The sequence below is a fragment of the Pleurodeles waltl genome, chromosome 8 (assembly GCF_031143425.1).
Source record: "Pleurodeles waltl isolate 20211129_DDA chromosome 8, aPleWal1.hap1.20221129, whole genome shotgun sequence".
NCBI classification, from domain to species: domain Eukaryota; kingdom Metazoa; phylum Chordata; class Amphibia; order Caudata; family Salamandridae; genus Pleurodeles; species Pleurodeles waltl.
The window spans coordinates 1,159,796,583-1,160,084,940 of record NC_090447.1 but is presented as its reverse complement, the minus strand read 5'-3'; the positions used below and the strand labels follow the sequence as shown (position 1 = coordinate 1,160,084,940).

General features: G+C 43.5%; 1 protein-coding gene across 3 annotated transcripts; it reads right to left on the bottom strand.

Moving 5' to 3' along the window:
* Nucleotides 1–116,336: 116,336 nt before the first annotated feature.
* RUBCNL (rubicon like autophagy enhancer) lies at nucleotides 116,337–252,347 on the bottom strand. 3 transcript variants are annotated; one of them, XM_069205391.1, is made up of 16 exons: nucleotides 252,190–252,347; nucleotides 220,372–220,490; nucleotides 215,187–215,307; nucleotides 210,453–211,295; nucleotides 209,947–210,038; nucleotides 199,689–199,893; nucleotides 198,916–199,020; nucleotides 191,439–191,499; nucleotides 191,177–191,309; nucleotides 186,707–186,852; nucleotides 185,515–185,579; nucleotides 157,699–157,937; nucleotides 154,024–154,085; nucleotides 137,778–137,931; nucleotides 133,996–134,086; nucleotides 116,339–116,873 (listed from the first exon to the last, which is right to left on the bottom strand). In XM_069205391.1, exons 3-16 carry the CDS (start codon nucleotides 215,293–215,295, stop codon nucleotides 116,704–116,706), a joined length of 2,475 nt encoding a protein of 824 aa, XP_069061492.1. In that variant the 5' UTR covers nucleotides 215,296–215,307; nucleotides 220,372–220,490; nucleotides 252,190–252,347; the 3' UTR covers nucleotides 116,339–116,703. The 3 variants fall into 3 exon arrangements, with proteins under 3 accessions (XP_069061491.1, XP_069061492.1, XP_069061493.1); XM_069205390.1 differs by lacking the exon at nucleotides 220,372–220,490 and having other exon boundaries at nucleotides 116,337–116,873; nucleotides 252,190–252,341; XM_069205392.1 differs by lacking the exons at nucleotides 137,778–137,931; nucleotides 220,372–220,490 and having other exon boundaries at nucleotides 116,666–116,873; nucleotides 252,190–252,322.
* Nucleotides 252,348–288,358: the final 36,011 nt, after the last annotated feature.

The following is a 288,358-nucleotide window of genomic DNA, read 5'->3' as shown; positions in this document are numbered from 1 at the left end:
GTGCTCAGTGTCTTAAATCCGACACACAGGTCCCAAAACACATCAGCACTCTTGACGAGGTTTAAATCTTCACTGTCGGTGGGTCTAAGTTTAAGATCGTCGCCATAAATTGTAGTAATCGCGCATCCAATAAAATTAGGAGAATTATCTCTTTGAAGAAAGTAGAAGTTTATTCATGACAAGACCCACGACCTTCTTCTTCCAGCGCACCAGTCTCCACTTCAAACCCAAACATTCTCTCATGACCTAGTCAGAATTCTATACTCTACATTCCTTAAAGCAACAAACATTAAATAACAGTTATGCCCCTACTTACATAAGAAATTCACTTCCACATATTACATTGGTCCACTTTTGAGGACATGTGGAGAGGATTCAGATACATTCTATCTTCACAGGTTGAGCAGTGACAACATGTTTCCAAGCAGTGACAACATGTTTCCAATCTCTGGAAACTGTTTACAGGCAGAAGTCCTCACTGCATTACAGAGGGCAACTGGACATGCAGTTCTGGGCTGCATGAGGAAAGTTCTCAACATCTCAGACAGTCAATCTCTTGCCATTCAGGCCTCAGCACCTGCTGGTCTTTTTATCAGTCTTGGGGCATGTTCCCTGCTTCTTTTCTTCTTTGCTGGTGCACAGAGCTCCGAGAATCCATGAAGTCACACGGTGAACTTCAGTACCTGGCTAACAGGGCCAAGTTATATCTAGAAGCATGTGCACTAGGCGACATAGAACTGCTGGTTACTTCCTGGGTCATATACATTAGGTGGTGATGTCAGCGTACTATTTTTCTGGTTGCAAATAATGGCCAGACCTGTTTCCATTTCAGGGATAAGTGAGGGATCTACAGGCCCCATGCAAGTAAAGGTCAACTTCAATATATTCCTGGTCTCTGCACTGACATCCCCATGTGTTTTTTACATGATTTGTAACTGAACTTCATATTATTTGTGAGTGGGTGGCTGCAAAGACCACTCGAATCCATTTTGGAGACCCCTGGTAAAATATACCACATGATGGAACAGAATCAGCATCCTAGACCATGGAAGTATATTGCTTGCATTCCTGACCTATACAGTGTAGTCTCAGGCAACGAAGTGTGGTAAGGTTGGGACGGTGCTCCTTTATTCAACTGTGACCTCTTAGAAAGGGTTGATGAATATGTGTACCTACATATAGGTTGATAGTGAAGAAAGAAAGGTGAGTCAGCAGATTGTGTTGTTAAGGAGAGAGACTATTCTAGGCAGGTCCTCCTCCCTTTATCTCTTACCTGAGTGGTACTTCAGAAGGTTGATGGCAGCCAGGTGCAGAGTCTCTACATTTCATTGTGCTCATGTTTAGGGTTTTTCAGTTAGAGCCAACATCATGACTACTTGGTATGAGAGCCACTATCTTTGGTATCGGCTATGCCAAAAGAAAAATGAACTATGAAAAGGAACCGCTTCAGACCTGTTTCCGAACATAGGCGGTAGGATCAACATCGTCTGTCTAGGACAAGTGTGTGAAGGTGGAACCCAAGTTGTTCCACTTGATTGCAGTTCTAAGTTATACACTGACCAAAGACGGAAGTATTCCACCGAGTACTCTAAGGGCCTCTGAGATCCAGGGATGGTCTCTTTTTTGTCCAATCTCCCAGAGGTAAGGGGCATGACCTCATCCCATTGTGTCTTGCTGGAGAGCTTTGCAGCTGCCTTCAGCCAGGCATGCTAAATGGAGGGAAGCAGTGCCTGATCCTGCAGGAAGAGACCACCTGAGGAGGAGAAGCCAAGCCTCTTTGTTGGAAGTGTAGGACTACCCAAAAGAAGCAGACTGAACTGGAGAGTAAAACTGGTACTGACATGAGTCAGAAGAGGGTCTCCCAGCCTCCCTACAAGCGAGCTTATTGGGCCTAATGATCCTGCGACCCCCAGAAAGTGTCACTCAGAATAATATGCCTGTTGTTTGCCAAAGGATGGAGAACTGGTACTGACTGTAGTCAGCTGTGACCAGGGCGCCTTGCCCATGCCTCATTTACCAGCTGCTGGTGCTTGTGTGTTGTTAGCACCCAATCCAGCAGGTAACTTGAACCTCACGATGTTAAACATTGACTGTCACTCCCTCTGCTAAAACTCCAGTGTCTTATTTAACCTGCTAGGACTGAATCATCAAAATAACATTCTTAGCGGGCTGGCCTAGGGGTCACGGAACCAAGAAAGCTGCTTGCACCATTTTACAGTGAGCTCAGACCTGCGCCAGTCTTATGCCTGAATATTTTTGTGTGTTCAGAACTCTGTAGTACATACTTTAGATCCAAATGTGGTTAACATTTCCTATACATAGTATTACCTTTTTGTGTGTGATTAAATTACTTCTCTTTTTACAAAGAAAACCACTCAGCTGATCAATACTTATTTTGGTTGTTTGACTGTTTGAGTTCTGAGTGTCTACCTCCAGCCTACCTCCCTGAGAGGCCTCATACTGCTCACCCTGGCTCTGAGAGTCAAGTGCAGAAAGGGTGTATTTGGTGCCCAGTTTGCAATGCCTTAGCAGGGCAGGACCTCATTGGTAAAGAGCTCCCCCCAAAGAGTTGTAGTCCAGTATGCTCTGCTAGCCACATAGCCATTGAACACATTCTGGCAGGAGTTCTTTCACTAAGACCACAAGCTGACCCGTGGGCATTGGCTTGATCTAGGGAAGGTGAACACAAAGATACTTTCTTACTCCCTGGAGGTGAATGTGAATTCAGAACCAGGAGATAACATTATATTCACAATGGCTGATGTAGGAACAGAGGGTTATTGAGAAAAAAGACAACTTGCTTTCTGCATTCCCACCACCTGTATGGAGACCTTACAAACAAGGGGCTACATATGTACAAAGGTGTAACACATCCTTCGGGTACTTAGCCACTCCCTAATGCATCTCTCACACTCAGATGAGCGAGGGAGCCAAGTCGTGACACACTATCCAGATTATGCCTGTGCAGTCAACATGCAATCTCCTTTACTTTTGTATGTAAAAATACATAAGTCCCTTGACTATAAATTAGCTGGCATCAGCCATTAATAATTTTATAACCTGGACATGGAAATGGCAGTCATTCCTCTTAAGAGGAGTACCACTTTTCATGAATTCCTAGAGCCCAGTAGACTAAGAAACTTTGCTGGGGATCAACACATCATTTATGTAGTGCACTTGCAAGGTGATTAGTGGCACGGATAAGTTGTGCATCAATACATACCACTTTGGTTGTAAAATTGAAATGAGGAGCGAGTCAGCTCATAGCTACTGTGTCAGGAACATTCGGCTATACTGTGTGTATTTGTGGGTCATTTCAACTCTCATCCTTATGATGGCCTTCTGCCTCCCATAATGGTCGACATCCTGGGCTTAATAGTGGTCAACCTACTGATGACCAAACCTTACAGAGTGGTGGACATCCATGGCATAAGGGTTGGCATATTGTGGTCATCCTTGGCAATATGGTGACCATCCTAGCTTAAGGTTCCTATTCCTAGCATAATGTGAGCATTGTTGGTATATTATAGCCATTATTTTCATAGTGGTTCCATCCTACTGATGACTAAGTCTCACATATTGGTGGCGATTCCTGGAAGGGTGATCCTTCTTTGCACATTGGGGACATCTATACCAATATGGTTACTAGCCCTGGCATAATGTAATGCACCCTTTGAATATTGTGAACATCATGGGCATTATGGTCACAAGTCCAGCATAATGGTGACCCTGACGTAGGGTAAGAAGCATTGGCATAATTGTTTTGATCTATGGATTAGTGGTACCCCCACCTGGTAAAGAAGTGATACAGAAATAATGGGGGGCATCCATTGCCTACTCAGTGCCTCTCTGCAATATGGTAGACAACTCCAGTCTAGTGTTGGCCATCATTTGCATTATGTTGGCATTGCTGGCATTATGGTGGCCCTGGAATAACGTAGCAATCTTTGGCAGAATCTTGGACATCTGTGAAGTACTTAAGCTATGAACACATTCAGAAAGTGATTTTCATATGTTCATGCCTGTTTTCCGTAATTGTATTTATAGTTCCTCCACACACGTGCTAAAATTGGAAATATATGTGCACATTCAGGCACTTTCTGCTCCACTTACTTCTAAATCAGGTGCAAATTAGATGTTCAGATAAGCGTGGGCATTTGCATGTGTTTATGAATACCCATACAATTATGACTTAGCACTGAGAACCCCAGGGACACTCTCTTGGGAACTCGTCATGCTCACACATAAAGTTACACATATTTTCCGTATGCTCCTCGTGTGTATATAATTTACATTCATAATTTACATGTCTGCCTTTGTGAATTACCACCAAGCATTGCCTGGCTTTCCTTGTGTAAGTCTCACATGAAAAAAAAGCTTTCTGAATAGGGCATATTGCTGTACTCTGCGTCCAGCGAATTCATCCAGTAAGCTTTCCGGGTAGATTGAAAAAAAAAACATCTAAATCAAACATCTTTCCAGGACAAGATATAGAACTCAGGAAGCCCCTAAAACATTATTCAATATTAAAAACAAAGTGCAAAGTTTTATCGAAGGAGAAATTAAAATTGTAGTAAAACATGGCATTAGATATAAAATCAAAGCAGAAAAAAATAAATGGACACATTTTAAACGGATAATTTTGAATTTCCAGTCGGGCTTTTACATTGAGATTAATTCTATCTTCCATTATTAATACAATCTGTGATTCTCAGAATGAAATGTCTAGATCTGTTCTAAGTAGCCAAAAGTGAATGAATGACGTGTTAGAGTTGAGAGGTCACCACCGGTTAACCTCAACCATGACAGAGGTTCTTAAATCAGAGATTCCTCCTTCTACAGGGATCCCCTCTGAAATGCTGCTAAGGGTGTAGAAATACGCTTTAAGACTGTCCTTCGACACAGCTGCTGTAACCTTTTCTTTACAATGTTGGAGTGACCAGTTCGGTAGCTTGACGTGAACGAGTGTGATGACAGTGTTTGTGGGTGGGTAGCAGAAGATCATATTTCTTCCATAAATTCATATTTAAAAGTGCAATCACTCTACGAATACGCACATTAAAGTAAGAATACATATATTTCAAGACAAAATCGATTCAACATTGAGTCTAGCAGACGCTTAATGGAACAAGCGTTTCATCATTATGTTAACTTACTGCAATAATATAAGTGTTAAAGTCTCCCTGCAACCGCCAAGCTGCATCTTAAAACATAAACTGGCAAAGTCCATCGATGCAGCATTGTCTGCCAGCCTCCTGTCTTTGTTAATGTTTTTTCTAATATGTTTGTAAATCTTTAGGTCAAATGGAAAAGGGTGCAAAGAAAGAGTGGGTTGCAAACATAGAAATATTTGCAAAGATAGACAGATACATAGATAGCTAGATAGATAGATAGGCCAAGATTTTTGCACTTCTTATTCTCGGATCTGATCGTTCCTGAGAGCTGCCAGAGGTGGTTAGGTCATTAACCCAAAAGTGGGTGGTGGGGTATTTGTCATGGCTTTGGAAACGATACAGCTGGTTTTGTAGATGGTCGGACCATCAAGGAAAGCCAGTGGAGATCCATTAGAGTGAAGGTTATGTTCTCATATTTCTTCAGACCCTTCATTTGCACTGTGTATGATGTGGAAGAGGGCATTGCCACCATCTTGAAGTGAACATATCAGGACGTAAACAATTCTGAACTTTCTTTCTGGGAAGATTGGTTTCACTTTCTTTAGTAGAGAGAAATCGCGCATGACTGTCTTCGTTTTTTTGTGATTTGTTCCTTGAGGGTGAAGTCGATATCCACAGTGAATTCAAGTGATTTGGCATGGGAGAAAATTTGAGGTTTGAGTCCATGCAGCCATCCAGGTTTACATAATTGAGTGAGGTTTAGATTCGTTGTTGCTTGTTATTCTAGGCAAATATCAGGAAGTCCATTCTTTTCTACGAGCTGCAGATGAGAGCTGGTCTGGTGCTTATGACCCACAACTGTACTGTTGAGGCTAGCTTTCTTATATGTTTTGTTTACTGCTACACTTAAGGGCAGGTGGAAATCTTCCATACCCTTTACTTTGGTCAGGACAGTTATGTTTTCTCTATCACAGTAAAGTGGCAAGATCTTGACAGAAACAACATATTCATACTCAAAATATATTTTCTTGTGGTGAAAGTACATAGTCTACTACCCTGCTCAAGCAGTCTGATTCCTCCAATTTTTTTTCAAATAGGCCTATATGTTAAATCTGGGAGGAGTGTTATCCACCGGATCGGGTTATCTGTTAGGTGACAATTTCGGTGTTTTTTATAGTGCTGTATGGGCCATTGCATTACATTGTCGCAGCATTTTAGTGTCAGATGTGGGAAATAGTACCAGAGGTGTTTGGACAAAATATTGACCAAAAATATTGTGATACCAAAATAGCAAGTCAGGAATATAGGATGTCAAAAATATCATGGACTGCAACATCAAAGGAAAGAATGTTGTTTTAAGTGTTGTTTTTAATATTGTTGTAAAAATATATCACTAGATAAAATGTTGTAAAGAATATTGTTTTTATGTGTTACTTGATATGTATTTTATTGTAGTTAATGTTATGGTTAGTGTGTTTAGTAATCATTTTTTTATGTGTGTTTAATAATCATATTAATATCATTAATAAAACACGTTTAATTATGTGAATTGTGATTTTAATAACATCTGTTGAATGCAAAATAGTGAGCATCCATAAAATAATCGGGGTAAAAAAACACCAAAAAAACAGACCAGAACTTTGCCCCCTGCTCAGCTGCAGCATGAAATGCTAAAATCCATACATTTTAGTGATACATTTGTATACTTTTTCTCAATGCCAAGTGAATAGAAGCAAGAACATGGGAAGGGCAGGCATCTCAGATAGGCACTAATGAGCAAGTGCCAGTGTGTTCTTGTGGGAAGAATGTGAAAACACCTCAACAGTCTGCTACAAGTTTCTCGAGTAAAAGGCTGACTCTACAGCTTTCTGCAATCCTCACTTCATTGTGCCAACTTCAAAACGAGGCTAGACTTACTAGGAAGGTTGATCTAAAATGTGCAATGTATTACACTGGACAGCAACATGGCAGTTTGTTTAAAATATGTGCAAATGTACAATAATGAGTTATTAGTTCGGCATCTAGGACAGCTTTTCCCAAATTGTCGGTCACGTCCCAAGGGTGGGCCTCCAGCAAATTTCTAGTGGGTCTCCAAAGAATAAAATATAAAGATGCCTTTACATTTTGTAATTATCTTGTCACGTTTGCTATGCTTTAAAGATAGTCTTCTGACTAATTGCTGCTTATTGTATTAACATGTGAATTTGTGTTTACTTTTCTTTTTTCAGACTGAAGTGAGAGGAGTTTTTAAAGTGAATTATCTGACATACTTACAGGGGTATAGGGGCAGGGAAAATAAAGGATATGTAGGATGCAATTGTTTGTAATATACAACACAAATTAAATACCTGTGAATGAACGGTTCACATATTTTAGAATAGAACAGCAGCCAGGAAAGCAAAAATGAAGCACATTTTACACTTTACTTGGTGAAACTCGAATGATATTCACTGAAACACAATTTCCACACACTGCATTCCTATCTGTCAATGACAGTGCGCTACCGCACAATGCGTTAGTGGTATATTTGCAACAGTGCACTCGAAAATGCACCTCTAGCTACATTCTACCCCCTTACCAGTCAACTGCTGGATACATTTTCAATACTTCGTGTGAAGTTAGAATTTTTCACAATGCCTATGGCTTCGGTGATGTACCATTGAGGTCAGCACTCCCAGTCTGAAAATTGTTCCAGGACCACTGGTGCAAAGGAGCTGAACTATGTATGTAACTTTAAAAACAAACCTTTGCAAGTATTCCCAAGCAAGAGTCCGGGGAGCCACCAAGTATTTTTTGCTGTATTTTTTTTTTACTTCATAAAGCCATTTCAATAGAGAAGGTGTTCACTATACATGATCATTCTGAAAGGTATTCCAGCTCCATTACAGTTCACCATCTGCCACTTTTATGGGCAGATCAATACCAACAATTGCTGTTAGAGAGGAATGCAAAAAAAAAAAAAAAATCACAGCGCTTTGAAATTCTATTTACTGTTTTTTTTTTTTTTTTTTATCACCCCTGCCTCATATATGTTAAAGCTGAGCAGTCCTTAATTTGTGCTTGTTGTTTCCGGTGCGAAGCACCGGCACTTATTGATGAGGGCCGGCGCTTAATTTTCTGCCGCAAGCATTCATTGCGAGCAAAAGAGACATTTGGGAAAGATGGAGGGAGAAGCGAAAAAGCGTCTCAAAGGGAGAGAACAGAAAGATGCAGGAGTGAGCTGAAGGGGCAGGGAGGGGCTTGAAATGGATTGAAGAGGCCCGAGAGGGCTTCGGGATTACTGTGCCTCAGTATTCCGTGTTCGCACATTTAATTCCAAGAGCCACGTGTTTAAGAGGAGGGCTTTGGGCACCGGCACGTATTTATTTACAAATTAAGCACTGAAGCTAAATGGATCGCAAAAGCTGGGATATGGTGATCTAGGGCACACATTGTTTAGCATATGTGTTAAGTAAGTACGGTCCGAGTTGTGAGCATTATTGCGTAAAACCGTTAAATGTTGACAGTAATTTTAATTTGTCCGCAGTATACGTGCGGCACAAGATTTTTCTCAGCAATCTTCCAACATGTCTGCATTAAACCTGTTAACTCGTAATTCTTTTACATTTGTTGTGCGCAATGTATTATGTTTTTAAATGCCACAAAACGTATTTAGTTTAAATACTACTAGCAGTAGTATAAGACAGAGATTTAAACATTATACTTGTGAAAACAAGGCACACGATAGAGCACTGAAGCCGGTGGGCAGCTAATGGCGTATGTTCTCCAGGGGTGAGGAAAGAAACGGCCTGGAAAAATCCCTCTCTCCGACTACTTTCACCTTTAGTCCGGCGAAAGCATTCAAAGAATGCCCGCAGGAGATGGTTTAATGGCTCTCGTGGCCTGGACATGAGGAATTGCTATAAAAAACGGGGATGCCAATGGAGAGGTATTTTATGAATGCAGAAGAAATCCAAATCAGCTGAATATATGGTTGCACTTCTGTGAAGGACTGGGTGGAAGGTGACACGTGGCCTTTTTCCCATGGTCTTTTTCAAGTACAGAATGTTTACTGTCAGTACAGCATTAAAGAAACTCGTTCAGCTCGATGGACGGGGCTGTAAAACAATGAGCGAATTATACTGGCAGGTTTAACGCAGAGCTACTACAATACCGTGCAAGTGTATCACGAACCGATCGACATTTTCACACAACGTAGGGATTTGCGAAGTATTAACATGCTTTAAAAATCTCAAAATCACTGCAGTTGGTAAATTGTGTCCCTAGGTGAATTCCGTTCCTTTAGGCAGGTTGTCTACTAGCAAGTAATACTTCATGAAACGTTCAGATCTTTGCCTGCAAGTGATCAGCAGAGAAGGCTCTCACCATGCACAAACTGCACGTGGCTCCTGACTGAATAGGTAAAATGCCTTGTGTCTTGGCCTGTGAGGTGCTGGTGTGGGTGATAGTCCACGCGTACCCTGGGTGACAGGCCCTTCACCACAGCGCATGGCTTGCAATGACATTATCATCACAAGGTGCGTTCGGCACATCTGCACTTTAATGGGCCATATTACTCTGAGAGCCCTAAGTGAGCTGACAGCATGTGGTGCAGGTCTCGTCTACATCACAGCTTTGGTAGGCGAAAGCTTATTGTAAACTATAGCAGAAACGTACCCATTGGTTGCCTTTGTTGTCTCTTATTTGCTATACTATCATTCAATGGCCTTACTTGTCAGTTGTTTTCGTCTTGACCCTGGAGAGCAGCCTCTTCACCATGTTTTTGATTAGGTGACTTGTATCCTTCCACTTTTCAGCTTGAGGAAACAACATTTTTCTTTTTCTTTAAGCACTCCATGAGAGTGCATGTGCTAGTATTTAATCTAGTGTACTACTTCCCTTCCTTGATCTCCCTTGTCCCCCGCACGTATTGTGATGCTCACTCATCCTTCCCACCAAGCTCGTCCATTGCTTTCCCACTCATCCCTGGCTTTTATATACATTTCTTTAGGCTGCCTTTGGCCCATTCGCAGGTACCTCTATTGCTCCCTTGCCCCCTGCCCACTCACTGTTGCTTCCCCAATATGCTTCTCTATTATCCCGCCTCCCAACTCGATGGTCCTTTTTTATAAAATATTTTTTGACGGGTCTCGCTATAAAATGCTGCTGGGCAATTAAACCTTACAATTTTTTTTTTTTCTGAATTCAGTTTTTTATATTTACCAATCGATCTTGAATAGAAGAATAAAAAGCATTAGCAAAGCCAACAGGTCTCGCCTATGCAAAAACTATCGGCTTTGTAAAAAAAAACGTTAACATGTTTTTACACAGCGTGGGCTGCTGTCTAAAATGGCTTAAAGTAAAAAAAAAAAAACACTGACACGACCAGCATTGGCTGTGTAATGGCGCTTTTTTAAAATGTAAATTTAAGTCATGTTGGACAGCAGTCTGTGCTGCTGTGACATATGTAGATACAAGCATTTACAATGCGATGGGTCTCGCGTTTTGCTCATGTTAGAGCTGATCGCGTTGTAAACTCTTAACCCGACTTTTCACCTATCGGGCAAAAGTGCATTTATGTACATAACCCGAAAAAAGTGAAATCAAGTATGTAAAGCGCTCGACTTCTGTCAAGCGAGATCGCGCTCTAAATTAGAGAAAAAAAAAAGTCCATGAGCCCGATGGAAAACAGCGAGCCTAGCATGTTTTCTGTACTTGGTCGCTGCGCTCGAGGAGGGCTTGCCACTGGAAAAGGCATGACATATGGGTGCCTTCGACTAATGAAAGCAAGCAGATTTTATTAGGGAAGCCCACGAACCAATAAAAAGCACTGACGTGAAGTTGACAGGGCTCCGAGCCCTTTTCTAAATACAAAAGAGTCTCCCTGCGATACGCATGCGCAAGCGCATGCAACGCAGGCTCGACCCTAAAAAAAGCATGGAGGTCGACGATTTGAAGCAACATGGGGGAGGATGTGTGAAGGACATCGAAGGGAGTGGGTTTGGGTGAAACCATGGGGAGCGGGAGGAGGAAGAGGGTTGAGACAACTGGGATGATAGGAAGCATCTCAGTGTTGCGTGTGAGTGTCCATAATGCAGCTGTCATACTATCTTGGTTCACAGTGCTGAATAGCGTGAAGAAAAGTGAGCTACAGAGTGTGCACACTTTACATTTAGTTGTTTTGAGTCACTGCTGAATTACCAGTTGACTCCTTGTCACTAATTGATCAGTCCTGGGTTTTCCTTTTAACAATCCTCCTGTTTGTTGGTTCAATTGCACTTGAACGAGACTGCAATTACCAGAATGCACGGCTTCATTCAAGAAAGAGAATGTCATGAAGCTACATTTCCTGTTATTAGTAGCTCTATTCATTGGTAGTACTACACGACAGCATGTACACAGCATATTACACTCCTTGCTCTACAGTGTTTATAACACTGCATTGCCGAAGAGGTAAGCCACATGCTAGATAGTGTGGGCATCATGCAGAGGTAGGCCGGGGTAGGTATCTAAAACGTAGTCTACGTGATATTTTCGTGGCTGACAGCCTCTCCAGTGATATCACTCGTTGCACTACAGGACTGTATAGTGTATGCCATAGGTGCCACGATAGAACAGCTTGCCGCACTCGCTGAAGAAAATAAAACCAGGACTTCTTTTTTTTTTTATTTAAAATTTTCAGTAGCCAACAGTAAGAGTTGTGTTTGTGTTGTCCTGAAAGAGAGTCTATGAGTGTCAGTGATGGGCCTCATGTAAGATATGTTCATTCACGCATGAAGACTCAGTCTATATACTGATCTAGAGGCTCGAGCAAGAGTTAGGGGTGTCTGAGGAGATTAGTATAAAAAGGCACGGCCAGCGCTGGCCGTCACAGCACTTTTTACTTTCTGTGGTGGTGCGGGCTGGAAGGCAAAAAAGGACACGAGAGGGGTTGGGAGAGATGGCAGTGGAGGGAGAGCCAAACAACAAGTAGTCAGGAGGGAGGGATGGATAGTGGTAGAGAGGGAGTGCAAACACAGACACATTCAAAGACTGCCCAATGCAAAATAAAAAATAGTACCTCTGCAAGTGGCAGCCAGTGGAAGGACACTGGCTGCAGAGACCAGAAACTGTACTTGGTCAAAGCTCCACAGGCGCCAGAGGAAGAATGAACTGAAGTAAAAAAAAAGTAGTGTAGAAGACAATATTGAGTATGCTTTTCCAAATGTAGACATTTGCTTTTATATATATTTTTAACATTAATGGACTCTGACCAATGAGAAACAGGGAAATGAGACCAACGTGGGAGCCAAGCAGTGGCAAGTAAAGATAAGTAGTGGGCAGGCTGTAAGCAACTTTTAAGATTTTATTTTTCATTACAAATGATTATAGATGCACAGCACAAGCACTGTGCAGGTGAAACATAAAAAAGGCACCTGTGTCATTTCATGGGCACATGCATGCAGTATTGCTTTCTTAATTTCTTTTTTTTTCTTTATTTTTCAGGATGATGCTCCGCTTTGGAAAACAGCATTGACAACGCCAATACATTTAAAAGGTGAGAACTATTGGCTTTGTCAATGCTTGTTTGTTAGTGTTTGTATGCGTCCATTATTCATAGGAAGGAAAGCTTCATTGCAGATTCCAAAATTTCTTGGGAAGACAAAGATAAAAGTAGATTGTGAGCCAGCATGTGAGCCAGTTCTACAGATGGGCTAGCTTGCTGTAGGTCCCATGGTACTTCAAAAAACAAGAAGTCAATAGGGAGGGGGAGATGGTTCGTCCAATTCATTAGGGGTTGTAGCCTTTGTGAGGCAGGTAGCCTTTGTCTATAATCTCAGTGTGAAAAGGGTCGACATGGGTGTCACTCCTCAACCTTTATAACAGTAGTGTCCCCTTGTGTTGACTTGATAAGATCTGGGTAGAGTTGGGAGAGGGGTTCATTTGCTGCATTTATTTCAGTGGAGTGAAGTACGTGGAAAGAGATTTTGAAGGGATCACAATCACTGCAGGAAAGCAAAATTGAGAAGGGGACAGTTAGTGGCATAACTGAAGCCACGAGACAACGAAGCACAGAGCACAAAACTGGATTAACCATTGAGCAAAATAAGCACATGCTTAGGGCATCAAGGGAAGGGGGGCACCACAGAAATTTTCCATTGCTGGATTTAAAATGGACCAGATGGTGCAAAACTGCAAATGGTGCAGCTGAACAAGGTTCCACAAAAAAGGGCTCCCACAATAAATGAAAAAAAAAAAATACTATTTATATATATATCACAGTCCAGCTTGTTATAGACCATTGCTCCCGAAGAGGGGTGGGGTGCTAGACCAGACTAGCACTCCGGTCTACAATTATTAGTCCAAAAAAGTATAAAACACCCACTTAGGCACGGATATGGTAACCCTGAAAAGATTTTATTCTCCTTCGTGACACATTTCGGCCATATCGACGGCCTTGCTCACACAATCACTTTTCGTGCACGTCTTCATGAAATACACACATCCAATTCATAAACAGCAATGACAGACTAAAAATCAATCTGCACTTCAACCTTTCACGGGTGCCATCTTAGCATATACGTCACTTTATCATAACATACAGATCAGAGCGCTGGGTCTAACAATCTATTTGTTCTTCCATTTATCTACAAGTTTTTTTTAGACAAACTATTTTTTCATTTTACAGTGATCATTACTGATGTAAACATGTCGACATGCATGTAATGAATCGGCTATATTTTTTATATCGACCTTAATTTATATTCACACTCACTACTGGTCATTAGTCCAGAAGAAGATGTATACATTTGTACCATTTATTTGTGTCAATTCCCAAACATGTACCAAAATCATGCACTATTGTAATTTCTCTTAAAGATGTTGCATTTATTAAAAATATCTATATATCCACCCCATCACTCTGCATCAATATATTTTTCTTCATGTGTGCCAGCTGCCTTCATCCATTAAATTCATCTAAAATGTCCGACATTAATCATATTAAACCCCGTGCCATAATACTATACCAAACACCGTGATAAAAAGGATAAAAAATATATAGAATAAAAGTTTCTTTGCAAAAGGATGCATCAGACTACTTACTGTCACAAGTTACTATCTATAACAATACCTATCTAGAGCATAATTCAAAGCAGCTATCAAATGTTATTGATCTACTAATGTAAAAATGCACTTAATCCTTCATCAATATTAAGTCCACTTGGCATAAGTGTTTGCAAATCTATAATATATTCAGATTCTCTTTTACGTAACTATGCAACTCGATTGCCCCCTCTCAGGTTATACGAAATCTATTCCACATCGTAGAACACAAATTTAGTACCGTCTTTGAAATGATATTCTTCTAAATGTCTTGCTACTGGGTACTTTTGATCGCCATGAGCGCTAGGAGCGCCCTGGCTGGGTGCTCCTAGCCAATCCTAACACTGCTCTGAGCAGTGTCAGGATTGGCTGCAGGGCAGGCTGGGAGCCTGCACTGCAAGAGGGAGGAGCGGCAGTGCGGCGAGAAGTGGACCAAAGGTAAGTTTGCTTTTTTGGGGATTTTTTCCAATTCAAAGTGTTATTTCGGCAAAAAGTGCCATAAAAGCACAACATATACACACAATACAAAACCTTTAATTCATCATAAACAATATAAAAAAGAAAAACAATAATAAATCCTTAGAATAATAAAGTGCACTGTGTCCAGATCGCAAAACAGAAGGCTTGATCCTAGAAAACTCAAACACCATATGGGGCCATACACATAAATCTAAAATAGTAGTTATAAGTTTTAAAATTGTGCAAAAAGCAATGGTTTGTTGAAAGAATTGTGCCAAGTACAGTACTAGAAAAGAAAGCAGAGGGGGCCTTGCCAACTGAGTGATGGGTCAGTTACAGAAATTCAAAATGCACTAAAACATAAAAATATTTTTGCGAGAGAATGAAATTCCCATCATCAACATCATCGTCTCTCTTCAATTCAGGAGGCATAAGAGTAAATTTGAAGACAAAAATCATCAAGAATTAGAATATGATGGCATACATTCTCCCACATTATGTGGTAGTTTAAAACTTAACAAAATATAGATATATACACATATCATTAAGATAGACAAGAAGAAGGATTATTAATCAAAAGCACAATTTGGGTTCTCTAGTAAAAGTTAGACATTAGTGCTTAGGGATTTAACATGCCAAATCGCTACAAAAAACGTAGCCACCGCACATACCATGGTCCTGTGAGGGCTTGTTCTGCAAATCCTGAGGGCTGAGTGATGATCCCTAATGCCCAGGGTTTTGCAGAGTGGTATAATCCAGCTGGCCCTCTGTTTGTTGTACGCAGGACAATGGAATAAGATGTGGTTAATATTTTCTTTAGTCTTACATCCCATCAGGCAAGAGTCTGTTAGACTTCCAGTTTGCTTCCATTTGGAAGTCAGATCACATAGTGGTAAGGATCCAGTTTAAATCTAATGTAAAGTGCATGTGGTAAAGGCTGTAAAATAGTGTCAAAGTAATGCTCAAATTCATAGTGACATTTGACTGATAAAAAACTGTCCGTCATGCTGCCAGATGAAACTGATAAACTGATACTAGTTCTGCCATTGCACACTCACCCAATATGCATCCTTCAGTTTCTGTAAGGCGGTGCGAGGGATCGAACCAATAGGTGCCAAAGCCAAGTTTTAAAAAGGTACTTTTTTACATAGGTACACCATGCAATTTTTTCGACTTGTGGAGCACATAGAACCGCTCTTAGCCATATCCTATATGGATCTAATGCATCTATAGACCAGATCCTGATCCAATACTGTAGTGGCCTCAAGGCAGCTATATCTGCAATGGAATGCAGATTCAAGTCCATTCGGATAGGCAGCATAGGTGAGCTCAAGGGAATTTCTAACAAGGCATTTAAGAAGAAATTCTCTGCTCTTTCTAAGCCATGCAATTTGCCTTAGCCCATAACTCTGCACCATAAAAGACTCCCCCTCTGTATTGGCTTTTGTATATTTCAAATGCTGGCATAGTAGAGAAACTGGGGGATCTCCCGGCAAATCTTAGGATGCCCTCTGCCTTTTGTTTCAGGGACATGGTACACCTTAACAGTTGAGCTAACCATTTGTGAGAATTCTCTAGAATGACTCCCAAGTAGTCAAAGTCTGAAACTCGTTCAAGAATCTCACCATCTAATAATATTGTTTCCTTCACTCTATGCTTTATGTCACCAAAAACCATATATTTGATTTTGGTACTGTTTATTTGTAAACCATAATCCCTACAGAACCACAGGAATTTCCGTAGGATCCTAGATAATCCAGAGGCTGTTTGCGATGATAATAATCAGTGAACAGTAGGCACAGTGTCTTTTCCCCGCCCAATTTAGGGGCATCGTTTTCACAGTTGTTTAGATAAGGGGTGCAGGCATTTATAAAAAGTAGAAAGAGTGTGGGGTTCAGCACACAGCCCTGTCTAATGCCTTCCTGTATGGGAAGCTCTTCCGTTAGTTCCCCGACCATTCCCCACCTTATTCTGGCAAACTCTCGGAATACAATTCCTGGATCAATCTTAACAGAGGACGAGGAACTTCAGTTTTACCCAAGATATCCCATAGTTTGTGACGGGGAACTAAGTCGAAGGCGGACTTGAGGTCTACAAACGCAACAAACAATCTCCCAGTGTCCAGATCCACCATTTTCCACTTAATTGTGAGAAAGCAGAAGATCTGGTCCACTGTGCTTGTCTTCCGCCTGAAGCCCGCCTGCAGATGACTTAGGGCATCATTTTCCTCTATCCAATCCCTGAGCCTGCCCAAGACTTGGTAGGAGAATATTTTCTGCAAGTTTTTTAGCAGACTGATCGGTCTATAATTACCCGGGACCAACTTGTCCCTTTTTTATAAATTGGAACAATTATTGCATCTTTCTAAGAACGGAGGGGGATTGCTGTCCACCAAGATGGCACTTGACACACCGTTTATATAAAGGCCCCAAAGATCCTGGTCAGATTTAAACAGGTCAGACGGTATCTCACCTAGCCCAGGTGCCTTCCCCGATTTGTGAGCCATGATGGCTGTCTCAGTTTCCCTCTAGGTAAACGGAGTGATCACATCTACCCATGCAGTGTCACTCTCATTTAAGCCCTCTATACCAGTTGAAAAGGTGGGCTCCTGTCTGTAAAGTTCGGTGAAGTAGAGAATCCATTTATGAGCAAAGATGTGACAATCAGGACTGGAACTCTTGTTTCGCCCGTTTTGGGAAACCAAGGACGAAAACCGCTTTGCATTATTTTCCTTAGCTGCTGATAGCAATTCCTGCCATGTTGCTTCTTCCTACTGTGTCTTGCTAGTCTTTATTGCAGCAGCATACTCACGCCTCGCCAGTATTATCATTGGTCTGTCCTTTTGTCTTATTGCTTCCAGAAGTCTACGCTTGGCTTTTTTACATTTCTTATTAAACCATCTGTTACGTTTGCCTGCTTCCAACTGTTTGTTTCCTTTGGCATCACTAGTAAATAAAGCTTTCAGAGAAGCACACAGTTCAGCATGTTTGGCCATGATTTGGTTTGGCGTATACGTGCTAGATGTAATGGTTGGTAGTTGGCTTGTAACAAAGGGGGTCCCTGACCGCCATGGTTGTTTTGGCGGATTTCACCACCAACAGGCTGGCGGTGAAATCCTGGGGATTATGACCACGGCAGGAGCGCCGGGGTTGCACCGCTGGGACCGGCGGTTTCCCGCCACTTTAGTCCCAGCGGTTTCCCGCCACTTTAGTCCCAGCGGGAGTAATCCTCCAGGGCAGCGCTGCTTGCAGCGCTGCCCAGGGGATTACGAGTCCCCCTCCCGCCAGCCTTTTCTGGCGGAAAGGGGAGTTGACGGGTGCAACTGCTGTGTTGCGGCCGAGATCCCTGCTGGGCCGGCGGGTGGAAACCAGGTTTCCGCCCGCCAGCCCAGCGGGGATCTCATAATGGGCGTGGCGCGAGTGCGGTCAAACCTTGGTGGGTGGCTTCAGCCGCCCTCCAAGGCCGTAATGACCCCGTAAGTCATGCATTCTAGCCACTAGAGCACCTGAGCTCCTAAAAGTTTCTCATTTTTTGGTACATTGGGTACTTGTCACCACTAAAGGAGGTATAGCCTCTCGCCGATTGTCCCCATTGCCAGAAAACCACCTCTCGCACTCTACCATAATAGGGAATGGTCAATGTTGCGTGCCCTCCCACCCCAAGGTCCTTAATCTCCTGCCAAACCCTTACGTTGATGAGTGAATAATCAATGAGGGTACTGTAACTCCCTCTAAAGAAAGTAGGATTTGCTGAGGTGTCTGAGGGAAAGTGCCCATTTCCTGGCCGCAGACCATGTGTTATCATCAAGTCCATGACCTGCAATGCCCATAGTTGTACTTAGGCTGTTTCCTCAATGTAGAGAAGGATGAAAATCCCCATATAGCATCCTCTATCTGCGCTAACTCAGAAAAAAGGGAGTTGGGCTCTAGGAACACACTAAAATCTCTGGTTAGGATGACAAAGTGTGAGGGAAGTAATTCTGTCACATAAGCACTTAACAACCTAATAGTTTTTGTGGTTTGACTAGGGAAACCTGGTCTGTTATAGATGTTGACACACAATAGCAGGTGTCCCTGATTTAACTTAATTGAGACTGCCAATATGTCAGCTGAATCAACATAAATTTCCTTAATTTCACCCTCCTGAGAGATTTTTATACACGTGATGAGCCCCTTCCCACCCTCCCAGCAGCAGAAGGGCTATCTCCTTGCAAAATGAAATATACCCCTTTCTGTGCACATTTGCAGTGGCCTATGTTTCCTGGAATAGACAAACACTAAAGCTATCAATAAACAAACCCCACTCAGCATTGTCTGTCTTATTCCGTATGCCAGCTACATTCCATGTGATTAATGCAGGGTGGAAGGACCCAGATCCCACGTGCATATTACGTGAGACCTTGGGACTAGATGTTATGTTTAGTCTCCTGATATCATCTGCCACATTTGGACTCTCAGCTTGGGGGTGCCGTCTCAAAGTAATCAATCCAGGGTACTCTTTTTATTCCACTTGGTAAATACCACACTCGGGCAATGGGTTGGTGTTGGGGGGGCTGATGCTGTCCACCCTCACTCAATGTCTGAGAGATCACCTACTTGCGTTGCTCTCGGTGATCTCTGTTTTTTTGCCAAATTTGTGCGCTCCCTCCTAGCAGTGTGCGTGGAGTGGGCCCTTAGAGATGGAACTTAATCCACAGTTTCAGAATAGATATCCCCATGTCTAGGGTTGTAGGTACCCCCTTAAATGGAATGCCTGGCTCGGGCCAAGAGTTTTTAAAAACAATGTTTGATCTGTTATGTAATGGATTACGGGCTTCCAAGGATATCAAACCTTTTACCAGCTCGGAGATAGATAACATAAACTCAATGGTGTCCCAATGCCCTATCTCTCCTGTATAACGCTTGGCGGAGATAATGTCTGAGTGTATAATAGAGCCGCATTGTCTGACGTGTCTAATCCATTGGGTGACTTTATTCTTTAATGACAGGCTTTCTTTCCTTGTGTTTGGTAGTGGTACGGGAACTTTACACATATAGATTGGATAGCCATCATTATATTTATTAACAGGAGGCTGCCCGATGCTAGAATTCTGTGCCACTCCCGCACGAGATGGGACTGTGATGGAGGGCTGCTATGACTGTTAACCCTGGAACCATTGTTGATACTACCAAAGAGTGCTCTCACCCTGGCTGCTACCCTGCTAGGGCCCACACCCGGTACATTTCTCTCCTCTACGGAAGTAAGCAGGATGCGTTTCGGGCTCTTCCCATGGTAACTTTCCTCATCCCTTTCCTTTACAGTTGGACAAAATAGGATGAGTACCTCCGTCATCATTTGTTTTAGTTCCTTTACCTCTTTTTTTTAGACCAATAATAAGGTTGCCCACTTCTTCTTGGAAGTTATCTCCCGTAGGCTGGTAGCTAGATGTTTCCAAGTTTGGATCAAGAATGCCTATTCCAAGAGAGTGGTCAAGGTTCCAAAACAAAGAAAAACGATTTGAGCAAGGTACTTCGTGCACAACTATATTTCTGGTTTGGGCACCCGCATCTGTTTTTGTGGAGGGCTAGATCTCCTGGCCTCTGCATTGGTTTCATTTTGTTCCCCCGGTGTTAACAATACTATAGGTGCATCTGTGTTACAAGCTGTAGCTCCCTTTATAGACACTCTAGGCTTAAAGAAAGAAAAGAGAGATGCTTTTCGGCCTCTTAGTGTCTCGCCTCTCTTTCCCTTTTAGCAAGGAATCTACTTCTTCAATTAAGGTGTCAATTTAATTAGTAACACAGTTAGAGGACCTATTGGAGGTTTTGTGAGATTTGGGATTTTCGGTAAAGCAGCACCCACCACAGGGCTCTCTTGCGCTTTGCGCTTCCCCATCCTCATCCCCATCCTCACCTGTGTTGACGGTGATGATGACTTTAAAAATAATAAAACAGTCAGGATAACAGATGTGCAGACACTACCTTAAAGCCAAGTGGTGTGGCCCAGCCTGGCCTCTAACAGCCACTGACGGGCACGGACGGGCCCACCCTTGGCTCCGGCTTTGCCTAGGCGCAGCCCCCGTGCATCTGCACTGCAGGAGATCCAAGGTGCTTATAAGTGCTCATCGGCTTGAGGTTGCTGGCGCCGCCCCCTGACCTAGGGCCTCCTGGGACAACGAGTCCCTGATGAAAAGCGCATCCTACACCGCAGGAAACCAAAGATCCTTATAAGTGCTCATCGGCTTGAGGTTGCTGGTGCCGCCCGGTGACCTGGGGCCTCCTGGGACAACGAGTCCCCGATGAAAAGCACGTCCCACGCTATGGGAGACCGAAGGCACTTATAAGCGCTCGTCGGCTTGAGGTTGCTGGTGCTGCCCCCTGCCCTGGGGCCTCATGGGACGGGGGATACAAGTCCCCGATGAAAAGCACGTCCTGTGCAGCGGGAGACCCAAGTCTCTTATAAGCGCTGGTCGGTTTGAGCTTGCTGGTGTCACCCCCTGACCTGGGGCAGCCTGGGACAACGAGTCCCCGATGAAAATTCCTAACCCTCCCTCTCTCCCCCGCACCACCCTGCCTCTTGTAGCCCCAGTGAGACGCGATTGGTTAACTGAATGATTTGAAAGGGAAAAATAGTTATGTGGCATTTATAGATAATAAACCACATTGTGTGATATTATTAGCTATCTTTACATGTCAAGACATAATGCAGAAATAGTTCTATAGAAAATGCAGGTCTTTCTTAAGAAACTATACATAGTCAGCATACACTGTTCAAAATGAAATTCACCAGCATTTAATTACTTTAGCTTGCATGAAAGCAGAGCCACAACACTTTATTAACACCGTCCTTTGTCCCTCCCAGATGAACAAAAAAACTGTTTGCGCACAACATAAAACATGTAACCCTCAGTAACATCAAGCATGTATATCTCCACTTCATAAACTTAAAGATCATCCTATTTTATTTTTGTGCATCTCAGCTAAGTTTTAAATACAGACTTCAGGAAATCAGTATCAGATGTATTCTGTGTACACATGGTACAGCTTTAGGAGGCACTACGCACTATCACTAAATAGCCTTGCAAACAGTACTTCACATTACAAACTTATTATGTATGTGTCTCGTTAGGAAGGTCTGTAGACGTTGAGGCATAAGACTGTTAAAAAGAGCTGCAATGTCCTTGAGACTGATGAGCGAGCTATAGGCCTGTACAGCTGACAAGAGCACAGGACCAGAGAGAATACACCACATTGGGAGATGTCACATGATACTGTGGCATTACCAGAAAGCAGGAGATTATGCGAAGCTATTGCTTCTTGCAATCTGCACATGGTCTTACAAGTGTGGGCAAGGATGCGAGGCAGCTGGTGATCAGAGTAGACTAGCAGAGAGGCGGGACCGGAATCTTGCTTGCATGGTAAACGGGACATAGGAAACTGGTATTATGGTTTTTTTTCAGCCCAGCTGACGCACTAGACTAAAATGTGCGCTGATGCCTAAGCCAGTCACTGTTGACCCAAAAGTCCAGAACATGTTCCGTGACCTGGGGAGACGGACCTACCGTGCCCTCGTAACTGACGTGGGACTATTGTTCATGTCTGGGGATGTTGACATGAAGTGGTGGTGGAAGCATCTCCACATTTTTGTGGCTTGATCTTACTGAGTAGACTTTTTTCTGTTTCATGGTACGGCATGCCCAACAGCCCAACTCATGTAAGGATATGCTTAGGTGTAAAATCCAGACTCTTTGGCTGACATCCTGGGAGTGTGTGTGTAGTGTAGATAGTAGCAAGCCTCCATTTTGTGGTGAAGGTCTGATTGATGCGACCAGTGCAATACATTTTGGATAAGCACTAGCTTGACATGGCACATGGTGGTGGATTGGATACAGACAGCGAAAATGTGTTGCTTGCATTCCTGAAGCTGAAGAGAAGACTCAAACATTAATGTGGAGGAGGATTGAGAAAGGGCTACTCTTAGGAATTCTATGAGGACCTTTTAGGAGGGAGTGTTTATTGGTCTTTCATGAACACTGCCATTTGGTGAAACGGAGAGATGAGACAAAGTTAGCAGATTGATTCTCTTGTTAATGGTGAAGAAGATGCTAGGAGGGGCCTGTCCTACTGTCTGTTCCTGAATGCTACTTCAGAAAGGCTGTCAGCCAGGTGCATAGTCTTCTTACTTCATTGTGTCCATGTTTCATGAAACTCGTGCTTGGAGCCACCATCATTCCTACCTGTCATGAGAGCCATAATCATGCACACAGGCTCTGTCTGCATCAAGAAAATGACATTTCAAAGCGAACCACTCCAAACAGTTCCCAGAACTCTGGCTAGTGAATCATCATCCTTTGTGTGAGAAATGAGTATAAATGTGTGATCCAACATGTTCCCCTTCCAAGTTCTTCTTGACCAAGGAAGAGAGAGCTCAATAGGATACTAGAAGAGCTGCTATGATGTAGGGCAGTTGTCTGCATCATAGCAAGTCAACCATGGGTTAGGGGAGACTACCTGAAGTCCACATAACTTGCCAGAGAAGCTATGTGTCTGCCTAGTGCTTAGATAGAAGCTGGCCTATCTGTTCAGAAATGGAAGGAGAGTGTGCGGCCCTGTAGAAGGAGAAACTGCCTAGGAAGAGAACTCTAACTGTGTTCCTGATGCATGGGAGACCCAGAAGATGACGTGTTTGCGAGTGACTCGTACCTATCTGAGCTGAGATGGCTCACCCAGCCTTCTTACATAGTTCATGTTGCACATTGTTTGGAGCGGCCAGTACAAGCGTACCTCCATTATCTCTTTTGTGATGCAAGGGACATGTTCTGCTGCTGCTGATGCACTCTCAAAAGAGACATCGTCACTGCCATAGCAGAGGGAACCCCAATGACCAGAAGGTTGCAGCTGTCAAAGACCATTACTGTATCAGACCTACTTTGCTGCTTTCTTCGACAATGTGATTTAAGAGGCATAGCCTTCAGTGCAACCCTGCTCTCAGTGATTGAGATGCTGTCCATGTGACTGCTGAAAGTGCACCACAACTATGCAGTGCTGAGCCACATCCACCTGGACAAGTAAATCATTGATGTTATTTCTTGAACTAGAACTGTACACTGAAAGGAGCTGTATTGCAAGAAATTAACTGAATGAACTATTGGTCACCAAAATTAGCTAGAAAATGCATAAATCAAATTGGGAACTTGCACCTGAGTCGTTTCTCAACCTATTTTTGCCTGTATTACTAGTTCACTGTAGTAGGGCGGGGGCTGCAGTTATAGTTCTAGACCACTGTAGCAGGGCAGTAATTACCACCACTAAGAGAGAGAGACTAAAAATAGGGAAATTAAAGGGCTTAAGCCACTAGAAGCGTATGTGATGGTGCAAGGAGAAATAAGCACTCCCTCTCTATATTTACAAAAGTAGGTTTAGCATGACTTGAGCTGAAAGCCCTCGACTCCTTCATGGAAAGGTTAGTATTAGAAGCTTTGCATGGGTTAATGGTAGATTATCGCTCAGCTTTGCAAATTCTCCAATATGTGTTGAGACAAGTCTCTTTAAAAGCTTTTTTTATCGGTTCGATTTGAGTGCATTTTTAATAGAGAACTCTCTAAGGTAGAAATATATAACCCAGCATTTAGTCAGTGCATTGGGGAGGCAATGTACAACATTCATTGTGAACGTTAGCTAAATAAGATTCCTAGTTGTAGTGGTGAACTGAAATAAATAGTAATGTTTCTTTTGCTCTTTTCAGTTGCTTGTATGCACAATAGAATGATTGAGACAGTGCCAGTTCTGTGAATACATGTTCAGAGACTCATGGAGATTCTTTGCTGCACATTGATCAATATCATCTTCCTATAGAGGTTCTGAAATTTCCAGGTGATAATTGGTAAATTGAATGGGTATTTAGTCTCTGTGTTTAACAGATAATCAACAGTTCACCCCACTAGTGATTAAAAGACACTGTGTGAAGTCATAGTTGTCTAATGTGACCCTTTAAGTTTGGATGTACTCATTAAGTCATTAGCTGAGGGTCAGCTGTGAGGGCAGAAAAGGTCCATCTGTTTAGAAAATCCCCATCGCCTCTTCAAGATCACATTTAGTAAGTACTTGATTTTGACAGAACTGCAAGCCTACAAATAACAGTCTTGACCAAGTGATATGGAACCCGAAGATACATAAGCTAGCAATGATGTTTTACCTCCACACCTTGATAACCTACAGAGGGTAGCTAATCCTAATGGCATTCCTCCACCAGTGGAGACTAGAGCTAACTATTAGATCAGCTACATTTTATTGCAATCAAAAGTGCATATTATCACACCTGAGTGACACGCAACAGCCATACTACCAAATAGCTCTGTAGTTCATGCTTTAAGCAACTCTCTTGGCCCCTCCAGAATGATTCTCTGACGATGTTAATAGGTTTGCAGTATTTCTTTACCAGTCTCAGTCACATTTTATTTCCTGTCCTGCTAGCTCCCGAAACGAGCAGTCCAAAGTGACATTTGTCCTGCATTAGCTTTAGCTGGCAGAAAGAGAACCTTTTAATAAAATTAATCTTCCTTTCCTGTATAACTGTAGTCCATTTAGAGCTCAGGTACAAAGGCTTTAATCCAAACATATGTTTATTCAATCAGTACAATACAGTTGCTAAATATTAAACAAGGCAACAATTATGTAATTGCTTACCTTACAGAGTTTAATAGATTGGATACAGAGTCTGATTGACCAGAAAGTAAAGGATCCTCCCTTTTAAATGGAGTACTAAGAGAAGATCTGAAAGACTCAGATAGGTCAGGTATCAGAAACGTGTTCTGACTTAGTTGGCCTTGTGGGCAAGTCAGAACATGGGTTGTCTGGAAAAAAACATAAAAAGTGTAAAAAAGATAAGAAGAACCCCCAAGTAATCCTAATAAAAGCGAAACATATATCCCAGCTCTAGGACTGATGAAAGTGAGCCTGTGTAAATAGAGGAATTACAGGGTACCTTATCAAAAGAATAAAGGGAGCGAAGAAGGGAACAACATCTTTCATTGTTGCGAAATTTCTCTAGTAAACCAAAGAATAGATTTAAGGAAGTAAATTCGGACACACCGGGTAAAGAAATCACTCTTAAGTGACAGAGGTCACACGACTAAATGTTATTCCCCACTCAGACTTTTCAGGATTTATTACTCATGAACTTGATCCAACTAAGCACTTTTTGGTATCTGTCTCTATAGAAGTGCCAGAAGTTGCTAAACAATTTAAAATCGTTACATTGTAAGATTTAGGTGTGAGAGGCAATTTTATGGATCTGGCATTTCTCAGATCTTTTGGGATATCATTGGTAGCAAAAACAGAAACATGAGTCAGAGAGTACCACTGATGGATATGAACTCACCTCGGGCCATGTTGTCTCTTAATTCGTATGTTTGTTAACGGAAATTTTACAGAATCACCAATAAATTATCAGTTCCGATTTAATGGATGCACGAAGATTTCAATTTATAACCCAGGGATAGATTGATGGTATCAATCTCTTGATTTTAATGCAAAGTTCTTCCAAGACCTTTGCCTTCGACCTGAAATAGATGGAGGTCAGGATAAATCTATTTCAACCTCTGCTCAGAGACAAGAAATATAATTATGTTTATCTTATAAGGGGTTTAGGAATTTTATTTGATAAGGTTAAAGCTACTATTCCCTCACCCCATAAAGAGTGCAATTCTCGTATTGACCTGCAATCTGGTGCTGCAGTTCCATGTAGTTGAACTTACTCTGTTACTGAGAAGGAAAATAAATATCTCAGAAAGAATTTTGATAAATTATTAGCAATTGGATTTTTTCATCATTCCAAGTCTCCAGCCTGTCGAGAGTATGTATTGATTATAGAGCATTGAATCACGTGACCATAAAACAATTGCTATCCATTGCCATTGATATCTGAGTTCCTGAACCAGGTATGTAACACTTCTATATAAACAACATTGAATATACGAAGTACAGTTCACTAGACAAAGAGATGAGTGGAAAATAGCGTTCTGAACAAGATGTAAATGTATATTATTTGAGTATTTGCTTATACTCATTATCCTTTGTATCCATCACGCTATCTATTGTCCTACCACCGCACTGTAGGTATAGGACAATTCTAGATTATCCACTACCAGTGAAAGAGGAGATGCTCCTGGCCATAGTAATGGTAATTCACAACAAAAGGTACCAGAACACTTGCCTAAACAAGGTACCTGTTCCTCTTACATTAAAAGAGGGTGCATGGTATGTGTAGGAAATAGGTTTACTGGTTGAGGGGAGGTGACACCCTACTCAAGTTGCAACCATAATTCTTGTCACAGTGAAACACAAGCAAACCCCAAATTAACCTGTGCTCAACCCTCTGGTAACTTGGCACAAAATCAGTCAGGCTTAACTTAGAGGCAATGTGCAAAGTATTTATGCATCACACAAGCAGTAACAAGGTCAAAACACAATACAAGAAAAATCCTACACCAATTTAGAAAAATAGAGTAATTTCTATAAATTATTTGAGACCTAAACAACAAAACTCTAATCAGTAGAACCTGAGATATGCAATTTTAAAGGTTAGGCAAAAATAGTGCTTAAAAACGCAAAGCGCCAACTGTGGTTATCTGGCCATGCCAGACTGGGACAAAGTCACAAGTTCAAGCTGACCGCGATGGAACAGGGGCTGCATACAGAGACCAAGGGATGCCCGCTGAACAAAGTACCTTAAATATTGGCTGCAGAGCGTTGTGAGACCCTGCATCAAGGATGAGTCATGCAGCAGTGAGGGCGAGATCCTGTGTCAAAGATGTGTTGCTCAGCGGCGGTTTAGTGGAGCTGCGGTGCGAGGACCTTTGTTGACAAAGTGTTGTGTAGCAGCAGTTCTGAGGAACAGGAGGGCTGTGATGCAAGGACGGATGTCGAAGATACACCTTGCAGCAGCGGTTCTGAGGACATGCAAAATCCTGCTTCTTGAATGCGTTGTGTAGCAGCAGTTTGGATGCATTACTTGCGTCAGTTCTGCAAGGACCACAGCTGGGCTTGTAGAGTCCCTTAAGGTCAACTTCCAAGAGCCTAGGAGTGGGGTGGTACCACTTGGTGAGCAGAACTCACAGCAAGCAGAGCCCAGGTGCAGGGTTCTTTCCTGTCCCTGAGGTTCTGATCAGGATGCTGCCATCTAGCCCTTAGAGTCACTCTGGTGGTCCTGGGTTCAAGGTACAGGTCCAGGTCCCGTTCTTCTCAATCAGGTAGCGGAGCAGCAGTTCCTCTTGTAGCAAAGCAGGCAGCACAGCAGTCCTTCTGAGTCTTCCAGTGGTCCAGAGGTGTACTGAAGAGGTGGATCTGAGGGTCCATTATTTATACCTGGGACCAACTTTGAACTGGGAGAAGATGCTGAAGTCCTCCCCCTACAGAGGTGTCTGAAATTTCCTGCCTCCCTGCCCAAGCCTCACCCTGTCTGGGGACACAAAAGACTAGTGTGAAACATGTTGTGAGTGTGCTGAGGCACAACCTTTAAAATGTGGTAGGTGACAGCTCCTCCCCATACCAAGTCAGAGATGGCCCATCCTGCCAACACCTATTTACCCTTTGTCTCACTGTCTTGGAGTAATACACAAAGACCAACTGCTTGCAACACCTAGTCATGTGACCCACAATGCAGGTTGCAGGCAGAAAATTGTTAGGACTAGAAAATGGCAAGTTTCTAAAAGTGAGATTTTCAGAATTTTAACCTGAAATCCAACTTTACCATTAAAGAGGGGTTTAAATTACAATTCTTTAGAGACTGAACTCAGCATTCCTACCTGCTCCCAATTGTAGATTATCACTTATTAAGTGTATTTAGGTAACCCAATGATATCCTATGGTAGAGGCAGGTCTTGCAGTAATGAAAAACGAATTTAACAGTTGTTTACTACCAGTACATGTAAACATTATATGTATATGCCCAACTTTTTAAATACAATGCACCCTGCCCTATGAACCCACTAGGGCCTACACTAGGTGTGACCTATATGTATTATAAAAGGTTTATTTTGAAAGGTCGAAATTGCAGTTCAAAACTACACACAGGCTTCAATGGCTGGCCTGAGACATGTTTAAAAGATTATGTAAGTGTGGGGCACAATAAGTGCTGCAGGCCCTCATTACATGTAGTCCACTTTACAAGTAAATTAAATGTGTAATATGTGTGTAAGCCAATTCTACCATTTTAAGGGAGTGAGCACAAGCCCTTTAGCACTTTTGCAGCAGTAAAGTGTGCTGAGTCTTAAAGCCGACAAAACGAAGCCTGCAAACACAGGAGGATTAAAGGCAAAGATTTTGGGAAAACCATGCCAAGGATGTCAGGTCCAACAGAGTGAAATCACAGTTGCCTTTATGGGGCGTTCCCTATAATGGAAAATGGTCCCAGTCCACTAAAGAGGCATTCTTTATCATCAGGGTTCCCAAGAGGTGGACACAGTAAGTGTTTTACCTGGAGCTCCTTAGCAGGGAATGATAGTGTGTTTGCATCCATAGTAGTGAGGTTCATGGGCCCCAAGAGGTTACACATGTGTAAGGGATGGTTAATGGTGCAAAATCTTTTATTTCTGTTTCCATATCACATGAGTAAAACAGTGTGCTTAAGGGGATGCATAGTGGACACCCTTAGTTGAATATCAATACATTTCTGCCACCCTCTCCGGTCTAAGAGCCTACCTAGGGCATTGATCAAGGATAGGTCACACCCAACTTAAATTCTAAACTACTTCAGTTAGGTGTTGATTGTCTCATTATGTGTGGAAGAAGATAGGAAAAGGTGTAACGAAAATACTAAGCCTTGCATGGAATGGTGTAGATGTTAGTGCAATGACTGGCAATGGCTACTTAAATTTCCACCTTGTGTAAGCCATCAATGGAGTAGCCAAACTATTAAAATACACCCGCCTTTGAACCAACTATAGAAGAGCTCCCTGGTCACTCCCATCCAAGCACCTATACATCATCATTTCACCCTTCATCTACCTGCTGATAACCACCATTTTCTCATCCGTTCATTCTTTTATCCCTCATTCAATATTTTACAATTCCATCCATCCATTGGACGATCCATCCATCTATTGGTTCACACATCCATCATCTATGCATGCATCCATCCATCCGTCCACCTACACATCCATCCATCATTTTACTTACCCATCCATAAATAAAGACTTCCAGCCATCAGTTGTTCCTTTTGTTCATCCATCCATCCATTCTCTCAGATTTCATTTACTTTTCCATGCATCCTCTCAGATTTCTTTTATTGTGTCATCTTTTCACCCACCCATCCATCCATCCATTTAGACAGCCTGCCATCTATCCATCCACCCATCCATCCATTTATCCATCCATCTCCGATTTCCATTTACTCTGCCATCCTTTCATCTACCCATCTACACATTCCTTCACTCACTCACCCACCCACCCACGCACCCTATCACCCAGTCATCCTGACATTTTTACCCACTCCCATGCCATCCATTCACCCTCTCATCCATTCATCCTTTCATACATCTAACCTTTCACACACCCATCCATGCGTTCATACGCCCATCCATTCACCTACCCATCCATCCTTTTACCCACTCATCCATCTTTTAATCATCCATACTTTGACACATTCATCCGTCCACCCTCTAATGTATCCACTCATCTATTTTTCTCTCCATTTTCTAGTAACCCCGCTTTCTTTCTTCCTCTTAGTTAATTATGATGTCTTATCTGCCAAGTTGCAGATAAGAGGCCCATAAAAAACGCCCCTCCCCTCCCCCGCTTGTGCTAAAAAAGGGGGGAGTCCACTACGCCCCTGTGCCATTGTCAAACTGTCCTATAGTCTCGAGGGCATGCAATTTCGTACTGACACTGGCCTGCCGAAAGGTAATAATGGCAACCATTGCAGAAACATCTGACATCACCTGACCTGTGAGAATGAGAGATACAAGTGTCCGCTTGTGAAATATTAATAATGTATGGGCTCAATAAATGTGTGAGTGAGTTTTATGTTATTACAGCTCTTTGGAGAAGAATCGATATAGTTCCGAGGGTGTACGGCCGTCTGTCACATGGGTAAAGGGTGTGTATCTAGGAGACTACCTATGTGTTCCTCTTGTGTCAGCAGAACATTATGTATCTCTGGGTTTAAGGCCGGATAAGCAGGTGAGAGAATTCATGATATCCAAGAATGATGATGATTTATGGTCCCAGAATACATTAGCACCTGGGCCAAAACTGTGGGCCACTCCTATGCAGGTTATTGTGAAATCCAGATGTGATTCGTGAATTGAGTAGATATGGCAAAATACAGGGACGCCGAAGCTGCACAAGGGTCACTTAAGGACGGGAGAAAATAAAATACATTTCTTAAGATGAGCAGACAGGGCAACTCGGAATTAATTACTGAGACTGAAGCGTGGGATTCAGCGTATATGAAACCTAGACGCTGAGATTCCTTGGCGTGGTGCAAGTGTGAATCGCAGCGCGTTTACTTTCTCACCCCGTCACACCCCTAATGATTAGGGACACAAACGTGCTGACTATCAAGTGGTTGCTAATGTGTAGGGAACTGAGAAGAGTGGGATATTTTGCCACCAATTTTCTACAGCTCTATTAAGTGGCAGTGGGATGGTTTTCGTGCAGTAGTCTATAATATTTTTAAGATTGGCGGAATACTTTGTATCGGTGTGTATAGTATTAAAGAAGTGATAAAGGGGAATAAAGCCTATACATTTGGTGCAGCAGAGGTATTCTCTCTCGCGTTTAAAAATCCACCCGATTTAGATCACACTTTTTATGCTGTTGTGGTGCGAATTCCCAGTCTGCCCGGCCCATCTGTGCCAGTTTTTCTAGATTCATGTAGATTTCCAAGAGGTGGGTGGGGTTTTCCATGGTAGCCGGAGGAAAAAGATATTTGCTAGTAGTGTCTTTCTGTTTGCATTTCACGATTTGCTTGTTTTAGGTCTGGTTTCTGTCTGCATCACCGGGGTCATGCAGTATGTTATTTTGTAAGAACGAATGATAACTTGCACTTAGTAGGATGGGTCAGCTAGATTTGATACCTTTGGTGGCCAGTTTGTTTTATCTTAGTTGGATGGTAAGCGCTAACCATCAGTTAAAACAAGTAGTTGGAAGCAAATTAAGTGGGTATGCAAGAGGGCTAGCTTGAAACCTGTGCTGGCAGACTAGCTTGGGTTGGCTTGATTGCATGGTGTGCCGGTAGGCTATGGAGGTCCAGTAGATTCAGAGGGGGCTATGAGGAGGAGCTTTCAGGAGGTAAAGGGGTACTGAAGTTCAGAGAGGTAAGTCCAGGTAGTGGGAATGGAGAGATATGTAGTTATTGGGAAAGAGAGAAAAAAAATGCTAGTCCCAAGAAGGTTGTTATAAGACATCAAGGACTAAAGACTGGTAGGTGGGGTTCCTGATGATATATGTATTCGGACAGAGGATATGTTGTGTAAATACAACAATAATAATTATTTGATCTTTTTTCAGAATTAAAAAATACTAGTGAATATATTGTGTTACAAGTAACTGAATTACAATACAAGAAAGGTTGTCCAAGAGACATTTATAAATATAAAGATTATAGTGGCTTGCTGAAACAATGTATTTCTTGTACAATTGTTTTCAATTTGTTCTGTGGTCGTGGTTTGAAATATAAATATACATTCAACTGATGAAGGTAAATTGTGAAAAGCACAGTAAAGAGTGGTCTTTGAATGACGTATGTTATTTGTTGCCAGAACAGATAAGAACGATTTTGATGAGAAGGAAATGAATGTCATTAATGCATGACTTGGCAGGCAGCTGAGGGGGGGAGGGGGCGAGAACATTGTAAGGGAATCATACGTACTTTCATATGTAAAATAAATGTTTAAGAATAAGAAAGGCGTTGAGCAATCTTTTCAGCCAGAAATTTGAAATAAAACCTTGTGATATTGTGCTGGAGAATACCGAGCCTCAAGAATCCAAGAAGAGTGTTAGAATTTAGGTCTTTGGTTGGCAGTCAGGTTGCCCCTTCTCCAAGCAAGGACCCTCACTCTAGTCAGGGTAAGTTACACACAATCCAAATTATCCTGTGCCCACCCTCTGGGAGCTTGACACTGAGCAGTCAGGCTTAACTTAGAAGGCAATGTGTAAAGTATTTGTGCAATAAATCATGCACTAAAACAGTGGAAACACCACAAAAAGACACCACACAGGTTTAGAAAAATATAAGATATTTATCTGATTAATTTAATGTCAAAACAAGCGAGATTTGATAATCTCTGTTTGAAAATATCACTTTGGTACCACTAAGAATAGTCAAGTTCTTAAAAAGCAACAAGTGTCACTTGCAAGCACAAAGTACCTGGTTTGCGTCTAAATTATCTGCCCGAGACCGCAGAGGAGGAGATGCGTGGAAAATGGGGAGGAGTGCGTCGGCTTCTCTGGGCGCACACAGATGATGCATCTATTATTTTCCATGCAGAAAAGGCTTTGCGTCTATTTACGGAGCGCAGGCTTGGGTCTTCTTCAGGTTGCTGGGTATTTGGACTTCCCGGGGACAATGTGGAGAAATCCTAGACATGCAGGATGAAGTCACAGGAGCTGCGTCGATCCGGTGGGCGATGCAGGGAAGTTTCTGTTGCATGGCAGGTGCTGCGCCGATTCCTCTTGCAGGAAGTCAGGCTGCGTCATTCCGGCACGGCGATACATCTATCTGGTGGGCCGTGTGTTCAAGTTCCAGTCGCAACGCTGGTGCTGCTTCGATCTCCACTCGGGGAGCTGGGCTGCATCGTTCCGGTTTGGTGTGCAGTGATTTTATCACCGCGGGGCAGGCTATTTTTGACGCACAAGGAGTTCTTTGCAGAGATGAAGTCTTTTTGGCCCTGAGACTTCAGGAAATAGGAGGCAAGCTCAATCCAAGCCCTTGGAGAGCACTTCTCAGCAGAACCAGAGGGCAGCAAGGCAGCAGGGCAACAGCAAGGCAGCATTCCTTGACAGCAAAGCAGTCAGGTGAGTCCTTCGGACAGCCAGGCAGTTTCTCGTGGCAGGTTGCAGGTTCTGGTGCAGATTTTCTTTCCCAGGAAGAGTCTTAGATGGTTGGGTCAGGGACCCTGTTTAAATACCCAAATGTGCCTTTGAAGTGGGGGAGACTTCAAATAGTGACTTAGAAGTGCAGAAGTTCCCCTTTTAGTTCCATCTTGTCTGCCAGGGTCCCAGTAGGGGGTTTGGCATTCCACTGTGTGAGGGCAGGCAACTGTCCTTTGACATGTAAGTGTCAGGCCTTCCACCCTCCCAGCCAAGGAAGACCCATTCAGTATGCAGATGTGTGCAGGTGTGAGTGAGCATCTTGTGTTTAGGGTTGTCTGAGTGAATGCACAAGGGAGCTGTCATCTAACCCAGCCAGACGTGGATTGTAAGGCACAGAAGGATTTAAGTGCAGAGAAATGCTTACTTTCTAAAAGTGGCATTTCTAAAATAGTAATATTAAATCCAACTTCACCAGCAGGATTTTGTATCACCATTCTGGCCATACTCAATTTGACCTGGTTACTCCTTTCAGATCAGAATCTACCACTCAAACAGTCTGTGAGGATAGCCCTTATGTTAGTCTATGAAAAGAGCAGGCCTCACAGCAGTGTAAAATGAATTTAGGAGGATTACACTACCAGGACATATAAAACACACATGCTCATGCCCTCCCTTTTATTTACATAGCACTGTGCCCTATGGGTTACCTAGGGCCTACCTTAGGGGTGACTCATATGTAAAAAAAAGGGGAGTTTAAGGCTTGGCAAGGACTTTTAAAAGGCAGGTGGCATTGGCAGTGAAACTGCACACACAGGCTTTGCAATGGCAGGCCCGAGACATGGTTAGGGAGCTACTTATGTGGGTGGCACAATCAGTGCTGCAGGCCCACAAGTAGCATTTAATCTACAGGTCCTGGGCACATGTAGTGCAATTTACTAGGGACTTAAAAGTAAATTAAATAAGCCAATTAGGTATGAGCCAATGTCACCATGTTTTAAGGGAGAGAGCACATGCACTTTAGCACTGGTTAGCAGTAGTAAAGTGTGCAGAGTCCTAAAACCAACAAAAACAGTGTCAAAAAGTGGAGGGAGGCAAGCAAAAAGTTGAGGGTGACCACCTTAAGGCTGTCAGGTCTACAAAGAGGACATTTAAATATCTCCCGGTTAAGTGTTTGGGTGCAGGTTGGCTTCTTACTCAAGCATCAAAGATCTGGGTGTTTCTTGTAGGGAAGGGGGGTAGTAGGCCTAAGAGGGTGGTTAACCTAGGACAGAAGGGAAAGGTAGGGCTACATTTTGTATTGGTTTCTTAGGGAAGTTCATAAGGCGAAGGAGCCAGCACTAACAACTATTCTGCAATTAGAGATCTAGCTCATGGAAGCAGACCTGTCTGTTCTAGTGCATGTCGCTGATTATGTCATTATGCTCAACGAACTAATGATATTTCTAGCATCAACCCACCATATCTTTCACTGGAAACATCAGCCCAGATCTACTCACTTTGGTGATGCTTGTTGGTATTGGTTTATGGAAGAGAAAAAAAATAGCTTTACTTTCAAGTAAGAAGAACACAGACATTAAATGGTAAGTAAATACAAGTGATGGTCGAAACACCCATGACTTGCCAGTCAGTGTGCTGAATACTGCTGTAGTGCAATATTGACATCGTCACAAAAATCGACTGCATTCTTTGGGCTTCCATATATCAAATCCTAGATTAATCAAGTTTAGTATTCATTTAGGCGTGCTGTAATGCAACTTAAACAAACATTTGTTATTCTATGGAAGCTTTAATTGCCACTAAGAAAGTCTTGGTAAACAAGACGTACAGGAACCTTTATTTATGGCAACATTTCTAGAACATGTCCCTTAAAACATGCCTTCTACAAAGGAAGTGACATCAGATAGCACAGCCGTGTTTGTGATGTGTTTAGGATGCTTTTGGTGGTATATGTGTGGCCACAACAAACAAAATCAAGTTGCCATTCCTTATCTTTACTTGAGTTTGAAAGGAAGGATGTCCTGACTCAACTTCAGTCCCCTAAAACCACAGATGCAAAGTGTGTGGGTTACCTATCCGGCAGCAAAATAAAGCAGGCGGAGGACGAAACGGTCGCAGGACTTCCTGTTGTTTTTCGTTTTACACTACACTGCTAGGACGTTTGTAGGCTCAAAGGATACCTGTTGTACAGTTCTCACATGACCACCGTGCAACCCCCACACGGAATTTCTTCATTACCATTTAAAACGTTTAGCTTGCTTTTTTTACATTTTGTAACATAGATTCTCATGGAACCATCTAGAGTGATGTCATGTCGGTCTAATATCAATAGTCTGATTCTTGTTGCGCGTCCCAGTCCTTTTCTCACAAGGTTTGTCCACCCTACTGTCTCCCTAAAACAACAGATTTTCAAGTTCTCCTCCTCAAAGAGCACCCAGATCCAGAAAAGGGCAGGACCAACCCAATGGCACCAACACCAGGGGAAAACCCCAAGAAGGTCCCAGTGAAAGACGGCATGCAGCATCCAAATGCACACATAGACTAGGATTCAGTAAGTCACAGACAGAGACAAGCCCTACAGAGCCCAGGCATGTAGGCCACTTGTTGACGTACACATACCCACATGCCAGTAAGCACACAGCAGCTGGTATAAAACTAACTAAGCACTGGACCAAAAAAAAGGCTAGCTAAAAGGGTGCAATAACATAAGAAATGCTTGTACAAGACACCAGATGGCCGCAGCCAACAGCACGCCCACTCCTATTCTTTAATCAACACAGAGAAGACCTTGTGACCATCCTCTACAGAGGTTAGAGGCAATAAAAACACAAAACTCCCACAAGAAAGCACACAACAGCTAAGAAAGCACAACCATAGTAAATCAAATCTCCAAGCCCGACACTCAACAGAGATCCTTCATCCATTGATCACATGAAAACTGGTGATGGCCACAAAAGGCAAACAAGAAAATTAATTCCAACCTGAAAAAGCGTGCCTAGTACACTCTTCTCCCAAGCCTCAGGGATGCAATGAGAAAGTACCCGAAAAGTCTAAGGAAGGGAAGGGCCGCCAAAAAGGGCACAAACAGCACAACCCTGAGTTCCCCACAAGAGTTATGCAGGACGGCTGTCGCAACCAGAAGGCTGAGGCATGGGAAGTGTCAGGAGCAACAAGCACCAAGCACCAAAAAAAGGGGCAAACCAAGGCAGCCAACAACAGTCCAAATCAGGGTCTGCCCTCAGGCAGTCCTAAACCAGTGAGAGAAGAAAGGCAGGATGCTAGAACTAGCCCGGAACAACCAAAGTGTAAGCAACTCGTAGGCCCTCATTACAACCCTGGCGGTCGGTGATAAAAATGGAATTATGAGCTTGGCGCAAACCGCCAACACAGACAGCCACTAACACACCAACCGCCACGGCGGTAGCAACAAGCACAGCAGCGGTAACTGCCAATAGCCAGGCGGAAGACAATGAACCGCCCGCCCTATTACAACAAGCCAATCCGCCTCCTTTACCAGGGCGGTACCAACGGCATCAAAAGCACGGCGAAACAGTACACAAAAGGGAAATGACTCACCTCTGGACACTGAAGGAAGAACCACAACGCCATGGAGAACGAACTACAGGTGTTACCCATGTTGGTATACCTCCTCCTACACAAGGAGCACAAACAGCAGCGAAGATGACCACGAAGAGTACCGCACCTAGCACACAAGGGAGGGGGGAGGAAAAAGAGAGTGACACACACACGCAACACCCCCACCACCATACACACAAACAGATGCAACAACATCACATATCCACCCCGAACCCCTCAGGAATAACGCAAGGACAAAAGGAAGTGAGTAAAGTCAGTGTAATAATATACATTTCGAGAAATACGTCCTTAAAGCACAAAACAGTATCTACAATATGTACAAATGGAGGGACACTGCCCAGTCCAAAATGTCCATGGCCCACAGGGCCATATCACATAGGCCAAGGCCCCACTTGACTTCTGCCTCAATACAGAGAGAATACTGCTGGTGCATCAGGTCGAAAATACACAGGCACCTCAGGGGTAAGAGGAAGGGGGGGCACCTCAGCTGGAAGATGGTACAACACCACTGCACCTGGAGGGGGCTACATGCCCTCTGCGATGAGTGGGGGTAGTGCAAAGCCACAGTCTCTCAAGTGGGTGGTTTGTCCACTGCTTGGTCCTGGGGAGTGCAAGGCCACAGTCTCTCTAGTAGATGGCTTCTCCACTGGTTCTGGAGGGGGCCTTGTGCCCAGTGTTCTTCATCCTGGCAAGGAGGGGGTGAGTGGATGCCTTCTTCCACTGGTTCTGGAGGGGGCCTTGTGCCCAGTGTGCTTCATCCTGGCAAGGAGGGGGTAAGTGGATGTCTTCTTCCATTGGTTCTTGAGGGGGCTTTGTGCCTAGTGATGCAGACATTGGAGGGTGCAAGGTCACAGTCTCTCACCTGGGTGTCACACCTACAGTTTTTGCAGGGGCCAGGATGCACTACAGCCTATGGAGGCATGACTACACACTACCTACCGGCAGTGACGACTGCTCAGTGGTGGCAGTGGTGGTGCTGGCAGTGGCGGTGCTGCCAGTTTTGGGGGGGAGGCTCCAGCCCTTCGCCAACAGCCTTGGACGGCTGCCCACTGGGGCTGCTGGTGCTGGCAGTGGTGCTGGTGGCAGTGCAGGTGGCGGTGCTGCCAGTGGTGGGGGGAGGCGCCAGCCCTTCCCCCGCAGCCTCGGACAGTTGCCCACTGGGGCTGCTGCTGCTGGCAGCGGTGCTGGTGGCAGTGCAGGTGTTGGTGCTGGCGGCAGTGCTGCCAGTGGTGCGGGGAGGCTCCAGCCCTTCCGCCGTAGCCTCGGGCTGCTGCTCACTGGGGCTGCTGGCAGTGGTGCTGGTGGCGGTGCTGCCAGTGGTAGGGGGAGGCTCCAGTCCTTCCCCCGCAGCCTCGGACGGCTGAAGTGCCATGGCTGGTGTTATTTGCCCAGATGCTGCTCCAGCACCAGGCTCCATATCCATCCTGCCTGTGGCGTCTGTGCCTTTTTCATTGCCCTTGGCAGCTGGAGTCCCTTCCTCCCGTTTTCCAGCTTGTGGTGCCTCCTTGCTTCTGCCAGGCGCTGGTGCCTCCTTGCATCTGCTAGCTGGTGGTGCCTCCTTGCATTTAGCAGCTGGTGCTCCCTTTTTGCCCTTGGCAGCTTGTGCAAACAAACTGGCTGTGTGGACGGGTGTCTTCACAGTGCCTCTCACAACTGCAGTGGCTGCAGAAACGACAGTGGCTGTGGACTGGGTTGCTGAGGTCCTAGCCTGGGTCCTGACCACCCTGGCCCGAAGTGAAGGATGGGGTGGGTGGGGCAGGGAATAGGTCAAGGGTGGAGAGGAAAAGCTTTTAAGGGACCCAGGGGCTGGAAGGGGGTGAAGGTTTGCGAGTGGAGGAAGAGGGAATGGTGGTAGGAGGTGTCTGTCTGGTGTTTTTGGGTACAGGTGCATTGGCTGGATGCTGTTGTGAGGTGGATGGCTTTTGGGTGTCTGAATGCTTGGGTTTGTGTACTTTGGGAGGAGGGGGCACAGACACAGTGGGAGAAGACACAGGGGACGTGTGCATGGATGTGGGGGTGGTGTGCCAGTGAGGGGCGTGTAATGGATAAGGATGTAGTGCATGCAGGTGTGAGTGGAGACGCTACTGAGAGGGAGGTGGACGAGGAGGAGGAGGGGGACACAGTGGAGGCAGTGGATGTTGGTGTGTCTGCATCTGTATGATGCTTGTTGGAGCACTTTCACACCAGGATCGAGATTTTGGATCGGATTTGTATCTCATCACTGCCACAAAGAAGATTAACTTAAGAGACAATATATCAACACATAAGGAAAAATTGTTTTTGTCCCTATATATGAGTTGTAATTTGTGTCTTTGATCAAACAACAGAAGGAGGAGATTGTTCTTCTTTTCCAACCTATCTTGTCGCTAGGTGTGTTTTGGTTTGTTTTTAGAGTGTGATTGGGTATGTTTGAATGTATATTTTTATTTTATATTGCTCTGGTAGAAGGGGTGTTTTGACTATGTTTTCTCTTTCAATCTTTTTCATTGTCTGACTATATAACATATATATCTATCTAATGTATTAACTAATAAAATGTATTATTTGTCTATCTGTTTTATGTGAAGGATTGTTTTTTGGCCTTTTTGGTTATTTTTGTGGTTAGTTTTGTATTTAGTGTCTGTTAGGGATTTTGGTATTTCGGAACCCTTATCATGAAGTTGGGTTGTTTTCATTTTATTTGGTGCTTGTGTGAGTGCCTGTGGGATGAAGTGTGGTGCTTGTGTTTGCCTGAGACACTTCTGTGTGTTGATCCTGGTCTGAAGGTGTGCTTGGGTTAGGCTGGGGTTGAGGGGAATGGGACTGGGTAGAGGAAATAGGAGGGGGGAGGCTAGAGACAGGGACAATGGCTGCCATCAGGGAGTGGGGCCAGAGCCTGGAATGATCTCTGTTGGGGCGCCAGGACAGAGTGAATGCCCTCCAGGAATGCATTTGTTTGTTGCAAATGCCCTGCAAGTCCCCAGATGGCATTCACTATGGTTGACTGCCCAACAGAGCTGGATCGCAGGAGGTCAATCGACTCCTCATTGAGGGCAGCAGGGCTGACTGTGGCAGGGCCTGAGGTGCCTGGAGTGAAGGAGATGCCCACCCTCCTGGGTGAACGGGTATGGGAAACACACTGAGGGGCTGCTGGGAGGGCGGTGCTGGTACGGGGTGGTTGCTGTACCTGTAGTTGGGGTGGCCACAGAGCTGTCTGCCACCACCAGGGAGCTTCATCAGAGGAGGTATTGCTGTCCGAACTGTTCCCTCCAGTCTCCGCAGTGGTGCTCCCCTCACCCTCCGTCCCACTGGTGCCCTCACCATTGGTGGATTTGGCCTCCTGGGCCCTGTGGGATGCAGCTCCCTCCGTCGCCGGTGCCTCTGCACTTCGCCAGATGATGCTAATGCACACAAGGACACGGTGACAAAACAAAAAGGGGGGTGGAAGAGACAGAGGATACACTTGGTCAATGCCAGCAACAACACCACCATTGGCGTACACAACACACGCCCTATGCACTAGGCCATGCATCACCAGTTACAATGCTAGTCACCAGGCCATGGAGTACAATGCCTAATGCCTAACGCCAATAGCAGCACACCTGAAACCCACAGTACCCTGCCCAGTAGTAGATGCCCACTAGCATATTTGGGGTTGGAATGCATCAGACCCTGCCCATCATGGAACCTACCCTGCCATGTTCGTCCTGGCCTAGGGTCACCCACAGACCCACATCCCCCACCCAGATAGCACCTCAAGACGCGCAATTTACTGATTCTGAAACTGTACTCACCCCCTTGTGGCTGCTATGTTGCCTTAAAGCACCCATCGAACTCCGGATAGGCCACCGCCAGGAAGCGGAGCATCAGGGGGGTCAGGGTACGACAGGCACCCCTTCCTCATTGGGAGGCCATCCCCAGCTGGGCCTCCGCCATCTTCCTTGCCCAGCGGCGCAGGTCCTCCCACGGTTTGAGACAGTGGGTGCTTCGCCTGTCAAAGACCCCCAGGGTCCACACGCCAAATACCCTTTTTCTGATGAGCGCTGACCTGCAGAAAAAGATACATGGAAAAAGGTATTAGTCATACCGTCCGGCCTGTTGCACTCATGGCCCACCATAACCCTCCATCCCCTTATGCACACACATTGACAACCATACATGCAGCAATCTGCCCAGGACCCCTCAGCCACCCACCCCTTACACAAGGCTTACACACACAGCACTCCATGCATTCATGCCCCATGCATCGTGCTCAGAGTGTGCTCATCTGTTGGTCTGGAGGGCCATAAAGTAAACGGTACTGGGGTAGGACTCCATCCACCAGTCTCTCCAACTCCTCCGAAGTGAAGGACACTCGAGCCATGGTCGCTTCCAGGCACAGGTCACAGCAGCACTTGCAGTGTAGGTCCTCTCCTGTTGAAGGTCAGGTGGCAAATGAGTAAACAGATATAAAATGGCGGTCACATCCGCGGCGGTGCATACCGTCATCTCCAGCGTACATAAGCATTGACTACTGGAACCCATAGGACCCCCTTTCTTGTTTTGTCACCTTGTCCTTGTGGTCACCATAGCAGGGGTGCTGGCTGATATGGGCAAGACCATGAGGGAGGCAGTGGCTCAACAAAGGGCCCCTGATACAAGCCAAACTGAGGAACAGCCTTCCGCTAACTGCCGGCGCTAGTGGACAGGAGGCACCGCCACAGGAACAACAGGTCACCAGCACCCCACCCCCTGCAGAAGGAGAACCACCCTGCAAACTGTCCCTGCGATCCAGGCGGAAGCAGGCGAACATTGCCAAGACCCCCACCAGGAAATAGGACCCTCCTGATTGTCACCCTTCCTATGCCCCATTGGACAATGCACCTGTGATACCAAGAGACTGGACTCTACCATGGACCTTCCTCCACCATCACCCCAGCCCCCTGCACATACTCCAATACCCATTAGCACCTAAATAAACACCCTTTAATCAAATACCAGTCTGGTGATTCACAAATGTATTACTACAACATTAGCAAAAAAATGCAAGGTATATGCTCATTTACTCATACCAATGTATGACAGTTGTTGGGCAGCAGTACACATAGCAGAAGGCAAAATTGGGTACACAGATCTGAAAAAAGGAAATCCAAAGGGAACAGTCAGTGTCCATAGACAGAGGTTAAGAGTCTGCCATGTACAATGTCCTAAAGTAAACTGATATGTGAAGAGGAGTTGCAGTGTCTTACCCGTGTGTCACTGGAAGTACTGCAGGATGATGTTTGTTCTGTTATCAGTATCTTCTTCCTCTGCCTCCTCTTCCTCACTGTCCACAGGCTCCACCGCTGCCACAAGACCATCACCAGGCTCATCCTCCAGCAGAAAAGGCACCTGGCATCTCAATGCCAGGTTGTGCAACAAACAGCATGCCACGATGATCTTGCACACTTTTTTGGGCGAGTAGTAAAGGGAGCCACCTGTCAGATGGAGGCACCGGAATCTGGCCTTCAGGAGGACGAATGTCCTCTCAATAATACGCCTAGTTCACCCTTGTCCTGGCATTCCTCACTGGGGTCAGTAGCCATGAGAGGTTGGGGTAACCAGAGTCACCTGCAAATTTCGAGGGATACCTGTTAGACACACACTAACCCATAGGGACTATCCCATACCCAGACACCTACTCATACTGTGTGGGGACCTTGGGCTCACCTATTAGCCACACCCGGTGCCTCTGGAGTTGGCCCATCACATAAGGGATGCTGCTATTCCTCAAGGTATAGGCGTCATGCACAGAGCCAGGATACTTGGCATTCACATGGGAGATGTACTGGTCGGCCAAACACACCATTTGCACATTCACCGAATGGTAGATTTTTCTATTTCTGTACACTTGTTCATTTCTGTGGGGGGAGGGGGTGGACAAATGCCACATGTGTCCCATCAATGGCACCAATGATGTTGGGGATATGTCCCAGGGCATAGAAGTCAGCTTTCACTGTGGCCAAATCCTCCAACTGGGGGAACACGATGTAGCTGTGCATGTGTTTCAGCAGGGCTGACAACACTCTTGTCAACATGTTTGAGAACATTGGCTGAGACATCCAAGATGCCATGGCCACTGTAGTTTGGAAGGAGCCACTTGCCAGGAAATGGAGCACTGACAGGACCTGCACAAGAGGGGTTATACCTGGGGGCTGGCAGATAGCTGACATCAGGTCTGGCTCCAATTGGGCACACAGCTCTTGGATTGTGGCCCTATCAAGTTTGTATGTGATTATGATGTCTCTGTCTTCCATTGTCGACAGGTCCACCAGGGGTCTGTACACCGCAGGATGCTGCCATCTCATATGCTGCCTCAGCGATTGTAGCCTATGGAGGAGAACTGTGAGCAGAAGGTAATTTACCACATAGATAGTACAACTGTGTCTCAACTAATGTTACAGAATCCGTGTGTGAAATCGTTAGTCCGTATATGTGCCAATATGTGCTGTGATGCAGTTAGGTGCCAAGCCATGTGATCCCCTGAAATGGCAGCTGCCTGACTTGTGAGGAGGGACAAGGGGAAATGAGGTAACTGCGCTGGCGTTGTGCAGCATCGCAGTAGGCGGTTGAAGACCGCCACACAACTCTGCATTGGTTATCATTGGGCCCTATGGGTCCGAGGAGCCAATGGCGATGTACGCCGGTGGTGACGGTACGCACCGCCGTGGACGTGACCACCATTTTCTATATCTTCACTCGATACCTGACCATCAAAAGGAGAGGACCTACACTGCAAGTGCTGCTGTGACCCGAGACTGGAAGCGACAATGGCTACAGTGTCTGGGGAAAGGGCCTCTGCCTTCACTGCGGAGGAGTTGGACAAACTGGTGGATGGGGTTTTCCCCCAGTACACGCTACTCTACGGTCCTCCAGACAAACAGGTGAGTACACTGTGGGCATGATGCGTGGGCAATGCCTGTTTGTGGTGGTGTGGATGTAAGCCACATGTTGGGGGGTGGCCCGAGTGCTGCATGTGAGGTGGTCAGTGTATGTGCGTCAGGGCATGGGTGGAAGCTAGTGGTCAATGAGTATGACGGTCTGGACAGGTGAGTAAAGAAATGTGTTAGCTCTGTTTACGCTCTAGTTCAGCGCCAACCAGAAGAAGGGTATTTGGCGTGCCATCGCCAAGGAGCTGCGGACCCAGGGGGTCTATCACAGACAGAGCACCCACTGCCGCAAGAGACGGGAGGACCTGCGTTGCTGGAGCAAGAAGGCGGCGGAGGCCCAGCTGGGGCTGGCTCCCAACATGGAAGGGGTGCCTGTCGCACCATGACCCCCTCCTGGCACTTGAGGGCATCACAGCAGCCACAAGGGGGTGAGTACAGTTTCAGAAAGCAGACTCTGCGCGGTTTAGGAACTAGATGGGTGGGGGGGCACATTGTGGGTGCCCCTAGGCCAGGGCGATCATGCCAGGGTAGGTCCCTTGTTTGCAGGCTCTGAAGCACCCCTACTCCAATGGTACAATTGGGCTGCTACTAATGTGCAGGGTCCTGTGGGTGTCAGGTGTGCATGTGCTGGCGTTAGGCATTGTACCCCATGGGCTGGTGACTACCATAGTGACTGGTTGGGCAAGGCCTAGTGCATAGGGCAACTCAGTGTGTGTTGTGTCCACCAACGGTAGTGGTGTTGCTGGCATTGACCATGTGTGTCCTCTGTCTTTCCCCCCCTTCTTGTTTTGTCACCTTGTCCTTGTGTGCATTAGCATCATCTGGCGGAGGAGCTGAGGCACCAGCGACCGAGGAAGCTGCATCCCACATGGCCAATGAGGGTGAATCCACGGAGGGTGAAGGCACCAGTGGGACGGAGGGGAGCTCCACGACGGGACAGTAGGGGAGACCACAGACAGCGACTCCTCCTCCAGTGGAAGCTGCCTGGCGGACACCTCTGTGCCCACCCCAACAACAGGTACAGCCACCACCCCCCTACCACCACCGCCCTCCCATCAGCCCCTCAGCGTGTTTCCCGTGCCTGCTCACCCAGGAGGGTGGGCATCTCCTTCGCCCCAGGCACCTCAGGCCCTGCCACAGTCAGCCCTGCTGCCCTCAGTGAGGAGGCTATTGACCTCCTGAGATCCTTCACTGTTGGGCAGTCAACCATTCTGAATGCCATCAAGGGTGACGAGAGGCATTTGCAGCAAACAAATGTATACCTGGAGGGCATTCATTCAGGCATGGCAGCCCAAAAGAGAGCATTTCAGGCTCTGGCCTCAGCACTGATGGCAGCCATTGTCCCTGTGTCCAGCCTCCCCCTCCAACTTCCAGTACCCCGACCCATTCCCCTCTACCTTAGCCTATCCTAAGTTCACCTTCAGACCAGCATGCACACACATCAACACACAAAAGTGGCTCAGGAAAACATAAGCACCTCACATCATCACACAGGCACTCACACAAGCACCATACCCATGCTCACATACCAACATCCACTTCCTCCACTGTGTCCCCCTCCTCCACGTCCTCCACCTCCCTCCCAGTCTCGTCTTCACTTACACCTGCATGCACTACATCATCAGCCACTGCCTCCATCACCAGCACGCCCATCACAACCCACCGCTCATGAGCAATAACAACCACCACTACCATTCACAAGTCCCCTGTGTCCTCTCCCAGTGGGTCTGTGAGCCCTCCTCCCAAAAATTTACACAAACGCAGGCACACACTCACTCAACAGCCAACCACCTCACAACAGCTTTCAGCCCATGCAACTTCACCCAAACTCAGCAGACATACACCTCCTACAACCACTACCTCTTCCTCTACTCCCACACCCCCTCCATCTTCCCGTCCCACTGTGTCTAAAAAACGTTTCCTAGCTAACATTAACCTCTTCCCTACACCTACCCCCGTCCTTCCCCTAGGGCCAGGATGTCTAGGTCCCAGCCTAGCACCTCAGCCACCAAATCTGCTTCTGCTGTGATCCCTGCAAGTCCGGGTGGATCGAAGGGGGTGACTGTCAGAGCTGCCAGTGTGCCACCTACAGATGTGAAGGACCACCTGATTCCGCCACCTGCCAATGTCAAGAAGGGGCCGGCATCCAGCAGGGGAAAGTCGCACCACCCACCCAGCAAGGCCTCATCCAAACACAAAGAGGACAGTGACAAGGGCCCAGCAGCAACTGCCAAGTTGGGGAAGGGACAGAAGACAAAGGGCAAGTCAACTCAGGGCACAATGCCTCCTGGTGAGGGGCTGGTGACCACCATTTCCTCAGAAATGCCAGCGACCTGTACCACGATCACCACCGCCGCAATGACCGCCACCTGCACCGCCGCTGCCACAATGTCAGTCTGCAGCATCCTCCCGGAGGATCAGCCATCTGAGGCTGCCGGAGAGGGTCTGGTGTCTCCCTCCACCACTACAGACACCTGCACCACGGGCGGCACCGGCAGCATCTCCGCCGCAGCCACCGCCACAGCCACCACCATCAGCACCGCCACGTGCCCAGCCGCTGCCACTATATCCGACATCAGCAGCATCCCCAGTGGGCAGCCGTCCGAGGCTGCAGGTGATGTCCTGGACCCTGGACACGCCACTTGAGGCACCACCACCAGCACTGGCACTACCAGCAGTTTTCAGCAAAAGTCGTGCCAGGATGGAGTGTTGCTCTGCCTCCATGGAGCATCATGCTACTTGTTCCATGTACATCTCGTGGCTCAGACACCCAGGTGAGAGGATGTCAACTGCCACACCCCAGGTGCAGCATCACTGGGCGCAAGCTCCCCTCCAGGACCAGTGGAGAGATGCATCCGCTCCCCCTATCCTTTGCAGGATCAAGCACTCTGGGCACAATGTCCCCTCCAGAACCAGTGGAGAGATGCATCCACTCCCCCTACCCTTGGCAGGATCAAGCACTCTGGGCACAATGCCCCCTTCAGAACCAGTGGAAGACGCCATCCACTTGAGAGACTGTGCCTTTGCACTCCCCAGGACCAAGCAGTAGGCAAACCGCCCACTTGAGAGACTTGTGAGACTGTTGCTTTGCACTCCCCAGGACCAAGCAGTGGGCAAACCACCCACTTGAGAGACTTGTGAGACTGTGGCTTTGTACTCCCCAGGACCAGGCAGTGAGCAAACCACCCACTTGAGAGACTCTGGCTTTGCACTCCCCAGGACCAGCCAGTGGGCATGGAGACCCCTCGAGGGACAGTGGCGTCGTACCATCTTCCGGCTGAGGTTCCCCCCATCCCCTTCCCCCTGAGGTGCCTGTGTTTTTACCACCTGATGCCTCTGCAGTGTTCTCTCCCTTTTTGTTTAGGCAGGTGTCATGTTTGGGCTTTTCCCATGCTTTTGGGGACCACTGGTCCTCGGACATTTACAAGGGACAGTGTACGGCATTGTGTATATAATGTAATATTTTGTACATACTGATTATTTAAAATTCTATTGCTATTTCTGAATGTTCCAATATAACACTGGCTAGACTCATTTCCTTTTGTCCTTGTGTTCTTCCAGGGGGTGACGGGGTGCATCAGTAATGTTGTTGGATGTGTTAGTGTGTATGTTGTTGTGGGTGAAGGTGGGGGTAGGGGTGTTGCTTGCCGTGTGTGTGTGTCACTCTCTTTTCCCTCCCTCCCCATGTGTGCTAGGTGCAGTACTCACCGTCGTCGCCGGCACCTTCTTTCTACTTCCTGGTGTATGAGAAGATACACCAACATGGGGAGGATCTGCAATTCGGGCTCTATGGCGTCCTGGTTCTTCGTGGAGTGTCGAAAGGTGAGTGGTTACCCTCCGATGTACTGTTTCCGCCATGGTTTTGATGTCATTGGTACCGCCCCGGAAAAGCTGGCGGATTGGCCTCTCATAATAGGGTGGGCGGTACATTGTCCTCTGCCTGTGTGTTGGCGGTGACCGCTGCGGTGTTTGTTGCTACCGCCATGGCGGTCGGAGTTATAAAGTGGATGTCTATTTTGGCGGTTTCCATCCTGGTTGTGATCCCATTTTTTATACTGCCGGCCTGTTGGCGGTGTTACCGCCTCTTTAACACCGACCGCCAGGGTTGTAATGAGAGCCAAAGACTGAAAATCCACGCACAGACTGCCGTGCGGGGACATTTTTTAGACGTGCCTTCTGAGACGCAGCTGAGAAACAACGCACGGCCGACTTCGCGGCTGAAATCTACGCTCCACCTGCATCACGGCTGGAAGATCGACACAACGCGGCTGGATAAATGATGTGCAACACCCGCTGACAGAGACTGTTAACGTCGCAACCCCGCATAGCGCGGTTTTCTGATACCATGCGACTGGATTTTCAATGCAAACCTCACTGGGCGCAGAAAACCAACGCAAAGCCTGTCTGGACCTGAGGTACCTGTCCGGATTGACACAGGGCTCTCTTGCGGAGAGGAAAAATGATGCACGCTGACCCAACCGGAGGAGGAATGATGCACGGTCTCGCTTGCGAGTGAGAAATCGACGCATTGCTGGCCTTTTCCAACCCACAATCGCCAGTGTAGTGTTATTTTGAAGCAACCCAGGTACTTTTTTACGCTAACAGTGTTAGCCCTATTTTCAAAAGTATTTAAGACTGTTTTTGCTTTTTAATTCATGACTTGTGTATGGTGGATTTTTGTAATTTTGGTCTTGTTTTGTTTAGATAAATATTACCTCTTTTTCTAAACCTGTGTCGTGTCATTTTGTAGTGTTTTCACTGAGTTACTGTGTGTGTTGGTACAAATACTTTACACCTAGATTCTGAAGTTAAGCCTGCCTGCTCGTGCCAAGCTACCAAGGAGGTGAGCGGGGGTAAGCGGAGGGTGATTTTCTTTACCCTGACTAGTGTGAGGGTCCTTGCTTGGACAGGGGGTAACCTGACTGCCAACCAAAGACCCCATTTTTAACAAATACTCTGGTTTAAAATTAGCTAAGTTACTTTGATAGCTTAGTTACCTGGTCTGCCCACCAACAGCTTAAATCTACCTGGAATATCTGGCTTGTCAAATCCCAATTCTCTGCTCAAAGACCATTTCTCACAATTTGCCCCTTCGGCGTAGTAAAAGAAGGAAAATGTCAACAAGGCAATTCTCTGCTCAATATGGAAGGGTTTATGGATTTTGGAGAAGCACATTATTTGATTAGGCTCCAACATACTGCTGTGGTGATTAATAAAATCATAATTGTTATGCACATCCCTTATAGAGCGCAATTAGCATGAATGGGTGGATTCTGAATCCGGTAATTCACTGTTATGATGTAGCAATGGTGGGTAACAGAACTCATTAACCACAGTTGTATGTCATATTGGAATTCCTGATTGTCCTGGCTATGCTCCCTTAGAGCCTGTCAGAGCAGCAGTGGAAATCAGAGAGCACAGCTTCTGCACAGGAGGAAAGGCACAGACTGTGGTGGGGATGATGTTATGTAAGTTAAGTTAGGTATGGCTCCCCCATTACTCCTCTGCCCTGTGTAGCATTTGAAAGCAACTGCAGATGCTTTTGGGGACCATACAAAACATACAATTATAGATGGGCAAAAAGTTAACTAAGGGGATGTTTTTACCTCAGGGTTCTGGGTGACATCATAGACAAATTCACTTTTACTCATCTATAATTCTGCATGTAAACATTTCAACCCTGGGGTTCAGAGCCCTTCCTAGTTACTCAAGAAATGAAGCTGCCACTACACAAAAATACGCACATAGATAATTAAATAATTCAAGGGTTTCAAAAAGTATTTTCACCACAACTGGAATAGCTCCACACAAAGATGTTTACTATTCTTAAACAAATTATAAAAAGTATGCAAATTGCATTTGTCAGCGCTTCTATAACAATAGGGCCGATTGATGGATCGAGCCTTTAAAGGGAAGAATCCTAATCACGATTTCATGTAAGCTCAATGTATCCATATAAGAAATTCCACACTGGAAAAATCCATGTGAGACAAGGTTCAAAATACAAGCCATGATGGTTTATTTAAAATGTAAGAATAATTGCCAAACAAACAAGCATTTTCAATGCAATGCAATGGGTCTCGGATTTGCTTGAGTTAGAGCTATTAGTATTGTAATCTCCGAACCGGACTTTTCTTGCCACATAAATTGAAAAGCACAAAAGCAAGCTGATTCAAAGCGCCACGCCATGAGTGTTAAGGAGACTCACAAAAGGAGAAAGAAGTTTGCTCGCAGTCAAGCATATCAGCAAAAGTACAATTAGACATGTAACCGGATCGATGTTCAAGGCGGTAACCAAACAGTCCCAAGGAGGGACGAACGTAAAGCATTTACCAACCAAAATACAGGATCTTTGAAGGGCAAGTCCATGAACCAGCAATTGTGATGTGTGTGGTTAAAAGCCCAACTAGATAACAACACTTCGGAAAAGCAATGCTTCCGCGCTGCTATGCTCAACCTTATCAGAGATATCAGCCTTTGAAGCTGACATCAGTGATGGTGCATCAGGTCATATTTGAATTAAAACCACAAACAAAAATTGAAAGAGCTCTAACCAAATGGGGATATTGACCTTGGTGATATACAAGAGGACTGAAACAGATCAAGTATGCAACTAGAGTTGGCTGCCAGCAGCGCTTCCACACTGGAGAACTGACAAGTGCAAACTGAAGTCACACAAGGGAAGTGACAGAAGTGCTATCATTCTATGGACAATACTTTGTGATGTCATGTACAAAAAGTCGGGAGGTTACAGCGGTGATATTGCAAGACCAGGCTGTGACACTTCCGAGTGGAGAAATTTGAAGGGAGGGGCATTATTTTTGTAGAAATCAGACGTCTTGTGTTTTTAATGACCAGATTTGAAAGAAGCATTATGTGCTAGCATTTAACACACAACAACCAATACACCTGACATCATTTTATGCAGAGACCTGCCATGTATCACCCACAGACAGGACAACAGTAAAACAAAACTGCAAATACACAACAAATACTGACTGTGTCTTAGGTCAGATGGGATGCGCAGCGCCATAAACTGTCCTGTGCGTTTCTCTAATACGGTTGTGTGTGGTTGTGCTGGTACTTTCAGATATGGGCTGTCAACTTCCTTTCATGCCAAGCAAAACAACTGCATAAGCTAGACAGGAGGAGGTAGCAACAGGCCAACATTGCTGCTTGTAAGTCCAATGCACTCACACGCACATCCAGTGAGTTCAGCAGGCACTGGTCTGTACCGCACAGCTGCAGTCATCAAATAGTAGACAGCAGCGCAGAGGTACTGCAGTACCCCGCCTAGAGTCAGACACACTCTGTCTCCTGTTTAGAACTCTGCTTTTTAAATGTATTAATATACCCCGAGCAGGCTGCTGAACTGTCATTCTAAGAGGTTTGTGCTGTCCAAGCTCAGCATGGCTGAAATGTAAGTAAAATAGCGATGGCAAAGCCAACAGGTCTAAAAAACTTTTGGCTTTGGCAATCGGTTGGGGTAGCGGCTAGCGATGAGAGTTTGAGGTTGATAAGGGGATGATTTTAAAAAGCGCTATAAAGCAACCAACCCTGGCCTCTTCATAGCACTTTTCAGGTGAAGTGCTAATGTAATTGGTCTCACCCAAAGTAAATGATACAATACCTTCGTACTGAATTGGCGCTATATGAAGCTGCAAAAAAACCAAAACAAAACTAAAAAACAGCACTGTCAAAAGTTTGCAAAAGCTTTTTCGCTGGTGAGATGGGATGGGGGCTCAGATGTCTGAAAGCAACGATGGCAGGGTTTTTGGGAACTGAAAGGAACAACGGGAGGGTGGAGGGGTGAACTGAAAGCAGCAACAGGAAGATGGGGATAAAATGAAAGCATTGATGGGAGAGAACTGAAAGCAACAACGGGAGGATGAGGGAAACTGGAAGCAGCGATGAGAGGGATTGAAAACAACGGTGGGAGGGTGGGAAGTCTTGAAAGGAACACCACCAAAATAAAGTAAATCAATCATTTTCAATGCAAAGGGTCTCGCATTTGCTCGAGTTAGAGCTATTAGCCTTGTAAAGAAAAAAAAACGCCGCGCGATCGCACTATGTAAAATGCAGCGCGATTGCGCTGCGTGGAAAATAAACAGATAAAGTAGTCCAGACATCACGCTGAAAACATCGAGCCTCACATGTTTTTAGTAGTTTACCGGTGCTGTGTAGGTGGGCTAAACAATGCATGCCTTTTACAAATGAAAATGCAAAAAAAGGTCAGATAACATTGGTATTAGATGCAGAGTCCTAATCTGATCAACAGCTAGATCCGGTTATGATCTAGCACAAAGAAAAAGAGAGCAAATTGTCACGAGGACCACTCAGAAAGGAAGGTGAAAAGAACATGAGTATTTTTCTATACATACGTCAGTGAACAGACTAACATGGAGTCTGCCCTCTAAGGGGACTGGGAAGGAATCTGGCTTGTCTCCCTGATGGAACGCTTCTATACACTTTTAGATAGAGAAATTATACAGTCACCATGACATGATGTAAAAGTTACATTGAGCAATGCAATAGGAAAACAGAAAACACATCAAATGGCAAAATGACTTTTGCTCTTCATCTATTGAATAATCCTGTAGTGTGCCTTAAAACAGAAAACAAAGGCACATTCAAAAATATGAATAGGCCCGAAGAAATGGCCCTCAGTTGAATACAATTATATTTTCCTTCCTTCAGGAAAAGCATGAACAAATAGGAGAAACATTTAATTGATATGGTAAAAGTAGGTCTGTAAAATTACTTAATGACAGGAGAAGAGTTTATCTGCTAATATTAGTGGAGGCACCTTTATGCTAGCTAATTTCAGGGCATTGTTCTCACACAAGTTCAAAGAGTTGAGTAAACCATTGACATATAGTGTAAAAAGTGTATAGGACCAGAAAGCAGCCCTGACTGACTCCTCGATTGACAGAGAAGGAGTCAGTCACCTCATCCAGTTGTCCACACCTAACGTGCATAACTGTGTTTGTGGAACCTCACTAGGGTAGCAAGAGGGCAGGCAGAGACTCCCATATCATGTAACATTTGCCACAACCTCTGTCTGGGAACTAAGTCAAAAGCTGCATGCAGGTCTACGAACACTAAGTACAGTCTTCCGCCCTCAAAGGCAACAATTTTAAAAATTAATAACTACAGCCTCAATACTTGGTCTATAGTTAAAGAGCCTTCCGAAAGCCAAGCTGCAGGGGAGCTAAGATATAATTCTAGATACATTTTGCAGTTTTTGTGATCGGACAGGGTTAGAAAATCATGTAGTTAAACCAATGTGTATGGTGTTCAATCCCTCTCGCAGAACTCAACAAAATCCCTCTTCAAAAGGAGTTCCCCTAGAAAGGATCCACATGCTCGGATATCTTGTGATTGCCCTGAGTGAGCAGATGGAATGGGAACCCCATACATCTAAGCACAGACTTAAACTGGAGCACCATACCGGGGAGTTAATGAAAGTACACCTGTGCTCTCATTTTAAACCAACTTCCCCGTGATTCAAATTTACACTCACCAAGTGCAGTCTTGTATGGTGCATAACCGTGGGGACATACAAATGTAAAGGGCTTTGAAATATCAGAAAATTGGTTCCTGAGACAGTTGCTAAAACTCAGTACGCCTTTCGGGTTATTCCAATCTCAGAAAATATTTCCACTATACCAATCCTGTACTGGAGAAGAGTCTTGACTACTCCAGACTCTTACCGACAAGGGTTGGAAGAGATTCTTAGTCTCCCAAGATCAGGAGACCTTCCTTGGGTAAAATATGAGAGGAAGACTCTGAACAAGATGGGGAATGACAGGTTGTGGGACAACCCTGTAAAGGTCTCCCCCTTAATAGGAGACTTGAAGTGGTTAGGCCAACCCAGGGCTCCCTGACAGACTCCTTTTTGAAGTTTAAAGATACCTATAAGGCAGAACCCGTTTTAGATTAAATTGAACTAGCTCAGGCCCAGAAGGTTTATTTACAGTTTAGATATGAGACCTTGCTATTGCGTGCATCTATCACTGGTTGGGAATGCTCCTGTGGAGCCCTAGAGCGGGCTTGTCCGTCATGTGGGTAAACAGTGGAAACAGCTGTGCACAGCCTTTTTCTGCTGTACATACACCAATACTAGGAAAAATAGACAACCCCAGTGTTAGACTTGGCATCCTTGGCGTGGTCTCCCCTAACTTTTTGCCTCTGTTTCCTAGGTTGTTGATGTGTGCTGGACTCTGTTTTTGCTGTTTTTGTTACTCTGGGCACTTTACCACTGCTATTCAGTGCTAAAGTGCAAGTGCTCCTATGTAAAATGTATATGTAATTGGCTTTCCATGATTGGCATATTTGATTTACTAGTAAGTCGCTAGTACAGTGCACTAGAGGTGCCTAGGGCCTGTAAACCAAAAGCTACTAGTGGTAGACTGATTGTGCCACCCACAAAAGTAGCCCTGTAAACATGTCTCACCCCTGCCACTGCAGTGTCTGTGTCAGCAGTCTTGCACTGCCAATTCGACTTGGCAAGTGTACCCACTTGCCAGGCCTATACCTTCCCTTTTTATATGTGTAAGGCACCCCTAAGGGAGGCCCTAGGTAGCCCCAGGGGCAAGGTGCAACGTATGTGAAAGGTGGAACATGTACTTATGTGTTTTACATGTCCTGACAGCAAAATACTGCTAAATTCATTTTTCACTGTTGCGAGGCCTATCTCTCTCATAGGTTAACATGGGGGCTGCCTTTAAATGTGAGTAAAGCGTAGATTCCCTTTGGGAGCAGATAGAAAAATTGAGTTTAGGGTCTCTGAGCTCACAATTTTAAAATACATCTTTTAGTGAAGTTAGTTTGTAAATTGTGTGTTTGAAAATGCCACTTTTAGAAAGTAGGAATTTTCTTGCTTTAATCATTCTGTGACTCTGCCTGTTTGTGGATTCCCTGTCTGGGCCAGTTTGACAGGTGGGCTGTTTGCATCTCACTCTAGACAGTGACACAAATGTGTCTGGGGTGTAGTCTGCATAGTCTGATGAGCCATCTGGGCTAGAGGGGAGGGGAGGAGTGGTCACTCACACCTGAATGGGCTGTGCCTGCCCTCAAACAATGCAGTCTCCAACCTCCTGGTGTGTAGCTGGGGCCTGGCCTGGACAAGAAAGGATCTTACAGACACTTGAGACTTTACTTTGAAGTATGCCAACTTCAAAGGCAGAAAGGGGTATAAGTAGCAGACCCAAAACCCCAGACTTTAGATTACTTCAAGGATTCAAGAGGAACCTCTGCCTGGTGAAGAGCTGAGAAGTGCTGTCCTGGCCTGTGACTGTGCTGTGTTACGCTATCCTGCAGTTGTTGCTTCTGCCTGTGCAATGGGTCAGAGACTGGACTTTGTTCCATTCCTGCTTGAGAAGTAACTCCAAGGGTTTTCAGTAGAGCTTTCCTCCTGTTTTGAAGCCTCAGGGACAGCAAAGGCTTCACCAACCAGACCTGAGTCTACTTGCTGTGGACTCTAGCATGCCATAGGATGCCATTTCAGTTCCTGGACCCCTGGAAGTGAAGTTCTGAAGAAAAACCAGTCTAACGGCGCCAGAGAGCACCATGCGACTTTGAACCAGAACAGCGACGTCGCTTGCCCCGAGGCTGTGGACCTCACTAAGTGTGATGAATCTGACAACCCTGTGAGTTGACACCGCTACCCTGGAACCGTGACGCTGCTTGCCTCAAAGCCGTTGACCTCGTACAAGTCCAACGACCCTGTAGGCCTTGCATCGCTGCTGCTGCTGATCCCGCCCGACATCGCTGACACCGGAGTGTCGTAAGTCCGTCTATGACGATCCAACTCCATTGCAGCACCTGTGGCTATGTGACGTCATCGCGACCCCATCAGGTTGCCCCGCAGCATTGTGACTCCCCCAGATTTTGCATCTGCCAGAGGCAAGAGACCGACTTCACATTTGACGCCATTTCATCTCTACCGCCTTTTAGTGAAGAAACGCCGCAGTCCTTCTGCCTCATGGCACCGGAACCAACGCCACCTCAGACCCAGTGAAGCCGCTCTCCCTGACTCCGTGCACCGGCCTCTTTTCTTCTTGGTTCTTAAGGTACTGTACCTGGGGGTCGGATGTCTTGGTAAACGGTGCCATTGGCATCACATTGTAGGAAACAACTCCGTCACGACGCTGCATAATACGGCCTTGGAGTATCTGTGCCTCAAGGCACTGTTTTCTTGCTTTTAAGTGCTAAATTCGTATATTTAACTGTATTTTGTGGATTTTTTAATCGTATTTGGTCTTGTTTATTTAGATCAAATATTTACTGTTGTTCTAAACCTGTGTTGTGTCATTTTGTAGTGGTTCACTGTATTACTGTGTGTGTTTATACAAATACTTAACACATTGTCTCTGAGTTAAGCTTGCCTGCTCGTGCTAAGCTACCAAGGGGACAGGTGGGGGTTAACTGAGTGTGATTCTCCTTTACCCTGACCTGAGTGAGGTTCCTTGCTTGGACATGGGGTAACCCGACTGCCAACCAAAGACCCCATTTCTAACACCCAGTCTGCAGGAATATGGAACCACTCAGCACAGGGTAGCTGATAGAATCCTGTAATCTATAGTTTGTGCTGTCTCTTGGTATTTACGATCATTGTGGCGGCTTAGACAAAAGTGTATTTCACTTAATTTATCTGCAGCAAGACAAGCTCTTGATGAAGAGAGATTAGCTATGTTATTATTAGGCAGATATTCGGTAGATTATCTACCTGGCTGAGCCATGTGTGCTGTACAAGTAGGACTATCCAACACTTGTGCACCCCTTATTTCACCTTTACGACACTCCTAGGGACGTATTTTATTGGTTTATTATTGTACTTACATATAATCATCTTTTTACATAATGTAATTTTTAACAACTTGTTTTATCTAGTGTTGGTTTTATAGAATCAGGTGAACTTTTATGGCAATAGCCGAAATAAAGAGAATTGAGCTAACTAAATTACTTACAACTAATAAAGTACTGAAAGCCATATGTGAAACTTATTGGTGCATAGGCAAAGAACGAGAAAACAAGACGGTGTCTGACACTGCACCTCACATGCATTTTAAAGTGCAATTGAAAACAGAACTCATCTTACTTTAGTCAATTTAATACAGCTTTGTTATTAAACACAGTACAAACATTGCATTTGGGTCTCTTTGTTATTAATAAAAGCACAGAATATTTCATTGTTACAATTCAAACTCACACATACGCCATTTGCAGAGCAGCATATGATTAGATTAAATGAATTTCAGAGAAAAACGTTGGTCTGTAAAAACAGGCACCTGCTTACCGACAAATAGGAAATCTAAGTCACTTTTCTTTTATTTAGTAAATTAACTTTGTAATCTAGGGGAATGCATTAATAATCAACCTTTAAAACGAATGTCAAATCGTTCACTTAACCTCTTTTCAATTTGCAACCTTTGCCAAACCCGTCATCCACTCAGGAGATGTCCATTCAAAGGTCAAATATGCATTTAGATCCATACAATCCTAATCTACAGGTTAACCCTTAATTAAGGCTGTAACCTTTGTAGTGTCACACAATCATTGGACTGATTTACTGTACATGATTTTCAGAATTCATGATATTTTTATTTTTTATTTTTTTGCTTCGTTCCTGCCAATATTTCCATTCGGTAGAAACCAAACACACATCATAAGGTCAAAGCAACAGGAAGTGGACAATGACTTGCCAGAGCCAAATTAAAACAAATATGAGATTTGCCAACCTTTATTCTTAACTTGCTCTACGTTTCTATAGGCATGAACGTCAGTTCAAGATACTTTCTCTTACTAGTTTATCCTAGCGAAAATCCCTCACTAAACAAGTGTAAGAAATGTATCTGCCCAGATACAACTTCCTAGTGCATCATGTTTTTAGACTTATAGGTGCTGATCATTTGCTGGTGCCTGATGTTCAGCATTCAGCCCCTTCCCTTAAAATGACAAGCCTCTATCTAAGGCTCTTCTGGAAGACTGGTGCGGCCTGAGTAAGGGCAACAAGAGGAGTTGGAACCGATAACTTGCATATTTCGAATTAACTGTAAAAGTGCACGAAAGATGCCCAATTACAAATAGATTTATTTATGGACCTTATACGACAGTAAAAATAATGTAAGTTATTCCTATAGTTCTGAAAAACTTTCTATGACCGAAGGGGCCACATCTGAGTACAGTCAAGTTACGCTGAAGCCCCATTTCACTTATCCTAAAGGTTGCTAAATATATTTTTTTTAAATATATTTTTATTTAACTCAGCTCAAGGTACAGTACATGTCAGCTCGGCATAGCAGATATGATGTACATCTATCACATTCCACCCCACTTTAGTTTTACCAGCTTTTGGCGCTTTTACTGCCCAGGTCTTAGTTCTTTATCGCATATTGGGTAATCAGTGGTGCCCCCTAGCAAGCTCATGTGGTGATTCTGGTCTCATGTGGCCCCTGGCCGAGGTCCAGGGTCCCCATATTTTTCCCACTTCCTTGGGCAGCCCCGGCTGTTACACAACCCTCTCTGCCCCTTGGCACCAGTCCAGGTCAGACTCCCACTGCTGCACTGTTGGCGGGGCAGGGTGACCCCATAGTCTTGCTATATTTCACTTAGCCACTCTAAATGCCAACATCGGCCATATCTTAGCGTATCTGGGTATTTGCTCATCTTCCATTATGTGTAGTAGGATCTATTTCTCTGGTATCTGGTGCTGAATTTACAGTGTCTGTTTGACCAGGGCTGTGACCTCTGCCCAAAAGATCTGGATTACTGTGCATGCCCATAGGCTATGAAAAAATATGCCCGGCTGTCTGCATCCCCAGAGGCAAATAGGCTTGTCAACTTTGTGAATTTTGTGAAGAAGCGTTCTGGAGCAGTATGCCCTATGAAGGAGCTTTAACTGAATTAACCTGAATCTGGATCGGATAGCTATTTCCTTTGGGCTCTGCAGTGCCTCCTGCCAGTCCTCCTCCATTAATTCAGCCAGATCCCTGACCCATGCTGCTCTGAGGAACCTAATGTGTCTGGGGCATTGTTTAGAAGTTTCCTGTATATTAGTGAGATTTTTTTTCTGGCATATGCTCTGTGAGGAGCCTGTCTTGTAGGGGAGTGGTGGCAGCCAATTGCTCCCCTTCCCTGATGTGGCACTTCAAGGCGTGGCCAAACTGTAAATATTTATAGTGTTCCATTTTTTTCATGCCGTATTCCTCTTCCAGGGTTTCGAAGGGGATATATGCCCGGTCTCTTCAGAGGTCTGTCGCCCAATCGCCCGATGCCTAGTAGTTCCCACTTACTTAAGCCCCTCAGCCTACCCACCTCTTATAGGAGGTCACTATCCCACAGCGGGGTCTGATCTGTTAGGATGCCTCTTGACCCCAGGGCACCCATGCCTCCCTCCAAGCCCTCACCACTGTCCGCATGTGACCCGGGAGTGTTCGCTCAACATTGCACCTATATCTCACATTAACATAGTCCCTCTTTTCCATTTGTGATCTATCGACCCAATAGGCGGGCTTGTCCCTGTCCGCAAACACCCATTTATTTACTACTGCCAGATGTGAGGCCCAGTAGTACTTGGAGTCATCCGGGAGCGCAATCCCTCCTCAAAGACTCCCCTTTGTAGTTTACTCAATGTAATACATGGGGTTCCCGCAACCCATAGGACAACTCTAAGCTCCTGGTCTACTTGCCGGAACATAGCCTGCGGAATCTGGTATGGTGTATTTGGGACGGCATATAATAGGTGGTGGAGGGACAGCATTTTGAATAAGGCCACTTTGCCCATCAATGATAGTGGTAAAGCTCTCCAGTGCAAGACATTGGATGTAAGCTGCTCTATCTGTGGGACGAGATTCGTGCCCAGAAATTTCTGGGGGGTCCTTGTAATATACAACTCTAGGTATTCGAAGCTATCCTGCATCGCTAAATAATTTAATCTGGTATAAGGGTGGTGAATGAGATGAACATTGTAGTGTTGGGGTAGTTTGGCCTCCAATGCACAAATTAGAAATACGATGTTGATATTTTCATTCTTTTTAGTTCCCCCATATGTAGTTTCAAGGGTTTTTTACCACCCTTGAACCTATCCACGCAAAGCCTGCATGGAGGAAGTTTTTGTAGTTTTGGGGTGCCTAGTTGCCTACTGGTCTCCCGGTGTAATCTGAAGTCCAAAGACTTGGTCAGGAGGAGCCTCATTTTTAGATTTTGCCTGTGAATATGCACATGCACTGTCAGTAAAATCTTTTGTTAACAAAAAAAAGCTGCCCATTACCTACAATTACTTATCATAGGTTGGCTTCAACATCACTCTCTTTTCCTTGCTTCCTATTGGTTACACCTCCTGCTCACCTCCTACTTCCTGTTGGGTTTTCAAGTGTTTGTTGCTATTCTGAAGGATGGACCAAGGCACAGTTTCCTGTATGTGGCCAATGTCCTTCCACTGGCCGCAGTCACCTGCAGGTACTTTTTTAAAATGTTTTTACGTGCACTCTCCCTCCACCCCTCCACCTTCCTCGTGTTTCTTGCTTCTCCTGCTCTCTTCCCATGTCTGCTGTGTTGCTCATTCCCTGCCATCACCCCAAAGTACCACCTGCCCTTCTAGGCCTCTCGTCCCCATCATAAACATTAGAGCCAAATAGCTCTTGCAGATGAAAGTGCTATTTGGCTTTGTTTAATGGTTTTAGACATATTGCACAACAACAGCGGGCTACTTGGCAGCATGACTTAACCCCTTTGCTGTCAGGCCTTTTCCCCCCTCAGGTGCCAAGCCTTTTCCCCCCTCAGGTGCCAAGCCTTTTTTTGGCTGTTTGGGGCAGTTTGCGCTTAGGCCCTCATAACTTTTTGTCCACATAAGGTACCCACACCAAATTTGCATCCTTTTTTCCAACATCCTAGGGATTCTAGCGGTACCCAGACTTTGTGGGTTCCCCTGAAGGATACCAAGAAATTAGGCAAAATACAGCAAAAACTTCGTTTTTTTCAAGGGAAAAAAGGGCTGCAGAACAAGGCTTGTGGTTTTTTTCCCTGAAAATGGCATCACAAAGGGTTTGTGGTGCTAAAATCACCATCTTCCCAGCTTTCAGGAACAGGCAGACTTAAATCAGAAAACCCAATTTTTTAACACAATTTTGGCATTTTACTGGGACATACCCCATTTTTACAATTTTTTGTACTTTCAGCCTCCTTCCAGTTAGTGACAGAAATGAGTGTGAAACCAATGCTGGATCCCAGAAGGCTAAACATTTCTGAAAAGTTGACACACTTCCGAATTCGGCAAGGGGTCATTTGTGTAGATCCTACAAGGGTTTCCTACAGACAATAACAGCTGAAATAAAAAAATTATGACATTGAGGTGAAAAAAAAAGCAATTTTTCTCCACGTTTTATTCTGTAACTTTTTCCTGCAATGTCAGAGTTTTTAAAGCAATATACCATTATGTCTCCTGGGCTCTTCTGGTTGCGGGGATATATAGGGCTTGTAGGTGCATCAAGAACCCTAGGTACCCAGAGCCAATAAATGAGCTGCATCTTGCAGTGGGTTTTCATTCTATACCGGGTATACAGCAATTCATTTGCTGAAATATAAAGAGTGAAAAATAGGTATCAAGAAAACCTTTGTATTTCCAAAATGGCCACAAGATAAGGTGTTGAGAGGCAGTTTTTATTTGCACATCTCTGAATTCCGGGGTGCCCATACTAGCATGTGAATTACAGGGCATTTCTCAAATAGACATCTTTTTGACACACTGTCTTACATTTGGAAGGAAAAAATGCAGAGAAACACAAGGGGCAATAACACTTGTTTTGATATTCTGTGTTCCCCCAAGTCTCCCGATAGAAATGGTACCTCACTTGCGTGGGTAGGCCTAATGCTCGCAACAGGAAACGCAACGTGGATACATCACATTTTTACATTGAAATCTGACATGTTTTTTGCAAAGTGCCTAGCTGTAGATTTTGACCTTTAGCTCAGTCAGCACCTACGGAAACCTACCAAACCTGTGATTTTTTTTTTAACTAGACACCTAGGGGAATCCAAGATGGGGTGACTTGTGGGGCTCTCACTAGGTTCTGTTACCCAGAATCCTTTGCAAACCTCAACATTTGGCCCAAAAAAACGTTTTCCTCATATTTCGTTGACAGAAAGTTCTGGAATCTGGGAGGAGCTACAAATTTCCTTCCACTCAGCGTTCCCTCAAGTCTCCCGATAAAAATGGTTCCACACTTTTGTGGCTAGGCCTAGCGCCCACGACAGGAGATGCCCCAAAACACAACGCGGATGCATAACATTTTCCCAAAGAAAACATAGCTGTTTTTTGCAAAGTGCCTTTTGGTCTGTAGCTCAGCCGGCACCTAGGGAACGCTACCAAACCTGTGCATTTTTTTAAAACTAGACCCCTAGGGGAATCCAAGATGGGGTGACTTGTGGGGCTCTCACCAAGTTCTGTTACCCAGATTCCTTTGCAAACCTCATAATTTGGCCAAAAAAATACTTTTTCCTCACATTTCGGTTACAGAAAGTTCTGGTATCTGAGATGAGCTGCAAATTTCCTTTCACCCAGCGGTACCCCAAGTCTCCCGATAAGAATTGTACCTCACTTGTGTGGTTAGGCCTAGTGCTTGCGACAGGAAATGCCCCAAAACACTATCAGGACACATCAAAATGATCAAATACAAAACTACCTGTTTTTGCGGGGTAGGGTGACACCTGCGTTTTTGGTCCTGTGCTCAGCAGCCATCTAGGGAAACCTACCAAACCCAGACATTTCTGAAAGCTAGACACACAAGGGAGTCGAGGGAGGTGTGACTTGCGTGGATTTCCCAATGTTTTCTTACCCAGAATCCACAGCAAACCTCAAATTTAGCTAAAAAAAACAAAACACATTTTTCCCCACATTTCTGTGTGGGATCACCGCCCCGGGACAAATTTCCTACCACCCAACATTCCCCTCAGTCTCCCGGTAAAAATGATACCTCACTTCTGTAGGTGGGCCAAGTGCCTGTGACAGGGAAGAGCCAAAAACATGTCGAAATTGAGGGGGAACCAAAGCGGGTCCAAAAGGGCATTTTGAAAAAAAACATTTTTAGGCTGACAAGTGCAGCAGAATTTTTATCGGTATAGATGAGACAATGTTGGGTGGTAGGAATTTTGTGGATTCCTGCAGATTCCGGAAGGTTTCATCACAAAAATGTGGGAAAAATGTGTGATTTCCAGCAAAGTTGGAGGTTTGCAGGGCATTGTGGGTAAGAAAATGCTGCGGGGTGCTTGTGAAGCACACCACCCTGGAATTAACCAGATGTTTAGTTTTCAGATGTGTCTAGGTCTTGTGGATTTTTCTTCATGGCAGCGTCCCAAAGTCCAAAAAGTCCAACCACCATTCCAAGTGGGACGATTTTTAGAGTTACCAAGCTCTCATGACCCAAATGTAAAACTAAAATCCCAAATAATCAAATGTACTCTTGCTTGCCGTGGGATAAGATGCTTTAGTGTGCGGGGGGAGAGCTGAAAGATTGTTACACCCATTCAGTTGGAGTGGGGGCATAACCAGGCCCATACTGGTTGGTAGCCACCACCCCACAATTTTTTTTTTTAATCCCTGGCATCTAGTAGACTATCTGGCCCCCTAAGGTGGGGATCGGGGGTAATTGCCCAATCTGCCCACTGGTGGGCAGAACAACTCTGGCCCCATTTATTTGGGGGTGGGGATATGACCATACCCCCACCCTGTTATTTTGAAAAAAACAATTCTTCAATGGTCTCTGGTGGGCTTTCTGCCCCCCTTGGGGACAGATGGGCCTTCCATAAATAGGTTGATCTGCTCCCAAGGGGGACAGATATGGCCAAAAGTAATGTGCCCCCTAGGGGTGCGACCCTTGCCCAAGGGGCTGCTCCCCTTATGCGCAAGTATTTAAAAAAACAAAATCCCTGGTGTCTAGTGGTTTCTGCCCCCCGGGGGTAGATTGGCCTAATTATATTAGGCCGATCTGCCCCCGGGGGGGGGGGCAGAAATGGCCTAAAAATAATTTGCCCCCCCAGGGAGCAACCCTTGCCTAAGGGGTCGCTCCCCACACATAAAATATTTTTTTTAAAAATGTTGTTTTATCCCTGGTGTCTAGGAGTTTTCTGCTCGTCCCCCTGGGGCAGAAATGGCCTAAAAATATTGTGCCCCCCGGGGAGCGGCCCTTGCCCAAGGGGCCGCTCCCCTTATGCTTAAGTATAAAAAAAAAAAAAATTCCCTGGTGTCTAATGGCTTCTGCCCCCCGGGGCAGAGCGGCCTAATTATATTAGGCCAATCTGCCCCCAGGAGGGCAGAAATGGCCTAAAAATAATTCGGGACCCAGGGGAGCAACCCTTGCCTAAGGGGTCGCTCCCCACACATAAAAGAAAAAAAAAAAAAAAAGTATCCCTGGTGTCTAAGGGTTTTCTGCCTCCACTCCCCCGGAGGCAGATCGGCCTATTAGGCCGATTTGCCCCCGGGTGGGCAGAAATGGGCTAAAAATAATTTGGACCACTTGGGAGCAGCCCTTGCCTAAGGGGTCGCTCCCCACACATAAAAGAAAAAAACAAAAAAATAATTATCCCTGGTGTCTAGGGGGTTTCTGCCCCCGGGGGGGGCAGAAATGGGCTAAAAATAATTTAGCCCCCTGGGTAGCGGCCCTTGCCCAAGGGGCTGCTCACCTTATGTCCATTACAAAAACAAAAAAAATCCCTGATGTCTAGTGGGCATTTCTGCTGCCCGATCGCATCACGATCGGGCAGCAGAACAGCTTGCAAAGACATGAAAGAAAAGGAAAGGCCTTTCCTTTCCTTTCATGCCTCTACCGGCCACCTCCTCCCGAGCGGAAGAGATGCTTTTGCATTTCTCTTCCGGGAGTTGACCTCTGATGAGGTCAGCATGCGATTGTGTGCTGACGTCATCAGACGTCACTGGGGGGGTCGGGGTGGAAGTGGAAACAATTCCCTTTCCAGCCCTGACCCGCAGGGGGCGGGGGGCCCTCGGGGGAGCGCCAGCGCTTCCCCGAGGCCCGGGACACAGATGTAATGGTTAAGTCTGTGGCGCCAGAGAGGCGAGCCACGGACGTAACCATTACGTCCGTGGCATACAAGGGGTTAAAGAAAAAAAAGAACTATGACACGGTGAACAGTGGCCGCATCATAGCACTTTTTATTTTTACTTTAAGGCATGTTTAACAGTGCTGCTGTGCAACATGTCTAAAAGAAATTGACAAAGCCAATAGATCTTGCAAATGCAAACCTATTGGTTTTGCTGTGTTTATTTTTATGATTAAATGTAAGGTTTGGAATCATTATCTACATTCTTTGCTTGTGTAAGACTTGGAGAACCTTAGAACTTATGTATATGGTAAGTGCTCCAAAGACATTATTGGTGTACATTTATTTATATTTACTTTCAATTCTTGATCTAGCGCGTTAGGATCGTAGTCTCGAGTGAAAGGCTGCTTTGCAACGTGGTAAAGAGAAACATGGGAAAAGTACAAATAAAGCCAAGTACATTGTTAGGAGGATGAACAGTAGAAAAGTTGAGACATTCAGATTTGAGAGAGACATTTGTCATCATAGCTTTTGTCCTGCCACACTCACCCATCATTCAATGGGACTTCACTCACAAAACCATCTGAGATGGTAATATGGTGACAAAAGCTCTGTGAGGTCCCTTGCTAGAGGTGCACAGCCTATAGGGGAGATGGCAGTTGATGGTATCAAAGTACGACCAGCATATCCTAATCTAACCTTTGGTCCAATGAAAGGTAGGAGAAAGTGAAGTTAGACAGCAGGCTTTTGCCTATCACTGCTTTCCACGGGTCCCAGGGGTCTCAGGAGCTCCAAGGAGACAGCAAATCACCACCTGCCATACTACACGTTCGCACGGGTCTGGGAGACCTGGGTGAGGAAGGGTAAGAGAATCAATCACTTGCAAATGACCTGGCTACAGGTAAATACAGCATGATTTTCCACTTTTGTGACCTAACAGCAAAGCACACAAGACTTCGAATCAAATATTCTGGATATTATCCTCCTATAGAAGTTGTAAATGACAGATTGACTGAAACATCATGCAATCTCAATCTTTTATGTTAAGCACCTTAGCTAACATATCAACAAAAAAGATGCTACAGTCCCCGACTTCTAAGAACATGGGACCAGCTCGATAAGCTCTTATTGGCTGCAAAGGAAAGTGTGTGTGGTAAATCAAGATATAATGTAGCTGCAACAACACATGGATACACTTGATAGGTTACGATTCTGACAAGAACATCTTTCCTGAACCAATGTTTAAAGTGTGGAGTTTTGGTGACTGTAGATTCAAAGGATAAACCACTACTTGTAGAATCACTTTATGCAAAAGCGTGGTGGAAAAAAGAGGCTTTGTCAGATATCAGATGGGGAACCAGTTATTGTCAGATCAGAATCTAGTGTCTGCCCAACTCCTATACAAAACAGGGAAGACTAACCTTCAGGTGAACAGAGACAGGGAGATATTGAAACATATTATGCTGTAATAGTATGATGAACCCATATTTATAAACCCCAAGTGCAGGAAATACGCATTTGTTTCCTCTGTTTGCATATCTAGGTTCCAAATATACTAAATTTTTCAGCTATTGTACTAGTAGACATCACTGGTGGTGGCATATCAGATCATTTCCAGGGTTCGTTAGGAGCCATATTCCGATGCAAAAATCCTCAATCAAAAGAGGAGACAATAAAGAAAAATATGACCCATTGGATAAAGGGATTAAATGCCTTACAAGTCAGTAGCAGAGCCAATTATAATATTCTTGAACAAGCATTACTAGGCTAATTTTAAATCAGAATTCGTCCAATGTAGGATGCAAAATAACTAAAGAGAAAAAAGAATGGAAGGAAGGTTGCCTGCTGGCCAACGAGCCAAACAGCAAGTGATTCAGATGGGGATAATGCTCAACTGAACGTAGATCACAAAATAATTCCTAGCCAGAGATGGTAGATCAATGCGTATGTGTAGTAGTGACTCCCTATAGAGAAAGAGTAAATGCAGTGAGGAGGCCAATGGTACACTATATGTTATAATTATGTGTTTGAGCTAGCGGCATGCTCTCATTTGTCTTCTTATGTGAGAATGGTGTACACAACCTTGTGAGTATGGGATAAGGGGCAGCCAACCTGTAACAAAGCAAGGGTGGCTTTGTGGTCTGCTATGGAAGACTTAATGTGTCTGGTATGAGTGATTGGCTGTCTATGCTAGTGGGTGAAGCCTTCCTGAGTCACACTTTTCTGGGAATATGAGGGGGACTGCTGTGGAGTGCTGGTGAAAGAGGACACCTAGTCATTGCTGATGCTATGCAATCTATGGAGTGAGCCAGAGGTAATACCTCTGCCTTTGGTAAGTCCCTTCAGAGGAGGACAGGATGTGCAGAAGATCTCAAAGGTTAGGCAGGTCGCTTGTAGACTCGTTCTAAGCCAACAGCATTGACCATTTGGGTAGGCCCAAATGGGTAGGCTGATTCCCCTCATCATTTACGGGTATGAAATGGCACTGTTGGGAGGACAGGCGAGATTGCACCAAGAATTCTAGGAAGAGAGCATTGAGTGGGCCAATCATGCAGTTCAGCATTGTTAATATGCACTTTTTGGGTGGGTCGAGCCACAATGCCAGTGCCTTTTCCTTTTGTGAATGGTGTATGTTGTCCCAAGTTCTAATTGTCTGCCAGGTACTAGTCGAGAAGTCCTAGGGTTATGCAGCACAAGTGGTCAATTTCTTATACTGGTTCCCTCATAGTAGTTCACAGGCATGCTTTGCCTTTTCTATGAGATTATTCTCAGTTTCACTATCTGGTGAGTGTGCAGAGTGACTGATGCCATGGGGAGCAGAGGATGTGTGACCTAGGGAGGCCGATGAAAGTTTTCAGGATGAATACAGGTCCTATTACCTACTACTGAATACCTTTTTTTTTATGTCAAGTAATTATGGCTAATGCACAACCTATGTCTTAGAGCCCCTGCTGTGTGACCAATTACATTTTCGAGAAGATCTGAGTGAGCCGTGTGCTCCACACCCATGAAACAGATCTCTTTCTGCATTTCCAAGTTGAATTTTGGATCATAACCACAGATTCCACCCGGTGAAAAAAGGATTCTTACCACATTTGAATTTTTACAAATGAATATTCATGTATTCTGAATGTTGAATCAGCATAGAATTTTGATTTAATATTTAAAATAATGCACAACTTGGAAAATGTGCCTACTTGAGCGGCCGCCAGTAATCACTAAGTGTCCTTATTAATTGCCTAGTAACATGGATCGATGTGCTCATGTTTACATTAATGTAGTAGTGTGTTATATTAATGATTACTTATAATGTATTTGCTTTATGAATTGTAGGCCTTAAGTTTGCGAGGTCGTGGGCCTAGTTGCACAGCCTCATGGTAGGTTGCATGGTTTAAATAAATCACATAAATGGCTGTGTAGAGAAATGAATACTTGTATTGTTTCACTGAGTTGACTAAACACTAGCAGAGGTTTAACGTTCTCATGAGAAACTGCTTGTTAGAAAATCTTGTACTAGTAGAAACAACAATGTAACATTTAGTGTTTGAGAAAGTGATGTTCCCAGGAGCTAACAATAGATGCACTGACTGAAGGACAGAGAGATACAAAATTGTTACCTCATGAGTCCGACGATGGGAACAGAAGAAGAGGAGCCAATCATTGAAATGTGAAAGACAGTTTAGTTATTTCTTAGATTTGAATTTCTACCTTCATTGGACTAAATGTTAACGTACAATTCTTTGACCAAGAACAACGTGGAAAGTGTTTTAGATGATTTTAACTTCGCTTGACTGCACAGAGAGAGAAGAGATTATTCCCGTTTTCCTTCTCCGCCGATGAGGTGTACTCGCCTTGATTGTGCCACTTAGAGAATTCTATCTTTAACAAATATTGCTTAATTTCTGATGCTGAAGCCTGACGCTTAAACTATGCCTTGCAAATGGTTCAGATAGTTTAGAGCCCCCGTTCTGAACCATTCCTTTCATGGTCTGTTGCAGATGCTGACACTGACCAAACTGATGTCCAGTTGACGAAGACAGCCATAGCTTGCTGATCCGTACTAAGGGGAGGTATAATTAAATGTTATTGTGTTTGATATAATTTGCCTTTTGTTTCTAGGTACCTACCACTATTTTGATAGAGCCATAGTTAGATGTTTTTCCAAATTTGTGTTCATTAAAATTGTTTGCATGAAGTCCAAACATGCTGTTCTAATCAGAAGGTTAGAGAGGTAAGACCCTAAAATGCTACTTGGTTGCTATTAATAAATAAGTGATTTTACTCAGTTGCTGAATCAAAATGTATGCTATTTCTATTGCGTAATTGTTCCTACTATTGATTTGTACAGTAACTCTAGAGTGCGTAGTGATCCATGCTTTGGTTAAATTGAGATTCTTTAGAAGATTTGCTCAACCATTGTTGTTTTTGTATGTATATCATTTGATTTTGAGACTAAGTTATGTGATATTAGCCTTGTTAATATAAGGATATAAACATTTTAACTTTTACAAGAAAGGTGTGTTTATTCATAGTCAAAGGGATCATGGTATGTGGAATTACTGACTCCAAAGATTATGGATACTGTTGATTGATATTGTTATTAGTTTGTATTAAAATTGTATCCTATGGTGGGATTTACTCTAAGCGCAGTCAAAAGGTCCATCAACCCTTTAACGTGTCCCCTTATGAATTAAAGATAAGAACCTAAATAAGGTTAGATGAGCTAACATTTGTGCGCATGTTTGTGTAGTGTTTGTGAGTGTGTTCACCTAAGAAAAGGGACATACGTCAGCTAGTTTCTGTAATGGGAAAACACCAGTCACAAGCACTTTCACTATTGCTTCATGATGGCCTGCATGTTTTCAAAGTTCTATATGTTTGCAACAAATTAGATGACCTGTGTATTGTACCCGTTTTATTTTGGTGTACCATGTGTGAAGTACCATGGTCTGAATGAGATGAGCCTACACACCTGTGAGCACCACTATAAGTTAGTGCAGTGGAGAGAGTGTCAAGCACCTGCAGCATCTGGGGGGCCCCGGAGGGCTGGTATGATCTTTTCCTTTTGCATAACCTTTCACCAAAAGAAGCCTCTTGGACAGATTTAATTTATGTTATAGGATGCCTGTCTGAAAGGCACGTCCTTTTCATTATGGACAGTCGCTATTCAACTGTGAACCTGTATAATCTACAAACATGTTATGTGCAATGTTTTAGTGAATTCCTTATTTTTTTTAAAAAAATTTGCAGGGTGTGTGTGTGTGAATCCCTTTTAGCGATCTTTTCGTAGTATGTGGGTATATTCAGTTGCCAGTCAATCCTGGCCCCGTGTTCAAAACTTGCTGCTGAAGAGACTCTATGGTGGTCATCTTGTATACAGCAAAATTATTTAAAGTTTGATGCTGAAAAAGTGGCATCCCCTTCTCTGCCAACGTTTCACACACATCTTGTGGGCTTTGTCAAGACCACATGATCAAGTACTCATAGCTGCCAAGTTTCCCAGGTTCATGCTTGATGTGCTGCTCCAGTCCAGGTTTTTTCATTTGAATTCTGGGACTTGAAGTATTCTTTTACAATGAAATCAAAGAGACTAAAAGTCCCAGAATTCAAAGAAAAACCCTAGACTGAGGGCAGCACATTACGCGTCGACCAAGGAACCTTGGCAGGACTGAGTAAGCAGGCCATTTTTATATCATTATAGTGAATTGCACTCAGCTGCCATCCATTTAATTAAAAACAGCTTTATAGGAAATGTAGTACAAGGGCCATGTTGAATCATTATGGAAAAGTGAATTTCTTCAGAGCAGTGCAGTTATAATACCACCACCATAGTTGATCACATTTTTGCCACCCATCAATAAATTACTACAAGCCATACGAAGCTTCATTTGTGACCACCTTATGAGGTCATGTGTTTTTCCAGTCTTTAATGGCTTACTGAAAGGCATGCTCGGATTGTTTCATTCAGTCTATAAATAGGATCTTGCCCACGCTCGAAGGGAGCGAGAACGAAACAAGGAACCAGAGAGCAAAAAGCAATCGTAAACAAGAAGCAGAACAGATGTCAGGGCTTCCTGAGCACAGTGGATGCATCATGCAGACAGCCAAATACCGTAAGTGCAGTGTGGGTGCATCTTTTTTGGTCATATGATTTAACACAGAATTTTGGTTATGGTTTATATCACACAGGATTCTGTAATCCTTGTATAAACGTCAGTCACTAATTTCTTTATAATCCAAGACGTTTGACACACCAAGTCACCGATTATGAAGAAGAGATGTCAGAACCTTACTATTATATGGGTATTACAGTCATCATCATAAAATCTTTACTCAGTCTGAATATAGACCACAAAAGCACACATAATTCACAATAAATAACAAAATAAATAAGCATGCAAAACAGTCTTAAAAAACCTGGGAGATAATAATCCCCTTTTTACATGTTAAAAGACAAATACATTTTATCAATCCATGTTAAGAGACCTAATGATTTGCTGTTCCTCTTTATGAACAAGCAAGCCTTTTTCACCCTATCCCTCAACTGGGAACTTATTTCACCTAGTGAATCAAATAGGGAACACATACCAAGTTTATAAATGTGTTTCTTGCCATTAGCCAGCCATAGGATTGCAAGCCTATTATCCAGATTTAGACAAACCAAGATAACTTCCGTAGAAAAACCCACCTATGGAGTACTCCTGATCTTTATCCACAACAGCAAAGAAGTCATATTTATACAGTCTTCCAAAAACTCCATCCCTACCTCCAAATGAAAAATAAAACTAGCTGTGCTTGGCGGTATAGTTAAAAGGCGGCACAAAAACTTGTTTTCAATAGCCTTAATTTCCCAGGCAGTGTGCACCCCCAAATATCCACTCCATACACACCTACCGACCGACATTTGGCCTTATACTGGGAAATCTTTTTCCTAATAGGTTTGCCAGCTAACCCATTAATTAGCTATATATAAGGTCACAAGCTGCCTGGGCGATAAGCCTTTCCTAAGAGCCAGAGACATCAAATAGAATGCCTAAATAATTAAAACAAGACACTTTCTGAATTGTAGTGCCCACTCAATATTAAAACATTTGGATTTTACATTTGTAGCCCCCCCTGGCCAATATAAATGACTACAGATGGTTAACCTTTAATTTCAGCTTTGTCATGAAGTTAATAAATCAATTTAAAAGATTTTGCAAGCCATTTGCAGTGAGGGCATGAAGAACGGCAGTACCCGAGTGCAAGAGCATCAACCCAGGGGATATCTTTTCTGTATGAGTGTAGAAAGGTGCCCAGGAAATTAGTGTACAATAAAAACAAAACTGGAGCCAAAATGCAACCCTGTCTAACACCTCTCAAAACCTGGGTAGCTCTGGAGCATTACCCAGGTAGTGTGAAGTGGGCCCTGGTAGTTGTGTCTGCATAGATACACTTCACTAAAACCAGCAAGGCCTGGTCGATGCTCGCCTGTTCCATTAGCTCCCATAAAATGTCCTGGTCAACTAAGTCAAAAGCCCAGGAGGGGACCATAAAAGCCGTATGAAGAGTACCCCTCCTGGCTTTGACATTCTTACCCCAAATAAGGATCAGGGTAAGAGCCGATTTCACTGTCCCCAAACAGGGTCTAAATCCATATTGGAACGGGTAAAAGAAGGAAGTAGACTCTGCCCAGCACTCTAACTTATCTAGGATCACCCGGCCCAAAATCCTTACTGTTGAATCTAATAAGGAGATTGGGTGCTAACAGGAGGCTGAGTTTCGATTCCGCTTTAAAAAAATCTGGAATATAACTCTCCATGAAGCTATAAGCTTAGTCTTAATTGCTGCCCTCAAGACATTTATCAACAACAGGGCCCAGAAATCTATATTGGATTTATAAAGATAAATTGGGACCCCATCCGGTCCAGGAGCTTTACCACGAGCTGCACTCTGGATCGCCGTGACAACTGATGCGTGATTGTTTAAATTATCTAGCCATTCATCATTAACCTCAGTAATAGAAGGTCTTCTATCTTCCCCACAATTTACTGGGGCGTTCTCAGAATCAAAAAGGCCAGTAAAACGATCAACCCAATCCTGTTCACTAACATGATACTCAATGCGGGTTGACAAATTGTCAGAAAAAACGGCTGATTCACAGTTTCCCAGAATAGTTTATTATCATTTAAATGGACTGCCTTTTCTAAATCCCTCCAGGCCTTATTTCTGACTTCAATTTTCCTTTTGGCCAGAGGTTGTTTGTACATCCCTCTGGCTGCCCTTATATCTTCTTGATTACTGGGGATTTTAAAGGTGGGCTTCTTCAGCGCTTTTAACACGTCAGTCTAAACCAAGATTTCCTTAAGTGCTCTCTCAGGATTCTATCTGAGATTAAGCTGCTTGCCGCCGCTTTGATGATTTTAATAAAACTAAGTCTCTACAATATTCTCAGGGGCCTATCTGTCAACCAACAGCATAGCACACCAGGCATCCTGGGGCTAATCAACTTACTAAAGAACTCCTTTGGATTAATGTTATTCTATTAGAGTTGGACCCCTCTGTTAACAATATGTTTGATAGGCAAGTTGGTCACCCATGCCACGTTGGAACACAGGTTGAAGGCCAAACGTAGATAAATAGGATTGTGATCACTAAATGGAAGGGGATGCACTTCATAGTAAACCAAACTGCCAGCTAACTCAGGGGATAGAAGCACAAAATCTATTATACTGCCCCTCCTGTTTCAGTAATTGTTGTGGGCATTACCAAACTCTTGCTTTGTAGCTCTGACACATCAGTCAGATTATATAACAGGATCAATTTATTTATGGCCTCAGCACAAGTGGAATCACTAAAGTGACCAATGATAGAACCTTGCACATCAGTGAACCCGCAAATACATTCCCACCCATGTCTACATTTCATGATGTTAAAATTGCCGGCCCACAAAATAGCACAGGAGGCACCCTCATATTTGCCAGCAAAGGATAAGATGATTTTTTCTAATGAGTCCACGATCTCAGCAGATTGTGAGACAAAAATTATGATAATTAATCAGGAGCATATTTAGCATTACACTTCTGAAAATATAAAATTTGAAATTTGGATGAGAGGCGACCACCTTGATCTTCAAATTCCCAATCGTACAGGATACAAAGGTGGCCAAGTCTCTCTTAACTCTCCCCAATGAGAGGATTGCCTCTGACCAAGAGGATACATAGCCATTTAATGCCAAAGGTTCAGTAACCCGTGTTTCCAGACAACATATAATATCGTTATTTATAAAATGTCTCCTATCATCAATGGGGATGTTATCCCGAGGCCCGGTAAAGTTCCAGGATAAAAACTGCAAACCACCTTCACTTACTACATCCCTCATAATAGGATTTTCTCTCTAGGGGTACCTCACAGGGTATGGCCCGAACGGCAGGATGAATAAGTAGCGGTCTCCTCATTATTAGTTGATGCTATATTACTCAAAGGCAAGAGAGGCTCTAAATGTTAATCAAGACCTAATAATTCTGATAAGGCCTCCAAACGTTTGGATGGACGAATGAAACTGGGTGTACTGGGCTTAATAAAGGTCTGGCAGGTCATTATACCCTGCCATTCATTCCTCTAAGCATAAAATCCACCTGGGAAGGATGGAAAAAACATACCTTTATTTTGGTGCAACCCCTCTTAGTACAATTCAAGTGGGAGAATTAAGAGCAAACACATTACATACTGTTAAAATTCAACACAACATAATCCCCCTCAATAGATTTTGGTGTTGACCCTTCTTCAGCTTATTCTACGGGCCATGATAATGTTATCAACTACGGGTGAATGATCAACCACATTTCTTGTACACCAAGCTGCTGTTTTATTCATCAGGGGTCGAGAGTCCTCATATGCATCTATTGCTAAAGGTGGGACACTAGCCAAAATCAATGTATATGGGGTACATTTGTTCCAAAGCCCCCTTAGTTTTAACCAGAGGGATAGATTGTAAAGAATCCTGCGAATTCTGAAGCCTAATTACTCAGTTGGAATAATTAGATTGTACCATGTGAGGTAAGGTCTCAGACCCCTCCCCCCACTACCTACAAATGCATTGGGCATAACGGTGCAAGGGCTTTGCTGACCAGGGTGCACCTGAACAGCCTTGATTTTAGAATCCCCTTGCAGTCCTGGGTCACCTAGGTCGTTGCCAGCATCTGTCTGTGATAAAACAGAATGCCGGTTCTGACCTTCTATCTGGGGCAGCTTAGCTGGTTGGGCCTTGTTGGAAAAAAAATGCCAGGTGCCTGAGCTGTTCTTCAAGCCCTGCAAAGTGTAACATTATTGGGGCCAATAAATCATTCACTACCTTCCCAAGGTTGGAGTAGAATTCCCCAACAGACAGTGTTGCCAGCCCTCCAGTTGGTTGGGAATCCTCCGTTGGCATTTCCTGAATAGAATTGGGCACACTCTTTTGGGCAACAATCTTTGGTTTCTTAGCTCTAGTTATGGTGTCCAGTCTTTCTTTTTCTGTTGTTAGCCTTAGAAGTCCCCTTGCCATCCTCATCAGTCTGAACAGCTAATTGTGAACTAGCAGGTAGAACTTTGGAAGAACCCTCAGGCAAGGCAGAAAGCCTCGATAGAGACAAGACAGCTGCTTGAGTAGCTTGCACCAAGGATTGTCCAATCTCCTCAATAATCTATCCCTCTTGTGTCGAATTCAGAATCCAGTTTAGAAAAACGTGTGAGGAGACTGACAACCTTCTTTCATCCACCTCTGTGTCATTCGTGAATACACCTACCGCCCTCTGCAAAAAAAAAAGTCCAGTGTGGTGTTAGATGTAGGAACTGCCTCAGGCATCACTCTATTTTTGCCCATTTTATGCCAAATACCCCAGATACACAATCAGGTATACAATCAAAGTCACACAAATAGATGGTTATAGCGGACGCCATAGGCAGTAGCAACACCTTATCATTGAGTCTTAGCGGTCCTTATATCTCTCACCAAAAATAAAACAAGAAGAAGAAACAGAAAACATCAAAAACAAAAATAAATACAAATAAAACAAACAGAAAATAAAATAAAACCAAAAACCAAGACAGGGGGCCCAGCCCAGCGTTGTCCGGCCATAGACTGGCGCAGAGGGCCCGCTTTTGGCCCAGTTGTGGCCGGGCATGTCCCATGCAGCGGGCTCCCCTGGGTGAAAAATAAGTGACTCCAGGTGCAGGAATAGATGTCCTCCTGGTGCTGCATTGGAGGCTGGGGGTTGTAGTCAGGCTCTCCCTGGTCTGCAGATTAGTGTCACGCGCAGCTGGCTCCCCGGATGGCAGGTAAGCACCTCCATGCGCAGGAAATGACGTGCAGGACCTCCTGGTAGCACAATGGAGGCTGTGGGTTGTAGTCAGGCTCCCCCCGGGCTGCAGGATAGCTGGTATTACACACCCACTAGGTACACTGTTCCAAAGTAAGGGGGTTTAATGGGACCCCAATACTAAACACAGGTTAACTAGGCACTTCTATAATTAGAAGCAGGAGCCCTCACACACCCCAAAGGGTGTCATTCTTCGTCACTGGGCCTGCTCCTCATTGGGACGCACTGCAATGCCCAATGGGCCCCTCAAAGGGGCTATTTGTCAGACATCTTTTGATAAGTGCCATTGTCGATAGTAGGAATAGATTCAAACCTACAAGTGAGAGATGTGAAGGACTGGATATAGTGTGTTAAAATGAAATATAACCTCTAAACATATGTGGTTATTAATCCCTACAGGTTCTATGTCAAGGTTAAAAACATACAGAGGGAGTGACAAAGGAAATAATGTTCCTGCAAAGGAGAAAAAGATGGGGAAAAAAGAAAAAATATTCCTTTAACCCAGAACATGTTCCACACCTATGTTGTCACTAAAGGAACAGTTGGCATTTCTTCAGGACCAAAACAAAAACAAAAATCATAGACCTCACTTGAGAAACCCTAAGTGTATCTGCAATGTGTAGAAATATTAAGGAAAAGACTTAATTAAAACTACAGCATAACTGGCCAATGACAAATATCCTCATTAATTCCACCCAAGTGGAGTTCCTCTAAGGGCAACCGACACGAAGGTGACGGGGGAATTGGTTGATGTTCCAGGTATGAGGGAAGGCCCCATTAGCCACTACAACTTGTTTTGGGTCACACAACAATTAACAGATAAGTCTTACTACCTTTTTGAAAGTTTGAGGGCTCACAAACTCCTTAACACATACTCCTGGCCACAGCATGCCTTTCTACCAAATCTAGGTATAGAAAACCACCCTGCTACATTAATTTCTTAATGTGATAATGTAATGTAAGTAATAGAAACTATCCAGCACTTCCTCCTCCTCCTCCTCAGGCTTTCCCAATACTGCTCAGATGTGGCAGCGACAGAGCACTTAAACCTTTTGAGTAGCTATATAGCCCTTGAAACACACAAATCGAGATTCAATGATTGATGGGCTTGAAATAATACGAATACTGAATATTCTGGGTCATTCGGAGTTTAGCCCCATCATTCCCTTATACCTATTGGTAACAAACACTTTATATACTTGCTAATATGTGTTTTAACTGGCAGACCTGCAAGGCTTTCTCCTTTTTGATGCTATATATACAAACATACTTGATTTACACAGGTAAGTAGTGCTCATCTACTTTTATCCTTAAATCCTACTTCACACTATATGAGACGAGGAAGTCATTAGAAATGCTGACTCCCCAGTTAAGTGGTACAGTATGCCCAGACACGGGTCCCGTGCTCAATGTGCCGAGGCCCTCCGAAAGGGGCTCTAACATCATCCTTACTTCATCTCAGCGCATTCCAGAGAAAATCAGGATGGCTAACTCCCCATCTCCCCAAACAGGGGGACATCCTGCCACACATCCCGATTCTCCTTCCACCCGCACCCTCCACCCATCTCCTTTCTTGCCATAATGTGTCTCTTTTTTCACACAGGAGAACTGTTTGCACAAATTAGGGCCACCAAGCTTTGCAAAAACACACCTAATTGCTGACATGAATAAACAGGGAAAAAGAAGTTTAAAACTAATGCACTACTTGTCCACCCAGAATCTCTAATTGCAGACCACTATCTCAACTCTGATCGTTACATAGTAACTACAATTCTCTTAATCTGCACCACAGACAGTGCCATAACAAAAAACAATGCGCCCCCGCACACCCCGCCAGAATGGATTTTTGGGGCGCTGACCGAAAAAGATGATAAGGAGCCCTCTAGTTTGCATGTGACTTCACAAGATGTGACATCACAGCAAGTGACTTCACTGAACTTTTAATCTTCTTTGGTATCGCCAAGTGACCTAGTGTGGATTATCAGTAACATTGATAAAAAAAAATAAAAAAAATAAAAAAAAACACACAAATGAAATACGTCTGTATATTTTAAATCTGTAAAAAGTGGATTAAATTAGTCACGTTGAACGGAAAAGCTAGGTATATGTCTCACAATGATGGTTTTCGTTATTCAGTATTGACTAATTGTTTCCAGATTAGTGTATGACAAAAGGTCGTGAGCACTGCGGAATATTAATTGAATGGCATTCACTATGGTAAAAATTAGGCAATCAGGTATAGCGAAATAAAGTTCAATTACATGTACCTTTTCATTTTTATTTGAAAGCTTTATAAATCAGATGTCAGAACTGAAAGGGCAGTAGAGTGCTGTAGAGACAAAGCAAAGCATGTATTGTAGACAAGCTCCATGCCCGCATGCGAGGCTGCATCAAATAAGGGTTAAAATCACCTATGTACTGAGAAGGATGTTTAAAATATAAGTTTACAGTTCCTAAGCATCTAAGTCATTTGATTTATTCCCTTAGTTTGGATCTTATGCTGCTGCATTTATAATAGAAAATGAAAAGTCAAGTAGCAGAATGCAAGAAAATAAGAGCAGAACGACTTACATGTGGAATAAAGAAGCAACTTGAGACCTCCTCTGGCGGAAGTCTGCGCTAGTGAGAGTTACAGTTTTCAGTGGACAGCTTTGGTGTGACTGGGTTCACGCAAGTGTGTGTGTTTGTTGCACCAGTATACCAGTACTGCTTATTCTTGCTGCTGCTATGAGATGAGAGTACCGGCCTTTGTGTCATCTGAACAGAGAAACAATTTCAGCAGTTAGGGTTTGCCTCAAGACTACTGCAGCTCCTTTTCTTAGCTAGAAACTGGAAGCTTAAGCCTTACTCATACCTGGAGAATTGGCCTTATAGACTCTTGGAGTCATTAAGAAGTTCTTGCATCGCATTGCTGAGGGGATGTTACTAAAGAGCTCTTGCAGTGGTGGTGAACTACAGGGGGATTGCTGTGGCGGACCAACTATAGCGGGCCCATTATAAGTGGGACATAAAAAAGGGAATCAGACTTTTTATATGGGGGCATTGCATAGAACTACAATAAGTTTGCCACACCTGCAGGGATCACAGAAGTGCTTTTCTCTGCAGCGCTCTTGAAGAAGGAACTGAGAATACACTATTAAACAGTTTAGTGTATACACCTTGCCTATTGCTACAGACACAATTACACCTCAAGCACAGCTCATGGCACTATAAGGCTCTCCTTATTATCTCTTGCTCCTTCCCCTGTCAATGCTCACTAAGTAGCTCTGCTTGATTCAAGATTTGCTGCCAAGATCACGTATGACATCCATGACCTAATTTCTTAACTTTCTCTCCATTTGCTATCCACCACCAAGAACTTGGTCAGCAACACCCGTCTGCACAAAATATCCTCCCTTCTAACTACAGTGTTCTAACACAGAGCTGAACTGTTCTCCAACTTAGCAAAGCAGGGAGCTCTCTCTATGGGAGAGCAGACTTTATTTACCTTTCCTTTATTTTTTGTTCTGAACATTTTATTGATTTTCAAATAAAGTAATGACACAAACAATAAGAAGTAACACATGAAATATTGAAAGTCGAGACCCAAATAATTATAACTTGTCACGCATGCAATAATAAAAAAAAGGATATAAAACCATACTTAAGAACAAAGCTAGAAAGAAAATCTTAACATGAGAAGTATCAAAAAGAAAATGAAATCTCATCAAATCATTATTGTAAATAAAGTTAACAAAATATAGAGAAAATTACAATAGCATCAAGCAAATCAATTATATGGTTTCCTAGAAATATAATGAGATAAGTTATGCTAAAAAGATATATATGGGTCTCAGGGATAGACACAATGAAAACAAGAATCAGAAAGAAAAAGAAGGAATGAAGAAAAAAGACAAAAAGAAAAGGAACGAGATAAAAACAAGCAGAAATATAGGAATGAAAAGAAGGAAGGGAGAAAAAGACAGAAAAGATGTCACAAGGTCATATAATTTAAAATAAGAACAGATACTTCCAGGACAACAAAGCTAGGTAAAATAAGTCAATAGCTAATTAGATTGCAGACAAAAAAAATCCAATGTATGCCAGAACAACTGTGAAGAGGCAGATGTCCTTGGAGAAAGAGGTAAACCTTTATGTATAGTCCTAAGATAGGTAACCTATGCCCACCATGTGTGAAATGATACATTATTCAAAGTTTTCCATTATAACAAAATAACTGACTGCTACTGTTAAAAACAGATCTAACAGGCCCAAATCAGTATCAGACAAATCTAAAGGAGGAGACATGACACCTGGACCTAACATAATGAGAGAGAGAGAGATGTATTACAAATGTTGAAAGTTGATCTTTAACATCTGTTCAATAATTGGAAAGATATTTACAAATAAAGATCATATGAGCAATAGTAACAGCAGCATCTTTAGAAGACCAACAGAGATCAGATTCAAGAAGACATAATTTAAGAATTTTGGATGAGGTCCAATAGAGAAAATGAGCAGGATAGAAACATATCTAGGGTAGTATGGGGATTCATTTATTTTTAAAAAGTTTCAAAGAGATGTTCAGCCATTTCTCATCAGAAATCAAAAGGAAGATTTGTCTTTTGAAGATAATGTCGACCATTGTTTCTGAAATGGTGACGGAGAAGTCTCCAGTGAGCTTTGCACAATTTTGTATATTTTTTAAGCTACATGACCCCCCTTGACTTAATTGTTGGAAAAGAGAAAGCTTGAAGGAGATAATGAGCCAAGTTTTGAGATTTCTGCTTTAAACTTTTAAAAGCTATAAAAACCATGCTTGATAGAGAGTATTTAGACTGCAATAGGGTAAACAATAGTGGTAAATAATTTCCATCAAATCAGACAATACATTTATACCTTCAGCAACCCAGACTGGATCTATCTCAGCAGAAACTTCAGTGGACAATTTTGAGTTGCTCCACAAAGAAAGGGCCAAAGAAGTGGACAATGTAGGTGTTAGAGTTTTATCAAAAAGTTTAAAAGCTCTAATCATATCTTGGAAAATGTGAGAAGAATGAGGTTAATCAAGAAAATTCATCGTCAATACTGAAAATAAAGAATACAGTGATAAGAGATGTCGCTCAATTAGAAGCTAAAGAGGGACCATAATAGATGAGTGATCGAGCCAATACACTCCTCAAGCTATAAGAAAAGCTGGTGGATAGTTGTACCAATCTGGAAAGTCACACCCTGCCACAGTGTGCAGAAGTCTATGTTTTTTTTTTTTAATTAATTCTGGGTTTTTTATTAGACCACAAAAAGTTTGATGTTAACTTATCTACATTAGAGAAAAAGAAGATAGGCGAACAAGAAGCATCATAATCAAAAACTTTACAAGAGGAGTAATCACCATCTCTATAGTTTCCAATCTTGCCCACCAGAATATAAATATAGGTGACCAAGAGGATAATTAATCTCTAATCTTATCTAAAATCTTCTGTTCATTAACCGCTATTGATTTCGTCATGGTCTGAGAAAACGATATGCCAAGTTATTTGATCATTTTAAGTTGCTATGAAAGTCCTGATTGTCCAATACAAGAAAAGTGACCGTAAACATTAAGAGAAATAACTTTAGTCTCTATTGAGCAAATAGCCCAAATGTTCCACATAAGACTGAATCAAAGAAAGAAGATTAGGAATTGCTATATCAGGATTTTCAGAGACAATTAAAATGTAATCTGCATTTGTGGCCGGCTTAAATGTGTGAGAGCCGAAAGTGACACCACTAATCTCAGATAAGCTATTAATCATTACTAATAATGGATCAATTACAAAACAAAATAGTAGTGAAGATAATGGACAGCCTTGAAGGGCACCTCAAAATACAGAAATTTAAGAAGAAAGAGCTGTTAACCCTTATCTGTTCAATAGGGTTTGCATAGAGACATAATGATCGAAGAAAAGGTTTTCACCCAAGTTATACTATTCCAAAGCAGCTTTAAGAAAGGGCCAGTAGACTTTATCAAAAGCTTTTTCAGCGTCCAAAGCTATTGTAACAGTGTCTGGGGAGTTAAGAAGGGATGCTTTTTCAATTTCATGACAAAAAAAGTCTACCTTTCATAAAGCCAGATTGTGATTAATGGACTAATTTAGTAATCAAGGGTTCAAGGCACTTTGCTAAAATCTTTGGCTCCATATTTAAGAGGGAGATAGGTCTATAATTCTTAGGATCAAGATGGTCTTTCTCCTCTTTAGGAATCACCACTATAGTGGCTTCCACTGATGATCCTGAAACTCCGGATGTTACAAATTGTAGAAATAAGGATTCTAGAGAGGATAAAATGGTCTTGGAAATGGACTTGTAAAATTCAACCAGAAAACCATGTGGTCCAGGAGCCTTAGCTCCAGGAATTACTTTAATTGTTTGTAATATTTCCTCTCTCCATTGGTTTAATAAGAGAAATAGTTGAGAGGACTTTTTTAGGAACCTGACTCAAGAAGTTCATGCATGCATTAACCATAGTTCCAATCTTCAGGGTATAGAGAGCAGCATAACAATTTTTAAAGATCTCCAATATATCTGCAGTTTTGTTTTTTACAGTTCCTTGAGGATCTTTTAACACCACTATGAAATAATTATTATGTTTAAATGTAAGAAATGTAGCTAAAGATTTACCAGCTTTGTTTAAAGAGAAAAATGTATTGCTTTTTTTTTTAGCTTGTGCCGCTAAGTGTGCTCTTTTTAAGTCATTTGATGTCTGCCAATAGAGAGGAGTCCTTAAAAAGTCTTTAAGAATCGGTCTTATCCTTAATTAGTTAATCAAGAGACAGCAAAGAAGTCTTGATATCTTTATTCATTTTACTTATACAAAGACCTCTAGTCGTGCATTTTAAAGCATCCCAAAGTGTTGCTGTAGAGGCCACTGAACCAGCATTTTCCTTAAAAAATTAAGAAAACTCCTTACGCAATCATAATCTATCTTCTTCAGAATCCAAAAGTTCTACACTCTTTCTCCAGGTGCTCCGCTCAGGTCACGTGGGAAAAAAACTTAAAGGATATAGTGATGTCTGCATGGTCAGATACTAAAATTGGTTCTATTGAGGAGTCAAGAAAGTCCTGAGTCAACTCAGGAGTCAACATGATCTAGTCAATCCCAGAAATTATGAGGAGAGAAAAGAATGTAAAATCTCTGCCTGTCGGACTTTGAAATCTCCAAAAGGTATTGTTATTACAAAAATTGATCATCGCTTTGTGGGCCCCAGGACTTATCACACATGAAAGTAACCGCACAGTGTTACAAAAATAAAGGTACTTTATTACAGTGATACTGGACTAGATTACTTATAGGCAGTACCCCAACTGGAGGCAAGTACACAAAATAATTATTAGGAATTAGCATATGGAAACAATAAGCATTGGCAAGAAGCAGTGAAAATAGGCAGTCCCCCAACTGGAGGCAAGTACAATATATATATATATATATATATAGATAGATACACACACACAGTAATTATTTGGAATTAGCATATGGAAACAATAAGCATTGGCAAGAAATTGTGAAAATAGCAAGGGCCCTATAGGGGGCCAAACCCCATACCAAAATAGTGGAATTCGAAGTGAGGTCCCCCACCCCAGGATGTGGAGTAGTTAGAACGGAGTTGGGAGACCTCAGGACCTCAAGAGGTGGGCATCTAGGTTACCCCCAGCGACCAGGAGAGCAGAGGTAAGCTACCTGGTCTTCCCAAAGACTAGCAAGGGGATATGGAAAAGGAAGATTGCAAGACCAGGACTAATCCAGTGGAACCCAACGGTGGATTCCAGAAGAAGAGGACCAGCAAAAGAAGGGAACAGAGTCCAGTCCATAGATGAGTGTCCACGTGGGGCAGGAGCCACTACCCACCCTTCTGTGGATGAAGATCCAGGTCGACAAAAGAAGATGAAGATCAGCTGTGGAGCCCAGGAGCTGCAGAGCGGTCCTTGGAGTCATGCAGATGATGTACTACGTCAGTCGGCGGGTCGCAGATAGTCAGTGGTCAGGAGGGCCACCAACAAGCCTTTGCAAATGCAAATCTGGGCAGAAGAGGATTTGCAGAGAAGAAAAGGACCAGCAAGGTCCAGGGACTCGACCCTTGGAGGGGAGTCCAGGCTGACCCGCAGCAGTTGGGAGAGCCAGTAGAAGCAGCCCCAACAGGCATCCCACTGGCAGCAGACACAGTAAGTTGCAGTGAGGCTCAGTCAGCACACCTGGGGAGGAGTCCCATGTCACTGGAGCAGCAGAGGAGAGAATGTTCTTGCAAGGATGAAGTGCTGGAGGCCGTGGCTACTGGGAACCTGAAGATCCCTGGGGAAGGAGTCAAAAAGCCTTGGCTGCTGCAAGAGTCGCATTGTACAGGGGTACTATCCCTCCTAGGATTCCCTTACTTCCCCTCGTGTCCCTTAGCCCCAATAGGTACACTTGAGTAAAAAAATGTCCGTACCTTGTGTAGCCACGTTCCTCCAGGAACGTGGCGTGGTCTTCTTGTGGTGTACTCCTTTCTGTCTGGCTCTTGGTCCTCTCCAACACCAAGCATTATGTCCCCTCCTTGGATCCTCTGTTTTCCTTCTTCTTCTCCTCCTCTCCGTTCGACCCCAGTTGCTCTGTTGTTGTGTCTTTTCCCTCATCTACTCCCCGCTGTCCTCTTGGCCCTCCGCTCCCCTTGCTGTCTCTTTTCCCTCCTCTCCTCCTTTCTGTCCTCTCGCCTCCTTCGCTTCCGTTGCTGTGTCTTTGCGCACCAGCCCCTCCTCCAGAACCCAGAAGTCCTTGCTCTCGGTTGGGTCTCTTCTATTTGAAGTGCCCCGGGGGCACTTCCTGGTGACGCCGTCCAGGGTTGCCTCAGCAACCCGCTGTGCTGACGGCAACCCTCTAACGGGGGCCCGTTACAGGGACCCATCCTCAAGGGAGTCCCTAAATAGCCATAATAGGGGGCTTGGTCACTCTGCAGGGTGACCACCTATCGGAGGGGAACACTGACGTCAGACACCTGTCCTGACCAACCAGATGCTCCCAGGGGCCTCTGCTTATCTTGTTTCCAAGATGGCAGAATCAAGTGGCCACCCGGAGGAGCTCTGGGCACCACCACTTGTGTGCTGATGGACAGGGGAGTAATCACTACCCTTTCCTTTGTGTAGTTTCACACCAGAGTAGGTACCAGGGGGTCCTGGACTGGTGCAAACCGGATTATGCAAGAAGGGCACCACATGTGCCCTTCAAAGCAAGCAGATGATGTGGGGGGGGTACCCCTCCCCAGCCTTGCAACACCTATTTCCAAGGGAGAGGCTGTTGCCTCCCACTCCCACAGGAAATCCTTTGTTCTGTCTTCTCCTGCTTGAGCTGGTCCACCAGCAGGAGGGCAGAAAGTTGTCTGAGGGGCAGTAGCAGTGTGGGCTGCCCGCAATCCTGGGAGACTGGTAAGGGCAATACTGGGGGGGTCCTCTAAGGAGCCCCCAGAGTGCATGGAATCATGCCACCAATACTGGCATTAGTATTGGGGTATGATTCTGACATGTTTGATACCAAACATACCTAGGTTCAGAGTTACCATTATGTAGCTGGATCACAGGTAGTGGGAAGCCTGTGGCCAATACATGGGTAAAATGGCTTCCCTGCACTTACGAAGTCCAGTGCATTGGCACTGGAGTTCGTAAGGGGACCTCTGCTTATGCAGGGGTGCCCTCACACACAGGAACCTGCCCCCTGCCCTCTGGTCTAGGATGGCCTACAATAGGGGTGACTTACCTGATGCAGTGCCCAGCAGTAAAAGGGTGCATGCACCTTCTCACGCAGGCCGCAATGGCAGGTCTGCAGACAGTTTGCATGAGCTCCCATGGTGGCATAATACATGCTGCAACCCATGGGGGACGCCTGGTATATCAACGCCCTGTGTACCTAAGTACTATATACTAGGGGCTTACAGGGTACACCAGTATGCCAATTGTGGGTTACAAAGGGTACCAAAGCAAGCAAATTTAGGGGAGAGAGCACAATCACCAGGGTCCTGGTTAAAAGGATCTCACTAAAAACAGTCTAAACACACTGATAAACAGGAAAAAAGTGGGGGCAACCATGCCACAAAGATTGACTTTCCTACACCATCTCTTAGTTCTACAACCTCTAATAAAATGTCCATACCTCTTACAATAGTGACATACCGGAACCAAGCTTTGAGGACCCATTCTACCTCTTCCTATTCCTTCTCTGCTACTTCCCTGTATCCTTACATTGTCCTGTTGCGATGGGTACTGTTGTTGAGCAGTCCCTGGACCAATCCCACAGTGATTGTCCCACAATCATCTGAGTGGCAGCTGCCACTAAAGTTCCTTCCACTGCTCCTTTCTTTGCCAACTTCTGCTTAACTAATTTGGCTGCTGCTTTGTCTATCACTTCCTGTTTGTTCTTTTTTTCCTGTTTCTTTTTACAAAAATCAATTATATGTGCTTGTACCTCTGTCCAGGGCTTGGCTTCTAACACTACCATATTATCTAGGCTACCATGTACATCAGGGGGTAACCATTTTTTCACCACATTATAAAATAATACAGCATTTCCTCCTGTTACCTCCCAACCCTGGCCTACTTCTTGGATCCATTTGTCTTTAATCCTATTAAGGAACTGAGCAGGATCCTCATTTGGCTGCACTGACTGAGTAGTTATAAGAGATCCAATATCTGACCTATCAGGATACATCTTCCGCAACTGATCCCAAATCGCTGTTCCTACTAAATTAAATGGAGCCCCATCATATCTAGTTTCAGTGAGGGTAACATTTATTACTCCACCTTTTGAAAAACAATGTCTGTTTCATCTCCTATAAGAGAACTAAGGAAGTTTTTTTATGACCCCCCTACTGCTAAGGTAATACCTGCTGTTTTTTTTTTCAAAAGCTCCAATCCACTTCTCTGCTCCCTCTGTGAGCAGCAGCAACAATTTTTTTAAGCATTCCTTGTCCATTTGTGGCCATGGAACATAGTGAGTTGCCCCAAGTCGCTTATGTATCAGGGGCATCTAATGTAAGGAAATAATAAAACATTGGGCATTATGCTGTGTAGCAAATTTCTGCAATACATTCATACTTCCGCATGTAGGGATAATCCCAGTCTGGATCTCCCTCGTCATAAAGAATGCAATCTGCTGCATTTGCCATATTGTGTGGATCAAATTACCCTTACTGTGGCCATGAACTCATCTGTGATGCTGGTGGTTCAGTCCAATCCACTAAATTATCTACACATGGCACAACATTGTGCCAGCTATTCTCTCCTTTTGCCACAATCTCACTAGGGGTGAGCGATGTACTGCACAAAGCTGATTGAATACTCATTCGCTGCACTGATCTATCCTGTAGTGTCAGTCCTCTCAGCTTCACAAGATCTCATCCCTGGGTCTGGTCGGCAAAGCATTCCCTGAAATTGCAATCTCTCAAGCTCTATCGCTCTAGCTTTCTTAACTGTGGAAAACGTCTCCTGGGGGTGTGGGTGTGTGTGTGTGTGTATATATATATATATATATATATATATATATATATATATATATAAATAAAACTTTCACAGAACACTCTTCCTGGAGTGCAAGCTAATTTTTCATTTGGTTGTGGAAAAGAGTCACGTTCTGGAGATATATATATATATATATAGATATCAATCAAAAGAAGGGGATTTCTCTTTCACTTTGTCAAGAGAAAAGAACCGCACTCCGTCGTTGTGCAATTAATAATTAAACTTTTATTCCATTTGTGACCTGTGAACAAGGTCCGGTGTGACCGAAACGCATCAGGGGATTCCTGTCTTGTTTGTTTGTAATCCTACGAATGGAATAAAAGTGTAATTATTAATTGCACAACGATGGAGTGCGGTTCTTTTCTCTTGACAAAGTGAAAGAGAAATCCCCTTCTTTTGAAATACAGACGTCCTGCCTTCAATCAGCACCACCGGCGAAATAAGTGCGCCACAACACGCTTGTCAGGACAATTCTCCTCTTTTTACATATATATATATATATATATATATATATAGATATATACAGAGCCAGCTTTAGGGTAGTGGGACCGGTGTGGCTGCAATAGACGGTGACCTCGAAAGGGGCTGAGTTTAGCAATAACGTACGATTTAAAACCACCTGCTGCAGAGTTCCTTGTGCATCCAGTTTTCAGGCAGTAATAAAAATGTCAAGATAACTTGTCAGAGTCTTAATATACCTGCTTCAAAGAATGCATACCATAAAGATCACAGATCTGTATTTTATGTGCCTAGGTGAGGGGATTACTGCTTTTGTCACAGAGAAGCTTTTGTTACTGCAGTTCATTAGCTAAAACCCTAATACAGAACAGTGATTGCTACAAACTGTCATCAAAGAGCTGCATGCAAACTGCATAATATAGGCCAAGACATTATGGGGGTCATTACGAGTTTGGCAGTCACAGGACCGCCAACAGACTGACGGAGAAGACTGCCAAATTATGACCATGGTGGTATTCACAACAGAATACAGCCAAACTACCGCCGGCACTGCCAGTGCGGTCCAGTCACTACGGTCGACCGTGGCCAACTGCTGGCCGTCGGAGAGCATGTTCCCGTCAGACATATTATAAGCCTGCACACCGCCAAGGTTTCCGCCGCGGTCGCACCACCACTGAAACCAACAGTATAAAAGGAGACACTCACCTTCAGGAAGCCATACCTGTCCGAGTCACCATGGAACCAGAACTACACCTCTTCTTGCTGCTCCTGCTCACCCAACGAATAAGGAACCAGCGACGACGACAGTACACACTCTTACCTCTCACTGTTGTAAAATGTCAAAGTACACACACACACACCATGCCGATCGGGAACGGGTGGCGAGGGCGACATGCACACGTAATACCACACCAAAACGCACACTTACACACAGCCACATACCCACACACACAGTATTCACAGTATGGGCAACACACACACGGCTGAAACACACACCAACCCCCAGATACACACAATTGTCACAGACACACACAACAAACACCACCAAAAGACACAACTACACCATAACTGCAACACCACTAAAGCATTGACAAGCCCCCACAATAGACACCACCACTTGACAAATCATACATACAACACAACGTACCAACACTCACATTCACACATCCTAATAACGCAGCATATGTCATACCCCACACACAAACATCATAATGGATCTGACACACCAATCTCCACACACTCTCATGCATACAGTACAACCACACAAAGGCACACAACACTGCAAATAACACGTCAACACAAACACCACACAATACCAACACAACATAATGTCCCCAACATACACATGCCCATCACACAAATCACACCCTCACTGGGGGACAAATGCTATGCACACAACCAGACATGCTGCCCACACACAACTGGTAGCACAGCAAACCCTCACACAAAACTTACTCACACAAACAAATTCTGCAACTCCAAAAATGCCCTAAGAAAATAAAAGCAGGACAAAGATGTAACCTTTGAATCAGCAACAGGTTGGCCCTGATGGATAATAGATTTTGTATTTATATATATATATATATATATATATATATATATATATATATATATATATATAAATATATACACAAACAGATATTTATCCGGCCGAAATAATGAGTCTCCGTCACAGCACTCGGTTGAAGTGAAGTTTTAATGGACAACCAAACACCCAACATGTTTTGGAAGTTTCCTTGTTCATGTTCACTTTGAAACTGGATGTTGCTTGGGTGCATGCCTGTGGTGGGTCTTGTGGTGCTTGTGTTTATCAGTGCTACCCTTGGATGTTGAGGTGGATGTATGCTGGTCTGTTTGTGTGCTGTGGCTGGGTCAGGGAAGAGGGGTTTGGAATCAGGAAGAGGAAGGTGGAGGGGGGATGGAAGACAAAGGGTGACTGGCTGCCGCCAGTGTGGAGTCCAGAACCTGAAAGGATCTCTGTAGGCCAGCCAGTGCACCAGGAATGCCCTCCAGGAACGCATTACTCTGCAGGACCCGAGTTGCCAGGTCCTGGATGGCATTCACAATGGACCTCAGGAGGTCAATAGCCTCCTCGCTGAGGGCAGCAGGGCTGACCGGGGCAGAGGTGCCTGTGGCAAAGGAGACGTCCACCCTCTTGGGTGAGCAGGCACAACCAACTGGGTGGCGAGCTACAGCAAGGGTGGTGGTAGAAAGGGGGGGTGGACAAAGATGGTGCTGGGGTGGTCCCAGATGGGTCTGCCACCACCAGGGAGTGTCCACTGGAAGAGGATTCCTAAGATGATGTGCTGGATCTAGTCTCCCCTTGCCCTCCTGGCCACTGGGTCCCTCGCTGTCAATGGTATCAGCACTCCGAGTACCATGGGTAGCAGCATCCCCACCTGCTTGTCCCCAATCTCCTTCACCTGCCGATGCTGATGCACACAGGGAGATAGGGAGAGAAAGTGCCATAACATACTTCACATACACACATAACATGCACAACTGTAGGTATACATCTCCTGGTAAGGTAATCCCATATTGAAACCCACAGATCATACATCATGTCAAAACATGTTACTTCTATCTACCCCATTTGTCATCTCTCTCACAACATCATAATCCATGTAAGGGAGCACTTCTGGAGCATCCCATCAAGTCACCTGTAACTCAAAATCAGCATGCTCATCATGCCCTGGCTAAAGATGATATCCAGCCCATAACTTTCAATATTCTAATCACTTTAATGAAATGCAGTTGACTGAAAACACCATATCATGCCTAATCTGAATCTACACCTGCCCAGTCCATGAACATAAGTCATGTTCCATACAAGTAAAGACCACTCTGCAAACAACACAGCTCCTGCCATTTCAATCACATGCCTTAGCGGATCCCTCTGTACCTTAATTACACAACAGCAACAATCTCCAATGAAGTCACAACATGTGGCAGTCCCATACAGTTGCCATCACATTTTCACATTCCATGTCTGGAGAACAGCGGTCAATACAGGTACCAAATCTTAAAGGACTAGCTGCAGTCATTATTCACAGATATTCCATATTACACCATAATTGCATTCACTGCTACTGTGGCTTACCAAGCACACATGAGACATCCACTGACAATCACAAAGAGCATAGTTACAACTACTAAACAATGGACAGCCTACTAATTTCTAGGAGGGCACATTGCATTCCACCTGACATGCAGATTCAGAGCCGCAACAATATGACGTGTACACCAACACCACTCAAAGCATTCCCAACATGTGAATTCCACTAGCTAAGTCCGGACAGCACACATGTCCCACTTTAAATACATGAACACATGATGTACACATGGACCTACATGTCTGCCAGTACACTGACAACATATCCCGCAAAAACAACACCTGTATGAGAAATAGTAGTACAACTAAACCATGACACCTTGAAATATGAGGTGAGCCAATAACAATTCCTGTCCTAAATGCCCACATCAGCTAGGCTAAGGGTAGCAATGATTTTCCCACTCTTCAAGATCTGCCCCCAAGTAATTATTGAGACATGATGTAGACAGCTAATACCATCTCTGCACTCCTATTGGTAGGGCATTGATACATCTTGCATGGCCATTGCACATTGTCACCTGGAAGGACAGCCTAGCCACTTACCTTCTCTACAACAAACGCATTGGGATACAAGTGATTTGCCCACATGTAAATGGAATGGAAATGCATGGTAAGGGCAAATGGACAATATCAGACCCCAATAGTTGGACGTCCTCCGTTACAACCTTCACATACCCCATTGTATGAATATGAAGGGGCAATGGGGACACCTCCACAGACCCATTTGAACAGTCCAATAATGGCCATACCTATTGACTGTACTAGATACCAGCCTCACATGGAATTAATACATGTACCACAACACAAGGTAACTAGGCCCTGTACCTAATATGTCAGGCCCAATGTAGCACATACAACTGATCATTACAAATGGGAGTGGTCTGACACCTTAGAGCTACATTAGTATACGATCAGATTAATGGACCTGTATAGACTTGATGGGTAGGATGATACAGCAGCTTACAGACATATATATGGCTGGGTGGAGTCACATGTGGCACTGTCAAATGTGCATCTTCGCATGCAGTCATAGATATTCCTTGACACAGGTGATCCACATGAACAACCATAAGGCCAGATCCCCATCTTTCATTCAGGCAAGTTGAGTACTATGTATTAACAGTAATTAACATACATGTAGCACTTACTACAGTGTCACAGCTGATAAAGTGTGACAGCAAACTACCGGTTGAAAGTACATGGAGTCAGTCAGTACTTACCCCCTTGTGGCTGCTGTGCTGGCCTCAAACACCCATCACCTCAGGGTAGGCCACTGCCAATATGCGGGCTATTAGGAGGGGGGGTCAGGGTCAGACGGGCACCCCTCCCTCATTGGGAGGACATCCCCAGCAGGGTCTCAGCAGTCTTTGGGGCCCAGCATCTCAGACTTTCCAACCGCTTTCTGCAATGGGTGCTCAGCCGGATGTAAACCTCCAGGGTCCGCACTTGCTTGGCGATGGCACACCAACTCCCCTTCTTCTGATGGACATTCACCTACATGGATGACAGACAAAAGGAGAAAGTCATGTACAAATGCACCATACCAATAGTAATGGTCAGTTCACTCAGTCACAGCAAGTAGGCACACATTTCCATTGTCTCTGCACACGTCTTGACATTATGCCATCTGCATGCATCTACACCTCCCCAGGTTCATATGCCCAGTGCAATGTCACACACAACACCTATCCCACGTAGCTAGGGCATTGGAATCACCTGCTCCTCTGGTGCCCCATAGAGCTGTTTATACAGGGGTAGGACCTCCTCCACTAGCCTCTCACGCTGTTCTGGGGTGGAGTCAGGGGCCTATCACCTGCAGGATGTGGCATGATGACTCCCAGAAGCAGTACACAGCAGCTGACGTAATGGAGGTCTTGCTGGCAAAAGTGTCAGGTGTCAAGTGAGCAATAGTGGAGAAGATGGTGGTCACGGCCACCATGTACATGACCATCACCGCTGGCGGACATCGCCATTGGCCCAAGTCCACCAAAGGTAGCTATGTTTTCCAATGGAAAGTTACACAGCGGTTGGGACCGCCTACCGCCGTGATGACTTCCACTGGCGAACTTAGGTCACTTCCATCTGTCCAGTATAGTAGGGCAGGCACCTGCCATTTTGGGCATGTTTGATGGATGGAAGTGTTTACTAATCTGCGTCATTCACTTACTCCCCTAAATTGCTGTATATCTTTATGTTGTGCCATCATGTTTGGGTAACATTGTGCATATGTGAAGTAAAATCTGTGTTGAGTGAGAAAATATGTTGATAGGTATGTACAGCTACTCAGAGGTTCTTAGTCCATGGAAAAATATAGATCGATTTAAGAAATATGTGTGATAAGTGCAGGACAGCTAAGTCGTAGACACATATACTCTAACAGTAGTATCATATGTACAATCCCAATGATTTTGTTGCCAATGTGCACCAAGGAGGGTGTAGTTGGATGCATATATATGGGATGTACTGCATATGTCAGATGTGCTAGGCGTCCTCTGCAGATGTTAGGAGGGGAGGAAATAAACAAAGTGTACATGATGTGTGCATACTGCATAACTCATACTATTTTCACTTGTCTTCACAAATGTATCCTGCCATGAGAGGAGAGTGAGACAACCACCAGTGTGCTGTCCAGTAGTAGACCTGGACACCATGGAGGAAAGGCATGTTATCCACAGATATCGTCTTAATTCTCATACCATCATAGATCTGTGTACTCAGTTGGACCCAGATCTGATGCCTGCCACTCACAATCCGTATGGCATACCACCCATCTTTCAAGTGTTGTCAGTGCTACACTTCCTGGCCACAGGCTCCTTTCAGAATACAGTGGCTCTAACAGCAGGGATATCTCAGCCCATGTTCACTCTGGTTTTGAAGGATGTACTGTGTGCATTGTTGAGATACCTGGACTGCTACATCAGGTTTCCCCACAGAGCGGATTTGGCCTATGTGAAGGCAGACTTTTATGAGATGGGACTCATTTCTTATGTGGTATGAGCCATTGATGGCACCCATGTAGCCTTGGTCCCTCACAGTGCCAATGAACAAGTGTATATAAACAGAAAGAAGCCACTCAATCAACATTCAGGTGGTGTGTCTGGGTGGTCAGTACATCTCGCAAGTCACAGCCAAGTATCCAGATTCTGTGCATGATTCCTACATCACGCATGACAGCAATGTCCCACATCTAATGATACGACTCCACACAGAGAGGGACTGGCTGGTTGGTAAGTTTCCGTTGTAGTGTGTTGTGTATTTGTGATGTATGTCTCCTGCCGTCACAATATAGCAAGTCCCACATATATGTTTATGTTCAACCATTGTATTTACAGGTGACTCAGGCTATACAAACCGTCCTTGGCTGTTGACACCAGTAAGGTACCCAACCACGCCAGGTGAACTCTGTCACAATGAGGCCCACGGGAGGACAAGGCATGTAATAGAGCGAACATTTAGGCTTCTGAAGGCAAGATTTAGATGCCTGGACCTATCTACACGCCCCACAAGGTATGCCAAATAATCGTTGCCTGCTGCATGCTCCACAATCTAGCCCTAAGACATCTAATGCCATTGATAGCAGATGAAGGGGAGGCAGCTGGACCTGTGACTGGAAATGCTGATATGGCAAGTGATGAAGAGCCAGAGGATGATGGAGTAAGGGACTCTAGGGTAGATCTCATCTATCAGTACTTCAACTGACATACAGGTATGTGAAGTGGACCTTTAGTTGTGGTGAATGTGTACAACCAGAAGAAGGTGGCTGCCATTACACCTCCTTTCTTGGTTCATCTCCGGGGGGTGCAATGACCTCCCATGCCTATGAGTGAGCTATGGATGCAGACTGCTTGATTGTAATGTGTACAGGACAGATAGTTATGCTTTTATTATGTATTGACACAGCAGATGCTAACATACCCTTCTGGTAAAGATTTCTCAGATGTGAGGTATGTTTTGTGCACTTTCATATCCACTTTTCCTTTCACTCACTGATTTTGCTAAATCCTGTTTGGCTTTTGTTGGAAATGGGGTCTCTGGTTGGGAGTCAGTTTGTACTCTGTCCAAGCAGGGACCCTCACTCTAGTAAGGGCAATGAAGTTGCACACTCGAGATAACCCCTGCTCACCCCCTTGGTAGCTTGGCACAAGCAGTCAGGCTTATCTCAAAGGCAATGTGTAAAGTATTTGTACCAACACACACAGTAATGCAGTGAAAACACTACAAAATGGACACCATACCAGTTTAGAAAAAAATCGGTAATATTTATCTAAATCAAACAAGACCAAGACGACAAAAATCCAACAGACATAAGTGAAGATATGAATTTTTAAAAGAATAAGAGTCTTACTCCATAGAAAACATTGGAAATGGTGATTTTACGTAAAGTGTCTGGTTTGCGTCAAAAATAAAGCCACACGAGCGAGCGTGCATTGAAAAAGTCAGCAATGCATCGATTCCTTACTCTCAAGTGAGGCCGTGCTTCGTTCCTTCTCCGGTCGGGTAGGCAATACAGTTTTTCTCCCTCGCAAGAGAGTGATGCATTAGTTTCCATACAGAGCACCTCGGCTCACCAGTTCACAATGACTGACACCCATAGACGATGCGTGAGTAATCCGGTCACCCACCCAGGTAGACCCAACATCTCCAAGTGAGACCTGTGTTCCACCTCCTCCCAAAGGGAATCCTCCAGGTGATTGCCAAACAGACAATCTACCGGCATGGTTGACTCACAGCTACCCTCAAGGCACCTGAGACCCCCTCCCCCCCATTCAAAGGGAACCTGCACCACTCTGCACAAGCGCTCCGGGTTGTCTACTGCAACTACTTGGTGAAGTACATGGGGATCTATCTGCTCTTCAGACACAAGGCGACTTATCACAGTAGTCACACTGGCTCCTGTGTGTCTCAGAGTCTCTACCCTCTGTCCATTTATGGTCACCCACTGCCTGTACTTCTTAGTGTTCTCAGGCATAAGGGTTCTCTAGGCCATCTCAAATGTACCCTAGTGAGACAAGGGTGATTTCAGCTGGCTCCCACCCACCTGGAACCAATTTCTCCCCAAAAGCTACACTGGCCAAACCCTGTGACTGAGCACCAGTGGGTGCCAGTGTCGACTTGGGACATTTGGGGGCCCCCCTCACATGACCCTCCTGGTCACATGCGAAACATTTGTTGGAACCCCCCCCCCCCCTCTCTGCAGGTTTCCCTTTAGAAAACCAAGGATTCTTTTCAACAGGGGGCTGGGAACTAGGTTGGGGCCCTTTTAAGAACTACCCCTGTTTACCCTTACCCCCCTTATTCTTCAGAGCGGGCCCTGCCCACCCTTGGCATGGTCTCCCCCATACCTCCTCTGAACCCTGGTGGTTTCCCAACAGTCTTCGTCCTATGCAAACTTCCGGGGGATCAGTCAGCTTGCTGTCAATCAGGTGCTGGTGCAGCTCTGGAAAACAAAAACTATACAAATGCTCCCAAGCTAGCAAATTGTACAACCCCTCAAAAGTTGTTACCTTACTGCCCTTTACCCAACTATCCAGTGACCTGCAAAAAGAGTCAACACATTCCAAGCATGTTTGGGATTCCTTCTTTTTTTGTAGGATCTAAACTTGTCCTTATACTGCTCAGGGGTGAGACCATACCTTGTGAGTAGGGCGTCCTTCATGATAGAGTAAGTGAGCCCCTGAGGATCACCTAAGGATGTCAGAGTATCCCTTCCCTCTACCTCAAAGTGCTTCCACAGACCCGCCCCCAATGTGCTTCTGGGACCAGATTCATGTGGAGAGCCGACTCGTACCCTTTAACCCACAGATGTATGTCATCCTCCCTCTTGTAATCCTTCACAAGGTCTTTAGGAATGTGGACCCTCCTGTCAGGCTGCACTGAGGTACTGCTGCCACCATCTCTACTACACTGGCACCTCTGTTCTAATTCCCTTAAACTAAGCTCATGAGCCAGCAATATCTTCTTCTCTTCAAAGGCCAGTCTCCTCTCTTCCATCTCCCTTTGCATCCTAAACTTCTCTAACTCCTACTGGTGAGCCCTCTCTGCCTGTCTGTCCTTCAACACTTCAGGAGTCAGACCCTTGGCTAACACACTGCTACCTGCCCTGTGAGAGAGCTAGGCCTTGCAACAGTGAAAAACGAATTTGGCAGTCTTTCACTTAGGACATGTAAAACACATTAGTACATGTCCCACCTTTAACATACCCTGCACCCTGCCCATGGGGCTCCCTAGGGCCTATCTTAGGGGTGCCTTACATGTATAAAAAGGGAAGGTTTGAGCCTGGCAAGTGGGTACACTTCCCAGGTCGAATTGGCAGTTTAAAGCTACACCCACAGACACTGCAGTGGCAGGTCTGACTCATGTTTACAGAGCTACTTATGTGGGTGGCACAATCAGTGCTGCAGGCCCACTAGTAGCATTTGATTTACAGGCCCTAGGCACCTCTAGTGCACTTTACTAGGGACTTACTATAGCCTTAGAACCCGCCGTAGCGGGCTCTACCGGCTATTAAAGGCCCGCTCCCCGCGTTAAATGCCCGAGCCAAAGGCGAGGGCATTTAACAAGGGAGAGGGACTTTAATAGCCGGTAGAGCCCGCTACAGCTGGTTCTAAGGCTATTAGAACATTATGTCACTCAGGGCAGAATGTTCTATTAAAAAAGAAAATGTTCACGGAGCCCGAGGGGATTAAAATCCCCTCGGGCTCCATGAGGCTTTGTTCACAGCTGTTGCTGTGAACAAAGCGAACATTGGAATGTTGGCGCTGCGGGCTTTTACCGGCCAGTAAAAGCCCGCAGCACTCCATTGTTTTCAATGGAGCTACCAACATTCCAATGTTCTAATAGTAAATCAAATATTCCAATCAAGGAAAAGCTAATTACACATACACTTTGCACAGGAGCACTTGCACTTAAGCACTGGTCAGCAGTGGTAAAGTGCCCAGACTACCTAAAACAGCAAAAAACAGAGTCCAGCACACAGTCAAAACATGGGTAGCAGAGGCAAAAAAGACAGGGGAGACCACGCTAAGGATGCCAGGTCTAACAGCTCTGCAACCTAGGATTGAGGTATCCTATGTCAGTAGCCTATAGAAATTGCTGACAGACATGATAGGTATACCTGATAGATACCTGGTAATATGAGAATAGTTCCAGTGGTACCTTGATAGTTTGTCCTTGATAAAAGTGGGGTGGTAAATGCTTACTCCTTTTATTTTACCTGTGGGGTTGAGGAGGATGTTAAATGGTGTATAATGTGTCAGGTGAAGTTTCTGGCACATGTGTGAAGGTTGGGTCATGGTCTCTCGTTTCACAATGGGCAGAGTACTCTGTGATGGCCAAGGGACCTAGCTGTATTTGTGTTCCAACTTTGCAATCCAAGGTGCATTCCACTGTATGCTGACATAGGTGGGTGACAATCCTACAGGTATGGGGCCAATATAACTGTATATTTCCAGTACTGTGTTCCTCTGTAATGTTCTTTATGTGTTCCATGGGATATGCGATTTAGTATCTATGGTATGGGTATGTGAAGAGCCTATACATGTGATAAAAAAGGACATGTCTGTGTGTCCCACCTTTGTAGTTAGTTTACCATGTTCCTGACTTCTGTAACCTATGTATGTGTTTTTTTGTTAGACCATTGCTTACATCCAGAAGGTACTCTGTCATGCTCTGTTTCCTGAATGTAATACTGACAATTCAAAAGAGTAAACCTGGAGTTCAACCTCTTACACATCTGTCCTGTGAAATTTCTGTAGTAATGTCTCACCTGAGGGAGCCTCCGTATGGTGAGCATTACACTGGCTGTTTGATAGAGGGGGGACATGACCAGACCACAATTTGTAAGTGTGGCTATTGCACATGGATTGTAAAGGACACATACACAGTTGCTGTGTTCAAGTGTGATTTATTGTGCTTGTCAAAAGACCATCAGTGGCACAAATACTAGATAAATGAACATAAAAGTGATGGGTGAAGTCATGGTGGATGATTACATCAGGGTAGCTGCTAAACCAGTTGGTTACACAAGTCCAGTGTCCTTGTACCATGAGAATATGGAGTTTGGTTTCAGAACAGTCAACAGGGTGTATCTGTGGAACACAAGGGAGACAAATCAGGAGAGGTTTACTTTCCGACAGTGGGTTTGGTCTTGGCATCTGCTCCTGCTGGATGTCTGGATGGACATCCACGTTTTCGGGGGTTCTTCAACTACAGAGGGAGCGGTGTCTGAGTTATGGCCTTCTACTGGCTGGTCCTCCAAACCACTAGCTACCACAGTTGTAGAAGGAGCAGATGTGAGGCTGCTAGTAGAAGGGACCTATTGTTGTCTGGAGAAGGTAATCAGGGTGGTGTTGATGTCCCTCAGCACCCCTGCAATGGTAGCTTTGTGTGCATTTTGTGCCTGACGCTGCTGCATGACTTCCTGGTGGTGTTCCCTCTGCAGCCTTTGATTTTCCCCAAACATGGTGATGAGTTGGCACATCCTGTCTTGAGAACTTTGGTAAGCTCCCAAGACTTGGGAGATGGTTTCCTGGTCAGTTGTGGCCCATCCTCTGGCCCACAGCAACCCTGCTGCACACCCTAGCTCCACGTGCCTGCGCCACTGGCACAGTGTGCCCACTCCTAGTGGCTGCAGGTCCATCATTGTCAGGGGTGGTAAGGTTAGACTCAAGTACCTGTACTGTGGGGCACACAATAGATTGAACAGTCCTTGGGACACAGGTTTGGAGGTGAACGGTTGCCTGTAAAGTAAATGCAACTGTGTTGGGAGGTGTTGATGGGGGCAGGGTGAGGCTGAAAGTAGTTTTCTGACCAGGTGTCCCAGTTGAGCCAGGTTGTTATTCAGAGTTCAGACATCCTAGGGTGTTGTCCTTACTGGGACCTCCATCCTGAATGGGGGGACCGACAGTCACTCTCCATGGTGGCAATGGCAAGGTTATCTGTGGAGGGAGTGAGAGACAAAGTTCAGGTTAGAAAATGTGTTTGGTTGCTTTTGTGGGTGATGCAGACAGTGTCTCGACAAGAATCCCAGCAATGATTGACAGCTACTGAACAGCATACCTTTGTTGTGCATACAAATCTGTGGTTTGTTTCCATTACTCCATGTTGGGTGCAGTCACATTAATTGTGTAGAAGTTTTAGTGCAGCTGCAATCTGATGATGTCTGATATGTGACATGACTGTTAGGCTATGTTACCTAGTGTAGAGACAGGCTTCCCAGATGTCACACGTGAAAGCTGCACGATGCACAATGCTGTCCTTGTTGGAACACCGTATGTGAGTATGCAAGGGTAAGTGTTCTGTAAGTACGTGTTGTACATGTGCATAAACTCTGCCATCTTCCTTTCCAACCCAGGTCTGGCTATTTCTGGATTAGTATCTGTGGCCATTGGTAAAGGTCACTACGCTGTAGCTGTGTTTTGCTTAGGTTGCAGTTGTGGGTGTGCCATAGCATTGCTGTCATTGCCATGTGCTGACCCTCACTAGTACAATCTAGATGGTGTAGCCAGTACTTTGGTTAAACATACATAATGTGATGTACACTATCCAGGTTTTCACAATGATGGGTGGGTGCATTCTGGGAGTTGTAGTGATCTGATCAATCTGTAGTTAAAGTGCCATTTCCAAGGACTGTGAGAGCAGTTTGGCTTAGTGGAGAGGTGGCCTGCAAAAGAGAGGCATTAGGTAATTAGGTGATAAGTGTAGTGGCTAGGGGCCATATGTACCAACAAATGTTCCCATAGACACAGAATGGGTAAAACCCTTTGCTACATCTGGCCCAAAATTGGTTAGTTAGGGGGGATTTGGGTGATGAGAAGCATGCAGGACTAGTCAATTGTGTGACATGAATGTTGTGGGTACTTACCAGTCCGCCAGGTATTCCAGTCAGACCCTCAGGATGCAGTATGTCCAAGACCTTTCCTTCCAAGATCTGTGGGGGAGGAGGTGGAGCCCACTGCCAGTCTTCTGCACAGCTATCTGGTGCCTGGATGCCATGGAACGCACGTTCCCCTTGAGGTCGTTCCATCTATTCCTGATTTCCTCCCTTGTACGTGGATGACTGCCTACAGAATTTACCCTGTTGACTGGCCTTTGCCACACCTCCATTTTCCTGGCAATAGAGGTTTGTTGGACCTGTGCTGTGAACAGGTATGGCTCTACCCTGACTATTTTATCCATTTCATTGTTGTGCTGATGTGGTGGGGGGGGGGAGGGTTGTCCAGAGTGAAATGTGTATGTGTGCCTATAGTGTACAAGAGCTAATTCTAATATTTTTGGCTTCTCAGTGTAGGTGTATAGCATTCTGGATGCAAAGGATTGTGATTTGTGTAGGGGTGTGTTATATAGTGCAGTGAGTAGGTTTGTCGGGTGTGTGCATGAGTGTCAGGTGTGGGGTTATTCAAACTATCCAATGTGGTGTGGTAATCTGACAGAAGTGAGTTATGAGCACCGCGGTTCGCACCGCCAATGGTTTGCCACCATGGAAGAACCTCTGTGGTGATTTGTGGCTCGCAATCTGATGGGTGGATTTTTGTTGGGCTTGCAGGGCTGTGGTGGGACTGCCTCTTTTCTGTCCTCCAGTGTCCTGGCGGTTTAGGAAATTTGGATGTCTTTTGGCAGACTTCACAGTGTGGGTGGTAATACAATGATCACATTACTGCCAACATGATGGTCTTTTGGCAGCTGCCACTGCAGTAGTCTTGCCAAAAGACCGCCATACTCGTAATAAGGCCCTATGTTTTTTACCCAGTCTTGCATTATATATTCCTAATGTTGCCAAAAAGGGTTAGTTTTGGTAGATGTACATTTCCATTACCAGTGCTTTAAAACAAATGAAATGTATCTGAGGGAGGCGATATGGTGAAACAAGGAAAAGTTTGGTGGGGGGAATCTGAGGCAATTCAATTCAAATCAATCTTTATTCGGATTTTACTCCATAAAAGATAAACAATCTCTTTAAAATGATAAAAATATACAATAAGATTCTTCAAGAAAACATTACTAATAAATAAATAAATTAAAAAACCTTTGCTACAACAAATTGAGCGATTATTCATTCTCATACCGGAGGTTTTCTAAATACGACAGCTTTTTTCTTTGTTCTATGGCATATAGGGTAAATTTTATTACTGCATCACATTTCTCATTGGTATCCAGTTTACATAAATAATTAAAAGCTTCTCTACAGTAAAATAATTTAATAACAAATAAGGGTTTTAAAAATTGTTTCCTAATGTCATGATAACATTTACAAGATATAATAAAGTGCATTGTAGATTGTGCAAATCGTCCCACACAGGGGCACTTCGGTAGGCTTTTGCTCCAAATCCTCACCTTTGGGAAAGCTACCAAAATATTGCAGCATTCTAAATTGCATTCGTGTCAGATAAAATTTATCCTGAATGTTTGCTACTGTCATTAAATAATTTGGCATTACCTTGTTGTTTTCGGTCATATAAAGTGCTACTGTTGATTTCCTACATTCTCTATTTTCTCTATCACTATCCCTCCATGCCATTAGTTGATTTTTAAATTCTTTCTTGCTAAATTGGAGGATAATAACTGGATTGTCCAAATTTGGAACTAGATTTATACCTTTCAACAAATCTTTTAAGTGCATGAACCATAGAATTCTATCCCAATATTCTAATGTAAGACAATCTTTAATAATCTTTTGGGTCAAATACGTCCCTTCTTTAGACCAAATACAATGCCAAGCCAACAGTGCATTGGTATATATTGGATCTTCCACATAAGGGCAGCCCAGTTCCTTATGTACCATAAATGTGGAGGTGGTATTTGGCACTGCAAGTAGTCTGCAAAAACATTTATTCTCTAGTACTTGTAATGAATGGATCTCGGGCATCAAACCCCAAAGGGCAGGACCATACGTAATGCTGCTAATTGATTTGCTTTTGTAAATTTGCAGCATTTCCCTAAGGGGTTTATTACCAATTTTTTTTGAAAATCTAAAAACAGCCTCAGTTGTCCTAACATACTCCATCTTGATAATTTCTAGATGTTGTTTCCAATGACCCATATTAGAAAACTGTATACCCAGATATGTAAATCCATTCACCTCTTCACATTTATGGCCCTTAATAAAAAAAAAAGTTTTCTTCCTGGCCTTTCCCTGTCCACAAGTCATTACAACAGTTTTGCTCATATTCAACAACATATCTCTTTCCTCCATAAATTCCACAAAGCCCTCGATTAACCGCTGCAACCCATTTGCAGTTTGTGACAGCAGTACTGCATCATCTGAGTATAAAAGGACTGGGATAGAACATTCTCCTATTTTAGGGGTATCAATTTCTATATTTTTTAAATGGGTATCTACTCCATTTATGTAAAGGGAAAATAGAAGAGGCACCAAAACACAACCTTGATGTATTCTTCTCCCTATCCTAAACCCTGGGGTACACTCGCCATTTCTTCCATATCTCACCTGCACTGTTAGATGATTATATAATTGCGCCAAGAAGCTTATTATATCTAAGGGTGCACCCATATCTATTAAGACATTCCACAGCTTAGCATGATTCACCTAATCAAAAGCGCTGCTAAGATCTGCAAAACAAAGGAACATATGACCCTTCCTTGCTATTGTATATTTGCTTATTATTAAATTAAGGTTTATACATTGTTCCAGAGTACCAACCCCAGGCCTAAATCCCAATTGAGCCTCTGTGAGTATATGGTTGATGGTTGCCCATGATTCTAGTCTTTCTAGGAGTACTCTTACCAGCAATTTAACAGAGGTATCTAAAAGTGAGATTGGCCGATAGCATTTGGGGTCACCTCTATCTCCCTTTTTGAAAATAGGAACAATTATACTTTCAGTCCATGATGTTAAAATATATCCCTTTGTCACACTCCAAAAACTTGGGTCAAAATAGGGCACCATAGATCGACGTGTGTCAAATAGGCATCCACTGGCAACCCGTCAGGGCCTGGTGCCTTCCCTTTCAAGCATCTTCCCATAGCAGATTTCACTTCCCATAAAGTAACTGGTTTCAAAAAGGGTGGCTTGATCTCAATTATCCCAATATTCGATGTGTGAATAGTCAGATTATCTGTGTTAAAATTTGAGCCAAAATGAGAAAGCCATTCTAATGATGGAACGTGTACTGTTATTTCGGGTGCATCACTATTTTTTAGGAATGGTTGGTTAATTGTTTTCCAGAATAAAGTACTGTCTCTTAGTGTCGTTGCTTGCTCAAGATTAGCCCATGCCCTAGCTCTCAGTTGTGCCTTCCTGGTCTTTAGTGCATGTTTGTAGCTGGAGCGTTTAACAATTACCTCTTCCCTATTTCTTGGTCGAGCCTGCAGGGCTTGTTTTAATTCCTGGCTTGCTAATGAACAATTATGATCAAACCACCCCACTTTTTCACTCTTTTTGTTCCCCGATGTTCTCACTAGGCTTCCTGCAATGGCATTTCTAAGCTGGTTAAAAGATCCTAAGATCTCATATGGGCTTTGATTATATTCTGTACATGTGAGAATTTCTTGACGATGTTGTGTCACAACTTTTTTCATCACATCTATTTCATTTACCCCAGTCTATTTAATTACAATTCCATTTTCCCTTCTTATTCCTATATTCATTGCCAATCGTTCACCAATGCTAAAGGGTTTAGCTAATCTCATAATTAATAACGAGGGGTGATGATCACTATAGATGGTTGGCTCAATCTTCAGGGATTCGACCATATCCATATTACTCTTAGACATTAATATGTGGTCAATTAATGAGAAATGTCCTCTTCCTATAAACGATGGAATCTTCATTCCTTTAAGCCTGTCTTGTTCCATCAATTCTAAATCATGTCTAAATAATATTTCATTCAGTGCAATTCCGTAATTATTATGCAAAAAGTGCGATTGGGCGCTCCCCCCATCGTCGACAATTCAACATATCTTTTCTATGGTATTCTGGCATGTCCGATATTAAAATCTCCAACCCATATTATTATATAGCTTGAAGTTAAATCATTTACAAAAGTCTGTAAATCTTCCTGAAGAGTTGATGTCACTACTCTATTGGTGCCGTCAAATTTATTATTGTAATAGTTTATTAATACAATTCCTAAAATTCCATCTATCCGGAAATATAAAAACTGATAGTAAGGGGAATCAAGGGAGGATTTCACCAATATATACAGTACCAGTGTTGAAATCAGTATTGCTAATCCTCCCTTTGCCCTACCACTGGCTGAGGCAGAAGCTGGTGTAGAGAATATGGCATATCCTTCAATAAAAAAAGGATCTCGTATGTGATGAGTTTATTATGGTCTGCCATTCCTTCGCAACCATTTTCGTTTTTACTCCAGCTATATTCCACGACATGAGTATAATTAAGTCTCCTTCTAGGGACCTCCCATCTGACTCAACGTCACCATTACAGCTTAAAGATTTTAATTTGGGCACTACTGTAATAGATTGTATTTTGTCAGGTAGCAAGATCTCTTTTCTACTCATGTCCTCTTGCTGTCAGTTCAAATCCTCCATGTTACTCAGGGGAGCGAATCGATTGGAACACTCTGGTTTGTTATACCTGTCCAAGTTACTGGGTATATTCCCTGTAGCCCCAGTGTCTCTTGTGCCTGAGGTATTCATCATTCTATAAAAATATCCTAGGGGAACAGCCATAATCTTCCTTCTCATATTTTTACAAGTTTAATGTCTTATATTCAAGTCCGCTAGTAGTTGACCCACAAAGCGAGGATTACGAAAATTAACCACAATGCAATCTCCCTCTTCTTCCTCCAAATATCCCACCCAATCAACTCTCCTTGCATATAAGATTTGACAAAATAATATATCCGGTGTACATATATTCCCTGACATCCAGTGTACTACTTCGTTACGTAAATCTGGCCAGGTCTCGACGAGGTTTGGTCCCAATTTGGGAACATTTTTAAGAATGATTGTATATGGCGTAGCATCTGGAGGTAATTGCAATACCTCTTTCACAGATCTATTTCTAATCGAGGACTGGCATCTATGATTTCTGTCCAATTGCTCCATTTAATTGATCCTGGGTACCTTAGACAGGGGGATTTCTTCCTGTATGGGGTGCCAGCATTCCATACTTCTTTTGTTAGGATCTGCTTTCCCTGTCATTGCACTATTCCTTATATCTACAGCCGCTTGACTCTCATTTGATATAGTGTCACTACCAAGGGACAAAATTTTCGCTTTAGTCACTGAATTAACACTTACTTCTATCTTAGTTATGCGTTCTTTTATCTCCTTGAATTCTAACAATACTTTTTACTCTATATGGTCTAACTTGCCATGCAATTTCCTGAAAAGAGTTTCCATACGTTTTTGTAAGGGACCATCGTTGTCTGATGATAGTGCTACTGCATGACCCCGTGCATTTCAGTCATTATTTTGCTACCCTTAGGGAACTGTGAAGGTGGTAACATAAACTTAGATTTGGTAATCTGACTACTTTTTTTTTTTTGGGTGGTGAAGGAATTTGGTCATCTGTACTGTTCGATGAATCGATTTCTTCTATTATGTCTGTAGGTAATAAAGGGCCTAAGGAAAATCTAGGATCCACCCCAGTAAATTTTTCCTTTGGGGATTTTAATTCAGAGATTAAACCTATTGCCTCAGTGCTCACTTCAGTGATAGCCTCATGTAAGACATTTTTTCTTGCCACTAAACATGCTTCAACATTAATAATGTCTTCATTAATTTTCCCCATTGCATCTGTAACGCAATTGGTAATCGTATTCGTACTTCTCTGTTTTTTTTTTGTTAATACCGTTCCCCATTTGATTTTGCTTTCTTTTCCCCGTTATGTATATGGGGTTACTATGTTGGACACTCTTAGCTAATCACAGCAAAGTATATGCAAATCACTAAACAAGATATCAACAGAATGTGCCCGGTCCAGCTTCCTCCGGGCTCTGGCGGGAGAGCAAAAGGAGTTATTAGAGGGCTCCTGCCACTGTCCACAGAGCCGGCACCAGCTGCAAGTGCGAAGCGGGAGCCCAAAAGGAGTTAATAGAGGGCTCCTACCCCTGTCCACAGAGCCGGCACCAGCTGCAAGCGCAAAGCGGGAGCGCAAAAGGAGTTATTAGAGGGTTCCTTCCCCGTCCACAAAGCCGGCACCAGCTGCAGCTCAGAGTCCTTAAGCGTCTCCTTGCGGCCCTATAGCACACTGTGTCATGAAGTCCATAGGAGAGTCAGCCTGGTAAACAACACGTCCCTACCCTGTTTAGGTGCCCAAAACCAGTGATTGGCAAAAAGATGTCAGGGGGGTGGCACAGCCTCTGTCAGGCGCTGACGGGTGCAGGACGGGCCCGCCCGGGCGCGTCCCGCAAAGCCGGAGCGCAAGTTGAATTGAAAGGGCTCCTGCCCTCGGTTCCCTTTGCCGTCACCTCCTCCACAGTACGTGCTTCCCGCGAAGCGGGAGTGCAAGTTGAACTTAAAGGGCTCCTGCCCTCAGATCCCTTTGCCGCTGCTTCCTCCACAGTACGCGAGAATCTGAGGCAAAGGTAATTGGGGGGAAGGGGGTGTCCAAAAAGGATTGTTGCACTGGGCACCACTAGCGCTAAAGCCAGCCCTGTATAAGTGTGTATATATCCCTCCAATGTGTTTAGGTCCCTGCGTCACTGGGCCATGTACTTATAAGGTTCGTCATGTCAGCATTAATTTAAGAATTTATAAAGTGCCCATCCCTTTCCTTGGTGTTGTGATATATACGGGATAAGAAGGATTCTCAATATTTCAGCGGGCATACAGCTGCTTCTGTAAAATTTGTTTGCAGTTCAATTATCTAATTTGCCCTTTTATAAACATATCATCCAACAATCTCCCTTTCAGCACTGTAAGATTATCTGCCCTCTGGCGAGTGTATGGATTATTTAAGAGCCTATTTTAATAAGGAAGAAAAAGATGTAATGTGCTATGTAAGAGCTATCTTGTCTGAGACATTTCTATTAGCTTGCCCGTATTAGAGATTCTGAAACCTATATTTACAAGGGACAATATCCGGGCCTATGAGCTACCCTCTACAGCTCAGCCTATGTGGGCTCAATGTTTGTCAAATATTTGCCTTAACTATTTGCCCACTATGTGTAGTTTAGCCACTCTGTAGAGGAGGACACGAGGGAAGCCTACCCCCCCCCCCCGATGTTTATCAATTGCAGCCCCAGATATTATATCACAAGTTGGCCTCCCCACCACAAGTTTAAAAGGGAGTACGCTGTCCAGCTTTTCTATTTCCCAGACTACAAAATGTAGAAATTCTGATTTGTATTCATTTAGATTCTATCCTAGCCCTTTACAATATTCTAACAGCACCCGGAGTAGTGGAAGCAACCCACTCTCTGGCACATCCACTATCCAGGGAGTGAAACACATCATCTGCCAAATAATTATCATTTGTACTCTATTTACCAAAAATATGCCATTGCTCTGATTGATTTTTTGTTTTTTCGCAACAGGGGTCAACCCTTCCCTTGTACTGTGATAAACCGCTGAAGGATGCTCCATCTGCCACACTCTAGGCACAGGTGCCGGATGTCCTGCCATCAAGGTATCTATATACATGTACCCCATGCAAAATCTCTGAAGTACAGCAGTCATGAAGGACTAGTCCACCCTATCAAAGGCTTTTGTGTCGAGAGGCAGAAAGATGGCTTTACGTTTTAGACTGTTGAGAGTCTGAAATATTTTATTTGGTCCTGAATCTCTCTTGATATCTGATAATTGTCCATGTAGATGTTGATCTGTCAAGGCCTTCCTCAAGCAGTGTTGTAATCTCCAATTTTAATGAGGCTTCTCTTTTTGAATCCAGCTACTTTCCTCAAAACCTTTTACCTTAAATCCTGGATTTAATAATAAAAAAAAAAAAATTAGGAGACAAAAGTTTTCATCAGGCGAGTTGGATCCAAAATAGTGTCAGTCATGAAACAGGTGATGCAAGGTCACCATCATTTATTTGTGCTTAATGAAATGTTAACACTCATAGGAGTGTATGTTATTTTACATTTAGAGTTATTCAGAAAAGCGATGGATACGTTTTTTATTAACTATAGTTAGAATATGTGCATCTTAAAGGTGGCATGAGTCGACATGAGCCTTGGTGCCTAACTACATATTGAAAATAAAACGTTGCATTTGTGTTTGCTGGGCATAACTCTCTATCTGCTTCAGTGTTTTATTAAATGAATTATTTCTGTTAGCTCACAGTGTGAAGGTCATGTTTGCAATTTTTTAGTTGGACAATGATTCTCAGCATCTGCATAGGATGGGAAGGAGAGGAGGCTAATACTCCTTTATGAGATTGAGAAAACTGCAATGAAGGAAGAATCTGGCATTTTATTATCCACGAGGTCGACACCAAGTACACCATGAACACTGTTTTTTTCTTAATTTTTTTTATTGTTTCGTACTCTGTGTGGACCTGTGCAATGTATCACTTGGATGAAATTTCATGATTTAATTGTGCAAGCAGATTTCAGTGAGTATTTTACCCCTGTCCACCCTCGCATGCAGACACCCCAGTTCTCTCCTTTTCTTATAGAGCAAAGCTCCTTATATTTTTGCTCACGGAAGTACTTCAGAGAACGTACACTTCTCATTTTTTTTTTTTTGCAGAATCTACATTTGGTTCTACTTTTGGTGCCGTTTCATATTTTCAGACTTCCCCATAATCTTAGATCATCATCTGGGAGGTTCCCTTTAATTCTAATTTACTTTGCACAAACATTCTTTACAACCTTGACTTGCATTTGCTGGTTTGAGTTGCTTTGATTATATTCATTCATGCTGTATTAGAGTGACTTGAGTTCTGCCTAACTGAATCGATGTAAGATTGTAACTTTACTAAATTGTTAACAGACATTTATAGCTTGCAAAATTACCCTTCTCTGTTCCTGTGTGGCAACATTCTGCTTCATTGTCATTGATATGGTGCTGAATTTATGATTTTAGCCACAGTTAGAGATAAAGATTCATCCCAGATGACATGGATGAGATTTGAGTTTGCCCCAGGTTTATGCAGTGCAAACATATCCTTATCTCTCACACTATCAAAACCGATTTATCACTGTGATCGAAATCACAATTTACTCACACATCTTTTAACTGATTCCATCACCTGGCAAACAGGTCTATACAAGCAGTTTCTCAATTAATTTCTACCTTTTGCTGTTCATTCTTCAAAACTGAATTATGCTTAGGGGGTGAAAAATAAATTGTATGACAAAATAGTGGACTATTAACCATTACAGTGCAGATTTTTACAACATAGTACAGTTCAACAGATATAATCCAACACGTTAACAATATATATATATATATATATATATTTTTCTTTTTTTCCCCCCACTCAAAAAAAAAAAAAAAAGGTTACAGGGACATTATAGTTCGGTTCTGAATTCACTCACAAAACCATAGAAATTCAGCAGTTCTCGTTTGAATTATTTCAAGTAACTATAACACAGGGCCCTAAGGCAACTATAACTTGCACCCCCCATGCACAGTGTTTTCTTTACTAATTTGACTGTTTGTTTTAATGACTGTATAGAAGTGGTCATGACTGCTGTAATATCTGGGGTAATTAGCAGGGCATGGGGAGGGTGTGATTTATAGTTACCTTAAGGCTAGTTATAGTTACTCGAAATTAACTAGAACTGCTGAATTTCTATGGATTTGTGCAAGTAAATTCAAAACCTAACTATACATCCCTGTAACCTTTGGTTTTTTTTAAGTGAACTACTCTTTTTTTTGGTTAATTTTATTTCCTAACTAGAACGATCCTGTAACCTTTGTTTTTTTCAGTGATTTTTTTTTTTTTTTTTTTTTTTTTTAAACTTAAAGTAATTTGAACTACTGTACGTTAATCTAACCACTGCCTCGCACGGGCTCTGTTCGTGGGCAGCAGGCGTTGACCACAGAGCCTGACTTGCTGCCACCCCCCTACAACAACCCAAAGAGTTTTTCTAGACTTAGATGAATTATATACTTAGAATTAGATATTTTAGGACAAACTGAGAAGAAAAATGTATTTGTCAAGTAAAAAAAAAAAGTGAAGTATATTTCTTAAATATTTGAATATTATTTAAGTAATTAAAGCAAGAACCTGACTGCTTGCACACCTAGACTGGAAACCTAAACCTTCAGGGAGAGGGCCTGAGACCTTACCCTCTGGGCCACAGGTGTGTCTTGGCTATGCAGTTTCAAGACATACACATGACATTCAATCCAAAGATTTTGATGGCAAAAAGACAAATATTCCATCAATAGAAATGTTTAACAGTCAAAATACTAATAAATAAACACTGCATGAGATAGAAGAATTTGACCCTTCAATCTAATGAGTGACAGTCCAAGAGCTTTAGCAGTAGGCCAGATGTCAATCCTTTCTGGTGTGCTTCAAAATAGAACTATACGATTCAAAACAAACATCCAGCTTGTGTGCCGCTTTGAAATAATTCTATGGAGACAGTATTGTTATTGCAATGGTCTTTCCATAGAATAACTTCAAAGTGGCAAACAAGCAAGATGCTTGCTGCCAACAGAGGACTGCTGGGGGAGCCTGAAGGTCCTCATGGTCCTAGCTGGCTCCCCACATCTTGCAGGAGCCAGCATTGCTCCGGCAAGCTGGGAGCTGCTTTAAATAGCAACTCCCTGCTTGCAGAAGCAATGGTTTTATCTTTTGCCCTGCATGCATATTTGTGTACACGGAAACCAATGAAAACTCCTTCTGCAGATGGGAACTGTTGGACAGTTCCCGCTTGCAGAAGGCGGAGTTATGTTTGCTTTTGCCTGGTGGGAGCTTTCAGCTCCCACCAGGCAAAAGCAAACAGCTACCTCTTGAGGGTGGGTACCTCAGGAGTTAGCAGAAGACAGCCTGGGGGTCCCCAGGGCCACCTATGGCTCCACAAGGGGTGTCACGTGGCTTCCCTCCAGCGTTTTCAATTTGCCCCAGGGCCCCCTCATTTTTATAAGTAGCCCTAGGGGCAGGGAGTGACAGTCCACAGGACCCCCCCCTTTTACAACTATAATATTGTGCCCCAGGGAGGGTGTGGTCCCTGGGGTGAGGGTGCCACATGACCCCCACATACTATTATCTTTAAGCTCCAGGGAGGTGGCAGGCCCTGGGGCATGGGGTCTGCAGGACACCCCTATTATAATTAATGTATTTTGCCCGGGGGGGGGGGGTGCGGTGGTGGTCCCCGGGGTACTGCGTGGCCCCCTACATACTATTTACTTTAAGCCCTGGTGAGACAGCCGTCCACGGGGACACCATGCATCCCCCCCCCACCCACACATATTATACTTATTCCCCAGGAGAAGTGGCAGTCCTCGGGTTGCAGGGGGGCGGGCTGTATGGCCATCTGCATTCATTAAAAAAAAAAACGTTTGCCCTGGGGAGGAAGCTGCCCCCATTATATTTCTTTGCATTGAAAAGTAACTATGCAGTTAACAGTTGACTATTTGTGTCCAGTATGTTACATGCAAGTTTTTTGCTTCTGCAGAAAATGTTTCCAACAGGGCTTGATTCTACATATTGGATACCAAGTATTGCAGGCAGCCTTGCGTAATTAAACAGAATTGTCTCAGCATGACAATCTCTACATAACAGTCTATGCGCACCAGTGCATCTCTTGCTTCAAAAGATGAGCTATCTGTAAAGTTTTCACCACACTATGAAGACTGCCAGTAGTATGACATTTAGCATCTTTAAGCCTTGGGTATTTTGTAATAAATACTGCCCCTTTGGACAAAATGGCATAGTGTTAACATTGTTCTTAATAGATGGTTTTTAAATACTCTGTGGTGTACTTCTCTTCACTGTCAGTAAACAAAGTGATAACACTCTAGGTTCAGTGATTGTGAAAGGTTTGATACAGATAAAAGCTGCTGCCCATGGCAGGGCATTAATGTTGGAACAGACGTTGAGTATCTTGGTGAATGTGGCTTTCACTGAACAGCTGTATGCATATTGAACAGTGTGTGCAGTGAAGGCGTCACATATCTGTGGTTGATTTTTAACGTGAACTAGGCTACCCGTCAAGTGTATGGTAAGTATATTGTTAATATTGCACATAAACACATGCTTGCTACACCTAAGGGAGTTCAATCTGATGGCATTAATGATGCTTCATATTATTCTGAGCTATTTTGCACTTACTTTCAGGCCTCTAATGACATACTAGTTTATAGAGTAATGTCTATAAAAGGAGCTTGGATTATGTCATCATTGATGTCATTCAAGTTGTCCAGTGATGTCATAAATAAAGTCTTAGAACATGTCATGAAGGATGTAGTATGTGAGGTCATAAGCAGTGCATGGCAGTGGCGCAAGTTGTAGTTAATAACTGGTGAATTTATGTGGTTTAGAATTCAAAACGTTAACGCAGGCACCGACATTCACCTAATTATAATTTTACTTTAACCTTTAGTTTTTTCAGTGAGATTATTTTTTTTTTCTTTTTTTTTTAATAACAAAAATAGATCCTTTTATCACACCTAACTACAGCGCCTTGAGACCCTCACAGGTGATTTGCAGTGCTTTATAAATCCTGATTGAAAATGTTAATTTAAACATTGTTTTTTCTGAGAATTGCTAGTTTTTTTATCTTAAACATAAAGTAATATTTTATTACTAAACGTAAAGTCAAACCTTCACCATTCATGAGGTGTGGCCAACCTACCCAGATGCAGCCAATCCCACGCCGTGCACAGCCTTTCCTTGCACGTGGCACAGGCTTGGCCAGCCACCAGGCCCTGTATGCTGCCAACCACACACAGCCTTTGGTATGGTAGGGTTGGCCTCTGGGCACCAAACCAAAACATACAACAAAAAATGAAATAGGGGAGGGGGCTGTGCAACTCCCCTCCCCCTCCAAACCTGAAGCCTTCTTCGGCCCTCAAGACGCCATCCCTGCGTAAAAATTTAAGGGGAAAGGGGTATGCAGCCCCCCTCCCTGACCCTTATTAAGCCTCAGGGAACCCATCCCCTCGGGCCAAATGTAATAAAAAGGTCCCTGAGCCTTCAAAGGTCCTCCCTACTCTCCTAGGTCCTTTTTTCTTTAAAAACAAAAGAGGTGACCCCTCCCCAAGCCTTTTTGGAGCCTGGGGTCCCCATCCCCAGGGTGGAGTAATTTATAAAGGGAAGTGGGCATGCACCCTGGGCCTAATTAGGCCCCAGGGACCCCATCCCTGAGATTGAAATTTAAATTAAAGGGGATGGGTGCTGCTTGGCCCCCCGCCTCCAGCCTTTATAGTCCCTGGGAAACCCATTCCCTGGGACGTATCTTATTTAAAAGGGGTGGGGGCCAGCTGCTCCCTGCCAGAGCCTTATTAGGCCCCAGGTACCCCACTTCTTGGCTTTTTTTTTTTTTTTTTTAAAGTGGAGGTGGGCCCTGTGCTCCACCCCCCCTCGCTGACTCCTCTCAGGCCCCAGGGACTGCATCCCCCAGGGCCGTATTTATTTTAAAGGTGGGTGAGGTGCAAATGACCCTGCCTTCTCGAACCTCATTATTCCCTGGAAAACCCATCCCCCATGGCTGTATTTATTATTAAGGCCCTTGTTCCCTTTAAACCCTAGAGCACCATACCCTAATGAGGCCCCCTCCCCGAGTCTCATTAGGCTCTGGTGCCCCCAGCACCCTAACTATAGATATTAAAAGGGGAGGGGCAGCGTGGCCTCTGCCCAACCCACCCAGAAGCAGCCAACTCCCTGCAGGAAGCAAATCTCACACTTGCATGGCGTGAGGGTGGCCGCAGGCAGTCAACCCCACGCCAAGCACAGCCTTTGGTTGTGCATGGCATGGGGTTAGTCTTGTAGTCAGGCCCTGCCTCCAACTCCCTTCTGGTGACAAATGCAAAAACAACAGATGATGGATGGAATGCAGAACCAATCAAACATTCACCCCCAGTCACAGACCTTTTGTTTGGACCCAACCTTATGCAAATCAGTCTTGACCCTGTTCCCCATGGGAACAGTCCAGCCCAAACTGCCAGGCCAGGTCCTCCCTGGACCAGACACAAGCATCTTGGGACCAGTTTCAGGGTATCACACTTCATCAGCCAGGCTAGCTTGAATCTGATGGCACAACAAGCACAGGACCCACATCTGGGAATAAGGGGTGGGGGGTAAAGGTTGAAGGAGTGGGGAAATTGGGCACAGGCCCTTTGGCCAACCCCACGCTACGCACAAAGGCCCTTCGGAAAGGGAGGGTTGGCATAGTTAGGTATGATAATAAAGTTAATAAAAATGTTTTTAAAAAAACGCTAGACATGGACTTAAAAAACCCCACAAAAACTGAATTTCACCAGTTAGTTATTTCAATTAACTATAACTTTTGCCCTTGCCATGCCCATGACCTCACCTATTACATCTCTCATGACATCTTATCACAATATTGATATCAATACAGCATCTAAAATGACATCATTGAAAGCAACACTGTGCATGGCAGGGATGCGATATACACTTACTTGAAATAACTAACTGGCAATCTGCTTAAACCTATATCTGAGTAAAACCACATCCTAGCTGTACAAGATTGGTTATCAAACACCCTATAGCGATTCTGAAATAAATGTTCACATGTTTCCTTTATAAAACACTTCTGTAAACTTTGGCATATTTTTATAGGTTGTGTACTGCAGGTTTCCCACAACTTGTTTTTTGGGGACACTGCTCACGCCGAAGTACATGGATATTCATCTAGTATATCACTATTTAATAATTACCAAAGTAATCAAAGTTTCCAATCAAATTTTTTTAATGATGAGCTGGCTCATGGTTACTTTTTTCCCCACTTCAAATCCTGCATCTCAGATCCTCCAAAAAGATGCATTTAAATACATGTAGAGATATTAAAAAACAACAGACATCAAAAACTCCAGATGTGAGATTAAGTAAACAAAGGTGCGTTTCACAAAATAAGGATTCAGTGCGACAAATAATTTAAAAACATCTAAAAAGTAGTTTTTAAAACAAATTCACAAAATGTACACGTTTGGCATTTCAGTCTTGCCAATGTCCATGAATATCTGCATTAAAATATTCCCTTACAACAGGGATGTTTAAAAACACTATTCCACATATGATAAGGAATTGAACTGGCTCCTCTGTTAAGAGACGTTCCGGCAAGAATCCATGTCCCCATGTCTGCTCTGTAGGTCATCTTCTTCCACCGAAACAGTAGGTGCACTCAAAAGTTGTTTCCTGGCCTCTATTCGCTGACATTTTGGACAGTCTCCCTCCAACTTAAAGCACCGTTTGTGGAAGCATGTCCTGCAGACTGAGGAACAAAAACAGAAGTATTATGAAAAAAATAAAACCAGTAAAATCTCAACTTATTTTAAAGTACAAATAAAGGCAACCTAATGGCAATAACTATATTTGATGGTCCTTTGTGTATCTGGTACATTGTGGCTGGTCATTATTATCAGCAAAGGAACACATAGCATTTTAATACTATCTGAATAGTTATCAAACCTTAAAAAAAAGTCTTGAAAAGCTGTAAAAGGTCTAAAATAATGCAGTACAAATTAGATTTGAGTAAGAACCTACAGAAATCAAAAACCTCAAACATTTTAGGTCTTACTGTACAAAGCTGGCTATCTATGTAGTGAACCAATGTAGGGGTACACTATGCAGATAGTCCAGTCGATTTTTATTGGTTTACAAGGCTCATGTCAATAATACCAAATGCTCCTTTTGTGGCAGTGTAAGCAAGCAGTTTAGGTTTATTAGAGGGCAGGGCTAAGCATTTGTTGAACACAGAGTCAACAAATTACACACCCAAGAAGAAACTAAAGACCAATTTAATAAATAACAGATTTTACATTAACTTGGACACCAAAATCTTCAAGATCTGGTTTAAGTACTTTTCGAGTCAGCAATATTTTAAAACTTAGAAAATCCAGCGGTCAGATTTGAGCCATTAAACTCGAACGCAGTAATGTTATCCTACAGGGGAAGCATCCATTGCCTACGGTCACTTGCAAGCGACTTACAGGGCTGATCTTTTAGACTTAAGGTAAGTGGGGGGTGGGGGAAACAGGTCCTTAGAACCACCAGAAGTTTCTAGTTAACTGCCCAGCTGTGCCAGAGTGCAGAGGTGCTGGTCGCAAGGGCAGCCTCATTAGAGAAACTTCTAAGCAGGAAAGTGCAGCACGTGGGGACAAGCCCATTGGAACCCAAAGGAGAACTCTGTTCTGGAGAGCCTAAGTTGCCTGGGGACACTGTCGGTTGGCTCTGACTTGGGCCTTAGGGCTGTGGTGCTGAGGTGTCTGGTAGGCCTGGCAGGTCATTGGCGTCAGAGGCTCTGACTTCTTGGGGTTGACCTGCTGATGCATGAAAAGGAGACAGCAGGGCCAGTCTCTGTGATGGCCTTCGGTCTGCTGACATCCCTCCTCTGTAGGTCGGTTTTAGCATTGTTGGTGTCGGACTAGACACCAAACAAGCCTTGGTGGTTGCAACTGGCTGGGGTACTCTGGGTATTGGGGCAGGGGGGCTTCAGGCAGGCTCAGCATCTCAAAGACAGGCTAGGTCATCAGGGTTGCACTCCTGGACACTCCGGCTCCGCTTCCTGGTGAGATGCTCCCCCGGTGAACCCAGTGGTCAGCAAAATGGAGAACTGGGCAATCTGCTAGTTCAGGGAAGTGGCTCCTCCACTCCAAGGGAGATGCTGCATGAGGGCGAAGTGCTGGCAGTCCTCTAAGGCTCTGGGCCGATGCACAGCAGCAGGACAAGTCAGGTCTTTGCAATTGATGGGACAGGAGCAGACAGGCAGGGTTTTGCGCAAAGTCTACAGCTAGTCCACAGTCTTTGGCTCTTCTATGTCCTTTTTGTATTCAGTTCCTAATGTCAGGGGGCCCCATAAATTGAAAATATAGAGGAGTGTAGGGTAGTTGCCAATGGGCTACTTACCCTTGAGGGACTACACCCCCTATATGACCACATTGTGGGAAGTGGGCATAACCCTGTCCCATTCCCAATTCCACCAAAAACAAAATGGTGGGATTCTTCCTTTGTGAAGTATATCAGGCAGGCCACCTTAGGGTGTGACTAGCCTGGTACTGCAATATGCCTACTTGCATAGCTAGTTTCCCACCTGTCCTGGTGCCAAATGGGCCTCAGGGCAGGGGGTGGCATCTCCCAGTTCTGGGGGAAGCCGGGTTGCATATCGAAGGCAGTATGGACTTTGAAGCCCCTGGCCTTGGTATGCAGATTTGCTTGCTATCCTGCCAGAGCAGGTGATATCATCCAGAGCATGCATTCTTTCTGGCCTAGGAGAGTACAGGCTCTCACCTCCAAGGGGTCAGAAACTTGTCTGTGGTTGCTGCCTGGTCGATACCAGTCATCCAGAGCACTACAGGACTAGTAGGCTTTCATGGGGCACCTCTAAGGTGCCCTCTGTGTACAGGTCATAATACGTCCACTTCTAGCATCAGTATGGATTTATTAAGATGAGGTGTTTGATACCAAAACCCCTATGTTTCAGTGAAGCCCTTACGTAGCTGGTTAACTCGTAAATTACCAGTGACCAGGACATACCTTAAGATGGCTTCCCTGTTCACTTGTTACATCTAATAATGGACCTAGAGATCACAGGGCCATATCTGCATATCTAAAATATAGTGCTCCCCGCTTTAGGGCTACAAGGCTCTGCTGTAGGTGTGACTTACATACGTACTGACTGACATGGCACAAAGGGAGTGTGCCATGTTGTGTTTTCACTCATGGTTTGCATCATAACACGCAGTCTACAATGATAGTCTGCATGTAATTACTATGGGGGCCCTTAGATTGGCATAATACATGTTACAGTCCTTAGGGACCTCTTTAGTACCTATACCCTACATTCCAGGTGTACCATTTACTAGACACTTGTAGGGATGTTTAAGTGTGACAAATGTACACAATTGAGTATTTCGTTTTTCAGGAAAAGAACACTGACACTGGAGCCTCGTTAGCAAGCTTCAGTGCACGGTCAGTCAAAAACCAGCATCTAACAGTTCAAATGGGGGCAAAGAGGCGAGGGCAACTTGCAAAAAGTCTACCTAAACGTATTTGAACAATTTGTAATTGAGAATCTCCAAAACAGTAATGACGTAAAAAAGGCAAATCAAACATTTAAGAACATGAGGGGAATCACATTGTTAAGCAAGATTCATTGATGCAGTGCCATATTCATCAATTTCAAGCTCTTTATACCACTCATTTAGCAGTCTCAAAGAGCTAAGGTAACGAGCTCAGTTCCCACCTCCTTGATCTGGTCACTCATCACATTCCTCAACTATTGCTTGATTTCCACTGTTTTTCATGGCATTTGGTGCACCCATGTTTTTTTTTTTCATGGGAAGCAGTAGTTGGCTTATTTCTAGTTTCTAGTTAGGCCAATGTTTATTTTCACGTTATCAGTGCCACCGCGCTAAGGCATCACTATCAAGCAACAAAGATAAACAAACTGTAGGTATTCACATTAGGTACTTTTCCTCTTCACGCCTTCGAAGGAATGGTTTACATAAATTGCTGTCCCAAGCATGTCTTGTTATTTGTTTGGGAACAGACTTACATCAGGGGTCCGAGCAGATCTGTATAAATGCACCTCACAGACAATCAGTCAGAGAGAGACTGACCAGATGCCTTCATTGTTATCGATGCTGCATGTCGCCTTGACGCTGACCAAATCTTCGTGTCGTGGGGGGGAGGGGGGGAATCTCTTCTCAGACACAGCATTGGCAGATTAGGTTTAACACACCTAGATTAGAGATTAGGTTGATCATGCTAGGGTATTAGGACATATAATTCACATCTCATGTCATTACATATTATTGCAAGATGGTGGGGGTCTTTGCATTAATGAATCACAATTCTATTTCTTGCACTGTTCATTATCCTAATTATTACAGCCCATGCAACTTATCGTAGATTGCAGTTTTGTTGATAAAACCTATTGAAAACTTTACTCTGTCTCCTTCATTGCCTGTGTTTGATTGAGACATGTTGTTCATATGAGGAAGGGGTAATCTCCGTTTAACCATGACACTCCCCGAGATGTCACACTCAAGTACATGTGTAAAGGCTGTCACAAACCACCTTTTACTGGTTGGGTTTTTGGTGAGGTGCGGCTTGTGAGCCAGGAGGGTTGGGACTACAGTTTCGACTTGTTGTAGGACTGGCATAATCACCTACAAACATAAGTAGTCATCCTTATACCAGCAGTCTTGCCTAGAGCAAGAGTCAAACTATGACAATAGTTGCAATGAAACTGTTGCTAATGTGATTTATAAGTTAATAGTGATGCATTTATGAAGCAAGTGCATCTTTTAACATGCTTAATATCATTGTCAATTTCAGCAGTAGCAGAAATTTGGGGGTGGGGGAGTAAATCAATCAACGTTAATAGGTTGCCCTTTCGTCGGTACGGTATGCCATGACCAAACATTTTTCCAGAAGGACATTTTTTATTTTTTTTTGAAAGACCCAAGAGATTCAGACCAAGGAGAGTAGGCGGTGACTTGTGTGACCCGTAGAATAAAGTTTAAGAAAATTATTTTTCAGAACTGCTGTATTATACAGCATAAGGTACAGCACATTTCAGCTCCAAACAACTAGTTTGGAATAAAAACTATTATTCAATTTAGTTCACTCTCTCTTGCTGAGACTGACACCTATGATGTGCAAATCGAAAAGGCTTTCACTACTAGGTACATGAAACCACTAAGTTACCCTATTTACTTAAGAAGTCCAGAATCAAAAAAGAACACAAAATATGAAATAAGTTTCATGCTGCATGTTACAGGAGTTGTAAAAAAAAAAATTCGGAACTAAATTTATGCTTGTATTTTTTTTAATTTATAGCACATTTTTTAATTTCTACAGAGAGCAGGCTATGTGGTATGCCTTAAACGTCTTAAACATCATTTTTTAAGTCGAGCCTAGGCAGCACGCATGCGCCGTCTCTCGACATGCTGTATTCACTGTATGGGCTTTCATCCCACCTACTGGCTTTTTATTGATCACTTGCATTGTCCTTTAGAAAGGCTTCCTTTCCCATTGGATAATGTTTGTTTTTTTGTCCTTCGTTTTAGCCGTTTGTTAAAGCCCAGAGAGCAGGGACTAACTACTGTATGGTTCCACCCAGCACGTTTAAAGTGTTTTTGTTATATGTGCACGATTTAGTTGCAGCTCCTCAGCTGAAGGTGGGTATGCTTGTTTGGTGGAACAGACTGTGCTGGTATTGTTTATGTACGTATGTATTATATATATATGTATACACACACATTTATGGAACATGTCACTTACCCAGTGTACATCTGTTCGTGGCATGTAGTTTTGCAGATTCACATAAGCATTATTCTGCCATCTAGTGTTGGGCTTGGAGTGTTACAATTTTTTTTTCTTCGAAGAAGTGTTTTCGGAGTCACGGGATCGAGTGACTCCTCCTGTCATACTGTGCATGGGCATCAACTCTGTTAGATTGTTTTCCCGCAAAAGGGTGTAGGAGGAAGTGATTGAGTGTAGTAATATAAATGTTGTATATAAAATAGATGTCCATCCAAATGTAAATGTATATACATATGTACAAAATATATAAACTGCAACAACTACAGGCTTCCGGGGAGGGAGGGAGGGCGCATGTGAATCTGCAGCACTATATTCCACAAATAGATGTACACTGGGTAAGTGACATTTTCCGTTCAATGGCATGTGTAGCTGCAGATACACATGCTATTCATAGACTGCGAAGCAGTTACTCTCCCCAAGAAGTGAGGTGGCTAGCCTGTAGGAGTTGGAGTTGTTTGAAATAATGTTCTTAAGACCGCTTGACCAACATTGGCCTGTTGCTTTGAAAAACCATCTACACAGTAATGCTTTGTAAATGTATGCGATGTAGACCATGTGGCAGCTTTACATTTGCCTGACATTGGTATGTTTCCTAAAAATGCCAAAGATGCACCTTTTTTCCTAGAGGAAAAGACAACTTTTAATTACACCTAAAGCACTTAGGTGTAATTAAAAGTTGTCTTTTTGCCTTAATGTAACATGTTTGTATACATTTAACAATCCATCTTGCTAATCCTTGTTTTGAGATAGGATTCCCTTTATGTGGTTGTTGAAAAAGCAACAAAAATCTGCTTTGTTTTTCTGAATTCTTTTGTTCTATCCACATAGTACATTAGAGCTCTTTTAAGGTCAAGAGTGTGAAGTGCTCTTTATGAAATTGAATCTGGCTGTAGGAAGAAGACTGGCAATTCCACAGTTTGGTTTATGGGAAAAGGTGATACCACCTTTGGCAGACATTTTGGATTGGTTCCAAGTAGAACTTTAGGTTTGTGTACTTGGAAAAAAGGTTCTTCAAGAGTGAATGCTTGTATTTCACTAACTCTTTGGAATTAAGTAACTGCTACTAGAAAAGCAACTTTCCAGGTTTAGAATTTAATCTCACAAGAATGCATGGGTTCAAAAGATGGGCTCATTAATCTTGTGAGGACAATATTGAGATTCCAAGAAGGAACAGGTGGTGTTCTGGGTGGAATAATATGTTTTAGTCCTTCCATGAAGGCTTTTATAACTGGCACTCTAAAGTGTGAGGTATGTTGTACAGTCTGCAAATATGCAGATATGGCAGTAAGATTCATTTTAATAGATGAGAAAGCTTCATTTGACTTCTGTAAATGAAGTGGGTAGCATACAATATCTTGTATTGATGCTGTAAATGGGTCAGTATTTTTAGACTGACAGTAATAAACAAATCATTTCCATTTGTTAGCATAGCCTTGCCTAGTTGTAGGCATGCGTGCTTGTTTGAGAACTTCCATGCATTCTAATGGAAGTTGTAAGTATCCAAATTCTATGACTTCAGGAGCCAAATCGCTAAGTTGCGAGCACTGGGATTTGGATGTCTGATTTGTCCTTTGTTTTGTGTTAACAAATCCGGTCTGTTTGGAAGTTTGTAGTGAGGTAGTACTGACAGGTCTAGGAGTGTTGCGTACCAATGTTGTTGTACCCACGTTGGGGCTATGAGTATCAAGGTGAGAGAAGTCTGACACAGTTTGTTGACCAGAAATAAAGTAGTGGGAGAGCAGGAAAGGCATAAGCAAATATCCCTAACCAGTTGATCCATAGAGCATTGCCCCTGGACAGAGAGTGTGTGGGTGTCTGGATGTGAAGTTTTGGCATTTTGCGTTTTCGCTTGTTGCGAATAGGTCTATTTCTGGTGTCCCCCACTTTTGAAAGTACTGATGAAGTACCTGAGTGAATTCCCCATTAGTGTATTTGTTCGTGTTTTCTGCTTAGGATATCCGCTAGCTGATCGTGTATTCGTGGGATGTATTCTCCTAGTAAATTAATTGGATTGTGAATTGCCCATTTCCATATCGTTTGGGCTAGAAGGGGCAGTTGAGATTAATGTGTCCCGCCTTGTTTCTTTAGGTAATACATGGTCGTCATATAGGCTGTTTTTAACAAGACAGTCTTGTGTTTGAGAAGCAGCTGAAACACCTTTAGGGCAAGGAACACAGCTAATAATTCTAAATGGTTTTTGGGGTAATTTAGCTGTTTTGAATCCCATTCCCCTTGAATGGTAAGGTTGTTGAGATGAGCTCCACAACCTGTCATTGATGCATCTGTTATTGTGGTCTGAGGCATAGGGTCTTCAAATGACCGCCCCTTTACTAAATTGCTGAGATTCCACAAATTAAGGGACTTATGCGTTTGGCGGTCTAACACTAGATCTTGCAATTGTCCCTGTGCTTGAGACCATTGCTATGAGAGGCACTGTTGTAGTGTCCTCATGTTTAGTCTTGCAAGCAGTACTATTGCTATGCAGGATGCCATCATTCCTAATTGTTTCATGATAAATCTTACAGTGTATTGTTGATTTGGCTGCATTTGTGGTATGATATTTTGAAAAGCTTGTATCCTTTGTGTATTTGGATAGGCTAAGGCTTTTGGCGTATTGAGAATAGCACCTAGGTAAGGCTGCACCTGTGCTGGTTGAAGATGGGATTTCTGGTAGTTGAGTCAACCCTAGTGTATGTAGGGTCATTATTGTGTATTGAGTAGGTTGTTGACATTGTATAAAATTGCATGATTTTATTAGCCAATCACCTAGATATGGAAAGACATGTATGGGTTGTCTTCTTAGGTAGGCTGCTACTACCACCACTAGACATTTTGTGAATACCCTTGGAGCTGTTATGCCGAATGGTAGAACTTTGAATTGATAATGGTTTCCTGCCATCACAAACCTTAGGTATTTTCTGTGTGCTGGATGGATGGGTACATGGAAATACGCATCTTTGAGGTCTAATGCAGTCATGCAATCTTGTTTTTGTAGTAGTGGAATGACGTCCTGCAGAGTTACCATGTGAAAGTGTTCTGACAGGATATATAGATTTAGTGATCTGAGAACTAGGATGGGCATGAGTGTGCCATCCTTTTTGGGAATTAGGAAGTATAGTGAGTCTACTCCTGTTCCTTGTTGAGCATGTGGGACCAATTCTATTGCCTGTTTTAGTAGTAGCGATTGTACTTCTTGGTGTAGCAGAACATTGTGTTCTGGGGACAGTTTGTGATGATGTGGAGGAATGTTTGTTGGGGGGGGAGAAATCAATTCTAGGCAATAGCCATTGTGGATTATTGACAAAACCCATTGATCTGTGGTGATATTTTGCCAATGGGAGTGGAATTGCTGTAGTCTGCCTCCCTCCCCCTCAACAGGAGATGTGTGTGGTTGAGGGATGGTAAATAAGTCACTGTTTAGATGGGGTAGTAGCTTGTTTTGAGGCCTGGAACGTGCCTCTGGTTCTAAAGTATTGGCCTCTGTAAGAACCTCTAAATCCCCCTCTCTGGTACTGCTGCTGCCCTTGTTTTGCCTGGGAGGTAGAAGTCTCTGTGGATTGTAGCTTGAATCCTCCTCTAAATTGTTGACTACGAAAGGAGCCTCTGTAGGGTGTTGTATATAAGGCTCCCATTGTTTTGGCCGTGTCTGAGTCTTTTCTGAGTTTTTCTATGGCAGTAACAACCTCAAGGTCAAACAAGTGTTTTTATTAAAAGGCATATTCAGCACTGCCTGCTGTATTTCTGGTTTGAAACCAGAGGAACATAGCCATGCATGTCTGTGTATAGTAATGGCAGCATTCGTGCTTCTAGCTGCTGTATCTGAAGCATCAAGGGCAGACCGTATTTGGTTGTTACTTATGGCTTGACCCTCTTCTACAACCTGTTGTGCTCTCTTTTGGTGATCCTTTAGCAGGTGTTGTAGAAGTTCCTGCATCTCGTCCCAGTGGGCTCTATCATACCTTTGCTAGCAAGGCTTGCGAGTTTGCAATTCGCCATTGGTTAGCAGCTTGTGCTGCTACCCTCTTGCCAGCAGCATCAAATGTTCTACTTTCTTTGTCAGAGGGAACGGGCATCCCCTGACGACTGGCTATTAGCCCTCTTTCTGGCAGCACTCACTACTGAGTCTGGAGGAACTTGGTGGGTAATATAATCAGGGTCTGTAGGCGCAGGTTTATATTTTTTGCCAATGCGAGGAGTTATACCCCTATCTTTGACTGGCTCATTGAATATTTGGTTTGCATGCTTAATCATGCCAGGTAGCATTGGGAGGCACTGGTATCTTGAATGAGTGGAGGATAAGGTGTTAAAAAGAAAATCCTCATCTAAGGGTTCAGTATGCATAAGCACCCCATGGTATGCTGCAGCCCTAGAAATAACCTGCATGTATGCAGTAGTGTCTTCTGATTGAGAAGGTTTGGAAGGGTATAAGTCCGGGTCATTACTAGGAATGGGATCCGGATCATAGAGATCAAGGATCAACTGTATCACCATGAGAATATTGTGAATGAGTTGGTGAAGGCATAGGTGGTGGGCTAGTGGGTGGTGGCAAAAAATAAAGTTGTGGTGAATGAGGGGGAGAAGTATGAATAGGTAATGGCTTCTTGAAATGACAGCTTTCTTTTGGTCTGTAGAGGAGGTGCAGTAATTATTTTTTGGATGTGAATCCTTGATTGTCTTTCATCCATGACCTCAATGATAGGTTGGATCTCAGAAATATGACCAGAGGGTTTATATGACTGTTCATCTAGAGATTTTGAGCTTTAAAATGGCTCGAAAGTCCTTGCTCTTCCAAATAAGACTTTTTCAGCTCTGAAGAAGGTAGTTTTTTCGGGCCCGAAAATACAGCCATTTGTTTCGGCTCCGAAGCAGGGCATCGAGGCTTCGACTCAGAGGAGTGAGGACACTTGCTCGAGTTGGAAGTTGAACTTTTGATGAACTTACTCGACTCCGATATCGACGGAGTGGCCTTCTTCGACGCCAAACCTGAAGGTCGGTCGACAAGTCTTTTTTCGGGTCGAACCATGGCTCTCTGGTAGTGGTGTACTCAAGGCCTTTGAGAACTTTTTATAAGTGGGTGTAGGGGCAGACATACTCAAGTGCTGACCAGCAGTGATAAGCCTATCTTCTTTTGATTCTTCTTTGGTTTCGGAGTCTGATGGAAACCGCCATCTGCGCCTGTTCTTCCTCCATGGTGTTGAGATGTTCTGTACTTTGATACCATTTCCACTCTTCTGGCTCTCCGGTCATGCAGGGTCTTTCTGGATCGAAACGATCGACAGGCCTCGCAATCATTTTCTCTGTGATCAGGGGAAAGTAACAGATTACAGACAAGGCGTTGGTCTGTGTATCAAAATTTCATGTGGAATCAGGGACAAAATCGAAATGAAGTCCGAGCCATCAGGCTTCAACGTGGTAGGCCACAACAGGCCCGAGTCGGGCAAAATTTAGTTTTCTACGGTACTATTGGTTCGAAGTTAGATGGAAACGCGATTGAAACAATACCGACGATCAAGGAAGCTTTCAAAAGTTTTCCAATTCGAAATCTCAGAGCGAGAGGAAACACATGCGAACCAGACAGCGGAAAGAAAACAATCTAACAACGGAGTCGATGCACATGTGCAGTATGACCTAGAGTAGTCACTCGATCCCGTGACTCAGAAAAGACTTCTTCAAAGAAAAACAAGTTGTAACACTCAGAGCCCAACACTAGATGGCGGAACAATGCATAGCATGTGTATCTGCAGCTACACATGCCATCGAACATACATATACAAATATATATATACACATACATATACACACATATACAATTTTACCTCCTATACTTTAATAATTTTGCTTTTAAACATTTTATTTGTTTTCATAGTGTTTTGCTTTTAAAAACAATTCTAATACTTATATACTTTTCTACTGCTCACCTCACCGTACAATGTAGTGTTAAATATACTTCTTTGGTACCGCCCACCGTACCACGGAGTGTTAAACATACAGCACCCAGAGCACACTCCTTCTGTGAAGCATGAAGCGCTTTGTCCACGCTATGTGTTAATCTTGCTGCGTAAATGTTTTTGTGTTGTGATTTTTAACTTTGGAACGCTTTTGTTGTATTGATAGCTTTAAAGAAGGAACTGCTTTCTCCTGCGACTTTTGCAGATTTACATACAAGTTTAATTTCAACGTTGGAAAGTAAATTGGACCAAAACATGCATCCATGATCCCAACATGAAGTTAGAATCTTCACACAAAAATAAAACTTATTACAGTTTGCGTTGGGCATTTTTTATTTTTAAACAGAAGTACTGCAATTTGAACACAAGTTTATTTGTTGGACGCGCAAACAATGTTGTTTAACAACATGTTTTTTTGTTGTGCAAATGTTTTTTCATGTTGGGGCATTTATTATTACAACTATGGGTTCTTGTGTGTGTGGTATCAACAATCTATACGGCACACATGAGTGTGTGCAAACACAGTGAAGCCACCAAAATGTTGAGTAGAAAATTTGCAATTATGGATAGGGTTTTGCAATAAACACATTTCCACTGATACTATCACACCGCGTTAAACATACGCAGCATAGAGCACTTTTTGCAGCAAACATGCAGCTCTTGGAGCACGCCATGTGTTAATGCATTCAGTGCACCCATGTGGGTTTGTTTTTTAAAAATATTGATATATTCATATGCGTTAGGACTGCTCATCGTACCACAGTGTTAAAAATACAGCGCTCCGAGCACTCTCCTTCTGTCAAACTTGCAGCGTGTGTTAACCATGCCGCGTTCAGTGCACGTGTGTATTTATAAAGTTTTACTTTTTAAAAATATTGCAAAATTTATATCCTTTGGTACTGATGACGGTAAGGTTAAACAGAGCGCTCAGAGCACCCCTTTCTCAATCATGCATTGCTCTGACTATGCAGTGTGTTAACCACACCATATTCAGTGCAATAGTGTGTATTCAAATTGTTTTGCTTTTAAACATTTCAATATTTATGCACTTTGGTACAGATCATCGTACTACGTAGTGTTAAACAGAGCATCCAGAGCACTCTCCTTGTGTGAAGCATGCAGTGCTTGGTACACGCCACATGTTAAATTGCTGAGATAAACATAGAACACTCAGAACACTCTCCTTGTGTGAAACATGCAGCACTTGGTGCACACCGTGTCTGTTAACCATGCCACGTTCAGTGGACCCATCGTGTTTATGTTTGTTTTTAAAAATATTTTTATAATGTATATGCTTTGGTAGCGCTCACCATATCACGTAGTGCTAAACAGAGTGTCCAGAGCACTCTCTTTGTGTCAAACATGCAGCACTTGGTTCACACCGTGTGTTAACCATGCTGCGTTAAATATTCAGCCCCCAGAGCACACTTCTTGGGTCTAGCATGCAGCGCTTGGAGCACACCATATGTTAACCAACAGCGGGGTTCAGTGCACCCATGTGTATGTATATAATGTTTTGCTTTTTACAAATATTGCAATTTTTATGTGCTTTGGTACAGCTCACCTTTTACTTAGTGTTAAACATACAGTGTCCAGAGCATTCTCCTTGTGTCAAACATGCAGCGCTTGGTGCACACCATGTGTTAAACAAGCCACATTATGTGCATCAGTGTGTATTTATATGTTTTGCTTTTTAAAAATATAGCAATATATGCTTTGATGCTGCTCACTGTACCATGTAGTGTTAAACAAAGCACTTAGAGCAGTCTCCTTGTGTGAAAATGTAGCACTTGGTGCATGCCATGTGTTAAAAACGCTGTGATAAAAATACAGCGCACTGAGTACTCTTTTCTGTGTCAAACATGTAGGGCTTGATGTACACCATGTTAACCATGCTGTGTTAAGAGCATCCGTGCGTGTTTATGATGTTTTTCTTTAAAAAAATGATTGCAATATTTATATAGTTTGGAACTCCTTACTATACGACGTAGTGTTAAACATACAATGCCCAGAGAACAGTCTGTGTCAGCTACACTACTGGTGAGGGTCTCTATCTCTAACCCCAATGCTTCAATATATACATTAAATTATACTAATTAAAAAAAAAATTGATTACAAGTTTTTAACATGCTAGACAGCAGCCACACAGCTCTACAACATAACTTTAAAACACCGGCAGAGCCAACAGCTGTAGCTAAACACTCAAAACATCCCAAAGGAAAGAATTATTGGCTATGCCAATGCTGATTACTTTTGGTTGTCACTTGGCCGCCAAACATAGATGTACAGAAGGGATGAACTATAATTTCATCTGCTTAACTTCTCAAGTACATATCAGAAATAAATCAGTATTTAGCAATGTTATCTAATATGCTGACATGCCTCTAAGGTTATCTGCAACTGCATGTGTGTCTTTAATCTGTCTGCTTGTGCCCTACAACAAAACTAACTCTAATAATCTTTCAATACATAGTTGATTTGTTGCATGGTAAAACGTTAGCCATGGCAGGCACTGAAGGAGATGATTTTAGGGGTGAATATTTTATCTCGTCTCATGAGGAATAAAGCTCCTTAATTTAAAAAAAGAGCAACGACAATGAATGCATAAGAAGCACTTCTAAACGATACAAGTTTTCTTTCAACTGATCTAGTTTTCGCTTCCTGCTAGTAAGGACATTGATTAATAAAGATTTTTGGTTGCTGTAAATATTTTACTGCCATGGGGAATACAGGGCTGTGAGGATCTAGGTGTATTATAAAATATGGCTGTGGGGCCTTATCAGGCAGTACACTCACAAATACAGTCTTGGGTTCAGTCAGGCTTGTTTACTTAACCTCAAAAGCTCAATCCTGGGGAGCTGTGGCTGCGAGCAGTAAGGCTTGGCAGAGGAACTATGTGTAAAGCATTTAACAGCACCAAACTGAATAAGTCAGAACACATTAAAGAAAGAAGACAGCAATTTATAAAAATAGTTTATATTTTTATGTTTTTTTTGAGTCCCTGATGAGCAAGATTAACTAGAGGGTTTTGGAGATACATATTTTAGAATATATTATTACTTTTCCATGCAACCGCATACAGTCATTGGCCAACAAAAAAACTTTTAAAAAGTTTGAAACAGTTTTACTACTTTGTGCGCTGGTTGGGCGACCAATTCTGGCAGGACTGAGGTTTAGGGGACCAAAGAGGACACTTTGGACAGTTACCTGGCCACTAGATTGTTTTTAAGGCAACAGCCAAACTATACAGGGCAACATCCAATGACATGAATGGAGTGGCCCTGATGCTGAGGGACACAGGCAAAAGTTGCTAAAAGGATGCTTGGGTTGTGGTGTGGCTGACAGTGGTGTCTTTGTGGGGACCCCTCAGTCCACAAGTGAAGTGGGCTGGGGGGTACCCACACAGATCGGGGTCCCTTGAAGTCTTCTACGTTGCAATAGCAGGTCAGCCGATGTTGGGCTCCTAGTCAGTTGGGATGAAATTCTTAAATGGGGCATGTGTCCCTTGGGTGTGACAAATATGGACTTGGTAGCACTCCCAGGTCAGGAGGACTTGGGGAGAACTTTTGGCTATCTTGGAATGTGTACGCTTGGTGCCCGGCAACTAGTAGCAGCAAAACATCTGCGGTGGATACCAACTTGTCGGTTTGGGCTTCTTCAGCTCTTGTGTTCCTGGAGCTGGTTCCAGGAGATCAGCTGACTGATCCTTGGAGTCACTGCTGTAGGATGGGGCTTGAAATTAACTTTTCCCCAAGCCAGGAGCCGCAGGCAAGGTCAAATATTTTGCTAGCCCAAAGTGCAGCAGGTGCAGGCCTTCTGACGGTGCAGCCTCTCTTCGTGCAAGTCCAAGGGCAACAGGGCAGTCAGTCTTCTGTCCTCTCTCTGATTCCAGCGTGATCCGAGGATAAGGGTGCTAGGGGTGCAATACTGATCCCAGGATGGTGCCATTTGAGGAACACACAGTCACTAACTAATAGGCTACTGGGTCCCCCACCTACCTAGTAACAAAGTTCCCGTGATGTGTGGCATCTGGATATCCCCGAGAGGCGCATTCTTGCTCCTTTCACAATGGCACAACCCTTCTTTGGTCGTTAGGAGCTAGAGGCGTGGCTACCAGAGGGCTACACGCCCATTGTAAAAGCAGTTTGGGGGCGAGTTTCCCCTCCTTGGCCCCATCTCCACTTTGTTTGCAGGAACAAAAGGCATACTGCTCAGGAGTGTTGGTGCTGTTTCCTCTGAAGCTCACCTTTTTGAATAATACCCTGAGTGGGCATCCTGGGAGAGGTGCAGCACATTGATCTGTGGCAACTTCCTTTGTTCCTGGACCTGGGAGTCCTTCTCATCTCCCCAGGAGGTCAGAAAGCTGTGTTTTCTAGGGCCTTTGTGAGGCGCTGTGCTTGCTGGAATACACAGTGGCAACTTTCTAAAAATTGCTAAACTCTAATTGTGATATTAAATTCAACCTTGCATCAGGTCGATTTTAATGCCATGATTAATTTGATACCTTACATGATCCAGTTAGATAGTCCATTTCAGGAGTTAGCCTGGTTGGGGTGCCAAACAGTAACCCTGTGTGAACCAATGGGGTTACTAATGTTATCCACACCAAAATGACAATTTAGAAGTGTTGATGTAAAGCTATTAATAAATATGTCCTACTTAACAAAATACAGCTTCCTGCTATAGGGGTCTACAGGCCTTCCTTAGGGGGGAGACATATATATATTGTTAAGGGACAGGGTGGCTGTGTGAACACTGTTGTTCCAGTCTGCAGTGGCAGGCTGGGAGTCACTTTGTATCTCAGCACACAGAGTGGCACACCAGGACTGCAGCCCCGAGTGGACACTGCCTTACATGGCCTGGGTAGCATAATACCAAACTAGGGACTTATAAGTAAGTCAGTGCTTGCCAGCTGGGGGCATCCAATTCGACAATCAATTTGAACTGGGGTCAAAACACTGGCACCGATATCTGGTTAGCAGGCCTCGGTTCACTCAGTCAAAAAAAAAAACAGCAGCATCCTTCCATAAGGTGGATCAATATTGGGGTGGACATGCAAAAAGAGGGATTTCCTTACAAGGGCAATGCAAACCAAACTCAATTTATTTAGCAAATAATTTTATGAAACAACTTACAATTCAGCACAACAGTTATTTTACAATCATTAGAAAAAAGGCAAAAGCAATGAAAAATAGAATCATCATAATAGTTTGAATTTCCCAAATCTAAGTGGCTTTGTGGACCGGTTAGCAGATTCTTGGATACATTTGACATGGGGAAGCCAGGATTTAGATTTTTTTTTCTAGCCTAGTAATGAGTCATCTAGTATTCACTGTAAGACACTTACCTGTGCAGAATTCTACCTGACAAACTATGCTTTAGTAGGCTGCAGATCTAGAGGTGGCATGTTGTGGGGGCAAATTTTGGGAAGGACTGAGGCATTCCCCTCTTTTGCATCTCGGTAGTGGTTGTATGATAAATTCTCAAATTCATTGGGGTGCAGGCTTAAGCTGCTTTTCAAATATCTCTGTTGCTACTTGGAAACTATACAACATCAACTGTGATTAGATTAAACAAAAGGGGCCCAATTCTCAAACTGCGCTAGGTAGTACATTTTATATCACTACAAATCGTACGACAAAATGCAATTCACAAACTATGTGCTGAGTTTCTCAGCTCTGCACTCCCTATACTTATGTGTGCAATGTTCTTAGCCCGACTTCAAAGTATCTGCGTGCCGAGAACTCTACAACCATAAGGAGAACAACTCCAATGCTGCAAAACGGTATGCAGTTTGTGCACACCATAACTTGTTAAACATACAAGTGGAAGCTTACCTTTTAAGATCATGCCCAAAAGGTTTGAAGGGATAGAATATTCTCAGGACAAAGTAGCCATTTATAAAGGCACTTTCTCTCTTGCAGTTCAACCCTTATTTTCTTCAACATACCTTTTCACTACCACTCTTAGTTTCTAGCATGATGCTTGATTTAAGGAATCGGGACGTTATTTGAGAATACTGGCAAATTTTCTTGTCTCATTTTGTTCTTCCATTATCCTATGTAAAAAGATGCCACTGCTCATTGAATTTCAAAAGTTCAATATGATGAAACATACCATTGCATCGTTTAACCACTTCAGTCTGAAACGGGAAAAGAACTTCCGAGCTCTGGCAAAATTCGCAGATAAAACCTTTGGCTTGGCACAGCTGTAAAGAAAAACAAACTTTGCTTAGATGTCTCCATAGATTAACCCTTGTCCCTTCACAATTTGAAACACTAGGGGCACATAAAGAGGTCCCATGATGAATAAGACTGAATTCACAATTGCGGTAACGGAGGTATTTTATCTGAGGGGGTGTGGGATTAAGGAACAACAAGGAATTACCAGAAGAATCTGTAATTAAGAGTATAATTTCCTGTTTAATTCCTCAATATTCAGCAGCTTGAGAGGTACACGTAAAATGAGGAAAGGATTAGGTATTTCATCTCGAACTAGGACCTCAGTGTTCATGTGCATCTATAACTATAACAAGAATCAGTGCTGGCTTTTGAAAACAATAGAATGAATTGTCCATTAGATCTTTCAGTTGCCAAAAGAAGCATGGAATTTTAGAAGGGAATCAACTAAAAATGGCAAAAAATGTTTAACACAAATCCCAGAGACCAATTGGCCACTCCCTTCTAAAGATGCATGGATTTTGCAGTAGGAAGCACCCACATGTAAACCACACAAAAAGAAATTATGCATTCCCAGTCGAGAAACAGCCTTTGCCACTCACCCATTCCCATGCATGCAAGGAAGTACTAGGCACTTATCTTTACCACTCAGGTAAGTGTTGCAGTCTTTGCCGTACAGTACTTCACCACACAGATAAGTACTTTTTGAAACAATGTTATTCTATATTAAAAATAAAGTGGGGTAGGTGCTAGTAGAGTGTTAGAAATTGGGCCTCTAGTTGGCAGAGGTATGCACCGTGTCCAAGTAGTGACCACAAGCCTAGTCGGCGTAAGTCATTTACACACCATACATTAACCCGTGCTCACCCTATGGTAGCTTGGCATAGAGCGGCCAGGCTTAATTTAGGAAGCAATGTATTAAGTATTTGTGCAACACTTAATACAGTAAAACATTGAAAACACCACACCAAAAATAATCTACACCAGGTTAGAAAAATAGGGATTAATTTAACTAACCAACACAACATAAATCCAATAAATTGAAGTTGAGATATGAATTTTTAAAGATTAAATGTAAGTGTATTGCTTAGAAGCATAAAGCGCCAACCTGGGCTAACCAGCTGCGATAGAGTGGGGTAAATCCAAAGTCCAGGCCGACCACAATGGAGTGGGGGCTGGCTACGGGGACCGGCTAAGGGGACCAACCTTGGCCTGCTGGAAGAGAACCTTGTATGGAGAGTTTGCGCTGATGTCGACGATCTGATGCGAGAAACAGAGGAGATTATGTGATGGTGGTGCGCCAGTCCTGTTCTGTGCAGTCGGGGAGGTATTGTCGAGCTGTGCATTCGTCGATCCTCAAGCAGTGGTGCAGCATCAAACCGTCTGCGATGAAGTCGATGAGCTGCGCAATTGGCAATGTGAGGGTGATCCTCTGGGGATGACAGCGATGCGTCGATCCTGAGCTACATACTCGGTGATGTGAAGTCCTGCGATGCGTTGAGGAGAGATGCAGCAGTTCTGATCATCAGTGTGACAGCAATGTATGGATTTCTGTAGAACACAGCTGCAGGACCCACATTTATGGGCCCAGGTACTGGATTGGCACCACTTGGCATGGTAGGACTCACAGTCCATAAGCTGTAGCAGAGTGGAGTAAAGTCTTTGATGTTCATGAGACTTCAGAACAGGACGCAGGCCAGCAAGCCCTTGGAGTCATTTTGGGTCTTGGGATGTAGAGATACAGGTCCAGTCCTTCTCACTCCCAAGCAAGGAGTGCAGCATGGCAGGTACTGCACAGCAGGAGTCTGGCAGTGACAGTCCCTTTAGCAGCACAGCAGTCCTTCCTGGCAGAATGCCATTGTGTCCAGAAGTTTACTGACTTGGTGGGGCTTGGGGTTCAATACTTATATCCAGTTGTGCCTTTGAAGCTGGGGAGACCTTTGAAGTGCTCAAAGTTCCGGCTCTTCCTTCCCTGGCTCCAGACACACTACAGGGGGGTATGGAGCTCTTTGAGTGGTGGCATGCACAGCCCCACTAAGGTGCAAGTGTCAGGCCCTCCCTCCCATCCAGCCCAGGAAGACCCATTACCCTGGTTGTGGGCCATCAGGATGTAAATGGCACACCTCAGCTTCTTGTATGTGTGACTGTCTAGAGGGAACATACAAGAGCCCAGCGGTCACCCACCCAGATGTGTTTCCAGGCACTGGTAGTGGCACAGAATGGTTAAAGTAAGAACATGCCAACTTTCTAAAAGTGGCATTTTCAGACTTACAATTTAAAATCCCAACTTTTGGTGAAGTTGAATTCATGTTGCAAGTCCAGAGACACCAAACTTAAAATATATATCTGCTGCCAAGTGGAAATTATACTTATAAAATGTAATGAGGCAATCTAAATGTTAACCTATGGGAGAGAAATGACCTTGCAGTAGTGTAAAGCGAACGTAGGTTTTTCACACTACTTGGACATGTAAACCATAAAAGTACATGTCTATCATTTTAAATATACTGCACCCTGCCCTTGGGGCTGTCCAGAGCCTATCTTAGGAGTGTCTTATATGTACTAATTATAAAGGAAGGTTATGTACTAATTAAAAAGGAAGGTTTTGGACTGGCAAGTAGGTCGACTTGCCAGGTTGACATGGCAGTTTAAAACTGCATCCACAGGCTCTTCAATGGCAGGCCTAAGTCATGTTTAAAGGGCTACTAAGGTGGGGGGCACAATTAGTGCTGCAGGCCCACTAGTAGCATTTAACTTAAATGCCCATGGCACATGTACTGCACTGTGCAGTGCTAGGGACTTACAAGTAAATTAAATATGCAATGGTGGGTAGGTCAATGTTACCATGGTTTAGGGAAAGGGCACATACACTTTAGCACTGGTCAGCAGTGGTAAAGTGCCCATAATCCTTAAGCAAAAAGGAAGTCAGCAAAACAGGAGGTCAGGAGGCAAAAAGTCAGGGAGAAACCACATCAAGGATGCCAGGTCTAACAGAGGTAAGGACGATTCAAGGGTAATTTTAGTGTTGAAGAATGGGTAGAGGTGAAGGGAGGAAAGACTAATTTTAGGATTTAGGGTGGGTAGAGGTAAAGGTAGGTAAGGGTTATTTTAAAGTTTAGGGATGGGTAGAGGTAAAGGAAGGTATACAGATAAAAAGGGTGTTGGAAGTTACCCCAAAGTAAAATTAATTACAAAAAATAAAGCTTCTATATACAAACATACTCAAGCATATGAAAAGTGTATCCACAAATGTGTGATAAAGTTCCACTTTGTTATGTCATTCGTAAAGGTCAATATGTGGTATTACATGTGTGGTAATAGCATGGATAGTCATGCCATAACCTCGCCAGCCAGTTTAATAACCATCTTTACGTAAAAGACGTGCACTTTCCTCTATCACAGCTTAGGACACCATGTTCAGGTTTTTAATTGAAGATAAAGCAAGTATCCCTGCATTTAGCACACAGTATTCAGAAGGAGAGCTGCTGTACTTGACAAGAGTAGACCACAACCCTGCCCATAGAGAATTGGGCAACGTATACGTAATTTGTTAGTATTTTTCCCCAGATTAACACAGAGGATGTGAGAGTATGAGACCAGATTAAGAGACCGTGCCCCATCAGGAAAAATGTGTAGACAGTTACCCTCTAAAAACTAATTCATCAAAAAGAAATATGTGCAGCCAGTTCGGGTTTATAGTCTGAAAAGTGTTCTTATTACCTCACAGCTCTGAACATGCATCATAGATGTTTTCACAAGATCTTTGAGCACAGGAAGCAAAAGTCCACGTTTCACTTGTACAAGATCATCCAGTGAGAAAAGGTGCTGCTCTTCAGTCAGGTTACAGGACACTTGCTCAAACTTTTCCAATGTGCTGCAGAGTTTAAAAAATAGGATTCTAATCACAAACAGTTCTACGTTATCCACCAGCTATCAAAACAGGTGCATTAGACAACTCCTAGACGGAGATGTAATGAATGACGTTTAATGATCACACTAGTGAAAAAACATCCGGGTGTACTTAGGAGTCATTGCATTTTGCAAATCTAAAATTACATTTATCCCACAAAACCATGCTTTAAAGTCTGAATCTTTACAGGAACAGGACAGTGGGACAAGTAGCATACAAGTTACGCTGCTGTCACCCAACTATTTAGTTGTGTAGGCATTCAATGCTGTAGTACAAACCCAAAGGAACACGTTCTGGAGACTAGTCGGTGTAGGATTACGATTTAGTTGCAAACCATACATGTATTCCATGCATCCATGCAATGTGGATCCTCAAACTTCTAGGATGCTACATAGTAGACTGGCTAGTGTGGAGTCCAGCCAAATGAGCTTTGGAACCCATTGAGCGCTTTGAAAACCTAACCCCTCCTTTAGCCAAGGAAAACTAATATTCCTCCATATCACTTTCTCCACTGCCATCTCACAAGGTGAATTCAATACAAGTTGTCAGGAGGAGTAGGATGGAGAACTACAAATATTTAAGCAGTAGGGTAAACTAGCAGACTTATTAGATGCGCCTCCGTAAATGGCTGAATACCAGGTTAAAAACTGACTGTCCAAAACATCTCATGAGGACTAAAGACCATCAAACGTGAAATTGAAGTGGGGGAAAACAGTAGAAACAATGAAAGGATAATACCATGCTAAGAGGTTCCCATTATTACAGCTGGGCTAATAACAGATCTACAGGTTTCAGTGACAAAACAACACTACTTGTAATGGGAACAATGTGGCTGAAGCCACTGTTTTGATATTCCTCAGACTTTTAATAATACCCTTCTTGTTAGTGAATCATTTATTCTTCATATAATTTTTTTTGTGCAGTGCTCTACGGCCCATTTGGTAAGAGTATATAAATGACTGAGAATTACCAAACAGAATATGTATGTTTCGGGAAGAATAGGGTGAATGGGGCGGAACATTAAGTGCAGTGTTAAGACAAAACAAACATACTGCAAAAGGGGAAGGTGTTAACTCTCTAGGTCAGCCCACTGAAAGGTACTAGGGGATTCCATTCATCTTGATGCAATCTACAGACAACTTTTAGAGCTTTAGCTCGCAATTAATTGTGTTGAATTTAATGCACTTTTCAGCTCTAGTCTGGAGCCCCAATCTGGATTTTGAACAAGGAGCAGGAATCTTACACTTTGAATCCGTGGGTGGAAGAGGGGAGGTTGAAAAACAATGCTCAGAAACAGGATATTTTTTGGGATCTAGTTCAAATGCAAGTACAAATAGTAGCAGAGACATATAACAATTATTAGTGCTTAGAATCCCAAAATATACAGAATGCAAACTTTGCAAAGTTCACCTTAGTAAGAGACAAAAGGCGGAGTTTGAGCAGGTAGGGCCAAAACGGGCATAGACAATCAGGATAAAAAGGTCAACCTTGGACAGGAAATACAGCAAATGTTGGATAAAAGCAAACTTTTTTAACCCAGAGCAGCCTGAAAGCCATCAACGAAGGCCAAGGCACATGAAGAAAATATTCCAAGAAAATGTACACAGGGAAAAGGGGGAAAAATGTTTGCCTAATGTTCAGAGAGTAATGAGTGGCAATAGATGACTCAGTACAACGAAAATGGGAGAGGTGGATGTTAGCCTACTCTAAAAACTAAGTTTTGAAAATGTTTTAAAACCTTAAGGTGGATAAAGCAACATGACCAGATGGGACACATTTGATATTAAATGAAGTTTAAGGAACAGAGCATGCGCTATGATCAGCCCGGTTTGCCTTTTTGCCAATATAAAGTAGTTAGTTAAAGGACAGGAGCAAGGCAGATGCAGACACTCTGCATTAGTGTCACCAGGAAGGAGGCATGCAGCTAATACGTCAGTCACCTGGATAACAGTGGCTCAAATTACTGGAAACTGTATGGTGGAATACTGCTTACTTAATGGATTAAATGACAGACAGTAGTGGATTCAAAAGGGGACAGTCACAACAGATCAGACAACAAGCAAGCAACAACAGTCCTTCTCAATGCAAATCATTTAATTGAACCAAACTTGTACTCAATGTCCCCAAAATCTTTAAAGTCACCATTTGCGAATTCATCCGACCAACCAAAATAAACACCTTCTCCAGGAATACCATTGCAATATTCTGCAACACACTCAATACCTAGCGAGCACAATGCATGTTCTACGTTATATTCAAAATGGGACAGCTCCTCCGGCCACTGAAAAAAGCCACCATTGAGCCATCATCCACTTATCCTTCCTCAGAAAGCTAATTCTTGAAAGAAAGTCCAGTAAACACCAACTCTTCCTGCACAAATATCAATCTGCAATCAGAACTTGCAGCAGAACATGTTGATAATGCTCTGCTCAAAGACAATCAGTGCTGTTGCTTCCTGGTCCTCCTCAATAGTTTTGTAGCATTCGACTCAGTTGGCTATCAAGAACTGATAAACATTTCATTGATTGGCATGTAACTTATTAACACACTTTTACAGCTGACCTTCTTCCATTCTTTCAACTGTCTGCAGTTATTCGATGTTAACACCTACACATCAAAGCAAATGCCAGCAGCACGTGGAGTGCCAGAGAAACAATATGCTGTTCCGAGCTTCAACCTACAGAAGGAGTTGTTCGGAGTATACCATTGCACACAAGTTTACGTGAAAGCCTACACAAGTAATGGCATCCACCCAATCGAAGTCTGCCTCACTCAAAAAGATTGAGCCAGGGGTGGCTCTCTGATATAAAGCTAGATAGATCAGCAGCACCTCAATTTGTCAAAACACAATTCAGAGATTCTCCTTTGAAAGCATGGTCTCATTGAGCCGCCACATCACCCAAGAAAAGTTAGAAAGCCTGGTACCAGCTATACCTCCCCTGCAGAAAAAAAAACCCAACCCTTCCTGAACTAGGTCTCAGCTCTTCTTCTGAACTGGTAGACAGTATCTACAGAAAGGGATCCCAGATGACGTCTATGAACAGTGTTATACTTTAGCTGCCCACCTCAACACTCGAAGTACAACCAGATCACCACCTACCCAGACAGAAAATAAGAGCCCCCATCTCAGTAGGCCAATACTGCCTCAGAAGCCAGGAATGGAAATGCAGGAGTGAAAAAGAGAAAGACAGAAAACAAGCAATTGCAAGCTAAGCACAACGGATCTGTATAAACTTCCTGCTGAAGGACAGACTTGCATCCTCTTTCCCCCAGATTACAAAAAAGTTGAAAAGGCATCAATACCTCCTCCACCATTATTTATTAACATTCTAGTTTACTGTCCCCAGCTACCCCAGGATCTCTGGCACCTGCCAAACAACGTAGATGTTTGTGAATCAGCACCTCCTTCCCATAGAATATAAAGTGATGTTTTGTTTCACAGTTATGGCTGTACTATACTAATCCAGTACTTAAGAGCATACATTCTGATTGAGATCTTATTCTTGGTGTGCAAGGAAACAGATCATTAACAAAATAAAGCGCTCCTTTTGGGAACACAGTTTTTTTGTTAATAAGATACCACGGTTGCCCATAGCTTAGTAGTTTGCTCAATTTTAAGATCAATACAGAGCAATGGTTCTTTACAATTCTTGGACACCAATTTAGATAGATCAAATACATGGAGGAGTTGGTGCCAGTTGGGTTGCTGGGTTATGAAGTGGGACACTGATGAGTCAGTAAATGGGGGATACTTGAGGATAAGTGCTGACATGAAGTGCTCTTGGACTCTGTTGTTGGCAGGGCTCGTGAACTGCTTTGGAAACATTTACAACCACAGAAATCTAATTTGGATCTCATGACGGTTTGTGTGAAAAGGTAGGAGACAATATTGCTTACACCTGAGTATTCAGGATACTGAGGAAGTATTTACATAAATGTAGCACAACCATGAAGAAAAATAAACTCTAGAGAGCCAAAAACAAGAATACTGTTCTAATATGTGTCGGTTTACATACCCAGTCTGGATTGAAAGTATTTGCACACAAGGGTATTTACCATGTTCTATTAAAGGTCATAATGTTATCAAATTGTAAACTGAGACCTATTTCTTACATTATTTAAAGTAGGTGGTAAAAATCATTGAAGTCACGAACTGTGCATCAATGTGGGAACTGAGCTGTGAACATTCTCTACATTAGTAAAAGTTTGTAAGTCCTCTGCTGAATCTCAGGAACTCATCTTCGAGATTGCGAGGGAGTGGCTGTTCCAGTAGGTGGGGCCCAGTTTATGGCACGGCCCCCTACATAAAATAACACTAATAATAAAATAATGTACCTTGCCACAGATGGAAAGTACTCTGAAAGGTGGCATGAAATAAGTAGCGGCAGAACAGAATTTTGCCAGGAAGCTCGTAGAGGTTCTGCATCAGGTGCTCTTTCATATACTTTTAAGTGAAACTGCAGAAAAATTGGTAGGAAAGGTGTAGGAAGTTGGCTCTGTATGTGCTATTTCAAAGTAAGGAATAGCATGCACAGAGTCCAAGGGTTCCCCTTAGAGGTAAAATAGTGGTAAAAAGAGATAATACTAATGCTCTATTTTGTGGTAGTGTGGTCGAGCAGTAGGCTTATCCAAGGAGTAGTGTTAAGCATTTGTTGTACATACACATAGACAATAAATGAGGTACACACACTCAGAGACAAATCCAGCCAATAGGTTTTTATATAGAAAAATATCTTTTCTTAGTTTATTTTAAGAACCACAGGTTCAAATCCTACATGTAATATCTCATTCGAAAGGTATTGCAGGTAAGTACTTTAGGAACTTCAAATCATCAAAATTGCATGTATACTTTTCAAGTTATTGACAAATAGCTGTTTTAAAAGTGGACACAGTGCAATTTTCACAGTTCCTGGGGGAGGTAAGTTTTTGTTAGTTTTACCAGGTAAGTAGGACACTTACAGGGTTCAGTTCTTGGTCCAAGGTAGCCCACCGTTGGGGGTTCAGAGCAACCCCAAAGTCACCACACCAGCAGCTCAGGGCCGGTCAGGTGCAGAGTTCAAAGTGGTGCCCAAAACACATAGGCTAGAATGGAGAGAAGGGGGTGCCCCGGTTCCGGTCTGCTTGCAGGTAAGTACCCGCGTCTTCGGAGGGCAGACCAGGGGGGTTTTGTAGGGCACCGGGGGGGACACAAGCCCACACAGAAATTTCACCCTCAGCAGCGCGGGGGCGGCCGGGTGCAGTGTAGAAACAAGCGTCGGGTTTGTAATGGAAGTCAATGGGAGATCTCGGGATCTCTTCAGCGCTGCAGGCAGGCAAGGGGGGGATTCCTCGGGGAAACCTCCACTTGGGCAAGGGCGAGGGACTCCTGGGGGGTCACTTCTCCAGTGAAAGTCCGGTCCTTCAGGTCCTGGGGGCTGCGGGTGCAGGGTCTCTCCCAGGCGTCGGGACTTTAGGTTCAAAGAGTCGCGGTCAGGGGAAGCCTCGGGATTCCCTCTGCAGGCGGCGCTGTGGGGGCTCAGGGGGGACAGGTTTTGGTACTCACAGTATCAGAGTAGTCCTGGGGTCCCTCCTGAGGTGTTGGATCTCCACCAGCCGAGTCGGGGTCGCCGGGTGCAGTGTTGCAAGTCTCACGCTTCTTGCGGGGAGCTTGCAGGGTTCTTTGGAGCTGCTGGAAACAAAGTTGCAGCTTTTCTTGGAGCAGGTCCGCTGTCCTCGGGAGTTTCTTGTCTTTTCGAAGCAGGGGCAGTCCTCAGAGGATGTCGAGGTCGCTGGTCCCTTTGGAAGGCGTCGCTGGAGCAGGATCTTTGGAAGGCAGGAGACAGGCCGGTGAGTTTCTGGAGCCAAGGCAGTTGTCGTCTTCTGGTCTTCCGCTGCAGGGGTTTTCAGCTAGGCAGTCCTTCTTCTTGTAGTTGCAGGAATCTAATTTTCTAGGGTTCAGGGTAGCCCTTAAATACTAAATTTAAGGGCGGGTTTAGGTCTGGGGGGTTAGTAGCCAATGGCTACTAGCCCTGAGGGTGGGTACACCCTCTTTGTGCCTCCTCCCAAGGGGAGGGGGTCACAATCCTAACCCTATTGGGGGAATCCTCCATCTGCAAGATGGAGGATTTCTAAAAGTTAGAGTCACCTCAGCTCAGGACACCTTAGGGGCTGTCCTGACTGGCCAGTGACTCCTCCTTGTTTTTCTCATTATTTTCTCCGGCCTTGCCGCCAAAAGTGGGGCCTGGCCGGAGGGGGCGGGCAACTCCACTAGCTGGAGTGTCCTGCTGGGTTGGCACAAAGGAGGTGAGCCTTTGAGGCTCACCGCCAGGTGTGACAATTCCTGCCTGGGGGAGGTGTTAGCATCTCCACCCAGTGCAGGCTTTGTTACTGGCCTCAGAGTGACAAAGGCACTCTCCCCATGGGGCCAGCAACATGTCTCGGTTTGTGGCAGGCTGCTAAAACTAGTCAGCCTACACAGATAGTCGGTTAAGTTTCAGGGGGCACCTCTAAGGTGCTCTCTGTGGTGTATTTTACAATAAAATGTACACTGGCATCAGTGTGCATTTATTGTGCTGAGAAGTTTGATACCAAACTTCCCAGTTTTCAGTGTAGCCATTATGGTGCTGTGGAGTTCGTGTTTGACAGACTCCCAGACCATATACTCTTATGGCTACCCTGCACTTACAATGTCTAAGGTTTTGTTTAGACACTGTAGGGGTACCATGCTCATGCACTGGTACCCTCACCTATGGTATAGTGCACCCTGCCTTAGGGCTGTAAGGCCTGCTAGAGGGGTGGCTTACCTATACTGCATAGGCAGTGAGAGGCTGGCATGGCACCCTGAGGGGAGTGCCATGTCGACTTACTCGTTTTGTCCTCACTAGCACACACAAGCTGGCAAGCAGTGTGTCTGTGCTGAGTGAGAGGTCTCCAGGGTGGCATAAGACATGCTGCAGCCCTTAGAGACCTTCCTTGGCATCAGGGCCCTTGGTACTAGAAGTACCAGTTACAAGGGACTTATCTGGATGCCAGGGTCTGCCAATTGTGGATACAAAAGTACAGGTTAGGGAAAGAACACTGGTGCTGGGGCCTGGTTAGCAGGCCTCAGCACACTTTCAATTGTAAACATAGCATCAGCAAAGGCAAAAAGTCAGGGGGCAACCATGCCAAGGAGGCATTTCCTTACACAACCCCCCCCCAAACGAAAGAGGATGAGACTAACCTTTCCCAAGAGAGTCTTCATTTTCTAAGTGGAAGAACCTGGAAAGGCCATCTGCATTGGCATGGGCAGTCCCAGGTCTGTGTTCCACTATAAAGTCCATTCCCTGTAGGGAGATGGACCACCTCAACAGTTTAGGATTTTCACCTTTCATTTGCATCAGCCATTTGAGAGGTCTGTGGTCAGTTTGAACTAGGAAGTGAGTCCCAAAGAGGTATGGTCTCAGCTTCTTCAGGGACCAAACCACAGCAAAGGCCTCCCTCTCAATGGCACTCCAACGCTGCTCCCTGGGGAGTAACCTCCTGCTAATGAAAGCAACAGGCTGGTCAAGGCCATCATCATTTGTTTGGGACAAAACTGCCCCTATCCCATGTTCAGAGGCATCAGTCTGCACAATGAACTGCTTAGAATAATCTGGAGCTTTTAGAACTGGTGCTGAGCACATTGCCTGTTTCAGGGTGTCAAAGGCCTGTTGGCATTCCACAGTCCAGTTCACTTTCTTGGGCATTTTCTTGGAGGTGAGTTCAGTGAGGGCTGTCACAATGGATCCATATCCCTTCACAAACCTCCTGTAATACCCAGTCAAGCCAAGGAATGCCCTGACTTGAGTCTGGGTTTTTGGAGCTACCCAGTCCAGAATAGTCTGGATCTTGGGTTGGAGTGGCTGAACTTGGCCTCCACCTACAAGGTGGCCCAAGTAAACCACAGTTCCCTGCCCTATCTGGCATTTGGATGCCTTGATAGAGAGGCCTGCAGATTGCAGAGCCTTCAAAACCTTCCTCAGGTGGACCAGGTGATCCTGCCAGGTGGAGCTAAAGACAGCAATATCATCAAGATAAGCTGTGCTAAAGGACTCCAAGCCAGCAAGGACTTGATTCACCAACCTTTGGAAGGTGGCAGGGGCATTCTTTAAACCAAAGGGCATAACAGTAAACTGATAATGCCCATCAGGTGTGGAGAATGCTGTCTTTTCTTTTGCTCCAGGTGCCATTTTTATTTGCCAGTACCCTGCTGTCAAGTCAAAGGTACTTAGAAATTTGGCAGCACCTAATTTATCAATGAGCTCATCAGCTCTTGGAATTGGATGGGCATCTGTCTTGGTGACAGAATTGAGCCCTCTGTAGTCCACACAAAACCTCATCTCTTTCTTTCCATCTTTGGTGTGAGGTTTGGGGACTAAGACCACTGGGCTAGCCCAGGGGCTGTCAGAGCGCTCAATTACTCCCAATTCCAGCATCTTGTGGACTTCCACCTTGATGCTTTCTTTAACATGGTCAGATTGTCTAAAGATTTTGTTCTTGACAGGCATGCTGTCTCCTGTGTCCACATCATGGGTACACAGGTGTGTCTGACCAGGGGTTAAGGAGAAGAGTTCAGGAAACTGTTGTAGGACTCTCCTACAATCAGCTTGCTGTTGGCCAGAGAGGGTGTCTGAGTAGATCACTCCATCTACTGTCCCATCTTTTGGGTCTGATGACAGAAGATCAGGGAGAGGTTCACTCTCTGCCTCCTGATCCTCATCTGTTACCATCAACAGATTGACATCAGCCCTGTCGTGGAAGAGCTTAAGGCGGTTTACATGGATCACCCTCTTGGGGCTCCTGCTTGTGCCCAGGTCCACCAAGTAGGTGACCTGACTCTTCCTCTCTAGTACTGGGTAAGGGCCACTCCATTTGTCCTGGAGTGCCCTGGGAGCCACAGGCTCCAGAACCCAGACTTTCTGCCCTGGTTGGAACTCAACCAGTGCAGCCTTTTGGTCATACCAAAACTTCTGGAGCTGTTGGCTGGCCTCAAGGTTTTTGGTTGCCTTTTCCATGTACTCTGCCATTCTAGAGCGAAGGCCAAGTACATAGTCCACTATGTCTTGTTTTGGCTCATGGAGAGGTCTCTCCCAGCCTTCTTTAACAAGGGCAAGTGGTCCCCTTACAGGATGACCAAACAGAAGTTCAAAGGGTGAGAATCCTACTCCCTTCTGTGGTACCTCTCTGTAAGCGAAAAGCAGACATGGCAAGAGGACATCCCATCTCCTTTTGAGCTTTTCTGGGAGCCCCATGATCATGCCTTTTAATGTCTTGTTGAATCTCTCAACCAAGCCATTAGTTTGTGGATGGTATGGTGTAGTGAATTTATAAGTCACTCCACACTCATTCCACATGTGCTTTAGGTATGCTGACATGAAGTTGGTACCTCTGTCAGACACCACCTCCTTAGGGAAACCCACTCTGGTAAAGATACCAATGAGGGCCTTGGCTACTGCAGGGGCAGTAGTCGACCTAAGGGGAATAGCTTCAGGATACCTGGTAGCATGATCCACTACTACCAGGATATACATATTTCCTGAGGCTGTGGGAGGTTCCAGTGGACCAACTATGTCCACACCCACTCTTTCAAAGGGAACCCCCACCACTGGAAGTGGAATGAGGGGGGCCTTTGGATGCCCACCTGTCTTACCACTGGCTTGACAGGTGGGGCAGGAGAGGCAAAACTCCTTAACCATGTTGGACATATTGGGCCAGTAGAAGTGGTTGACTAACCTCTCCCACGTCTTGGTTTGTCCCAAATGTCCAGCAAGGGGAATGTCATGGGCCAATGTTAGGATGAACTTCCTGAACAGCTGAGGCACTACCACTCTCCTAGTGGCACCAGGTTTGGGGTCTCTGGCCTCAGTGTACAGGAGTCCATCTTCCCAATAGACCCTATGCGTTCCATTTTTCTTGCCTTTGGACTCTTCAGCAGCTTGCTGCCTAAGGCCTTCAAGAGAGGGACAGGTTTCTTGTCCCTTACACAGCTCCTCCCTTGAGGGTCCCCCTGGGCCTAAGAGCTCAACCTGATAAGGTTCAAGCTCCAAAGGCTCAGTTCCCTCAGAGGGCAGAACTTCTTCCTGAGAAGAGAGGTTCCCTTTCTTTCGCTGTGTTGCAGTTGGTTTCCCAACTGACTTTCCTGTTCTCTTGGTAGGCTGGGCCATTCTTCCAGACTCCAGCTCTACTTGTTCACCCTGTGCCTTGCACTGTGCTCTTGTTTTCACACACACCAGTTCAGGGATACCCAGCATTGCTGCATGGGTTTTTAGCTCTACCTCAGCCCATGCTGAGGACTCCAGGTCATTTCCAAGCAGACAGTCCACTGGGATATTTGAGGAGACCACCACCTGTTTCAGGCCATTGACCCCTCCCCATTCTAAAGTAACCATTGCCATGGGATGTACTTTTCTCTGATTGTCAGCGTTGGTGACTGTGTAAGTTTTTCCAGTCAGGTATTGGCCAGGGGAAACCAGCTTCTCTGTCACCATGGTGACACTGGCACCTGTATCCCTCAGGCCCTCTATTCTAGTCCCATTAATTAAGAGTTGCTGTCTGTATTTTTGCATGTTAGGCGGCCAGACAGCTAGTGTGGCTAAATCCACCCCACCCTCAGAAACTAGAGTAGCTTCAGTGTGGACCCTGATTTGCTCTGGGCACACTGTTGATCCCACTTGGAGACTAGCCATACCAGTGTTACCTGGATGGGAGTTTGGAGTGGAACCTTTCTTGGGACAGGCCTTGTCTCCAGTTTGGTGTCCATGCTGTTTACAGCTATGACACCAGGCCTTTTTGGGATCAAAGTTTTTACCCTTGTACCCATTGTTTTGTGAAGAGGCTCTGGGCCCACCCTCCTGTGCAGGTTTTTGGGGGCCTGTAGAAGACTCTTTACTATTTTTAGTTTTGGTTGTCTCATCACCCTTCCCCTGGGGAGTCTTTGTGACCCCTTTCTTTTGGTCACCCCCCGTTGAAGTCTTGGACACCCTTGTCTTGACCCAATGGTCCGCCTTCTTTCCCAATTCTTGGGGAGAAATTGGTCCTAGGTCTACCAGATGCTGATGCAGTTTATCATTGAAACAATTACTTAACAGGTGTTCTTTCACAAATAAATTGTACAGCCCATCATAATTACTTACACCACTGCCTTGAATCCAACCATCTAGTGTTTTCACTGAGTAGTCTACAAAGTCAACCCAGGTCTGGCTCGAGGATTTTTGAGCCCCCCTGAATCTAATCCTATACTCCTCAGTGGAGAATCCAAAGCCCTCAATCAGGGTACCCTTCATGAGGTCATAAGATTCTGCATCTTGTCCAGAGAGTGTGAGGAGTCTATCCCTACACTTTCCTGTGAACATTTCCCAAAGGAGAGCACCCCAGTGAGATCGGTTCACTTTTCTGGTTACACAAGCCCTCTCAAAAGCTGTGAACCATTTGGTGATGTCATCACCATCTTCATATTTAGTTACAATCCCTTTAGGGATTTTCAACATGTCAGGAGAATCTCTGACCCTATTTATGTTGCTGCCACCATTGATGGGTCCTAGGCCCATCTCTTGTCTTTCCCTCTCTATGGCTAGGATCTGTCTTTCCAAAGCCAATCTTTTGGCCATCCTGGCTAACTGGATGTCCTCTTCACTGGGGCTATCCTCAGTGATTTCAGAGGTGTTGGTCTCTCCTGTGAGGGAACCAGCATCTCTGACTATTATTTTAGGAGTCAGGGTTTGAGGGACCCTGTTCTCCCTAGATAGGACTGGTAGGGGGGAATTGTCCTCCAAGTCACTATCCTCTTCCTCTGAGTTGCCACCCTCAGAGGGGTTGGCCTTTTCAAACTCTGCCAAAAGCTCCTGGAGCTGTATTTTGGTAGGTTTGGGGCCCATTGTTATTTTCTTTATTTTACAGAGTGACCTTAGCTCCCTCATCTTAAGATGGAGGTAAGGTGTGGTGTCGAGTTCCACCACAGTCACATCTGTGCTAGACATTTTGCTTCTAAAAGTTGGAATACTTTTTAAGAATCTACAACTAGTTCTAGGTTCTAATTCAAACTTTTATAAACTTTTAAACTCTAAAAGAAATGCTAAACAGGATCTAACACAAGGCCCTAGCAGGTCTTTTAAGAATTTAGAAACTTTTCAAATTGCAAAAATCAATTTCTAATGACAATTTTGGAATTTGTCGTGTGATCAGGTATTGGCTGAGTAGTCCAGCAAATGCAAAGTCTTGTACCCCACCGCTGATCCACCAATGTAGGAAGTTGGCTCTGTATGTGCTATTTCAAAGTAAGGAATAGCATGCACAGAGTCCAAGGGTTCCCCTTAGAGGTAAAATAGTGGTAAAAAGAGATAATACTAATGCTCTATTTTGTGGTAGTGTGGTCGAGCAGTAGGCTTATCCAAGGAGTAGTGTTAAGCATTTGTTGTACATACACATAGACAATAAATGAGGTACACACACTCAGAGACAAATCCAGCCAATAGGTTTTTATATAGAAAAATATCTTTTCTTAGTTTATTTTAAGAACCACAGGTTCAAATCCTACATGTAATATCTCATTCGAAAGGTATTGCAGGTAAGTACTTTAGGAACTTCAAATCATCAAAATTGCATGTATACTTTTCAAGTTATTGACAAATAGCTGTTTTAAAAGTGGACACAGTGCAATTTTCACAGTTCCTGGGGGAGGTAAGTTTTTGTTAGTTTTACCAGGTAAGTAGGACACTTACAGGGTTCAGTTCTTGGTCCAAGGTAGCCCACCGTTGGGGGTTCAGAGCAACCCCAAAGTCACCACACCAGCAGCTCAGGGCCGGTCAGGTGCAGAGTTCAAAGTGGTGCCCAAAACACATAGGCTAGAATGGAGAGAAGGGGGTGCCCCGGTTCCGGTCTGCTTGCAGGTAAGTACCCGCGTCTTCGGAGGGCAGACCAGGGGGGTTTTGTAGGGCACCGGGGGGGACACAAGCCCACACAGAAATTTCACCCTCAGCAGCGCGGGGGCGGCCGGGTGCAGTGTAGAAACAAGCGTCGGGTTTGTAATGGAAGTCAATGGGAGATCTCGGGATCTCTTCAGCGCTGCAGGCAGGCAAGGGGGGGATTCCTCGGGGAAACCTCCACTTGGGCAAGGGCGAGGGACTCCTGGGGGTCACTTCTCCAGTGAAAGTCCGGTCCTTCAGGTCCTGGGGGCTGCGGGTGCAGGGTCTCTCCCAGGCGTCGGGACTTTAGGTTCAAAGAGTCGCGGTCAGGGGAAGCCTCGGGATTCCCTCTACAGGCGGCGCTGTGGGGGCTCAGGGGGGACAGGTTTTGGTACTCACAGTATCAGAGTAGTCCTGGGGTCCCTCCTGAGGTGTTGGATCTCCACCAGCCGAGTCGGGGTCGCCGGGTGCAGTGTTGCAAGTCTCACGCTTCTTGCGGGGAGCTTGCAGGGTTCTTTGGAGCTGCTGGAAACAAAGTTGCAGCTTTTCTTGGAGCAGGTCCGCTGTCCTCGGGAGTTTCTTGTCTTTTCGAAGCAGGGGCAGTCCTCAGAGGATGTCGAGGTCGCTGGTCCCTTTGGAAGGCGTCGCTGGAGCAGGATCTTTGGAAGGCAGGAGACAGGCCGGTGAGTTTCTGGAGCCAAGGCAGTTGTCGTCTTCTGGTCTTCCGCTGCAGGGGTTTTCAGCTAGGCAGTCCTTCTTCTTGTAGTTGCAGGAATCTAATTTTCTAGGGTTCAGGGTAGCCCTTAAATACTAAATTTAAGGGCGGGTTTAGGTCTGGGGGGTTAGTAGCCAATGGCTACTAGCCCTGAGGGTGGGTACACCCTCTTTGTGCCTCCTCCCAAGGGGAGGGGGTCACAATCCTAACCCTATTGGGGGAATCCTCCATCTGCAAGATGGAGGATTTCTAAAAGTTAGAGTCACCTCAGCTCAGGACACCTTAGGGGCTGTCCTGACTGGCCAGTGACTCCTCCTTGTTTTTCTCATTATTTTCTCCGGCCTTGCCGCCAAAAGTGGGGCCTGGCCGGAGGGGGCGGGCAACTCCACTAGCTGGAGTGTCCTGCTGGGTTGGCACAAAGGAGGTGAGCCTTTGAGGCTCACCGCCAGGTGTGACAATTCCTGCCTGGGGGAGGTGTTAGCATCTCCACCCAGTGCAGGCTTTGTTACTGGCCTCAGAGTGACAAAGGCACTCTCCCCATGGGGCCAGCAACATGTCTCGGTTTGTGGCAGGCTGCTAAAACTAGTCAGCCTACACAGATAGTCGGTTAAGTTTCAGGGGGCACCTCTAAGGTGCCCTCTGGGGTGTATTTTACAATAAAATGTACACTGGCATCAGTGTGCATTTATTGTGCTGAGAAGTTTGATACCAAACTTCCCAGTTTTCAGTGTAGCCATTATGGTGCTGTGGAGTTCGTGTTTGACAGACTCCCAGACCATATACTCTTATGGCTACCCTGCACTTACAATGTCTAAGGTTTTGTTTAGACACTGTAGGGGTACCATGCTCATGCACTGGTACCCTCACCTATGGTATAGTGCACCCTGCCTTAGGGCTGTAAGGCCTGCTAGAGGGGTGGCTTACCTATACTGCATAGGCAGTGAGAGGCTGGCATGGCACCCTGAGGGGAGTGCCATGTCGACTTACTCGTTTTGTCCTCACTAGCACACACAAGCTGGCAAGCAGTGTGTCTGTGCTGAGTGAGAGGTCTCCAGGGTGGCATAAGACATGCTGCAGCCCTTAGAGACCTTCCTTGGCATCAGGGCCCTTGGTACTAGAAGTACCAGTTACAAGGGACTTATCTGGATGCCAGGGTCTGCCAATTGTGGATACAAAAGTACAGGTTAGGGAAAGAACACTGGTGCTGGGGCCTGGTTAGCAGGCCTCAGCACACTTTCAATTGTAAACATAGCATCAGCAAAGGCAAAAAGTCAGGGGGCAACCATGCCAAGGAGGCATTTCCTTACAAAAGGTTTGCCTATTTTCAGGTGATACACTGTTTGGCAACGATTAGTAACTTGTGTTCACTACAGTCAACTTCAAATCATGTTTAGAGTCACAGAACACCAAAGGATTTGCAGAAAATGGAAAGAGGGGAAGTAAAACGAGTGCCCAGCAGGAGAGAAACTGAACTTACCGAAATGAATGACATCAAATTGAAGGAGCCTGGCTACTACCCAAAATTTCAAATTCAACAGGGAGAAGAGTAGGACTAATACAAAGCATAGTACCACTGTATACATCACTGGCAAGACCTAGACTGGAGTACCATGCCCAGTTTGGAAGCCAGCAGAAGTGGAGACAAGTATAATAATTGTAAACAATTTTAATACTGTAATGGGGCAACCATACTGTAGGTGTGTGGAGTGCGTTTGTGCGCAAGATAGAAGTAGAATGGATAAGCCTATCTGGAGTTTGTTAAATTCTGGTACTTTGACTTGATGTTACTAATCTCTCCTCAGGCACAGTAAGGCATGTGTTCCTGGGCAGCTGTCCTCAATAAAGTTGATGATAACCTGAAAACGTGCAAGTCTATGGGCTGAAATTTTTGCTGGTCATCAGAGCAAACTCACGTTGCATATTTCACTGGGGTGCAGAGAAAGTGTTTTTTTCACGGTGAAAAATGTTTGCCCTGAGGAGGTGAGAGCTGAATTGGATGAGGGGATGAAAGGTGCTTTGGCAGAGGAGTGTTGTAATAGAAATGTAAAAATATATGTACTTTTGCACATTTGGGCCACATGTACTTCTGTGTAAATGTCATCATGCAGAAAATCTACAGAGTAGCAAGCATAAAGAGTTGGCCCCAAGCCTGAAAATCGTAATTTTACTGTAGATTGCCTTTCAAGCTTATGTAACATTTTGTGTATAACCAAAAAATACATAAATGTGCACAAATCATAGACATAAGTCTGATGGGTAAAACTATGCATTCCGTTTATAAACTGGGAACAATAATTACAGAATAAAAAATTCCAAATTATTATTCTGTCAACCACACCCCCTCAGACCACTGTGTAAGAGTAAAAAAAAAAAAAAAAAGCAAAAAAAAAACAAACCTCAGTGAGAAAGGATTAAGAAAAGCAGTAATACAGATTATCATACCTTTCAGCGAATCTACAAGTCATCAGCAGTTTTTTTAAGTGAATCAGCTTTTCTTGTTGCTCCTAAAGTAGGAAATTAATAAACAAAAATAAAATGAAAACATTTTAAAATGTACAAAATAGGAAAATTTCAAATATTCCTTTTAATAAATAAAGTTTGCTGTACAACAGTAGCATGTTCAGAACCTGTCTTCAAAAACACCAGGGAGATAATTAGTGCACACAAAAAGGCACCCCCACATCAGCAAGCACTTAAGGGCATACATGCTTTTTCAATAGGATACAATTCCTGGGTATACATGTTCACTGAAGCCTGCCCTTAATATCTACTCCTTATCTTCTTATAGGTTTTTTTTTTTTAAAATATTTTTTTATTAACATTAACATCTTCTTATAGGTTATATGCGATTTCGTGGGATATCATTACTGAGAAACCATTTCATCTTAACTGTTTAAAGGGAATTTTCAGAATGAATGGTGTTTACCTTTTCAGAGAAACAAATTTCTAGAATGTTTTTTTGGCTGAAACTGGCTTTTGAATGCTTATTTTTTAAGTGTAAATACAATGTTAGAGGTCTTACTTTCCGAAACTTTTGTCAGATATATTTATTTCAGTGCTATAATCAGGGGGGCATTATTTCATATTTATGACTTTTACATTGTCAAACAATTACTACTTTACTTAGCTGACCCATCACAACTTGTAAACACTATCCATCGCTGACCCTCACAACCCCTAAACACCATCAATCCCTGTCCCCTACAACCCCCCCACCATGCCTAAATTACTCATTCCTCGAACCTAAAAGCACTTTACAGTCCAAACATCCACCATTCCTCAACCATAAAAATCACTCACTACCCCTAAATCCACCCATCTCTGTACCCTAAAAGACCTTTTCTAAGCCTTACCCCACATCCCGGACCCCTTAAAAAACCTCAGCACACCCAAACTCCTCCCATCCCTGCACCCTAAAAAATACCCTCACCACCTTTCAACACTAGCCATCCATGCCCCATAAGAACTCATCACCCTAAGTTACTCTTCCCTGAACTCTAAACACTCCTTTCTACATATAAACGCCAACCATCCCTGAATCTTTAAAACCACTCCGCACCCTTAAACTCCACCCCATCATTAACCCTATTCATCCCAAATGCCACTACCCATAATTGAACCTTAAAACCCACCCTGGCCCAAACATCTGCGCATCCATGAACCCAAAAAAACCCTCAACACCTTTGCACTCCACCCATCCTTGAAACCTAAAAACACTTCACACATTTCAACATCATTCATCCGTGAACCCTGAAAACCCCTCACCACCCCTACACAGCATCCACTTCTGAAACCTAAAAAGCCCTTTCTATGCCAGAATCCAATAATTCCGGACCCCTAAAAGCTCATCGCCCTAAACATTACCCATCCCTGAACCCACAAACCCCACATTAGTGCTACACGCTACTCGAATTTAATATAATTTTGGATTTTTCCTTAAAATTATCTTTCCCTTAAAATGTTTCCTTTAATTTTCGATTTTTGTGCATTTCCTTAAAATTAACTTTCCTTAAAATTAGTTTTCCATGCGGTTTCTTCTATTGCTTCTCAGTTTTAATTTTCCTTTAAATCACACATTACTTTTTATAACATCACAAATAAGACAACCTCTTTTGGTTGTTCCTCTGGGTCTGTTACTACTTCTTGTGCATTGTTTTTGGAGAGCTATTTCAGAATACTTGTTATTCTACAAAGTTTATATCCTTTGTCTCTATAGTATCTTGAAAAAATTAAACAACTCAGATGTCCATGAGGCAGTAGTCTGAAGAAAACCTTGGAACTGCACTAACTTTGGGAGGAAAGGACTTGAGTAACAGGTGTTGTACTACTGCAGTGCACTAACGTTCTTTGAACAGTGCACTGGGATAGCAAAGTAGACGACTAGCAAATAAACAACTGCAGGATATGGGCCTCTATGTGGACATTCTGAGAAAACACTAGTATGTGTGCATGGTTCGGCATCTTCAACTTGACCAATCACAGGAAAACTGGCTTAATTGGGATTAAACTGAAGGCCGTGTGGCCCTGCAGGATGTCAAAGCCATGACTAATACTCTACTTATCTCCCCCTCTGAACACAATGTGAAGGTATTTAATTTAGCTTTGTAAATGCTTTTGTGATTTGGGCAAATATCTTCAGAAGGGCATGCAGATAAAGAAAGCACCACACTATAAGATCCTGCCCTGTCCTCTTGACAAATAAACATTCAAAATAGTTGAGTGGGAAGCACACAGAGGTGGGCAAAGCACCACTTGTAACAAACGTTTAATGTACTCAATTTCTTCTGAATATTTTTAGAATATCTGCTTTCTAGCTTATCTTTAATAATGTGTAACTGCACCCACGAAATCTTAAGCAGGGGAGTGTAGACCTTCCTATTGATACACCATTAATAGCTAAACTAACTGGTTTAAGCACATAATGGCAGTGACCACGAAAAGACTGGCATGTCAAATTCCAGATGTGGCCATTTGTTCTGGATCATCAGGCACCCAAGTATTTCAGAGAAAGGAAAATGGCTTAAAAATATATGGGGAGACTTCTAGTGTTTATTTCATTTTAGGTTGGAATGCGTGGAAATGTTGAACGTGCTTTCATTTTGGATCTTTGTTTCATAGTTCTACTTTCTACAAGTGTCACTTGGCACCAACATGATGGATGTGTCTCCATCGTTCGCACACAAGTATTTCTTACCAGTGCGCAGTATCATTCGCAAAGTCTCTCATGAAGGCGGAGGATTACTTCTACAAAACAGGCGGATCAAACCGAATCATGGGTATAAATATGGAGGAAGATGTTGGCAATCTCAAATGGACTTGTATTATGAACTCACTACTATTCAGATTCATGGACTGCTTGCTGGTCGTGTTTGATGCACCTTGAAGACCTAGTAACTGGAACTAAGGGCAATGTATGGAAGGGGGTCTCGTGTAAAATGCTTAATAAACCTTAAAAGCAATACTTGTATATACCCATTCTACATCAGCTGTGATCTTTCTCTTCAGAGTTGGAGACGCACACATGGTGTAGCACATTATACCACTTTTAGGGCACTTGTTAGAGCTGGTCTGTGCTCAATATGGTTGTACAATATAGAACAATTAACATACAGAGGATCACTGCTTTTTAGTTGGAAAGACCTTGTTTGTGGATGTACCAATAGTTAAGTGTGGTTGGCCTTCATTTTTAGTTCTTCTCTTGGCGGGTATGGAGCACTACACCTATGTGGTGGTGAAACACAGCCAACATCAGAAATACAGCTTACGATTTTAAATTTCAGCCATTAGTGTTTTTTCTATGAATGCCAACAGTGGAAGGGTGTAAAATCACTTGGAGCATATGGCCTTCTTAGTACAACAGTAAACAAAGATTTCACAGCACTGAAAGGTAGATCAATGTCACCAGATCAAAGATACAAAATTACCTATAAAATCTCTCAAGCTACAACTGTAAGGAATAAACAGTGGGAAAAGATAGAAAGACAAGAAACTGGTTCTTTGATAGATGAAGGGTACATCTATAAGTGGCTCTGATAAATTACAAGATACACTTTAGTCGGATGAGCAGGCATAATGTGTTGACTGCACCACACATCTATAAAGAGACATGATACCTACCCTTACTCTTTCCAGTTCCTTTACTTTTGTATAAAGGTTTGGGTTGATGGAAAGCACATCGAATGCTGGGCTCAGCCATATGCTTTCTATGAGCTGTTTGGCAAAGTTGGAGACACAGTACTTGCTGAAATCCCACTTCATTAACATCCGCGCTGGAATTGAGGACTCAGCATAGCTATGGCAACAGTCGCAGAAGTATTTCCCAAGATAGTCACAGTACCTGAGCCTCCTGTTATATCCTGCATAATAATAAATATCAGACAGTTAAGTGTTGTCAGTTCACAGTGAACTTTTCTGCAAGATTCACGTTCCAGACTTTCATATTATGATTCATATACATATACTTAAGTCAACATTTGAAACTGCAGTGGGTAGGAGACAGAACTATATTAATGGATGCTCATTACGAGCACAACCACTGGAATAATGCAGCAGGGAAAGACCAAATTAAGTGGCTGGGTTGATTAAATGGTGCAGCAAGAAAAGACAAATTATGCAGCATACATAACATCTTGTGACAGTATTTGCATATGTTATTTTTACACAATTTAATCCTATCTGAAAAAAAGGTTTCTCCTCATTAGTACCAGTTACACGCCCAAATCAAGCAATAAGCAACACAAAGGTGACCAGTTAACCTTTATGAATCGTCTTCCACTGCCCAGCAACATGCGTTGCCACATTTTTAGTAACTCTTAATCCATTTGACATAGAAACATTTTTTGTCAAATCTGAAGATTAAGCAGCAGATGATGGATTGTGTGTCAAACACATAATTATGTTGAATCACAGACTTCTAGAGGCACTGATTATGGGGTTCAAAATTTTATTTTGAAATAAAAAGCAAGTTAGAAAATTATTTCCATGCTTGTGAACCAGAATACAGTTTCAGGGATTCCAAGCATTCTTCGTATTTCTCAGTGAAAGGGAGCAAGTTTCAACGTGGGACAAAAAGCACAAATATTTAGATTCAAGCTCATTAGTCACAGAAGGAGATTAGAAGGAGAAACAGCTGATCAATAACATACATTTCACTTAATCTCTATTTTACAAATTATTTTGTAAAATAAGTCAAAATTAAAAAACATTGTCCACAGCACTGAATTAATTATGCTTTCATAATGCAGCAATGGCAAATGAGATGCATGCGCTCTCTCTCTCTCGTTAAGTCTAATATTACATAATATCTTTAGAGAGCTTTTATGCAAGCTCCCCAATTTAAAAAAAAGAGACAGGAAGCAAAGTGGATGTCTAAAGACCTTTTCTCAACCAAGTATAATGTTCAAGTTCCTCAACAGCAGATTCTCCCACCTCTCAGTAACCTATTTATTCCTTTGAAACGTTTGCTAAATTATGCCCAAGTAACTCACCCAAGCTGTGAGTGATTTAGACACCTAGATACTTGATCTGATCCGTTAATTGGTGGTTCGGACTACACATGCCCATGTCATCATCTCCGTCTTATCCTTGTTGATTAGGTACCCTGATAACTTCACAGAGCTTTCTGTGTGCTTCTCAAGAGGTGGAATTGAATATTCTGATTTACAGTAAACAAGATTCAATCATCTGCATCCAATGCAACCTTAATAGTAAGCTCATGGTGCCTAAAGGGGAGCATGGATCAATCATGTCTGATTGTATGAGCCAAGGGTTCAATACAGAGATTAAAAAGCAGTGGCCAGAGCAGGCACCTCTGTCTAGTACCCTTCATAAGTGGGAAGGGAGACGTAAGTTCACCACTGACCAACACCATAGCTAAAGGAACCCTATATATAATTTTGATGGTCTTAAAGAGGTTTGAGGGAATCCCAAAAGGCCTCCATCACCTCCCAGAGAAACACACAATTAGCTTGGTTGAAAGCTTTCGCTGCCTCCACTGTGGCTATGGTCAAAGGGGAGTTAAAAGTTTCATCGAAATCAATAGCCTTTATCAGCAAGTGGGTCAAATCATGAAGAGGTCTACCTGGAATAAAGCCTTTCTGCTCATTGGTGACCACTGGATGAATAACCTTGGACAATCTCTGGGCAATGATTCCTGCAAAGATCTTGTAGTCAGTTTAATTGTGATTTCGGTCTGTATGACTGATTTTTTGGGCTCTTTACCAGGTTCGGTATCAAAACTATTGTTGCCTCATATCAGCAAGGGGAAGGTGGTGGGGCGACCTCTTTGTTACCTAGATAAATCAGGTTAAGGAAAATCATACTTACCCAGTAAGCATCTGTTTGTGGCATGTAGTGCTGTAGATTCACATGTTCTGCAAAGTCCTGTCATTCAGTTTTGGGTTTGGAGTGTTGCAAGTTGTTTTTCTTCGAAGAAGCATTTTTCTGAGCCATGGGATTGACTGGAACTCCTTTGTAAGATTGCTTTCCCGCAGGCGGGTGGGAAAACGAGTGCAGAGGAAGTATACAGAGAAGTCCATGCAAATATAAATACATATGTACAAGTGTGTACAAATATAAAGTAACTGGAACAGCCACAGGCAGCATGCGAGGAGGTAGGGTTCATGTGAATCTACATCACTACATGCTATGAACACATGCTTACTGGGTAAGTAACAATTTCAGTCCCTCCTTGAAAGCTGTGGCTAGACCGTGGGAGTTGCAGTTGTCTGGAAAAGGGTTCTTAGTAATGCTTGGCCTACGTTGGATTGCTGGCGTGCAAGAACGTCCACACAATGTTTTGTAAATGTATGTGATGTGGATTATGTAGATACCTTACAGATGTCATCTACAGTTATGTTTCCATTGAAAGTCATAGTAGCTCCCTTTTCCCCAGTAGTGTGTGCTTCAGGTGTGACAGGAAGTTGTCTTTTTGCCTTGGCATAACAAGTTTTACTATCTACCCAGCTATCTTGTTTTTTTATATTGGATAGCCTTTGTGAGGTAGTAACGTTTTCATTAAGAGCGGTTTGGTTTTACAAAGGTCTTTAGTTCTGTCAATGTATAACATCAAAACACGTTTAACATCGGAAGTGTGGAGGGCTCTTTCTGCAACTGAGTCAGGCTGTGGAAAGAAGACTGGTAGTTCAATGGATTGGTTGATATGGAATTGGGAAACCACTTTAGGAAGGAACTTCGGATTTGTGCGAAGGACCTCCTTGTCTCTATGGATCTAGAAGAAAGGTTCTTCCAAGGTTAGGGCCCACTAACACATCTGAGTGATGGGACAGCGACTAAGAATGCCACTTTCCAAGAAAGATGGTGAAAATGGCATGAATGAAGTGGCTCAAAAGGAGGGCCCATGAGCCTGGTAAGCACAATATTGAGGTTCCAGTATAGTGCTTGAGGCACTGTGGGCGGAATAACCCTTTTAATACCTTCCATGAAAGCTTTGATGGCTGTAAGCCTCAACAAGGAAGTATGTTGTCTGTTCTGTAGATATGCAGCTATAGCTGTGAGATGGAAGCGAATGGAAATGTAGCTAGATTACATTTTTGTAAATGAGCAAGTAAAAATGATGTCTTGGACAGTAGCTTTAACAGGATTAATACGTCTAGTTTGACAGTAGCATACAAAATGCTTCCATTTTGCAGCATAACATGGTTCAGTTGTTGGTCTACGAGCTTCCTTGAGGATTGTCCATACATTCCGCAGTCAAATCCAAGTAACCAAACTCTAAGGCTTCAGGAACCATGTCACGAGTTTGAGTGACTTTGGGTCTGGATGCCTGATCTCTCCTTGATTCCGAGCGAGATGATGTGCACTGTTGGGGCGCTTGTTGTGGAGAACTATTGAGAGGTCTAGAAGTGTGGTGAACCATGGCTGGCATGCCCTAGTGGGAACTACAATGATCATGGTGAAAGGCGTCTGCCTGATCTTCTGAACCAGAAATGGAATGACTGGGAAAGGTGGAAAAGCATAAGCAAATATCCCTGGCCAGTTCATCCATAGAGAGTTGCCCTTGGATAGAGGGTGTGGATACCTGGAAGCAAAGCTTGGGCTTTTTGCTTTATCTGCTGTAGCAAAAGGTTCCATCTGAGGAGTTCTCCACTTTCGGCAGTATTTTCAAGGGCTTGTGGCAGGAGTACCCATTCGTGGACTTGTTGCTGCATCCTGCTGAGCAGGGCTGCAAAGTTGTCCATTCCTTGGAGATACTCTGCCACTAGGTGAATGTGGTGGTGGAAAGCCCATTTCCATATTGTCTGAGAGAGCTGTGACAACTGTATCTCCCTTGTGTCTGTAGGTAATACATGGCTGGCAACCTTGCAAGATAGGTGATGAAGAAAAGCTTTCAGGGCTAGAAATACTGCCCGAAGCCCAAGGTAATTGATATGTATGGATTGGCGACACATACCAAAAGCCCTGTACTGTGAGTTCTTGAAGGTGAGAGCCCCAACCCATAAGTGATGCATCTACGGTCAGAATGACCGAGGCACACTGTCCAGAAAAGGCTGTCCTTTCAACAGGTTGATGGTGTTCCACCATTACAAAGAGTAGCAAGTATAGCGGTCTAACACAGAATCTTCCAGGTGACCCTGTGATTGAGCCATGGGCGAGAGACACTACGGTAAAGGACGCATGCGGAGTACGGCATGGGGAATGATGGCAATGCAGGAAGCCGTCATCCCTAACAGGAGCATGATAGTCCTGACTTTGTACGAATCTCCTGAAACTGGGGGAGAAGAGACTGAAAAGTGTGAATCTGAGCAGGATTGCTAACCCAAACTTTGCATTGAGAATAGCTCCTAGATAATGCTGTATATGATGAGGATGGAGATGGGATCTGACAAAGTTGATTGTGAATCCCAGTGTCCCCTGTCATTTGAGTGACGTTGGCAGCGTGCTGGCTTTGATGAGCCAGTCGTCTAAGTAAGGAACACATGTATGTTATGTATTCTGGGATGTACAGCAACTACTGCTAAGCACTTTGTGAAGACTAAGTTACTCCGAAAGGCAGGACTTTGAACTGGTAATGTTTAGGTATTTTCGATGTGCAGGGTGGATGGTGATACAGACGTAGGTTTCCTTTAAGAAGAGATTGTACTTCAAGAAGGGCGAGGCATTCGTGGGATAGCCTGTGAGAGTGAGGGGGGGTGTTTGGAGAGGGTGGTAATGAGGTCCAGACAGTAACCATGTTCGATAATTGAAAGGGCCCATTGGTCCGATTTTGAAGTTGCCCCCAGGCAGGTGTTGAGTGGGGAGACGTAGGTATTCGCTGTTCTGATGTGGAGATAGAGCTGCAGGTGGTGGTGCACTTACCTCTGCCTCGGTTGTTATTGCCTCTATGGGCCTCCTTGAAGAAGCCTCAAGAATATGGGGTTGAAGGTTGCCCAGCCTGGGAGGAACAGGCTTCTGAGGTTGTTGATTTGTAACCACCTCTAAAGGAGGGGTGACAAAAAGTGCCTCTTTGTGAGGAGACTGAAGAGCACCCATGGCCTTTGCGGTATCCATCTTTTTTCAACTTCAATGGTGGAGTCCACTTGAGGGTCAAAAAGATGCTCCTAGTCAAAGGGCTACCACTTGCTGGACCTCTGGTTTGAAACCGAAGCATCGAAGCCAGGCATGTCTCCTAAGTAGAATACTTGTGTTTATACTACGTGCAGCCATGTCGGCGGCCTCCAGGGCACAACAGATGTAATTATTAGTGATTGTTTGCCCCTCTGCATCAATCTGTTGTCCTCTTTTACAGTGATCGGGGAGATATTGGAGGAGCTTCTCCATTTTATCCCAGTGAGCCGATCGTATCTTGCTAGCAATGCCTGTGAACTGGTGAAGCATCAATGATTGGCTGCCTGTGCAGCCACCCTTTTGCCAGCAGCATCCAGCTTTTTGCTCTCCTTGTCTGGGGGAGTAGAGTACCCGGACTATTGGTCCGTTTACGAGCAGTGGTGGCCACTGTCGAGTCTGAAGTTACCAGGGATCTGATATATAGGGGATCAGAGGGAGCAGGTTTATACCTTTTGCCTACTCTAGGTTTGATAACCCTAGAGAGTACTGGTTCTTTAAAAATGTCATCTGCGTGACAAAGCATGCCAGAGATCACAGGGAGGAACTGGATATCCCTGTGTATGGACGGTAGGGTATTGAAAAGGAAGTCCTGCTCAATGGGGCCCCTGTGCAGCTCGGCATTACGGAAGGCAGCTGCTTGAGCTACTACCTGGTGGTAGAATGTAGTATCCTCTGGTGGGGGAGGGTCATGCAGGTTACAAATATGGGTCTGTACCTATCATGAGATCGGGGTATTTTGGGTGCCATGGATCTGGGTCCTGCTGTATCCCACCAAATCCTCCCTGATAAATAAAGAAGAACCCTGAGGTGTTAGATCTCCTGCAGCAGGAGAGGTAGATGAATGAGTTGGGTGGAAGAGACGCAGGGTGTAGAGGTAGTGGAGAAGGTGGATGGAGGAGGAGGAGGAAGAGGAGAAGAAATGGTGGTAGCCATGTTCTCTGACTTTTTTGGGCAGTGTTAAGTGTCCAAAGTCTCTTGGAAGGGCTGTTTCCTCTTTAATGTGAAGGAGTGGGGGGGGGGCAATAATGCACCCTGTGCCCTCCTGGATATGGAGGTGGTCCTCTGGAGTGTCCATAATCTCCAAAATAGGCTGAAATGATGATGGCGTAGCTGAAGACTGACTGGAGTCTTTAGGCTCCGAAGAAGTTGGCTTCCTTCTTTTCGGCACCAAATGTTTAGGTTGGTGTCCTTTTGTCAGTACCCAGGCAGAGGTGGAAGCTGGTTGGCTCAGAACCAAAGTAGTCAGTGCCTAAGTCTGGATTTAAATGGCTCGGACCAAGGAGCTGGAGGTTGATGCCGAAGACTGTGCTGTAGTCTTGACTATTTTTGTAGCCGAGCCAGAGGGTTGGGCAGCTGAAACAGTTTTTCAGATCAGACCATGGCCTGGTGGCAGTGGCGGTCCAGTGGCCTCTGTAAGGGGCCTTTTAGCCGTTTTACTGTGGGCAGCTGGGGCCATGGTACTCAGTTGCACTGATGTCACTTTGTGGCTTTTGAGATCCGACTGGACATCCGTGTCAGGGTCCTGCATAGAAAGGGCCTCCTCTTGCTCCAGCTCTTCGTTGGTGTGCTCCTCCCCAAAGATGTCCAGGGTGTCATCCGGGGTCTTATGTGCCATCTTCAACTGACGAGCTCTTCAGTCCCGAAGGGTCTTCTTTGGCAAGATAGATATCTGCAGGAAGCTTCCTGGTGATTGGGGGAAGAGGGACAGGTTACACACCAGAAGTTGGTTTGTGTGTGTGAATTTTCGAGTGGCACTGAGGACAAAAAGGAAACTATGAGCCATATGTACGAACACTTTTTCCCATAGACACAGAATGGGGAAAAACCTTTGCTACATCTGGCCCTATGTCCGTTCCATCAGCCCTGCATATTCTTTGGTGCCGCATTAATGAGGTAGGCCCGAACAGGCAAGATCACCCCGATGGGGCGCACAGTCAGTGCCCGGACTGAAGAGTGGAGACGAAGATGGAAATACGCAATTGAGAAAACAATACCCTTGATAAAGGAAAGATAGAAGGAAAGTTTCGAACAGGAGCAAGTTGAAAGACGGAGCAAAGACACACATCCGAACCAGACGGCGGAGTGAAAACAATCTAACAAAGGAGTCAATGCCCATGCTCAGTGTCACCGAGAAGTAGTCTCGTAGGTCTGAAAAATGTTTCTCGAAGAAAAAAACGACTTGAAAAACTCTGAACCCAACACTAGATGGCAGGAATATGAAGAGCAAGTGTATCTAACAGCAACACATGCCATTGAACATAGGGATTTCCAGACTGGAACCAAACACTCAACTTATATAGTTCTACAGGGAGTCTATCAGGGCCCGCTGCCTTACCTTTCTTCATGCTCACCACTTGACCCTTAATTTCCTCCTCTCTGATCTCTGCCTGTAGATATTCCCCATGCTCCTGAGACAGCCTAGGTAACCCCCTATTTGACAACCAACCATTAAATTCTTGAGGACCTGGATCTAAAACTTCCTGGTATACTACACTGAAAGTTCTTAGCAATTCTGTTCTTAGATCTTTCGTCGACTTAAACACCCTTCCCGCTTCTGCGTCCACAAGACTATCTATTTGATTCCTAGCCGGGTCTATCCTTATTTTCCATGCCAAAGGGGCTTCACTTACTCAAAGTGTTGCACTTTACTCATGTTCCATCTATCCCATAACCTTTGCTCAAGAGTGGCCGTAAACTTGCCTTGTAACTTCTCCAACTCAGTTGTAAGCTTTATGACTGCCCTGGTAATAGCTGAGCTGATCCCTGAATTTCCCTTTCCTTATGCCCTACTTCTGTTCATCATCTCCCCCAAAGCACTTCCTATGAATCAAACGATTTACATGTGCTGCTTTAGTAACACACCCCCTCAGAAACACTTTGTAAGTGTCCCAAACCATCAGCTCACTAGTGGACCAACTGTTATTCTCAAAGAAGGTCTTAGAGTATTATTACAGGATGGAGAATTAATAGCCGGATTGTTACAAGAGTCTAACATCCACCTTCCTCTGTCTCTTGCCACTGGCAATTCTATTTTCAAGTGCACCACAGCATGATCAGAGTTTGTGGCTGGGATATGAGATACTGATTTTACATACTGGGCCAGAGAGCTGTCCAGAAGAAAATAATCAATGCAGGAATGCTGCCCATATTTTTTTTACTATAAAATGTGTAGCAACCCGCTCTGGTTAGACCCAAATCCCTCATCAGATCTCTAAGCCCTATTCTCACTTTCTGCAGGCTCGTATTTTTGGGCTTAGATGTTCCATTAAGCTCAGTATCCAATGCCACATTGAAATCACCACCTACAATATATGGGTAGGGGAATTGCACCAGCTGGTATTCTAACATGCTCAGAAAAATAGGATCATTGCAGTTGGATCCATAATGTCCAGCGCATATCCACCCTTATCTATGGTGGCTCGCATCCATCTAGCAGAGCCATGAGCTCTATATCGTACCACTTTGATTCCACAGTTTTTCTTGACGAGTATGGCCACTAGTTCCTGCACCCATGAACATCGCAAAAAAAACCACAAACACTCTGACTTACATAGTTGGGTTTCCTGTAATGTAATAACCTGAGCCTTAGCATCCTTCTCTTGCACCAAATATAATTTGCTCCTAGCTATTAAGCCATTAACGTTCCAGCTTATTATTTCCATAACAGACCCCTGCATTGATACTGTGTGTTCAATGTCCTCCACTCAAGATACACACACTTACTGGGGATTTGTTGTTTCAGTGAAATGAGGACACTTTTCCCTGTTTCTTTCCCTCATGCTTCCCACCCATGTGCACTCTCCCTGAGGAACCCTCCCCACTATCTCTGGTGTTATCATCATGCCTTTAGGGCCTCCCCAACCACCGCAGAGAACCCCCACTCTCTCCCAAACTCTGATTTCTGTGCTGTGACTTATAATATAGGGACAGTGTACTTTCTCTAACGCTCTCCTCCCCTTCTGTGCAACACCTACTGCTTTTGAATAAGTGCTTAACACTTACTGCTAATACTAATACTAGGGGCAGGCCTTGTACAGGGTATAGTAACTTGTTAGACTACTTAAGCCATGCAGACCCATCAGTTATTACTAAACTGTAAAGGCCTTAATTGTCTTTATTACCATATTAGCTTGATCAACTTCCCTGACATTGTACATTTCATTCCTCCACGTGACTTTCATAGCTGCTGGGAACTGAAACTGAACTGTAGCACCAAGGTCCCTCAAGCTCCTTCTTTCCTCTGCCCATCCCCTCTCCCCCCACCAACTCCCAGTGTAGCTGTGCGGCAAGTCTTTCTACATATGACCTAATCAAATGTGTGAAAAGGTTATAGGACGGGGATTTTTGTTTCAAAACCGCTGAGAGAATTAACTCCTTCACTGCATAGATTTTTAAGTCAACCAGAATCTTTCAGTGGGGACTTGCGACTAGAATTCTGTCTGAAAGGGTCACAGTGCGCTCACTGAATTTGAGTCCAACTTGACAGCTGACCTGTCTCCCTCAGTAGATTGACAACAAATGTCCTAATGTCAGCTCTTCCTTGAGGATATTCAACAATTGCAGACTGTTCTTTCTAGAATTAATTTCCAGCCTTTCTAGATCCTCCCTCAGCTGCCTATTCTGGTACTGTAAACTCTCAATTTCATTTTTATTTTTTGACAGGCTTTCCTTAACCTAGACTAAACCCCTCTCCAGGAGATCTGTCCATTGAGCCAAGGCATCCAACTTACCACCCAATGCTTAACAGACCTCGCATCTCTCCCTCTGGTTCTGCTCTGAAGTCTCTAATTTGTGCAACATGTCAGCTTTCAAGGAAAGTAACGGTTCTGATAACTGCTGGCAGTGCTCTTGCCCCTGTACACCCCACTAATTACTGGGATACAGCTTGCTGAAGCTTCCTGCAGACCAGGCAAAGTAAACAGGTTAGGATATCTCAGTTCCAGTGAAGGTTGTGAAGATTGATTGGACTGTTCTCCGGCTCCCAAAGTATTTTTCTCCTGTGTATGGCCTAAGGGGTCTGTTAGGGTCTGAAATATATTTGTCAGCCGAATATGTGCGCTTAACCCAGTCTGACTGAGGATGCCGGAAGCTACATGTGATACCACTCCCTCTGCTATGGGGAATGGGGTGAGGTCTCTGACCTCATCTGCCCAATGCTCCCCCGCTCCAGTCCCAAATCCTGGGATGTTCATTAGAGGTGCTTCATTTCCAGTATCATTCCCAATCTGCGATTCTGACATGGCACCCTTATCAGTTTTCTCCATAAGTTTGAAGAAAATTCAAGGAGGGTGAAATCCTGCTCTGGGAGCTTTTCAACCCTGGCTCTATAGACTTCCTGTACCTCTGCTTGGCACACTTATGTAACAGGGATTCCTTCACCGGCAATTTAATCTTTAGGGTATCTCCACCCTTACTTGAAGCCAGTGCTGCTGCCCCCCCACTCCTTTGATGACTCAAGGGAATATCTGTTCTTCTCCAGTTCCTTGGCCAGCCTCAATGCGTCTTTCCGAACTACAAACATAAGAGCCAAATGCTGTGTCTGAAATAGAATCTCTTTATCACACCCTCTCCCCCCTTATGTATCTTCAGTGCTTTTCTTTTAATATTTCTGCCCCTTTCATGTTGCCTCCACACCATAATTAGCATGCTGCATATAAGTGGGGCTCCAATCCGAGCCAGAGCACACGCACTCAATATCAAGTGTGGTAAATGTCTGCAGGGTAGACCATTGTACACGAAGGATGCCGTCCTTAGCAGCGCTGCCTGTTGCGACCCAAAAGCCAAGCTGGGTCGCAGTTGCACGTCTCGTCATCAGCCAGTGTGGAGTGTGCCGAAAAGGAAAACATTGGGCTCCACCATTCGCTCTCTCCCGGCGTTAGATGTGGAACATGGTCTCGGTTGGGATAAACAATGTATGATTGGAGGTGTGGGGTTAACTATTTAGAGAGCCAGAGGGCCTCGGGGAAATGCTGGTCTAGCCATACAGATAGGCATCAGCCTGCTGCCATCTTCCTTGACAAGAATGGTCACCAGTGCAGTGTCATAAAAATCCTGACCCTTCCAAAAGAGTCCTTCCTTTTCAATACTATTCCGTTGTAGTTTCCAAAGAAGCAGACAGTTTCCACGGCAAGATGGGCAGTTTCATATGGGAGCTTAACAGGTCACGAATTGCCTGGAAGGGGTAAACATCCATTACACACGGTCATTACCACGCATGACTTACCACGGAGGCATTACCACTCATATCTTTAACACACATGCCTTTACCACAAATTTCATTCTAAAGTCATGAATGGTAAAGGTATGTGTGTGGTAAAGTTTTTGAAAGTATTTTATTTCGTAAAGGCGTGAATAGTAAAGGGGTATGTATGGCAAAGGTTTTGCAGGTACATACAGGTAAGTGGTGTGTGTGTGTGTGTCTGTGTGTGTGTGTGTGTGTGTGTGTGTAGATATATATATAAATAATATATCAAATCACTTTGTCAATGTTTTTCTTCATCACAGGTAGCCACACCATAACACCACTTCGTAGCACCATGACACCAAGAACAGAACACTGCAGGATCAATCTGATAATTTATTGAGCAAATAGTACACCAACCACAACAGGACACCAATGCATTTCAGCTACACGCTGTCTACTTAACAGTCTTGAACACCACGACCCCCATATTATAAACATGTGATCCCTCTTCTTTCTCCATGTCACGCACTACATCTCCTACGATGCCACGCCCAATCTCACCATTCTCAATGGACGCCATTTTAGAATACTACTAGGGTTATTACATGAAACTTTGATGGACATGAATCAGACAGCATTATCCACATTCTTTTACACAAATTTTAAATATTTTAATTCTCTGCTTGGTGCAAAACATCTTTCACCGATATGAAATGCAGATGAGTTCATTCTGTGGCCATTACAAAATATTCTATTATCCCATTATGTCGAAGTTGTTCAACTGCGTGTATTGTAGCCTCCAGATTACCAATCACCACACACAGCAATCTCTCGGGTGACAAAGTGCTTTGTGCAAAATAAATTAAATTTCAGGGATTTATAACTAAAACCATGGAATCATAATTCAGTGTATTGCAATAAACGACAAGCACATCACTGTATATCTTTAATAATTTCCCCAAAAGTAATCAGATTGCTGTGTGGCGATTAATAAGGTGCTTTGTGCAAACTAAATTACATTTCATAAATTTATGATAAAACTATATCAAAATTAATATATATTGCTCTAAAAGTCAAGCACATTAAAAAACTTTCAGCATTTCCCCATCTTCAAATAATAGGATGAGGTTCCATACTAAAGCAATGATATTCATGTTGCACTACATCCAAAAAGGATGCAGTCCAATTAAATTCTTAAGCACATTATAGACCCATAAGCACCATATTACTGTATTGTTCCATTCAGGATTCCAGGCTTCATCTCGGGGTATCTTAAGTGACCAGTGCTGTGCAAACCATATTTTAACATTTCCTTGATACAGTACATAAGAGCAAAAACGTGCCACAGAGCATCTTGAAAGAACTCCAACTTTAACTGCTGAATTTCTATGGCTTTGTACGAGTAAATTCAGAACCCAACTATAACGTCCCTGTAACCTTTTTTTTTTCTTTCTGTGAATTATATATATATATATACACACACACACACACACACACACACACACACACACACACACACACACACACCCTCAACACCCCTTACTGCCCAATTCAGCAGTTACAGTTAGTTCTTTCAAGTAACTATAACTTGTGCCCTAAGGTAACTATAACTTGAGGTATGTGGCTGCCCTAGCAATCACCTGATTATCGTCCGTGGTGTCTTCAGGTGGAGATGGCCCTGTGGGATATAGATCAGGGTCATTAGATGGACTAGGGTCTGGATCACACATATCCGATGGGTCAACATTATAAGGACTGTCACCCATATAATCCCCATTTGAAGAGGCAGGAGAACGTATAGAAACCTGTGCGGATGAAGGTGGTGATGGTGGAGTATGAGGTGGAGGAGAAGTAGGAAGGAAAGGAGAATGTGGTGAAGGCTGATGTACTGTCTTTGGCTTCTCCTTGTGTTTAAATATTTTTGAAGGTGCAGGCTCAGCTTCCAGACTTTCTTGGAATGACTGTTTCCTCTTGGTTTATAGTAGGAGGAGGAGGAGAGGCAATAAGTTTCCATGTATCATTTTGGATTTGTATTTTCTTCTGTTTGTTGTCCATCACTTTCAGAAGGGCCTAATTTCTGTGGACTCCTCTGCAGATGAACATTTTCACTTCCCACAAATGTACGCACCGAAATCTTGGTGACGGACTGCTTTAATCGGGCCGAAAATGTGGTTTCAGAAGCAGAAGGCAGTTTTGTTGGTCCTGAAGAGGACTTTGCATGCTTTGGCTCCGAAAAGGAGCTTGGATGTTTCGGCTCTGAGGTGGTATGTACGCGTTTCGGTTCCGAAGTGGAAGCTTCCACCTTGCGACTAGATCCCTAAAAAAGCGTGGCAGTCTGTTCGGTCAAACACATTTTGGCCTTCTTCGATGTCGAACTCGAGGGCCTGTTGTGGAGATGTAATTTTCGGGTCCGAGCATGGCCGGCAAGCAGTGGTGGACCCCAGACCAATCGGTGCTGACTTTTTAAGATGTGTTTGGTGATGGGAAGGGGCTGGCGTACTCACATACTGTGCCGCAGGAATAACTTGGCTGTCCCCATCTGAGTCACGGTCGGAATCAGAGTCTGCGATGGAAACTGCAGTCTGTGCCTGTTCCTCACCGAAAATGTTGGGCGTTTGTTCGGTTGACTTCAATGCCTTCTCTAGCAGACGCACTCTTAGATCCCGCAGAGTCTTCTTGGAGCAGAAGGATCGGCACGCTTCGCAGGTCTCCTCTTTATGATCTGGAGAGAGACAGAGGTTACACACAGAGTGTTGGTCGGTGTAGGGGAACTTTGCGTGGCACCGAGGGCAGAATCGAAATGGAGTTCGATCCATGAGCCTGTGACGCAGTAGGCCCGAGAAGGGCGGGGCGCCCGAAAGGGTGTTTAATCGATCCCGAAGCTAAAATTGGATCGAGTGTAGTTAGGTAAACGCGTTCGAAAAACAATAGCGACGTTTAAAGTAAAGACAGAGAAGTTCAGATAGTACCGAACTGAGATCTACCAGAGCGAGAGGGAGCACGTCCGAACTCAACGGCAGAAAGAAAACAATCTAACAAAGGACACAATGCCCAAGTGCACTATCACCGAGAGGAGAGTCACTCGATCTCGAAAAATCTTCTTCGAAGAAAAACACTTTTAACAAACTAGTTGGAGAACTTATGCAAAACATGTTTATCTGCAGCTACACATGCCATCGAATATATATATATATACACACATATATATATATATATATATATATATATATATATATATATATACACACACACACACACACACACACACACATACATACACACACACACACATTATCCTCACCACTTTACTTTTTACTACGCATATACCTTTACCATGCATGCTTTTACCATGAACATTTTGTTGTAAAGGCATGGTCGGTAAAGGCATATGTGTGGTAAAAACTTTTGTCGTAAATGTATGTGTGCTAATGACACATGTATTGTACTGACCTCGTTCTAAAGGCATACGTGGTAAATGCATGTATGGTTCAATTATACATCCACCTGAAAGAAGTTAAGGAATCAACTGAACAAGGGGAAATGGCTTGCCTGATTGCCAGAAGTATTGCTACGCTTTCAAAGTTAAAACTTTAGCATTTTAATGAGCACCCCAACTTCTATCCATATGGGACCACTATGTTGCTATGCTCCTCGATCTTGGCCAGGAAAGGTTTTTATTTAAGTTTGGCAATTCTAAACTTTTCAAACTGGTCCACCTTAAGGTCCTGCAGTCAGCACTTAGAACTTGGGTTTGTGTAAGAAATGTTATGGGAATACACTACTATTCTGATTTTGCCCCCATTTGGGTTTCCCCTGGAACCCCGGAATGGTTAAAGAACAATCTCAGTTGCCCATTAAACAGGGCGACCTTTAAAAACTGGGGGGACTGTAGAGATGGGGAAGCTTTGTTTACCTGGCTAACGGTGCGTACAAGTGGGCCACTGGTAAAGTTCAAATATTAGCAACTATGTTCATGGTGGACTGCGCAGGGCCTAATGTAAATGGGTAGGTGGGATCATGAAGCTCTTTTAGGGGAGCGAAGTCCCTTTTATAAAGAAGTGTCTTTCTGGTACTGGGATATTGTGGTGGCTGAAGACTTGATAGGTAAGGAGGCCTATTAGATCTGGGAAAAAGACCTGTCGGAACTTGCAAACGAGGAGTTATGCCTAGTATCTTTCAGTTTTCTTTATAAGACAAAGAAGCTGGCTTCCCTGAAGTGCAACTATCTCTTTACACTTTATAGGGCCCACTGGATTCCCTTAAAGATGGCCAAGCGTGCACGATGTACATCCAGGTGCAAAAGATGCAACACGGTAAATGTGGATGATATACACCTTTGTGGAAAGTCAAGTACTGAGAGATTTGTGGAGAATGGTCAATGAGTTATTAAGCAAAATCTTTTGTGTTGCAATCAAGGTGAGCCACTCCCTGATTTTGTTTGGGGTTGACATGGAGCTAAATGGCCTAAACAAGTGGCAGAGAAGTCTACAGTTTCTCTCAATGTGTCGGCTAGGAGAGAAATTTGTAAAAACTGGTTATCGCAGGACTCTCCATCTGAGCATGAGTGTGTGAGGGCGGTTAGCCTCTACTGCCATACTGATATAGTCTGCAAAAAGAACAAGCATTTGCAATGCAATGGAACTCAAATTTGTTCGACTTAGAGCTATTAGCACTGTAAAGTCCTAACCGGAATTTTCTTGCCACAAATTGAAAATGAAAAGTTATGCAGTTTTACATAAGCAAGAAGATTTAAAGCGCCACGCCATGAGCGCGAAGGAGCACACAAAATGAAACAGAAGTTTGCTCGCAGTCAAACGTATCAGCAGTTATCAGTTTGCAATTATGTATGGGTCGATGTCATGCAAAGCGCGCGACTACTCCCCAGCGAGATCGCGCTACGGAGGAAATAAAAAGAAAAAGTAGTCCAGAACCCAAGCGGAAAACATGGAGCCTTGTATGTTTTCAGTAGTTTATTGGTGCTGTTGAGGAGGGCTAAACACTGAAAAGTCATGACGTATGCATGCCTTTCAAAAACGAAATCATGTGAATTTTAAAAGGAAAGCCCACAAACCAATTAAACTGATGGACGTGACATGGGCATGGTTAAAAGACCACAGAGAGATTACAACGGGGGCCAGAGCACTTCTGCGCTCGACACTAAAAAGGCTTAGAGAAGGTGGCTTCCCATTATAAACTGGTGGGACAGAGCCATATTGGTCGAATGATTATCCTTTTGCGTTGCAGAGAGAAACAGGATTTGTTAGAACTTAATTCAGCAAAACGCTATAGCCAGTTAAGAACAGGGAATGGCAAAGATTTTTGTCTTTGATAAGAGCAAAACTAGAGGCTGTGAAATGAGGACAAACCCCCCACCCTCGCTACCCCCGATAAAGTATAACATTTATCTTGACACCCTGAATGGAAAATGTATTGGACAGCCATAAAGGGAAAAAATCATTTAAGGGATTTACTATTTCTGCATGTCCACTATTAAGCAAAGGAAACAGCCTTTCTTAAATGTTTATTTAACAACATCATCATGAAAATACTTTCCATTCATAAATCTAGATTGTTTGATCAAATATACATTAACACCACTCCCACACCATCAGCAATCTAATAATACCCTGAAAGGAGGCACCACAGGATAATTAATTGCTCACTTTATATGAGGTTCAAGAAGAGGCCAAATTGTGGAAAAAACATTTCTTGTATCCACCTAGGACAAGCATTCTGAAATTGCTATTTTGATAGAGTACCCAAAACATTTGCCTTCTGCATAACTTTACAAAGTAAGCAACCAATTATTTTCTTTAAAAATAACATTATGCTCTGATTCATTGTTATGGGAGTGTTAAATCACAATTTGATTTGCTTTTATTGTAATCATAAATTTTCTATTTTTATTAATGTCTTTTTAAAGTTTTTCATCCACATTTTTGTATATAAAAATGTTCTGTATACTGGTGCATGGACCAAAAAACGTATTTAATTACAAACAGTGCTCCTTGGATCTTCCTCCCCCTTATGTAAGGCTGATCGGGAACGTGTTTTAATAAATAATTTTAATGAGTGTTTATGTATTTTAAGTAAGCAATTTATGTAGGGAATAAAACAACATAGAAAGTAATGCTCGCATTTGAAAATGTGATTACGATGAGTGGCCGCCAATGTTCACAATGTGTGCATACTAGAGAATTAATATTATGAAATGTTGAATATATGTTTGACTAATGTAATAATATGTCATATTAAGGGTTATGCAGTAAGCTCTTGCTTTATTAATTGTAGGCCTTAACTTAGCGAATGTCTTGGCCTACTTGCCAGGCCTCATGTCAAAGCTGTATTTCTTAGCGTTTAATAGAGTTAGACTGTGATTTCTATTGTATTGTTTAAATGTGCTCATAACGGAAGCTTTCTCATGAGAGCCGAATGCTAGAAGATTCTGTTCTTGCGAATGTAACATTTTGTGTGTAATGTGTGAGACTGACTTTCTCAGGAGGAGAACAATGGAGATACTGATTGCAGTGGAAGCTGCAACAATATTGTTACCTGAAAAACCGGATGCGGAGGACATTGCAGGACAAACCAATCAACGACATGTGAACAGAGTAATAGTAGGATTCATAGATTTGGAGTTTTAGTTTTATTGAACAAAGTGTGAATATGTGATTAACTGACCGATAGGGATTTGGGAAGTAGTTTTACTAGTTTTAATATAACAATAATACACAGAGAAGACCCCACCATTTCCCATTTTCTTCCTGACCGAAGGGTTATTTTCTTGAGCGTCTTGACAAGAGGCCTGCCTAACTTTAATGCTTAGAGACTTTGCATTTTCTGAACTTTGATGCTGAATCCTGATGCCTTGCTGATCGACTGATGTCCTGGGGACAAAGACTGACTCTGCTAGCTGATCCACACTAAGGATAGGTATAATGCAATAGACTGTTTATTATTATGCATATTTGCTTTTCTTTCTAGGTACCAACTGCACTGTTTTGACAGAGCCATAGTTAGATGTTTTCAAAATTTGTGTTACTAACTCTTTTTGCCTGAAGCCCAACATGTTGATGCTAATCTGGTGTTAGTTAAGGCTCCTCACTAATGAAATTATGCTAATAGGGATAGATGTTTGATGAATTTCTCTGCTAAACTTAATGTATTTAATTACTTTGACGCAGTTGACTTTGTTACTGATTTTCACCGTAACTTTAGAATGTGTTGTAGTTCAAGCTTTGATTAGATTACGTTTCTTCTGCCACTTTGGACAGCCAGTATTGTTTCTGTATGGGTTACATTTGATATTGAGATTAAGCTACATGACCTTAGCATTGTTAATGGAGGGAAATAAATATTCTAACTTTTACTAAAAGGTGTGGTTATTCATGACTGAAAGGTAATGGTGCATGACAATTACTGACTCCTTTGATTATTGATTGCTAATGATTATTGCTTATTGTGTATTGATTATGTAATGGAGCTATGGTAAGAAAATCTTAATTGCGAGGCAAAAGGTTCATCGACCTATTTGCGTCCCCTTGTAAGTTTACTTATTAAGGTCAAACGCGCTAGCAAGACAAGTCTCCCAAAGAGGCATTATTGGCAAGTGCAGATACAGTGGCCCTTGTAGCACCCACCTACTGTAGCCCAAAGCACCAATAGGGTTAACGTAGGGACTGATGTCCAGAAAATTATAAGAATCCACCTTAGTTATTAGGTATTATCAGCACTATGTCAGCTTCTCCAGCGAGTAGCTTGTGAGCTACTGGTAGCTGTCCACCTACTTGTGAGTAGCTCTCCCGTATTCTGCTCAGCTTACTAAATTTGATGCTTTAATTTATATATCCATACCAAAATGGAGTGTGCATTGGAGGTTAAAATATGTGCATTTTCAGAATTCTTTAGCTGATGTTTCAAGACAAGTGATTCAATTTTCAAAACCTTTTTTAAGCTGGTACATTAATGATAATGAAAATGTCACTTACCCAGTGTACATCTGTTCGTGGCATCAGTCGCAGTAGATTCGCATGTTTTGCAATTGCTCGCCATCTGGTGTTGGGCCGGAGTGTTACAAGTTGTTTTTCTTCGAAGAAGTCTTTCGAGTCACGGGACCGAGTGACTCCTCCTTTTGTCTCCATTGCGCATGGGCGTCGACTCCATCTTCGATTGTTTTTCCCCGCAGAGGGTGAGGTAGGAGTTAAATTGTAGTAATAGTGCCCATGCAATGGAGTGACTAAGTATGCACCTATTTAAGGTTGAGATGATACATATATAAATAATTGAAGGTAACTTCCAAACTGCTACAGGCTCCCGGGGAGGCGGGTGGGCACATGCGAATCTACTGCGACTGATGCCACGAACAGATGTACACTGGGTAAGTGACATTTTCAGTTCGATGGCATCTGTCGCTGTAGATACGCATGTTTTGCATAGACTAGTAAGCAGTTATCTCCCCAAAAGCGGTGGATCAGCCTGTAGGAGTGGAAGTAGTCTGAAATAATGTTCTTAGTACGGCTTGACCTACTGTGGCTTGTTGTGCGGATAACACGTCTACACAGTAGTGCTTGGTGAATGTGTGAGGCGTAGACCATGTGGCTGCCTTACATATTTCTTGCATTGGGATGTTTCCTAGAAAGGCCATGGTAGCACCTTTGTTTCTGGTTGAGTGTGCCCTTGGTGTAATGGGCAGCTGTCGTTTAGCTTTAAGGTAGCCGATTTGGATGCATTTAACTATCCATCTGGCTATACCTTGTTTTGATATTGGGTTTCCTGCATGAGGTTTTTGAAATGCAATAAATAGTGGTTTAGTCTTTCTGATGTTTTTTGTTCTGTCAATGTAATACATCAATGCTCTTTTGACATCTAATGTATGTAGTGCCCTTTCAGCTACGGTATCTGGCTGTGGAAAGAACACTGGAAGTTCCACTGTTTGATTTAGATGGAACGGTGAAATAACCTTTGGCAAAAATTTAGGATTGGTCCTTAGGACGACCTTATTCTTGTGTAGTTGTATAAAAGGTTCCTGTATTGTAAACGCTTGAATCTCGCTTACTCTTCTTAGGGAAGTAATGGCGATGAGAAATGCCACCTTCCAGGTTAGGAACTGTATGTCGCAGGAGTGCATGGGTTCAAAAGGTGGACCCATAAGTCTAGTTAGGACAACATTTAGGTTCCATGAAGGAACAGGAGGTGTTCTTGGTGGTATAATTCTCCTAAGGCCCTCCATGAATGCTTTAATGACTGGTATCTTATATAGGGAAGTTGAATAGGTAGTCTGCAGGTATGCAGATATTGCTGCAAGGTGTATTTTAATGGAAGAGAAAGCCAGGTTAGATTTTTGTAAGTGAAGCAAGTAACCCACTACATGTTCTGGAGTTGTGTGTAATGGTTGTATTTGATTAATATGGCAGTAGCAAACAAACCTCTTCCATTTACTTGCATAGCAGTGCCTGGTGGATGACCTTCTGGCTTGTTTTATGACTTCCATACATTCTTGGGTAAGTTGGAAGTGCCCGAATTCTAGGATTTCAGGAGCCAGATTGCTAGATTCAACGATGCTGGATCTGGGTGTCTGATCTTTTGGTTGTGCTGTGTCAACAGATCTGGCCTGTTGGGCAATTTGATGCAGGGTACTACTGATAGGTCTAGCAGCGTTGTGTACCAGGGTTGCCTTGCCCAAGTTGGTGCTATCAATATGAGTTTGAGTTTGTTTTGACTGAGTTTGTTTACCAGGTAAGGAAGGAGAGGGAGAGGAGGAAAAGAGTAAGCAAATATCCCTGACCAGTTCATCCATAGGGCATTGCCTTGGGACTGTTTGTGTGGGTATCTGGATGCGAAGTGTTGGCATTTTGCGTTCTCCCTTGTCGCAAACAAGTCTATCTGAGGTGTTCCCCAGAGTTTGAAATAAGTGTTCAGGATTTGGGGGTGAATTTCCCATTCGTGGACCTGTTGGTGATCTCGAGAGAGATTGTCTGCGAGTTGATTTTGGATCCCTGGTATAAATTGTGCTATTAGGCGAATTTGGTTGTGAATTGCCCAACGCCAAATCTTTTGTGCTAGCAGGCTTAACTGCGTGGAGTGCGTCCCCCCTTGCTTGTTTAGATAATACATTGTTGTCATGTTGTCTGTTTTGACGAGAATGTATTTGTGAACTATGATTGGTTGGAAAGCTTTTAGTGCTTGAAAAACTGCTAGAAGTTCTAGGTGATTTATATGCGGTTTTGTTTGATGTACGTTCCATTGTCCTTGTATGCTGTGTTGATCGAGGTGTGCTACCCACTCTGTCATGGAAGCATCTGTTGTTATTACGTATTGAGGCACTGGGTCTTGGAAAGGCCGCCCTTTGTTTAAATTTATGTTGTTCCACCACAGAAGCGAGAGGTAAGTTTGGCGGTCTATTAACACCAGATCTAGAAGGTGACCCTGTGCTTGTGACCATTGTGATGCTAGGCACTGTTGTAAGGGCCTCATGTGCAGTCTTGCGTTTGGGACAATGGCTATGCATGAAGACATCATGCCTAGGAGTTGTAGTACCATCTTTGCGTGTATTCTTTGTGTTGGATACATGCGTTGTATGATGGTGTTGAAATTTCGAATTCTTTGTGGACTTGGAGTGGCTACTCCTTTTGATGTGTCTATTATGGCTCCTAGGTATTGTTGTACCTTGCGCGGCAGAATTTTGGATTTTGTGAAATTGACGGTGAACCCTAGTTTGAAGAGGGTTTGTATGATATGATTTGTGTGATTTGAGCACTGTATTAACGAATGGGCCTTGATTAGCCAGTCGTCTAGATATGGGAACACATGTGTTTGCTGCCTTCTTATGTGTGCAGCGACTACCGCTAGACACTTGGTAAAGACTCTTGGTGCGGTAGTTAATCCGAAAGGCAGTACCTTGAATTGGTAATGTATTCCCTTGAATACAAACCTTAGGTATTTCCTGTGCGATGGGTGTATTGGTATATGGAAATAAGCATCCTTGAGGTCTAAAGTTGCCATGTAGTCGTGTAGTTTTAGCAATGGCAATACTTCTTGTAGTGTGACCATGTGAAAGTGGTCTGATTTGATGAGTGTTCACTACTCTGAGGTCTAGGATTGGTCTCAGCGTTTTGTCCTTCTTTGGTATCAGAAAGTACAGTGAGTAAACTCCTGTGTTTATTTGTGTGTTTGGCACTAATTCGATTGCATTCTTTTGCAATAGTGCCTGCACTTCTATCTCCAGGAGATTGGAATGGTGTGTTGTCAAATTTTGTGCTTTTGGTGGTATGTTTGGAGGGAATTGTAGAAATTCTATGCAATAACCATGTTGGATAATTGCTAGAACCCAAGTGTCTGTAGTGATTTCCTCCCATGCTTTGTAATAATGACTTATTCTTCCCCCCACTGGTGTTGTGTGGAGGGGGTGAGTGACATGTGAGTCACTGTTTAGTAGTAGGGGTTTTGGGGCTCTGAAATCTTCCTCTATTCCTAGGGAATTGCCCTCCTCTATATTGTCCCCGAAAACCTCCTCTATACTATCCCTGGTAACTGGACGGTGTTGCTTGTGAGGTGCTGGCTTGTGTGCTCTGATCCCGAAACCCCCCTCGAAAGGGTGTTTTACGGAATGTGCTGTAATTCCCTCTGCTCTGCGGGGAGTAGAGTGCGCCCATGGCTTTGGCAGTGTCCGTATCTTTTTTGAGTTTCTCAATCGCTGTGTCCACTTCTGGACCGAACAGTTCTTTTTCATTAAAAGGCATATTGAGAACTGCTTGTTGAATCTCTGGTTTAAATCCAGACGTTCGGAGCCATGCATGCCTTCTGATAGTTACAGATGTATTAATTGTCCGTGCAGCTGTATCTGCAGCGTCCATGGAGGAGCGGATCTGGTTGTTGGAAATGGTCTGTCCCTCCTCAACCACTTGTTTTGCCCTATTTTGTAAGTCCTTGGGCAGATGTTCAATGAGATGTTGCATCTCGTCCCAGTGGGCTCTGTCATAGCGCGCAAGTAGTGCCTGGGAGTTCGCGATGCGCCACTGGTTTGCAGCTTGTGCTGCGACTCTTTTACCAGCTGCATCGAACTTGCGGCTTTCTTTATCTGGGGGTGGTGCATCTCCAGATGTGTGAGAGTTGGCCCTTTTCCTAGCTGCTCCTACAACGACAGAGTCTGGTGGCAGCTGTGTAGTGATGAAAACCGGGTCTGTAGGAGGCGCCTTATACTTTTTTTCCACCCTTGGTGTGATTGCCCTACTTTTGACCGGCTCCTTAAAGATTTCTTTCGCGTGCCGGAGCATACCAGGGAGCATAGGCAGGCTTTGGTATGAGCTGTGGGTGGAGGAGAGTGTGTTGAATAAAAAATCATCCTCGACCTGTTCGGAGTGGAGGCTTACGTTGTGAAATTGTGCTGCTCTAGCCACCACTTGAGAATACGCGGTGCTGTCTTCTGGTGGAGATGGCTTCGTAGGGTATGCCTCCGGACTGTTATCTGACACTGGGGCGTCGTATAGGTCCCATGCGTCTTGATCTTGGTCACCCTGGCTTATGGTGGTGTGATGGAGTTCGTGCTGGTGAGACGTTAAGCACGGGCGGAGGAGAGGGTGGTGGGGTAACTCTTTTCACCACTTTTGGTTGTGGTGTCTGTTCAGTTTGGAACTCCAACCTTCTCTTTCTGCTAATGGGGGGAAGGGTGCTTATTTTTCCTGTCCCCTGCTGTATGAAGATACGCTTTTGCGTATGGTCCACATCAGTTGATTGTAGCTCTTCCTCAAACCTATGCTTTTGCATTTGGGAGGTTAGCGAGTGCTCTTCTGTATAAGAGCCAGAAGCTGGGTCGCTTGCAGTTTGTTTCGGCACCGAAACCTTGTCTGCGTGTTTTTTCGGCTCCGAGGTGACTTTTTTCTTTTTCGGGGCCGAAACCTCTCGGCGTCGATCTTCTTCGGTGCCGCTGTCTCGGCGTCGAGCCGTGTCCACACCGGCATCTCGGTGTCGAGGCTTGTCTCCAGCACTTTCTCGGTCCCCAGAAGGCTGCGTGCCAGTGTCTCGACCGGAGTCGGACGATCTCGGCACTGTTTGGGCCTTTTTCGGTGCCGACGGTCGGTCACCGAATTTATGGGTGGAGCCATGGCCTGATGGCAGTGGCGTCCCCTGGGCCTTGTAAATTTTCCTCTGTGTGGTTTTCGACGTCTTACTCACGGTTTGTGTATCGTCGAATCCTTCGGAGTCCGATTCTTGGATCGAGAAGGTACCTTCCTCTTCCTGCTCCTCGAACTCTCGGTGGGCTGTCGGCGCGGACGCCTTCTGAAGTCTTCTGGCTCGACGGTCTCGGAGTGTCTTTTGGGACCGGAACGCACGACAGGCCTCACAGGTGTCTTCACTGTGCTCAGGCGACAGGCACAGGTTACAGACCAAGTGTTGGTCTGTATAGGGGTATTTATTGTGGCATTTGGGGCAGAAACGGAACGGGGTCCGTTCCATCGGCGTTCTTCAGCACGCGGTCGGGCCGACCAGGCCTCGACGGGGATCGAAAAACTACCCCGAAGGGCACCGGAGCTCTTCGATCTTCGATGCGGTGTTGAATCTAAGTACGCCGATCCCGAACGCAACAATACCGACGAAAATCTTCCGAAATTAGCTAATTTTCCATTCCGAAACTCGGAGCGACAGGAACACGTCCGAACCCGATGGCGGAAAAAAAACAATCGAAGATGGAGTCGACGCCCATGCGCAATGGAGACAAAAGGAGGAGTCACTCGGTCCCGTGACTCGAAAGACTTCTTCGAAGAAAAACAACTTGTAACACTCCGGCCCAACACCAGATGGCGAGCTATTGCAAAACATGCGTATCTACAGCGACAGATGCCATCGAACATATACTTATTAATACAGGGAGTGCAGAATTATTAGGCAAGTTGTATTTTTGAGGATTAATTTTATTATTGAACAACAACCAGTTCTCAATGAACCCAAAAAACTCAATATCAAAGCTGAATATTTTTGGAAGTAGTTTTTAGTTTGTTTTTAGTTTTAGCTATGTTAGGGGGATATCTGTGTGTGCAGGTGACTATTACTGTGCATAATTATTAGGCAACTTAACAAAAAAAAATATATACCCATTTCAATTATTTATTATTACCAGTGAAACCAATATAACATCTCAACATTCACAAATATACATTTCTGACATTCAAAAACAAAAACAAATCAGTGACCAATATAGCCACCTTTCTTTGCAAGGACACTCAAAAGCCTGCCATCCATGGATTCTGTCAGTGTTTTGATCTGTTCACCATCAACATTGCGTGCAGCAGCAACCACAGCCTCCCAGACACTGTTCAGAGAGGTGTACTGTTTTCCCTCCTTGTAAATCTCACATTTGATGATGGACCACAGGTTCTCAATGGGGTTCAGATCAGGTGAACAAGGAGGCCATGTCATTAGATTTCCTTCTTTTATACCCTTTCTTGCCAGCCACGCTGTGGAGTACTTGGACGCGTGTGATGGAGCATTGTCCTGCATGAAAATCATGTTTTTCTTGAAGGATGCAGACTTCTTCCTGTACCACTGCTTGAAGAAGGTGTCTTCCAGGAACTGGCAGTAGGACTGGGAGTTGAGCTTGACTCCATCCTCAACCCGAAAAGGCCCCACAAGCTCATCTTTGATGATACCAGCCCAAACCAGTACTCCACCTCCACCTTGCTGGCGTCTGAGTCGGACTGGAGCTCTCTGCCCTTTACCAATCCAGCCACGGGCCCATCCATCTGGCCCATCAAGACTCACTCTCATTTCATCAGTCCATAAAACCTTAGAAAAATCAGTCTTGAGATATTTCTTGGCCCAGTCTTGACGTTTCAGCTTGTGTGTCGTGTTCAGTGGTGGTCGTCTTTCAGCCTTTCTTACCTTGGCCATGTCTCTGAGTATTGCACACCTTGTGCTTTTGGGCACTCCAGTGATGTTGCAGCTCTGAAATATGGCCAAACTGGTGGCAAGTGGCATCGTGGCAGCTGCACGCTTGACTTTTCTCAGTTCATGGGCAGTTATTTTGCGCCTTGGTTTTTCCACACGCTTCTTGCGACCCTGTTGACTATTTTGAATGAAACGCTTGATTGTTCGATGATCACGCTTCAGAAGCTTTGCAATTTTAAGAGTGCTGCATCCCTCTGCAAGATATCTCACTATTTTTGACTTTTCTGAGCCTGTCAAGTCCTTCTTTTGACCCATTTTGCCAAAGGAAAGGAAGTTGCCTAATAATTATGCACACCTGATATAGGGTGTTGATGGCATTAGACCACACCCCTTCTCATCACAGAGATGCACATCACCTAATATGCTTAATTGGTAGTAGGCTTTCGAGCCTATACAGCTTGGAGTAAGACAACATGCATAAAGAGGATGATGTGGTCAAAATACTCATTTGCCTAATAATTCTGCACTCCCTGTAATATCATAACCTTGGTGCCTTAGGCATTGCAGCCATCATTGTTATACAATACCCCGGATGAGAAATTCTGAAATGATAAAACCTTTTTTTTACACTACTACTGGCAATCCTGTCAGGTGTACTGAGATGATCACAGTTCGTAATCTTGTATATGGTAGCCACCAATGTAATCTTGTCTGGTGTGGTTACTAATACAACATTAATGTTACTGGTAGCTCGAGAGGACTTTCACTGAAAGCAAGAAGCTGTTACAGGAAAGGTTGGAGACATCCATTTAGGCATAACCTACGAGAACATGCAGGCAGACAGTGCTGCAAATCTTGATTGACCACTAACTTCTCTTCACCAACGGCCAAATTCTAGTTATTGCAAACGGCAGGTTAGAACCTGCAATCCTGAGATAGAGGATCACATTCCAACAGACAAGGCAGGCACAGACATAACAGTAATGACAATATAGGGAAATACATTTGCAACTATATACCATGCAAGAGAACAATAGTAGACAACATTGGGAAACTACTAGAAGACTGTAAATGTTGTTTTTGTTCAGAAATATGTTTTACAGATCTTTAAAAAATGTAATTATAAATGATCTTTACTTCAAGGTAACACTGAGCAGTTCGAGCCTGTTCACCACCTTCATGATTTTATTTTTAAGTTAAATGTTAATAGTTGGCAAGCAGCGCACAACACTAGTAGAGTGGACACAACCAGACAAAGAAAAAGAAGTAATTAATCTGAAAGAACATCGAATGAAAACACTTACTTGGTTCTACCTCGGTACCGCAACCAGCACAACGAAAATGCTGTCTTGCTACCACATCATCTCTCCTGCATAAAGGAAACACAATGAACTATATTACTTCCAGCAATTCTTTATTTAGCTTAATTGCAGGTTCACCCGAAGTGAGGCGATCCCTTTTCTGAGCTAAATCAGAAATGTGCATATCCTGGCGAGCTCTAGGAACTACAATACTGATCTTCAAATATGGCATTGCCCCACCCTCAATAATTCTATAAAATCTGCAGCGCTGAACATAGCTAACAATTTAAACATTGGGGCTATATTCAGTTATCCCTTTTAAAAATGCATTCAAATTCATGATGCCTCAATGTTATTGGCAGCCCAGTAAACGCATCCACTATATAATAATTTATTAGAAAGGTAGGGCCCCCCATCTTTGACAACTAGTACTTGAAAATTGACAGCCCACTACAGAGTGCCTCAGTGCTCATGCCTAAACTATTGATATGATGATGTGATGGCTGGCAAAGGTATCTTGTAGAAAGCACATGGCACATTCAAACAGGTCTCCAGCATTTTTCCCAAATGACATTTTAGGTGAAAGGGAGGTATTTAAATATAAGCAACTTAATTTAGGGAATGGGTTATGCATTATATCTGGACACTGGTGACCCCAGAGTCAAGTGCCAATGATTTGAAAGACCTAAGCAATTTGCAAAAGGCTAAACGTGCTCACCATATTTATTTTGACTGATGGTCTACCGGGATTATACAATATTGAATTGCTGAATTATTTTTTCACAACCTAGTACTGAAGATGTGTTTGGTATAATAAAGATTTGCTACAAATGCAGTATCATATGGAAAAGGTTTTCACATGATTGAATGTACCAGTGCAGAATTATTTGTGCACAATCAGACAACATGCACAAAGGGCAAGATTTATAACATGCTACTTCTGAAATAGGTCCTAAAATAAGGTGAAATTCCATTGCCTCAATGAATGCACCATTACAAAAAAAAAAGTTTTAAATCAAGAAAAATACACCAGCAAATCTATTTTTGAAAACGATTTTTCATCAGCCTTTTTAATTTTTCATATACAGATTTTGGTTGTTCATATTTGATAAAACACAAGACTGATGTGCACAAAATATCACACGTTTTTAAACACATAATTATACAATTTGTGAGAGAGTCCTCAAACACTTACTTCCAAGATGGATGAATGTTAAATATAATTTGAAATCTTGGTGGGGCCCATTCACAAGAACCTCGTAGTTTGGACTTCAATTTTATCTCTTTGACCAGGTTCGCACTGGACTCAAATTCCATCATCAGATCGTGTTTATGCACAACCTAAAACAGTGAAATCGTAGGCTGTCTATTATTTCTTGCTTAAAACAATCACTGTTCATATTTAGTTAACATCAAAAATATCCTATGCAGACAGATACCATGCAAACCTTGCAGGACTCGCATCTCTCTGATCATTAGACTAGCATCATTAGATAATAACTTTGGGATGAAGGTTAACTGTTTAAATATTTGCCTCCAAAGACTATTTTTTAAAGCCAGAAAGAGGCCACAGTATGGAGGTGAACGCGATAAATGGAAACTACCACCATTTCAACAGGAAACTAACAAACAACATAGTTTAAGGATAGCAAAATAAACACAGAATATTAAAAGGGGCTTTCAGGAATTTTCAACTCTAGGAGATACCTTGTTGGCATTAATAAATGCTGGAACAATTTCAGAAATACTGAATGTGACCTAGTATTACAAATATCCCTGTTCTTAAATCTCACCCCACAGGCAAGACTGGCACCTTAGATTAAACTGCAGTTTGCTTATTTCATATTCTGCTATGCATACTACCCAATTCAGTATCAACTTTATGTTCATCATTTCCATTGACTATCTGTAATTAAACTCTTCTTGTCTAAGGAACGTGCACCAGATAATACGTTCCAGGGACCAGAGGTTACATTGCAAGAAATATTATTAAAGATTAGTAATGCAGCCCCAAAAACAACAACAAAAAAAAAAAACAAAAAAAAAAACGTTCAAGGCTAAATATCTTTAAGATTAACAATACTACTTTGCTACAACTTCACAACTTCCACTTCTCTAAGTTATTTAAGATAGCTTCTGGAGTCCGTATCTTGCTCACTTGGATCTACTCATTTGCTCATTAGAATATACTAACATTTTACGTGACAGCAGCATTTAAAAAGGATGATGGATTTTGTAGATGCCACATGTCTATCAATACCATGGTCAGTGCAAAGGGTCTCTTACAAAAAAGGTATTCCTTTCCAGAAACTGTAATTATATTGGCATTTACTATTCTAGGGATTTGACGTAATCGCCATATTCAATATTTTCTAATAAATACCTTCAGCAATCACAAAGCGAGGAAATCTTACTTATTTGTTAAGTACAGATTTTGCTGAAACAACAACACTATTCCAAAGAAAAGATATATATTATGTGTCCTACTCTTAAAAAGATCATTTTGAAGCCCTACAGTTCATCATTTGAGAGAGATTAGTACTTCAAAATCAGCATTTCAAAAGGGCAGGTTGAGAACCAGCTGAAACTAAAAGGGAATGCCACTAGCTGCAGACTAAATGCAGACACATTTTTGTTTCCAAAGATACTGTTAACAATGTTCAGATGCCCTAGAATTACTGGTACTCCGTGGCAGGGTTCTCTACTTGCCTACCAAATAAAGTCTTCAATAGGCATATTTTGGACAAATAATTGTACCCCATGGCACTTCCTCATCAGATCCGAGCACTCTTGATAATATTACGACCCATGTTTTGTTATTCCTTATCACTACCCTCTAATTTTGCAAAGTTCTTAAGGCATGTATTGATGCAGCTGCCATATGCTTTCCCACTGTGCACCGTCATAGTGTGTCATGCATTTAGAGATGGTGACCGTTAGTTTGCCACCTACAGTTTTATCACTTTCCGTGATTAGAAAGGCCTGCCATTGCCCCAGATGCAATGCATTCATCCAGATATGGTGACAATCACAAAATCATACTGTGGGTAAGCATGCGCTGCACCCTGTTGTGAAGGCTTGTATTAACTTTCACCGATTTTGATGTACCTGGCTTACAAAAAGAATATGGTTTATGCACATAAATGATCTTGATATACAGTTTTAAAAAAAATATTTCCAAAGCTATATTCCACAATTTCAGGTTATTGGACTGCTCCATTTGATCAAGGCGTTATGTATTCATTCAGACTTCGAATCTTAGCTGATTCGTGCTTCTTCCCCAGATTCTTCTCACTCAACTCTGGTAGGTAATGCTTTATATGAAACTGAATATTTATTTAATGGTCTGCATGGACCTGGTGTCTTTTTTCTTTAGAGCTCTAATGATGGATTCAGGAATGTGTGAAGCAGATTCACCAGGGCCTTCAAAACACATTTTTATATCTTTCACGTTAAATTCTTAAAAACACCGTAGCAGTAGAACTCTACCTGTGAACTGAAAAATCTTTTTTTACCTAAGAAATTTTTACATTTCTATCTCCTAATCTAAAATGAGTCAAAAGAATGTCTCAAAGAGTGCCCCATTCTGCTTTCTAGTGTTTGGTATTTTTTTCAGAGACTTTATTCCCCAAAGAACTTAGCCCTCCCAGTAGCAAGTCCTTTTATGCGGCCTTTTGACTCAAACGTCTTATGACTATGATAAGGTAATTTGTGTTGATGGACTTGTTTCTAGCTGCTTGTTTTAATTTTCCTGTCACAACAAGACTCAGATCTTTGCCTTTTAGGATCTTACAATTTGTTATGATACCTGCTCCTCCGCTTTCTTTTCCTACGTCTTCCGGGCTTCAAGGGGTTTCAAACAGCTTTCTTGTCTGGATGCTTAAGTCTCAACAGTAACTGTATTATTTGTAAGTGCAGAGATAACCTTTGATGAAACCGTACTTTGAGTTATAAAAACATCAGCAAGGCACTACAGAAAATTGCTTTTTCAGCCTTGTGTGGCATCCAAGTTTTTACTCGTATCAGATGGCAATGCAGTGTCTACTGCTCATAAATTGTTTTGGGTGGAAACTTTATAACAGCCTTTTGCCATGTCTCACAATTATCTAGATATACTTAATGGATATAGAAGGAGTTTGTCTATCCATGGGTCAGTCACTGACAACCTTAACCAAACCTGGGTTTATTACATTTCCCCATATGAAAGCAGCATGTGGAGCCCACAAATCTGTAAATAAAACTAGAACTTCCTACATTGTGGATTTCTAAATAATCGGTAGGCATGAGCCATGAAGTTAATGTCTGGTCTTAGATCACCCTCTACACAGAGAATCCTCTGCCCTAACCCTCAGTGACTGCTGAGACAGTCGAAAAGGTAAATCTAAAGCTAGAGTGGATTCATGGTCAACATCAGAATGGGTCGGTCAGGGTTTTTTGCCTATAGATATATCTTCTGTCAACACTCACCACAAAAAAGGTTTTCAAACTTATAAGATAACATTTTAACCCCAAACCAAACAAAAGATGGCAGCAGTATTTAGAACATGTGTCTAACATAATCCATTCTGCAAAACTACAACAATTCAACCAATTTGTAGACTGAAATAGAGGATCAATATGCAATAGTTCCGAAGCATTTGCTTTGGTTGTTTATTGAAAATAGAGTTTAAACTGATCAGAAAATATTTGGAGGAAAGTGCCCAAACAAATGCTATCATTTATCTCTTATTGATTGTCCCACCAAACTCAAACACAGGTGTTCGGTCCAGTCACCTCATCAGAGGTTTATCATTCCTAGAGCTTATATAAAGTTTGTTAAAGGCTTTGAAAACCCTCTCTTTCTTGGTCATTCTCAGATCTTCCAACTTCTAGAAAAATCTCAGTGTGAGTAGGGGTTGGGGGCCTCAGAAGGGGTGTGGCATCATGACAAGAAGCACTTTTGCCCCCACTCTCATCCCGGCCCCAAACACCCTCCTCTAAAAATAAATAAATAAATTAAGAAATAAAAAAAAAACTAAAATAAAGAAAGAAAGCTTGCTGAGGCTGTTGCCGATGTCCTGGGGTGTTGTCAAAACATTAATAGGGACTGGTAGTTAAAAGCCTCTGAAAACAAGCAGAAAACCAATGTTTACAGAGGCTTTCAGCCCGTTTTCTCTGCCACTGTGGGATATTGGCTGCTCACGAGCGGACAGGAGCCAATACCGTGTGCAACACAGTGGGACCGTGTGAGTTTGGCAGATCTGCGGTCCTCAGTTTGTGGTTTCTTGCAACAGTTCATGTCCAGATGTAATTTTGTGTACAGAAATTGCATACTATGAATCAAACCAACTCAAATACAGAAGATGAAAAAAGTGAAGCACGCCTATAGCTCAATAATTGGTTGCATTTAGTTTCTTCAACCACTTTAAGAGAAGGAAGAACTGATTCTTCCATTGAGGGAAACTTACACCCTATGCATCCACTCTGCACAGTCCATCATGCCAAAGGAAGTACAAAGTAAGAAATTCAGTCACAATTTATATCCTTCGTGAATTCTGTGAGTAAAAATGTGCTTGAAAAGAAAAGTATTAGGACAGGCATCTGTCAAACTAGCTCCACCATTCCGGAAACTAGACATCATTTTGAGGTATCATGTAGGCTTCCCTATTGTTGTAGTAACACATACATTTTGCTTAGTTGCGTTTAGTGAAGCTGTCATTTGACAGTCTGCCTCTGCCTGCAGCCAGCACTTTCGGAAGTTCCTATACAGCTGTTGTGCTGTTACTTCAGCAGAGTTTGAGCCGGGCACATAAGAGGATCTGAAATGAGAATTGAAAAGTCAATATGCAGTTATTACTTGCTTTCTTGTAACTGGTGCTGGTTAAGGTTTTGCATCTCAGATATTTTTTGTATATTTAGGAAACTCCAAATAAAACAGAAAACACTACCTTTCCACTGATTCTCGAGGGCATGGAGACACAGTTACTGCCTTTTCATAATCATCCAATTCTATTGAAGAGGGGGAAAAAAACATTAATTCACCTCAGATCTATGTAAAAACACTTTAGACACCAGCTACTTTCTGGCACCTGTTTATTTTAGCAAAACTGTATTTCTGGATTAAACTTTTATTTTTAAATCTGTTTCCAGACATTTAACTTTCACCTGCCTGAAAGTTTTCACATTAAAACAAACACTGCACATAAAAAAAAAAAAATGTTAAATAAAACTAAATATCACCAAATAGTCTCCTTCCTCTTCCAGCCACAAAAAAACTGCATTACAACAGAATCTGGTGAGACACTGGCAGGTTTGAAATAGAAATTAAACAAATGATCTACAGCAAGACTGGGGCTCAATTTGTCGCACCTATCTCAGTAGGCCAATCGTTACCCAACTTGTGTGCAAGGAGCCGGAGGGGTCAGTCCTCCTCATCCACCTATAAAGCAAAAAAACCCTTGCATCAGTTAACATAAAAGATGGCCCCAGAACCACTTGTCTCGGAATACAATCAGTTAAAAATATTTTCAATATCGGAGCAATATTTAAAAAAAAAAAAAAAGCCACATGAACTACTCATCAGTCCATTTGTTATTTCAAAATATTCTTTGTATCTTTAGTCTTTTTTTTCCACAATATGTTCAATCGTCCCTTCTCCGTAGCCATCGCGTTTAGTCCCATTCAAGGAGTTCTCCAGAGCTACAAAATACATTAACATTGGATTATATTCCACCCTCCCATTAAAATGTATATTACAGTTTAAAATCAATACAAACAGCATGCAAGCAAAATTCCACTTTTTTTGGATGTATATCTTCACATGTCGCTTTAGTCAACACATACCTAATCTTATTTGTTTTTCAAGTCATTCAACATAATTTTAGAAAAAGGAGGCCTTGCACGGGGAGTAATCACGATTTAATCTTTCTAAGCAATATACCATCAGTTTAATTCCATGTATACAGACAATCCACAATAGATTAAATGAATCTGCTAGCCATGATTTAATTTATGGCTCAATTTTAATATTCTGTTTTGTCAAAGCAAACCTGTTACACCAAACAACACTTTTAGTCACTTAAGAGGGGGCAAATGTTGCACAATGCACAATTTTGTTTGTTATACGACCCCCCCCCCCCCAATTGGGGGACACCTTGCAATATGTATGCCCCCTAGATCCATCGCATATTCAACTATCGATAGAGCATTGATAGTTCTGTTGTATAATCTATAACAATCTCACTGTGGCACTTATCGCTTTCTAAATTTCAGTCTCACATTCACACGAATTTCTCATGATGTAAAACAAACAAATCAGATCTCCAGTCCCTGTCTATACAAACGTGCAGCCAACACTGTATGTAGTATAGCGGCCATTTTACAATGTGCATATTTACTAGGTCCATTGTAACTAATCCACTTGGCGGCCATCTCACAGTATGCATGCCCCCTAGATCGTCCCATATTCAATTGTCGATACAGCATTATCATTGGGACACTTTTCGCTTTCTAAATTTCAATCTCACATCCTCATGTATTTCTCATGATGAGAAACAAACCAGATCTCCAACCCTCATCTATGAGAACGTACTGCCAACACAGCACAACAGATTTACATTGTTCATTTTGGCGGCCAGCTTTAAATATGTATGGCACCTCCTATGCCGCTATGCATGTTACAAACATAATGATCATTTGGTCACCATATGGTTAACATTATCTTGTGACCTTGTTCTGTTGTATAATATTAATGCTGTATCAACAACTGAATATGCGATGGGTTTAGGAGACATGCATATTGTGAGATAGCAGCCAAGTAGATAGGTTATTCAGGACCTATGAAATATGCTCATTGTAAGATCGCGCCATATTACATAAGATGTTGGATGCAAGTTTGCATCGACTGGGATGGGAGATCTGATTTTTTTTCTTTTACATCAAGAGAAATAGGCGAGGGTGTGAGATGGAAATTTAGAAAGTGAAAAGTGTCACAATGAGATTGATAGTTCTGTTGTATAATATATAACAATGCTATGTTGACAATTGAATACGCAACAGATCTAGGGGGCATACATATTCCAAGATGGCCACCAATTAGATATGTTATTAAGGACCTAGGAAATAAGCACAGATGACTGCCATACCACATCCAAAGTTGGCTATACGTGCACAAAGACAGGGATGGGAGATTTTGTTGATTTTGTTTACATCATGAGAAACACATCAGGATGTGAGATTGAAATTTGGAAAGAGGAGTGTGTCGGAATAAGATGGTTATACAGCATAACTAACAATGCTATATCGAAAGTTGAATGTGTGACGGATCTAGGGGGCATGCATATTGCAAGATGGCTACCAATTAGATAGGTTACTATGGACTTAGGAAATATGCATATTGTTAGATGGCAGCCACACCACATACAATGTTGGCGGCAAGTGCACAGAGACGTAGTAGGTGTGGCTTGTTAGTGGGAGACTTAAAAATGCTCTGATGGCGAGCCATGTCCTCTACTTATTTAGGACGTGCTGCAGTGCAATCGAGGGGGAGACTCATGCCCACCGTGGTGAGAAAGGGTTGCTTATTGAGGGAAGCGTTAATGTTGGGCAGTGTTTACCACACAGTGAGGAAAGGGGGTCCATGGAGATGTGTGGATGGGCTGTGGGACTTTTTTTGTGGATCGCACATGGACTCGATGCGCTGTTAAATAGATCACAAATTAGTTTGTATACAGAGATAACGATTTGTGGGAAAAGGAGTTGCATAAATGTTCAATAGTGAAACTGAGCACTGACAGAGGCTAAAGAGAAAAACTGGATATTTGCAATAAATGAGTAAGGTACTGGCTTGAGTTCTAAGCCATAGAGGAGTTAAGAATGGGTGCTGACTCGGTTCAGGAGGCCCTTACTATGTTTCTAGCACAATATTGAGAATTGTGACAATTAAGGCATGGTGTTTGTAGGACCAGACCATGGGCCCAGTATGACCATGGTGGTTGCCAGAACTAAGGAGCAGTTGCTGACCATAACGAGAAAACATTATTATAGATATCATTACGTCAAACACTCAGACACTGATGTAGGATTTTGCATCATGTAAAACAGGTATATAATTACAGAATTACAACATGAATGTAGGGGTGTGGGAATGGATGTGGGGTGTTCATATAACAAAATGTGTATTGTGCAACTTTAGTCCCCAGCTAGAACTGCTGTTTGGTAGAACAGGCTTGCTTTGACAAAACAGAAATATTGAAATCAAGCTACAGACTAAATCATGGCTAGAAGATTAACTTAATCTAATGTGGATTATCCAAACACATGGGATTGGATTGATAGCATATTGCTTAGAAAGATGAAATAGTAATTACTGCCCACCATAAAGGCCCCATTTTTGTAAAATTATGTTGAATGATTTGAAAAACAAATACGATTGGGAAGGTGCTGACTAAAGCCACATCTGAAGAGATAATGTGTCAAAAACATTTTTGGAATTTTGCTTGCATGCAGCTCGTATAAGATTGTTTGGATTTTAAATTGTAATATACATTAAGGGAAGGGTGGAATATAATCCAGTGTTATTGTAATTTGTAGCCCTGAAGAAGTCCTTGAATAGGACGAAATGCTTTGGCTATGGGGAAGGGAAGATTGAATTTATTGTGAAAAAGAAGAATAAAGATACAAAGAATGTTTTGAAATAACAAATGGACTGATGAGTAGTTACTTCATGTGGCTTTCTTTGAATACGGCTAAAATATTGAGAAATTTTGAACTGATTGTATTCGAGAGGGACAAGTGCTGCTGGGGCCATTTTTTTATGTTAATTGAAATAGAAATTACTCATAATATCGACACATGGATTCTCTTGGTCTTCCTTTATGCCTAAAACAACAAACTGCAAAGAGGAACGGAAAACACTAGATACAAATTGTTAGCGTTCACTTTACCATGCGAGTGGTTGAATGTTGTTTAATTAAAAAAAGTAATTTTTTCTGAAGCCAAATAATGGGTAAACACCTAGAAGGAGCATGTGTTGGCCTAATAGTGCGAGGCTAGTGTTCTGGATGCATATGTATTAAACGGTACCCTGGAAACATGATTTAAATGCTGGTAGCCAATTTTTACCCAATTCGATTTACCACCATCTTTTTTAAATTAAAAGGAGCAACGGCCTGGTTTAGTTCAGATATTTCACATATTGCAGCATTAGTGTTATTTTAATCGAGCACAGCAATATTCTTTATTGGAGCTGCAGTAAACATGGTTTATCAGAAGATTGTCCTTAACCACCTCAGATGCAAAAGTTTCTGCCTCCTTCCACTACTCATTTACATCTTTTTTTAAGTTGATATCAATTCTTCAATGTGATATATTCTATCTAATGTGGTGCCCAACACCACTGAAGATGAACCAATTATCTGTGCTCTGTAACATTTACACCTTTCCCATCCTGAAAGTTATAAACTAGTATGATCACGTCTTCTACTGCTGCACTAATGATACTCAACTATAACTCTGCGCGACTAAAAAGCAAAAACAATACCACGCCTTCAAAATGTGACTGGCATTCAGCATGAATATGAAGAAGCTACTTGAGGTTTATAGACCCAAAACCAATGTATTTCTCAATCTTGTCCTTGCAACCAACCTCACTTCCTCCTGACTCCAAACCTCTGCCAGAAAATCATTGCACCACAGTCAAAACTCTAAAAGTAACCATTTTCTCATCATCAAGACACTTTGATTATTAAAAAAGTAATCACGAAAGCACATTAAAATCCAAACAATCGTAATGCAGTCTGTATAAATCAATTGTCCATAAATATTGAAACGACTTCAGTGAAAGACATGCAACATACAAAGGATACATTGTAAAAGCATTCAAGTCTTCCATAAACGAACAGCTGCTTTAAAAAGGAAGGAGCCCTGCTAATACAACAGAAGTTGAGTGTGTCTGAAGAAAGATTAGGGCCGGTTTGCACCTTCTACATAAAGGTTGTATCGTTTAAAATTATATGAATTTACAAATAAACATAGATTTTAATAGATTACTGTGTTGGTTCATCATAAAAAGAAAGTAGACATGCCTGATTCAAACAAGCTTTGAGGGAAACTTAATTGCCAACATATGTACCCAGTTCAAAGCCTGGTTAAAATAGAACACTCATGAATTGTTAACCAGGGTTAGATACGAACCATGTGGAAGTTGACATAATCCCCACATGTTCTCTATTGGTCGTTTTTTGAAGCTCCAACATGTTCCACTCTTTTTTCTTGTTATCTATGAACTTCTGTTTTACCCACAGTTTATCCGTGCTCGGAATCTCTTAGGGCTTAATGAATAACACACCCCTTCCCAAGGATTTAAGACCAGACAATGTAATGGAGCCAATAGGATCTTTAATCCATACTCACAGGACAAGCAGTCCTGAATGATTCATAATTCCTTAGTGACGTATACTGGTTGGTCCATAAGGACCACCACAATAAAAGTGGCCCTAGCTTGATCTGATCTTCTAAGTAACCTGCTCCTTGTGGATTGCATAATTAGAAGGGATACGTGGTACCACAGGTAAATACCAAAGATTCCCAGATACTGGAGCCATAAAATTTAACAAGGAGAAAATATGGCTAATTCCCAATGGGAATATCCCCAATATCGATTGTCAGGTTAAGCAAAAAGAAAACGTTGCTTCCTTATACACAAACAGGGTTCACATGACCCGGAGCCATCAAAGGTTACACCTAATAGAGAAAATGACATGCCCTTTCTAAGCGATGCCCCTTGATGGAAAAAAACCTGAGTGTTGGATTTTTAATGATTGTCGTTCAAAAAATAGTTTTAATAAGATTGGTATCAGGATTCATCGAAAGTCACATCCAAATAGGGGAAATAATATGCCCTTTCTAAGCAATGCCCCTTTTTGTGCAAAAAATAAATAAATAACCGAGTACTGGATTTTTTTTTTTTTTAATCACTGCCGTTTTTACTAAGATTAGTATCAAGATTGACACCATCTATAAAATCGGGAAAGGTATAAATAAACTTTTTTAGGCCGCTGGGAGTTCTTCCAATAAGAAATGCATTGTCATCAATAAAGGAATGCAAGTAAAGGCCTGTTCTTCACCAAGGCCAAATCCGTCCCTTTCTCAAGCAAGCCACGAATTCATATAATTTATTCATAAAAAGAAACAGTACTGGGGCTAAGACACACCTTTGTCATACTCCCCTTGCTAATTTAAATGGACTGGTGCACTCTCGAATGACTCCAAACAGAGACTTAAAGGTCCACCTGTAAAGCTCTAAGGAAGTGCTCCAGATCCTTATCTAGTCGTACTCAATAAAAATTAACCACAACCTCCATCTAGTAACGGTGTCAAACATGCATGACAGGCTCATGAAGGAATCATCTCAAAAGAGAACTTCATGCACTGATTGGATCTGCAGCCAGCACACTCAGAAGAACATGAGTAGATAGAAGTCATGATTATTTATATACAATACCCCAAATGAGAACTAGTAAAACTCCAGCTCTGGTTAACAAATGTGTTCTTCCTCAGACCGCCAAAAGACAGAATCTAAAATATCTAAGTTATCTAGATTTCTGTAGCAATACTGGTAGTCATAAAGCAGTGAGGGACATTCAACTATGACCCAGAAATCAATACACTGATTTTCATTAGTGCCAAAAGCCCGCCGACTCCCCCTGCCTCACTCACAATTGGGTCCCCAGAGGGACCAAACATACCATTGTGAAAAAAAAGAAGAAAAAAAAAGTATACTACACTCCTGGACGTTTCCTGCACTCCTTCTCCCCCACTGCCCCCCCCCCCCCCCCCGCACACAAAAAAAAAAAAAAAAAAAAAATAATACTTTTACCATATATCCTAAACTGCCTGCAGCTTGAAAGGACAAAATATGTTGCAGCTTGAAGATTATAGCTATAAAAGCGTTCTCTAGGACCAACGGCAATAAACCTTATCAGAAAAAAAAAAAAACTAATTTTTCGTGAACCTTCTCAACACACAATAATCTAAATGACAAAAAAAGGACTAAGATTATTCTATTTGCAGAGTTATGCTACAGAACTATTTTTCATTTAGTCACACACATTGACACTGCTTTCAAAAAGTATGCAAACAAAACTTAACCTGGAGAAGTTAACTCCAAGAAAGGTCCACAACCAACTATTAAATTAGGTTTATTGCATGCCTCATTATGTAGACTTTGAATGCGTGTAGTGAATGTCAAATTGACAGGACTTGCCAAATGGTATACCGATGTATATATGCAATTAAAACAAAACTGTAAACCACCATACATACAAAGACTGATTGGAAGTTTTTTTTTTTTTACTGCAGATGAGAAATAGAAAAACACAAAAAGGTACTTAGTGTAAATTAATTTAATAGTGTAGAAAATCTTACCAAGAACTACATATTCGTCTTCGGATTCACCTTCTGAGGGACATACAAAGCCAGCTTGTTCTGAAATTGGTTCAGAAGTCGGTGTATGTTGTAAAGCAGCCCAACCTTAGGAAAATAAACACCATTATGGCTACCCATCTTATCACGTTGCTAAACATTTTCTGCAATGAATGAAACCATCATTGTAAGCCACTTAGCTGGCTTGGTTCACACTCCCTAATAACACACCAAGCCAATACATGTGGAGGCAGTTAAACGTGATTTTTCTCCGAGAGAAACCACTAATAAGGCAACTGGGTTCGCACTTTACAGATCCTCAATATAACATATACTATATAGAAATAATATTTACTGCCTCAGAGCTACTGACCAACTGGATATAGAAGAGACCAGCAAAGTCTCTAAGAGAACTCTGTGAAACTGAAAGCTCAAGGCACAGAGAAACCCAAGGTGAGTAAAGATGAAGGAGAAGGAAGGGTGTGAGCATGGGTCAATCAAGTGATGCAAGCATCTTCAGGCCATTCAAGTTACACCTGTGTGAAGAAGTCAGCACTGCAAACAAGGCAAAAACAGAAGGGCAGAAAGAAGCATGGTCTAAAGGACAGTAAGAAGCATGGTCTAAAGGACAGTAAACTCTTTGGGGAAAGGAAGGGTCTTCTCAGTGAGAATGAAGAAAGCAGATTAGAGGGGTAGAAGAGAGAACTGATGCCTATTAAAGTAGCGAAAAGGACAGGTTTACATAAACAGGCAGGTCAAATGTGTTCTTTATGTACCTTCGTATCCACTATCTGTCGAAGCAGCAGACTCCGACAGAGCCTTGCGCCTCCCATAGTAGCGCCTTTCTACGTCTGTTGGAAATGCACAGAGAGATTCTACTCTTCCTACTTTTACGAGCTCTGGTAGTGGACTTGTCAGGTTGCATTTCAGCTTCTCAAAAGCTGCGATGATCAGGTCTGCAACGTAGAAGTGTTCGTTTTCCTGAGAGCGCATAAACAGCAAAAAAAGATATAGTTGGCAAATTGGTAGCAAGTGTAACAGCAATAAAACAAAATGTACGAAAAAAATGAGATTTTGCTACACACTTTATAATCACTACTTTGCTTTACTAGATCAAAGGGTGGAAAATAAACTAGCAAATGTAATGCTTTATTGAACTCAAACTGACTTCTAATTGAGTCTCCAGGTTTAAATATTTCCGCCCAACGTGCATACCTTTTAAACTTTCCAGTTTTTCATTTGGAAGTAACAGTTTAACTAGAAATATCAACCAGGAAATCAATGACAGAAAAATAAGGAATGCAAACAAATGACAGTAATTAAAAGCCCACAAAATTGGTAGGTAAATGAGGAAACTGTATAGACAGCTAGAGGCTGTCCCAAGAAACACCACATGATATGGGGAAGATGGTGGTGATTCTATATATTAACAAATCCGCCAGGAGATACACTCCGAACTGATTATGCCGCTTAAGATGGTATATGATAGAGAGGGTGCAAGATGGATGCAATGTTCCTATGTTGTGTTGAGGTATATGCTCAAATTAAAATAATTTTTTTCTTATGGTCACCTTTTATTAGGATGGCGGGGTGCAGCACAAAACATTCAGAAAGTGTCTACAAAATGGAAATGGGCAGAAAGTTGTATTGAAAGCTACTGCAAACAGTAACTTCAACACAAAGAAAAGTATAGAAAAATATAGCTTTCCACTCGAAAATGTGTCTAGTTTTTGTATCTAAATCTCTCGTTTTTAGGCTATCCATTTGCAACTTTGACCCTCCTTGCTACTACTTGCTGAATGGTCTGGTAAACTGGGACCCAAGCGCAAGATCAACTTCATAGTATTATCAGTGGAATCCCTATCAAGACACCGGCCCAGGGCTTTTCTATGTATTTTATAAGAAAAAATAAAAGTGCACTTTGGCAACTGCTCTCTTCCCTAGTTTCTGTTCACTCAATTGCACTAGGACACCTGTTAACTAAGACCTACAGAAGTAAATCAAAGCAGTGGTAGAGTTGAGTTCTGGTAAACCCAAAGCTGCCAATATGATGGTGTTATGAATGGAACTCGAGTCGATTAGGAGTCTGTATGGACTTTCTCTTGGTGACCTCTTGCCGGTGTTACTCTGCATGCTTTGCACCTTGCAGATACCATCTTGCTCAAATCCAATTCAAGTTATTCTATTATGGACATTGTTTTATGCTGTTTGTAATGACAACTGACACATATTACCCAACATAGAATTTAGCTTAAAAGTTGTAATTTTTTTTTGAAAACATGGATAGGACTTCACTTTGAATGTATTTCACATGAATTCTGCAGTGTTGTTACTGCTAAAATTAGAAGGGAAAGACATAAAAAAATCTCAGCTCTGAAACGGTATACCCTTGCTGGAAGAAATGCTATTCAATCTTGTGGATGACCAAGTAATTTGAACAATGTGTACAATACAAATGATAACATGTGACCCACCCAAGACTGGGAATTCCTTAAAATGGCAATAATGCTTCTTCCCAGATACAAACTTAAATCCCACTGGAAATCCAGTTACGTTCTGTTCCAACAAAGACAACATGTAACCAGATCAAAAATAAAGAGGATACTTTTCTTTGGGTTTAGAGCACATGGTAGAGCACTGTGTGCGTTTACACCAACAGCATAATCATGGAAGGACCAGAGTTCCAGATGGAGACATACACCATGCAGAGAAAGTACTCAAACTGAGAAGGATGTCTGCAGCCTTTTAAACACCGGGATGGTGTCTAGTCCGGAACATGTATGCCCTAAAAGCAAGATAACAATTGGGAGAGCAATAAAAGGTGCCAACCACAGCAGACACTACATAACCTTTCAAAAGACCCAGTTCTCACCTACTCCTCCAATACAAAGCGTACAAACTTTGAGCAGAGGTTTGATTTTCCTCCCTCGTTAAAGGGTCATTCCCTTTTAAGCAAGTTTTTTTTTTTTTTAAAGTTCTTGTATTAACTAATTTCTTGAAAACAAGACCTGATATAATGTATTACGGCCCACTGTCTAGAACACTGCTAAAAAAAAATAAAAATCATCCACAGGTGAATAAGGATTAAAAGGAGGTGGTCTGTGATCACAAGGAGGGGGTCTGTGATCACAAGGAGGGGGTGGTACACAGTACCTGGTTGAGGAGGGGAATGGGCCAATGCATGAGTGAAAGGCAATAAGGAAAGCTGGAGAGGAGGTGAAAAACACCCATAAAAGGGTGACAATAGGAAAAAGAGGAGAGCCATATGTCAAAAACACACTAGAATGTATAAAGACATGAGTGAGTTTGAGCATGGATGTGCAGGAGAGATCAGAGCATAGAGGTGAGGAGAATGCTTAGGTGCATGGTTCTACTACCATTTACAATTGTACTGTGGTTCAAATCGTTCACCAAATGAGATACACTCTAAGCAAGAACATCCGACAGAGCCTGTTCTTATATTGCTTACTTAAACATTTTGTCAGCATATGGGGAATCCCAAGTACAGTTTAGGTACAAAAGCAGGCAGAAAAGTTCATGCTTTCCATGTGGCACAGTGTTAACAAAATGCTTACACTCAAGCATAAATTATTCCAGATAGGTTTCTTACACGATCAATGAAGGCATGAGGCCAGTCAAGCCTTTTCCTAGGAGACATTCTACGAGAGCATGGAGTGTATTCTACGGTGAAAACTCTAGGAAAGGAGCAGGATGTGCCATGTAAGACTCCTACTCACCTTGATCCTTTTTATTCCCAACATATACATAGTTCAGCTGACAATTCTTATGGGAAGCAATGTCTGATGTGTAACGCTAGAATACCATCCAGGTACTGTAGGTCTTGCTATCATTATGATAATAAATTGTTATTATGTGTACGTGCTGGGTTACCTCACTCACTTGTTCTACTGTTGAGCAACTGTACCGTCGAGTGGGGAACTTCTCTAAAGGTATTACTCAATTAGTTACTCCAAACCCGCAGGTTGAATTTTCATGTCCATACAACAGGTTGCAGAGTTCCATCTCCATCTCTCTCCAAAACTACAACAGCCAGGCGACAGAGGGGGGCGCAGACTGTCTGAATGCTGAAACTGCTATAAGTAATTGGCTTAAATAGTCAGGAGCCAATTTGGAGAGAAAGAGTCTTCTACAACAACCATAAAGGGGGGCTGGAAGCAGACTGGAGCTCATAATGCGCCAAAATAAATTCACACAAGGTTAACGCTTTTTCTTCTGATGCTCATGGTTTGTGTAGGTCCTTTATTATCAAACATCAGACTCGAAAGAAGATAACATGTTGAAAAAAAAGTCACTCTTATAAAAGTTTTTCAGCTCCAAAAGATTCACATACTGTCCTGCTCTTACTGTAGAAGGTAAATTAAAATGACACAGGCCACGAGGTGAAAGTCTCTATAACGTGATGTCATAATGCGAAATTAAATTAGTGTTCCAACTGATTTTAACAACTAAAAGTTAAACCAAGATCCCAAAGGGCCTCCTCATGTCAGCAGAGGATAGTCTAGGCCTGTGAATAGATCACAATACTCACTGTGGAAATCTATATTAATAGACCTTCCTTTCTTTTGCATATTGAAAGATATCGAAATTATTAGATATACCAAAGCATTAGCAACAAAAGAACATACCAGAAGGTTATGCAAAACCAACTTGCCCTCCCCAACAATTCCACAAGTGGATGGATACCCATCAGATTTCAGAATCACCATAAGGCAGTGGTTAGGAAGTTGCTTTTTTGTATGTTTGTGAAGAATGAGGAGAGCAAGAAGCAAGACCACTTCCTATTCTAAATACTAGCTCTGCACGGATGTTAAGCTATGAAGGGTTCTCTAGAGTATTCAAACACCAGAGGCAGCTGCCTATATTGAAACTCATCTAATGAAAGACAGACAAGCGTAAAACTGTGGCCTGACCACACCTGGTACAGTAATTAAAATCAGAAGCCCATGTTTAATCAACTGAAACAATAGAAGTTTTTAATCAAGATGAAATGGGTGAAGACTATGACAGAAGATATGTAATCATCTCTGCATTTAGGTGGATGCATTCTGACAACAGTTTGGTTGATGTGGAACAAATGTGGGACTCTGAATCAGATTTATCTTGTAGATTCCCATCTTCTTGAAATAACTCATACTATTCTTGTGCACAATAACTCCTGACAGTATGTTTTCCACAAACACAGTGCCAAACATCGCAAGATGCAAACAATGATCAAAGAAGGACCCACACTTTAAAAGACAGTCACAGAACAGTTTAGAGGATCTGCCCTTTCAACTCCTTAACTTAAAGAATAGCTCTTCAAAGAGCCAATGGCCTAAAATAGCATATCAATGATCATAAAACAATCATACAGAAAAGTTTGAACTTGGGTGAAACCCCCTTTATTATCGTATTCTAGGGGTGGAGTGAGCCACTTGAATAAGGGCCTGTACACGCTTTTATTAAAGCAATAACAGAACGTGCAGAACCCTGTTCACAGGCTTACAAGGACTGCTAATGCATGTGCAGGGGAACGCCCACAGCTGACTGAAGTCGCATGTAACCTCACAGATGCAGGAGTATGCATGGGGCATCCACAATCCTTATTTTTAGGGTGGGGGGTGGTCCTGTATGCCCCTAGAATGTGGGTAGGGTCATAAGCTAGTGGAGTTAGTGGAGATTCAGCTTATGTACAATACCCTCAAGGCCTGTATGCATGCTTTAAAGGAAGTGTAAAAAGAACAGGTGATGGACGGAATGCTGAACAATGCAAACATTCACCCCCAGTCACAAAGATCTAGGTTTAATCCATCGTTTTTTTGGTGAGCAAAAACGATGGATTAAACCCGCCCTAAGTGGGAAGGGTATGTGCAGACATGGGTCCCATGCTCACTGCGCAACTGGATTCAAGGTAGCCTGGCTGATGAAGGGTGATACCCTGAAACCAGTCCTAGGATGCTTGTTCCGGTCCAGGGAAAACCTGGCTTGGCAGTTCGGGCAGGACTGTTTCCATGGGGAGCAGGGTCAAGACTGGTTTGCATATGGCTAGGTCCAAATGATGGATTAAACCCAGATCTTTGTGACCGGGGTTAATGTTTGCGTTGTTCAGCATTCCGTCCATCATCTGTTCTTTTCGCATTTAAAGAAAGTATAAGCATCAGAAAAGGAACTTTGCTGCACTGGGAGCACATCTCAGTGCGAATGAAGGACCACAATGCTTCTGAAGCGCCTCCTGGTGCACAGAGAGGAACATATTTAGCAACGCATAGGGGCTTTGATACCATATCTGTAATGCCACTGTGTGGTGCCTGCAGAACTTCTATATGTTTTTACTTAGCAGCAACACATTATGTAAAGTGGCCCCTGTGTGGTGACTTTAAACAGAAGGTTCAGCACTTCTCTTAGACCACTACAGCAGCCATTGCCCTAAGAGACATAAAATGATCATGACACGGCCAGGCGAGGGCCACTTGCACCCCTAAGTTATGCCAAGGCTTCGTTTTCAGAAGAAGTTTCAGTTTTTCCAAACCAAAGAAACTATTTCTTCAATCCAGTTTTTTGGCCTGATGAATTTAAACACTTTTAATTTAGGCTTGTGCAAATGTTCTGTTATGTGGTGAAATACTGCATAAGTCACACATTTCATGTGACTTCTTGCCAGCGGGAGGACAAGTGGAAAATTCCTCACGTTGAAACACGTTCTCCCTGAATGAGATATTTTCTTTTCGAATCAATCTCTTGTCGGATCTTGCATGAGTTTTCTGTATGCGGTATACCCTTTCAAAAACGTTACTGGCAAACTGTATGTCATATCCTGTGCAATTTTGGAATACGTATGCATATTTCTTTAATTAAAAAAAAAGCCATTGTTGTATAACCCTGGCTCCTATGTTCCTACAACGTTTTACCACTGAAGACACATGTATCTTTATAAACTTTTGAAAGTAAAACGGTTAATCACAGAGAACACACATCTGTGTATGTGGTTACGTTAAGAGGTATACAAAAAAATAACACAACATTCCTGACATACTTCAGGTATCAAAAAAGGAAGGCGAGATGCACTTGCTAACAGAGCACGTCAGGAGTACTGAAGAAACCAAGCATTTGCAAAGCCAATAGGCCTGGCTTTAATGTGTTAATGGGTGCTAACATCGTTTGTGCATTCCTGCATTTGCATGACTCAGAACTATAGAATTTGTCAGTACTTACACCTAAATTATGTGCACTTATGCAAATATAAGTGTGTGTACATTTATGTGCATACGCCCAGTGCAAAAAGGAAACAAAGGACTTATTTCTGATACCATGTACTAAAGTGAAAAACACTATATTAGGTGATGATTGACCACACTTAAGAAAGTCCCTTAAGCATTTCAATGCAAACACTCTATAGGAGTCAGAAAGATGCAAACAGCCAATAGCATGAGGTGGGAGAGAAATTATCCTCTGTTTGGGCCCAACCGACTCACTGTGTAGTTTAACGAACTGGTAACAATAGGTAACCTGAGCTCCGATGTCAAGCCAGGCCTAAAAAGAGCGCGCACAAACAAATATTATGAAACTGTCAAAGACAAACACCTTATCGAACAAAATGTGCATCATAACAAGTTCCCACCATCTGAGTCACAGCCTTAAACTATTAACTATTCAGCCTCCTCAGGGTTCTCTGCTGAACAAACAGCAGCGCCATTCTGGGTGCCTCGGGTAAAAACATAAGCATTCACTTCCAAAAAATGTCAGAGTCACATGGCACGATAAGCCGGCTTACTAGTAAACAAGCCAGATTCACAGAACTGAGGAAACCGAGTTCACGGGACGATGCTTTGGAGGCATCTACCTTGTTTGACAAGTATTTCTTTCAGGATTTAAAAACAGCATTCAGTCTCCGTGATGCTTTAAAAGGCTATCAGTGTTCGTGAACGTAAATAAAGCATGCCATAAAATGTAGAAGGCAAAATCAACTAGTTATTTAAGCAAAGGTCAAGAGAACCTTTGCAAACAAGAAAGGGGTTCAGTCCTACATCAAAGTCTTTATTTATTTATTTTTTTAAATTTTTTTTTTTTTAATTCGAGGATATCGTTTACTGACATTTAAACCTCAATAACCTTTGTACAACGCACGCAGTAATGATATTCGACAACACAAAGACAGTGACAGCAAAACAAAACTAGGAAGCTACACAAATCTGCCAAATTTCTTACTTTTACATGGAGACCCTATTTTGTCTCTGGATTTTTCGAAAACTCGGTCACAATTGTCTTCCACTGTGATGCAAGATTTATAACAGATGTCTGTGCTGCCAGCCACATATGCATGTCACAAGTCTGTTTTTACTACGATGAAGACCCCAAAAAAATCACCCAAGAAAAATGTACTATGAAGGCTTAATTGTAGCGAGTTCAGGTGGCTGTTTCAATCGGGTGCTGCCTTTTATGCAACACATTATATGTTCACAGTGAGTTCCACTTTTACCATCGTAGAGAGAGAAAAATACTTCCTCCAGGATTTAGAAGTATTTTATTGCAGCGGGACACCCAAGATAGGTGCTATTCTGGGTCTTTTTCATTATTCTTATTATTGAGACGGTGTTCCGCGAATTATAGACTATTTGCACACACGTAGATTATTAGATTTCAGTAAAGGAGCGCCTTTAATCTTGCTGTGTCTTATTTTATTCTTTGAAAATGATGATGCAATTGAGGGTTTTATTTCTTTCTTAGAATGCCAATAGTATGCATGGTTGTCTATTTAATACATTATTGAAATTATTTACATAGACTTTATGTGTTCTCCTTACAGTGCCTAAACTGGTATATTGATATGCTTACTGGGACTAGCTCCAGGGTCCCTTTTTTTGTGGTTGGGGGGAGGGGGAACAAAGGGGGGATGCCTGTGTGTAGTTCTCATGCACAGGGGCGTGGGGCACAGATATCCTTGGGACTTCCAGGCTGAGCAAGGGAAGGACCTGAGACTTCGGGTGATGGTGTGGGAGTGGTTGATTCTTGTGTGGGTGACTGACAGAGGACCAAGAGATTGTGTTCTTTGAAACCTGTATTTGTGAGGAGAGCCTATGCAAGGCATGGTTGTTGCAGTAGCTCCCTCCTGAATTTTACATGGGTAAGGGACAAAGGCCTAGGAGGGATCCTGTAGCAGCCAGCAGCTTTAGGAGGGAGGGGGGGCGGGAAACACACACACACACACACACACACACACACACACACCCCCATTAACAACACTCATAACATTCAAACATGCATGCACGCACCAAACATTCATTTTAAACCATCACACACACACACTTACCTTCAGCCTCGGAGGTCCCAGGAGGGTTGGGACTGCTGCCTTCCCTCATTGGCTGACCAGGGAAGGCAGCAGTCACAGCCTCGTCACAGAGTGGGATGGGGTCAGTGAGGCTGCTGACCCCACCCCACTCTGTGGCGAAGTGTCACTGATTGACACTCGCCCTGGGCGCTTCAGGCTTAAACCTGAAGAGCCCAGGTCGAAGTCAATGGGTGACGCTTTCCTCGTCACCCAGGGGAGGGACTCGAGGAAACTTTGCTGAGCCGAGGAGGTCACGCCCATAGGAGCTGTGACCTCCTCAGCCCAGCAAAGTTCAGCTCAGGCAGCCAGGAGTTTGCGCAAATTGCGCATGTCTGCTTCTGGCTGTCTGACCTGAACATCTATCCCACAGCGTTTGTGTTTTGCTTTGGCCGCCCTAAGTGCGCCGGGTATGCCCAGACGTGGGTCCCGGGCTCACTGTGCCACTGGATTCAAGCTAGCCTGGCTGATGAGGGGTGAAACCCCGAAACCGGTCCCAGGATGCTTGTTTCCGGTCCAGGGAGAACCTGGCCTGGCAGTTCGGGCTGGACTGTTCCCATGAGGAACAGGGTCAAGACTGATTTGCATATGGCTGGGTTCAAACTGGGGTGGCATGGTGAGCAAAATAATGGATGGATTAAACCCAGATCTGTGACTGGGGGTGAATGTTTGATTGATTCCACATTCCGTCCATCCAGTTACGCTATCCCACAGCGTTTGTGTTTTGCTTTGCTGAACATGTAGAGTGTGTCTGTCTGACCTTTGTTCAGCCTGACAAACTTTTCATGAGGGGCAAAAGGTGTTTGGTGGGGGGGGGGGGGGGAGGAGGGTGGAGGGGGTGGCCCCTTCGCCCTTCAGGATGGGCCGTGCCTGGAGGGATCCCTTCACAAGGGCATGAGGCAAGAACTTGGGGGCAGGGAAGCACTAGAATCTACCTGAGCAACTGGCAGTTTGTCCAGGATCACACTGACCCTCCTTTGTCTTCAAGGGCAAGAGCGGTGGGTGTACCGAGTTTGTTATCTTTTTAGCTCGCACCTTTATACACTACTTAAAATTCAAGAAAACTTTAGTGGGAGAGTGAAGTGAGATAAATAACCGTTTTGTTCTGTACTCAAAGTCTGATACACTTTTCCTAGGTGTACACTAAACAATAAATGGTCGACAATTGTATGTGATAATGAATAAGCTCCCAGTTTGCCGATTTTACTGATTTTAAAGCTAAATACAGACAGAAAGCAAATTATTTTCCATCTCTATTTATTTTTTAAATGCAGAAATATACAGACAATTGTGCTTCTGGTTGGTGGGTCTCCATGCTGCCTCCCCTGATTTCCATGATAACCACTGATCAGATAGCAAGGAAAGTAAAAAAAAAAAAAACACGTGAGATTCCCCAAAATACAGGCATATTTTTAACATATATTTGTATTATAATGCTACGCTATATTTGGCTGCTTAATTTGCTAAAACACGTCAGACAGCAAAGTAGAAGTGCATGTTTATCAGTTAAATAAATGTCTAAATATATCGTTTTACGACATTTATTCTCAAAACACAAAATAAATATGGATAAATGCAGACAAATGTAAAATAATAAATACCATAAAACCCAGAGCCTTAATAAGGAATTTTGCAAATGCATTGGACAAACATAAAAGAAGGAGAGAACATGGGCACCAATTTCTGGACCCACGTTTCCCCAGTATGCTCACCTTCTCCAGGTCAACAGTTGGTCTGAAAAGGCCTTGTGATGAGTGGCTCCGAGTGAGAGTATCGATGTTGGGTGTCAAACCACTATCTACAGCTACAAAGAGAACAATTAGCTATTCATACCCAAATTCTTGAAAATAACGATGCAATTTCAATACCCCAAAAAACAAACAAATGGTAAAGGATAGATAAGCATTTTACATTTAATAGCGCTCAATGGCTACAAATAACAAAATCACATTTTAAAAATTATGTGACCTGTGACTGCAAACTGTGGAACATTTTTTCCCCTAAACAAGTCTCTTCATTCCCCAGAGACAGATCACACTGCATCAAGAGGAGATACAGGTAGCGGAACCCAGGGTCAAACTCAAACTGAACACCTACCACAGGCACAACCATGCTAGCTGTGCCATTTTATGAGATCACATTGCACGATGCGGCCACAAGCTGAAAACACACATTTTTAACTTACAAAACAAAAAAATCAAGAATAATGGACAGTTACCTTGCTGAATTGTGGGAAAGGATTGAGAACGTCGCTGAAATGTGCAGGTGTCCTGTGTGGGCGTCGGTGAGATAGGTGATGCACCTTGTGGCGGTGCAGTGAGTTTCTCAAAGGGAGAAATGTGTGATTGGTGCTTCATTTTGAAATGCAGTCCGGGAGGGTCGGGTGAGGAAAAGCTTCCAAAGGCCATTTCCAAATCCGTACTGGGTGAAGTGACTTGAGATGTAATGGAGGCTAAAAATCCTTCATCAGTGAAACTGTGCGATTTCAGAAGTGTTGAGTGCCTCATTCGTGAAAAAGTGTTTAAGGTGGGGGTGAAGCGTCTTTTGCTTAATCGGCGGTGGTTAACTGGCGAGTTCCGTCTTAAAGGTGCAAAAGAGTTACAGGGTGCATTATCCCAGGAGGCTCTATTCCGTGTGAACCTTATATCAGTCTGTGCTTTGCACACAGTTTGAGGAGAAACAGCATTATCTGTAAAGCGGGTGAGCTGAACTGGTGAGTTATGTGGCAGAGATGTGGGAGACTGGTTCTCAGAGTTATCCCACAAAGCTGTGTTTCTTGTGAACCTTATGTCCTCCTGGGCTCTACAGAGCATTTCATTAGAATCAGCATCACTGTGATAATCTGCGCTCAACTCGCCATCAATATTGTCTTCCCAGTAGCCCATGACTCTGTCCTGAAAATCAGTTCCTGGGGACGAAGTCTCTGAAGAAATCACTGGCGGTTTCAAACCATCAGATGTGCTCAAGACAGACATAAGAAGATCTTTGATTGCCGACGCGCTGTTAGGGTAAGACCCACAAGACCCAGACAGTCCAATCACAGCGGGCCTGGAAAACTTATCTGTTGGGAGTAAAAAGACAGAGTTGGTACACAATACAATTTTCACATTACCTGCTGAATCACTGCGGCAAAAGCAATGAGGAAACACATTTGGTAACTATGAAAAGAAACAGATTTGCAAACGAGAACTTCCTCCCTTGTGAAATGAATACCCAGCGATAATTCGCGAGTACCGCAGTTTATTTCAAGAACCCCGAGTCGCGTGAAAACAAAAGAAAACAGTTATAAAGCTGGTTGGTGCCCTATATTGGAGTTGTGGAGGATTTTTCCATAAAGTTATTCCAACAGAGACAGGGTAATGGCTTATTGTAGGCCAACAAAAAAATGGAAGCAAATTCTTTCTGAGGCAGGGTGTGGATACATAAAAGCTTGACATACTTCACAGCTCCTGACACAGATGGATTTTAAGGACAAAGCACACTCAAATTTAAAATGTTTTTGTCATGAAGGTTATTAAAACATAACTCGACCAGGAAAGTTATTAAGTCAAGATAGTAGTAGGTTGACTACACAGTTCAAGATCCACAATGAACATTTATACCATAAACGTAGCGACTAAGCTTCCTTCGCTCTTATCCGCTTCTCTGAAGGTGTAATGATGAAAGTGTACCAACAGGACTTTTTGATGCAAAGTCACAGTACAGAACTGTCTATATTTGAATTTGTGGGATGGCGAGTGACTGGATTTAACTGCTGGTGATGTGGAGACTTGGAAAGCCTTATGCGTAATTACCTCAGCACCTCACACGCATTCAACTGCCAGATTTGACCTCTATTGTAAGCCAGTACTTATTAAAAATCATTATCCAGGCATATCTAGAGGGGACATAGTCACTGCTCTACATAACAGCCTTCTCCGTTAGGCTCCCAGAGCCTTTCAAGCAAACCAATAAAGGTAGCTGCTGGATATCAAGTACACGGTATTTGGTATCAGAACCATGTTACAGCTTTCAGGTGGTACCAGATCTTAGCATTTGTTGGACCTGCTAAATACTGTTGAGCAGTTGACACAAGGAGCACAAATTCCATTGCTCTTTTAGATTTTCTGCTACTATTTACTAGGACCCATATTCTGGCTTCAGTGGATCCGCCCAAGTCAGCCACAGTGTCCTGTAAAGCAGTTCCTCTTCTTTATTGACACTCTACACCATAATTTCAATGGTATGTGATGTGTACCTCAAACACAAATTTCCTACTAAACACGACAGGGGTTAGCTAATGGACCCTCTAGGGTGAGGAACCATAAGTGAGTAGCTAATTTCTTTATGAACAATCGTTTTACCTTTTGTGTTATTTCCTTACGCCCCCATCACCCACAACTGCACTTGTGGTACGGACGGGGGTGGCTTAGAGTTGCCTCTCAGATATGGGGAGTGTTCACCGTGGTGCCATTCTCATGAAGCCTTTGTGCAGCTGCCATTCTTGTTGTTCCAAGCAACAATGGGACTATTTCCTGAACTCAGGCCTATAGTAGGCCCTCCTGGTTTGCTAATACAGAATAACTAACATCCATTTTCTTGAGTACTAGCTTTTCATCAATGAAACTCTCCCCATAAGTTAGAACTCCCAGCTTTTATCTTTTTCTGCATATGAACAACTTTTTAGGTGCAGTTTTCCATTAATTTGATTTTCTAAAGTGAAGCAGGAGAAATTGTAAACTGAATATTGTATGTTAACTACATCCACAGTATCTTTATTCAATGTACATGCATTGGGTGTGACACACAAGGAACTAATATGTTGCCCACTGGCTATGTAATGTGTTTTGTGTCCAAATACATTTATGAAAGAGTATTAAACCATATCAAACAGGATGATTTGCTGCTCCATATAAACCTAAAAAGGAACAACACATTTACAGACCACAAGTTGTATAAAATCATATTTGTTTACAGTAAGAGAGTGGGAGCACTTGGCTTAGTTGTACTCTCGCTCCTAGGCAAGACTGCTGGTTTAGGGATGACAGAACTTCTGTCTGTAGGCAATTAAGCCAATCCTACAACAAGTCGCAATTGGCTCACACGGAGTAACTCACCAAAAACCCAAACAGCAAAAGGTGATTTCCGGCAGCCTTTATGCATGGACTCAAGTGCGACAACTCAGGGGGGGTTGTGGTGGAATGGAGATTACCCTTTTCTCACATTAGTAATAAATCTCAGTCACACACAGTCAATAATGGAGATGCAGGAAAGTTTTCAATTGCTTTTTTTTTGCAAAGACTGCAATCTACTGTAAAATGCATGCGGTGCAATGATTAGAATAAGGAACAATGTTAGAAACAGAATTGTGAAGATGAGTCCTGAATACAAAGACACCCACCATCTTGCAATGAGGATGAAATGTAAAATCCCTAGCATATAGAACGTAATCCCTAACCCAACGAGAGCTAGGTGTGATAAACCTAATCAGGTCCATGAGAAGCACCTCCTAATCCTTGTTACCTTGGAATGACTCCATGGTGACACAAAGGCTGGATCTGCATCAAGGAGACTTGCAGCATAGATGGCGTCAATACCATCTGGTAGGAATCCCTCTGACAACCTTGTCTGCATGAGATGTAGTTATACAGATCTTGTAGGACTCCCCAAACAGATAAGGAGGCATGCATGGGACAGCAATTATATAAACAATTCCCTCTAAAAGTACATTATGTTCCTGTCACACGTAAGTATCTCACTTAACTACGTATCTCACTTAACTTTGACGCTGATAGTGACACCTTCACAGAGTGGCACTGATGAGGTAAAATCAGAACATTTCACTAACTATAAACATATCAGCCATTTTGAAAGAAATAATTAAAGAAATTAGGCTAAGACAGAGAAAGGTTAAACGTCACTAGGTGACGGGGGCACAGGCCTGCAAGCTGAGCTAAACTCCTGATTCCCATTAAAATGAAATAGGATCCACTACACAGTGTGATTTAATTAAACAGGGCTGCTAGATGAAAACTAGAAGTGCATACTAACACACAAAGGTTTAAAGATTAGAGCACAGAAAAAACATGCATTGGCAAAGCCAGTAGGCCTCCTATACAAGAGCTATTGGCTTTGGCAGTGTTTTGCAATGTTGTACACCCGTATGGCTGTTGTCCATCATGGCTAAAGGTTAATGGCATGGAGTGTCAGAGTAGAGTGTTGTACGGTGGATTTGTTGAAGTGTCGTGTAGTGGGGAAGTAGAGTACCAGAGCTGAGTAGAGGGGAGTAGAGTTCAGTGGTAGGGAGTGTTGTAGAGTGGATTGGATTGAGTTAGTGGTTTGGATTGGAGTACAGTGGGACGTTCGACATCATACAAACTAAGTTGGAAACGTATCAGTATTATTAACAAACTTCTGTGGCAATATATCCGAGGCCCACCTCTTGTGAAAAATAAATCCTGTATCTTGTCATCTCTCAAAAATAAAAACCTTCCTAGCTATTCTTTTCAGATTTCCTTCACTCAAGGAGAGACCAGAATTACAATGTACATCAGCGTGGACCTACCACTGCGCACCTACATTGTGCCTATGTAAAGCACCCCTCTGCCTCCACAATTTCCTTTTTATAAAAGTAATTACACATTTGCTACCCTGATCATCAAAATATTAAGTTGGATACTGAGCAGACAGACCACTTGTTGTGGGTGATGGAGTATTTTTTGTGCACAGGGTGAGACGCGGTCTTAAGAGAAAACACTGCTATTCTTCACTTGGAAAAAGAATTGCCAGGTGCCCTTTTAACACGTTGAACTCAGTCAAATGAGGGCATTTTTAGACCATGACAACTTATCAAATCAACCTTTACTAAATACGAAAATCGCTGACTTTTCAAAAATTAACACTTTGAGCATCAGGGAAAGCTTTTCCCACAAAGATGCCTAGTCACAAGATCCAAAAACAAAAAAAGACATACCTGAAGGGATTTCCATTTTTGGAGTCTGATTCACGCTTTTTCTTCTTGTGGAGGGGAAGTACATTAAATTTGAGGCGTTCACGGACATGGTGACAGCCAAGGCACTCATTGCGACAACAAGCTGGAAATAATCAAAAAAGGGAACAAAAACGTTGACTCAATGCAAGAAAACCAGATAGTTTCATTATCAAAAGATAACCAAAAAGATAACCATAGCACATGCCACCAACTAAGCATTTCCTTCTCCCGACTAGCATGGACTACTGCAGACATGCTTAAAAGCATGGATCATGTGTGCGAGAGATGGAAATATCCAAACACTTGACTCTATTCAAAGAAGTTTGCCGACAGGAAAATAAAATAGCATACATGCATATTTTTTCATTTAGTCATCAAGAAGAAACTTACAACCGCATTCCATCCATCGTGGTCTGTTGCAGCATTCTAAATCCAATGGTTCAAGTGCACCTTGGTCATGCAGTGAGGGTTGTTGGCAAAGAGCTGTGCTATGATAACTAATAAGTAGTTGTCAATGCCAAAGGTGCCCACTCTTCTGACTGCTATTTGAGTCTTATGTGCTGGTTTGACTTCCAAAATCATTGACCAGCTTAGGTCTCCAACAGGACATACAGACATGGGGAAGCAAGATAGGGTTCACATTCACAGTACCTGTAAAGTGTATGAAAGGGCCCCCATGTACTACAAAATGCAGCCATGTTCAGGAGAGCTTCAACAAAGGCCCGGTGCCTAGCATTTGAGCACCCTGCCCTCAGGAATCCTCTGTGGAGAAGAAGTCAGTTTCAATAAAGGGGAACCCCGAAAAAAGCATGAAGTAGTAGAACTCCAGCCTTCGTTGCAGGAGAGATGAATGCATTTCCAGCTCAAAGGTTTGAAACTGGAGAACATTCAAGTAAAACTGTACGCTGTGTTAAAGGAGAAACAATTTCTAAATGAAGCAAATATCAGAGTTTGCAGTACAACTGTGAGTCGTGGAGTAGATTGATCCAATGGACGAGTTTAAAAAGTTGGCCATAGGAAGCATGGAAAAATCTTACTCTGCTTAGCACACATAGGGATGAAAGACTGAAATAGTGAATGAGCAAAGAGCTGAGGTCACTTATCTACACCCCTCTGATTTACCCTCACGTTTTTGCCAAAAGAAGATTTGACATTTCCACAGTCAGCGATGAAGTTTAAGTACTTTAGGAACAAATTGGAGTGGGTGGAACAGGTCCTTTTGGAAGGGATTTACAATTTCCTAGAAAAAAAAGAGCGGAGTAAGCATTGAAAATTACTACTCTTCCGCCACCCATTTCTGAGATACTGGTTGTGGAAAGTAAACCAAGAGTAGTTGCCGAACAAGGTCAAAATTAGGTGCACAGAGACACTTTCTGGAACTAGCACTAAACACGTCCATGTAAAGAACCACTTAATAATTTGGGGCCATATGTACGAAAACGTTTTCCCCATAGACACAGAATGGGTAAAAACCTTTGCTACATCTGGCCCTAACTCCCTGCTTCCTATTCTGGGGCTGTGCTGGTTAGTAAGGGGTGTATGCATGCCGGGATATTATGAGTATGACAAAAGCTCAAAAAAATGAAAGCAATGCTACGTTTTTACTATGGAGAAAGGCAAACAGGAACAATGATCTACAGCAGGTTTTCTTATTTTATGTTTTTGCTCTTGTTTAAGGGCCATTTAACAACGACAGTTCTGAAATGTAAATGTATTGTTTCAGGCAAACCAAAATGATCATCTCATTTATCTTATGGTGATGTTTTTCTCCTCAAATTTTATCTAACTTTTTTCATTTTACCTTTTGGGAAATCTGAATTAACTGTTGTGTATTGGAACAGGTGACTTTGTCACAGTTTTAGCTTGAATAACAAAACAAAACCAACATACCTTAACTGGACCAACACATTTTATTCTCATCTATTCAAGTTAAGTTATTTTAGGTTTTCAGCGACATCCTAGTTTTGAGGTCGCATGTATTCAATGTACTTCTCTAAGAGTTCTGTAAATAGTAGAATCTCTCCTTTCAGTTATTACCTGAACATTTCTGACAGAATGATGAAGTTTTAAAGAGTGAGAACTACGATGTTGTCTTGAACTGTGACTTCAGCAGCCTAATTTACGTCAAAAAGGGTGGTTGAGGGGAAACAGACCATCCCTGCATTTTGCTTCAAGAATTAGAAAGAAGCTTTTCTTTTTTAAAAAGAGACTGTTTTTTTGCAGCATCTGTTTTTTCATTTACAGTCGACCTGAAGCTCCATTTTATTCTGGGTCAAAGCAAATGCTGAAGCCATATATTACTCAATTGACCATTTAAAGGTGGGAAAGGGGGATATGCATTCTAAGTAGCACACGGCTCGAACAAGAAGGCCAAAAAGTCCGTTGGGGATGAGAGCTTACGTCAAGTTGGATAACTGTTCCTTTTAACTTCAGCCCACCTCCACCCAAAAAGCCACTTGCTGCTTGCTATGACAATCTGAATTCTAGTGCTCTTTGAATAGTTCATGTTGTCAATAACATGAACTATTCAAAGGCCACTGAGACACTTCGTTCACCTCAAGACTTACCCACCATCTGTCTCGTATCAAAGACATTCATGTTTAGAGTGCGAAAGTAGTAGAGAGGAGCTCAACTCTGAGATGTAGCCTACGGCCTTGATTGACCCCAGTAAGTAGCAGACCATCAGTAGCCAAGCCTGCCTCCCCCCACTCACCCCCACGACAGACCACATTCGTGGCAGTCACTAAACAACCACAGGGCATTGCATGACCTCAGCCCTGAGCAGAGGACTGGCTGTGCATGCCTTTGACACTAGTAGCATAGTGGCCTCTACTGTTCGGGATTTTAGTATCGCTAAAATAGGATTTTAATGTTAAAACATTTGACTGTACTTCCCCCTACTTCTGGGTGACTATATTTTCAGTTATAGTTCAGCAACTTCCTAAGATGTGCTAAAACCACAGCGTTCACAGTTTCAGTAATTGTTAGTTACCGTCTGAGGAACTTGCACGATCTAGTTTACATTTTAGAGTGAGCAAAGATAATTTTTGATCTTTTATGTTTCTGCTTTGATCAGTGCTTTTTCTATAATAAGAAATGATAATCAACTCTGGATTGAAGTACTGAACCATTTACTCAGGATTGTACTGTTTTCAAAATCTTCAATCCCACTATATTATCGAATAATGAATTATTTAAGAAAACTATGTTATCACAAAGAAAAGAAGGAAGAGTCATGGTATTAAATCCAACTTTCACATGAGACCTACACAGGTCATCTGTTTTTATTAGGCATGGGACCACCACAATTTTATACAAGTTTTCTTTACCATTTGATAAGTAGACAAATTGAGAGGATGGGACGGGCAAGAGAGAAGTTCACTACTTCGTATAAGTTATGTCATGGTGATATGGGTTGGTGCTTTGAAAATCTTGGGGGGGCAGGGAAATAGGAAGACTGAATGCTATAGGACTACCGTGAAGAGTTAAACGGGGCAATGAATGAGGAATTGGTTACACATCGTCTCCACTGATACAAAAATTAGCTGCCTATGGTCTTTTGTCTTTATAAAGACAAATACGGTTGACTCAGTGGATTACCGGGTATCCATTCCCCACTTACAAAGTTGGGGAGTCATCAATACATGTATCATTTTTATTAATTTTGGGATTGTCTGGCAGGGATCCAGCCTTCACTTTTTGTCAACCAATTAAGACATTCATAAAAAAAAAAAACGTACATAAAGGGAAATTAATAGAAAATTCATTCCAGGGTACAAAATTGCATTGTGAAAAATCAAAACAAATATATTTTTGGGATTTGCTAGCAACTGGCTCAATACCTTTGGGATGATATTTATGCATCCTTTATTCTAATGCTGGTAGGAAATGAGAGCTGACAGCCCTTTTCATCACAACCAGTGAGAAAAAACACAAAGAGAAGCCAGTTGTGGAGTATGACTGCAGATAGCTCCTCAGTCATACTTGGGTCACAGCATATGCACAGCATATCTGGCACAAGGTAGTGAGGGGATGACTAGCATCTATAAACTGCAGGCCCACCAGACTCAGCATTGAGAACTGGCAGGGTTTGAGTAGTTGAGCCCACTTACAAACTAAGCAGAAACAAAGAAAGTTCAAGCAAAACAAACACTGAGTAAATGGTTGTGACTTTATGTACGAGAGTATGCAAACAGCATTTGTGCATGCCTGTGTTGGCATATTAAAGTAAAACCTACTGGCATTGCCAATGATTGATTTTCCAGCAGGCAATATGTCCAGAATAAAATCTCTTGTAAATGCTGCTGCAGGGACAAAACAACCATTGGCAAAGCAAATAGGTTTCACCCATGTCAGACTCACTGGCATGATCAATAATTTTTCTGATGTAACGCATTTCTACAGCACTTTTGTGGTTTACTTTAAGCCATTTTGCACAGCAGCTCGAGCTGCTGTGCAACATCCTGAAAAAAACCTGAAAGCCAAGTAGCTCTGTAAAAGCCATTTGGCACTGTTAATGTGCTTTTTTTTATTTTTATGGCGGACAGGAGTGTAGAGTGGGCATTACAAAAAGGCAAAAACAATTAATCCTAAAACTTTGTTTCTGACAAAAAGTCTCCACACATAGGCAATTTTCCAATTCTCTGCACTTGAGTAATACATTAATTCAGTAAAATGCCCCAAAGGATTTTAAGAAATAATGAATAGTGTTCTCTGACTGGGCCACTAATACTATCCCATCAGCACTGGTCTAATGTCACAGCTGAACAATGCAAAGTACATTACATCAAGGCATTTATGAAAATGTATAAGTAATTGCCTCCAATAGCACTCCTGCCCCACATCCTGGTGCCATTAAACCAATCAGAAACAAAAAGGCAATATATAAATTAAGTCACACAAGTGAGATGTGCGGGAGAGGGGGCTAAAGGGAGCAACAAGAATGGACAGCTTAAAATAATATAATGCAAAGAGCAACAACAGACAGCAGGAAGGGAGGGGTGCATCAACAACGGCCAGTGAGAGGTGGCCAGGGGGATGGGGTGAGGTAAGCAACACCTAGGGGCTGAAGGACATCATCACACAGATTGCAAAGTCATTCACTCTTCAAAAGTACATGTCCAAGAGTAAATTATAAAAAAAAAAAAAAAAAAGAAGAAAAAAGTACCTGTAGGAGCCTCTTGCCAGTGGAAGGACACTGGCTGCAGACAGGGACCTGTGCTAGGTATGTGCTCCCTGGCAGACAATGCTGAAGGCCCGGAATGAAGCAGGAAGGAGAAGGAGACACTGACCAATCAGAAGCAAGAAAAAAAAAAAAGACACGGAAATCAACCAAAGGTAAGTAATGCCAAACTCTAAGCCCCTTTAATTTTTAATTTTTTTTGTTTACAAAATATTTTGCATACGCTGAGAAGGTAGACCCTGAAAAGTATGGATTTCTAAATAAACTGCATTTGCCACTCTCATATTGCAATGCAACAACTCCTCAGCAGCTTGAATGATGTACCAAATAACCTGTAACATTAGGCGAGAGAGAAATACTTCTTTGGGTGTAGCCAAAGACAACTCTATGTACAGTTTAAAGATCTGGTAGCAATATGTCAAGCAGACAGATGCGCTTTAAATCAGATTTTAAATGTGGACATCATGGTCCCTGGATGAAAGAAAGCTACAAAAGACAAGTCAATGTCTGACCCAAACCTAGGCTCTTGCATTAATTCAGCAGTATCATTTTAAAGCTGTTCTGTTTCTTTGTGTGTTAAAAGACCAATCTTTATTGAATGAACCACAGAGCAGCATATGTAGGCAAATCAAGAGATATCTCATTCCAAACAAAAAGGACACTTAATTGGAAATAGTTTTATTCCTTATTATGTCTTATGGAGTTTGTGTTGTTGACAAGCTCTTAAGCACACCTGGATGACCCCAGCAATGAGAATAAGGTTTTGCCAAGATCTCTTCTGGGTGGGTATGCCCCAGCCAGGCCCAGTCTGTTGAATTATGTCCCAATAGGCATTTTGTCCTTTCCCAACCTTGCTCACTTAATCTCAGTTAATGAGACGTGCTGAATGGAGACCAAGAATAAAACAAGAAAGCAGAGAGAATACAATTACGCAGAAAAGATTAACACATGTACATGATTTTCCCCAGACTTGTACTGACTGTGCAAAACTGTGCTCACAATGAGATAATAACCAGGACTAGTGAGTAAGCTCCAGAATCACTAAAGAGGGAATCCAACACAGCAACCTAACCTTTTGAGGAGACTGTATAAGGAGATGAGCTCTTATTTAGGAAAAAGAAAAAAAACAAGGCCCTGCTTCATCAGTCAGTAGCTATCTGAGACCAGAGAATCGTCACAGACCACACACTTCTACCCTATCCATTACCTTCTGTAAGTGATGGATCTGGTGTCATCTACTTGTACTCTCAATGATGTCTACTGATTCTCTGATAGATTACAGGAATGCAACAGGTTTTACCCTAAACATCATATTTAAGGAAAACTCTGTGAGCACCTCAACCATGGAAGTAGAGTAAGAGTGAAGAAGAGAAAAACTGTATTTGGTATGCGGTTGATGGGTTTTGAGGAGAAAATTATAGTAAGGCGTATACAGATTAGCGGTTTTATCAGGAGTGGTGCTGGAAAGGCAGCGTTACATACAGTAGCTAAAGTGTGCTTGAAAAGAAAACTCATAAGGAGCAACAAACAGCAATAGGTCGTACAAGGAATAGGCTGAGGTCATAAACAGGGCAGTGGAGCTTTGCGTGCCTAAGGGGCATAGAACGAAAGGGATGTGAAGGTGCTGAGGTTAGTGTCACAATAACAGGCTCCTAAAATTAACGGAAAGAGGTCTCTCGAAGAAGTTAGTACATGACCTAGAACAGTGGTTCTTACTCTGTCATCTGCGGATCCATGGGCGGGGGGAAAGGGGTCTGCGAATCCCACACAGGGGGTCCACAACTGCTTAAAAAAATTACACAGTAACAGCCTGATGTGGTATATATAAAGAAGCAAAACGTCAAAAAAATTTTTTTCAAAAGTTCTATAATTTATGAAAGTATTTGAAATTGGAGGCTAAATGTTAAGTTGGTATCCTCAGATTAATTTGCGGGAGCAGTCAAACAGAATATAGTATTGACGATGGGCAGCCTCAATTGGATTTGGAAAAACGTTAACTTTCCCATTAAAATTGGTATTTTTTTAATATTCTTTTTATGAATTAAAATATGGTATTTCATCATTTGTTTAGTTATTATGTAAGTTGCACAATTGTTATGGTTTTAACTAACTGAAACAATACAATCAATCACATCAATCAATCACATTTGTTTAGTGAATGCTTGTGTTCATATTTTATTTGTATTGCTTTGTGGTCAAAATAATAAAAATTGCTTAGGTCGCGGTCCCTAGATTCCAATAATGACTTATTGGGGTACCAGTATTCCAATAATAATTAAGTGTGCATCCACAGAAGTCTAAAGGTTAAGAATCACTGCCCTAGAACACTAGGGTCCGGCAGGTCTTACTGTAACTTAGTAGGTAGAAAGGCAAGCCTATTAGGTACAGACTGATCCCCAAATATGGAGAGGTGGCCTGCTACCATGGCTGAAATACAAAGCCTAATTATCTATGCACTAATTATAACTGATGTTGATGTAGCAGAAACTTAAGAACTGTCCCTCATGTCAGAGTGATCTTCTATATGTGACAGTGTATGTATTATGCTAATTCAAGTATTAATACTTTGAATGAAATGTGATGCACTCAGAAGTTATATTACTGTGCATTCATCTTAGACTAGTCACTTACATTTATGTGGTATTGAGATTAAATTACGTTTGAAGAATTCATTTGTCATTATGTTATATTTTAAAATGTAAACTACCAGTCTGCATTGAAATATTAGATTTTTGATGCTAAGTGTTTTATGTTCACATGCAAACAGAGAAATGCACTACTGCGCTACATTAATGGAAATGTATTAATAGTTATTTTGTTTAAAATTATGATAACTGGAATACTAATGGAGAATAATACTGAAATTATAATTTGCGTATTAAAAATGTGTATTATTGAATGATTAATGTGCTGTTCTAATTCATTCGCGCTAACCTAAGTGAGGCCTGCTAGACCCTGTATTTGCGATTATGCTGAAATGGGCAAGTCTTCTTGTTAACATGTATCTTTCTTTCAGATTTCATTCTCATGAGAAGGCTAGCTTGATAATTGATGCCTATTGATTTACACATAGTTTGTTTAAAAATTCGTCCTTGAGGATGAAACGTTTAGGACTGTGGACTGGCAATGTATATAAACTCTTGCAATCTTGTATGGAAGAATATAGATGGACACCATTCTCATGACAAACCTGGGAAACTAAACAAACGCTTCAAGTTGGAGTCACATGATCGATTTCTATTGGATAATACCCCTTCAATGTCAGGTGGACTGATGAACTGATAAATCATTTTGCCTTATGAACTTTAATATGTCGTTCCCCAGCTGGACTTGGGTCAGACACTGAACCTGCCCGTCCCCATGTTTTGCATTTCATGTTGAGCCCCTTAGACTCTGAGACGTATTATCCCTGCGTCCCTTGCCCTTTGAAATGCTTTGCTGAAACCTAGAAATTTCTGCCAAACCCAAAGAAGACTCTTGACCGAGCTTTTGAAATGCTGACCCTTTTCCTTTTTTATTTAACTTTTATCCATCTTCATTAGTGACCCGTTGTCCGAGATTACCTCTTTCCAAATTATTTTTGCCCTTTGTGTCTTTTGCACGCATGAGTTGCGCCCAGCACATTATCTCCTCAATGGTTATTCAATAAGGTTTTCCCTTGCCCAAAGTAAACGGAACCTTGATGACTTGAATTGCCTTAATGCTGATTAAAACTGGGCAATGCTGGTTTTCTATCCATCAGATAATTTTACTAAGGTTTTGTACTGCCTTTGTGGAGTGCTTGGTTCTCTTAATGTTAGTTCGCCTGAACTTATTTTGTCTCCATTGTCAACCCATGGCGATACTTTATCTTTATAACTTTGTCTTGAGAATTGTGTACATGACTGAGTTTAAATTTGTAATTAAACCCCTTAACCTTATTCCCGAATGGAGTTTTCGTTGTATGACCACATTGGTCATGTTGTGTAATTAAACTGGTTTGTATTGAAATTTGTGGTCTGGTTTTCCACAACCTTATACTGGGTCCAAAGATCTGTTGACCTCGCGGGCACTGATTCCTGCAAAAGAAGAAAATTATTCAGCAATATACTTGCATAAATAATGCAAGATCAACACCTGTCATAAAGATGTTTGATTTCTTAAACTGCTAAGTTGTTGCCTCAATGGCTGTATATTAATCACGTTTATGTTAAGAGCACATAGGAATGTTACCACTTGTGTAGTCAGGAGTGCATTCTCTACTTTTGTTGCTAGACACTCCAATGGTCATTGATTAAATGCTCCTAGAGATACCATAAGCCTCCAGAGATTTACTTGGAGGATGTTACTTCAACAGGTTAATAAAATGGAGATGGGGAGAAACTGGCTTAGGAGGGGAAGGCAGTCAATGGGCACACTTCTTGTGTGGTGTTTAGTAACAGTGCATTTTTTTTAATGCAGCCTTGCTATTGTAGATATACACCATCTTTTATCTGCCAAGACAACTATACTCCTCCCTCTTTAAATATGGTTTATTTGATGATTGTAGTTGTTTTAGGACTCCAGGGTTAACCATGCCAGATATCAGAAAATCCCATTTAAATAAATGTTCATATTGGTTATCTAAATTGGAGTCTTTTACATGGCCTTTAGTTAATTAGAATAGGTTGTGCAACAGCAACCTTAAAGAGACAACGTTGGACACACTCTGAAGCATTTGTTGTCTTATCAGGGAACACTCCCAAGTCCAGGACAGGGTAATCTCTTGAGGAAAACTATCAGCTAAACTACTTCTTTCTTGATTCACTTGAACTTCTCTTTAAAATGTTCCCAATTCAATCATCTCTTTAGGGAGATGGGTCAAAACACTGAGCAATCTCTACCTCACAGACAATCTTTAAATGGGGGTGATCCACTATGAGGGAGAGGGTGCGAGTGAGACATGGAGTATGAAGAAGACGGTGAGAGTAAGAGTGTGAAAACCTGAGTGTCTGGAGAGTGAATGCTTTGGGGCCATGGTCCACACAAGTCTTGCTCTCCAACTTCTAGAGATGCATTCAGTGACTTGCATTTACAGAAATGCATATACCACTTTTAACCAAAGTACTGCAAAATAAATGTTACCAGGTACAAATCCATGAACAGATCACATAACAGTGAGATTTGAAGATGGCAAATGACAGATCAGGTCTCTGAATATATTGAATTGCAGCAGATGCTGTTTAAGACAAGATTTAGACAGCACCTGGTGGTAGTGCCCCAACGAAAAGTTGCCAGGATTGACACAGAAAGAAAAAGATAGAGGTAGTACATGTAATAAGGGACATAACCTAAAACATGTGAAGACACATAAGGAATAATTACTAAAGCAGATATGAAGGTGCTAGAAAGGAATCAAACCACAGAAACATAAAACAAATCACACAAAAAAAATATATAAAACTTTTGTCTAACCAACAATGTGTGAAGTGAGGAGAGAATGAGGTTTCAAACAAAATATATAAGGAGAGTAGTTGAAAACAGCCTGTTTGGCAAACAATCAAGAGATGAGCATGGGGCATCTCTCAGTCATGCTAACATGCCACCTTATCAGCTGCTTCCTCTGCTATAAAATAGGGCACTGACCCGATTACAAGCATAAAGTCGGAATCCCCATCATATATAGGGACAGCATCCACTGCACAACATCCCACGACAGCTCAACACCAGTAATGGAACACCTTCACTTCCAACCCCACACAGACGGAAAAAGCACCACAGAGCAGTCCTTGCCTACAGACCACCAAGTCCATGCACCAATTTCTGCAATGCCATCCCGGAACTCATCACCCCGCAAGCAATTGACTCAAACCACTACATATTCCTAGGGGACCTCAACTTCCACCTCGGCAGCCCCAGCGATGCTAATTCCACCGTCCTCCTGGAAAGCATGAACAACATCAACCTGAAGCAGCTTGTCACTGACCCCACCCACATCACAGGACACTCCATCTTCACCTCCAGCAACAGAGTCAGGTACATCCACACCACTCACCTGGTCCAACCACCATAGCGTACACTTCACCCTGTGTGGACCCACCTACCCCAGCACCGTGCCCCATTTCCATCCCCCACCCCCACAAAGATCTGTGCAAAGAAAATGGGAAATGGTATTAGAAGACCAGTGGAACAACATGCTCCACTCCCACATCCCAGACTTGGCATACAACCCTGAACAAGCAGCAAAGAACCCAGTGGATCACAGAATGCGCAGACACCATTGCTCTCGCCAAGACAGCCAAGGTCAAAGAACAAAGCAAAAGAGCAAGCTAGTTCACTGAGGAACTGCTCTCCTCCAAATGCAACTGCCAATAACTTGAAAGGACGTGATGCAGCGGCAAATAAACAGAGGAATGCACTAGCAGACCACATCAAAGCCAGTGCAAACCACAGCAAAGAACTCTTTGCCATTGTGAAGGAGTTCAGCAAGTCCGCAGCCACCGAGAACGACATCGCTCCCTCTCAGGAACTGTGCAACAACCTCATGGACTTATTCCACAACCAGATCTCACCAGCTACGAAAACTTCGAATGCCATCCCTCCGCCACAGACAGCGTCAACCAGCTCACATGTACGAACACAAACACTTTCTCACCCATTGGGAACTCCTCACCACGCAAGACACTATCTCCATCATTAACTCTGTGCACTCTGGAACACTGATGGAACCCTGCCCTCACCACTTCTTCAACCTCAGAAGCAAAACAATTGTCAACGAGCTCAGGATGGTCCTGAATAGCTCCATCACCGTGGCCTCCTTCCCAGGGGACTGGAAACATGCGGAAGTGAAGCCCCTACTGAAAAAAAAAAAAAACTATCCATTGACCCAGCTGAACTGAAGAACTACTGGCCCATCTCTCTGCTACCCTATCCAGCAAAAGTCCTTGAGAAAGCAATCAACAAGCGTCACACCCTGGCAGACCACAACCTCCTGGACCCCTCCCAATCCAGATTTCAAGCTAAACACATCACTGAGACAGCCCTGACTGCAGCTACAGACATCAGAGCCTTCCTGGACCATGATGAAATAGCAGGCAGCACCTTACTGGACCTGCCCTCTGCCTCGGACACTGTGTCCCACCACATCCTGATCAACAGACTCCAGCCCATTGGGACTCAAGGAAACTCCCTCAAATGGATTGCCTCACCAGCAGAACCCAAAGGATCAGTCTCCCACAGTTTCCAAGATCATCTGTGGAGTCCCAAAGGATCATCCCTCAGCTTGAGCCTCTTCAAAACCTACATGACCACCCTACCCCCCGTCAACATCGGAACACATGGACTCAACATCATCTTCTATGCCAACGACACACTACTCATCCTCTCACTGTCTGATAATCCCTTCACCACAAAAGCTAACGTCCACAGATGTTAGATGAACGTAGCGGACTGGATGAAGGACAACTGTCTCAAACTCAACACTGAAAAAACATAAGTCCTCATCTTTGGGAACAGCACCTTGCCCTGGACCGACACATGGTGCCCGCAGAGCTCGGCACCCCTTTGCACCCATCCCACTACCCCGCTACCCCAATAGACCACATCCACAACCTCAACGTCATCCTGGATAGCAAGCTATCCATGTAGAAACAAGCTGACTCAGTATCAATCGCCTGCTTCCACATCCTTAGCATGCTCTGCAAGATCTTCAGGAGGCTCCAAGCAAACACCAGAAGGACCGTGAAGCTGGCCCGCGTCACCAGCAGACTGGGTTACCGGAATCATGCACTACATAGGAATCACTGCACGCCTCCTGAAAACACTCCAGACAATACAGAACTCAGCAGCAAGACTCATACTCGACCTCCCCAGAAGGATACACATCACTCCCCATCTCAAGAAATTACACTGGCTCCAGATTCAGAATAGATGCCAGTTCAAGATGCTGACCCACTCCTACTCCTGCAAGACCAAGGACCAGCATACATCAAACGCCTGACCTTTTCACCAACTGACCAGGCACCTCCGATCAGCTTCCCTCTCCCTTGTACACCCCACAGATCCATCGAGCCAACAGTGGAGGACGCTACTCCTCACACTTGGCAGCCAAGGTTTGGAACACCTCAGTGCAGACCTGAGGTGCAAGATGTCACTCCAGCGATTCAGAAGATAACTAAAGACCTGGATGTTCGAATGATCATACCTCCACATAGCAGCATACAGCACTACCACCTCGAGACCCTCACAGGTGATTTGTTGTGTTATATAAATGTTTGACTAATTGACTGCAGGCACATAGACATTTAAAGATTTGATACACAATCCTCAAAATGGATTCTTAACTGTGATGGAGAAAAAGATTAGAGGTCAGTTACTCACTAGAAGGCTAAAATTTCAAAAAGATTTTCCTAGCGCTGATCACTTGGACACTGGCATTCACCGCCCCATGGTCTATATTTTGGCAAACGGATTCAAAGCCACAAAAGACACTATTACACTAGAGTGATAATGGCCTATTTGTACGAAACACAAGTGCTTGGCCCTGGAGAATGCTACAAGGTGATCCCTTTGGGACCCACCAAGCCATTTTCAATACATCTTCAACCTCTGTGCCCTACTAGTCAGAAACAAGCAACTTCACACAAGAGGAACACCTGCCAAAGAAACTCGGTCACAGCACGGGCAACTGCCTGGTGCAACAGGACCACAGCCAGAAAGCTTGAGTCAGCATGTGTCAATGTATTAACCCTCATCAGCATAACACCAACTACTTGCCAGACAGACAGCTAGGATGTCTTAGTCCTCTCCTTGCAATAAAAGAAGTGGATTCCTGAGGATGTGAGGTTCCAACCCATTCAAATATCCTAGAAAGCCAAAGAAGGCATGCAGTGCAGCAAATGTTGCTATCATTTATTTTTAATGCACTTGGATTTTGTGTTGGGGGTGTACCAAAGCAAACATTCAACAAACATTCTACCAAAAGTGTCATTGTGCTGCCTGCAGCAGTAATATGGTATTTCTTGTCATCTCATAAGGAAGAAAAAAGCCACCACATTACAGGGCGAGAGATGGTACTCACTTCAGAATGAAGTGTTCATAGTGGAAAGATATTTGAAGTACTGGGGAAGTAGTAGTGCTATGTGGATTCTGTGGGAGGCAGCTTAAATCTTAAGAGGCAATGTGGGCTGCAAGTAGGCCTGGGTGCAATTTAAAGAACACCAGTTAAAAATAAATAAGAAAAATGTGCATTATACAAAATTTCACATCTTACAATTTCATATCATTTTCAGCCATGGGGGACTGATTTAGGCTGAAAAGCCTCAAGACCAGTGTGATTTTTTTAAAGATATACTCTTGTATGAAAATGTCCTGTATGATACTAACAAATTATATTTCTCTATTAAAAAATAAAATAAAAAAACCCTCATTTCATGACATTCCCAAAAAATAAAAAATAAAATTAAAGCCATTGCAAGACTCCTAAATAGTATGTTTTTGATCACGCAAGCAATATGGCCCTTACTAGGAAAAACTGGGTGATGTAGGTCTGAAATTTTGCCACTTCCCCAAATCCCAGCAGCTAAATGTTACCAGTCACGTTGGTATGTTTCTCCAGGACTCAAAAAGAAAAAAATTCCCCATTGAAAGTTGGATCCTGAGGATACACCCGAGAATAGGGAACTGGTAAAAATCTGATCATACAATTCTTCTAGTTATTCCATATTCCTGGTGGGATTTTCACCTGGTTATTTCAGCATCATACAATGGACTCGCACGATGCAACTCGTGTTACACTTAGAACAAATTGGCCCAGCAGATTTTGTTACGAGGCCCACTGGAGAACACAAGCAACTTGGAGTGAGGCATCAATAGTTGAGAATAGGTGCAATCTTGGAGCTGAAACAACGGGAAGTAAACAGATTTAGACATGAAGGGTAGCTCCGACTCACCACTGCAAATCCACCTCTAGTTATACACCCACATGAAGGCCATCAATAGCAGGACGAAAGTCTAGCTGCACCCTATTCATCTTTTCACTCAGTTTTTGAACACCTGCATAAAGGTCTCTTAACTCATTCAAGCATTCACCAACAGTATGCAAGAAGGTCCTTCTAAAATTACTAACCAAACACCGCTATTCAACAGCTGGCACCTCTATGCCTGGGAATGTTAACACAATACACTTCATGACATGGCCCAAAGAATTAGTGTCCAATTAAAAGGGTTCAAGTTGGTTGAGTTAGGGAGTTTTAAATAATAAGAATTAATGCAGAACTAATGCGTAGATCTTAGTCGAAAAGCCACATTTTAAAAACAAGTGAGAGCACTAACCTTTCACATTTACATGTATTAGGTTTGAACAGATACAGAATACACTTTTACAGAAGCTGACCCAAGGTAAGAAGGAGATGTTAATTTTCAGTAATGGTGAGATGTTAGGGCGTATATCACTTGGTGAAAAATGTTAGACTACGACTTTCCAGTATGCTTGCTTACATTAAATTAAATCATTTATTAAAATGTATAGTTTTCTCCACAGAATTCTTCCATGTGAACAATAGTTAAGTCAGCTGAAATGCACAAGAAACTTGTGATGTATTAAAGTGATGTAAATGCCTAACCATGAACTGAAGTTTTCTTACAGCAGGCAAATGGGAAACTGTTGAGTTTCTACAAAAATCACGTAATGTTTCATTCTAATGTTGATATCTGTAGACCACTGTTTTGGACTGCTTAGACGATGGAAGCTTTCCTGTTCCCATGAAGACACTGAGCCGATTGGATGAGCAGATGGAAGATGGAAACATTTTGTTTCAAATGTTTGCTATGAAAGCTTATGACCTATTCCAGACGTATCTTTAGATCTTTGCAGAGCCACTTCTCATTAATTCCGAGAGATCCTTTTATTTTCCCCTGACTGAATTTATGCTGCTCTGAGACCGAGTGTTTAACTTCTTTATGGGAAGTTATGCTATGGTTTATATTTGAGATTTGATGCTAAAGCTTCGTGCTTTCACCTCTCGATTTAGAGCTCTTTATGGGTTCTGACTGATACTTTTCCCTAGTACTCTAAGTATAGGGACTTTTCCTTTTTGGAACACACTTAACTGCTAATATTTAAATAGGTTTTAGGTTTAGGTTTAATTGCTCTAACGGAACTGATGAGATTTAATATTGATTTTGATACAGATTACAAGAAATTGAGATTTACTAAAGTTTTGAAACACACACCAATTCTCATCTTAGACTCCCAAGAGACTGAAATTGAAACTGTGATGACTAATTGATTTGAGTTGCAGCTTCTGATTAATTCTCACTGACGACCATGGTCTGCGTCCAGTCATTCAAGCGGATTTCTGTATATTTAAACTAAGATCCCTGCTCCACCAGGTGCAATAGAAGGTTGAACAAAGAAGAAAGAACAACTATGCCACCCTGAGAGAGAAGCAGGTGTCAAAACTAAGGAAGTTCGCATTTCCTTCATGCAAACGTTATGAAAAATGTTATTCTAATTCAGTGGCTGAGGACAGGTGCTGAAAATGCATTCTGTCATTTTAGGTGGGGCTAGCACTATTCGCAGTAGGAGGTCAACAAATAAACTGCAGCTTTGTGTGTTTAAGTATCATTCACGGAGTGTAACAGAATATGCTCAGCACTAAATGTAATAAAGGACGGATTGTGTGCATCAAGAAAAGGCGTAGCTGCAATAGACTTTCATTCTTTTTCAAAGCACTACCTTATAGAGCATTAAAGTGAACAACCACCTTTATTGTCCACATCATTTTGCTCAAATATTTTTCTTTTCAGCATCTTAGGCCTGAACAAAAACATGTATTAAGTAATTTTCATTTTAGCAGTGGCTGGGTATATAAAATGAATGGATTTGTAGATTAGTATAGTTTAAAAATAAAGATACTGTACATTCCCCAATACTGCACTACTGATTTAAAACCAAAAAACAAACGTTAAGAAAGCAGGACCCACACATTAGAAGAAATACAACCCAAAAGTAAAAGTATATAGTGCAAAGATTTGTGCATACGCGCCCGCTTTCTGAAACCATCCTATAACCAGAGCGCCCATCCATAGGAGGAGCAGCATTAACCCAGAGGCCTATGTAGGACTCCCTATCTGTGTTATTTTATTCCTTAATATTCTTGTGCACATCTTGTGTAATTTGCACTACAGTAATTATGCAGAATTACTGAGAAATTAGATCTCACACAAACAAAATCACGCGAATGGTCAGTTCGGGTAGAAACTCAACTCAGAAATGTAATTTTTAAATTTATTTTCGGTCGTTCACATTCAAAATACTGCTGCTTAAGTTCGAATATGTTGTTTTGAGCTACAAGAAATTACCCTAACCTAGGGTAATAAAACTACCTGAAATGCCTATTGCGTTAATAAATTGCCCGAATGGTACACCTCGCATTAAACTTTCTCCCCACAATATTCCACGACGTGGCATAATCTCTGTACTTTCACGGACATTTTGTTACACCTAAATTATGCAAATTAGGCAGGTGTAGTTACAATTTCTCCTAGGCCTATTCTCTAAATGGGGACTTCTCTGAGCCTTTCCAAATACCTATTCCGTTTGACCGAAACAGATTTTGTTTTGTGGGGAACCAATTCTTTAAACAGAGGGAGAGGGAAGGTGGCGCATGGGATCCTGAGCATCAACTCTTTGCTCCAGAAGCAGAAGCGATGTTCTTCACTCTGCAGCCACTGAACAAAGGAAGGGAGAGTGGTGGCTTAGACAGTGGAGTCTTCATCATATTCCGTGAAAACGGTCCCACCCTCTCCCAAAAAAAAAAAAAAAAAAATCGATTTCCTCCACTATTACTTTATCCAAAGGCTGTATAAATGGTCAGTAAACAATAGGTTTGAATTCCAGCAGTACTTCTTCTGTCTTCCATCCTTCAGAGGATGATAAATTCAATAACCATAAAATTAAATAATAGGGGAAATGTATTCGAGTGGCCTTAGCCTTAACACAGAAGAGTGCAAGACAACTACAAATACACACAATAGTCATTAAATGGCACGACTCAAAAAAGGAGATCCATACCAATTTACAAATACAATATCTTTATATATGTTCAGACCAGTACATTTTTAAATAGGAATTCTTTTCACTTTAAAAAGTGGACACTGCAATTTCTGAGTTCTGCAATGTTAGCCTATTTGAGGAAAAACAAGTTTTGCAATCAGTTACTATGTGACGACTTATGGGACCAATCTCCAAGACTTAAGGAGAGTACTGGGCAATGGTCAGGACCACACCAACAGGTCACTCTGTGCAGCACTGGGGCAGACGGGTGCAGAGGTGTAGTACGGCCTCAGGTGCCCAATGTATTTCGATGGAGATCAATCTCTGTGGGGAAAAAAAAGCTGCAGGCCCTTGCTAGGATGGCAGTCGAGGTCGACCCACAGGTAAGATACAAACGTGGGGTGCTGAGGGACGTAGGTGCACCTTTGGTTCTTTTCTTCACAGGTCAGGAGCGACAGGGGCAAGGGTGTCCTTTGGTATAGGGTTTCTGTGTCCGGGAGCACTCGTGGCTGAGGGGCCTTGTGGCCTGAGGCTGCAGGCGTCGTCCGGGTGTCTAGGAGGGGTAAAACCACCATGGACTCGAGCTCAGGAGAGCTGTGGGACTTCGTTGACACCAGGGGCCCACTTCAACTCGGGCTGTGGGAGACAGCTGAAGTGGTTGTTTTAGGCATCAGATTTCTCTCACCACAGGATGCAGACAACTTTGGGAAGTCCAGAAGGGGTGAAACCACAATGGACTCAGACTCAGGGGAGCTGGGGAACCTGGTTAGCACCAGTAGTCCACTTCACCTTGGGTTGGAGACTTCAGCTTTTGGCGGTTCCAGAGACTTCAGAGTCCCTTCTTTGGAGTTTTTTGGCGAACAAGTCCGCTGTTCACAAGAGGTCTTGAGTCTTTATTGAAGGTAGGCAGTCCTCCTGGGTTTCCGAGTCAACTTTGGTGCAGATTTTGTCGAGGGAAGCAGACAGGCCGGCAGGGTTGGTATCAGGTTAGCTGCTTCTTTTCTCCTCTTCTACTGTTGCAGCTTTTTGGTGTCATTGGTCTTCTTAGGTCGTCAGGATCTGCTTCTCTGGTGCCAGGAGCTCCCCTACATACTAAATTTTGGGGTTTTAGGGGTGTTATAGGGTTGTAGCCAATGGGCTACTGACCCTTGGGGGTCACTACCCCCTATATGACCACTTCCTTTGGCAAGTGGGCATAATCCTGTCCCAGAATTCTTAAGCATGCCATCACCAAGATGACTACTTCTGAAAAATAGTGTCCACCTTGCATTAGCCCACCTTCTGGCTGGTACTAGCCAGGGGGTGGCACGCCTGACTAGCTAATTTTGCCACTTGTCAGGCTTGCTGCTTTAGGAAGGCTAATCAGCAGGTCATCCTCTGGGAGTGGGATGACCTGCTTCCCGGGGCCATCTTCCCAGACTGGCTTTTGTTCTGGATCTCAGAGCAGAAGGCTCTCATCCTAGGGTTCAGAATGAGGTCTCAGGTGGCAGGCTGGCAGAAACTGGTCAGCGGGCACACCAGAGGCTGGTAAGGTTCCAGGAGGCACCTCCAAGGTTCTCTCTGGGTGCATGTATTGGTAAAACTAACACTGGCCAACAGCGTGGGTTCACCAATACGAGATGTTTGACAACAAACATCCCTATCTGCAGTAAAGCTATGATGTAGCTGGGGAACTCTTATTGACCAGTGCCCAGCACGCGCATTTAAAATGGCTTCCCTGGTCACTTACAATGTCTGAGGATCGACAAAGATATAGCAGGAGCATATCTGATCATGCAGATATGCATTCACATGTAATATAATGCACCCTGCCTTTGAGCTGTAAGGCCTGGGAGATGGTGACATATATATTGCATGCAGGGACATGGCACATAGGGTGTGGCCCATGTCGTGTTTTCACTTTTGTATGCACCAAGATGCGAAGCCAGCAATGGCAGCCTGTCATGTGCTTGGTGAGGGGTCCCTTAGGGTGGCAAAATTCGGGCTGCAGCACTTAGGGATCCTCTTTAGTACCCCAGGCCATAGGTACCATTTACTAGGGACTTACAAAGGGTGTTAAAGGTGTTGCCAATTGGTGAAACTGCAGTTTTGGGAAAGAGATCTGGCACTGGAGAGCTGGTTAGCAGGAAAACCTAGTGCACTTTCAGTCGCAATTACACCAGATACCAGACATAAAGTGTGTGTGTGTGTGTGTGTGTGGGGGGGGGGGGGGGGGGGGGGGGGTCAGGGGAGAATGGTGACCATGTCAAAAAGAGACTTTCCTATAGTGACCACCAACATTGGCATATGGTCACCATGCTCCTTCAGAGGTCCCTTTTCTTTCAGATTGTTTATGTCATTTAGTACTGTGTGGTTATTTATATGTACTAGCAAACACAAAAGCACTTTCCCACCATGACGGCCGTAGGACAGATTCCAGAAATGGGTGGGACGGATAGCACTAGATTCTGAGAACACCACAAGACTACACAAATGACAGAAGTGCATGTTGCTAATGCTATACATGTTTTTTGACAGGCCTTCACTCCAGGGGATGAGGCAGTTGGATTGTAATACCACCTCAAGGGAACTCCCTTGATTAACCTTAATGAAAACAAAGGTGGCGAAGTTGTGGGATTCGAATGCAACCAGCTGAACAATCCGAGTCTGTAATGGACGTAACAGTTCACTGAACAAACAATATATTAATTTCGCAGAATTATAGCAAATCTAGTGTGAAAAGTAATTACTTTTTAAAAAATTATGTTTTCCCGCAGGTTTACCCTGCCCATCTTTTACTTCTTTGAGGCTTAGGAGCCACGCGCATTCGAATTTATGCTTGTAAGGAAAAAAAAAAAAATATCAAAGTCAACAAATATCAACAGTGAAAAACAGTTCTTAGAAACGGTAAGCTTACACCCGTCACTAATGCCACCTGACCTCGAAGTCTGTTGACAGGTGCGAGCCACAAATCAGCAGGAAAAAAAAAAATCTATTTCACATAACAAAATGCTACTGCAACTTAAGAAAATTCTAACTATACGTTTATACAGTCCAAGGATGTGAGACGGAGAATTAAATAGAGATTTGTATAAACCGATTCAGAAGCAAATGCCGAGTTGTATCTAGCTTTTCAGGTTACAGGATATAATTAATTCAGGCTCGATTAAATCATTTTACCTTGCATGTTTGAGATATCTGCTAAATGAGACACCAAAATACACGTGTACAATCTATTGAGAGTAAATCATACTAAACAAGCACTGACAAAACCAATCGTTTTGGCTTTCCATAGTAAAAGGTTTTTACCGATATTCACTAACAACAAAGGTAGACCATTACAACAGCAGTGCAAGGCTCCCTGATACAAACAGGTACAGGGAAAGTGGCAGTGCTAGAGGTCACACAAATAACAGTTAAACAAGCTAGCTGCAGATCTCGCGCACACGTCAAATACAGCAGGACTGCAAGCTTCCTTCACATACACGCAACGGAAGTGCAAGCTTCATTTCCTCTCAGGACAAGTACAGCATGAAAACAGTAGCTCAAGTTTCCCTCCCTCACGGCACAGATCCGTAAAATCATCAGAGGTATATAAATTAAACAAAGAGGGATGCACTAAAGTGTTACATGAAGATCAAAAGATTGAAGGGGAGATGACAGGGAAGATATAGAAGGCTGAATAGGAGGATACAAGGCACAGCAGTAAAAAGAGGGGCCAAGGAGAATGGAAAGAAAAGGCAAAGGGAGTAATGTGAGAGGAATGAAGGGATGGGATAAAAGAGCATCTGGAAGTAAAATGCAAGGAAAGTTAGTACTGGATAAACACAGTGAGACGAGAACGACGGGGGGGAAAGAGAGTAAAAAGAGGCAGTTATAGAAGGAAGGCTATGTGGCCACTATCAGTGGCAGTAATATGCAGATGAAAGACCATGCTACCTGTAGATCCTAGAATGACCACAGCGGGGCAGTGAGGACTGAACTGGACCACGATCATCATCACTGCCCCCATTAGCTGCCAGTAAATGTATCTGCCGCCCAACTCCTCGGAGAACTATACAAGCAGACTTATCCGGTTTCTGAGGGCAGTCACCAACGTATTTACTACGCAATTTAGAAACTCAATGTACCTCAATATTTATGAATGCTTAGTACCACCAACAATTAAAAAAAAAAAAAAAAAGAAGAAGAAAAATAAAAAATAAAAAACCTCCCCATCAAGGCATTTGTCCTTATGAAGACTCCAGTACTAATCAATCGAGCAGGGGCTGAAACAGGAAGATGACAATACTCTAGCACCTTTGTGGATAGTCTTTAAAGGATACAAATTGACTATGCATTGCCTGGTACCTGTATACTAGTGTGAGCTATAGTAGTCGGAAACGCATTACAAAACAATTGTTAACTTATTTCTGTGATGAAACTAACTTAGTACGAATAATTAATTTCTATGGCCCCGGTGAATATAGAAAAAATACTGACTTGAAGTTAAATGTTGCGGGTATTGTGTACCAATAACTGGATCAGGATGATTAATAAAGTAAAACTAGTTTGATTTTGGAGCCCATTTGCAATGCTAGAATATGCAATTCCCTCACTCGCAACCTAATCCACCAACTGCTGCATAACAGGTAGATTTTTAAACAAAAATTTTTTAAAAATGGTATAGCTTAAAATGATCATGTTACTAAAACTGCAGCCCGAGTCTGCCTCTTGGGTGTATTAATTAATACATTAAAAAGCAAGAATTTTCACAATATGGCGTTCGTTTTCCCAACTGAATACCACCACCCAGGGAGGTAATTGTCCAGAGCAGTAATATAAAGCCCTTGCTGCCTTGCATCTTTGAAGGGAGTTTAAATAAGATGCAAACGATTGTTCCTTCTCTGTCATGAAAATATGGAGGTTCCCCCCCTCTTTCTTAATGGAGCAGTTCTTTCAAGGGAGCACTTCGAGTTTAGAATAATTCCTTTTAACATAGTTTGTTTATGCAACCTACTGTCTTGAAAAGTAAGTGCTGCCTTGGAAGAGAGTTGCATACAGGGTCACTGCAATTATGAAGTGTCCACCCTACCCCCACCGAAGACAGCAAGGCCATGGCGTGGCATGGCTTGCCAGCAATGCTTCGAGGATAAACATGCTACATTCTGCCAACCTGCTTAGGTGGATGAAAGAGAGATGGGTATCTGCGGGGCAAAGCTTACACTGTAAGTGGTTGATAGTGTTTTACGAAAGAGATTCCTTTCAATCACTAACAACATGTTTTTTGTCCGTTTATCGCATTCAAAGAGTAGAAGTGCAGTTCTCAATTAATATAGCATGGAAGACCCCCTGGCCTTCGTCACTGTCCACTAACGCAATCTCCCTGCCGCATTGCTCACACAGGCTAATCTTCTGGGCGCAGGCGCTTCTTCAAGGCACAAGAACACCCGCTATCAACAGAAGTGAAACAGAGAAAACTTTTTCGCTATGAACTGGAACTTCTGACTAACAAAGAAACCAAACAAGAAAAGTTTAGAAGTATGGGTATGAACGTGGACGCAAACACTGCGTCACGGGTAAAGAAAATGGAGTCTGAAATTCTTTATGTTCGTGGGTACCTAGAACTAAGCTGGCACTGAGCGTGCTTTAATTGGGTTGGTTGTTCAACAACACTATATTGCGTTGCTTCTGGGTGTTTCCCTCCAATCAGAGCTATTCCAACACTATATAGAGGGCATGATTAAGAAAGTCACTTACGTTTGAAAATGGTTTTCTGCCCAGCAGTCATATACAAAATCATACCCATGAGGTGCTACTGAGTAACTGTACACCACCACAATTGCCTACAAGTATATAGTACTAACTCAGAGCAAGATGGTGTGAGAAGTGGGAGATTCAAGGTATGGTTGTCTTTAGAATATGTGGAAGCCCGCAAACTTGTGACTTTGTTGGCATTCACAAAATCTTCTCTGACCACTTTCCACACAACATTAAAACACCGACTCCAATAAAAAAAAACTTAAAAAAAAAAAAACTGGAGTAACTGTCCTTCCAGAGTGAGAAGGGAAATGGAACATTAAGGGCATGCTGGGAAGGGATTTGCCAAATTCAAAACTATATTTGCACACTGGCCTGCATCGCCCCAATGTGGTGTCATTCCCAGGACTTTGTCTACTGTTTGAAATGGGGTCTCTGGTGGGCAGTGGTTTGCACCCTGTCCAAGTAGGGACCCTCACTCAAGTCAGGGTAAGGGAGTCACACAGTTAAGATAACTCCTGCTCACCCCCTCTTTAGCCTGGCACGTGTGCAGTCAGGCTTAACTCAGAGGCAATGTGTAAAGTATTTGTGTACACACATAGTAACAGTGAAAACACCACAAAGGTACTCCACACCAGTTTAGAAAAATAGCCAATATTTGAGTAAAACAAGACCAAAATGACAGATGTCCAACTTACACAAGTAAAGATATGATTTTTTAAAGATTAAATCTCAGTAAAGCACTAAGAAACACAATAGCTCCAACTGGGGCTATTGCGATGTCCGGATAGAGTCGTTCCCAACAGTCCACACCACTCGTGAGAGAGTGTGGGCCGTTCATGGAGTCGCACGGACCCCAGGAACAGAACCTTCGGAAAAACAAGGAAACAAAGACATTGCACGGAGTCAGGGGGGTGAGGCGCCACTGGAGTCAGGGGGGTGAGGCGCCACTGGAGTCAGGGGGGTGAGGCGCCACTGGAGTCAGTGGGGTGAGGCGCCACTGGAGTCAGTGGGGTGAGGCGCCACTGGAGTCAGTGGGGTGAGGCGCCACTGGAGCCAGTGCAGCATTGGTTCTTCACTGCTACTGGCGAGGTGAAGCATCAGTTCCTTACTGCTAGGTAGGGGAGATGAGGCGTCGGTTCCTTACGGTTGCAGGGGAAGTGAGGTGGTGTTAGTAGCGAGGCGTTGGTTCCTTATGACATGGCAGGGTCGATGAATACAGCAGGCAAAGAAGCAAGGCGACAACTTTGCAGTGTCACAATCACACCACAGGTGCTGCGGTGGAGTCAGATGCCATGGACATTGGCAACAATGCACTCTGGACTCACTCTGTGGCAGGACTTCGGAGTGGTTCAAAAACCAACTTCACCAAAAGATGAGTTTTTAATTTGGGAGTTCAGAGACCCCAAACTCCAAATCTCTATCTACTCCCACAGGGAAATTACACTTAAAAGCTATTTCACGGCAATCGCCCTGTTACCCTATAGGAGTCATAGGCCTTGCAATAGCGAAATACGAATTTGACAGTATTTCACTACCAGGACGTGTAAAACACACCAGTACATGTCCTATCTTTTAAATACACTGCACCTTGCCTGTGGGGCTAACTTGGGACTACTTTAGGGGGTGACTTACATGTAGGAAAAGGTAAAGTTTGGGCCTGCCAAAAATAGGTGCACTTGTCAGGTCAAACTGGCAGTAAAAACCTGCCCACAGACACTGCAGTTGCAGGTCTGAGACGTTTTTACAGGGCTACTTATGTGGGTGGCACACTTAGTGCTGCAGATGCATAGTAGCATTTGATTTACAGGCCCCGGGCACACACAGTGCACATTACTTGGGACTTACTAGTAAATCAAGTATGCCAATCATGGATAAGCCAATCATCAATACAATTTAGACAGATAGCACTTAGACTTTAGCACTGGTCAAGCATTCGTAAAGTGCCCAGAGTGCTAAAGTCAGCAAAACCGAAAGTCAGCACAGGATCAAAAGCAGGAAGTCAAAAGCAAAAAGACAGGTGAAATCCTGCAGAAAGGGTCATTTCCAACATCTACCAACACCACAACGAACCCTCTCACCTATAAGCACTGGATGTTCTTTTAAGTTCTCCCTGTCAATATTTTACAGCAGTGTACCTCCTTCAAACATTTTTGCATAGAATCTCAATTGGCACACATGGCCATTGCTCTGCAGAGAGACCAGAAATTGGATAAGCAGGTGTTCTGAACATCTTTATGACCCAGTCTTAGCCACTGTGAGAAACTAGCACTACCTTTAGTCCGAACTCTCACTTGTGACCCGTTATAGGCCCGTGCCACAACCTAAACTCACAAAGACATCGTCTAGCACGATAGAAGAGTAATAAAAAAACCTACAGAAAACTTGGAGAATATAAAACATGAAATGTAGATAAGAACTATATCTCAGACAAGGATTACCACAACGTTTTTTCCATAGTATTTGTTCAGAAATCGATCAGTGCTTTTCTTATTAAGCTATGGACATGTACTCAGGGCCCAGCAGGCAACAGATACAATGTCAGAATTTAATTATGGTGGGTCTGCGACCCTGCGGGACCTCCCGCTCTTAAAGTCGTTGTCTAATTCTGCATTAAGGAAACAGAAAATGTCACGTGACATTCCTTGCTGTATGTCATGAGAAACTTCCCAGTACAAATGTGACTTTTCTCAGCGAATCTGGCTCAGATACGAAGCTCATGTGTGGACCATCAGTCACCCACCGAGCCCATTTCCCGGCTTGATGCAAAACGATAATTCTAGGTCTTTCTCAAAAACAGATGTAAATCTGCCATGGGTCCAGCCGTTTATCGCTATTGGTTTAATATTTCCAAAGTGTTTGAAAATTGAGCCTTAAACTTATTTCAGGCGCAACCACCCTGGTGTAGTCTTCAAAAGGTTTTATGAATTTCCTTACCCCGGAGGATAATATACACGTGTGTTTACTAGCATGAGGGGGGGAAAAAAAGAAAGAAAAAAAGAAAACAGGGCAACTGCAAACACAATTGCAATTTTTTTCATTTTTGTTTCTTCACAGGGCAGATATTTTCCAAAGTAAAGACACTCTTTCCCCAAACCAATTTTTGCAGGTGCTCCTATCTCACTCTGTAAAAAGGATTTTCGCCTGCCCTTGACAGGAGAAAGTTCCAAACGTTTAGTGTATGAAACGTTCTTAAAATGGCTTGTGAACACCCACAGATGCGTATGTTTGTGGAGGTTCACAAATTGCCACGGCGTTTCTGCCCTGTATCATGCACTCAACCCCCACAGCAACATATCTGTGCACATGGATAACCGCGTAAGTATATGGTTCCTAACACATTATTCAACAAGTACTCAGGAAATAAACAGCTACCACAATCAAATGCATTGGGTCCCACACGATTTGGAAACCCAGAGGCCACTCCTGACCAAATAAAATCAAAATATGCTGGCCGACAGCAGAGGTTTCATCTTTAGTGATGACAGGCAATTGATTTAAAGCAAACACTAAATAGAGGCTTCAGCCACCACAAAATGTCAAATCAGACGTATGAATTTTTCTGACAGCTGCCTACTCGGAAAAAGACATGTAAAATCAACCAGTAATTGACACCACCTTGGGGAGTTGGGGTTGGCTGGGGTGAAGTTAGAAAACAAACAGCGTTCAATGAGGAAGAATACAGACGTTAAAATCGGTACAAAGAGCTGAAAGATAAACACCAAGGATTCAAGAAAGGTGCGAGCTCCTTTCTTCCATAACAGATAGGGGCCTCACATCCAGAGTTTCCGGAGGTTCAAAGAGAGCAGGTCACGCTGTGCTAGTGGTATCCCCTCGCTCTCACAGGGACAGCCTGTTTTGGAAGAGCTCGCCCTGAAGGTACTGATTGAGCAGTGATGCTGTATCCACAACTTATTAGCCAGAAGAGACAAGACTGTCTGCAAAATTGGTGCTGGAAAACTACATTGTGCGACAGAACATAAAGCAGCTAGTAATCACAAACGCAGGTAGAAATTGTGGCTCATTAGGGGGGTCACTGCAGAAACTTTTGGTTTATTTGTAGGCAGGGGGTGATTGAATAATTAGCCCAAAATCGCAGAGTGTTGATCCGACTGCGAGACTCAAACCTGGTTCCCCAGTTCCAAAGTCGGAAGTTGTGGCTGCAACGCCAAGATAGAAGAGGTTATAACTAGGACTTTAAGTGGGATGAAAAAGGAAGGCGGGTCTCTAAAATGGGCATGGACGCTTAGCCACTCTGCCACTTAGCTATGAATCCTTTCCAAAAAGGAGGGGCTTACGTAATTAAGAACATGGCCAAAAATATGGGGTGGGCATAACTCTCACAATTCAATGTAGCATAATCATGCGAAAATTACTTTTGAATTCCAAAAGATTACGCAAATAGTAATTCTGTATTTGGCCCTATTTATTAGTGCAAAAATACCCCCTCTTGTCCAAAATGGATGCAAGGATACATTTTGCGCTAGGAAACGGCACTAAATGCAACAGAACACGAATAGTGAGCACCAGCGGACTCTTGTGCTTGCTACTTGTGCTCTTGGGGTAGGATTTCCCCCCAACCTACTACTGCAATGAGCGGTATTTTCTTACCTCAAAATAAGCCCTTGCATCCAAAATGAACACAAGGACGCATTTTGTGCTAATAAACAGCACTAAATGCAGCTAAACATAATTAGTAAGTGGCTGCTTGCTCTTGCAGTAGGATTCCCCACCCCAAATTACTCTTAATTATGCAAGCAAGACAAATCACATAACTAACTGTAATTCTGTGTCAAAAAGGAACACAGAAATACTTCCTGCGTAACTGAAATTCTGCCCAGGCCCACTTAGGGTAAAACGGTTTCCCAAATGCAACTGTAACTCTGGCCACTTCTCTGCGCAGAGGCCAAGAATTCGAGACCATGTGTTCTGGACACTTTTATATCCCACTGTAACTGACAGGCGCTTTGATCAACACAATGTCTACAGCCTCAACTCCAAAGCTTGCAATTACGCCCCATAATAAACACACACCAACAACGTGAACTCAGGCACCCAGGTTCAGTTCACAGTAGCACTGAACAAGAATATGCTGCATGAAAAAAAAAACACCAAAAATAAAAACTTATAGACTAAATATCCTGCAAACGCTCATAAAGAACGCAAGATTAAGTAAAACATGCGAGATGTAAACGGGTACTGCATCATTGACTCGGATTTCCTTAATGTTTTTACAGTTAGTGTGGATAAATCGAGCAGTACTTTGCCTGTAGAGTTAAGAACATGAGCATAGGACCCGACAGGGACCAGTTTCAATGTGAGTTTTTAATGGCTGCCGACCTGAGACCCAAAGGGAACCGCACCTCTGAAATCCCTGGTCATAACAATTCCTCTCAGTTCTCCATGTACCCAACATTTTAAGTCGCAAAGGGTGAGGAGCGATTCTGAAGGGCAAGCTGATAGAAATCAATGGGGATGAAACTTTATTGGGAGAACGGTTTTCACACCCAACGAGCACCGTGCATCCGCTCGTCAGCAGGGAGCGACTAAATAACAAGGTGCATTATTAGGCATTAAAAAAACGATGATTTCCCACTCCCTTCTGCTTTTTCGGAGTATGATGCTCGGTGCAAACGAAAAACAGTGGAAGGACCATGTATTATTTTTAAAGAGCGCTACGCGTCGCCTTCGGTCACTTCAGAGCGTTGATTGGACCTCGACACTCATTATCTAAGAATTTCTTGAGCGACACTTTCACACCAAGTCCTCTCTCTCTTTTTACTCCGTACCTAAACTCCTGTCGGTCAGCGTTTCTTCAGCCAGAGCTTCCTTATCCACCACTCATGTTAATATTTTTTAATGTGCATGTACTCAGCCCTGGGCGGTTCGACAGAATAAGTATCAACAAATAAAGTATGCACAGGCTTTCTTGTCCATTAAAGTTGTGTTTCAATTACCGTTTTCCAAGTGCACTAGTTTTAACAAGCGCTTCGACGCCTCATGGTGGTAAGCGCTATATAAATGCAATTATCATACACAATGACGTGTCACGACATACTATGCACGCCTCATGCTTGATTCAGCACGTACTACACCACTAAGCATGGCCGCTTTATGGCGCAGGGTACACACTTCGCCTATGCAAAAAGTGAAAGGCGGACATCCTGCTCGACCTCCAAGTGTGATTGCCCAACACTCCTTCCACCCCTGGGCACGACGCACTCTTCTGTCCTGAATGCACTGCACCTCTAACTTTGTGGTCAGTCTAGTTGCCTCTCACAAGGGTTCAGGAGTACAACTGTGAGAGTCCCTTATCTATGGAGGAGGAGAGGAACTGGAAATGAAGGCGGAAACACCAACCGGCAAAGTTGGGTGTCTGTTTGTTTAGCTAAAGAGGAACCTTGTTTTTGCAGATTTTTTGGGGGCGAGTGCGATTAGCGAAAGAGTGGAAATTCCCACAGCTGTCTTTGCCTTCACCTCCCAAGAATAGAAACAGGCCAGATGTGGACACAATCTTAATTATCTAACACTAACTCAGTTTGTCACAAAATCACATAAGTACTTAGAAAAAAATGCACACAAGTAAAATAAAGCATTTTTTCTTCATTATATTTTGCTAAGTCTCCCATACTGTTGGAATTATGTCTGGGAAGGCTATTCTATCACAACAACTAAATCATCTTGTCATGTAAGCCCAGCAATAATATAGAAAGCATTTCAACATTCCAATAAAGTGCCTATTGTCCTAAAGTCCTCCTTTCGCCACCTTTCCCCCAACTCGGTGATCCAACAATAAAAGAGGACAAAGAAGGATCGGGCAGAGCTCAAGATGGCCGGCCAACAAACGATGCCCCTGCACTGGGCGTGACCCGCCATCATGTCAGTCCTGCTGTACCCACCTCGCCTCATGGGCCATCTCGACAGAGGAGAGATTTCGGTGGCCATGGCCAAAGGACACTGCCATCAAAGTGTGTGCCTAGTAGTGCTCGGAATCTTTGGTCCTGCCCTTCTCACCGCAAACACCTTGCCACACCACCATTAAGAGAAGTAATGCAGCATAAGCAAGAGACACTGTTGGCAGACTTGTCTGTTTTCCCACCCACCCCATCCCTTTACAGAGTTGTTATATCACAGGACAATTGTATATAAATCTAACATTCGAGGTGTTGTGGTCACTAAGACTCTTGTTTGAGGAACTTATATTCTTGTGCCCTTTCAGGTCCCCTTGTCAACTGCCAAAAGCTTAAGCACATAACAGTGTCATTGGGACCTACAAGGGGGTGCTTGTGGTATTCATTAATGAATCTGCAATTTTGTAAAAATATTGAATAGCGGAGTACTCCAAATGTAAATTAATTGCTTAATTCCTACTGCAAGCTCACTAACCATAGTTAATATAACCAGTCTCATATGGGAGAATATTCTCGAATTTCCAATGTTAATTAAAAAAGTCAGCCAACCCTTCATATGACATAGTAAGTATAGTTTTTATTTATTTTTCAGTACAATTCAAACCGATTATTACAGATGTCACTTTGATGATGTCAAGTAGATACTTCAGGATGAAAGGCGTGTCGGGTGAACATGGGACTTTCGCAAGGATACATTGCGAGTCTCAACAATAAATCAATTCAAAGTAGATCATGTCTTTTCATTTCTAAATGATCTATGGGCCGACCTCAAAAGAAGACAAACAAAATGGCATGCTTACAACTTGGTCTTCTCTAGGACGGAGCATGGTCCAAGGGCTGGCAGCCGTTTTGATTTAAGTCAGCTTGCATCAGAAGAGTGACAAATACATCTCATCTACTACCTGGCGTAATTTCTTACATGCTTCTCTTGGATTAAACAAAGATAAGGACATTTTGTTTGTCTTCATTTGAGGTCAGTCCATAGACCTTTAAGGAATAAAAAGACTTGATCTACTTTGAATCGATTTATTGTTGAGACTCACAGATATAGCCGTGAGAAAGTCCCATTTTGGGATGAAACACGTCTCAGCTGAATTATCTGTATCATCATTATAACATCTGTAATCATTGGTCTGAATTGTACTGAAGAAGTAAAAAGCATACTTTACTATGCTGTGTGGAGTTTGGGATGACTTTTAGACTTAACATTGGAAAATATCAACTGTGGTTAGGGGGCTTGATGTTATGTTATAATTGAACAATTAATTTAATTTCGAGTGCTCCGCTATTCAATTTTCTGACGAGTGGTTTGTGCTATGATCAACAGTTCGGTGTCTGGCTGGGACACATTGTTGCAATAGCATTTTGAGCACCATTAACATTCTATTACAATGCTCTACGGACAGGGATGTGCGACATTCTAACTACTGTTGCTTTTCTATGTACAAAAAAAAAAAAGAAAGCAATTTTGCAGGTGTAGCAGCAGTCGCTTTCTGCAGTCATTTACACACATGTGCATTGTGGCTTCAGGACGTCAGCCTTTAGTCATCGGGGGAATAAGACTACGCCAGGGATTCACAAAATGGCCCAGAGTGACCCTCCTAGGCAGGGTTACTCTCGGGTGAGCAGGCTTCCTGCGTGAGATTTTAGAGAGCAAGGATTTCATGTAAGAGTATTTGCCCGGGTTAAGTTCTGGGAAGGGGGGCAACCAGGCGGTCAGACGTGCAAGGGGGACTGAGCTTAAGGGCAAACCATGAGGTCATAAAATAGTTTTGATGCAAAGGAAGTTTCTGGGCAGGTGACTTGATCTCTAGCCTATCCATTATTGGGAAACTGCCACAACCATGTAATTAGAAACGCTCTTCTTTGTTTTTAGTGTGTAAACATTTTCGAATTCAGGTTGTAGAATAAATACTGCCTGAGATTGTTACCCATAATTAACAAAAATAAGGTCAGGCTTTCATATCCTGGGGACAATTGCCTTGGGAGGTGTAGGAGTCACCTTATGTGGGGGTTGAAGGCATCAACGTATCCCCCTTCTATAAAATTGGTAGGGGTTCCACAAAGGAGAAATTAAGCAATCGAACATTCCAGGATACTGCCAACAAACCTGGAACTGGTTGGTCATCGATATGCCAGTATTCCAGCAGCAATATCTAGTGTGGCGCTCAGTATGACATGGTGCTTCTCTTTGTGCGTGGGGTGCCACTCAATTTAGCAGCATGCCACCAGTAGCCGTGGAGTGCTGGTTTTACTATCTTGGCACTCTTCTTAAGTCCTCAATACCATATTATCTCGGGTGGGGGAAGAGTGCTGCTAACTTCCTATTCAGTTAAGCCCGATATTCCAGACAGACTCCCCTCCTTACTCCTACTCAGGTCCCACAGCTTGCAATTCCATTTGTGGCATAGCAGGAGCAACTGCCTTTAGTGGCTATGGAAGCAAAGTGGACCTGCTCAAAGGAGTAGGGTCAGGCCAGAGGATTGAAGTGGCATAAAAAGAGCATATGTTTGCACTGCCATGACACACGGAGAAAGGCTCAGGGAACGCAAGAGGAATTTCAAAGAGCAATACTACAACAACTGGGGTTCCCTATACAACACATTTGCTGTAATGCCGTCCCATCAGGTCATTGTTGGTTCACATAGGAAAGTTTCAAAGTGCAAAATGTTATCTGAAAGCATGGTCTCAGACGGCATCCATGTAAGGGTGGATAAGGACAGCACACTGACCCCTGAAAAGCACTATTAATATATTGCAAATGCACTTTCTGAGCAAACTCCATGCAGGAGAGCAAGTTCATTCATGACCAGTCGTGCTCATGAAAACAAAGCTGGGCAAGAGAATCTCCCCACAAAAGGTTAGTATGTACCATAATATTTTTGCCAAGAGTGTAATGTAATACACAGGTGCAGAACCAGAGAGAAACTGTTGCAACTAGACATCCAAAACATATAATTATAACAAACAACAGTATCACAGGTAAGTCTAGTGGAACATCAAAACAATCTCCTTGATAAAGTTTAATGTTCCATCTGAATGACAACATAGGAAAAGGTTACTGCTTGTGTTAACATTTGAGTTCCTTTTTCTGTACGCAGTCATATTCGAATATGTTCACACAGAACACATTAGTTACACTCTCTAACATCATCATGCTGACAGCACAATCCTATGTTTGGCTAACTGTGTGCACTCACAGGGACATCTATTTCAGTGCACTAGTTAGTGAATATAATACACTGCAGAGATCTCAATAAGGTTGGCCTTGTCCTAGGTACCCATATGTAAGTACAATCTGTCCATAAACTGAGGACATGAAACAGGGACGACACCCTCAGGGTTGTAGAGAGCACAAACTTTAAACAAGCCTGACTCTGCCATCATTCAATGCAGGGGACAGATCAAAAGACCACGATACTTTTAACCTGAGACTCCAGAAGATAATGCACCCACTAAATCTGAAACAAGAAACACAGGAGGAGGGGAGACCGGACTCGGGGACAAATGGATTGTGTCGCCTCTCAACAAATGCAGGATGCGTAAAAAAAATGCATCAACTAGAGACAAGGAGCTCAGAAGTGCCTAACGGTATACTTTGATCACAATACCAAGACCACGAATATTAACCACCACAGGAAGGTCTCCCGTTCATATATGTAGTCAGTAGAAAAGTACATCAGCACAGCTGTCGCCAAGAGGTCCATAAGGACCTAACAAGCAACCACCAATGTCAGAGCTGAAAGTGGTGGCCAAAGGCCCAAATCCAAATTGCACACCACCACTAAGAGACTACCCATCAATCATATCAAATTCAAACAGGTCTGCAGGCTAGGATCCACCCCGCCAAACAAAAAAAAAACAAAAAAACATAATTATTGAGTGTTCTGGTGTACAAAACAACTCCCTCTGGGACCATTGAACCAGACCGCACTTGCCTGTTCAACCGCTAACCTTTTGTTTTTCCATCCTAATAATTCACATGTAGTTACTGCAGGGAACATTTCAATGAAACTGAAGGCTAAGAGCCTCGTTGATGTAATCAGAGCTCTAAAAAGAGTGAGGTAGAAGGGTGGGCATAGAGAAGCAGTCATCTTCAAACCAGTGCTCGAACAGTAAATGTTCATGTTAAACGAGTACTCACAATACAACATTTACACTGGACCAAATCTGAACATGTAAGGAGCAAAGAAGCACACACCATACAATAGAATAGTAAGAAATGCAATGACTGAGACTTATCCTAAAATGAATTATTTCACAAATCCATAGAAAAGGGTCAGCAGACCACCCAAACATTAGGTTGTAATAATGCAGAGGAGAAATAACTAAGTTACATCTCACAGTATGCATCTCATACATGTTAACTCTACATATATTGGATTGAAACGGTATTTTATTATTTTCACTTTAGGTTTATCTCCTTGCGATGATAACTGCTGCAGTGTCAAGGGGCCTGAACATGGCGACTAAGTAAGCGGATTTTTGAAGTTGAAACGAAACACAGAAAAGGGTACAGAGACGCGACAATTAGGTCCATCAGCTAACTCAAGACTGCCTGGCAGACCCCAATGCCATTTACTCTGACCAAAAGACAACCGTTACACAGTTTCTAAAAGGCAGTCCTAAGGTCATTCATTGCCCGACACAATAAAGTGAGATTTACAATGAGTGCAACCTGTCATCAAGAACGTGCTATGCTTAAGCCTTAAATAACTTTCTCTGACAAGTCACCCCTCACGAAGAAAAAAAAATAATAATAATAATAAATTCCCCACAAACATCAGGAAACACACTCACATCAAGTGGATTGAAACGCCTGATAGTTTCCAAGTCAAATTTTACACAGAGTTGAGAGAGCAGGTTTGAGATCCAAGCCCCCTGTTGTCCCTGTTATAGTTAACAGTTAATTCACCAGATATGTCAATTAACAATAATTGTTACATTTCAGTTCATTGTTTCGCTTAAAATTGCATGTTTACTGACATTTCACCCAACTGTAATATCTCTTTAACCTTTGTTTTTCTTTGAGTTTTTAAGGTTGTTGGAAGACAGCATTTACCATAACTTCCAACTATAATGTCACTTTAAGCTTTGTTTTTTTTCCCAGTAAATATCAGGTGTTTTTTTAAGTGATGTAAAGTGACCATTGCCATACGCGTCGTTGGTATGGACGCAGTACCCAACCCCCTGTAAACCCGCGCCCCCCCCCCCCCCCAGGGGCTAATACATATATACAGATCGATACATTTCGGGAACATTTCGATTAAACGAAACTCCCCAATCAGCAATGACAGATGGGATGAACGTGTTCTACTTTTATCGATCAACTGTCCACGTGAATAATTAGGACTCACCATCAGTCTAGCTAAACAAACCCGGCTCTCTGCAAAAAATCGGATGAAAAATTAGCAATCGCCAAACAGTGATTTGTCAGCGACCAGATAGAGAGAATCATTTTCAGAGATTTTTTTAAGGAATTGCCGGAGCATCGAATTAACTTTTCGGTAACCCCTTTTCGCTTAGGGAAACGCAGTGCGGGGTGCAGCAACACCATCTGTGGTGATTGCAAAAGTGACGAGTACAGAGCTCTACAATACGGCTAAAACACATACATAGCAACACATGAAAAACGAGGAGGCCCAATATATGAACGAACCAGTGACAACCTAAGTGTAAAGTAGTATGAGAGTCTAAGCGCACTCTTCCCCCCCCTTGCACTATAAAAGTCTCAGAGAAGCGGCGAAACGCACAATGAGGGCCCCTGTAGTGAGTGATGAGAGCCACCGGATAACCCCCATCGTTAGACTTTGCCAGAATGGGGTCACCCTAACGGCACTCCCAAACGCACCGGCCCTTTAAAAGCCTAGGCACACCCCGGATCAAAAACATTGATACAAAGTATTAAGTTTGTGGTCTTCGTAGCAGAACCGGCGACCACTGAAGATCATACCAGGTGTAGCCAAGTAGGAATAAACTAAAACCGACCAGAAACAAAGAGGTAAACATTGCAGCTTATTGTGGCAGGTACGAAATAAGCATAAGCAGTTCGGCTCCCGAGCAGCGCGCACGAGGGGGGCTGCGGGAGGCGAGACGCGCCTTCCCGGGGTCACCGCTCAGTCCTCCGCAGGAGTCTAGGCGCCCGCAGCTAAGGCTTACCCCGTGGCGGGAGCTCCGGCTCCCTCGCTTCTTTGTCCTCACAGGTGAACAGGCTGCAAACGTAGCAGCCGGCGTTAGTGGCAACCAGGTAGAAGTTTTGAAATAAGAGCGTCGGTCGAGGAAATAATCTTCACCTGCCTCTCTCCCCTGTGTGCACTGCCTGCAGGGGCGGTGCAAACGCCAGGCTCCGCCTCCAGGGGGCGGGCAGACGCCGCAGCCACACGCGTCTCAAGGAGAAGCGGCCGAGGTAGCCTTTTTAGTTTGTGAATGGAGCACGCGGCTAGCGAGTGTGCGAGGAGTGACCAGAGCCCACTCACCAACTGCTGACCCCCTAGCCCCTGGGTCATCTCGTGACAGCTGCAGGACGCGGCTTTCTGCGTTGAATGCCTTTGCTGCTTGAGGAGGAAACAAGAGGGGCGTGGAGCGAGGGCGCTAGCGCTTCTCACCGCGGACACACGTTTTCCTAGCGTTTCTGAAAAGTTATAGTTAGGCGGTCATTTAAGAGCGCCTTCTGTATATGTTAATACCCACAAGGATACGTTTCATGTGCTTAGCCTTTAAATTATGACAAATAACCCGTAGGGTGTCATTTGTGACACCACAAGTAAGGAGGGAATTAACGTATGCAAGGGGTACAAAGAAAAACCCTTGGAGAGTGCTGTGTGTGAATTGCGTACCATTTGCTACACACCGGGAAAAATCTACGATATGAAATTAGTTAATTCATTAACCATATAGAGCACCGCAGCTGAAACTCTAGCGTTTATCATAAACTATTTTATAAAAAGATGCCTGTAAAAAACATATGTGCGCATTGTTGTGTCGCTGGTAAGCGGCGCAGAGACAAGACACAACACACGTGTGTAGGTGAGTAATGCTTTATTGCTCCTCTTACATACTGTCTGTCTTTCCCGCGTTCCCCACCTCTATTTGTACCCTTCCCCGCGTCACTCCTAGTGCCTCCATCTCGCGCCTCACTGCAGGGGGCTATAATCCCTAGCTCCTTCCGCTCCAGGGTAGTGGTCTTGCCCATTTCCTGCAGCAACACTACATCCCTCCTCAAAGGGGGATACTAATACGATCAAAAGATAACTGTAAACGAAAGTGATGCTGAGAACTTAGGCCTGCTGTGGGGCAGGTTGGGAGTGTCTTGCCCCGGGTCTTCACTGCTAGGATCAGTCACATGCAAAGTCTGCATAGCTTTGGGAAGGACCTGGGTTGTGCCTCAACATGTATCGTCCGCTCCCGGACCTATCTGACGCTGGGGCCTGATTTGTGCTGTCGCTGGGTGCCTTTGCTCTTGCGCTTGCACTGGTGCTGGGGTGAGCCCTTGTTCTTCAGTAGCGATTCACTCTCCGTCACTTGCTGTCTCTTGGTATACGGGGACGGTGTCTGAGTTCGTCCCAGTGTCTGTGCTGCTTCTTCTGTCCTCGCAAGGTGTCGACAGGGGCAGGCGTTTGAACAGTGCCACGTTTCGGGTTACAGTCTCTGGCCCCCGGCGGGCTGTCACACTGGTGCCCTTCACAGCGATTACTGTCCACGGTTGTGCCTCGAAGGGCAGGCGGAACTTGCCTCCTGGGTGGCGGTCTTTGAGCAGGACAGCATCGCCCACCTGCACAGAGACTGCACAAGCTCTCCGTCTTCTGGAGGCATACGCGTTTGTACAGGCCCTCCTCGCTGCAGATCGGTCTGGTGGTAGTGGTTGTGTTGTCCACGAGGGGTGATGTGGGATGGCATCCGTTATTGTTCTTCCAAAACAGAGCTGGCTGGGGTTCACCCCGGTGGTGGTGTTGGGAGTGACCCTGTATTCTCGTAGAAATGTATAGATGGCTCTTTCTACGTTTCTGGATTCCGCCATGGCAATGTGGATTACTTTATTTAGGGTTTTAACAAACCTTTCCACTTCTCTGTTCGTTTGCAGCCACCGGGGTGTGACTCGCCGGTGCTTGGTGTTGGTGGATGCCAGGAAGTCCGCCCACTCTCAGCTGTTGAAGGGGGGGTCCGTTGTCTGTGTGCACCTCGCCGAAAAACCAATCGTGGCCATGAGTTTCTAAAATTTTGGGATGACTGTGTGTGCAGACATGGAACGTACCACTTCAACCTCAGGGTACAGCGAGTAGTCGTTAACTACTACTACCATGTAGGACCCATCAGGAAGGCTCCCGAAGTCTGCGCTTACCCTTTACCACGGGGCCGAGGGCCCCTTTTCGGTGATGACCGGTGCTGGAGGATCCGGAGAGCCACTGGCTTGGCAGATAAGACATCCTTCAACGACTTCGTCTACGAGCTGGTCCAGTCCTGGGAACCACACCTTGTTCCGGAGGCGGGTCTTCGATTTGACAATGCCCTAGTGGGCTCCATGGGCAATGGATATGGCTCGTGCTGTCAAACTGGATGGTATTACCAGGCGGAATCCTCTCAGCAGGCAGCCATCTTCGCTTACTGAGAGCTCGTGTCGTACGTTGAACAACTCGTGTAGGCTGGCTTGAGCGTCCTGCGTACAGAAAACGTCTGGGTGTTGGAGCGGCCGCCAGTCTCCTGACCGGGTGGCTGTTATGGCAATTTGTAGGCACTCGTCCTGGTTGGTAGCTGCTATTACTTCACTGAGTGGTATGGGCAGAGGTCTGGCTCGGTCTACCACAAACCGCACGTACTCCTCTGTTTCTTGGGCCTTTGCCACTTCTTCAGGGTTGGCCAGACGGGCATGGCGTGATAGAAAGTCTGCAGGATTCTTTGTGCCTTGCTGGTATTCAATGGTAAAGTCAAATTCTTGGAGTTGCAAAATCCACTTCTCGATCTTGGGTGGCGGTTTTGAGGATGACCCTTTGAAAAGAGGCAGCAATGGTTTGTGGTCGGTCACTACGGAGAATGGCTTGGTGTACAGGTATATGTGGAAACGGCGACATCCCCAGTGGATGGCAATGGCCTCCCGCTCAGTTTGGGAGTATCTCTGTTCCGTTGGCGTAAGTGTGCGCTGGCAAAGGCGATGGGGGCCCATACCTCGCAGTCTTGCTTCTGCGCTAGGACAGCTCCTAGGCCTGTGGGACTGGCGTCAACGACCAGCTGTGACTCCCGTTGGGGGTCGAAAAGCACTAGCGTGGTGTCAGCGGAAAGTGCGTTTTTGGTGGCTCGGAAAGCGTGTTCTTGTTCCACGCCCCACTCCCATTGGTGGTCAGCTTGTGTGAGCCGTCGCAGGGGGCCAGTGATGTCTGCCAGGTTCTTCATGAAACGGCCACAATATGTGACCATGCCTAGGAAGCTTCGGACCCCTGAGACTGAAGTGGGAGCTGGGGCTTCTTGGATATCCCTGACTTTGAGTGGGTCTGGTCCGACGCCGTGCTTAGAGATACGGTATCCAAAGAAACAGATCTCTTCATTCAGGAAGTCACATTTCTGTCAGTGGAACGTTAGCCCTTGCTTCTGCAGTCTCATGAACACAGCCCGCAGCCTCCTCAGGTGTTCTTCTAGGGTAGGGGGGTGAACCAGGATGTCGTCGCTCACGTTGAAGACTCCTGGAAGTCCTTGCAGGACTCCTTTTATGACGTGTTGGAAAACTTCTGCACACTGGAAATGCCGAAGTTGAGCCGCTTGTACCGCCAGAGGCCATTGTGTGTGGAGAATGTGGTTATTGGCCTGGACTAGGGGTGTAGCATGATTTGATGATACCCCGACCTGAGGTCCATTTTGAGAACCAGCTGAAACCGGTTAACTCATTGAGGATGTCATCTATGGTTGGAGTCAGGTGTCTTTCTCTTTTGATTGCCAGATTCGGCATGCACATGTCCACGCAAATGCGGACAGCATCTGGCTGCTTGGGTTTCCTCTCTACCACGATCGGAGACACCCATGGTGTGGGACATGAGACCTGTTCAATGATGCCTTCTTGCTCTAGGAGTTGGAGCTCGCGCTCTACTTTTGGGCAGAGGTGGAACGCCACTCGCCGATGCCTGACGGTCGTGGGGGCGATTGAGTCATCTATGTGGAGTCGGAGCGGGGGCCCTTTTAGGCAGCCAATGCCATCAAACAGTGAGCTGAATTCCTCAATCAGGTCTCGGAGTGAGTTGGCATGGATGCTGAATGCAAAGTGCACTAGGTCGAGGTCTTGGGCAGTTTGGCAGCCCAGCAGGAACCCGGCACCGTCCTTGGATACGTAGATCTTCGTGGCCTTGTTGGTGACCTCATGGGTGACCTCCGCCGTGAATACCCCAGCTATTTCTAGGGGTCGGGTGTTGCCAAATGCGAATACTTGCACACCTGTGGGTTGCAATGACAGCAGCAGCTTGGGTAATGTCTGGTACACACCCATGGGCATCAGGTTTATGGAAGCGCCAGTGTCCACTTGTGCTGATGTGGGTAGCCACCAGTTCCCAATAGTGTGCACTACGTGGACTGTGTGATGGTCGCCGTCCATGTCGCTGTCCGAATCTGAATCTGGAGTGGTCTCAATCGTTTTGATTGATTTCTTTGTTGTGTGAGTTGTAGGTTTGGGCGTAGATCGGCAGACTTTTGCAAAAGGGTTGGCTTTTCCGCATGCGCTGCATGTTTTGCCCCAGGCTGGGCAGGTGGTGGGGTGTGGTGCCGGGCCGCCACACCACTTGCAGGGTTTGCCTTTCAACCTTCCTTTGTAGCTGTCACCTCTTGTTCGTGGTATGTTCGCCGTCATCGTGTTGGCCGCTTCCGATTTCATCTGGGCTGGTGGTGCTTGCTCCATGTGTGCCGCATGAGCTTGCGACAGTTCTTGGGACCGTCCGAGGGTGAGGATGTCTTTCATGGGCATGTTCGGTTGTTGTGGGATGCGCTCCCGGAGGTTTGATGATGAGCACCCTTGAATGAACTGTACCCGGATTTCATCCTCCTCGTCGGGTAGTGTACAGGTGCTGGCTAACTTTCTCAGCCTGGCATAGAAGACGTCAACTGACCTGTCCACTGTCTGGCGAGCTTAGCGCAACAGAAATCACTCGTAATCCGGGTTTGCATAAGGCTTGAAGTGCTCCGTGATTGCGCCTTTCAGGGTTTCATACGTGTGCAGCCTTGCTTCTTTTACTGATTTGAAGACTTTGTGGATGTCTGTCTACCGATGTGAAGGAGGGGTCTCCGTCTTTCTGGCTGGACGTCCAGAGCCTCGAAGTATGTTTTGAGGCACTCAACCTAGACTTTCCACCTCGCAGCCTGGGTAGGAGGGGCGCCGGTGATGGTGAACGGCTCCAGAGGAGATATACTGGCCATGGTGAGGGGTGTAGGTCGTGGTGAGGCATGTGCGCCGGTATTGGGTCCACGGTTGTGTCCTATGTCACAGGCCTGAGTTGTCTTCCCTGCACCACCTCCTTGCAACCAATTCGTGGAAACTCTCGTGGTGCAGCTCCAAAGGGTCAGGGGGAACCAGGGTGGCAGATGGGAGGCGTGCCTGGTGCAGGGTGCAGTATATGAGGTGCAGTCTGATCTCACCTGGTGCGAGCAGGTATTTTCTCCCTTCTTCTTCCCTCTTTTCTTTTTGTTTGCTGGTGGTGGTGAGCTTGGGAAAGTGCTGTAGCAGGACCTCCCTTGTATTCTGGTTAGTGCTGCCGGTGGCGAGGGCGTGAGGAGGTGAGGAGAACCCCTTTTCTTTTTTGAAGAAGAAGAACTCGAAGAGGGAAACCTCCTCACCTCGCAATGGGCATTTGGCAGCAGAGGGCGTGGTAGGGCGGTACGGCCCTCTGGAGACTCCGTATGCCGATGAGCGGCGTGTCGGCCGTGGCCGGGACAGAGGCAGGTGATGGCAGGACAGTCGTGGCCGCAGTGCTGTGCACGCCACGTTCTCTCCTGCTTTTTTTCCTTAGCGGTCAGGCCTGCTATTTTTCCTTTGCCGCCGGGATTGGCGGGGCCGGCAGTTGTCGGGCCGGAATGGTTATTGCGGCTGGCAGGTGGTGAGCGAGGCACGTCTCTACACGCGTCGGGGTAATACTCTGAGGGCGCGGCACCGGGATGGGGTGGTGCAGCGCGCCGGATCGTTGGTGGTACCTGGAAGCGGTAGGCCCACTCTCATCGCCAAGGAATGTTGTGTCGCTGGTAAGCAGTGCAGAGACAAGACACAACATACGTGTGTAGGTGAGTAGTACTTTATTGGTCCCCTTACATACTGTCTGTCTTTCCCGCGTTCCCCACCTCTATTTGTACCCTCCCCCGCGTCACTCCTAGTGCGCTCCATCTCGCACCTCACTGCAGGGGGGGTTAGTCCCTAACTCCTTCCGCTCCAGGGAAGTGGTCTTGCCCTCTTCCTGCAGCAACACTACACGCATATTGAATTGAGTATCGAAAGGCAAGCAAGCATTGGCAAAGCCAATAGGTCTTGCCTATGTGAGATCTGTTAGCTTTGTTGGAGTGTGTGGAGTAGCACTGTGAGGAGTCGAGTAACTGTCCTGAGCAGTGGAGTGGCATTGTGTGGAATGGAGGCGAGGGCATTGTGTGGCGTGGAGTAGCACTGAGTGGCATTGTGTGGAGTGGAATGCCATTGTGTGGCGTAGAGTGGCATTGTGTCGAATAATGGCATTGAATGGAGGTGAGTAGCATTGGGTGCACTCATGACCAGGCACAACAACCTCAGTCCTGAGACATGTACAGAATCAGCAATTCATCCCATGGTGCAGAGCAGTGAAACACGTGTCCTGCACCAGCACACATACACTGAGACACACACACTACTCGCCAGTAGACCCTGTGGCTTCAGTGTTAGTACACAACCATGAAACAAACATTCACCAATAGGCCCAGTACAAGCAGTGATTCAGTCTCTCCCTTCTAGACACGAAGCAAGCCAATCTCTCACATCAAGGGTTAAAAATCAGTGTACGTGGTAAGGGTGCTGACACACTCATCACCAGAACCCACACCATCAGTACTGAGATCCAGACACTGAACTTGCCACTGACCATCTGGGTCCACATCTTTATTACTGGTGCGCAGACCTTGGAACAGCCACTTACCATCAGAAACCACAAAGTGAATTGATCACATTGAGATTACACACTAATCAATAGGCTAAAATAGGTTAAAAAAAATGGCAGAATAAAGGGATAGATGAGTGGGTGAAAGAATGATTGAACAAATGGCGGCTTGGATGGATCAGTGAATCAGTGGCAAAGTGGATGGGTGGTAGAGTCGGATGGCTGACATAGTGGACAGATGGCAGTGTGGGTGATGGCTGGATGACTGGATCGATGGGTGGCTGGCTAAGTGGGTAGGTGGATCAATGGATGACAGAATGGGTAGATGGATTGATGAAATGGGGAAAGTTTGAATGATGGATGAAAAAATGAATGTATGACAGCCAGTAAATGTGAAATACTGGATGAAAAGGTGAAAGGATTAGGAATAATGGATATATGCTTGGATGGATGAGACAAGGGAGCTTTTCTATAGATTGCTGGACACACTTGATTTGCTTGCTTGGTGCAATTCGAGCTTTAATTCAAAGTGTGAGGTGCAGTTAGCTCCTTAGCATGCAAAGCAGCACTTGGGGAGATGAAAGCTCACTGCCAAGGAGCACCCCTCCTCTCTCCCAAGTCATCAAAAATATTTACTGTGCCAGGCTAGAATATTTGTCAATACGTCAACATAGACCATCCTCTCGCTCTCAACAGATGTCACCCGCACAAAGATACATTTCCACAACTGTATGAAGAGCATCTCCACCTGGATGAGAGACAACTGCCTGAAGCTCAACATGCAAAAACAGCGATGCTGATCTTCGTCAGAGACTCAACGCTCTGGAATGACTCCTGCTGCCCAGGGCAACTCGGACCGGCCCTAACTCCTAAAGATCACACCTGGAACCTCAGCATCATCCTCGCCAATGAACTCTCCATGAGACAGCAAGTCAACGCCACCTCCTTTGCCTGTTTCCATAAGCTGCACATGCGCCACAAGATTTTCAAAAGGCTCCCCCTTGACACAAGGAAGACAGTGACACAAGTCGTCATTACCAGCCGTTTAGACTACAACAACGCACTCTATGCTGGCACAACCAGTGAACTCTTGCAGTGACTCAATACAAACCAGAACGCAGCTGCCAGACTGATCCGCAACCTACCTAAGAGAACCTACATCACTCAGCACCTGAAGGACCTCCACTGGCTCCCGATCTACAAGAGCTGTCTTTTCAGGCTCCGAACCCACACCCACAGAGCCCTCTACAACCTAGGACCCAATACCTAAACCACTGCCTTCGCTTCCACCAACCGCCCAGGAACCTTTGCTCCACACACCTTGCCTTTGCGGAAATACCACGCATACACTGCTGCCACACAACACCTGCAGCAGGCACCTGGATACCCTCTAGGGTGACAACATGCGCTAAACAAATACCATCTGATTGACATGAACACCTTCAATTATGGGTGTATCACATGTATGTATGTATATATATGTATATATATATATATATATACATATAAATATCTTTTCACCAAGCAAGCAAAAGCTGAAATGCACATAATAGTCTTACTGAAGTAGCAGGTTCATGTTACAGCCTCGTAAAGGCACACCTGCAGCCTCCATGTGGAGACTTATTTGCATTCCTCTTTTCTAGAAACACTCTTACTTTGAAGTCAGAGGAAGCAAAAAGACACAGCTTGACATTTGACCTCTGTCTTTGAATGCACACAAGATAAGAAGATTTACAGAGCTGTTTACAGAAAGGCAGCTTTAGGAAGTATACTGGTAACTAAGGTTTTAGCATGGGAAGGAGTAAGTGAACCTGAAGAGCCTAAGCCAGCGAATGGGTCGCCATAAAACATGAGTTGCAAACCACAAAGCCAATGGCAAGCAACGAGGAGGATGCATTCCTAGATGAATTTTCTGAAACTTCCCAAAATGTCTTTTGCATGCCTAGACAGCCGCAATCTTTACAAAAGCAAGTGAAAAGTATTAGAGGTGAGATGGTATAGCACAAAGTGTCAGCCCACTTCAGTCATAGGCAGGGTCTCTGAAATTATGCATCGGGAGACGGCCAAATTATGCTGCAAGGTTCAGTAAATTATGTGGCAAGAAAAGGCAAATTATGTGGCATTTTTTAATAGTATTCATTATTTTGTACTTTTTACACTTGTTAATACGGTCTGGACATTGGGTGAACCTCAATACCAGTTCAATACCCATATACAGCAATAAGTAACAGAAAGGTGACAAGTCAACCTTTGCAAAAGGCCTTCCACTGCGTGGCAACATATGCCGTTGCGTTTTTAGTAACTTTTAAAACGTTTCAGCTTGAAACATTTTTTAGGTAATATCTGAAGATTATAAAGCAGATGATGGATTATGTGGCAAATCTATAGTTATGCAAAAATTTACACGTCTGTACAATCGCATAATTTCAGTGGCAGTGGTCATAAGGTAACTTCACTGTGAGTTATAACGTTCTGCTCTTTTACAAGTTGCACATCCACATACAATGGCACGGAGTTCTTTGGCAACGTGCTTTTTGAGAGCAAAAATATTGGTTTGTTTTTAACCCATCCTTTTTTTATAGTGGCGAGTGCCCAGCAGCTCCATCAACAATATATTTTTAGAAAAGCCGTGGCAAAACAAAACAATCAATGACAAAGCAAAAAGGTTTGTTGATAATGCCAGACCTGTTGGCTTTGTCAATACTTGTATTGTTTCTGTTACTGGTTTATAAACTTTTATTCTCTAAATGATTGGGATACTCCAGTTTCCAGTGAATGTGTGTATATGAATGTAAGGTTAAAGTGTCTTCACTGTTGGGATACCTGTGCAGCGTGCCATATTTTTAGGGCTGGGTTTTGACATCACAGCAGTCAAACAGACCTATTGCTAACAAAATAGAGTGGGTTTTGGGTTTGTTCATTTCAATCATTGTCTGTCTTAAGCCAGTCTCTTTCATCTATTGCCTGGAAACTTTGTCAATGATATCTTGTTTTAGCACATTGGAGTATTAATCTCTCATCAAATGGTATTCACTACTTCTATTTCTACTTCCTCTTCAGTGCTTATAATGAATTCCACTCGTCAACATTTATTAAAAACATGAAGAGGTCTTGTTTACCTAGATAAGTAGACTTAATTTACACGAGATGGCAGTAGGCATCAACCCTGAGTGCAGTCTAAATAATGACACATTGTTGCCTTTCGCCAATATTCCTGTAGAGCTGGGCAAGCTAGTGAAGACTTCAGACAGTCTCGAGGCAAAGGCCTTACCCGGCTCAGCTCTATGTCCTCTTGGATCCTGGAGTGAAAGCTATCCAAGCTTTCATGTGGTTTCTACCAGTCATTGAAGCTCTCAATTCGTGCACCAAGAATTAAAAACAAAGCAAAAAACATTGAAGTTAAAAAGAAAATAAAGAGATGACCTTTTAGTGGTTGAATTGCATAACGTAAATCAGAAAAACGTGGATCGATTCAGCCTTCTCCGCTTGGCCAAGTAGTGTGGTCCTAGGCAAATGTTTTATTTCACCAAACCTCATTTCTTTGTTAGCTTCTATAGGAGCTCTACCAAATACATGAATTCAGGATGGGCACTGTACAAAACGTAGGTTTGATTAAATAACCTATAGTGTTGTTCAGGGTATAATAAGGATATAGGCCACACTTATGGTGCCCATTACAGCTGACTTTACCTTTAGTTCACTAATGGAATTGTCATCAGAGCGGAGGGAGAGGCGGGAATGTTTCTAAGTTAATGTTTAAAAACTATCACTTTAAATACTGCAGATTGCCCTGTTATAAACTGATATACTAAGGTCAAACATATTTGGATGTTAAAGAAATGCACTTAATTTTTTTTTTTTTAAGAGACCACACATTTTCACATGATGTTTGTTACATGAGTTATATGGCAACTATTTTCAGGACTCGGCTGATACATGGGCTCTTAGAGCCAGAGCCGACACTCGGCTTGGCCCTCTTTTTTATTTTGTTGGCTTGCCCATCTTTCTTTTTCTCTCATCTCCCTGTTGAGAAAGTGAATACACTCACATATGTGCCTTAATGTTTTGATGTTTTCCATGAAAGGTATGGCTTGGTGTGTGTTGTCACATTTAATTAATTAATTGTTATTTTCTTCTTCTACCAGCTAGAACACTACTGAAGCCTTAGTATTATTGCACACTTACCCACATTTTAAATGTATTTCCTCTACGTTGGCCTGTGCAGTACACTTCACGTCTTACTGAACCATTCTAGAAAGCGTAACCTTGTTCTGAAGTTGAGTCACTGAAGCAGGTATTTTAGAAAATAGCAGAGTCAGCACTTGCTGGTTCTGTCGCCAAGGTCTTCTTGCCTTCTTCCCATGATATCTTGGCACCCGCTCATTAGTGCCTATCTGTCGGTTTTGGTTTTATCACACATTGCCCCTTCCATTCATTTGCACTGAAAAACGTGTATAAATGCATCACCAAAATGTATGGATTTTTAGTATTACATGCTCCAGCTGATTGAAGATGATGTTCTGGGCCACTGAAATGGCAATTGCCGTGCTCATTATGAATGCTTGCTGGCCATTTCCATTAAAACATGTTAGACTTCTCTGCATTATCCCAAGTGTTGTTTACTTTTACAGTGTTGTCTGCCTTCCTTTTCCCTACAAAGTATGTCTGGTGTTCACTTGATGTAACTCATTGTCATATAAATGCATCTCAGCTTGACGGTTTATGTTGGTTGTGTCATGTGACCTAGGGCTCACTTCTTCCCTTGTCTCTATTAGTACCAAAATGTGTGTATCATCTCTATTAGTGAAGTTAGTTCCACTTTGGGTAGACCTTAAAACCTTAACATAGTCTACCCCCCTGCTAGTGAGTGACATGCCATAATCTTGTAGAGCACTGGTCAGGAGACCCATGAGGCATGTATTCTGCACCACAAAATATGCTGAGCCTTCCAGAGCGGGTAAATGAGAAGCAGGTTGTCATACGGGCAATGTGCCAGGGTCTTTTGACTCTTTACCCCTTGCTTCCCTAACTCACAAAGTGACCTTTCATTTATTCTGGTGTATCCACCTCCAAAACAGATTGTGGGCCCTGGCCCAACAGATATTTATGGTGGGAGGGTGGGAGATTGATGCCGCAGAGTTTCTTGACCCAACTTTGTAGTTCCTGGATTATAAGACCCAGGCTGAACCCATTGCTTACCTCCTTCTCAGTTCAGTTGCTGCCTGAAAGAGCCTGGGCCCAGTAGGCTGACAGAGGTTTGTAAGGTGGAGTAGTAGTAAAGTGGCTGAGAGTATCTATGCCGCCTCATTGCAAATGCTACCTTCTAGGACCTCAGTTCAACAAGCAGATAGATAATTAGCAGTGGAGGAGGATGTGAGTGGGGTCACACCAATCGAGGCCAGGCCACAAATACTGCAATTGCATGTTGCTGTTTGGTACTTCAGTGGACCCATGCTTTCACTGCATTGATCTTTATTTGAGCACAGTTTCAAACCTGGTGTGTCCACTAACACTTTCACCCTCTTGACATTGATAAAATCACGTTCATTGAGTTCATTGAGTTGAGTAATGGTAGAGTCAGTTATTAACACTTAGATACCCCCTGGTTGAATAAACACTTTACAAATATACATGTTATGGATTTTTTTAAGCTATTGTATTGCATTTTTGTTATATACAACAAAATAAGTCCAAATTAACAGCTAGCAGTGTACATCAACATTTTGATAGCCTTATGTTCATTTTACAAATTGACCCAGGAAAAAGATGATTTAGCATAATGGGCAAATCATGTTTCTTATAGTTGAGCTCAAATTGGTCTTATTTATTCTTTTACACCTGTGAGCGTGCATGGAGCGTGTTTTACAGTCTCTCACAGGAGAGAGGAGATGATCTCCCCCAGCCTGATGGACGGCAGGCCGCCCCCAGGGTCAAAATAAGGCCCTTGGATCCCTACATGTTGAGGTGGTATAAAATATTATCTAAGTTCTTGGGACTCAAGGAGGCATAACATCTGATTTATGGGTATATCTGTCTAAATTAATTTCCAAAGTCTCTAAACAATGGTATTTATCTGTCACTTTGTATAGCCTGTATAAAATCTGACTATCAGCGGACGCTCAGTGGATTACATTAGCACAACACATTGGCCACCGGCCAATCAATCAATCAATCAATCAGTATTTGTAGAGTGTGGCTACTCACCTGTGAGGGTCTAAAGGCACTGAGGGGGAAGGGCCTCATCCAAAGAGCCACATCTTGAGGCTCTTCCTGAAGATGGTGAGCGACGGGCTTTGTCTGAGGTGCAGGGGGAGGTTGTTCCAGCTCTTTGCTGCAATGTAGGTAAAATATCGTCCTCCGGCGGTGGTTTTGTGGATGCGAAGGGCGGTGGCCAGGGCCACCTGTGCGGAGCGGAGGGATCTGGATGGGGTGTGGAAGGAGACACAGTGGTCTAGGTAGGAGTGTTTTGCATTGTGTATGGCCTTGTACGTGTGGGTGAGAAGCTTGAAGGTGATTCGCTTCTCAGCTGGTAGGCAGTGGTGAGTCCTCAGGTGTTGGAAGATGTGTTCTCTTCGAGGGAGAATGAGTCTGGGGTAGTGTTCTGGATGAGTTGAAGTTTTTTGATGTTCCTAGTTGAGGTGCCAGCGTAGAGGGTGTTGCCGTAGTCGAGCTTGCTTGTGACTAAGGCGTGGGTGACTGTCCTGCAACAGTCTGCTGGGATCCATCTGAAGATCTTCCGGAGTTTGCGGAGTGTGTGCCAGCAGCAGGAGGAGGTGACAGTGTTTAATTGTCAGGTCATGGATAGGGGGGAGTCGAGGATGATTCCTAAGTTGTGTGAATGCTCGGATGGCGCGGGGGGCGCTGAGGGATGTGGGCCACATGAGTCGTCCCAGGCTGAGGTGGCGTTTCCAAAGATGATGAACTCCGTCTTGTCGGAGTTGAGCTTCAGGCAGCTTTCTCTCAATCAAGTCGCGACGGCTTCCATTCCTGCGTGAAAGTTCCTTTTGGTCGTGTCTGGGTCTTCGGTGAGGGAAATGATGAGTTGTGTGTCATCGACATATGACACGATGTTCATACCGTGGCTTCTGACGATGGCAGCTAGAGGGGCCATGTTTACCTTGAACAGTGTGGGATTCAGTGAGGATCCTTGAGGGACCCCGCAGTTGACTCCTGTGGATCAGGAGGTGTAGTGCCGGAGTCTGACCCCTTGCGTCCTCCCAGAGAGGAAGGAGTCGATCCATTCCAGGACTCTTCCGTGGATTCCCATGTCGTGGAGTCTGGTGCGCAAAGTGCTGTGGGAGACCATGTTGAAAGGTATTGAGAGGTCGAGTAGTATGAGTGCTGCGGTGTGGCCACGGTCTAGGAGTAATCAGATGTTATCGGTGGCTGCTAGGAGTGATGTCTCTGTGCTGTGATTGCTGCGGAAGCCGTACTGGGAGCTGTACAGGGAGTTGTTGGCCTCGATGAAATTCCGTAGTTGTGAGTTGATTGCTTTCTCTAGTACTTTGGCGAGGTAGGGTAGCAGCGAGATGGGCTGAAAATTCTTTAGTTCTGATGGGTCGGCCGAAAGTTTCTTCAAGAGAGGGCATATTTTGGAGTGTTTCCAGTCCTCAGGGAAGGTGCCTGCGCTGATGGAGCAGTTGATTGTGTTACGAAGCTCAGGGGCGATGGATGCGCTGGCTTTCATGTATATGTGCTGCTGGCAAGGGTCCGAGGGGGCTCCGGAGTGGCTGCTGTTCATGATGTTGACTGTTTCCTCTGTGGTGAGCGTGGACCAGTCATGGATGGTCTGGGCGGGTTCTGGAGGGGTGGGTTGGCTGCAGGTTCCGGTGCCTGTTGACAGAAAGCTGTCGTAGATGTCCTGGATCTTGTTGTGGAAAAAGGAGGCAAGTTTGTCGCAGAGGTCCTGTGGCGGGGGGATGCTGTTAGCTTCGGAGGAGGGATTTGTGAACTCATTGATGAATGAGAAGAGTTCCTTTGAGTTGTGTGTTGAGGAGTTGATGCGCTCCCGGAGTGCGTCCTTCCTTGCGTTCTTGAACGCAGTAGGACTAAGGGGGTTATTCTAACTTTGGAGGAGTGTTAATCCGTCCCAAAAGTGACGGTAAAGTGACGGATATACCACCAGCCGTATTACGAGTTCCATAGGATATAATGGACTCGTAATACGGCTGGTGGTAAATCCGTCACTTTTCTGTCACTTTTGGGACGGATTAACACCTCCTCCAAAGTTAGAATAACCCCCTAAGTCTGCAAATCTAGTTTTGTATTTTCTTATGCCTGCGTGTCAGAATTACCCCGGTAATAGTTCCTTGTAGCTGTATTCATGCCATCATAATATATCCCCATATTCTTGCAGTTCAGGATTATTCCACTCCACATGGACATAGTTTGCATCAGTTGCATGACACCTGGGGCATAACTCTTAATTAGTGCCACATATTTTAGATTTTATGTAGTTTGCTGGGTGCATGGTTAGTTTGAAGGAAATAGTTACATTGTATTGATTTAAACTATTATTCCTAGTAACGTGTGCTACACAGGTAGTCATGTTTTCCCAATCTTCACTCCCCCCAATAACTTTCCCAAGATGTTCTTAGTCTGATGAAGGTGTATCAGTAATTGACAATGGTCTCAAATATACATTCAAGACCATTTTTTGTTATTCTCCCAATGTCAACAATACCTAAAGTTTCTTGTTGGTCTTTAATTCAGGCACCCCTCTGTCCAATTGTCAGTCTGGCTGCACTGAATAGTTGATCATAATATAGGAATTAGCCTTTAACTATGTCATAGTCCACCATCACTTCAACAAAGGTGCAGAGGTTCCCTGAATTATGCAGATCTCCACAATTAATAAAATAATACTTTTCCCACAGTGATATGTTGAGTCTGGCTGGGCTTCTGCAGACCTATGAAGTCGGTGAAGAGGCAGTTCAGAAGACTAGACAATTTCAAATGTTACCTAATTCGGATGTCATTTATAACACTGTTGAGTTGCTATTATTTAGAAATTGACTGTCAGTTACTCTATTTCGCAATGGGTATACCCCATATTGTTTCCACTGTACCATAACTGAAAAGAATTAGGATTCCTCTTGATTTGGATGAGGGCCTATTTAATCACACACAATGATTGTGAATGTAGCAATGTAACACAGTTCATAATCTGGTACTCCTTGCCCACTGCCTCAGAGTTGGTTTGTCCAGAGCGACTGTTAACCTCATCAATAGTGAAACCCCATCTCCTAATAAAATCTGGGGTAAAATTATAGGTAAATTAACAAAAATACAGCAGTCATGAGAGTATCCCTATTTGGGTTATAACACCCAAACTCCCCACCACTCAGAAATATAAACTGTTCCAGAAATGCACTTGAGATTCTGAATGTACCAACTGTTTTCCCATTGTTACCCTCAAGGAGGCCAAAATCCGTATAGTATATCTGGACCCTTAAATATTTATTGGAAGTATGCGATCATGACATTGGGTAAGAGCCAACAGCCAGTGGATAATTTACATCCCAATGACTTAGTGGCAACAGACACAATTGATTCTACTTACCACTAATTGACTTATTTATGTTTCTGAGGTCTAGTTATTTCCACCAAGTAAACACAAAGGACGTACTCCACTTCCCTGGTGGAGGACTACATGCCATATTTAAAGCTTTCTGCCATGCAGACTGAGCTCTGTGTGCCTTTAATAGCTGCTGCATTGGAAACTCTGCTGAAGCCACTGTAGCTTTGCTGTGGAGGTGCATTTTCAATTCGGTTGCACAACAAATATTTTTGTTTTTCAAAAACAAACTTTCGAAGTGGGATTTGTTGCTGACAAAACTGAAAATGAATAGCCATGAACTGCATTTGTTTCCCAGTGCATGGGATTCATTGTTTCTGTTTCCTGTTCCGGACTGACAGGCCCAAGGGAAATGGATAAGTGACATCTTTCCCCTCTATAGAGTCTCTAGAGTGGTAGTCTAGTGGAAAATTGGTGCATATTGGCCAATACTGGTCTGGGTTCAATATGTTTGCTTCTCCATGGTCCACACCTGGCAGTTTGGAGCGGACTGTTCCCATGAGGAGCAGGGTCAGGGCTGATTTCTATAACGTAGCCCATTGTCACTGCGGGCAAAAATCAATGGGTTGGAATACTACCCAAAACAATCACCAGTGGTGTAGACTATGTGCAAGCAGCATTCCTTCCATCACCCTTTGTGTGTTTGTTATACCTCCCTAAGTAACCATGGGTATGCCGAGAAGTGGGAACCTTTCTTTCTGTGCCACAGGATCCGATCTGTACCTCACTGATGGGGCCTAACAAGGCCAATACAGGGTTGGTGTTTCAGAGGTCCCTCCTGAATTTAGCAATTCAGGGTTTACTGTTCCTTTGAAGAACATACCCAGGCCTGATTTGCATAAGGCGTGCCTCTGTGTAGAGTGGTATGAGTTGGTCCTTCGTTGTATCTCGCGGATACAGCCCATCAGTGCTCAAACTGGTTTGGGACTGCTTTTGTTCCCTTCTGGAGGGGGCCTTGCTTGGCTGTTTGACAATGACCATTTTGCTTGATGAGCAGCATCACTGCTGATTTGTATTATCTAGACAAACGTTTGTAGTGGAAGAGTGGATGAAAAAACGATGGGTTGGGATGCTATCCAGAGGGTGGTTCATTGGTTTAGACTATTTGCCCGCTACCTTTGTCTGTTTGGCATATTGAAATCAAACAATAAGGGTAATTTCTCTCCTGATGGGGTTTTATTGGTTTTTATCGGTTAAAACAAAAAAAACGACTCCCTAAATAAAATTTGACTATATTTGGATTAGATTTCTACACGAGTGTGAGGAATTTTCTCTAGATCCTGGTGCAGTTAGTGATAACTGACCAGTATCGATTATTGGGAATGCGATTTGGTAGTGCTTAACCTACTGTTGCACTCCACCATATAACCAGCTTACTTTCTGCTGTTTCCCATGGTGTATTAAATGTGAGGAAACAAAGTTTACTCGAGGATGTTATAGAGGGTTTGCAACTCAGATGCATTATGATACAAGCATCTAAAATAAGTAAATTCAATGCCTTTTAAAAGAAAAACTTTTTTTATTTAAATATCGCAAAGTAGGAGCAGTTAAAGTTAGGCTGCAACATAAAACCATTATCGTAATTACACAATCAAATAGCTTTAGTACAGATAACATAGAGCTTTATGTCACATTTTATCCTACAGGTAAAGGTTTGGGCATCCTTGGTTTATTCCTTGAACCCGAACTGTCTTTTACTGTTTATTCTGTTTACAAATCACAGTAAATACGAAAATCTGCCAGCCCTAATATTTTACCCCTTGTCCTCATGTTTCATCCGCCCTGTGTCCAGTGATAGCCAAATGAATGGGCTTGTGATCAGGCACCTGAGAATCCGCAAACTGAGTTTAAAAATATAGATACTCACAAAGGGGACCCACCCAGATCGAAGATGATATTTTAGAGGGCCAGTTCCAAAAGTCGGAAAGACTCTTTTGTCTAGTTCATGGGGATACTAGATATCACATAATTATTGTGGAAGGCACAGCATACGTTTCAGGGAGGCCAATTATCAGATGGTCTCAGATTCAATTTTAAATAAAGAGGGACTTAGTCGATAGGATCCAACCCCAAATCCTAAATCAAAGAGAAGAAAAACCTCTGTCAATCTCGGGATTGAAAGTTGCATGTATATGGTCTCCCAAGTCTGGAATAGATATGGGCTGGTTCAAGCACAAGGTAAACTCATCTCAGGCATAATCCTGGACAGCTCTCTGCAGGTTTTTGGCCTTCTAAATGATTTTGGTTGTCTGGAGAATCAGGCCTGTTAATCTTCAATACTGTCATGACCAATGTGGACAATTCCCTTTTGCAAGCTTTTGTATGCCCGTTCTTGCTTGTGTTTTCAGCACAGATTCATGCTCCTTCCCATGGTAAGCAGAACGTCCTTATCGTCTTCTAAGGCCAGGTCAAAGGAGCAGCGTTAGAGAAAAAGAAAAATAAATATTATTTTCCTTGCCAAAATCTGTCTGAGTTGGTGCACAGCTTTCAGATCAAGTCAAGTTACTGGGTCAATGGGGCAGAACCATGCACTTACGGTGTAGGACATAACTGTGTTGAGCTCCCCTGCTGCCACACCCCAGATAAGAGTTAATGACGTCTGAAACTTCCTAACTGGGGAGGGGGTGGGGGTGGGGAGGGGGTTCACAATGGATAGCAGTGCGGGAGCCTTGGCTGCAGCTGCTCCAACCTCAAGTTGCCTGAAGTTGTGCTGTGGGGGATCGCTCGCAGCACGTTTTCTGACCAAGAGTGAGGCTTAAACCATGTTGGCAGCCCGGCTTGCTTGAAGGCCCTGGAACAAAGCTGCTTTGGGGTGGGGGATAAAGGGCCCAAACAATTCCGGCACCAAGGGAGGGGTGCTGGCTGCATTCCCCAATCCCTCATGTTTTGCTGGTAGTATACTGGGCACAGTGCACTTAGGTTAGAGTGTGCATGGCCGCATTAGTCAACAAACTGCTGAGGCTTGTCTGTCAGGGATTGAGAACCACGGTGGGGCTGTAGAGTAGGCGGCCTCTGTCGGTGAAGCAGGATTTGCCCCTGGGCTGGAGATGTGGTGAGAACATGACCTGCTGGCTGGTGACGTTGTTTACTTCTGGGCACCAAGGCAGCTTTGATCATAGATTGTTGGATTCGGGGGGTTCTACCCCTTCTCCTTCACTTCGGGTACCCCTTTTGTACATGGGAACATCATCATGGGAGGTGCCTTTCTACCCTGGGCGAACTGTTACCTCTGCTGTCTCATACATGATATGATCAAGGACAGGGGCACTGGATTTCCATAGGACCACTGACTGCTCTGAAAAAATGTTTTTACTGCCATTCATAAAGGCATGGGGACCCCTTACTGTTTGCGAATGGGTTAGCACCAGTGTGACACTGGGGCTAACTGCGATTGTTTTGCAACCGCATTCGCGGTCACAAAACAATCCTACATGGGACTGCGACTCGCAATTAGGAAGGGAACACCCCTTCCTAATTGCGACTCGCAATCCCTTTTTGCGATTCAGCAAATAGTTTACTGAATCGCACAAATGGGTTTCAACATACCCAAGTGCATTTTGCACGTCGCAAACGGCCCAATTCACTGTTTGCGATGTGCAAAATGCTACGTACATGTTGCCCATAATGTACAAGCATACTATAAACAGACGGAAACGATAAATTGTTTTTTAGCTTGCAAGGTACATTACTAGACCTGAGAGTCTGGATTTACAAAAAAGGTGTAGGGTGAAGGTGTACTGCACAATGTACACAGTGTTTTCACATGGAGTACTGATCTGGATACGTCCAGGTGTACAGTTTCAGCCACAGGTGGAGATTGTAGACAAAAAATGTAGATACATATTCCTTGGGGGGAAGTCTGGAGGGGGATGGCTTAACATATATGTGTCTAATGTGACTCACCCTGATTTCTTGAATAGCTTAGCACCTCATTTATCAAACATTTTCCACTTTCCATTAGGATTTGGGGGAGAGTTTAATAGCACAGATGATACAGAATTGGATTGATCACAACCTATGTGCCCTATTCTGTGACACACAAGCTGGCTAAATCTTTTCGCATCTGGATGATGCACTGAGGAATTTTAAATTCCTAGAGGATACTTCATATCCGCCAATGGGAGTATTCATTCTACTCTGGTATGCATGAGATGCATGTGGTCCTGGATACGTTTTTCTGTAGTGGGTATGTGCATGAGAGGGTGATAGGTGGTTAATATCTGGCAAGAACACATTCAGACCACAATCCACTATCGCTGACAATCAACAGGGAGACTTATAAAATGGTAATATTGAGCTGGAAGCTTAATGTTGAAATGTTGGAGACTCCAGCTTAGAGCAGAGGATTAGTTTGACAAAAAACAAGGGCATGGCATCTTTCTTAGTGGAGTGGGAAACATTAAAATTTGTAAAACAAGGGTTCTGCTTTGCCACATCTGTTGGAATTAGGATGCAGCTCAATAATTACTTACTTAAGAAAGAAGTCTTGCTCAATAACTTGGAAAAAGGAATAGTGCGTGATCCATCATCTGGCACTGGGGTGCAGGAGAAGCAGGAAAAACTATTCACTTTCATAAAGCTCTTGAAGACTGTTTGCATGATTGGGCAATCCTGATAGAAAGGGCTCCCCGATTCTGCACATCTGCGACAACTATGGGAACATGGTCTATACACAAGAGGGATTAATGCAATCTTTACGGAATACTACACACCGCCTTATGCCTTATGGTAGATGCTGGATTTACAAGCAATACATGAATTTGTAATAAATGCAATGCCCCATATATCATCTAACTCTGACTCCAGTGAACAGATGAACTGTACAGGAAATCAGCGGGGTCATTAAGGAACTGGCAGGGGGCAATGTACCCGGAACAGATGGGCTTCCTATAGAATTCTATACTGCATATAGTAAACAATGTGCTCCTAACCTTGCAGCATTGTATAATGAAGCCAGGGAGTCAGGAAAATTCCACATAATGCAAGGTGTTAATCATTACACTGCCTAAACCAGACAGGGACAGCAAGAAAGCCTGTTATAGGCCATTGTTATTGATGAATGTAGGTTTCCAGATCATCTGTCGTATATTGGTCAACAAATTGCTACCTAGACTTAAAGACTTGATCCACCTGGCCCAGTCTGCATGGCTCCAAATAGGAGAAGGCTGGTTTAGGTGTTGCATCACTCTTTGCCAAAATCCCCCAAGGCCCTAGCATTGGTGACAAGCACTGAAAAGACCTTCAACTCCTGCAGAGCGAGTTTCTTCATGTGACGATGGCCAGCATGGGCCTTGTCAATAGTTTTGCTAGATGGGCAAGGCTATTACATACTAACTGTTCAGCGAAGTAAGGCTAGTAGCATCGTATCCCAAAGTTGCCTATAAACACAGGCACATGGCAAAGCTTCCCACTGTTGCCGGTGCTGTTTGAGATGCCGCTAGAATTGCTGGCTATTACGATTTGGTATATTAGTCACTATTACAGACTAATGATCCATGGGTCCTTCCACTACTTATCTTTAAATGAAGATTATATGTTGTTGTATTTGTGTGGGACAGCAGAGGATGTGAAGGGTGACTTTGGTGCTCTAGAAAACTTTGGCAAGATATCAGGACTAAGGATTGATTTGGAAAAGTAATGTGCCTCTTCAGTATTCACCCCCATGGGAGTCGGCAGGTCCAAAGATATTGGGGACACTATTTGATGGGAGCCAGAAACTATGAACTACTTCGAAGTGTGCAGCTATCATTCAGGAGATCATTTACTAAACCTCAACATCATAGTGGGCTTGTGCTCATTGCATCAGTCTATTGGGTTTTAGCATACACTATAGTTGTTGTTGATGGGAAGAGCTGCTCTATCGAAAATGTTTTTTCTCCCGAGATTGCTGTATTTTTTCACTAGCCTCTCAATAAAGATAACTAGAACAATCTTCAGGGACATTGATTGTTTATTGCTGTAATTAGTATGGGGGGGTCATAGTGGAAAACAATAGTGTTGGCATAGTTGCTGGTTAGGTGGGGAATGTCTATTCCAGAGTTGAAACGTTATTATTTAGCAGCGCAGCTGCAGTGGGCTGCTACATAGCGTCATAATCAATGGGGAACCCGAAACAGAGGAGGATACTGAGGCCCCCAATAAGGATGAACTAAATAAGTTATTTTCGAATCCCATCTAATCACCAAGAATGAGTGAGAGGGAAGTGCTCACCATGGAGAGTCGTCTCATCTTCATCTGATGTGTAGATACTGGTTTCATTCCCTAACAGACAGGACTCTGACTCCACTTGTATGTGCCATAGGCTCATTGTTACTCATACAGGCTTGTCTAATCTAGTTAGACTAGCGATAGAAGTGGACACAGGTTTGTGTCACTCTAAGGGCCTTTAAACAAGATTTAAACCAGATGTATTCTCCTGAGGCTCCCACAGTACCCATTTGCTTTTTTTGTACACTCTTTCTACAGTTTGATTAGAGGTATGTCTTTCTTCCACAGTCCTGAGGAGGCCCGCATTTAATAAGGACCAAAACACATCAGCACCTTCTTTGGAGGAGTTGTTCAAAACTGTTATGATATTTAAATGAACCTGGGGAACACTTCTTTTAAAAAGAAGTGGGCAGGAACACCCTAATGATGAGCTCTCCTTTCTAACTACCTCCTAGGTGGATTGATTAATAAAATAAAGATTATAGCAACACTAAGCCGAAATATAAGAAAGATTGGAGTTTGACCAGATTGAACTGAACTTTGTGTGTAGAGACTTTAGTCTTTAGTTGATTGTGGCAATTTATATTGTATGTTTTTTCATATTGTATGTGCTAAGTATATTGAGCATAAGACTACTGTGTGTTTTTGATGAACCATAATAAATATGTATGTAGGAATGTTTTTTGTGATTACCAGTGATAAATTCATGTATTCACTGATGTTACAATGACAGCAGTATTTTGCCCTACTGCATATCGTTTTTCTGTTGTATATTGTCTCATCTTTCCTAAGCGACTATTATAGACTGCACAAAAAAGAGAATGGCAACCCTATGTATCATGTTTCAGGCCCCTATTGACACACACAAACCTGCAAAGAAAATATGTTTGTCTTTTAATAGGACTCTCACCCACATGAATTCGTGTGGAATGCATCATCCTTGAGTACTCATCCAGTCGTCTAATACACCTGTATGGATTCACACCTTACCATATTCCTAATGGGAAGGGGAGCTCTTTGTTCTCATTAGGTATTCTTGTATACTGTTTCTTAGTTAAAATAACCTATAAGTCCCTCCTAAAATCTTTCATTTGTATGGGCTTCAAACTACACTGGACTGCGCCCAGCGCCAGTCCTCTGGAACTTCCATCGCTACAACGCAGAAACCCTCCAAGCGCTAAACACAGGATGATCCACCGCCTGCCATCTCTCATCACCCAGAAACACCCATGGACCGTTCTCCTGCCTTCACTGCCACCACACCCTCACCGTGCACCAAGCACTGGACCTCCCTCCACTGAGCCATCAAGCACTAAACCAGAACACCTCAGCTGCATCCTCCTCAACATTCGTTCCCTCCACAAACATGTCGTAGAACACTGGGACCTACTGGACTCCACCCGGCTGGACATCTCCTTTCTCACTGAAACTTGGACAAACCTAGCATCTGCACCGGACATCGCCATCCTCATCCTCAGCGTCTACAAATTGCCCTACAAAGACTGGCTTTCTTGCCCAGGTAGCGGCCTGGCCATCGCACACAAATCCTCCCTCCGCCTTACAACCAATGCAGAAGAACACTTCCTCCTCATGGAGCACCTCCATTTGCAGATACAAGCAACACTCAAATCAACCTCCTGCGGCACCCTCATCTACTGACCACCTGTCCCCTGTACAGCCTTCAGCGACTCCATCGTCAACATACTTTCTTCTCACGCTGTCGCCTCCTTAAACTACTTCCTCCTTGGTGACCTCAACTACCACATTGGCAATGATACCAACACCGCTTCCCTGCTGGACAACCTCACCACAATTGGACTAAAGCAACTGGTCACCTCGCCAACATACATCGCTGGACACATGCTCAAAACCATTTTCTCTACCAGCAACAACAGCACCGTCGACAACACCCCACTTCACTGGACTGACCACCACTGCATCTATTTCACCACCACCTCACCGACCATCCATTTCTACACACTCCAAGCCCCAAGCAGAAACTGGAACCAGATCACTGAATAGAACAGCTCTCCAACACCCTCAGCAAGTCTACCCCACCACTCCCCACAGACGCTCACATCTTAGCATGGAACTTCCACCAATGGACCGCCGCGTGCGCCAACATCCTAGCACCTCTCTGTAAGACCTCAGCTCAACACCACCTCAAAAAGGCCAGCTGGTTCTTCCCCGCACTCCAATGCTCCAGGCACACCTGCAGATGGCTAGAGAAAAGATGGAGGATCAGCAAGTCCCCAGAAGACTTCAAGGCCTTCAAAGCTGCCACCAAGTCCCACCTCCACCTCATCAGAGTCACCAGGAAAGTCGCCCTGCAGGGCCATATTAGCACCACCGCTCACAACATCAAAGAGCTCTTCGCTTTGGTCAAAGAAATTGCAAAACCCCAATCCTAAACGGCAAGCATCCCTCCATCTCACGACCTCTGTGACTGGCTAGCCAACTTCTTCCAATGGAAAAGCAAAGACATATATGACACCTTTGAATCCCAAGACCCTCCGAGCCCTCCAACAACCTCTAGATCCGACCCATCGAACCACCATAGATACTGCACTGCTGGACCACCATCACCACAGACTAGACCCGCACCATCATGAGCAGCATCCACTCTGGAGCCCCTGCTGATCCATGTCCTCAACACATTTTCAACAAGGCCAACATCTCCATCGCACCGAGCTCTGACACACCCTCAACTGTTCCATAGAGACAGCCACCTTCCCAGAGGATTGGAAGCACACCAATATCCGCCCGCTCTTGAAGAAACCCACGGCGGACCCCCTGGACCTCAAGATTTATCACCTCATCGCTTTGCTGCCTTTCCTAGTCAAGGTCACCGAACAGGCCATCAACACTCAGCTCTGTAAGCATATCGAGGACAACAACATCCTGGACACCTCCCAACCAGGCTTCAGGAGCAACCACAGCACGGAGACTGCACTCCTCATCGCCACAGATCACATCTGCTCGCTCCGCGACCATTGCCATACAGCAGCTCTCCTCCTACTGGACCTATCGGCCACTTTCGACATGGTCTTACACCTCACCCTCTGCTCCAGGCTCCACGCAGCCGGCATCCGCAGATAGGCCCTACAATGAATATGCTCCTTCCTGTCTGGCAGAACATAGAGAGTCAGACTCCCGCTTTACCTATCAGAACCTACGGAGATCAGCTGTGGAGTTCCCCAGGGCTCCTCCCTGAGCCCCACACTCTCCAACATCTACATGGCCCTGATCGCATCCATCGTCAGGAACCAGGGGCTGAACATCGTCTCCAATGCTGTTGATATCCAGATTATCATCTCTGTGACCAAAACCCCACTACTGCCAAGAAAAATGGGATGGAACCCGTCGCCGGCTGGATAAAGGACAGCTGCCTCAAGCTCAACTCTGACAAGACAGAGATCCTCATCCTGGGACCATCCACATCAGCCTGGGACGACTCCTAGTGACCATCAACCCTCAGCACCTCCCCACCCTACAAACCACGCACGTAACCTCAGCTTCATCCTGGACTCATCGCTCACCATGACCCACCAAGTTGCATCCTCTTGCTTTCACACACTCCGACTTCCCAGGAAGATCTACAAATGGCTCCCAAAGGCCTGCCGCAAAACTGTAACCCATACCCTGGTTACCAGCAAACTCGACTATGGCAATGCCCTATACCCCTGTACCTCCCAGAAGAACCTGAAGAAACTACAGCACATCCAAAACACCTCTGCCAGACTCATCCTGGACATTCCCCACCACAAACATATCTCCATCTCCAGTCACCTCAGAGACCTCTACTGGCTTCTTATCGAGAAAATAATTGAGTTCAAGCACCTTGTCCACACTTACAAGGCCATCCATGACCTAGGACCTGCCTACCTCAACCACGGCAACACCTTCTACTCCCCCACCAGACCTGTCCGCTCCGCTCAACAAGCACGAGCCACTGTATCCCACATAAGGAAGACCTTGGCTGGTGGAAGATCCTTCACCTACCTTGCGGCTTCGAGCTGGAACACCCTGCCCCTGCACCTCAGGCAGTCACCATTGCTACCTCAATTCAGGAAGGACCTGAAAACCTGGCTCTTCAACTGAAGCTCAGAGGTCAAACCCCTTAACGCCTTGAGACCCTTATGGGTGAGTAGATGTGCTTTATAAACCTTGATTTGATTTATTTTGAGACATGCTTGAAGACTACAATTTCCCTCACATCCAAATAGGTTGACATGTTTCAGCCTGCTATTAGTCACCCCTTTGAATACCTGGCTTTCTTCAGGACCAGTCAGATCCTTGTAAAAATGACTCAATGGTAATTTGCATTCATCCCAAGCACACTCATACTCACAAACTGACTTTTCGGTTGGTGTTTCTTTTTAATAACTCTGTAACTTTTTGTTGCATGGTGCCGTTGTGGCTGCGATGCGCAAGAGGCAGAGGAATGCATGACAGAATGGCTGCAGCACGACTGCCTTAAAGGCAGATGTGTAATTAGTGGAAGACAGTGTACAATATCCTTGTTGTACAAGGCACTGGTTGCGCAATCAAAATGTGTGCTATGTGGACTGCATGAGCATTGGTCTGAGGATATGGGTACATCTGTCAGCAATAATGACTGAAACAATGTGTAAAGGCGCATTCCTAGCTTGTCACGGAATAGCAGCTTCAAACTAATCTAATATTGTTTCTTACATAGGGTATATATAACACCGTAGAGGGTGAACTTTATATGTTCCCAGGTGTGCAGGCGGCTTACCCGAGATGCGATGAAACGAATGCCGGGTTGTTTCATATGGTGTGGAACTGCCCAATACTCTAAGCATCTGGGAAACACAGAAGTGCAATATGTAAATGAGGAAACGTATAAGAGTATTGTAAACTCCGGGGGTCTGTTTGCTGGGACTATTTCCAAGATCAGAAATTAATGCAGCTCCCTCTAGATTTGTAGACAGTTGTCATTTTTTTTCTTTTTTATCATTGTATTGTTGAAGCACTGTACTTATACAAATTGTGAAGAAAGAAAAGTTGGCATTGTTTCCTTTTTTATCTTTAAATACTTATAAAGCGTTTACCTGTTGAAGCACTGTAATTATACCAAGTGTGAAGAAAGAAAAGTTGGTATTTTGCTTGGTTGTTAGTATGCAGCCCACTAGATTATCACAATTGCCAAGCTGGGTCGGAGTAAAGACCTACAAAGTGTGCTTTTCTGAAACCTTGACGTGTTGGCGGAAAATAAACTAACTATGAGTACGTATCAGCAACAAATAAAATATTAAAATCAATAAACTGGGTTTAAAAAAGCTACTGGGCCAAATTAGAAAATATTGATCCTTCTCCTGGGACGCCATCATAAAGTCATGCCCAGCCAAAATGTTAGCTACCTTCAAACTTCAAGCAGTCCTCTAATCCATACCGAGTGCATGTTCCTGGTTTCTTACTTCTTTGTGGGTTTTCCTCTTATTACTGGACTTTTTTTTGCAAATACCGTATCAAATGGTCAGTGGACTATGGAGTGTCCTGAGAAAAGCCAGACCCGCTCTGTCCAGGTGTGGTTCTTGGTAGGCAATGACCAGAACAACTCTACATAAAAGGGGAGCTCAGCCACTGCCTCTGGTGCAAGAGGAGCATAAATAGAGTTCTTGGGCAACTGCTAGCCTGGCAAGAATAGGATGAATATTGTGCCAATTTATTCAGATATCTATGAGGTCTCTGGGATTGATCCCAAAGAACAGAAGCGTGTAGGATTTTATGACCTCCCAAAAGAACAAAAGCAAGCTCAGGTAGAGCCACGATTTTGCTTATTGTACATCATGTCCTCCAATGACACCATTCGCCCTGCATACGGTTTCCCAGCAACAAAGCACACATGTAACCTGCAACACACACCCTCAACCATAATTCTCATGCCAAGAAGAAGCAAAAACCCACTGTTTTGGATGGCATAACATATTTTACAAGAACGGTCCGACAGACTACCTCCACACCCTCCTGTAGTGCTTTAGGTAAAAATACCAATGCCATACGGGGCCAGATGTATCAAAATATTTTGCACTCGCAAACGGCGAAATCGGCCGTTTGCGGGTGCAAAATCGTGGTCTGCAATGCATCAAAGGCATTCGCAGACCACAAAATGAAAATCGCAAAAATCTCGATTTTCTGCGTTGCGACCTGGATTTTGCGAATCGCAATTTGCGATTCGCAAAATCCATGTCGCAAGGCAATTCTGCAAAAAATCGCAAATTGTGATTTTTCGCAGAATGGTATTTTGCACATGCAAAATACCATTGTCTGCAACAAGGTGGTAACCTGGTACAAAATTTAAAAATGCAGTAAAACTGCATTTTAAAATTTAATCTGTAAAGCACACATGCCCTTTTGGCATGTGTGTACTTTACATGGTAAAACAAATATATTTGGGGTGCAGGAGAGGGGGCCTTAGGCACCCTGGCCTTTTGCATTTCCCAAATTGCGATTTCTGGTTCAGAAATCGCAATTTAGGAAATGCAAAATATTCGCAGCTATGGGCCAAAAGACCCATAGCTGCGAATGGGGCCAGTATCGCAATTTGCGATTCGGTAATTGCATTTGCGATTTTTAAGAAATCGCAATTACTGAATCGCAAATGTGATACATGGCCCTTTGCGAGTCGGTAATTGCAATTTCTTAAAATTCGCAATTACCGAATCGCAATGGGCCAGAATCATACATCTGGCCCATGATATATAGGTCCTCATTATGACATTGGCGGCCTGTTTACAAGACCGCCAAAGCCACAACGCCAGAAGACCGCTAGTGCTGGCGTTCTTCGGACCACCCTATTATGAGTACTGCAGGATTTCCATCACATTTTAGGCAGAAAGCCTCCAATAGTCGTGCTGGCGGTCGGAGGTGCATGGGTGCTTCCACCACTGGTCCCGCCCCACCAAAGGACTCCACCAGCTGTATTACGACCTGTAATACGGTCTGGCCGTGCTGATGGCAGGGTGCTGGGGCGATGGGAAGTGCCTGTTCACGTTCCCTGCCGGACGACCTCGCCGGACAAGGTAAGTCGACCATCCGACAGGGGATGGGGGTGGGAGCATGGGGGGTGTTATGTATGCGTGTGTGAGTGGGTGTTGTCTGCGTGTGTGACTGTAAGTGTCTATGCGTGTATGTATGGGTGTGTGCATGCGTGATGCGTGTATGATTGTTGAAGTGAGTGCTTGTATGGATGCTTGTAAGTGAGTGCGTGTATGGATGCTTGTGAGTCAATGCGTGTATGTAAGTTTTGGTGAATGAGTGTATGTGGCATGTGTGTGGGTTTTTGTGTGCATGTGTGTGTATGTGGGGAGAACAGCGCTGTACTGGTAGGGGGGAGGGTGGCACTGTACTGGTAGGGGGTTAGAGGGTGGGGGTGCTGTACTGGTGGGGGCACTGTACTGGTAGGGGGGAGGAGGAAATTTCCTGTCACCGGTAGCCTTTCCGCCAGGGTTTTCATGGCAGTGCTACCGCCACGGAAACCCTGGTGGAAAGCCCACTCCTAATACCGCTGGCGGTCTTTATTGGACCGCCGGGTCGGAGATGCTAATCTCCGGCCCAGCAGGTCCAACCGTCCTGGCGGTACAGGTGGGGATGTGGCGGGTTGGCAGATGCCAACCCGCCACACTCATAATGTGGCGGACTTCACCGTCGGCGGTGAGACTGCTACAGTGGCCTTGGCGGTCAGAAGACTGCCAGGGTCATAATGAGGGCCATAATGAGCTGCCATCAGTCTCCGTATAGCCCAGCATGATGTAACAGTAGCCACCCTTGACTAAGATCATGATTACACTCTGGCTGCAACTCCTTACCAGCAGAGCCTTGTGGTCTTCTGCTGGGCATTACAGAAAATGGGGAGAACTTACAATGGACTCACAGATTGTCAGGTTCACTAGGGAAGGAAGGAGGTTACCGATAGCCTTAATGGGATGGACTAGGCAGCTTTCGATGACATGCAAGGACCTTCTTGCCCAAAGTGACATCTCCCAACGAGAATTTGCATTTGCATACTAGTACCGTCTTCATGTGCCATCAGTCTGGCATGAAACCCGTCGATGAAGTGCTTCATGAAGATGAGTGGCGTGCAAATTATATAGAGAATGTACACATGTTTTTCGATGCTTTCTATTAGCCATGTCATTAAAATGTTAGAGAGACTTTCCTGTAAATATGTATTGTGCAAACCTTTTATTTTACCTGACATATCCAAAGAAATCAGGAGCACTGGTTAACCAAAACATTATGTTGCAAAATGAAGCAGCCTTTATTTAAAAACATGGTTTTCACCGGCGACGAGGTAGCCACAGTGGTTTTTCAATCTCTAAAAGAAAAAAAAGATGAAAGAGGTTTGCTGACAGCAGAGCCTACACGTGTTGGTGGCCAGTTCAGTTAACGCCAACCTCTAAATGACCCCCCAAAGTCTTGTGATTTAAGAGTTAAATATACAACTGCTCACTCATGAAAGACCTCATGATTTCATGATAATACATCAAAGATAGATTTTATAAGTGTGTAAGGTCATTCCCTTTCACTGAAATTAGTTTTTTGATAATTTTGAGCAAAATGGAGCACGCAGTCCACTCGAGGCTTTTGCCCGGTCGCCACCAGTGTGTGTGAAACTCCTTGATTGCACCATAGAGTGACAAGATATTTAAAAAAAACAAAAAAACTGGACTTTTCACTAAAATTGTAGAGGGACTACAATTTAACTGCTCTGGCGCACATAAAAACGTGCCTCCCTTGGTTCTCAGTAGACACTATGAAAAATGTGTTGGGACAGCTGCTGAAAAACAGGGACTGTTGTAGCAAATCCGGGATACCTGGTCACCCTATTGCACCTGGCCAAATGCTGTTCGCCCTAGCCAGTGAGACACTAAATATGCTCCACCAGTAGGTCCAGGGACTATAAGCAGCAGGTGAAGAATAGATCGACAAAATAATACTCTTGTCACCCACCAGTAGAGCGTTAGCATAAACTTCCCTGTACAAGAATTGCTATCAACACAGATTTGTTCTATTTAGCTAGACCCAAATTGGTTAAGCAAACGATTATATCTGATCAGGGTGAAAAACAGCAGTGGCTCCTTCGTTATGGCGGAGGACCGGCGCCCCCCTGCCAGCAAAGGCAAACGAAAAATAAAATGCTAATAACAGTTTTATTATCATTTTATTTTTCATCAGGAGCTGAGTCTTGGGGCAGGGCCATACTCAGAATGGTGGAGGAGTAGAGGACATTGCTGTCAGTGCGCATGTCGGTTTAGCCTGCCGTCTTAGGACAGCCAAACCGACATGGGCACTGACTTCTCTCCAACCCATCTGCTTTGATGGGTGGAGAACAACTGCCAGCACAGGTTCCCAGTCCCCAGTGGAGCCCGTTCCACTCAATCCCAACGCTGTTCTCATGGGTATTACCAGCATGAGAGCAGGGCCTGGATTGACCGGAGGGGACGCTGGGAGCCTCAGCCTGTGCACAGCAGCAGAAGAGTGCCGAGCAGCAGGTAAGTTCTCTTTTTTGTTGTTTGTGTTTTTTGTTTTATTAATGGCCTCCTGTGCATCACCACTACTTTTCCTTGACACCAGCCACTACTGGTGAAAAAACGTAACCTGAAGAAAGTGGTTCTGGTTATTTATTTTTTTGTCAAACCAATCTTGACAAATTTCTCTTCTTGAATGTGTTTCACCTTGCTGAGAAACCAACCTGGTGAAAGGCTTTTTTGTCAAAAATAATCTTCAGGCTCTTTTTTGTTTGTTCCTTTAAAGGGAGAGGTGGCGGGGGAGGATTACCCATTAGCCCCTAATCCCTCTACATTAGTTTTTTCTTTTAAGTGTGGTTTGCTTCCTCAATCCTCCTCCCTGATCCTTTAACCCTACGTTCAACCCCCCCTTGTGACCCTCCTTGTACTGCTTCAGCCTCCCTTTTTAGGGTTGAGCCTGCAAGTGCACACGCTAGCGCATCCGTATAGCTTGCAAGACTCTGTTGTGTACAGCAGTAGTTCCCAACTTTTTGACTTCTGTGGACCCCCATTTTATCATTACTGGAACCCGGGGACCCCCATTAATCATTAATGTAATCCAGGGACACCCCAATGAGTCATTGGGGACCTAAACTGTTAATATTATTTAATTTTCTGAGCAGTCGTGGACCCCCTGAGGAGGCTTCGCGGACCCCTAGGGGTCCCTGGACCACAGGTTGGGAACCACTGGTGTACAGTAAAGGGCTGGGAGCCTGCCTGTTGCTCAGCAGGCTGGTGACTGTCAAAAACTTGCCCAGCAGCACAAACTAAATTGCAAAGTTGTATTTTTTAAAGCTAGCTCTCTTTTATTTTGCCAAGTCATCTTTTCTCACTTTCCACTCATGTTTTCTTCAGTTTTTGCTCGTGGGCCCTCTTCTCAAAAGATGACAACTTGTTTGAAATATTGCAAAGCAACATTGTTTCTTTATTATGTGTAATTTCTGAAATTATGCTTTAACACATAGATGTGCAGTACACCCCAATCCACCTACTCCAACCTGCCCCACTACAATCCGCCTCAATCCACCCCACTTTACCCCACACCAATCCACCCCACTCCAATCCAAGCTTGTGGTTGGTGCTGAGTGCTTGTGATGGGTACTAAGCTCTTGTGGTGTGTGCTGGGGTCTATTGGTGGAGACAGAGAGCTTGTGGTGGGTGCTGCAGGCTTGTGGTGGGTGCTGAGGGCTTGTGGTGGGTGCTGAGGGCTTGTGGCATGTGCTGCGGCCTTGTGGTGGGTGCTGAGGGCTTGTGGCGTGTGCTGGGGCCTTGTGGTGGGTGCTGGGGGCCTCTGGTGGGCTCCAAGGGCTTGTAGTGGAGGCCTGTGGTGTGTGTTGAGGCCTTGTGCTGGGTACTGAGGGCTTGTGGAGGGTACTGGGGCCGGTGGTGGGTGCTGGTGGCCTGTGGTGGGTTCTGACGGCTTGTGGTGGGTGCCTGTGGTAGGTGCTGTGGCTTTGTGGAGGGTACTGAGAGCTTGTGGTGTGTATTGAGGCCTTGTGGTTGGTGCTGAGGGCACGTGGTGGGTGCTAAGGACTTGTGGTGGCCCCGGAGGGCTTATTGTGGGTAGAGGAGGCTCATAATGGGTGCTGAGGGCTTGTGTTGGGTGCTGAGGGCTAGTGGTGGGTTATGGGGTTTGTGGTGGGTGCAGGGAGCTTGTGGTGGGTCCGGAGCACTTGTGGTGAGTGCTGGGGATAGGAATAGTGCTGAGTGCTGATAGCTTGTGTTGTGTGCTGGGGCCTTGTCGGGGTTCTGAGGGCTTGTGGAGGGTGCTGAAGGCCTGTGGTGGGTGCTAAGGCTTTGTGGTGGGTGCTTAGGATTATGGTGGGTTCTGAGGGCTTGTGGTGAGTGCTGAAGGCCTGTGGTGGGTACTGAGAACTTGTGGGAGGACTGAGAGCTTTTGGAAGGTGCAAGGGGCCTGTAGTGGGTGCTGGAGGCCTGTGGTGGGTGCTAAGGGCCAGAGGGGGTGCTAAGGTCCTATGGTTGGTGCTGAGGGCTTGTGGTAGTTGCTGGGTGCCTGTGACGGGTGCTTACGATCACCCGGTTTAAGGGGGACCTGGTTTGGCAGTTCGGGCTGGTCTGTTCCTATAGAAACAAGACTGATTTGCATGAAGCTGGGTCCACACTGAGGTGGCACAGTGTGCAAGATATTGATGAATTGGGATGCGGCAAGAGAGGAACCATTGGCTGAGATTAATTCAAGCATTCCATCCATCACATTTTTTATAATTTACGGTTGGTGTACACACCATATGTAACAAAACATTTGCGATGCAAGACGCATTTTTTCACGTTTTGCCGTTTACAGAAACAATAGTTTTTCGTATTGCTTTTTCTTATTTGTTTTAACTGTTTTTAAACTGTTTAATGATCTAAGCCATTGCCCTTCAGTAACTCAAGACTGGCAGTGTTGTGACCCATAACTTACATATTCAACATTATTAAGATTGTAACTTACAATTGATTGTCGTCCACTGTGACCCCATCACTCTGTGCTGACTTGACTGTAGTTGAGTCGCACAGTTAGAAAGCGTACGACAGTGTTAATTTCTACATTATTGACTTCCTTGGAACTAAAACCTTGTTTTTTAATAATTAACTGATTTTTTAATAGTTTTGTAATCCATATTGCTGCTATTGCACAATGCGTTCCGATAAGGAATCTATATCCCTATATAAAACCGACGGATGTTTTGATATAAACCACTCCTTATTACAACCGCAACACACTGGAGATTTGCTATTTGCAACATAATTGCACGCAAGATGTTTTTCTAATTTTCCTGCTTATGGCCATTTCTCGTGATCGTACTGGTGGTAAATTTTGTGAAGAATTTTAGGACTCAAGAATTGGGTTTGGAGTGAGAAGGCAACATTGGGCGTTAAGGATGTAGTAGGAAAGGATCTGCAGAAAGTGTAGAATTACATTGAGTGGATTGTGTGTTTCCTCGAGGCCCTGACAGCTTATCTGTTGACATTCCGTAGATAAGATGAGTGGCACAAGACTTCCATTGTCTCATTTTTTTGTATGGTCAGGGCACATCCGAAGAGCAGCAGGGGAGCCCGAAATTCCCAAAGGCAGTAAATATTATGCAACACCGAGTCACTTAACTACATTGTTGCTGGAAACTGCAGCTGAGACGTTTCCATCAGCTGCTGGCAGACTCAAAGGAGACAGATGAGGAAGCAAAGTGAATAACTAACCCGCAGTGATCATCAAGAAGGGGTAAAACCTGAAGCATGGTATTCCATTTAGGAGAGAGGGTATGTGCCATATTGTCAATCTTGAATAATGGCTGGCTCTTTGTAGGTCTCCTTGCACCATAATTCTAGGTTGGTCCGTGTGTAGTGCCTGTTTCCTGAAGAGGTCACCTGGTTCTTTGAGCTTTACACGGCACAGAAATATGTTGACCATAAACTAAGCAGTTGCTAGAGGTAGAACTACAATTAATAACCTTAAACTGTAGCCAACACAATTGTAATTATTTTGTCACAATAATTTGATACTGAGAGGTCTATCCAGTGAAAATTACTCTTCCCCTAAACTAGAAAGCTCCATATATCTAACAACTGTGACAAGCACTGACCCTGGAGAGGGATGTTGGCAGCTGAGCTTTGGAATGAAGCTTGCTAGTTCCCCCATACTCCCAGAAAAAGTAGTGCAAGGGTCATCACATGTCACCTCATTTTGGACCCAGCCATAAGTAATTCACTCTTCCTGAATCCGAACACAAGTAACCCAAGACCGGTTTTACCCTGATTGATGCTCTTCAGTGGGGTGTAGCTTGATTCCAGGGGCACAGTAAGCTTGTAACCCACGTCTAGGCATACCTGTCACACACATTGTACCACTGGAACCAAGCTACATCCGACATAAGAGCCTAAACAACGGCAAAACTGGTCTTGTGTTGCTTGTATTCCAGTTAGGGAGGACC

What these genes read in the sequence shown, in the direction of transcription:
- RUBCNL (XM_069205391.1), bottom strand. Translation starts at nt 215,295, where the DNA reads ATGAGTGCCTTGGCTGTCACCATGTCCGTGAACGCCTCAAATTTAATG. An exon ending in AAAAATGGAAATCCCTTCAG is followed by an intron (nt 211,296 to 215,186) that starts GTATGTCTTTTT and finishes TACTCCCAACAG; the next exon opens with ATAAGTTTTCCAGGCCCGCT. An exon ending in CAACTGTTGACCTGGAGAAG is followed by an intron (nt 199,894 to 209,946) that starts GTGAGCATACTG and finishes ATGCGCTCTCAG; the next exon opens with GAAAACGAACACTTCTACGT.